Genomic DNA, 245,735 nt, shown 5'->3' on the forward strand with positions numbered 1-245,735 from the left:
TATATTCACTGCTGCGAAGTATTTCCTGTTCACTTATTTTCTTTTACAGAAAGAAAACATAGAATTTCCCCTTCAAATTTTATTATTTTGCAAGGCTTTTAGCAGGACAAAACTTAAAAAGCAGGCTATTTACATAGTTTTCAGACTTTTACGCAGCCCGCAGGATGAGTTGGGGGGGGGGGGGGGGGAAGGAGTATCCTGTGAAAAGTAGGACACTTGGTTACCTTACTTGACTGTGGTTTCCATGTCGCCTAGCAAATTGAGGTGAGAAAATTAGTTTCCTTTTTGCAACTGATCTTTACACCATATTTGTCTTTTCATTGGACGATGCTGATCTTGCTCTTCCTCTTTCTTTGTCAAAATCACATCAGTATCAGCAGCTGCACCCATTCTCAACACCATGATGAATTACTCTTGACTGCTAAGTTTGCTTTGATATGGCAAAGGAACGACAGTTCTGGATTGAATATGTGGATAAATTGCTTCACTCCACAGTCAGTCTGGGATTGACACTCAGTGACTGACATGCCTTGAAATGATGCAAAACTGAATGTTTATGGGGGCCTTTAAAGTGAAATATGATCATACTGCATAGCTATACAGCTGAATTGTATATTTCAATAGTTTTTCATATTGAATTAATGAATTCTTTTGGGTCACTCCATGAGGAGTGGAACACTTCATGAAAATTTTAAAATTGTTAGACGAGGTGGAAATTTTATTGTAACCATTACCTACACATGTACTTCCTATTTACAAGAATATTTCGGTGGGAAACTGTTTTCGTTATGAAACTTAGCTTCCAGACATCATCAATTGCTGTTTTTATGCGAATTTCAGTTTTTTTTAAGGTCAGTATTTTCTTATCTTATATCATTATATAAGTAAATTCTTTTAAGATTTGGCTTCTCTAAACCCCTGAGTTATACAATATAATAATTGGTAACTTTATACTATGACAGGCATTATATATATATATTTTTTTAAATACTAGAAACTGTACGATTTTTTCTTTGTGTTTCATTTTATGTGTTAATGATATATTTTAATATCTTATTAGCATAAATTGTATTTAAAAATAATTTTTCTATTAAGTAATCCTGACCAAGTAATGTGAGTGACACAAATACAGCAGATTTTTCATCATTTAAACATATTCTACAGGAATTTTATTCTCACTCAGTTATCATTATTATATTGTGATGTCCAACAGGAAAAACATTATCTTTCTATGATGGATGAGTGGAACGGAGAAAAATTCTCTCCGGTACCGGGATTTGAACCCAGGTTTTCAGCTGTACGTGCTGACGCTCTCTCCACTAAGCCACACCGGATTCCTACTCCGATGTCGGATCGAATCCTCTCAGTTTTAAGTTCCACTTCTTGGGTTCCCTCTAGTGGCCTACCCTCATGCACTGCATCATAGATGTATGACAGTGACACATTGTCCACACATGTGCAGAGGTGCACTCGTTGAGTGACTAAGTGGCCGGGATCAGATGGAATAAGCGCCGTCTTAAATCACTGATTATTTTTCGCATATCATAATTATATTATTATGATGTACCAAAGTACATATGATATTTCCGTGTAGAAATTCTGAGTCATCATATGATGAAGGATGAATGGAAAGGAGAAAAATTCTCTCCGGCACTGGGATTTGAACCCGAGTTTTTAGCTCTACTTGCTGACACTCTATCCACTAAGCCACACATGTACAGAGCTTATTCTGTCTCATAACTAGTGCACCTCTGCACATGTGTGGACATTGTGCCACTGTCATACATCTATGATGCAGTGCATGAGGGTAGGCCACTAGAGGGAACCCAAGAGGTGGAACTTAACACTGAGAGGATTCGATCCAACATCAGGATTGGAATCTGGTGTGGCTTAGTGGATAGAGCGTCAGCATGTAGAGCTGAAAACCCGGGTTCAAATCCCGGTGCCAGAGAAAATTTTTCTCAGTTCCACCCATCCTTCATCATATGATGATGCAAAATTTTTGCACGGAAATGTCATATGTACTTCGGTACATCGTAATAATATAACAATATATTTTCTTTCCAGTTTTCAGAAGAGCAAAGTTTGCCATTATTGTGTATGCATACTGTATGCATGTCCTTTTGCCTTGGAATGTGATTACATTTAACATTTTTTTTTTTTTTTCCTTTTTAATAAATTATGATTTCTCAAGTATCAGTAGCTGTACACCTATTTTCACCCTTTCTACTGGGCTGTGAAGTACTTTATCAATCAGGAACTGTATAATTAAGAATGTGTGGTGAGAGTTGTTACATTGTAGTGTGAGTGACTGTGGAATGATCCTTATCCTATTTCAGTCGCATAATATAAAATTATCTTCAGGAGAGGAGTATAAGGGATTTTAATATTTAATGATAGACACCAAAAGAAGTTTAAGAATATTTAATGAAGTTTTGCATTGTTAATTATAATAATGTACAAATCACGTATTGGTACACAATTGTCAATAATTGTGAATCAACATAGATATTAAATACACATACAAAGGAACAAAACATTATATAATGATAAACAGTAGACTACCTACAACATGTACAATGGGTCTCTTGAAAAATACACTACTATGGTGACATGAAATCTTTTGATTCCACATAGCATTGGCACATAAAATATAAAAAAAAAACATACAGTATAAATAGTTTGTCATAGAAATGACTGACACTTAAAGTACATTATATTAAAGTTTCAAAAACTGTTCGTATGAAATTTTATCAAAGTTTTTAAAGATCACTACATCAGCGATTACAAAATATGTGTGTAAGAGTTGTATTTCTTCCAAATAATGCTACTATAAACTGTTAAAAAAATTTTCGTTGGACATTGTAAATTTTTAACAAATTTTTATGAAGCACCATTATACAATGAGCAAATTACTTACAATAATAGCACGTAGGAACTTGTGTCGTGCAAAACTCTCGATGTATATAGAAACAAATATATAATACAATATACACACAATACTCACACAAGGTGGAAATATAATATTTTAATAATTAAGTCTTTTCATAATAAGAGCACTGGAATAATAAGATAATTAAATATTGGTCCAATTTGGAATATAACCACATTTAAATATTGGTCCAATTGACATAATTAACACAAACACAGGCAAACTCTCTCAATATGACTAGCATTTACAGCATGGAATATACAGGACACATCGAAATGGTCTGTTTGATCGAAGTATGTCTTGGTGTAAATGAACTTGGCCGGCACTCAAAAGTCTGTTTGCACATTATGACCTTCTGAGCATAATCAGAGCACACTGTTGATTTGATCTACTGGGAAATAAAATGTCAATCTGGATTCATATTTTTAATATGTACAAAACAACTACACAGCATAAAAACAGAGTAGTAGTAGTTGTAATATCAAACTGCATTAAGTGATATGCCTTGAGTTGAGCGATGAAATAAAACAGCTTCCATCTTCAATATACATGTAACACCAAGTTCGTCATTTAAATAAAACTGTTCAATGTTTTGTACATAAGTGTCACATAATGAACACCATTTTATATAAATAAATTACGAAACGAATGCAAACAGATTTTGGTACATTTGTCTGCCTGTTCTACCAGCTGATAAAATATTTTACAAAGAGACTGTCTTAATACAACAGTAAAAATATTTACATTTTTATCTTTATGTAACGTTAATTACGACTTCGCCCCTTGCACTTGGAGTTTTCTAATTCGTGACTGTACGGACTCACACTTGACTTCGCTGATTCGACTGTATTTTCCAGCTTTTACTTCTCTGATGACCACAATATTTCCATTATGCTCTCTCAGAAAATCGACTTTCCTTGTTGCGGCAGTGTTATCGCTTGAAACGGAAGATGCCAACACCTTATTTAAAACAGATGTATGGGCAGCTTTGGCAAATTGCTTTCGCGTAGTTGTAGTGGTAGTGCTAGTGCTAGTGGTAGTAAAGATGCCTTTCTCTTGAGTCTTTTTCACAGCTGCTTCCTGTTTCTCTCCAGGGACTGAATTGAAACGTGCAAATGCTCTAGAAAATGTTTCGCTATAAGAATACCTCGATGCTCTATCACTCCTTGGAACATTGAGCATTCCTGCGGTATCCCAGACATTGTGGTTCGTTGATGGATATGAAACATAATTCACTGCAGGATAAGGACGTCCATTTATTTTTGAATAACTATACTCTAATAGGGAATCATCTAGCGATATGATGCTTGATCTATCACTTGATGAATCTATGGACATCTCACTAACGGTGTCACTTCCTGAATCACTGCTCGAATGATCCGAATACGAATGGCCATTTTCAGCTGCTACAGTTGCTACCTGTCCATGTATCACAATAGGAGCTGCACCATGACCAACGGTATTCTCATCTTCTGAATCATCGATAATGAAACACCTTCTAAATGTGTACACACAGTCTTTGTTGTTATCCATCACTCTTCTCGAAACGTCGCTTTCAGCCTTTGCAGAAGATACATTCAGGTTCTGTTGTCTTCGCCTTGCTATTGTTTCAGTGCTGTTTGAAGGATGGCTGAATTTGTAGCCACTGGTGCCATTTACAGGCATTGTTTGCATTCCAGTTGCCTTATTCACCGGTCGCTCACTACCATTATTGTTATTTACCTTAGCTGTAACATTTACTGGAGCTGCATTTACATTTTGACTCTTATCTACCCCATTAGTTGTAGCCGACACATTATCTGTTTTCTCACACACATTGTCCGTTTTCTCAACAGTGGGCTTATTGTCAACAACATTATTATTTTTGGTATTACTAAGGTCACTATAACTCTGTGCTAGATGTTCCATATTCTTCATGAAGCGACTTCTACGAGAGAAACTCATTCCCGTTTTCTCAGTTGCCTTTTCCGCTGCTTGAGATGTAGTTACCGATGGTGAAGGTGTAGTCTCAGTGCTGCTCTTGGTGACTGTTGAAGTAACCTCTCTCGGCCTGTGGACACTGATTGTTGTTGAAACTGTTGCAGTGGTTATTGATGATGTTTTGGAAGTACTGGTTGTTTCTTGACTGGAAGCACTTTGGTTAATAATGGTGGTTTCTTGTTTTCTGGACGGGGCAGGTGATGATAACTTTGTTCTGATCTCTTCTACCTTGTTTATTTTGGTATCAGAACATTTAATGGATGCTGGGATAGGTTTCAGACATGGTGATTCGATGTCTGTAAACCATCGATGCTTTAGGCACTCTGTGGCACTCAGTCGCTTGCTGTAAACAAAGAAAAATATTTATATTAACTTCCTGTACATACATGAACAGTCATTTGTGATGATTTCGTAAATATGTTATATAAACAACTTTTCTGTGTTAATAGAAATTTTGATATTCTACCTTAGTTTATGATTAGTTTTAACTTGATATTTGCCATCTTCAAATTACTAGTGAAGTTCTGTACTGATTTCCGGTTTCTTTTTCGTGTCATGAGGGGTGTATTTATGATTGGTACTGTTGTGTCAAATAGTACGTGCGTTTTGAAATTTAGTTGTGTTGAGATGTGTTGTGCATGTATTTTTTATCTCTGGCTTTTCGGTTCAATATGTAGGATTTCTATATTGTTGTAATTGTGGTTGGCGTTGATGTGCTTTGGGTAGTTAAAAGTATTTTGTGATTCAGTTATGGCAATGATGTGATTCTTGTATCATGTTTGAAAATATCTCCCAGTTTGTCCGATGTAGAAGTCATTACAACTATTACATGTTAATTTGTAAACTCTTGTTAGGTTTTATTGGTTTGTCTTGTGTGTTGAGATTGTTTTTGTAGTGTGTTTTTTGTTCTATATGGAATGCTGTATTATCATTTCCTGAGCGAAGATGCAATTTGGTGGTTTTTTTTTTTTTTGTTTATATTCTAAAGATGGCGAATATCAAGCCAAAACTAGTTATTAACTAAAGTAAAATACCATAATAGTTTCTATTAACACAGGAAAGTTATTTATATAACAAATTTACCAAATGATTAGTGATACAAGTATTAAAATTGTGTAATATATTATTTCATTATTCACCCATTCACTGTCCACTACAATAGGCTTATTAACTTGCACTGTAAAACTACAGCTCAAAATGAACTGGTATACCATATTGAGACTTTTTATTTATGAAAATATATAGGCCCACTGGTATATTTACAAATACTGCTTTAACAAAATTTAAAGTTACATAGTGAGTTTCAGTAAAATCTTACACTGTTGTAACAATAACGTGTCCAAATAGAATTTCTAGCACACTCAATTTTCTTTTTACTCGAAAAGAAAAGAAAAAAATCAACATATCCATTTAATTACGATAATTGACCACATGAAAACGTCTGAATAGTGCTGAGTATGTACACGCATGGGGGCACTGCCCCCCCCCCAAACTTGTCTGAATTCTTTTTATTTTATTAACGTTAGAAAACATTGAATTAAAAAGATCTTTTTTGCTTTTATTTATGATTAAGTTTCTGTGCTTAAATGAATGTCTTCAGATCATGTGTCTGGACTACAATATTTATTTTAAATTTTTGAATGTATAAGAATTTCTAGTCCTCATTTGAGGAATGCACGCACTATAATGTTTCTTTTGTAACAGCCTGTACTCATGTGTTAGAAGTCTGCAGGTGTTCAGGCCGCCACTTGGGAAAATATGAATAACATACTACAGAACAATGCAGAAAAAAGAAAAGTGATACCGATATAATGTGCAAACTTAAAGATGAGATTAGATAAAATAATTAGAGTTTACATTTCATATGATAAATTCAAGAAAGCTTAATATAAAAAGTTTCTGTTAGCACTGTTACGTAATTTTATTAATGTACAGTATATGCGTTGACGAATTTTTTGATCGTACAAAATCTTTGTAATTGTTCTTGGCTTATCTGACCTTATCTACACATATTGTTCTTAGACATGTAATATAAACTATTAAACTATTTTATATGAGAGAGAAAAAGAGAGGGATTGTTTTAAATTATGCCCCATTGTAATTTGTAGTGTATCTACAGTTCAAGCCCTATACAATTTGGTCTGAAACATCACAGAGAGGGATGTAACACTGTAAGAAGCATGCCCCCCCCCCCAAAAAAAACCTTTATTAAATGATCATATTCCGATATGTTGTACTGTACCACGGTCAAGCTATAATGGGGGAGGAGGTAAATGGTGTTCCCCATTACCCTGTTATATGGGGATTCTATGGTTTTGCTTTGCCCCCCCACCCCAACCCCCAAGGAAATTATTCTCTCTCCACATACGGCGGAAATTCTAAAAAAAATTTCATATTCTCTCTCCACATATGGCGGAAATTCTAAAAAAATTTAATTTAGAGCGCTGTGTAAAATCGTAAATGAAATTAGAACTATGTTGCATTAATATTTCGGAATTTTGTAACATCCACAAAAACACAATATTTAACTTCTAGCATTAATAATTTATGTGGGACTGTAGCTGTTTTCATGACTATAAAGGATGTGTTTCAAATTAATTTTATGCTTTTTCGGCTATATTTATGCTAGAAAGTGAATGACATATACTTCAACAATAAATCTATTTCTGTAATGTTTTATATTATTTACCAAATGAAAAGAGAATACCTATAATTATCAGAAAATTCTCTACGAGTTTGTTGTACCCATAAATACTTTGTCAAATCAATTTTCGCAATTAAATACAGGAGCAAAGAGCAATATATCTATATAATGGCTAGAGTTAATATATTACACATTTCGCATTTTATTCTTCAAAATATTTCTTCTCAAACTGAAGACATATATAAGCAAATTTCCTAAGCAGTTACTATTCTTACCTTGGTTCCTTGACCATAAGTTTTCGCATGAGGTCCTTAGCATCCTCAGAAACATCCTCGAACAGGTCATCGGGGAAGTCGAGTTTGCATTGGGAGATATTGCAGAAGGTCTCCTGCTTAGTGTCGCCACCAAAAGGAGAGCAACCAGTCAGCAGCACATACAGAAGCACACCAACCGACCTGCAAAGATGAAACAGACGTCCTTCAAATTCCAATACCACTTTTACTGCAAGTGAGTTATTCCACATTCACTGACATAACGCTGAAGTTAAATTCGTGTACAAACTTAAATATCTGTAAAAATGCTAATCCTCTCAAAACCCTATACATTTTTTATGGAATTAACTTACTTTTTAATCGGAAATATAATGAAAATCTCGGCAGGAGAGAGGGTTTATGGCACAAAATTAATACAGTGTGTCACGTACGAGTTGGCACTTTTAAAGGCCTTCACTATGGAACATTTTGTAAGATGGCAGCATTTGACATAGGGACATCTATTTTTTTTTTACCATGAATAATAGATGAAATGGAGTGTCGAATGGTTTGGAATTCATATCAATATTACAGTTGGTTTTCTCAAAGTTTTTGCTGTTTTAAATGGTGGCATATTAGTACTAGGTACCACCACAGTCTAGTATATACAATCACGAAGCTTGAGTTGTTGAGGGTACTAGTAACAATAGACTGTGCCAATACTATTTGGCATTGTCTGTAATGAGGCAATAGTAGCGATCCTAGTGGTTAGCAACTATCTATGAATGCATATTCCCTATGTATCGAGCTTCGTGACTGTATATACTAGACTGTGGTACCACCGAGATTAGAATGTTAATAATTAGTTTCAGTATTGTATGAACATAACACGTTTAACTTAGTCTACACACTTTTGTCTATTATTACAGAAAATATTTTAACATTATCAACAAAATGTAAGTGTAAAGAAATCTCTCTATGCAGTTGCTTAGCACATCAACAAAATGTCAGTCTTTTTCCAATTTCTCTTGGAATTCATTTTTTTGAGCTTTCAGTTACTTGAAAGGTCATATATTGCTGGCATGTCAGAACAGAATCATTAAATTTGCAAGTTACTTTGTCTTTTTACAAAATATTATCTTTCTCTTTTGTGACTTGCATTAAAATTAATTTGTTGTGTACTAGCTAGCATATGAATTAATATCGAGACTCACTGAACTCTATTATACAAAACAAATTAATTTTATAAATGCATTGCTATTTATTGTATATTCCAATGTTAAATAACTAGACACTGACCATATGCAACTGATTACGTGATAAGACCTTGTTTCGGAACATGTATGATAAGACTTTCTTGTGTTAAATTCTAACGTATTCCAAAGTGATACAGTGTTAAAAGTTGTGTAATCAAGATGTATAAGATCTTATTACTGAGACCGAAAAAATACTCGGTAAGCGTACAGTATTAATTACAGCTAGAGGACTTAGTACAAGATTAAATTTGTTACAAAAATTATACTTTAGTGTTGATTTACACTACATACATCAAAATCCACAGTTAATTCCCGAATTACCACGAAAATCGTCTGTAGCTGCATTTAGATTGGCAACAGGCCATGATTGTTTGGCTAAACACCTGCATAGAATTGGAATATATCAGTCCCCTAACTGCCCATTGTGCAACTCAAACCAAGAAATGGATTCGGAACACCTCAAAATCTGTACTTCATTGGCTGGTCATGATAATATCTTTGAAAAATATTGGAGTGCAAGAGGTGAAATGACTTTATTGTCAAACACCTGGCATTAGAAAACAACAACAACAACACTACATACATAGGAATAAGGAAGGCAGGGTTGTTTGTACGAATAATTCGTAAATTATATTTGGCACACAACATACTTTTTTTTTTTTTAATTTCATAAAGAAACCATCTGAAGATAGACGGCTAACAGACTCATGAAAAGATGGCGAACAATTTTTTTTAAAGTACATTAAGAATAAAATTTAAATTTAATTCCCCATTTTAGATACCGTACCTGAATTTAAATTTCATTATTGTTGGACACAAAACTTCAAATTCTTAAATCAAATTGCTGAAAATGTTATCTAAATCTTTGTTTCACTACTGAATATCCTTAAATAGAAACTTGAAAGTGTTGGAGCAGGTTTTAAGATCTAAACCATTAAATATATGATTATAGTTTCGGTTATGATGAAGAAAAAATATCATATTCTTCAAGTCCCAAACACTGCCATTAAAACAGATGCCACAGCAACTGATATTTCGTCATAGGCAGAGAGAAAAAAAGGTCATGATACACTGTGTTTTGTGCATAGATTACGAGGTATATGATTGCGCTAATTTTACAACACGCATTAGAAACATTACCACGTTACTAGCTTTCTCTTGTGTTTAACACACTGAAGTTCAATAACAGTATCAATTTCACTAATTCATGTAAGAAAGGCAGTGAACTGTGAAAGTATCGTACTTACCACATATCTGTGGCCAGACTGATGGGTTCATAGTTCAGCACTTCTGGAGCTGCAACAGAAATAGAAAGTGATTATAACAACCTGCAACCATAACCTACTTATTGTGTAGGAATCAGGGGGAGTAGAATCAGACCTGCTTAGTGAACTGTGGAGATTTTGAACATAGTGTTATGAAAGCATAGTACATGTGCTCACATACTACTCGAATAATTTGAAATAAACTACAAACGTAAGTAACTTACAAACTTAAAAGGTGTACGAAAAAAAAAATACTTTCTCTGTCGTTTCGAAGTATGAAAACAATGTACATATGTAGAAATGAAGCGAAACTGGAATTCAGGAATCTTTCTTACTATTTCATCATATCATCATCATCATCATCATCATCATCATCATCATCATCATCATCATCATTATCATCATCTCAAGAATAGCTTAAACAGCCTTCTGTCCCTTGGTTTGTATGACAGTATTCCTTTACGCAATCTCCTTTCCTCTATTCAGTCAATATATTCTTTTCATTTACGTCTATTCTGTTGTATTTTATCATTTCTTGAAAAGATATTTGGAGATTCTCATGTATTTTCATGTCTTATTATATAAATTGTTGTACAACCACACACATTCCAAAGAATTTTATTTCAATGGCCTGTATTTTATTTTTTCATTTCCTGCCCTCAATCTATGATTCACTGTCATATAACAGCATTGGTACAGAGTAAGTAGTTTATAGAAACGTTAACAGGGTTTCTTATCTATATCCTAAATTTGCAGACTGACAAGTAATTGAAACAAGGACACCTTCATAATCACATAATATTTTGCAAGTGTATAGAAGCGGAACTGCATTTAACAGATAAAAGAGATATATCTAGCTATTCAGTAAAGGTGGAGTTCTTTAAAACGAAACAAGGCGCAATATACCAATAGAATTCGATACATTTAAATACTAACACAGAGAAAAGAAAGGACCAAAACTGATACGCACGTATTTTAAAAATAAAAGCGGAGAGACTAGCCAAAAGATAATTCTAAATTACAAACCAAGACAACATCAAGATGAAGGATTTGCTCTGACAAGATGGAAAGATGAATTTACTTAAATTTAAGTATACAGGTAAGGTAGTGGTGGTAGAGATGACGACGATGACGATGTCAAATTCCTCCAGAACATCTGACCCGCATATATTAAATCTCTTCATGATTTTCTCCTAATATTGTTCTTGAATGATTGTATGATTATGAAATTTTCGTTGTACTTCACACACAGTTTTTTCTTGATGAATGCAATTGACCTTACATTACACAAAACACTGAATTAACTGTCAGAAGTTAACTGCAATTTTAAGTCTACTGAAAAATTACTATCATAAATATGTTCAAATACTCACCAACATAGTCAGGAGTGCCAAGTATGTCTCTGATGTCTGCTCCTTGGCTGATATAGCGTGAGATTCCAAGATCGCACAGTTTCACTTCACCGTGAGGGAACTCACTCATCAGCACCAGATTCTGTGGCTGTAAAAAGAGAAAATTTTAATTTTATTCTCTTCTCTTACTGCAAAGTGACGAGTCTGATAAATCTTTTTGCCTTGCGAATATATTATTATTAATTTACAATTGTTTCAGACTGTAATTTCATACAAGCAAACCAGACTTATTTCATCATTTAAAGAAAAAGTTTTTTTCTTTAATTTTAATGCTAATTCTCCCTGAGAAGAATATTTTCTAAACTTTTTAACAGTTCTTTATAAATGAAAAAGATCTGTTGTGCTATTAGATTTGTCACTGCAAGTACGTTTTTTTTAACATAACGACCAGAACAGCCATATTTAAAAAGTAAAAATTATTTTAATAAGCACAAAAACAGTATTTAAAGGATAACACATTTGTGAAAGCACGAAATACATACACACATCTTTCATATCAGAGCACACAATGCTTCCAATCCATGCTTCAATTAGACAATGCAAGAATCATTAATATGGTACCGGTACGAAATTACCGCTATTATCCGTGTAAGTACATATTTACAGATAATATGAGAAAAAGATTGAAGCTACCTCGAATTTTCGATTTAAGAGGTCATTTGCTGTCCTTTACAGAAGCCCTTGATAGGATCATAAATTTGTATGACGTGACGAATGTTTATTTTCTTAACAAAGCATGTTATAAATATAAAAGATTATTATAAGTTATATTTATTTAGTATTTTATTTCAAAACTTGTATAAATGAGTTTGGTGCTGTTTAAAATGTACCAAGTTCCTTCCAAATTATTAACTTCCATTGGTTTATTAATTTACTGACACTTCATTAACTCGGTGAGTTCACAAAGTAACAAATTTCTTCACTTGTTGAAATTTTTTGCATGGATGCAACTTTTGCTGATTTGAGAATCAACAATTTGATCTAATGCAATGTGGCAGAACACCTGGATCTGACAAGGTATAACAAGTTGCAGCCAAGCACTTAACTGGTTCCTCAGGTACAGGTTCGTCCACAAGTTATACTCCCTGCTATCATTATAATAGTGCTTGTGTGTAAAAGCAATAGACATTGGTTCAGATTCAATAACAATTGATCCATTTTTAATAGCTAAATCTAATTTCACTCTACAGATCTATAACATCTGTTTATAGTATTAACGTCTACAATTCATTATGTACACTTCCATTTTCCAAATTATCAGTTTTTAAATATTATTGGGCAGCTGGGTAGCTCGGTAGAGCAGTTGGCTACGGAATAAAAGATTCGGGGTTTGATCCCGGGTGATTATTGTTATTATTATTATTATTATTATTATTATTATTATTATTATTATTATTATTATTACTTTATTTTTTTTTTTTTTTGGCATTTTGAAAGTTGCAGAAGTAATGCAAAGGAAATATAAAAGACAAATACCGACATTAATACAATATAGGCCTAACTCAGCATAAAAAAATTAATTAAAAAAAAAAAAAGCTAAGTGAAATTGTTACTAGACTCTTACCAAGATTCAGAAATATAAATCTACATATCGATTTCACTGGGCTACAGCAGTATCAGTGCATGTATAAATTGAACATTATACCACAGTCTAGTATATACAGTCACGAACCTTGAGTTGTAAGGGTGTTAGGAACAATAGACTGTGCCGGTACTATTTTGCATTGTCTGTAATGAGGTGATATTAGCGATCCTAGTGGTCAGCAACTATCTATGGATGTATATTTACTACGTACTGAGCTTTGTGACTGTATATACTAGACTGTGATTATACCATCCATCTGGTCTTAAATACAGTAATAAAAAATATTTAATATCCAATATTTATTCAAAGAAGCTTCTCTTGTTAAAAGACTTGCAAACCATGTTCTATTCAGTCTGTACTCGTATTTCAAGTTCTTTCTTTCAAATAAATGTACTGTACAAGATTTTTTTTAAATCTTACACACAGTGCTACTGGAAAAAGATCTTCAAATTACATATTTTATATTCCATAATTAAAATCTTATTCTAACATAAATTACGTCAGTTTTTAAATGGTGATATTGGTTAGAATGTTTATAAAGACGGTGTATCACATTCATCCTGGAACATTCTTCTCAATAAGTGAGTTGCCTAGCTATCAGCCACAACAAATCAAATAATGCATAAGTGAGCTATATGTCAATTTTAATTTGACACAAAACTTCCTCAATTAGCTACACAATTGGACACAGAACATACGATTATTGTTCATAATCTTCCGTGTATTCGTTTATATTTTATTTCCCATTATTTTAACAACAGAAGCCCTTTTATTAGTTACAATATGTTGGTAACCTTCTAAATGAAGCATAGATGAGAATGGAATATATAACAATGGTTTTGTGTGCAGCACGCATTAATGAAAATGAGAAATGTATTTTTATACACCGTTTTTGATGACTAAAACATAAAATCTACTGTATCGTTTATAACGCTTCTTATTCTATAAATTACGCGAAACTATCGGCACTAAGGTCGCTATTGCACGCTAGTTCGTATCATTAGAGAGAGAAAGACCAAATTGATGCTGAACATGGGCTGGGCCTTGTACCGATTCAGAAATGTGGTGTTTGTTATTAGAGGGGGCAGCGGTTATTATGCATCATTTAATTTCTCACGCTTGTTGTGGCTTAGAGTCAACCACCCCTCACACATCCTGAATCATCTGTATACTGCATTCCATGTGCTGCAGCCAGGGAACCAACCAGACATCAATAAATTGAAATCGCTTGTAGATGGTGCAGCTTGTAAGTAACAATTTTCGTTTCAATATATCAATTAATGGTTCCCGTTGCGATACCTCGTACTATTCTTCCGCAATCGTGCATGTTCGCAGATTTTCGAATTATGATACTCTTCAACACATCCAATAAAACTCTGACAAAACGTTTATGACCGTATGAAGGTAACATCTTATTTTTCGTGTACAACTACATCATTTTTCTCGTTCTCTAATTATACTCTAGCCCTGCCATTTGAACGTCATGACCTTCAGCTGATCTTGCGTGTAAAGACAATGACATCATACAACTGTCTGCAAACAATTACTTTTTAAAAGAACAAGACGAAAAAAATCAGTTACTTAGAAGCAAACATTACTTCACTGTTTAAACTTAGAAAAGGTATAAACATTTTTTCATGGTATTTAATTAACGTTTTTGTGTAGTTCATTGCCAGGCTTTTAATAATCATTATTGCTCTCCATCTCAGGGTCGAAAGAAACGACATACATTAATGTAATTTCAATTGCTGTTTTCCCTCTTTAGAACGGTTTTACTTCTATTGTGTTAATTAAAACATTACGTAATATGAATCCGAAGCTGAATACTGGCTTGTAAATGCGTGAATTTGTAATAATTACAACTAAGAAATGAAACGTATTTTTATACATGTAATGAATATTTTATTAAATTTTCTATTTAATTTAATCCGAGTATTAGTACATTATTTTATTTTAGGTTAATCAAAACTCAAACGGTGCGCATTCTGACGTCAAATACTCGTATCATCGGAGACGTACTTCGTTTCTGAGTTCTCTTTGCCAATATTTCAAATGATACACTGTGCTCTCAGTAGTATAAAAAATGTTGGGTTCATGTCCAGGAAGTAATACAGCGCTCGCTGCCCGCTTCGTATGGAGTTGGGGAACTTTAACCTTGCGAACGTGTTTTAAGGACTATCTGAATAAAAGCTTATTATATTAAGTTATTAGCAATCTGAGTACGAAATATTGAAGTGAAACCGTGTATTACTTAAATTAAGCATAATGTCGATATGTGAGCATATCTGCACAAATGATTTAGTTGCGGGTGTATTCTCTTGAGTAGGCATCAGAATTGTTCAATCGAAAAGTAGCGTCTCGTGTGTTTCATTAGTGATGTTATCTCGTGTGTTTTATTAGTGATATCTAATAGAACCCTACTACATGAAATAGTTTACCAGTGATGCCTCGGTGAACTCTCCTGTATGAAAGGGATTAACGTTACTTCATTTGCCTGTTACCCATATCTGCTCCATTTGTTATATACGGGGAAATTAATGGAGGTAAGTGTACGTGCGACTTCTTTATGACAATTCGAAGTATTATGTTGTTTCTTGAGCTGATTTCAGTTGAACTCATATGTATATTACTTTCTAAGTAATTTAATTAAACTACTTAATGTACAAATACCAGCGATGTAATATTTTGTAAGTAATTTTACAACTAATTATGTTAACATTCCCCCCCCCCCCTCCGCCTTCGTTTTCTTCGATCGCAGTATTTAATTGAGAATAAGATAAAAACTTGTATTTTCTATCATACGCAATCATTAATCATATTAATTTAACAGATGGATGGTGTATGCATTTAGTTGGAGCAGAAAAACAAATGACAAACTAAAATAAAAAGCAACTTGTTTTAATAGGATTGCTAGTCACAATATTAATGCATTATAATGTAATCATCGACAGTGAAAGCAGAGGCAGCTCGTAAGTATTATAACCGAACTCTGTTAATAACTCTGAAAGTAGGAGAGCGGGGAGAAGAGTGCAAGGGGAAAGGTAATGTCGGAATGCAGACTTAACAAACAGGAGCAGGCAGAGTTTAATTGGAGTTTTGCGTGAATTACTTGAAATCCGAACATGAACTGATAAATTTGTTATATATATTTTATTTTGTATTTCAACAGCCTAAGTGACTAGTCTTACATCAAAACTTCTAGAGTACAATAAATAACATTGAAGAGTTGAAATGCAAATCTTGACATAATGAAAGTAGGCCTGCTATAATGTTCAATTTCTACAAAAGCGTAATAGAGACTGAAGGCGAAAAATTGTCTTACTTTCGTTTTGGGAAATACGCAGGTGAAAAAGGGCTGCGTAGCTCTAAATACTGCTGGTTTGGGCAACTTGGCCGACCCTGTCAGCTATCATACACCTGAAGATTTGTACATAACGAATTCTACCAAATATTTAAAGATTCTAATAATAAATTACTTGCAATTTAGAGCCGGCATAATCCGAAACGGAAAGGCTACGTAATAAAATGTCAGGTCGTCTTACCTTTATGTCTAGATGTGCCACATTGATGGAATGGAGGTATACGAGACCATCAAGGATCTGACGCATAAGTCGCTTCACTTGTCTCTCCTCAGGCACCTCATCTTTATCCAATAGCATCTGCAGCTCGCCTCCAGAGGCGCTGGAAAGAAACAAGCATAATAATAGTTATTTTGCTTATATATACTGCAGGTTTCAGTAAAGATCTTATCGTGATTTGGGATGGGCAAATTATTTATTCTATGACAATCCACGTTAATTGCAGTGTATTAAACATACAACATGTAAAGTAGTTCAGCTTCCAGCGCTTGCAGGTGGATTTGTAATGGATAAATATGTTGACATTTTTCTCAGTGTACTCTCATTTCTCTCACAATCACTCCATCAGTCCCCGTTGTAGCTGCGTGGTTTAAGGCGTCATGCTTTGGATAGCGTTATGGAATAAGCAATGACTCGAGTACTCATTGGGGAAGGAATTTTCTCAAGCAATTTCGACCATTCCTACAAAGCTAATATGACAGTCTTTTCAATGTTGCCAATTGTTACTAGCTATTACCGAAGCAGATAAAATCAATGCTATGTATTGAAATAACAATTGTTATGGCTGCTTACACTGCCCGCTCAATCAATGCTTATACGCGAGTAAACGCTAGGTGGCAGGTAGTGACTGCAATTTATTTTGGTCATGTTAAGATCATCGGACCTTCTCTTCCACGCCATCAGAAATAAATATAAATAAATACAAAATTTTAGGACAGCAACGAAAAAACAAATTAATAACGTTCATTAAAACAAAAAATAACGTTTACAATTACAGTAACACAAAACAAAAATGATAATGCAAAAACATTAAAAATTTTAAATTTGTATACTATTAAACAAAGCTTATGATCTGTATTAAAATTATTAATCTTAATAACAAAACGAGAAAGGGCAACTAATAATGTAAACAAGAAATGATTAGACAAAGGCTGTAATCGACACATTTAGTAACTTATTAATAATAAATTTCATTAGACAAAAATGCCTTTCTAATTTAATTTTGAATTTCGATAGCGTCCGGCAATCCCTGATGTCACTGGTAGAGAATTCCAAATATGAAGTATTGATACTGCGTAGGAGGGTAAATATAATGGCGTTTTGTGATGGGGGATAGAAAGAAGTGCTTGATTCTGTTTCCGTACTGTTGTTAGAAATTGAAAACATGCTGCTAGGCAAGTAGGAGTAGAAGTATGCAAGAGTTTAAATAGTCAGTGAATGCATGATTCTTCGTTCCTTCAGGCGAACCCACGATAGAAGTTCGAGGGATGGTGTTACATGATCAAATTTGCGTGTATTACAGGTGAATCTTATACACATATTATGAGCATGCTGCAATCTTTTAGCTGGGTTATGAGTTACATTTGGTACATATGCAGAAAAGAACAATGAATGAGATGATTTGGGTAAAGAACATAATATGAAGAGAATAGAGATTATGGTAATAGAAAACAATGTGGCGAGTCCTGCAGCTCAACATTTACTTCGAGTTACATTGTCTTAGCTACGAATTGAAGTCCAGGAAAGACGAGCAAGCCCAAGTATCATGACAATACTCACAGCTCGAGCAATAAAATCATCTCGTGCGCAGATTCGAACACCTGGTGCAGGCGTACGATGCGGGAGGACGAGGCGCAGGCTTCTAGCACTGCCACCTCGTGCAGGATCTCGGGGCGCAGGTCTGCAGAGCGACGGCGCTTCCGCAGGAACTTGGCGGCGAACTGTTGTCCGCTGGATCGGTTCTTGCAGCGTCGCACTGCTGCATACTTGCCCCTGCAAGAAACAAGTTGAATACCTTGTATTAATCTATCAGAGATTTATTAAGTTACCGCTACCGGATGTTCCACACTGCACTTTTACTAGCATTGTATTAGATCCAAATCTACAGAAGACAACTAAGACGTAACCATAGACTACTGGTAATACTGATAATGAAGAATTCTAGCCTACGATCGAAAACTACAGATTTTACTCTCAGAATCAAAATCGGCGTTAGAAAATGAGCAGTTTTTATATATCAATAATAATAATAATAATAATAATAATAATAATAATAATAATAATAATAATTCTTTGGTCGGCGGGAAAAGGCACATGTCAGAAAAGTCGATTTTTCTGTTTTACCCAATCACATAAGTCTAGTATTTTTCTAATTTTTTTTAAATAATAAAATTTATTGTATTTTAAATTGAAAAGGGTCTTACTTTAACCAACATACATGAATTTCATTATTATACTTTTATTCACTTAAGAATTAATTACAAAGAAAATCTCTCCTGAAAAAATTATTTTTTTGACTATGTGCCTTTTCCCGATCAAAGAATTAGTGGTGGGATTTTTTGGTATTAACGATAACTTATACGCGAAATGTTTTAAAAACTTAATTTTATGGATGGAAATTCCAAATCCATTAATGAAAGTCCAAAATTAAGTGAAATATAACTGCGAATTTTCGTGAAAGTGATAGTAATCCACGAAATTACTTCATAATCACGATCTTAAAAAAAAAAAAAAAAAAAAAAAAAAAAAAAAAAAAAAAAAAAAACTTTATGGAAATTTCGCACGAAAATGATTCTTCCAAATAAAACGTGAAAATTTTCTTAGTTATAAAATATACATGAACATTTCTAAATAATATCTTATCTTTTAGCATTACATGCATGTGACAACGATGCAGGCATAGTTTCAGGGACTACGTCCAGGGAGTAGCGCAAGCAGACAAGTGTAATAATTCAATTATGAATTTAATTAATGATGCAAATGATTTTCAGTTAGTTTCAAAGTGTTTGTTTCAATAATAATTTAAAAAAGTTCTTTTATTATTTTTAAGCTTCTTTAAGGTGCGAAATTGCTTGTTTTTTTACGAAACATTTGCCGAAATTAAACCATTTTAATCATCGAAAATAGGGTAAAATAATCACCATACAATCACACCTCTAGTAGTAGTAATAATAATAATAATAATAATAATAATAATAATAATAATAATAATAATAATATTGACTTGAGCAGCGAATGTTGTATTTTTTTTTGCACTGGTAATAATATTCATTAAAAGTTCCAGTTCTTTGTTTTATGATTATTTTAAAATGATTCTCATCAACCGGTGACCTGCGATTATTTGAAATCACACAATCGCCAACTATGAATCCCTTGCCATCTTTGTATTTTTGTGTATTTTCAAGTCTTCGCTCTTTCAAGAAAAGTATATCTAACTCAAATTTATGTGGGATTCCTCTTATATATTAAAATAATTTAATTTGTATTATAATATTGTCTAATTTTCACGTTTAAGTTCTTAACCGCAGATTAATTGTATATTGTATTTAGACAAACTTAAAAATAAAACTTGACGAATTTATATTCATTGCATGTCCCATATTTAAATATTTCTCTTAGTCAACTTATTCCATATATCACGACTGATTGGTTTCCATATTAACTGTACCATATAAGGATTGTACTGATGAGTGATGATGTAAGACCAAAAAATAACCACGAAATCTCTGACGCCTCAACAAAATGGTCCCAGAATTGATGCACAGACTATTTGCAGACCTTTCACCTGTGCGGTCATCAACTCAAACTTCCAGTCCCCTAAAGAATACCATATTTAGTTCTATCACCCTAAGTAGACAACAAATTGAAAGATAATGTCAAACTTCTCCTTTGTTTGCCTTTGTTAGTAGTCCTCAGATGGCATGATTGGCTTTCCCATTCACTGTGCGACCGAATTTGGCCAAAGCTACCACCACAACTATCAGACTTGCCTGTTGAGGACACTCCCTACTTATTGGAAAGCACGCGATGGGGTTCGATATAAAGGATGACAATGTATAGATATCAATAATATAAGACTTCTATAAAATTAGACGCGGTATACAAATATGGTAGCAGTGGTGGATATTCTAAGAAGTGTTGCTCTATTGCTGGGTGAGAAGCTACAAGGTTATGCATTTCTCAACAAATTGACGAAAAATGTGTGGGCGGACAAGGTCAGCACAAGTGGCTAGGAGCGGCATACACGGAAACCTGAATGGGCACTCAAAATAATAAAAAGGAAAGAGTAGTCACACAAAAATAACATAACTTCCTACATTCAGAGGAAAACTTAAAAGAAACATCAGCAGTAACTCACAAATCGAGGTTGGGCATTAAGACGACAAAGAAGTGTTCTTCAATGTAAATTAATTTTGAACGGATGTGAAAACTCGGTTTCGTAGAGATGTTTCAAAACAAGTAGCAGTCTATCTGGGGGGACAACATTAAATACCAACACTTAATCCAAAAGTAGTGAGAAGAAATTCTTGAATGCGGCATATGCAAATCTCAGAGTTCTGACGTCCAATTGGCGCAACTACCATCATTAATGCTCAAGACCAATTGACACATTTATTATCATTAGTAGGGAACGAATTTTTGTGTGCTAAAAAGACATATTTAGGAATTTATAAAACCCAATTTAGGACTTTTAGAAGTTTAAATGAAATTAACAATTAATAATTTCAATTTTCGTCTCTTCTCCTGGCCTAGTTGCCTCTTAAGTGGGGCCTTCTTGAATTTATATACAAAGAACTGCTGCTGACAACGAGTGCTGCTGAACTGAAGACTCGAATTCGGGCAGTGAAAGAGAGAGATTGTTGGTTGATCAGTGAAAGAGAGAGATTGTTGGTTGATCAGTTTCATTTCGCATAACAGGGATGCATTGACGCGAAAACTAATTTGTAAACTCTCACCTATCCTGAATACCTGTGCTAGATGGACTTCTCCAAACCAACTTCGGTTCAGGAAATTAAGTAAAATCTTCTTCCCTCCCCTTTAAAGATCAATATGGAACGAACTTGCCAGACCAGTGTTTGTAAGAGATAGTTTTTTTTTTTTTTTTTTTTTTTTTTTTTTTTTTAAATGGCATTTTTTTCTTTTGCATTTTAGTACCAGTATTCTTATTTAATTATACGTAAAACGCTAAAAAAAGAGCTTTTGAGGTACAAACATAGTTTTTAGGCTGTTATAGGAGTTTATGGTTCATTTAGGTGTTTTAGGTCATATAGAATTTTAATAGGAGGATCCTGTGTACATGAAACGTACAAAGATATATTTGAATAACATATGTTTAGAATGTAACAAACAAAATAGATACAGAACTAGAAACTCGTTCCCAAATCATTAGAAATAAAAGATTTTAGCAACTTAAAATTAAGAACTTAAAAAATTCTAAAAATCAAATTTAGCAATGTATAACATTTTTAATGTTAGAATTTAGCATTTTAGAAAACAAATGTAGCATTTAGAGCATTTTTAATGTTAGAATTTAGCATTTTAAAAGTTAAATGTAGCATTTTATAGCATTTTTAATGTTAGCATTTGGCATTTTAAAAATCAAATTTGGCATTTAATATAATTTTTAATGTTAGAATTTAGCATTTTTAAAAATCAAATTTAGCATTTTATAGCATTTTTAATGTTAGAGTGTAGCATTTTAAAAATCAAATTTAGCATTTTATAGCATATTTAATGTTAGAATGTAGCATTTTGTGACTTTTCGAATTGAATAAATTTTATGCAAAGTTTTGTGGTAGAAATTCATTGCCATCATTGTGCTAACAGGTGCATTTTCTACATTTTCCAGATTAAATTCTTGAAAATAATCAATAAATAAAGGAACATACATTATAAAATTACAGTAAAACGGTGAACATTAAGAAACATTCCAAGAGATACGGATCTGCTAACACAAGAGGCCAATAAGTATTTAAAATCAAATCGGTATTCTATATAAAAATTGTTTTATTTCATTTAAAGGCACTCATTGCAATATTAACATCGACAAAATTTAAACATTACTCTCAGAATCAAAAACACTCGCCTATAGTCAAGATTTTTTTTTTCGCAAATTTCCTAGCATATCGTTAATTAAATGGTTTCGCCAATATAATCAAGAGCTATTAATAATTGGCATTATTATTATTATTATTATTACATTATTAACAATAATTCAATGATGACGAGACACTACAGATTTAACATTGTTCGATATGATAGGTTCCGGGTACATACAAATGTGGAGAGTATCTGTATAACGTAACTGGTTCCCTTAAGTTGCACCCCGCCCAGAGGCTGCTCACGACTCTATAATGTGGGTCCTGATACAATCTACCCTGATCCAGTTTCATTGTCCGCGCTACAAGACCACCAGGATCCCTTGGCTGTCACTTCCAAGGCCACCGAATTGTCCAGACTGCAGATTGTGACTGTTTCTGTTGTACAGTAGCGCAGACTGGAGGTTTAATGGGCAGCTTCTGTGTCTGAGACTAGAAACACTTACAGTGTGTATTTGTAGATGTTGTTGTCATTTTAAGTTGTCTTTTCTTGGTAGAAAACAAGTTTTTGTTTTCGTTACTTGCTCTTGCAATACAGTACGGCAACCAGTGTACTGCTCTCTGCATGATCTAATAATGAACTGTTACTTACGTATATCTTGCGGGTAACCTTCAGTCTCTTAAATGTAACTTGATCTGTACTAAGAAGTCTCCGCTATGTGCAGGAGGTGGAGGTCGTTTTGCATGTAATAGCAGATCTACACGGTGTGGGCAAAATTCCAAGACGATACAGTTCTTACAATAGGAAGATTTATAAATCCAGACTTTTGTCAGCCAAAATTCACTGCAGTTTAAATTCATTTCACGTTCGTGACTCTGAAATGATGTAGTTTGGGCATGTTATAAGGAATGACTATTGTAGGCACGCGAGATTATGAACTGGTTAAAGGCAAAGGGAAAAAAGGACAACAAAACAGTGGTATGTTAAGTGGGGTTGAAAGCCGGAAAAAATGCTTGTCGAAGAGATGCCAAATTGTGACATGTGGAAAAAAAGAATCGGCTGATGTTTCAACTGATATTTAATGCAATTTAGTGTGTGTATGTGTATGTGTGTGTGCGTGCATGTATGCGTGTGTAGTGAAGTGGAAGGGAACTCAAGCATTGATATAAGTTATGTATCAGGTCATTATGAGAAAATTTCGGCTAATGTTTTTGTTACGACCAATAATCTATTGAACATTTTTAGTTTTTGTCGGCTTTCCACATCCACGTTACTACAGTTGAAGAGTTAAAACATGGTCATAAATAACTTACTCTACACTACCCTACAAAAACTCTAATTTTTAAGAATTTCTTGAAATCCACAATAAAATTTGTAAAACGTTTTTTTAACGGTTGCAAAGGAACGAACTGTTAAACGTTTTGTTAGTCAAACTTACAGGAATCGTATCTGTAAAGGAACCTTACACGTTATCTTCCACCCTGTACGAGGGAGCCCAGGTTCAAATCTTGGTTGGGACAAGTTACCTGGTTGAGGTTTTTTCCGGGGTTTTCCCTCAACCCATTAAGAGCAAAATAATGCTGGATAACTTTCGGCGCTGGACCCTGGACTCATTTCGCTGACATTATTACCTTCATTTCACTCAGACTCTAAATAACCATAGTAGTTGATACAGTGTCGTAAAAGAACCAATTACCAATTTAAAAACTCCACTCTGTATGCAAGTTAAATTTGTACCTGTGTATCGTATATATGAAAGATTTTTTTTCTGTGACACTGTTTTATGCGAATGAGGAAGTAGACTAGTGGTATTCAATCTATGGTATGCGTACTCTATAGGGTGCATGAGGTTGTCTCAAGTGGTACACATCCCACTGACTAGGTGTGTAAAAATCTGACATATTTATTTTATTATACTTGTTGATAATTATTTCGGTTTACATATTTTATTTTACAATATCAACTTTTGTTCTTACTTGCTTCAGTAACATTTTAAATTATGTATTATTATTATTATTATTATTATTATTATTATTATTATTATTATTATTATTATTATTATTATTATTATTGCATCAGTAGTTACTGTATGCATAATAATAAAAATAATAATTTATTTTGCATAACGAAGGTAAAAAAAAGTATTTTGGTGGAACGCTAGCAAAACCACTCCATTAAACAACAATTCTAAACGTAATAAATTTGAATTAAATATTTAAAATTTTAACTCTAACTTGAAATAGCCATAATAAAATAGTATGAGGATTTCTTCCTTTTTAGTCAAATCACTGTCAAGGTTTAATCTTCTCTACACTCAAGAAACTCGGCTTTTAACAATACACAGGCATTTTGCGGGACTCGCAGTGAATTGATGTCAGTACCACACAGAGTCACCACCTAACACAAATCAACACTTGAGACTGATAGTGGACATTAGTTCCCGTGACGAAACACGAACTCACGACAATAGTCTTCACATAACGTAAGCTGTCCACAGCTCGTAATGTATTTATTAAAATGAAATTACTTCAGACTAAAAATAGTTAATACCTAACATAAAATAGTTTTGTTGTACTTGAATTTACTACGTCTTCGGATTAAGAAAATTGCTTCTGAAACACCGTTGGTGAAGCCCTGCTAAATAAAGAAGTGCCTCTTCCTGTTCCGGTTGCCCCCAGGAAAAAAAAGACTACGCCAGAAGCACTCTTCACACCTGTTGTTGACAACGGTAAAGGCTTACTTGTGGCGCGAAGCAAACTCGAAGAAAATTAGTACCTAAACTTCGGAGAATAGATTCCCAGAAGCATGTACCTTACGTGCTTGGATTACTAAGTCTTTGAAGATGCTCGTGCACGTTCCGACCTTACTAGTAGAGTTCTCAAAACGCCTGTAGTTTGGGATAAAGTAATTAATATTCTCCTCACAAAATCGATAAATGTTATAACAAACGAACATGGTCTCGATCCCATCTCTGAACATCAGTTACGAGTGTTGTAGTGAAGTTTATACTTATCGAAATAGTGAAACCTGACAGGTAATTTTTAATTTATTTTACGACGCTTTATCAACTTCTATGGTTATCTAGAGTCTGAATGAGATATAGGTGATAATGCCAGCGAAATGAGTCCAGGGTCCAACGCTGAAAGTTGCCCAGCATTTATTCTTATTGGGTTGAGGGGAAAATACCGGAAAAACCTCAAAAAGGTAATTTGTTCCAACTAGGATTTGAACCTGGGCCCACTCGTTGCACGGTCAGGCATGCTAACCGTTACTCCACAGCGGTGGTATCTAACAGTTACGAAGTGCCTAATTTAAGAGTTGCTTCTTTTTCTTTTTCCTTCTTCTGTAACACTACTTTTCTTCACCCCTTTCCCTTTTACTTTTACTTTTCTTCCGAAGATAACAATTATTGAACAGTAAACATATAAGGATTAAACAAAAACGTAAGTAACAAAAATGATAAAAATTATAAATATATGATTGAAAATAATCATTTCGTCTTCTCATCCTTCATCCTCGACTCTTCTTTCTCTTCTACTAATTCTTGTCCACTTTTTCCCTTCTTTCCTCAAGATACAGTAAAATATAACTGAACAAATGCTTTCAAGTACAAACTACTATAATAAAGACGTAGCGTCGGCTGGGTGGCGCAGTCGGTATAGTACTGGCCTTCTGTGCTCAAGATTGCGGGTTCTATTCCGACCCAGATCGATGGCATTTAAGTGTGCTTAAATGCAACAGGCTCATGTCAGTAGATTTATTGGCACGTAAAAAAACTTCTGCGGGACAAAATTCCGGCACACCGGCGACGCTGATATACCCTCGGCAGTTGCGAGCGCCGTTAAATAAAACGTAATTTAATTTAATTTTAAATGCGTACCTATTGAGTCATTGAATCTATCAGTTTACATCCTACGACATCATCTTTATTCCACGTCCTGAGCTATCTTTCTAGTACAACTTTCTTTATCATTTTACTACATATTTATATATACAGTATTGATCACTATATTGTAAAATTCTTGATTACTTATGTTGTATTCTATTGTAAGCTTATTACCATTGTCATATGGCAATTTCACAAGTTGGGGAAGATAATGAATGAATAAATTAATGGGATTACAAAAACAAAAAAAAAAGTAATAATTTAACACTATAATACAGCGTGATTAAAATAATCATTTCATCTTCTAAGACGAATTGCTCACAAATTTTATGATTGACAACTTCCCACTTAACACATTATTTTACGCAGATGATCAGATAATCTTAGGTAATTCTGAAGACAAGTTACAAAGAGCAATATACGCACTAGGTTATACAAGATATCAAAATATTATAATTTGGAAATCTCTATAAATAAAACCAGAATCATGGCCTTCCAAGTAAAGAACCATATATGATCCAAAGTTGCAATCAATAATAATTGTATGGAGCAAGTCAACACATTCAACTATCTTGGCTGCAATCTTTCTTATATAAACTCCAAGGACGCAGATATTAAACTAGCCAAATTTCTGCAACTGTTAAGAACAATCAAATCAACTCTATTAAAGAAAGTTCGACCAGAAACAATTTTGAAATTCTATAAAGTTATGGCAGTCCCGGCATTATTATATGGATCAGAGACATGGTCATTAACGAAAGGGCAACTTCGAAGAATAGAAGCTGCTGAAATGCGATTGCTAAGACCTCTGCAGGATACACTCTTTACGACCATAAAAGGAACGCTGACATCCGAACAGAATTGAATATCACCGCCATTACGGATACTATAGAATCTTACTGCAGCAACTGGTATGAACATGTATTAAGAATGCCCAATGGTAGGTTACCGAAGAGAATATTGGACTATACACCTCATGGAAAACGAGACATCGGAAGACCAAGGAAGAGATGGAAAAACCAACTTTCTTCTGGAAGCGGAACAGACCAGGAGGCCTAATCCAAGACTGTAATTGATGATGATGTTCTTCTATTCTTTTTCTTTTAATTTTCTCTTACTTTTCGTCTTCTGTTCTTTTGTCTTCATTTTCTCACTACCTCTCTTTCATTATTTACTTCTGTTCTATGCTCCGTCATTTTCTTGTTTTCTCTTCGTCTTTGCTTCTTTCCTTTTCATTCTTTATTTCTTATTTCTCATTTTCCATACTTTTCTTTTTCTGTCGTAGCTCCATTCTCAGAAATTTATCCATGTCAGTGACTGACCTTTTCGACCACACAGACAACTTCAATTTTACACATTAGACATACAGAATATTTACACTCTACACAGATGTGCGATAGGATTCTCGTGACAGGGATTGTTCCTATACTTTCCAGATTCAATCTCGGGGCTGTGCAGTGTATATATTTACTTGATCTTACGTAAGTACCCTATGATCACGACGAACTTGGACCAGTGATCTGCAAATACTCTCTAGCAGTGGGCAGACCTCGTACATCTGAAATTCGATCCGCAAAGCTGTGCATCATGCGTTCCACGCCATTTAATCTGGCGTTGTATACCTCAAATTGGTCACGACCTTCAACAATAACTTCATATTAGACAATTCCGTACATGAAAACTAATGAACGTGAGAAGCAGAACTCTAGTCTTCAAATGAAGATTTATGAGGAGGATATAATGGCTTAAATCTTGTGTTGACGAAATATGTAAACAACTGAAAGCCAAATGTGTATTTTTCCAATATTAATGTAAAATTCTGAAGCTGGGAAGATTTGTTGCAGGTGTCGCCTCTCAATTTGTAAAGGTAAACATAAATTACAATTTCTGAAGAATCTGTGGAGGTGTATCGTGTCCTTTCAAAGTAGGAAACTCCTCCTCAGAAGTGGGAAAAACATACAAGCAAGCAACCGAACTGGCTTCACAACCGGTAAGAGTAGGAAGGAAGAAACAAACCAAAAGAAATGCATAAGGAAAACTTAAAAATTCCGAACTCAATACGCGTACAAGAAATGTGTTTATCTAGCATAAAAGGAAGATATTTATGTGGCAAGTTAGTTTTTTTGTAACACAACTATTATTTTTATTTATTATGTCATTTCTAAAGGATAGAAGTTTTCAAGTTCGTCATTTAAACATCAACGGAATATAAATGAAATTCTGTCTGCATAACTGAGCTTCAACTGAAAACGAGTATCGGACGTGTTTAGTCACGTGATTGTATGTCTAGTGAAGGTGAACCAGTCCAGCTACGTGGTGACTAAACTATTTCTCTCCATACTTTGCTGGGAGAAGGGAGGATGCAGGCTTATTGATACTGACACTTTATTCATTGTATTCTGTTCCCGCACCCAACAATTCTTATGTTACAAGATACTGGATAAAATAAAAAAGTAGGAAATGATATCCGAGAAAAGCAATCCTGAGGACTCCGGCTACGTGGCGCCAATTCAAGGCCCCATGACATTCCCCTCATCTCATAGCGCAATAATGGACGTTTCGTAATAAAAAAGAAGTTGATGCAAGTTTATGTCTTCTGAGTGGTCTAACAAAGTGACATACTGATGGAGAACACGTGTGCTCTCTGATGTCAACTTTTTTAACGAACAAAAAGTTGAAGTCTAATTCAAATCGCTAGCAGGACAGGTAGTGGAAAAGCGTGACGACTGAGGTGAAATGAGCAAGACTGTATTAACCGAACATCTTGTCGGCTAAAACATTAAAACGTGCATTTGTATTCTGTAACTGAAATTAGCTTGTTTTTATACAGTATTCTACTTACTCGACCTTGAGGGGAGAAAGAGTTTCAATTCAGCAGATTTAGTAGCCCAAGGACAAGACTGGAAACTGGACTAAATTCAGTTGCACCTTTTAGCGAAGAACATGAAGATTGAAATCCGTGTGCATTATATTATAAAGACTAAAAAGTAAACTACAAACCATACGGCAGCAGTACTCAAATGCTTTTCTTCCAGGGCTATATAGAATTTTTAGTATTTAGACGCGGGCTACATTAATCATTTAATACTCCATTTAATTTTTAGTGAGAGAATTGCATAATATATTTCCTTAAATTGTAACTATCCATTACTACATTGAACTTTTTTCTTACATTATTTTAATAGGTTATTTTAAGCCGCTTCAGCAACATCTTAGGTTATTTAGTGTTTGAATAAGATTGTGATAATACCGGTGAAATGAGTCCAGGATCCAGCACCGAAAGTTACCCAGCATTTGCTCATATTGGGCTGAGGGAATATATTATTTTCTTCTTTCCTTTTTTTTTTTCAATTAGTTTATCACTTAAAATTTTAATTAATCACTTAACTTCTAGTATTAACTTTTTTTCGTATAAATACTTTTCATTTTCTTTCTTTCAACTACGTAGTTCTATCACTTAACATTTTAACTTTTAGTATTAGCTTTTTTTCGTATAGAAACTTTTTATTTTTCTTCTTTCAACTACGTAGTTTTATTAACAGTAATCTCACTAGAGGTTTTGATTTATCTAGAGAAAATCAAAACTCGAGTGGGATTTAATTGACTGTTACACGATTAAAAGAAAGTATATAAATATTATAAGAAATAAAGTACTCTAATATAATAAAATATTCATTGATTTATTAAAATTCTATTTCACTAATGTTAACTTCACTAAAATGTTTGAACGGAGCGCCATTTTCAGTTGACTGTATATGCGATAAACAAATGACGATCGCAAAGCATGTTTTATAGTACTGTAAAGAATTTGTAGTTTTAAACGTTGGCATAACAAAGAAGCAATTGCTAGGGGAGTGATAACAAATACTAGGAAGTGATAAAAATAAACAAATGCTAGGAAAGTGATACAATTTGAGATAAGCAGCCATGATTGGTTGAAAGACGTCCTTTCGTACCGTTTTATTGGTCAAAATAGTATGAAGTAGTAAAAGTGTAATGGTCACTTAAATTTTTAACAATATCACTTAACTTCTAGTATTAACTTTTTTTCGTATAGTTACAATCACTTAAAATTTTAATTATATCTCTTCTAGTATTAACTTTTTCGTGTAGATACTTTTTATTTTCCTTTTTTCAACTACGCAGTTTTATCACTTAAAATTGCAATTATATCACGTAACTTCCAGTATTAACTTTTTTTCGTTCAGATATTTCTTATTTTCCTTCTTTCAACTATGTAGTTTTATCACTTAAAATTGTAATTATATCACTTAACTTCTAGTATTAACTTTTTTCGTATAGATATATTTTTCTTTCAACTAGTTTTTTATCACTTAAAATTTTAATTATGTAATTTAGCTTCTAATATATTGCTCTTTTAGTTGCAAACTATATATATATATATATATATATATATATATATATATAAATAATGTGTGCATATAATTTGTAATTTCAATAAATTCAAATTAAATTTTTAAAAATTCTAATTCACTAATGTATATATATATATATATATATATATATAAATAATGTGTGCATATAATTTGTAATTTCAATAAATTCAAATTAAATTTTAAAAAATTCTAATTCAAAAATGCTTGTGAAAAAAAAAATCATTTTAGGTTCACTACATAATGAAAAATGTTTTTCATGATTCAAGTTCGTGTGTAATTTCATACGCATCTTGAACGTGACCGTTTGGCAATCTATTTCCGTAACAATTTTGTTATACCCATTACTCATATGAGAGAAGCTTTAATCATAACACGTGGATTCATACAAATATTGCCAAAATATATAGTGCAAGTTTCTTACAATTTGGATCAATACATTTTGTTCCGAAAACAGTATCATCATTAATGTTCAGTGGTTTTGAGCTGCGAATAGGCCCAAACAGTTCAAATTTTAGGCTGTCTTGGTTCATCTCTGGTAATGTTGCTTTTACTTCTTCAGAAATATTAGTGTATGTAACCGTAGACTGACTAAAATCTCAGAAGTCACATGTGCCGGAAAAATATAATTGAGAAAATATTTCAAGATTTCTATCATGAAATAAGATGAAAGTAAAAATGTGTATAGGCCTGTATAAGTAAATATGATTTCACAAAATAAATTATACATTGATATTTAATTGTGTGAAACATTAACACATCAGAATTCTAAGAAAAAATCATGTTTATCTGTTACTGTAATATTACAAATGCGTCGTAATTGGAAACAATGATGTGAACACCAGACTGCGTTAGTATGTTATATCGTCCATTCTTTCCAACAGTTCAAAACAAAGAGGAAACAACATTCCAAAAACTGACACTTTTTGGGTTTCGGATAGTAGTACATTTTTCCAAGAACAGTAATGCATAACTGCCCTGTCTTTGAGTTTCCTTTTTCGAACACACTTTACCAATCGAGTCCCGGTTCACATGTCAGCAACCGTTATAAAGAGTAGCTCTAGGGCGAATTATACTCGAACCACTCCCCCTTGAGACACATGCATGCAAGTCAAGAAGCCCTAAGGGTTAAGACCTTGTATTCAGGTGTAATGCCTATAGCATGCATGAACTTGAGCTTTGTTTATTTTTCTTTAAGGTACGTATGCCTATTTAAACAGTGAAGACGTAAGATATAATTATTAAACGCTGTTTTGTACATAGAACAGACTTTTATTTATATTTAAACACTTACGTTGTGTAGAAATTAAGACCACAAAAACAAACCAAAAAAAGTAAGGTTCAAATGTTACCATGGCTACTTTCACATTCGAAATATCATGATAATTTTAATATGGTGAAAATATTGAAGCTGAAATTAAAAACTGTATTATCTAGAAGGTTTGTTGAATTGAATTGAAAGAGGTGAATTGGGAGGACAAATTTAAAAGGTACGCAAACGCGTCCTTGCAAGGGGTTCGGGGCTGCAAGAAACTAAATATGTGAGCTCCAAGCCTGTTGGCCACTAGTCTCACTCCGGGTTACGCTGCTCCACTGAAGGAGCTCTAGAAAATTTTGAAGGGAAAAACCGAAAATGGACGTAACCTCTTAAGTACCACATAGGCGAGGGGGACGGAAATGTGATCAAAATGATCACGGGACGGGACGAGGAGGAGATGGCTGATGTAAATCTGCACATTGAAATGAACTGTGTCATTTCGCAGTGCAGGAGGATGATAATTTTAATATGGTGAAAATATTGAAGCTGAAATTAAAAACTGTATTATCTAGAAGGTTTGTTCAATTGAACTGAATTGAATTGAATTGAATTGAATTGAAAGAGGTGAATGGGGAGGACAAATTTAAAAGGTACGCAAACGCGTCCTTGCAAGGGGTTCGGGGCTGCAAGAAACTAAATATGTGAGCTCCAAGCCTGTTGGCCACTAGTCTCACTCCGGGTTACGCTGCTCCACTGAAGGAGCTCTAGAAAATTTTGAAGGGAAACCCCGAAAATGGACGTAACCTCTTAAGTACCACATAGGCGAGGGGGACGGAAATGTGATCAAAATGATCACGGGACGGGACGAGGAGGAGATGGCTGGTGTAAACCTGCACATTGAAATGAACTGTGTCATTTCGCAGTGCAGGAGGAGTCGAGAAGACTCTGTCGTCTGTTGTTCGATGACAAGGCAGGTGAAGACCGCCAGGAGAGACGACGTGAATTCTGAATCTACAAATTGAAAGGTTCCCTGTCCTTTCGCATTGCGACTACATGAGTAACGTTGCACATGTATTTCATAATTTTATAGACTCTAAACTAGGGCATTAAGTTGTTCAGAAAAAAGGGGAACTTATGGGGACGGGCATATAAGTCCGTGGCCCATTTCTCTTAGGGCTCATTCCGACATTTGTCTTAACGCCTTAGGAAAACCACGGAAATACCTTAGGCAGGATTAAATGGAATATACTGCAAACCTGCACTGTTAGACTTACAGATCACATTGTTATAATTCCACCAGTTTGTAAGTACAGCTGGAGGTCGCTTTTAAAAATGTATTATCTTTGCTCATAGATCTATCCCCGTCTTCATTCTTTTCCTTCACATTCTACGTTCTGCCTCTCCTTTGACTAGAAACGTCTGTATATTCGACCTACAAACTGGAAAAATATGTAACACTTTTATGTAAGACGAAGTTCCTGAAGTTTATTTTAGGGCAGCACCATCTCTTTCGTTAGTACATCAGCCAATAGATGGCAGTTTTCGAATTAAATGTGTACAAAAGAAAATGATTCCAATCCGTCATCGGAACTAGAATCAGGTATGGCTTAGAGGATAAAGTGTCAGCACGTAGAGCTGAAAACCCGGGTTCGAGTCCCGGTGCCGGAAATAATTTTCTCCGTTCTACACATTCTTCAGCATATGGCAATGCAGAATTCCTGCACGGAAATGTCATATGTACTTCGATACATAATATCAACATTTTTATGTTCCACGTTATAACTTTCAATCTTAATCTTTTTCTCCATCTATTCCCCACTCCATCTATTCTTTCTTTTCTTTTTCTTATTCCTTCTCCTCATGAGCCTTATGAGCCAAATGATGCATTTCGAAATCAACATTTTCCTTCCTGACCTTGTATAGAAGGCAGATTAAAAAAGCCTTATATAATAACGGAATAGTATTACTTTTCTTTTATAATTCAGTTATTGTGGTTTTGAGCAGAAAGAGGAACGAAACTCTTCAGAGAAGAAAATCAGGACATGAAATCATTTCCTACCTGTACAGTCCATTATGTTTTACATAGACAAAAACGTTAATACAGTCCAATTACAGTGCAGAAGTGGAGGGAAGGAGGAACGCAGTGGAGAGAAAGTGCTAAAGTAAAGTTATGGGCGAATCTTGCGCCTTTCACCCTGGACGCAGGATCCGTAGCAGCACTGATCGCAAACAAGTTATATCGGCGTCACAGTTCGGTAGCTCGTACACATAGATGACGTAATGGCAACAACAATGCATAAGCAGACTGGGGACCTACACGCTGCGATTTTATTTGCGGTTGTCGCGTGTCGATTTGTCCTCGTATGGGTTCTGGAATGCAAATGTCTGCATTCTCACACCCAATTCCCGTTACTCAATTACCATGATTTTATAACAACGTGCGAACGTGACCAACTGTTTTTTATGAAGGGTAATTACGTGGATCACCAGTAATAGTAGTAATAATAATAATAATAATAATAATAATAATAATAATACTTACTTACAAATGGCTTTTAAGGAACCCGCAGGTTCATTGCCGCCCTCACATAAGCCCGCCATCGGTCCCTATCCTGTGCAAGATTAATCCACTCTCTATCATCATATCCCACCTCCCTCAAATTCATTTTAATATTATCCTCCCATCTGCATCTCGGCCTCCCCGAAGGTATTTTTCTTTCCGGCCTCCCAACTAACACTCTATATGCATTTCTGGATTCGCCCATACGTCCTACATGCCCTGTCCATCTCAAACGTCTGGATTTAATGTTCCTAATTATATCAGGTGAAGTATACAATGCGTGCAGTTCTGCGTTCTGTAACTTTCTCCATTCTCCTGTAACTTCATCCCTCTTAGCCCCAAATATTTTCCTAAGAACCTTATTCTCGAACACCCTTAATCTCTGTTTCTCTCTCAAAGTGAGAGTCCAAGTTACACAACCATACAGAACAACCGGTAATATAACTGTTTTATAAATTCTAACTTTCAGATTTTTTTGACAACAGACTAGATGACAAAAGCTTCTCAACCGAATAATAACACCATATTTATTCTGTGTTTAATTTCCTCCCGAGTATAATTTATATTTGTTACTATTGCTCCAAGATATTTGAATTTTTCCACCTCTTCGAAGGATATATCTCTAATTTTTTTGTTTCCATTTCGTACAATATTCTGGACACGAGACATAATCATATACTTTGTCTTTTCGGGATTTACTTCCAAACCAATTGCTTTACTTGCTTCAAGTAAAATGTCTGTGTTTTCTCTAATCGTTTGTGTATTTTCTCCTAACATATTCACGTCATCCCCATAGACAAGAAGCTGATGTAACCCGTTCAATTCCAAATCCTCTCTGTTATCCTGAATTTTCCTAATGGTATATTCTAGAGCAAAGTTAAAAAGTAAAGGTGATAACGCATCTCCTTGCTTTACCCGCAGTGAATTGGAAAAGCATCAGATAGAAACTGGCCTATACGAATTCTGCTGTAAGTTTCACTGAGACACATTTTAATTAATTGAACTAGTTTCTTGAGAATACCAAATTCAATAAGAATATTATATAAAACTTCTCTCTTAACCGAGTCATATGCCTTTTTGAAATCTAAGAATAATTGATGTACTGTATCCTTATACTCCCATTTTTTCTCCAATATCTGTCGAATACAAAAAATCTGATCAATAGTCCATCTATTACGCCTAAAACCGCACTGATGATCCCCAATAATTTCATCTACATACGGAGTTAAACAATTCAATGATATGAAGGAGAAATATTAATCAATTTTGTACAGAAATATCCACTACTGAATGACAAAACACAAGTTAGATATCGATTAAATTCCAGTTACAAACGAAACTGTAAGTCACAATTATAGTTAAGCGGCTTGTTTGCAGCGTAACAGGTATCAGGAAGCATGTCGAGATCGTCTTAAGCTTGTAAACAAACTCGACGGGACCGCAGATTCAGAATCCCATTACTGTGAAACCAGAGATTACTGTAAATCAATTCCCACACAATTTTCTGGAAAATAACTAGCAGACAAAACAGACGCACCCAGTGGGCACAATAAAAAGCGTGTTAAAAGTAAGGGCTGCCGTAAAGCAACAGCATAAAACTTAATTCTAAACCACAATAAACCGACGAAAGACGTGCCGACTGCAGACGCAGTATCACTCAGGAAAAAAGTTATCATTTTTGTTTTATTCCGTCTTGTTTTGGTTACATAACACTTGAAGGAATTAAATTGTTTTATTGGTCTTTTACTGTTCTTTCTATGCCCAAGCAGAATAATAGTGCAGTGCTAGAATATCTGTGATTTTAACGGTTTATAGTAAGGAAACAAGTTTAATACCATTACAGGAGTCAACCGCGAATCTACAATCTGTCCAAAAATACTATTCATATTATTTTATTCCTGGGAATTTGAAGCTGTGTAGAACGTCAGCGACCTGTGAAAATCTTCTTATACTTCTTTTTCTTCACCAAAGGATTACGCGCAAGGCCTCTTCCGGTTTCGCAAGCCTACCTTTTCAGTGGATCTCCATAATCTGTACTACTGCGGTGGAAATCTGCGCAATTGTATCACTTCCACCCTGTATATTGGACTCTGTTTGCTTTCATATTCGCTATTGATTGACTGAATTCTTGAACTGTCTTGTTTTATTTCCTGATTGATTTTTGTGAAGTCTATCTTCATTTCTTCTGTAACCATTTTCCTAATTTCTTTTGCTAGTCTCTCTCACTAGATATGGATTCATTTCAATTCCTCCAATTATTAATAGCATTACAGAGCCATAGTGGGCCAAGCGCCATTTATTAAAAATGGAGAAAGCAAGGATTAAAGTTAAATGAAAACCATAGTTTAATGAAGATTGACATATCATTTAGTTTTAATGTGCATACTTTATATTACTTGCTATATGTTTAATTGAATTATGGTACTCATTTAATTTTAACCCTTGTTTTCTACGTTTTTAATATATGGCGCTTGGCCCACTATGGCTATGAATCCTTCAATTATTCCTAAAGATTGGGAATTTGGAGGTTAAGCATAGGAATATATATATGCCCTTTATGTAATCAAGAATACGCGATAACACATTCTACTACCTTGTCCAGAAAATGAAAGAACAAGAAAAATATTTGTTGAAGAGCCATTACTAAAGCTAGAAATAGCGTACAGGAAATTATATAGAAGAGTAAACGGAAGAAAATTTGAAGGAATTAGGAAAATTTTTAGATATAGTAAAATAAAAACATGTGTATGTATGGACTATATAGTAATAGTAATTAGTAGTAAAATGTAGTTAAAGGTGGGTTCCTGGAAAACAGAAATGTAACAGGACCACCATTAACAAATGATATACAAATTGTACAAAATTTTGATGACAATAAACAAACAATTGCTCCTACAGTACATTTTAGTTCTTTCACAACGGGCTCCGGTTTCCTCTCTTCTTTAATTCTTCTCACATTGAAGCCTCCAGTTTTAGCTCCATACACTTTTATAATCAATTAATCACACTCGTATTTTCTCTAGTACTGCTAACTTTTATTAGGGTAAAGGTTAGTAATATTGTGATACAAGTAATATTGTGATAGTTCTTTTTGAGAATTTATTACAATTGGTTTTTTGTGTCAACGTATTAAGGGAATGTTCGTGGACAAGTTGCTGCACAAAACCGGTTCTTCTCTCGCTCAGCAAAATTGTAATAAATTCTCAAAAAGAACTATCACAATATTACTCTATCACAGTATTAGCAACCTTCACCTTATAGCCTTATACGTTCACGCAATTCAGCTTATTTCCTCCTTCATATTGTTTACTGCTATTCAAAGCTAACTCGTACACATCTGCTCGTCTTGGCTTATAGTTGCTGATTCATTCTGTATGTGCTCCGAGTTTTTCTTCAGGTGATTCCTACGTTGAGCTTATCCCTCACCAGGGTAGTCGCTTCATTGTCCATGTCTCGTGTGTGATCCAAAAGAATTATCCCTCCCCTATGGGTAAGACCCGGAAAATAAGTTAAACAATGATAAGAAATTATATAGACTACTTGGACATGTCAGTATAGCGCAAGACCATCGCTTAAAATCACTTAAAATTCATGGTAATTAAGAACATGGCAATATAACGCAGGAAAATGTAAGACTCGAGAAACTTTCGAGCTGTCCCATAACTAGTTTCAATGTAAATATGTCGTCTTGAAATAACTTGATAATTATTGTTTCAACTTTGTATTAATTGTATAGTTTTATAATTAATAATAAATAGTAACATGTTTCTTCTTCCGATTCTGCAGTCAGCTCCTCCACAGCTTGTCCCCGTTATTTGGTAGCTATTAAGATATTTCATAATTGTCGGAAATACAAGTAATGGTTTTCATAATTATAGCGAGTTACATTTTTACTAGCCATTCCTGAAATAGGAGGATGCAATTGAACACGAGCTCCGTAATTCTATATCTTTCTCTCAATTACAGTGTGTGAGGAAAGAAAAAAAAAGCGTGTCTGCGTAAAATGACTGGATTTCTCTTTAGCATAACCTACCGCGACGAGCAAGACTGTAGGACCTCCTTTCTAATGAAGGCGCTTCTACGGAAGAAAAGACAACCGGAAGGAGGAACTTACTTCCTACGCAGAATCTCGTGTAAGATGTCTTTACAGTCCATTGGCAATTAGAAGTAATAACTGAAGTGGTTCCGAGTTTTTAAACACGAAACAACTTTTTGAGTACAGAGAGTACTAAGTACAGATTAGTATGTTGTGGGCTAGCAATATTTCGCTCGTCTAGAATTCTTTAGTTTCTGAAAGCAGGGATGATCTATAATATTGTACTGTACATAACCATAGAGTTGTGACTAACATAACGCAGATGTTGTATCAGTCTGTTGTGTTCTTTGTATATCATCATTATTATTATTATTATTATTATTATTTTATAATTTTTATTTTAGCTCACCCCGTGCGGATTATATTGTCTGCGATTTGCTCCCCATCTTTAATTCGGCACACGAAAAATTCTTTCAACGGTTTAACAATAATTTCTGCCCAACCCGTCCGGATTTCGTTATGTAAGGCTCTCTTTTCATCTTGGTAAAATGTTACTATAGAAACGTTTCGTTATGGCTGTTCCATATTACACGCAGAAGTTGTAATTCATTATTTCTACATAGGCCTATATTAGGAAATGTGCGTTTGTAAAAATGGAATAGGAAAAATATTTCGGAAAATGTGCTTTCGAAAAATTGACTTCGGAAAAATGGATTCGGGAAAACTATTATTCTGGGGGGGAAAAAGGTCTGTTCGGAATATTGGATTCGGAAAAATTGACAGGCAAGATAAACACATAATTATATATAATAATTATTATAATTTTTGTGCATTATTTAACTTTACTAAAGTCGGCCTCGGTAGCGTAGTCGGTATAGCGCTGGCCTGTGCTCGAGGTTGCGGGTTCGATCCCGGTCCAGCGTGTGCTTAAATGCGACACGCTCATGTCGGTGGATTTACTGGCATGTAAAAGAGCTCCTGCAGGACAAAATTCCAGCACACAGGTGACGCTGATATAACCTCTGCAGTTGCGAGCGTCGTTAAATAAAAACCATAATTTAGCTTTACTAAAAAAAACCTCGCACGTGCTGTATTTTTGCCTTGTTTCTCCCTTCACTTAACTGTGATTCCCTTCAAAATATATCTGCATAAATGTCAATTGTCTTATAAAACGTTTTTGTGTCATTTTGTTCATAATACGCAAACTTCGATATCCAGTCAGGCACATTTGACTCCCTTAGTTAGCAGCCCCAAAATCAAATTACGGAAGTGCAACTCGTAATCTATACTCATCCATCGCTGTGGAGTAAAGATTTGCATGTCTGACCGTGAAACGTGAGGGCCCGGTTTCAAATCGTGGTTGGGACCTGGTTGAGATCTTTTCGAGATTTTTCTTCAGCCCATTAAGAGCAAATGCTGGGTAACTTTCGGCGCCGGACCCTGGACTCATTTCGCTGAAACTGTCACCTTTATTCCATTCAGACGCTAGATAACCATCGAAGTTGATAAAGCGTCATAAAATAAACCAATTAAGAAAACTATATTTGAGAAAACGCACTCATGATCTTGGCATTGTATCGGGCCAGATATTAATAGTAGTTTGTACTTAAAATCAAAATTTCACCTTACGGCACTGAACACGGTGAAATGAATTACTGCTTCAACAGAAAAATGTTAATAATAATTTAGTAAAAATTCGTACACACAAATAGGTGTAGTATAAATAAACATACAAAATGTAGATCACATGTTTTAAAATTGAAGTATAACGTGTATCGTGCGGAATAATGCTGACACACGTAATTTGCAGACTACAATAAAAAGTACGGGGAATGTAGAGCTTCAAATAGTTTTATTTTGGACTAATTCCATGCAAGGTCAGAACACATTCGGTTAATGTCACGTGGTGATTTGCGCTTTAAGGCACTATGATTAGTTTCGAAATTCTAATAGACTTCATCCGACACATGAAAGTATGAGACACAAAACTGTAAACTCTGTCCACACAATAGAAACTCATTTCCATTCGAAACAGAAAACGCTCTAATCTGTAAGACACGTGAAAAGCGGTGCTTTTGAAGCGCCGGATACATATCTTTCACTGTATAAAAAGAAATATTTTAACGGGGTTTAATAACTACTGTAGGGTTCTCACAAAAAGTATCCCATAAACCTGAAGCGATTTGTGCTTTAATGACAAGGAAATGAAGGCCGAGTTGAGTCCACATGCAGGGGAGGTCATTCGAGAACTTAATTACACCAACAAGTAAATGAGAAAATTCTATCTATTGCATGATAAACAATCGTACTTTCACGTTAACAAGTTTCAACGATTCGAGGTTTTAAATTTCGTACTATTTACGACGTAAGAATTCCAATCCAATTTTAATTTAACAAGCAGAGAAACTAAAATTATAATACTTGTAATGTATTAAGTACGTATGTGTTCCGTGTGTGGAGTTGAAATATTGCCAGTGTATGTAATCAAAATGGAAGTGAGCGTTAATGTATTCATGGATAACTCAAAGTAGCGACTCCATTTACAGCTGATATGTTATTTCAAATTAACAGACATTACACTGATCATAGGTTCAAGAATGTCTGGTAACTTTATTTTAAAAAATGTTAATCCTTTCAGAACAAGTTTTTCAGAACATATGAACATAGTTTTCTTGCACGATGGTATGTTTACTCGTCGTTACAGCAAACGGCGGCCAAAGTTTATTTTACTAAATTCAGAGTTGCCAACCTAGATAAGTATGTTGAAATATTACAAATAACTGTTCTAGTGTTCTAATGAAAACCACTGCCTTCTAGCCTAGATCATATATACCCAGACAGGTAGGCTTTATAGGCTTTGAGGTTAACAACTTTTGTCAGGTTTACTACGCTGCCATCTAGTTTTTACATAAGGAGTCACGTCATAATTCCCATTTGAATTGCATTAGCGACTGTACTGCCATCTCGTGTTCGTTTACGGCGGACGGGTAGCGATCCTGACGGTTGTTCTCTTCAAAGTGCTTCTGATTTTAACATAGCGATAAGTTATCTGTTACAAATATGCTTCTAGGTATGCTACAATGCATGTAAAATTTATACGCAAAAGGCAGTATATTAATATACATTAGCCTATACGAAACAAATCACTGCATTTGAAATGTACTGAACTTTATTTAAATAATTCAAACTTCACTTAACAAAAATAAATAAAAATTATTTCAATTGAACACGAAATATTACAAGTACCTACCTGAATCATTTTTACTCCTTCACATTGAAGTTGATGGTGAAGTTTGTACGTTGGCCAGACTGCTAACATCAGTCAGCTGTTCATAGTGTAACGTACATACTATATATTAAGATTTTTTAAAATATTATTTTCAAAATATATTATGATGCAAAATATACTGTACAATACATGTTTGTGAAGGGCATTAGAAAATCTTGGAAACTGAAAAACAAGCAGCTTATCCTCGATTTTGTTAAAAAAAATTTCCCAACTTTATATCGTAATATATTATTGTAGTCCCTATATATTATCTCTCAATAAGTTTATATTTGCCAGCTTCATTTGCTTCGTTAATTTTATATTGACATAGTTTGTTAAATAAAGTTTAGTAGCCAATTTATAAAGCACTCAAACTTCTTTGTGTATATATGTAACTCGTGTCAATTGAATAACTGTGCAAGTCAGCCAGAAAGAGGCAAAAATAATAATACGTTAAGGAATTTTTAGCCGTTCCATTTCTTTGTAAATATTTAAGCGAATCCGATCTCTATTCTTGTCTACGAGGTTTGGATAACATCACGAAAGCAGATAGAGACATATCTACAAAAATGTAAGATAAACCAATATAAAACCATAATCAAACCTATTGTGGTATATGGTAGTGAAACTTGGACACATTCTGGAAAAGCTAAATCTACCCTCAGTGTATGAGAAAGGAAAGTAGTACTCAGGGAGAGTTACGATCCAGTTTTTGAAAATGGTGTATGACGTATCCGAACCAATTTGAAGAGGTGGATTCCAAAGTGTACTAAGTCCTTTTTTAACTTGTTTTATTCACGTTTTAATTTATCTTTTCCAAGCCCATATATAACTGAGTTTATTTAACACTCTCTCTCTTAGTCTTGACTTAGATCCGTTTGAAAAAAAAACATGCAGACACTAGGGGCGTCGCATTTATTTGATTAGTTTTTGTCATTTTTCTCATAACTTGTGATTTGGACTTGGAATCCACCTCTTCATCTGGAGCTTCAAATATTTACACAGACACATGTATCATCACTGACATTAAAATCATAAGACTAGAATGTATAGGCCACGTGCTCAGAATGGAGGAAGGTAGAACACCAAAATCTTCTTTGGACGCGAAACTAATTGGATCCAGGAAAAAAGTTGAAAGACCTAAACTGCACTAGCTTGATGATGTCCAAAGTGACCTAAGGAAAATTGCGGTTAAAAGATGGAGACTAAAAGCACAGGTTCGGTTTGATTGGAAGGTTGTCATTAGGTAGGTCAAGGTTATACTGAAAGGCCAAAGTGCAGAAGAAGAAGAAGAAGAAGAAGAAGAAGAAGAAGAAGAAGAAGAAGAAGAAGAAGAAGAAGATTCCCTATTATCCATACATAATATTTGTGGAATACATGTCTGGAAGAGATTTCACTGTATCTCGTTCAATATAAGAAATGCGTTACATCCTGAGATTAAGCGAAAAGATTAATTATTTGCCTTTTTATTACATAGCTGAGCGCATTTTCGCAACCACTGAAGCAATACCGACGAAATGCATTTCGACATTTGAAAGGCAATGCCTAATGTTTTTACACTTCAATAAATATTGTAAAACCTCAGAAAAGAAAAGGAATTTTTAATACTTTCATTCGAATAGAAAAGAAATCGTTCAAGACAGATATGCTTCATTTCTTCTCAATCAAATGTATCAATTACAGTAATTACAGAAGCTACTGAGTGACTGGGTGATAATGGCGTAACGAGGAAGCGTGGAGGTATCTTGTGACCAATTATTTATAGTGCATCACTTTCCATTTAAAAGTTGAAGTAAGAAATAACGTTGCATGAATAGTTCTCTGAGATTGACGCAGTATGTTTATTAAAGAGAAAATTATTCCGGTATCGGTGCACGCGATGAAAAAGGTCCGCAAGCTATTGTCCCGGGATCGAACTTCTTCTAAGACAAGAAGTTTAATAGTTAATATTTCTATTTATTTATTTACAAAATTACAAATTATATACACCAAACAAGAATGAACATGCAGAAAGATAAAATAAACAGTTAATAAAAGCAATAAAATAACACAGATTACAAAAACAAGAGCCTATATAATAAAAAGCAATCACAATTGAAAAAAGTTTATAACCAGAGACCGGAAGTTTAGGCATTATGAATCATTAAAATAGGTAGGCAAAAAGGCATCATAAATAGCTAAAACAGGCAGGCAAAAAGGCATTATAAATAGCTAAAATACGCAATAAAAGGCAATTACAAAAACCTTGCACTAGACCCACAACCTTGCACTTTCCACAAAGGGATTTCGGCAGCAAAAAAAAGCTTTACATAAGTCGAATGAAAATTGAGATTTTCGACTTGATGTTGCAATAATTATTACTGTTGGAAGCAAAGAAATCTTCTTCCCAGTAGACTTGGAAAGTGCATTTTTGTGTTTGGTTGTACTGATATGTTGCGATATGAAATATTTAACTAGCTACAACAACATCGCAATGAAAACTGAAAGAAAAATAACCGTTAAAAATAACGTTAGACCCGCACTCATTGTTGTCTTATCAAATAAACACAAGCGATAATTAAAACGCTTACTGTTATACATTTTTGCACTGCAGCACTCACTGTTGTAAAAAGAATATGAACTAACTGAAAGACAATAATATACATTCGGTGAAGTCACTTTCATTGTAGCGGTTATAGAAAAAAATTAAAATATACCCGTAGGCAATTTTTAATAATAAATTAATAAATAATAGATAAATAATAAAATAGAGGCAAAAAAAGCATTTATATTGTAAATTAGGCATTTATATAAAAAAAAAAAAGCAGAAAAGGGCAACATAAAACTTTGACGTTTCAATCACAAAAGTATAATTCGTACAGATTTACTTTCAAAATGAATATAGATTTAACATATTTAAAAAGGTGTTCTGCCAAAGTTCCGGTCTCTGTTTATAACCAATATTCACAATCTAACCCCATGTTAAGTCCTTAATAATTTCTTTACTTTTCAGTTAAAATTTTATCGTACTTATGTTAACTAAAACAGGGTACTGTTGTATAGTTTTAACCCATAGCTGAAGCCATGTTTCATACCAGCAGCCATCAAACTTTTATATTCTGTGAAATGAAGTTATGTTCTTTCTCGTATTATAATTATGCCAATATGTGTTGAAATTTTTCTTGTTCTTATGAAAGAAAGTTAATAATGTATATTTATATATCTGATCCAATTTGAAAAAGATTAAAATCCGAATAAAGAAGTTTAGGGTAATCAACAGACTTTTTCAGACAAATTTTGATTATTCTCTTTTGTAGTAAATCCAGCTGCTTTCTTATGGATTTAGAAATTACTGTCCCAACCTACAGTGCCATAACGTAATACAGATTACACTAAGGATAAATAAATTAATCTTAAAATATTAATAGGGAGATAAGAACGAAGTATAAAATATGATAGCTTATGCTATCTTACGTGGAGGTTGTTCTGATCTCAAGAAAGTCCCATTATTTCTCCGTCTCGTATCAAATCGTAAAAGAACCTCAAATATGGTACACAAGCCCCACCAAAAGTATGAACCCTCTACAAAATTTTAAAAATATTTTAACTTCTTATTTTGCACTTTGTATTCCAATAGTCAAGACACCTGTCTACGTTTATAAGTCATGGTTTTACTTTCTATGTTCTTCTTTCTTTAGCATTTATCCTTCATTCTTATAGTGGTTTGGCTTTTGACCTTACCGACAATTTCAACCTCGCACATCAGACAACAAAGCGACTTGTGGGGACTTGAGGTCTCCACTCGAGACAACAGACTTCACACTGACAATGACCTCACATTACCGATTCAAGATTTGAACCAACGACCATATCCTTCACAGGCAAAAACTCCTCAACCCATACGTTCATCGCAGTCCGTTCTGCCTGGGTGAACGAGAAATTAAATCATACGGATACAGCTTTGAAATCGGCAGACTAAATCAAGCATTTTCGTAAGTTATTTCTTGAAAGTTCTTTACGTCCAGTACGTTAATTAATTAGAATTACATTCGTAAATTCTAAAGCCTTTGTAGTGATCGTTGCTTGTATTATTTTCACAATACACACGATCATTAATCGCTGAAACAAAGAGGCTACTTTTTTGCACGTTTAAGCTCAGTCTTTGCAAATAAATATCAGGAAAGCTCATATCTTGTGCATGACGTGCCCACCACATTCCAAAGAGTCATGTTCTAGTAATAAAATCTACAACACTTCATCATTGATGGCCACTCTCGTATACCGAGGCATATTGTGGACTATAAATTACCACTGGAGTCACTACGGCGACCATTAAATGATCCTCAGCTTTTAAAATAGCGTATTGCTTGTGAAAGATAGGCTTGACAAAAAGTGTCCGGGATACACCAATAGCAAATGAAGGGTGCAGAGCCATAGTGGGCCAAGCGCCATATATTAAAAACAGAGAAAACATTGGTTAAAATTAAGTGAATACCATAACTTAACGAAACATATAGCAAGAAATATAAAGTATGCATATTAAAACTAAATGATATGTCAATCTTCATTAAACTATGGTATTCACGTAACTTTAACCTTTCCTTTCTCCGTTTTTAATAAATGGCACTTGGCCCACTATGACTCTGAACCCTTCAAATGTGCTTACGAATCACCTATGTGTATATCTCTCAGCGTTATTAAAAAGAATCATATTTTTACTCGTACAAATAAGGTAATGCAAATAACTACAATTGGCTGTGTTCCCATGGTGATATTTCGTTGTATAGCCTAATGTTCATTCATTTAATTCATATTGTTCTGCCCAAAGGTAGATCTTTCACTGTAAACCCAGCATTCTCCAGTCTTTCCTATTTTCTGCCTTCCTCGTTGCCTCCGCATATGATTCATATATCTTAAGGGGTTAGGTACAGCTTAAAGCAGTAAAATGTTTGGAAATATTGAACATTTTTTTCCTCCGTTGCTGTATATTGTACAATAATGAAAATTGGTATGTGTAAAACACTGTCCTTCTGCTATATGAAAAAATATTCTTCCGATTAAAAAAAAAAAAATATATATATATATATATTTTTTTTTTCAAAATTCAAAATGGTGGCAGTTTACTCTGCAGTGATGAAGCTTTTCGCTCATAACTCATAAACTTGTTAACTTTTTCATGTTCTCTTTTATTTTATTGCTGAAACTCACGTTTACAATATCATGCTCTTTCAACTATATTTCTTAATAAATAATATTCTTTTTTATTTTGTGTTAGAAGAAAATACTGATATTTGACCATTTCTTAAAATGAATTTATTTTCTTATCAGACAATCTATCAAAGGTAGAGAAGTGGTCTTTCACATGCATAAATACAGACAACAAATTTCATCACAGAATGTTGGATAGTTTTTTAGTTATGTGGGAAACGTTTCATTACTACACAGTGAACTCAATTTTGGAAGGAAAAAAAAAATTGTAAATTTTTTTTTAATCGTAAAACTATTTATTTATTTTTTTTTTTTTCATATAGCAGAAGGACAGTGTTTTACACATACTAATTTTCATTATTGTAAAAGATACAGTAATGGAGGGAAAAAATGTTGATTATTTCCAAAATTTTACTGCTGTAAGCTGTACCTAACCCCTTAGTGTCGTCTATCTGATATCTTCTTCTACCACGAACTCTTCTCCCGTTCACCATTCCTCCCAGTGCATCTTTCAGTAGTCAGTTTCTTCTCAATCAGTGATCCAGGCAATCCCGTTTCATCTTTCTAATCAGTTTCAGCATCATTCTTTCTTCATCCACTCTTTCCAACACAACTTCGTTTCTTACTCCGTCCATTTCACACGCTCCATCCTTCTCCATTGTATAATGTAATGTAGGTTTTATGTAAGTAACTCTTAATATAATCATTTTCTTTCAAAACTCTTCTTCAGTAATTATGTAAATTTCTTTATTTATATTCTTGTTAATTTGTGGGAGAATGCCGAGGGCTGTACTAGATCTCGTCTTCCAGCAATTTATTTCATGGCCGGGCTTGAAAATATTTTTATTCATTATAACTAACTTATTTTACCGTCTATACTCATTAGCATTCGATTAATTATTTCTAATATATTCAGTTAAACCTTGTGGTGTTTCTCTGGGCATAATTCTTTAATTTCCGTCATAAATGCAGTAGGTGGGATTCGATTTCTGGTACTGGAACATGTCACCTATTTTTAAGCCGCAACCTTCCGCCATGCCTATCTTAAGAGTTGTTCTATTTAAAAATATATTGCGCCTATTCATAATGATCATAGCAATGAGGACGGTAAGAGCCAAAGTGCCCAATTCTAGAAAGTAGATTTTATCATCATTCTTATGAAAATCGTACGACCTTGTGAAGTCTTCCGTGCGTGACAATGCCCTGAGGATGTTCATATTACTCTATTTAATGCGTAACGAAGTAAACTGCAATTGGCAGCGGCCCTCAGGTAGACGATCTTACGAGAACTCGAGCCATTTTGGACAGGCACTGTAAACCATAAGTTACACAGAGGTCGCGCTCCCTTCCCGGACATGGTTACAGCATCCGCAGACGTGATCGGTCCACTGAACAAGGAGCGGGAGGTAGCTCCGTCTTGTTACAACACAACTTGAAGCACGTCTCGTTTTCCATGTCCGTCTGGTTCCGTTCTAATCGTCTTACCTTACCACAGACGTTGAAATAAATTGTACGTCTCATGAAAAATTACGTTTAGGCGTACATTTTGAAATGAGTTTATTTTAATGAAAGTGAACTTACTCGTAGTATATCTGCATACGGAATTTATTTAATTTTGATGTAGAATTACGACTCCTTAGTAGGTATGGGGGGTTTAGCTTGTGAATTGGCAGTCACATAAAAATGTAATCTCCTCCCTGTCGTCCTCATGTTATCCTTGTCGTTCCCTTGTTCTTGTGTTCCTCTTTTACTCCTTGTGTTCCCCATTTCACTCTTTGTGTCCATTTCTTTCCCTGTTTTCCCCCTTTCTCTCCCAGTGTTCCCCCTTTCTCTCCCAGTGTTCTCCCTATTCTGCTTGTGTTCTCCCTTTTCTGCTTGTGTTCTCCCTTTTCTGCTTGTGTTCCCCTTTTCTCCCTGTGTTTCCCTTTTTCTCCTTGTGTTCCCATTTTCTTCCTTACATTCCCTCTTTTCTTCTTGTGTTCCCATTTTCCTCGTGTTCCCCTTTTTCTCCCTGTGTTTCCCTTTTTCCTCCCTGTGTTCCCCTTTTTCTCCTGGTGATCCCCTTTTCTCCTTGTGTTCCCCTTTTCTTCTTTTGTTTCCCCTTTTCTTATAGTATTTTCCCTTTTCTTCTCTTTCTCCTTGTGTTCCCATTTTTCTCCTTGTGTTCCCATTTTTCTGCTTATGACCTCATTTTCTCCTTATTCCACTTTTCTTCTTGTGTTCCCACTTTTCTCCTTGTGTTATCTTCGTGATCCCCTGTTTTCCTTATGATCCCCTCGCCTTGATTACCTTTATCCTTGTATTTCTCTTGTTCTCCTTCATTTCTCGCACTACACACATGTAGTTCTATGTAAAAATATGCAACATATTATCACTATATGCCTCTCGACATGTGACCACACCTACACGTAGTTCTATGTAAAGCTATGCACCTCTCGATTTTTAAGGATGAATTTTGCATATTTTATTTAACGTATTTATAAATGTAAATTAGATCTGATTTGTTTCTAAATTAAATTTCATTTTAAACTTTTAAATAATGAGTTAGCATTACCGATTACGATAACGAAATGAAGTTTTATTCGTACAACTCTTGTACGTAGATCTACAAATTTCTAGTCCGTTTGTATTTAGGTACACAAATATATTGGATTACGAGTGGCAGAAATTCTTGACATATTATTAATTCTTGTGTCTTCATATACTGTATTATGATGTCGATTACATTAACATTAATATGTAAAACGGAATAATTTTGCTAACGGTATTGTTTGTTTAATTTCAGAAATAAGCTCATTACAAGAACACAATCCTAAGTAGCTCAACACACTACAATAAAATTGATATTATGTAGCCTGCCATTTTCTTGCTCAATTCAATGCAAAGATACTGTAAATAATTTTACAATCCTTCTGCATTCATGTCTTGTCATAATTTCGCCTTCAGACTTCAGTTTCCATCTCAATCCACGTGTTAAACTCGGAGAGCTCTGTTATATCTCATGCACGATTTTTGATTCGCCCTTGTATTTTTTATTATTATTTTTTCATTGTTATTTCTGTAGCTTTAGCTAGGTAACTATGAGGCCCGGTCACGGATTTCTTCCCTGCAGGAGTCGCCAATAGAGGGCACGCCCATCGCGGAGTTTGCCAGAGCCATGAAAACGGGTCATAACCTCGCTCTCTGGATTTGTTACGTGGAAAGCGTGACTTCTGAGAGCAAGACTGATACATGACACGACCCCGATATGTGTTTTGTATTCAGTTTCGTTCTTCGTTCCGAGATTTATGGAGATGAGACGGTAGCTTGTTAGTTTCTAGTTGTTTACGTGCACGTATAGGTACGCCCTTCTCATCTCTTTTGTTACTTGCAACGCGGACTATTGGAGTGTCTAGTTTGTCTCTATTCTTGAACTCGATGTGGGAAACTCTCACTGAATGTTAGACTGGTTTCTGGATGTGGATTACATCTGTCAGTCACTTTCAATGTGCGATTAATTCATGTCAATCTTTAATGCTCGCTCAACCGAGCATTTTTACACGATGATTAATGAAGACATTTTCTATAATTGTATAGCGGTGTAAGTAGGAATAAGGAAACAAATGTGCCTGTTACGTATTTAAATATTTCTTATTTTTCTTTTTCCTGTGTTAATTATTATTTTTTTTAATTCTCTGTTCTAACGCCTTTCTCTCTATTTGCATTCATCGTCTTCTCTCTTAAGCTTTCGAGTTGATCCAGAACTCAGTCCATTTTAATATTTGGGTGCTTTTTTGACAGTCTTTTTTCCTGTTGTCAGAGCTACAAAAAATCGAGTTTACAACTCCAAATCAAGTGAACTCAGATTAGCTCCCAGGCAGGAAAATGGAAGATTTTACTCTTTCTTGGCTTGCACATCGATAATGTTTTAAAATTGGAAAAATCGTATTAAAGAAATTACCGAAATTACAGTAAATTTAGGATGTTTTGCTATTAGATCTATGCAAGAGATAGTAAATAAAATCTTAAAAACAATATACTTTGCATACTTCCACTCGGTAATGAATTTTGGAATACTATTCTGGGGAAATTCTACAGATAATAACAGTATATTCCTATTACAAAAAAAAGAGTAATTACAATAATAGGTGCCAAATCAAGGGAATCATGTAGAACCATCTTCAGAAAACTACAAATAATGCCCATAGCTTATCAGTATATTTTTTCATTAATAAACTTCCTCGTATGTAATCGTGAAAACTTTCGTGACTAATGCAACAGTTATAGCATAAATACTCCTCAAAATATGGCTTTCATACTCCATCGGCAAGTCTATCGTGCTATCAAAAAGGAGTGCGTTATATGCCAGTAAAAAAATTTAATAGCCTCCCTATGGATATAAAAAATCAAACTCAAAACATAAGATTATTTAGGTCCAAATTAGAAGTACTTCATTTTTAACGCCTTCTATTCTGTAAGTGAATTTATGACATTCGACAACGCTGCATGAATATTTCTGTCTTGTATTAAGTATCGATACTAACCCTTCGTGTTGTACTTGTATATTGTAAAACTTTTCTGTATATATTTAAACCAGACAGTGACTATAATTAAGACTTTGTAGTAGTATTAAGATTTTTTGACGTATTTCATATTTTAGCTGTGAAGCGATGTATGAATACCATGTAATGTCAATACAATACTCCCATACAGACTGTACATGACCAGAGATCCACAAACTATAGCCTATCTGGTATTTGTTAAATACAAAGTGAGGAGTATTGGTTGCAGATAATGAAAATACTGTTTGTTCTTTGCGATTTAGTATCACTAAATGACTCATTCATTCATTCATAGTGTTCTGTCCAAGGCCAGGTCTTTCACTGCAAACCCAGCATTCTCCAGTCCTTTCTATTTTCTGCTTTCCTCTTTGTCTCCGCATATGATCCATATATCTTAATGTTGTCCATCATCTGATATCTTCTTCTGCCATAAACTCCTCTCCCGTTCACCATTCCTTCCAGTGCAGCATCATTCGGTAGGCCCAACACAGCTTCGTTTCTTACTCTGTCCATTTCACACGCTCCATCCTTCTCTATATCCACATTTCAAATGCTTCTATTCGCTTCTCTTCACTTCGTCGTAATGTCCATGTACTAATGACTCAATGAGTTATTATTCATATATTTTTCTCGTTAAGTTTATTTATGCACGCTTTAACATCTGTGGCCATATAGCATGCATAGAATCTGTGGGTATATCAGTAGGCCGTTTTTTTTTACTATTGTAGAGTTCCTGTTTCTGTTGTCTGTTGTAGATGGCTTGTGTTCATATAGGCCTAACTGATTATAGATATTTTTATTAATGTTTATGATATTGTGATTGAGGCGGTGATGACGCATGGCATGTAAATTTCCAATCCGGCGTTTGCCTTCGTGATTGAGGGAAATCATGAAAAACCCCAGCCAGGTTGGGTCATTTGTGCGTTAAATTGTTAAGACTTAAACCACTGTTTCACAAAGCATGCTCCGCCAGCACTAGCTTCGAAATGACGGCTAATTCAAATAATTAGCTGCGGTGATCGAGTAATGAAGTGGAGGGTCGAAATTGAGGGCTTCATACACACAAGTGGATGGGATCTGGCTTAAGGACCACGCGAATACGGGGTACAGCGATTTTTCAGAAAGACATAGGGTACTCAACTGCGCACCTGTTCACGTCACACTTTGTTAAATCGGCTTTGATTTCACGCGAATATTAACTGATCACGAACTTTGAGAGATCTGTCTTTCTAGCGGGAATATAGATGTGCTATTCCTATCAAGGTATGCGCAATAATTAAGACGAATTTTTGACGTGTTGCATCCACAGCTGTGGGCCTCAATCTTATCGTCACTTGTCATAGTTCTGTGTTGTCTTCCGTTCAGGTCCGGATGCTGTGGTAGTCCAAATATGGGGTTAACATAAATCAAGATGTGGTGGTGGTGGTGTGATGGTGGTGCCGGCGGCGATCCAGTATTATTCTTAATAGCAAAGGAAAAGGAGCGTTTTCTGCCGATCTTTTGAATAAGAACTAAAAGACTAGTGAAGTGCTTTGTGTGGAGTGTAGCATTGTATGGGGCAGAAACGTGACATTACGGCGAAGTGAAGAGGGACAAACAATATAGAAATGAAGCTGTGCAAGAAAGAGTGAATAAATAAATAATAATGCTGAAACTATCAGTAAGACAAAAAAAGAAGTAGGCTGGGTCACTGGATAAGAAGAAACTGCTTACTGAAATCGTGAATGGGAGAAAAGTTAGGGACAGAAGAAGATATCAGCATTAAAATATTTAGATCATAACTTATGCGGGGGCTAAGAGGAAGGAGGAAAATAGAGAAGATTTGAGAATGCTGGATTTGCAGTGAAAGACCTGTCCTTGGGCAGAAATGAATGAATGAACGAATGCATGCATGAATGGAATATAATTTTATCTACAGTAATCTCACTACAGGTTTTGATTTATCTAGAGAAAATTAAAACTCGAGTGGGATTTGACTGTTACACGATTAGAAGAAAGTATATAAAGATTAGAAGAAATGAAGTACTCTAATACAATAAAATATTAATTGACTTAGGAAAGTACTAAATTGTCTTCAAATATATTATTGTACCATCTCATCATTACAAATATTCCGCTAGATGGCAGTAGTGTGTTATGATGAGCTGTTCTGTTGCTACCAGTTATGCCAAATATACAATCTTCATTCAACTCTAGAAGTCTTTGTTGATTCAGTTTCATTTTTATTAAAACAGTTTCATTCCACTTCATTGTTTTATATATATTTATAAAACAATCTGTGATACGTGACTATCCATAATCTCATATAGCAGAAACTATAACATAACCTAAATAATATAAACACGGAAAGAGAAAAGTTTTAATTAAAGATGATGAAATAAACCTGAATCATTTTAAAAGGTAGCTACAGTTATTGAAAGTACAATGTTGGCAAACAAAGAAACAAATGCTACCGTTTTATTGTTCAAAAGTAGTATGACGTAGTAAAAGTGTAATAGCGTAATAAACGAGTATAAATTAGACAATATATTTTTCCTGAGGATATAATTATCATCATTTTTAACAGTTGTTACACTATGCTACAAGTTATAAAAACACTTGATATATATTTTTTGTACAAACCGTTTAGAAATGCGATCCGTATGATTCAAGATCCGAGTCACTGCGATCTGAACCTGGAATTTGTCAATTTGGAGCTACACGTGTTTTCATACAAGCTGATACCTAATAGTTTAGTTTCTGTACATCTGAAACGATTACTATCAAACTGGTGGACATAGAAAATTCTTCAACGTGAGCTTAAATTAAAATTTTACCAGCAACTGTGTAAATATGTGCTTTCTTTCAGTTTGTATTTCTAGTTCATTATTAACAGCAGCATGGGAGTCATATATTTCGTTAAGATGTTTGCTTTTGTATCGAAGTGTTGCAAAATAGTTTCATTAACAGACTCTACGTATGAAATAAAATAAGTCTATGTAGTACAATAACATATTTAGGACAAGAGTTCACTTGAAGTGACTCCGCGGAAGAAACAGGCTTAATGGGAGTGTGAAGATGAGAGTAACCTATGAAAAGAGCGATATTTCCGCAGTCCGGTTACAGACAATCCGTATGATCAGCATCACACTGCGGCAGTCTTATAATAGGAATTTTAACATCTGACCCCAACGTGTAGTCAACTTACAAGACTCTTTCTTCTCCGCGAACGATTATCGCCGCTTTCAGGCGGAATGTGCTAGTTGTTGAGTAGCCTCGGCCATTCAGAAAGGTCACACCACTTACCTTTCGATATAAGGCGGTAATTAGGGTCGTTAGAACGGCTGATATTCGTGATACTGAGACCAGGATTCGAAGGAGACTATCATTATATCGAGGCTTGCTTGCTTATTTGTCAAACAAAAACTATCTCTCTCTTTTTTAGCCCTGTTTGCCGATTATATAAGGCGGATCACCTCTGTTCATTCGGGAAATAGATTCTAAGGAGCAAACTATAGTTCACTGGTTTTTACTGCGTATTTTTAAGCTGTTTCAAAATTTTCGAAGAAACAGTTCATAATTAAATAAACAAAACGTAGAACTGGTTTAGATGTTGTTGACAGACCTAACAAAACATAAGATGAATATCCATTAGTTCAGAACTATGCAGTCAGCAACAATTTTTTCTTTTGAGGAGCAGTTCGAAATAAGAAACAGCTACTCTTGCAGGCAATGGGCACTAATGACTTCATTATTATTATTATTATTATTATTATTATTATTATTATTATTATTAATTCTACTGAAGAACTAGATCAAAAGAGCGCTGTTTTCTTTCAAGTACTACGTATAAGCTCCAACAAATTTCATGCAAAGAAGCTGAAATTTTTACTGTATGTTCATTTTTGATAAAGTAGGTAAATATTTTCAAAATAAGAAATAGACTATACTATCGGGACACTAATTTTTTTCAGGTCAGTTATACATACAATACTCAAATAATGTCTCTACTGTTAAATTATATGTATGCCAAAGATGCTGTAGAATTTCTTTCAAGCATGTAACGTATAGTTAGTGAAAATAGAAATATTTTGAAAAAAAAAAAAAAAATATATATATATATAATATACATATCTGTGTGTGTTGAACCGTAAGTAATGTCATCAATTTCAGGTTGTTATTCTTTGAGATATTCCAAATGAAGTTTAATACAATGTTGCTCGTTTTTGTTTCTTATCCGAGGTAAAAATTGTTTTATATCAAACATTTCATACGTGTTTTGGGAAAGTCATTAATTTAATTCGCAATATGCTCAGTCAAGTTAAAAGAGCATTATATATTATGATATAATAAATTATTGAAAGAATTTTAGTTTTGTCCTTTAAATGTGTAGAAATCTGATCTGAACAAATGTAACTTTTCGTTCTGCAAAGGAATTTTACATTGTTACATTTGTTATGATCAAATTTCTACACATTTAAAGGACAAAACTAAAATTATTTCAGTGCTTTATTATAATACAAAGCTCTCTTTCCCAAAACACGCTATGAAATGATTCATATAAAACAATTTTTATCTCGAAAAGGAAGCAAAAACGAGTAAAATTATATTAAAATTACTTTGTTTGAAATATCTCAAAGAAAAACTCCCTGAAATTAATGACATTACTTACAGTTCATCTTGTATGTACATAGGCATACATATATTAATTTTAATAAGTGTTTTCGACTGTAGACTATGGAAAGTCACCAAACAGTTGTTCAAAAGTCGCTAGATTCCTTATTATCAATATAGAAAGTTTTGCTTTTGTCAATGAAAAAGTCACTAAATCATTATTTAAGCAATTGAAAAGAAAAAGAATAGTCGTCAGACTTAGCTTCAAAGTCGCTAAATTGGCAAAACTGATTTTATTCCGGAAACTATTAACTGATGCTAATTAAACTTGGCAAATAAAACGAAGGAAATGGGGATGAATTGGCCATACTCTTCGAAAAGAAAATTCTATTGAGGAAGAAGTTTTAAGATGGAACCCACAGGGCAGCAGAAAGAGAAGGCCAAAAGTTAATTGGAGAAGAACAGTAGAAGAGTAAATTAAATACGTTAGGCAGGGACATCATGGCCCTAAATTGCCAATATCGCTTAGAATAAAGGACGGTGGCGAAAGTCTATTGAGGCCCTTTGCTCTAGTGGGAGATATAGGATAGGATGATGATGATGATGAATACTGCATACAAAAGTCCCGCGCCATGGCGTCGTGGACTAAGGCATCCTGCCTAGAACTCGCGTTACGGAATGCGCGTTGGTTCGAATCCCCATGGGGGAAGAAATTTTCTCATGAAATTTTGACCAATGTGATGGGACCGGTGTCCACCCAGCATCGTGATGCACTTGGGGAGCTACGACAGGTAGCGAAAATCCGGTTTCTCAAGCCAGCTATAACGGCTGGGTGTATCATCGTGCTAACCACACGATACCTCCATTCTTGTTGGATGATCGTCCACTTCTGCTTCGGCATGTGGACGTGAGGCCAGCAGCCGGCTGGTCGGTCTTGGCCCTTCCTGGGCTGTAGCGTCATGGATTTACTTTTACTGTATACAAAAAAATTAAAGACTAGCTAAAAAATGTAGAAAATGGAAATTACATCCATTTAATCTCTTAAGAAAAAAGTCCAAATATGAATTCAAGGGCTGCAAAAAAAAAACTGTAGTATGCGAGGGTAGATATGGCCGTACAGACTACTAAACCTACATTCTTGCCTTCTGTTTAAAAAAAATAATGCGAAATTTATTAGTGAAACTACAATGGGAGAATGTTAAACGTGTAAATCATCGCCTAATATAATTACACGCATTGTGCTCAAAGACATATTGGAACTGTCTGTATGTAAATATGATTCAATGTAACTTTGAACACAAAGGAACGTCAATAGACATATGCTAGGTTCAAGGACGACATCTAGTGCATGTAGCCGGAACTGCTACGGGTACCTGAACTGCTTAAAATATCAAATGAGCAGGATCCGGAAACTGAACCTTGCAGGACCCTCATAACTGGAATGCAGGAATGCTGGGAATGTAATAAGAGCAACAAGAAGGTGCAGATGTAGAAAGCTGGTCGAACAGAATGACAGAGACATCAGATGTGGGTATTACATTCTCACTCGATTTCTTGACCGAGAGGACTTTGTTACCGCAGTACTGTTTCGCTAGTCTAAAATAATTGTTACCGTTATTCTAGAAAATAATGCAGTAAATTGCACAGAAATTGGCAGCTGAACTGCAGCATTATATTTCTGTAGACTGAAAGATCCGTTGCCTTGCATAACGCTAAATTGTATTAGCTAAAGAAATAGTGTATAATATAATCACGTAACCAATGGTGAGCTGTGTTCTCATTAATTTAAACGGAACCGTAATAATCTATTGAAAGGTTCATAGCTGTACACGGCATTATAAAAATAAAGTGATTTAAATCAACCTGTAGATTGAACTCAATTTTAAACATTGCTAATTTCATGCAGCTGTAAATCTCGAAGTATTTACCTTAATAGTAAAATTTAGAAAGACCTTTCGAGCAACATTTTGTAGTACAAGACTGAAAATCTGTTGAGTAAGCTTTTTATTACAACAGTCTTGTAAACGCATGGAACTAGAGCTCTATGTTTTCTTGACCCCGGCACTAGAATGAGGTGGTGGTCGGCACCACTCTCCGACCGTCTTTATCCGCGGGAAAGACCCGGTACACAATTTGACAGAAGACGCAGTGGACCCCGAGGCCGTTCTGGGAGTTTTGGGAATGGGATAAATTCTGCCGTCACCTGTGTTTAAACCCAGAACTTTCCAGTCCATAGGCAGATGCAGAAAATTATTTTAAATATATTTATCCAAGTCTATGTATTTTTGTAAAGGATTCCAGATTTACTGTAAAATCAATGTAATGTATTCCTGTTAAAAAAAAAATCTCACCTTTGAATGAATTTGCGAATTTGGAGTGTACTATAAGTAATATAAGTAGTAACATGATCTGCTTCTAGGAAGCCAAGAGGATAGCAATGACAAATGAAGCTTTTTATAGAAAAAGGGGCATTTTCTGCGAACTTCTAGAAAAAGAACTGAGCAAAAGAATAGTGAAGTAGGTATTTTGTGTAGAGTGTGGCATTGTATAGAGCAGAAACATATACGTTACAACAAAGTGAAGGGAAACTACTGAAAGCATTTGAAATGTGGATATGGATAAGAACGGAGCGTGTGAAATGGACAGAAAAAAATATGAAATGAAGCTGTGCTAGAAAAAATAAATGCTGAAAGTGATCAGGAAGAGAAAAATAAATCGGCTGTATCACTGATTAAGAAAAATCTACCTACTGAAGGATGCTCTGGAAGGAATGGTGAATGGGAGAAAATTTAGTCTACATTTTTATAAAATACTCCAGTTCCTAAAATCGTATAGTTTGTGTTTCAAATTTGTAAATGATGTGTTAAGAAAATTCTGGAGTTTTCAACTACAGTTTAGCGGTTTTTAAGCATGTGAAGCGGTAAATGGAATTCTGAGTTGGCAACACCGATTAAGTAAAATTCACATATTAATAAAAACTACCGCTTAAGTCACAATAATTAATCCACCAGAGATTGTTACTGGTTGAGTGAAAGAGAAGGCCTTAACTCTGCCAGTAGAAATAAATATATTAAATAAATAAATAGGCTAATAAAAAGAAAGTTTTACCGTAGTTACTGGAAAAATTGTCTGGTGTCAGAATAATACTAATCTTCCTGTTTACGTTTCCGTCAACATTTTTGACTCCCGAGTTGTGTATTATCCTTAGACCGATGAGTTCTTGATACTGCATTGTTGTTCTTCGAACACGTGGCATTTACTTCGAGCAGACAACGTTGCGTAAAAAAATTAACGGTCAGTCGTGGCTTCCTCCAGCAGAGCAACCAAAAACAGGTCATAACTACTTCCTTCCTTGTAATTCACTGATTACTTCAAGTGTTACATTTCCATATTGTTGCAGCAGAATTTCGAACGCAGCGACCTACTGAAATACAGGTTACAGAGTCACCTGCTCTGGAGCACCCGGTTACGTAATTTTTAATAGATCTTAATGCAATTAAAACTACTGCAAGAAACCTACAAACTGCACAAGCTGCAGAAGAATCCAAGACTTGCAGGCAGGCAAGCAGGCAGGCCGGCGGATGAGTCGTCTGGGCGCCATGTTCTAGGAGCAACAGCTGATGTGGGAGGAGCCAGTTCCCTTGGTGACCGAACGTTCTCCTTACATATATTATACCAGTTGTGGTACAACGCGCATTCAAATCTCCCCGCAACGAAAGAAAACAGGCGAATTGCTTTATTCAAGTTGTCACTTCGGTAATGGGTTTGGCGGCAGTTGAATTTCCGAAATAGTCTACAAGCAATCAATTCTGACAGTTCAGCGACCTGATTTTAATACTTATTTTGCTATCGTATCGTCGAAGACGTAATACTAATATCCGGTATGAATTTATTTCAAATGAATGACATAAATGGAAGATTGTATATGCATAATAACAATAATGATGATGAAGATAAGGTGGAAGTGGAACAACCATATTGCTTCGAGTGCAAATTATAATGCAGTGTCTTGGAGTACTTGCCTCTCTGCCCCTGTCAAATACCAAGATATGTTTCACCCCAAGATGTAGACCAGTTATATACAAGATATCCTTATATGTTGAAGTTAGAGTTCGCATAAACATGGATAATAAAGAGTAGCGAGCATTGGAGAGTGTGAACTGTATAATTACAGTACATTCTGAAGATACACTCGTTCCAAAAGTTCTAAAGATGCCATATGTGTCTCGAAACGAGGTAGTTTCTTATATTTTAAACATGCTAAGTTGGACACAACATATAATTGTAGGCTCGGTCCTGAAATGTGAAACTTCTACAAATTTTAACCAATTTTCCTAAAAATCTTCCCAGACACTAGTAATGGTACTTACAAATGGCTTTTAGGAAACTCAAGAGGTTCATTGCCGCCCTCACATAAGCCCGCCATCGGTCCCTATCCTGAGCAAGATTAATCCAGATATGATGAAAGAGTCTGGATTAATGGTGCACAGGATAGGGACCGATGGCGGGCTTATGTGGGGGCGGCAATGAACCTGCAGGTTCCTTAAAAGCCATTTGTAAGTAATTATTTTTCATATATAATATAAATCTTCAGTTACCAAAAAAAAAAAGTAAGTTTTTCTTATTAGTCCATTCTTGACATAACATTTTGTGCAAATCAAACAAAATTTATACTGCAAAATGTTAAAAAAATGCCAGGTATGGATATGCCAATAAGGGTAGTGCAAAATATTTAAATATCAGTGTCCTGTAGTTGAAATGTGGACTCTGAGGGACATAAAAAATAGTGACAATGCTAAAAAAGCTATGTTTTTCTGATAAAATAATTTGTAAGTATTTTATAGTTGTTAAGAAAATGTTTTTTTCAACAATTTTGGTCACATTTCAGGACCTGGTTCCCTTAAAATTTCTGAATGTTTGGTCATCGGGTGACAAATTCGTGACAGTATCATCTGTAAGGAATGCGAATTCAAAGTGATTTCGAAACATTACGGAAAGTTCAGCTAATGACTTTCTTCATTTCTTACTTCGTAAAAGAGCAATGCTCATTTAAATTTACTTACGTAATAATAAATAACGTGCTTAAATTTCACGGATACAAAAAACTCTATGTTTTAAACTGCCGCAATACGTAGGAAAGCAGCAGTAATGCAATTCACAGCACGAAAATGTCATTCCGACAAACGTCATACGATAATTTTCAACTGGTTTTCCACAAATTAAAACGTTAGTAATGAAATGAAGGTAACATTAATCTAACTTCTTATTAAGCACATACCTCTTATCCGCAGCAATAAAAAAGAATTTAAATTGATGCGGTGGATAAGGATTCCGAGATCGGAGGCTTTCAACACCAGCGGCCTCTACATTATCCTATCCGCATCAAATTATACGTAGGGGTCACTTCAGGGTTAAAGAGAACTCCACGGGAACCGTTATTCAACTATTCTTACAAAACGTGTGCCACTATGAAGTAAGAGATGATGAATTCTGTGGGGGTCAATGTCACTGCCAGCGACTCTCCTGGCAGAGGACACATGACAAACGCCTTGAATGCTAGTTGCCAGGGTTACACGGTTCATTCTGGCGTATATAACGAATTAAAGAATAATCTTTATTCATTACTGACACAAAGACTTTTGAGTTTACAAAGAACTTTTTTATATTACTCGTGCTTTACCTAGCTGTAAGATAGGGACTTTGATGAAGCCTTGTTATGTACTGGGTAACGGTATATCGTGGGCTTCATTTTGAGGTGGGAAGGCGTGAATTCCCCATTAATAACCTCTATAACCTCTACAAGAGAACGATAAGATGTTGAAGCATTATATGGCACATTTATGTTTCGTACCTAAAGTATAAATCTCTTACTGTATGTCTTAAAAGGAATTATGCATTATTTCTACACTCCCTCAGTACCTTGCACATTATGAAATATTCATATATACTGGAAACATCGTTATTTATTGAGTCTTATCGCTGTGCTAGGGACATTAAAGCTGTGTCTCTCACCTTAACGACAGTGTAAGCATTTCAGTTGCTAGTTACCCTCGGTGTCAGATTGAGAATGATAATGGTAGTAATTTAAGGTCTGTAGTCGGTTTTAAGATTTGTGGACTTAAGGTTCTGTTTACGTGAGAGCTCGTTTTCTGCTTTCTGACGAGTAATCAAACTACAGCATTTCCCTTGTTATTCCTTGGTAGTTGCTAAGTAACACATCTCAACTGCCTCCCTAATACAAGTGGAAAATAATAAAGTGAAACTACCACATAAAAGCGGATATTAATTTTAACTAGGTTCAAGAATGATAAATAACTGAAGTATTTAATTTCGTTCAAAATTAACATGTTACATTATACAGGATGTTAAGAACTTTTGCGATGTTTAGAAGCCAAGGAAATGTGAACTTGGGGCAGAACGTTAAAAACAATCAGCTAGAGAGAGAATAAAATATGAAGTTTCAAGAGCGTACATGAAAATGTAATATCAATTGGAGAAAAGAAAACTAAAGTCATGCAGTCAGATATAAAAGCCTACATTTTTACTTAATATATTAGAGGGCGAAGAGGAGTTTGGGACAGAGAAGATATCAGATGATAGACATTAAGATATATGGATCATATGCGGAGAGTAAGAGGAAGGCAGAAAATATAAAAGATTAGAGAAAGCTGGGTTTGCAATGAAAGACATGTCCTTGGGCAGAAAACAATGAATGAATGAATGAATGAATAAATGAATGAATGAATGGTAGAGCAAAATACTAGGCAAGAAAGAGGAATAACCAAAATAAAATACTTAAAAGACATGTTCAGTAGAATGAAGTGTAACAATTTTGAAGAACTTAGAACAGAACAACACAGAAGAAAGAGAAACATGGTTGAAGCGGCAAGGCAAAGCCGTTAACAAATAGATACGGTACTTTTTCTTCGCATTTTGCATCTATGACTCTTGTGAAAAACCACAAATCTCTTCAACACATCACACATCTTGAAAGTCATGAATTATATTTAAAAGGAACATCTTTACCTACAATTTGACTTTGTATAGTGAAAAAGAAATTGATGGAATTCGTGAGATATGCTACGGACAAGTGAAAGCTTAACTTAAATGGCATCCTATGACACCTGTTTTATATGGGTTTGATATCGTGTAGAAGTTCAATTGAATAACAGAGACGTTTTCGGGTAAATAGATTTACAACTATTTTGTACGGATGTCTCAAGGAATAAAAGCCTATATGCACAATAATATAATATGATATACTATACATATATTATATTTCGAAAAAATTTATTCCCTGCAATAAAAAGTGAAGAATTGTAAAACTATTACGTAAGCAATAAATCAAATTACTTATTTAGAAACTGTTGGTCTATCTTTATTATGGGCAGTGAAGTCCTTGCGGTGAAGTTGCGGATAGCTTTAGAGAAAATGGCCCTTAAATCCCACTTGGAAACAGTAATTCAAAATGAGCGTAATAATCTCGTGCGGTTAGCGGTCGGCCTCTGACCGAAGAGACCGAGCTCTAACCCAGGACACGTCAAGTACAGTAGGATTTGTGGTGAACGAAGTACGCAAACTTCGGGGTCTCCGGTTTGACCCTCCATCCATCACCGCCTAGGGCCCCCAAGAGTTTACGGGATAAACCTATTAAACTCTGACATAATAGACATAATCAATCCATTTAATGGTTTGCCGGGAGTTCACGAACTATTCAGCAAGTTCAAATTTTTAGTTAATCTATGGTTAATCATATTCCCAAGGAATTTTATTTTTCATTACGCAATGTCCATACACAACCGTGCCTCCTCAGCTGTCTTGAGATGAATTCATTTCACAATCTAGTGTGTCGCTCAAAATTTATTTTCTCAACCATGATTCTTCTGTGCCATTAATTACCATTTCTCTACAATTATCATTATCGTTAATTACGAATTAGATTATCCTACGCATATTTTCACACTCCCCACTAAACTTGTACAAGTTTTTCATTTCTGCCTCAAACATTTTGATTTGTACTTTATTGTTAATCTAGAATTGCTTTTGTTTATTTTCAAAATGAGCTGAATTAGCGTTGAATTAATTTATGGTTTTCCTATCCTTACCTCGTGTATAGGACATTTTACATTTGTGGACATTTAATTTTATGGACAGTTATATAAGTGGACATTTAATTTTATGGAGATTTATATAAATGGACATTGTATTTGTGAACATTTAATTTTTATGGACATTTATATAAGTGGACATTTTGCTAGTGGACATTTCTGTTTGCTGACATATTGAAATGGACATTTTAATCTGCAACCTACAGTAGAACTTGGTTATAGCGACCTCGTTTTGTGCGACACCTCGCCTATAACGTCAATATTCTGTGGTCCCAACTAATTCCTCATAAGACATAAGCTTTTCTATCTTGCTTAATACGACAAACGTATATGCATCTATCTCGTATATAACGTCATTTTCAACCTCAGTTTGGAATAAGATTTTCTAAGAACCAAAATATTTTAAGAAATATTTTGTTGAAATCTGGCCCTGACAAATTCTTTACTGTCCCCTTCTGTCATAGACCTCTGGAATGCAGGTGGATTCCCCACCCCATTGTAACTTACCCGAATTCATGCGGTATTAGGTCAGTTTCGACAGGAAGTTAACACTAAGTGCACGCATTTTAATGCAGTATGGGACTAAAAGCAGTGAGTGACGCTTTAGAAGTCATTAGAATTATGAACGTGTTCTATGAAGCTAGAGGAGGGAGCAGTGAAATTGCAACTGAAATAATGAACATACAACGTAATTTAGAAAGTGTGTATTGGGCAAGTAAGAGACAACAGAGTAAAATGACTGATTACTTCACTCCTAAGTAAAGTAGTTTGGTGAGTACTGAACAAACTGTAATACTGTATTTATAATTGTAGGCCTACGTGTATTTTATTATCTTCATGATAGGCTTAAAAGTCAATACATAAATCTAAAATAAGTCTAATTGTTAAGTTTGTTATTTTTCATTTTCTACCTAACTAGATTGATAATGTGAATCTTGGTTACTATGACACTCGTTTATAACAACATAATTTTTAAGGTCCCTTGGATGTCGTTATAACCAAGTTCTGCTGTATAAGGATATAGGTCTACGAACATAACTTTCTTGTGCAATAAAACATTTTTATAATTGGAATCTAGTTTATAATTACTTGAAATTCATAGTGTTAACAAAGGCCTTTTACCTAAATGTGATGTGAAATCACTACAAAACACGGGACATATGAAAGAAATAAGTTTAAAATGAGTTTAAAACAAATATTAAAAGCAGAAAATTGCTTCGAGAAGTTTAATTTACTCTTCTGAAGACGTTGATGGAAAATAAAACAATAAGCATGGTGATTTCTTCATCAGTTCTCGCAGTTAATATATTTAAAAGGTGAGACGAAAGAGGCGCCTGAACTGAATTATTTATGAGCGTGTTAATCCTCCGCGTAACTTCCTGCTGAGCACGATTTGTATTTGTTCCTAACGACATCCAAGTTAGAATTCTACCATTCGTCCAATCACAGCCTACAGAAAACGTTCCACCCACCACCTTCATCCATATTGTTCATGAACTGTGAAAGAAGCAACGTAATAAGCAATTCACGTTTTAAATTCAAAGAACAAGTACCAGGTCTTGTAGGTGATTTTCTCATCAGCGAGCCAACTTTCACTGTTTTGCTCGATGTTAGAAATATTTGCACGTCCAGGTCTTGAGACATATTTTATTTATAAGGCTCGTCGGAGAGGGGTGGGAGGAGGCTGTGAACTTACGAATTTGTGATTTGTTGTGTTGGAGGAGAGTTCATGGGCCAGAGATTAACGGGACCGAGATCTTTCAGGGTGCGGGGCCTCACAAAGGTCACTCACGGATGAGCGCTCACGGCGCGCGAGCCGGGCTACTCAACCGCGTCAGTCTGGGGTCACCCTCCCACACACGCCTCTACCGTCTGGAGTGATGACCAGCCGATCGTTGAATCACAACCATGACGTCACGTTTCGATTTCGAAAATCTGTGCGTGTTTAACGTAATCTCAAGATCGCTGCGTTTATGACGAGACAAATTACAAAATAAGATCGTCATCGCTAAGATTGAATCTCAGAAAATTGACCAGTTTGATTAGGCTCTTGCGAGGGGAGGTATCGAATGAGGAACACGATATTTCAATAAAACCTACACTTTCACGCCGAGGTCATGAAAACGTTTAGGTTTATCTCAGTGCTCTCTCTGTGCCTTTATGGCGTCTAAGAGGGCTTTCCTTTACCCTTATTTTAAACTTCGACTTATAGTTGAATTGTTTTTTTTTAGTAATCTGATACTATCATACAAAGTGCAATCAATATATTTTCGAACTGCACTTGTATTTAGCGTCACTGAAAATCATTGCTTCCATGCCTGTTGAGTCAGTCTATCAAACAGCGTCAGATTGTCTTAAGAATTATTGAGCTTCTACACGTGATTTTCTGCAAACATGTCAAGAAGCTATTGGGGTTTTTTCTGGAATCTCTCCATATACGCCTTATGGCTAGTCTTCTTCTCTGCTTTTCAAGTGATACATTTAGTATAGATTCCAGGCGTTTCCTTGGTTCTAGATAACTTCTTCGTTTCTATGTCCTGTGTGTTGCCTATATTCAGGGCAGTCCGGAACTTATTGATTGTCCCTTGTATTTATATCCTTGCATTGATTCACCAACAATAAAATAACTATCCAAAATTATACAACTGCACATTGATGATAAATTCAGACCTAGGTAATTTTTATAAATTTAAGAATAAAATTAAGCAAACTATTTAATATTCATATTCTTGTTTTATTTTCCTTATTATCAATATATTTAATTCAAACTTATATTCTGTTTTTGATTTGATTATCTGAGTTTTATCTTAGAAGAAATAAAAATAATTTGGTATGCTGACGATGTAATAGTGCTTATAGCAGGGGATATGGATAATCTTCAAAATATGATTTATACAAAAATGTTGATATGAAAATTTCAACGAAAAAAAAAATCTTTGACGATATCTAGACAACCTATAAGATATAAATTAGTCGTGGAAAATAAATGCATGGAACAGATAATGTAGTTCAGTTATTTAGAAGTAAACATTACAAGGAAGAGGAACGTAACGAGGTTGTCACAGGCAACAGAAACATCCGTGGTATCAAGCTACTTAAGGGATATAATTTGGAGAAATAATTTAAGTCTCAAGACTAAGGCTCGTATCTACAAAACCTATATAAAACGACCCATAATGACATGCGGAAAAAACAAGGGATGAAATAAAAAGGACAGAAAACTATATGAGAACGACTGAAATGAAGAGAACGACTGAAATGAAAATAATACGAAACATAAAAGGAAATACCCTATATGATAGAAGGACAAACGAGGAATTAAGAAGCATGTGTGAAATTGAAGATGTAGTGAAATGGACCAAGAAGATAAGAAAATGATGGGGAAACCATGTATGCAGAATGGCTGAAGACAGGTTACCTAAAATCGCCATGACACACACACCAAATATACTACGACCATTGAGACAAAGAAAGCTGGTCACCAGCGACACAGTGAAGCAACATTGAAAAATACAGGACATAGTCCTAATATAAGAGGAGGAAGAAGAAGAAGAAGAAGAACTTAGTAATTCCTGTTTGTATGATTGTAGTCTATTACATTTTGTAATTATTATATTAAATTAAAGTGCTTTTATTGCATATTAATTGTTATATTGAATTTTAGCACAATATTGTTATTTGAGGTGGTCAGAAGCAAAGGGGTACAAATTACATTTCTGTAAAAATGATTAAAATGCAGCCATGGTAGGCTAAATTACAAAAAAAAAAAAAAAATCAATGGCAAAGGGATATAACTTTGAAAAGCATCACACATTAAAATTTAAAATTAAAACTTCACGAAAATTACGAAAGCTTAAACATTTTCAATCATATTTTCTCAAAAGTATTTCTTCAAAACGTAACTTCTTTATTAACACGACCTAAAATATCATATGTAATTGTAATACCGCCGAAACATATTTACAAAGATAATTTTATATATTTTTTCATACTAAAATATCGTTGAGTACAAATATAGAAAATTTTAAAACGTGTCTTGCTATATCTAATCTAATCCGCAGAACGGGTTCTGGATTGTGACATTAACTATCACTATCGATTTCGGAATCGATTTCAAAATACAGGACTAGAATGCAGCACCAGTTGAGTAACCCATGTCTCGACTGCTAACAAGAAAACCAACGGTACAACACAACGAGGTATGAATGAAGAAAAACAGACGAGTAACGAAAACAAAAAATACACGAACCAAACAAAAGAAGTAGGGCATGCGAACACAGTGATGGATCGGTTACACAACATCTGTGGTGAATATAAAGTAATTCCAACGACTGAAGATCATTACAAGATAATGTTGCTCTCGGATTCGTTCCAGCTATAATTAAACAGTCGAAATCTTCCCTCACGCGTCTCGGTATAGGATGCAAATTATGTACGATTCGACTGCTTTCTATTGGAAAAGCGTGACATTTAGGCTAGTGTAAATGTGGTTCACGTGGCGACACGCGTGGGCCACCACAAACACGTCCAACAAACGTGCAATTAGCGCGTCTAATGCTCTGTTTGATTAATGCAAATGGTTTTATATTACGCTATTATTCCCTCTTTTGAAATCCATGGAAATTTGTCGTTGTTAGGATATACTTATTTACAGTTTAAGCAACATTACAGTATTCATTATTCGCGGAATTTCTTTAGAATATGGTTAGCTTTATTCCACAGTTTTAAACGACGTGGAATAAACGTACTTAATACAAAAATTAACATTCAGTCCCCTATAAAAACAGACAATCCTCAACTTTTATACCATAAACTTCACTACATGAGTCTCGGAAAATTAAGTAAATTTTCTGTATGAGTATGGACGATAATAAAGTTGTAAGATTGGCTTACTATTCCTGAAAGTTGTAAGATATTTTAACTGAATGAACTCTTGCATCAGGTCGGATATCCTGTCATGGATATCTCTCATGTTTGTACAGATAATTGACATTTTATGAAATCATAGGCCTAAACTTTGCCTTTATCCGCTACAAATTCCCTGAAAGCCTAGAAGTCAAAAACCTAATCCGTATCTTGCGCCAACAGAGGAGCACTTTGTAGCAGAAACCTTTTCAAAGAATAATTGTGAACTGAAATAGAAATTATTGTCTATTAGTTACAATATATAGGCTAAAGAGTGGAAGTGTTCAATGACAGTAACTTCACAGAGTAAGTCCTTAAGGCTAAAGAAACATATCCTTTGATTGTTTGCATTATTTTTTTTAATTAAAGGGACATAGACTTTGTTTGTAAAAAAAATTGCAACATCGTAGTATATATAGTAGCGCTTGCCAACCCATAGAAACAAAACTTCTCTATAGCAGTTATGTAGGCCTACTCGTAATTGTAGTCAATGTCAACATCAGATCCTTTTCACGAGGTGACTGCTCTTAAGTCCCGCGGTATTGAGATGTTATAGTTTTTCCCAATCGTAAGGCGAATGTCAGGTAATCTATGATGAATCTTCGGCCTCATCTCGCCAAATACCATCACTGTCACCAATCCCATCGACGCTAATTAACCTAGTAGCTGATACAGAGTCATCAAATAACCAACTAAAAGAAACAGAGTATTACTGAACAGGGATTGCCGATGGGCCTAAAAAGATATTCTGTTTCATTTAAAGTTCAGAGGAAATTGTTTTACCTTTTGAAAAAAAATTAAATATGAAATACGCTTATAGACACTTGCCTAATGAAACAAATAATTCTTCGACGAAAATGTGTTCACTTTGCCGAACGAGGAAATTGTCAACAGGATAACCGATGTTGACAGAGAAATCTTGTTCTCTTTTCAAGGAGAGTACGTTTGCTCCAGTCCAGAAACCATCGCCGCCCTGGCTGAAAATTAGCAGGACTTGCCCCAAATGTCACGGTTTGCCACTATCGGTGTTCGCATTGTCGCCAGGTGACTGAACCAGCGATCGTGATCATCAGTCCGACGTCATTATGCAACGTGGGAACTCGCGGGGAAGAGGGGATCGAGAGCAGTCGGGTCACTAACGAAATCCAAGACAGTTTGGGGTCGGCGCTTTATAACAATTCCGTGGTTTGAGCGTTCGTTTCTTTGTCTGCTTCGTGAGAGACTAATTTATTACGTGATTTTACCTTTAATAATGCACTCATTTTTTATTAAACCTTGTTAAGTATGTGGGAACTGCTCGAATTAGGCCAAATTTCTTCTCTACTCCCCACGGTTAAAAATTGTACTTCCTATGTTGCGCACAGTACGAAGTGGAATTCAATTCAAATTAGTATGCAGGCAAGTCTGAGCTGGGTTATGTCGAAAGATTCGAGGTTTTAAAATAACACTTATTGAAACTTAATTGCTTAGAGGTGATATAAAAACAGATTGAAGTTAATAACACTGCTCACACTATGGGTGTGCGAAACTGCCGCGATCGAAGTTACGTCATGTTGGAAATACAGGTTATTTTCTGACCTCACGCGATGCGCAATCAAACTCAATCTAAACCGATTACATAAAAAAAACTTCAAAATATATTGCTGTAACACAATCAAACGTTTGTGAAAAATTCTCGTTCTAATTGTTAATTGTAATATTTATGGGAGTGATTCTTAGAGTCGTGATGAAATTTAATAACAGTAATCGGGTTAAAACAGTAATTATTCAGCCTAATTGCATTTTATTTCCTCGCTTAGCTTTCATATTTATATATACACGAAGCATGTTTCACTGCTGAAGTGAAGTATATAATGGGAGGGCAGTTAAACCAATTGTTCTAAAAGTTTAAGGCCATCCTGTTCTGTGGCGAGGTCATGCAGTATGCTATCTTTATTTAACAGGAACATTCCGGATATAAATGGTCAAACTCAGTAAAATTCCTTTGCTTCAATACCTCAGAATATCCGTTGTAATATTAGACAAACCAAAGAATTAATTTTTAATCGTGAATGAAGCACGGCGATACACTAGGAAAATCTCTTCCTATTTCACAAGTTGTACCAATAAGATAAAAAAAATTGCACAAATGTCTCTGCAATGAGAAGCAACTGTCTACCTGTGAGACGGATGTTGAACGTTATCTAATAGGGAAAGTTGACATTTTGAGATAATAAATTTCAAAGAGTCCATGAAAAATAAGTCAAACACTAAGGTTCAATAAATGAATTATCTGTAATTACAATAAATAAAGGAGCGTAGGCGTATGATTCAATGTGCGTAGAGATACAGTTGAAGTTATCTCAGCAGAAGGCGAAAATTATACAGCCAAAATACATAACGAAACTGAGTTTCCCTTTAGCCTAAAAAATAGAGTAGCTCTTATACACATGGGAACGGTACAAATCTAAATAGGGCCTACATGTGTTAAAGTGTATATATTAACAATATTTATTTTCTACAAGGAAAGATAGCAGAGTAGATTATGTCGTTACTTCAAAATATAACATCTGTGCCTAGATGGCATAAGTGAAATTTTTTTGTTTCTGAAATTGAGTTTCTTGTACAGTAGTGGCAAAAAAAACCGGACCGACCCTTGTAGCTGATTTCAGAGCCTTGTTTACAGTAACAGCATGATAGACTGGTAACTAAGACTTTCGTGGTTCGAATCCTGCCTTGGAAGGAAACTTTTTTTTTTTGTTCCTTATTCAAACTTATTCCCAATACTTTTCGATTGCAGCGATATTTTACTACTTAATTAACTTATTATTCCCAGAACATGAATTTTACCAGCATATTTTCTAATGGCTTTCGAAATGGACGTCAGCAGTAGTAACTACAACAATTTCAGTAGAATACTCGCTAGCTATCTTGTGAATGCGGGAGTGGCATGCGCAGCGGCTAATTTCGGGGACTGATTATTCCGTCGGTCCAGTTTTTTATGCCACTACTGTACTTTCTTTTTACTCTCATTGAGATCTTTAAGATGGCAGAATTGATTATGATTATTGAGATATGAGCTGTGGTAACATATATGTCAAAATTAACAGGAGTCTGTGTTAATTTTTAATAATTTACCTTTCTCCTCTAAAATATAGTATTACTGATATAGTTGCTTATGCCATGTAACCACAGATATTTTGTGCATGTGAATAGTCGAAGAAAGCGTCCACCGTGTGCGTTCATCTATTTCTACAGCCCTGCGGGAAGCTAAATGGGAGATGTACGAGGAAGTTCATTGTATACCTATTGATGACAGCTACCGTCAAGCTGATATTGTAACGATTGACAGGAAGAGAAAAAGAGGTCTTATTTTGCACCCCACCGTGAGAAGGGAGCAACACGCACAACAGGCGACGCAAGTGAGCGACGAAAAGGAGGCAATTTGTCGTCCATGCATCCTTCACTTCAGCAAGAGTTGTAATAGTGTAGGCCTATGTCTTTTTTCGGATTTCGGGGAAGTTGTTTTAAATATACTAATACTTATTTGAAATCTGTAGGTATACTGTAGCACATGGGTGTCCAAACGCTTATAGAATCAGGAGATATTGCACGTCCAGTATGCTCTGCTAAGGTCAATAACTTTCCATATAAAATAGGAAAAACGACCTAAAAAGAATATGCACTGCGGGTTGCTTACGCCAGGAGTTACCTCGTACGAATTACAATTGGACATCTATGCTGTAGCATGATATTGCAAGTATTTGTCTCCAAGTTCTTAAGGACTCTATTCTTATAATAAACACTCACTTGTATTTTACATATTAATGTTGGGTCAAAATTTTATTACAGTTATTATAGTTAGTAATCCTAGTTTCCAAATTAGTACAGTTTTCACATTAATTAGTTAAATTAAATTCTTGTGTTGTATTGTAATGCGAATCTGAATGTTCGCCTGGTTTTTCAGGCAGATGAAACAGTAAAAGAAATACTGTAAGCCTAGTTTAGAAAAAAATAGTTTGCAATGGAATACGTGGGGTTGGGTGTAATATGCATACTTCACCACGACGACAATAACATTTGAGGAACAGCCTTGTTTCGCTGGTTGTCGCTTACAAGGGACTAGGTGAGTGTAATTTTAATTCACCTTGCATAGGCGGCAACTTCTTTCACTCATCAACGATACAGGTTGCAGTCTCATAACGGGCTACAAATTTATCGCAAGTTACAAAGAAAAATTTTTGGTTTCCTTTCAGTTAGTCCGGCTAGTGCCAAGTTCCGGTAAATGCTTAAGTGCTTTTACTTACGTTTGAAGACAGTAATTGTAATATTGGTATCCTTTCTCTACGAAAAAAAAAATACGACTTTAAGAGACCCTACTTTCTGATTTCTCCCCCTTTCCCATGTAGACATCGTCCCTTAACCTCTCACTTTTTTTTTACTTCGTTATTTAACGACACTATATCAACTACTGTGTTATTTAGCGTCGATGAAATTGGTGATGCGAGACGGTATTTTTGGCGAGATGAGGCCGAGGATTCGCCATAAATTACCTGACATTCGCCTTAAGGTTAGGAAAACCTCGGAAAAAGCCCAATCAGGTAATCAGTCCAAGCGGAAATCGAACCCACGTCCGATTGCAACTCCAGATCAGCAGGCAAACGTACTGCCGCCTGAGGTGGTTTCTTTCGCTTTTCTGGCATGTAATTTTCGTTAGGATTTTTATCCCATCTTACTAATTCAATCTTACACTCGATACAAACACGTTGCAAAGTTTCCGTTAACGTGAAGTGAACACAAAGCTTGAGTAGGCCTATACGAAAATAAAACAAAATCTTGTTTCTAACAATGACACAGGCTTCTACTCGTGTTATGTGTTACTAAAAATCAGAGTGATCAAATCTAAAGCAAGAGTGATTAAAGAAATTATACTTTAAATTTAACTTAAAAATTGAAACTTGGGTGAACATTGTGTAGCTACGAATAATATTGATGAAATATATTCAGAATAAACCCGGAAGGAACAAATTGTAATGAATTCCTTCAGGAAATCAATTCGAGAGCATGTGAAGTTGTCAAGAAAACAGTTTATGAAATAAAGGAGCACTACTATGCATCGAAATTGGGCTTAGAATTTAAATACAAAAGACAACAGGATCCGGCGACAGCCTCTGAATAGCGGGTAGCATGTGTTTTGCCGATTCAGTTAGCGAAGGGAAATGTAGTTCCAGTGATGTGGATACAATGCATCACGCCATCTGAAGGAAGCACGTGTTGGGAGAGGGGGTATTGAGCAATGGGCAGGTGTTAGAGACAGCAATAATTGGCACATGAAGAACATTCGATGGCCATGAACAGCCATGCGTTGCGCTACTACAGTTATATTCGGTACAAAGGAAATTTGTTCATAGAAGGTTGCCGAACTGTGTAGGCTAAGCCGAGACTCACGTCCTGCTTCCTGAGGACGTGGGTTGAAATCCGCTACGAGCTCCACTCCGCCCCAGCAGTTTGGAGAACTGCAGAAATAGATGTCGGCAGATTCTTCTTGGTTTATGAAGTTCCATATTTAGAGCTCATTCTGGGCAGTTTGAAACGTCACAATGTCACGTAACAACTGTGTGAGTAAGCTATAGTGAGAATAATTTGTAGGAGACTCTGACGTGGAACATGCGTGTCTCAAAGCTAATCACTCTTATATAGCTACAGGAGTAAGTTTGGTAGAATTTATCAAAATGACGTGTACGACAAGATGCAGAATAGTGAAATAAGTGAATAGTTAATACAATACACATCTCCTTCAGAAAAATTAAGAGGGACGATTATTTCTAAAATTGATCCAAAAATATTTCGGTAGAATTTGGGGCGGGAAGCGTGCTTTAAACATCGCTATATACTTAATATTAACTAGAACACATGAAGATATTTCAAACTAATTACGTTGCCCAAATAGCTTATTTACACAGATCCGTGCAATTGGCGGGACGCGTCATCTCATGTCGCCAATTATTGTATCATTTCTGTAGACTCTCATAATCTAAAAAAAAAAAAACGAATTTTTGAATCGCGAAATAAAGCGAATAATTGTAATAACGCGCCAAAAAAGAAGTACTTTTTTCAGTTTTTAAGTGTTGATTTATTGTCGAAATCTTAACAATAATTTAGGCCTACTTGTAAGTAATATTTTCACAATTTCAGTCTTTTTTTTTTTTTCGATGGCACCACTTTATTCCGCCATTTTGTCAACATATGAATTCAGCTGTGTATTAAAATCTAGACAGTACAAATCGTAAAACCTGAAAATTGATGCTCAAAAAGCTATATATCGATGATGGTGTTGAACAGCAATCTCGTGTGGTTACAGACTTTACAAGAAGATATTTAAATACCTTATGTCAGATATTTGTTCGTTATAAAGATATTAAAATGTTTTTTCGCTGTCTGTAAAATTTAATATTTTGTAATATCCTTATCGTGTTTACTAACAAGCCAGGATTATGAAATTTGTATAACTTATAGGTATATAATTTCAAAATAACACCGCCAAATTGATAACATCGATATCGTGCAATTTTAAAATGATTCTTTTTATAAAACCACTTTGACTGGCCTATATCTATTTATTATTTAAAGGAATAAAAGAATTGTGATGGAAGAAATAGCATTGCGTACAACAGCAGTAGTAGAAGTGGCAACATATATTTATAAAAGCTATTATTATGCGCCTTTCCTTGAAGAGGAAACTTATTTGGTTTTCTTATAAGAGCCGTTGTTATTGGAAGTTATAGGCCTAGAATAAAGATTGTTATTTTAAACGACATTTCTTGGCACATGTAATATAATAGGCCTAGATGCAGCAGTTTCGCTAAGAGCATCTTTAATACTACATATGGAACATAAATAAAAAATATATAGATACAGAAGTCACTGAAGAATATGAATAAGCTAATTTCAAAAATAAAGCGAATGTGCACATCATGTGGTTTTGTGAATGCACGCAATTTCTAGATATAATTTGTTACGACGTGGTGTAAATACTGTAATAGGCTACGTAATATAATACTAAATATTATAATACTGTTAATAATAATAATAATAATAATAATAATAATAAAATTACTATTATTTCAATGATATAACTTGATAGTCCCTCACTTCTTGCCTATAGGCAAAGTGTGTGTATTTATATGTGATGGTACATCAGGCACGTGACTTTAGAACTGTCTTCATTTTGTTTCTTTCTGGAGCTCCTTTATTACGTCTCCTATCCGTTTTTGCCTTTTGCTTTGATTTTTGCAAATATGTTCGGTTCCCTGCGGAGACAGAAAGTTCTTTCGTTTACTCTTTTCCGTTCTATTCTGGGTCAAATACATCAAATATTTTCCTAAAATTTTACGTTCGAAGATTTTCAATTTCTGTTCATCTCTTTCAGTAAATTATGGAAATAACTAACACTCATTTCAGTGCATTACATCGAACCTTGGTTTGAAGACTTTTTAAAACTTTTCCTAACTGTCTGAGACATAAAATTCTATCCTAACCTAGACGAACATAGCGACTGGCATTATTTCCATACCAGTCGTACCTAATTAAAATCGTAATCTGTAAGATACAGTCAGTGTAGCGTAGTATTAACGTAATAGTGTAATTGAAAGCAGTGAACTTCCCCCTTCTTATTGCCCCGCCCGTCCTTTCGCCATGCATAGTACTTCGCCGTCCAAGATAATGTAATTTATTACGACTTGCGGTGCATCAAAGTCCCACTAATATTAACATGACTGCTTTGTGTTACCATGGAGACGGCTCCTATGTCGTCAGTCTCGTAAACGGAACACTCACCTGCAACAAAGAGAAGAGACAGAATGTTAATTAAATTGAAACATCAAATGATGAAACTTTCACAGCTTAAGTCTTAATAAAAACAGAATATCTTTTTGATCTGCTGGAGTTGGTAGATGCGTTTCATTTAGGCCTATACTTCAGAAAATATGTAACAAGTAATTTGGTTATTACGCACAAAACCATCTTCAAAGTGTCCGTAATGGGAGATGGGGCCTACTGCATATATTTCTGTAAACATGCCACAAGGTCATCGTTAGAAATAGGAGAGGAAAAATAAAATACGAGCAAGATAACATTGACTCTCATAATGAGAAGCAAAAGACTCCACTTGTCACCTGGTATCTAATTCGGATCCACTTCTTTGGTAACTACTTACATAATCACTAAGAAGAAATGCGATAAATTAAAAAATTAATAAAGAAAAAAAAACAGCTGAAGTCTGATTAGCGTAATGTGTTACCAGTCAGCGATGTATGCAATAGAAGGGGAAAGGAACTGGCTACCCTACCCCATTGTTTTCTGACTTAGTTGCCTAAACAACAAAATTATGGTCATTCCACTTCTAATATATGATTCTGAAAATTGGACACTTACGAAAAGCCGAATTAAAAGAATACAAGCTTCAAATATGTGCTTTCTGAGAGCGGTGCTGTGTTTGGGTGTGCTCTTTTAGATAATAAAAAAAAAAGGAATGACAAAATAAGACGTATAGAACTTTTGCTTCATGAGTGATATGCTATCCTCGAAATCTGTTACAACGGATCGGTGACACTCTATAATGAAGTTCCATAAATATCCACCCAGCGCCAACTTCATTCTGCGATGGTATGAAGAATTTAAATCTACAGGATGCCTCTATAAAAGGAAATTAGCGGGTCGTCGTTCTGTTCTTGAAGAAACAGTTGAGTGCGTATGGGCCAGTTTCGCGTGCAGCCCGCAAAATTCATCTCGCAGAAGGAGCAATGAATTGAACATTACAAGATCGACCGTTTCGGAAGTCTTGATTACGAACTGATGTCATGGCCTCCACGCTCTCCCGACTTAATCCCTTGTCTTTTTTTTTTGTATGGGGGATGTGGATAATTCAATGTCTGTGCCACCATTACCGGCTATCTGCGAGAACTCCAGCACCGCATCATTAACGCCTTCGCTCAAATTGACAGAAACGTGCTACATCGAGTGTGGGACAAACTTTATAACAGAATTTATGTGTACAGAGCCCTTATAGGGGCACATATCGAGTACCTGTAACGTGTAAAAAAACCTGGCGAGTTTTTTCTATGTAACACTACAGTTTTGTTATCGTATGTTAAATGATATATCTGCAGTGATTTTTTAAATCGCTTCAGTCATTTGTAGACACCCTGTATATATCCAAATTCCTCACCGTGAATTGAACCCCGATTCGCTTGCTTGAACGTCACTAATAAAACCATTGCCAAGGAATTTTATGTTGTGAATAAAAGCAAAGCAGTCGTACTGGGCAACAAAACAAATTCTGGACAAGAAAATAACATATTGGGATTTTAAACATTGACATTGATTCTAAACCTACAAGTAAAAGTGTCGTTATTTCAGTGAAAATAAATTTAAAAACTTAAAAATCAGACAATTTAACAAGGGCGTAAATTACGATATCATGCTCTTCCTGTGGAAGAAATGAAATCGCCCTTCTGATATTGTAAGATCGATGAGTCTGAAGTGATCGCGACTTCCAGGAGGATATATGGAGAGAAGAGATGGCAGCTGAAGGCGAGACGCCGGAGAATGTGGATTCTGGATGTCTTGTGAGTCACCAACTGGACGCGGCGCGACTGTTCTTTGTTTTTCGAAGAGTTGGGAACCTGTCCGCCAGACAGCGCTGCTATTGTCAAAAGGGTAAACTTCTGTCTGGTACGTGAGCGCGTGATCAGAATTTTACCAAAACAAGTTCTTTAATTTCTGCGTCTTTTTTTTCTCTCTCTCTCTTTCGAAGTACATTTGGTTGTATTAATGCTACTGCATTATTTCTGTACACGTATCTCTGAAGGGCGATAGGACATTTGTACTCTACGCAAGCTACTTGCAAGTTGTAACAAGTACTGTTATTTCGGAATATAGGTAGGCAGCTTATGTTCGACTGACTCAATTTGGTCACTGTTTAAAAGACAGAAGTTCGGTTTTATTTCCAAACAATAATTTAGCACAACTTTTTTTTTCTCTTACCTACTGCAAATGTTTATTCATTTGACACCATTAGCTGAGTAATTATTATCCAAATATAAATAAAAATAATTATAATTAAATAATAAATAGGCCTACTCTAAATGCAAACAATATCTCAAGTATCTTTTCATTTGAATTAAAATTGTTACAGTGTTTTACGTTATGATAAAAGATTTAGAACTTGTAAATGGCGTCCTTTGCAGATTCCAAGTTTCAAGAATTATTACTCTCAAAGATGAGTCACCTACAATAGGCTACAACTATATCTCTTCACAAGTGCTGTCATATATATTCAATAAAATCGTAGAAAAACACAATTTCATTAAAGAGATGTATTTTCCTTTCCCTTCTCTCTGCACACAGTTTTACCGATCCTCCCCTCCCGGCTCTAACCTTTGCTTCTCTATAAATAAGATCCATTTATTTTTCCTAATCATATAGTATGAGTAAGGGTGTGATTTTATGGTGGTTATTTTACCCTGATTTCGGTAACTAAAATGGTTTAATTTCAGTGAATATTTAGAAGCAGTTTAATGCATATTTTGCACTCTAAAGAAACTAAAAAAAAAATAAATAAATAAATAACTTTTTAAAATTATTATCGAAACAATCCTTCTGAAACTAACATAAAATTATTTGCAACATTAATTCCATAATTCTATTTCATTCTACTGTGAGAGGGGTTGTGTTGTTTATTGACTTTTCTGGCTTTGAGCCAGAGGCCGGTTTAGGGTCTTATACGCGCAGAACGCCCTCTCCAGCCATTGTACATAAATAACAATATAAATATATTTACACATATGAGACTATTTCTGGCATAAGTTCCAGTAGGTGTGTGAGTGCAGTGACTGATTCCTTTTATTTTGTGTAGACCTAATTTGTTAATTTGCTATATTTGTAGGGGACTAGTTAGTATCAATATAATATACATATGGTATAATATAAGATTAACTCCATATGTAGATGAAATTATTGGGGATCATCAGTGTGGTTTTAGGCGTAATAGATCAACTATTGACCAGATATTTTGTATTCGACAGATAATGGAGAAAAAATGGGAGTATAAGGGTACAGTGCATCAGTTATTCATAGATTTCAAAAAGGCATATGACTCAGTTAAGAGAGAAGTTTTATATGATATTCTTATTGAATTTGGTATTCCCAAGAAACTAGTTCGATTAATTAAAATGTGTCTCAGTGAAACTTACAGCAGAGTTCGTATAGGTCAGTTTCTGTCAGAGCGTTTCCAATTCACTGCGGGCTAAAGCAAGGAGATGCACTATCACCTTTACTTTTTAACTTTGCTCTAGAGTATGCCATTAGGAAAGTCCAGGATAACAGAGAGGGCTCGGAATTGAACGGGTTACATCAGCTTCTTGTCTATGGGGATGACGTGAATATGTTAGGAGAAAATCCACAAAGAATTAGGGAAAACACGGGAATTTTACTGGAAGCAAGTAAAGAGATAGGTTTGGAAGTAAATCCCGAAAAGACAAAGTATATGATTATGTCTCGTGACCAGAATATTGTACGAAATGGAAATATAAAAATTGGAAATTTATCTTTTGAAGAGGTGGAGAAGTTCAAATATCTTGGAGCAACAGTAACAAATATAAATGATATTCGGGAGGAAATTAAACACAGAATAAATATGGGAAATTCCTGTTATTATTCGGTTGAGAAGCTTTTATCATCCAGTCTGCTGTCAAAAAATCTGAAAGTTAGAATTTATAAAACAGTTATATTACCAGTTGTTCTTTATGGTTGTGAAACTTGGACTCTCACTTTGAGAGAGGAACATAGGCTAAGGGTGTTTGAGAATAAGGTGCTTGGGAAAATATTTGGGGCTAAGAGGGATGAAGTTACAGGAGAATGGAGAAAGTTATACAACACAGAACTGCACGCATTGTATTCTTCACCTGACATAATTAGGAACATTAAATCCAGACGTTTGAGATGGGCAGGACATGTAGCACGTATGGGCGAATCCAGAAATGCATATAGAGTGTTAGTTGGGAGGCCGGAGGGAAAAAGACCTTTGGGAAGGCCGAGACGTAGATGGGAGGATAATATTAAAATGGATTTGAGGGAGGTGGGATATGATGATAGAGACTGGATTAATCTTGCTCAGGATAGGGACCAATGGCGGGCTTATGTGAGGGCGGCAATGAACCTCCGGGTTCCTTAAAAGCCAGTAAGTAAGTATAATATACATATGGTACATATCAGGAATGGTGAACTGGAGAAGAGTTCGGGGTAAAAGATATCACCTGATAGACAACGTTAATGTATTATTATGGGGAGATTAAGAGGAAAGAAAGAATTTGGGAAGAATGAAAAATGCTGGGTTTGCCGATACTGCTTTCTTAATCATACGAAGGCAGTTGTTTCGGGAAAGAGAAATGATCGTTGTGGGCTTGGGTAAGTAGTCCTTGAAACTATGCGTCCGTTTTTTACAATTAATTTTGTTTTCAGATAAATCTAATTCAATATAATAAAATGTTTTAAGCTCAACCAATAAGATTTATCTATTTTGCAAATATTTTATTTGCTATAACATTTTAGATGGAATATTAACGTTTTCGCCTTTTTTTGGCATCATCAGATTCTAATGGTTAAAGTTTTAGATTTCGTTCTTTTTAACATTATCTGATGATGCCAAAAAAAGGCGAAAACATTAATATTCCATCTAAAGTGTTATAGCAAATAAAATATTTGCAAAATAGATAAATCTTATTGATTGAACTTAAAACATTTTATTGTATGCGTACGTTGTTGCCAGATGTCACACGCATGTAATGGTGAATGATCAAGTAGGATATAGAATTGTTAATGTATATTTTATAATGAAAAAAATTATCGTTTTATTTGAAAGAAAGTCATTTTTCGTGTGAATTCTGCATAAAACCTGTTTTGTTGAAAATATCGTGATTATGAAGTAATTTCGTGAATTATATCAATTTCTCGAACATTCGTTGATGTGTTTTACTTAATTTTTTACTTTCATTAAGGCATTTTCATTTTTCATGCATAAAATTGAGTTTTTGACACATTTCGCAATATCGTTAATACCAAAAAATCACACCCGTACATATGGGGCACGCTATTCAAAATAAAATAGGTTGACAACGATAAAAAGCTGTAAGTGTGGTGCATCTTTAATATCACTTGAATCCATAATCACGTATTCGAATTTCGCACAGAACAATGGAAGATTGCCCATAGCCGATGTGGATATCCTGCATTCCTGTGTAGAAGTCTCGCGTCATACGTAACTAACGCTTTAGGAATCCGCCGGACGTTTGTTATTTAGCTAAAATGTTGGTAGTATGTTACTTAAACAATCGGAAAAAAAATAGTCATATGAATTGCGTATCAAACATACAGTATTTTTATGCTTGACAGCTCAATATTAGATAGTGTCATTGTCACGTCATTTTATTTCTGAGTGATTTACGTCCAGGGTCTCTCGAAGTAGTTGTCATGAGGATGTATGGTTTTATGCCAATATTTGGTGTTCATCGTATTTTTACTTAATCTTGATCACCTTTTTTTTTCTTCGCTAATTCCTTCGTCGTCTTTATATTCATCTTTATATCTATCATATTAATCTAACAAGAACTTTAGTGACGATAGGGTAAGAACGAACACAAGGCTTGCACTGCCAGTTGGAGTCTTTGGTAATATGATTAACATGATTATTCGTATGGTGACTAAATATTTACGGCAAAGACGTTGCCTATCTCCCTGTTTATTTAAAATTTACGACAATGTTGGAACAATTGAAAGAGAGAGAAAAAAAAGTCATGAAATGGGAATACGAATAACATAGAATTGTATATGCTTCGTTTTGCTGGCGACCAGGTATTTATATACCAGATATAGATGATTGGAATATATGGACCATAGGCCTAAATTAAAATGATAAGATAATTATTGTAGTCTACAGATCAAGAGCTAGAAAAAATAAAGTTAGAAGTAAAACAAATATTAAAATTGCAAAATGATGACATTCTCGATAGAGAAATATACATATCTGGACGAGACATTCGATAAAAATTGAAGATATGAAAACATTTTTGTGGGTTATTTTACCACGTTTTATCAACTGCTGTGGTTATCGTATGTCTGAATGATATGAAGACGATAGAGTCCAGGGTCTAGCCCCGAATGTTACCCACATTTGCTCTTTTTTTTCTTGTTAGGAGAGAGGGAACATCCCACGCACTACGACCTGAAGTCTATTGTATACCCCCCGATATGGGATAAATTGCGTGCCCACCGATTCTCTACGCGCACCGACTTAACCTCTTGACCCCCTTAACGACCGGTCGCTACAGCCAACAGATTCCACGTGCCACTCCTGCTTCAGCAACCCCCTCCCCCAAGGCTCCCTTAACGGTTCGAGGCGGAAGTCCTCCCCCGAGAAGGTCTGCCACGGGTTCCGTTGCAGAAGCTACCCATCATCGCATCAATACAATCCACGGAGGCTGGTTGAGAGAGCCAGCAGCTTCGGAGGGCCGCCTGTAGAGCGATCTGAAAATCAGAAGAAGTAACGGGATTATGAATGAAAGGATGATGGGGGGGGAAAGGAAATGGCGAAGATGATAAAGTTACTTGATATTCATCCATAGGAAGGAGGGAAAAACCCCGAAAAAAATCTCACCCAGGCAATCCGACCGGGAATCGAACCCGAGCCCGCTGGGTTCGCTAACCCCACAGCCACAACGGTGGGCAGCATTTGCTCTTCATGGGTTGAGGGGAAAACCTCGAAAAGACCCCAACCAGGTAACTTGTCCCAACCAGGATTTGAAACCACACCCGCTCATTTCACGGTCAGACATGCTAACCGTTACTTCACAGCGGTGGACATGAAACAGATAGAGAATTGTAACTGACAAGATTAGACTTAATAGGAATCTTAAACTCATTTTTATGGCATCAGGAAATAAGAACTGAAACAAAAGACATAGACTACGTACTTACGACATTTGTGCAGGTTCTGTTTGTAACTTGAAATGCTCTTTTGTGTCATAGTCACTACATAACGAAGTGACAAAGCTGCTTGTAACTGAATGTGCATAAAAAATATTGTGCATCTGCTGTGAAATGTTCGCTTACTCGATAGATTGATAGTTCATATACTGTATGTTATTATAGAGGTTGATTTCAATGCCATGAACTAGGAGTTTCCTTCCCTATAACGAAGTTCCAGTCGTTTACTGCCGCCTTTACGACTGCTGTTGGTGCACATTTGTGCATCACGTGCACCTCGGAAGAGCCGTGATGCCGCGCCGCTGGGTGACGAGAAGGCATCTTACTTTACATACGATTTGCCTCGGGCGACTGACGTAAACCTGTTCTTACTCAGGGGCGTCACAATCATAGACCTGACATCATCCATCAAACATCTGATTTGGTTAACTCACTATTATCAGGCGCTCAACTTCACAGACTTCCACTTCCAGGTGTGGAAATGGTTATATGTGGCTGAGATTTCTTGTTTCTTGCCTAAAAAACCTGGAGTGGTTCTTTGTCGAAGTCCATATTTAGATCTTTTCTGGGCCTCATTAAAAGACGAACACACGGCGCTGTTCCTGTGATGTAAAGATGCTGAATCTTCACTTAAAATACAGGACGTCACATTTACAATAATCATATTTGCTATGGGTATGATCTGACCATGACTATAACTCAAGCTGCATAGTTACAGCCGTTACATACATTCTCTGGTTTCAAATAACAGAATTATGAACTTATTGTCACGATAGTAAAATTATGGTATGTCTACCATGCTACTAGGACACAAATCTATGGAAAAGTTATGTATGGTCGTCGTAGTCATTAATTTCCTACCGGCAAGCTTTGTGTTCGATATATCCCTTTTGCACATATTAATACTTATAATGAGAAACGGCGTTGTTACGTATCCCTAGTTATAATTATTTTTATACCAACATCAATACATTGATTTCTACGACCACCATCCACAGTGAATAAACTTTAAGCTACAGTATAAGTTGACTTTTAATTTAAATTAAAATTAAAATGACTAACCTTTCTTGTTATCAATCAACTCGAGACATGACAATGTTGTTTTATATTCCACGTGGAGTTGACATGAGCAGGTCATTTGCAAATGCTAACGCAGCACTGGTACTGTTCTCCAACCAGAAGATTAACCGCGAAAGGAATGTGCTTACTATTGCCTCATCTATTGGAGCGAAGTAGATAGATAATGTTACCGTTATAACGTCAGTTTAAAAAACATGCGCCCTCCTGCATATGTTATTTCCTGTATGGAGGAATTAAAAGACCAGCAGATTAACAGTGATCTAATTTTGTAACTAGGGTAGTATATGTGTGTATCAGTGTTATCGTTTATGCTGTGAGAGTTAGCCAATAGAGATGCGTGTACCCACGTGTGTGACCTTATTACAGCATTACCCCGCTGCGTCTCATTCCCTGGGACTTTCTCATGGTTGGAGTACAGTATAGGGGCCTACATATCTTGTCGCTTCTTGTGATTGGTGCGGTACAGTTCTTTTATTATACCTCTTCCGGTGAGTGACAGGTGAATTTCGAATGCCTTATGTTGGTCGTGGACGTCATAGTATTAAAAATCATTGCAAATTTCTGCTATTTCTTTCCCCCTAACAGAAAACTGTTTTTTCCCACAGAGGCAGAGCTATAATAAAGGAATTGTATCCGAGAAGGCCTATCAATAAACAAACTTTTATCTTGCCTCTTCAAAGTAAAACGTTCGTTTTAACAGCGGCTGGGTATTAATTGAACTAGGATACTATAATTAAATGCGTGTATTAGAAGAGTACAAGAAGTGACGCGTTTGATCACTAATCCGAAGCTGCGCTCGGGCGTGAGTTCGATTACTGTTTAGGCTGATTATCTGGTATGGTTTTATCAGAGGTTTTCTCTAGTTTTAAGGAGAATGACAGGTAATGAAACTAAGAATCCTCGACTTCATCTCCAGATATCAATCACCAGTCACATCGACGCTAAATAACTTATAGTTCATACAATATCGTTAAATGATTTGTTAAAAAAAATTAAACAGTACGAATACCAAACAGTGAAATACAATACCTTTCCGGTAGAATTATTATAATTACATTCCAAGTTCCGAAATTCATTAAACCTTTTTTCTTCCACGAATTCTTTTCCATTGACCATAACACGCCTATGTCGTCGTCAGTTTTATCCATCCGACTATCTACCATTTGAGACTTCACTGTAATTGAATTTCCCCAGAATAGTTTACAAGACTATCGGCGTTATTTGCAAAATATCATGTTTTTGTACGTTTGAATCAGTGGAAACATGACTACAATTACAGCGATGTTGAAATGATTTGTGAACGTTTTCCAAACACCTTACCTTTTATCTCGACAGTGTATTCACAAATCGAATAAAAGTTCTGATCAGACTAACCATATCATTGCAATGTTAGACCAAAAAGCTGTGACACCCCTGTGTAGCGGGCGGGTCTCGTGGCAAGCTCATGTTGGAATCCGGCTTTCACTCGGCCACTGTAGTATTTGTACCAACACCCGCTGTAAAGGCTACCTACTACATCTGATTGACGGGTTCGACTCCCGGCCGAGGTCATTACAATCCAGCCAAGAATGAGGTATCACGGCCTAAATTTGAATTAGAGAACGTGTGCTTTCAATAGCGAATCTAATAAATACAGCAAGCACTTTCACGCGTGGGTGTACATTCAGGTCCTTGAAACCAGCATTTTTGTTTATACTAATAAACAGAGGCCCTGGTCAGTAATAACACGAAGAATCACTACAGGACCACTTACAAGGTACATGAAGAACCACTACAAGACCATCGACAAGGTGCATTTAGTTTTATTAAACGTAATTTTTAAATTAAGGATTTTGGCGTCTGTAATAAGAAAGGATTGTTTATCTGCTTAAAATATAAATTGTCTTTTAATTTTTTTATTTATTTATTCATTTTATTTATTTATTTATTTACTTATTCTGGTGGAGTTTAAGGCCATCAGGACTTCTCTTCCACGCCACCAGAAATACAAGAAAACCACAAGAAAAATCGATGTATCTACTATTTCTTTGTATTTGTAAAATAATTTGAACACAGTATATATGGTGGCTATTAAACTGAGATTCTCATAATAATTAATAACAATTTTCCTGGGTATTCAACTAAAGAATAAATTATTTAAATATAAATGCCCTTATAAGCTCTCTCTCTATGAGCATCATAATTATAAGTTTAAAATGAAATTCAAGACTTAAGGTAGTGTTATTTAACCTTTTCGTGTTATATTATTTGTTACGAAATTTACGTAAGGGAAGGTAATTAAATCTAATTTGTTAAAATAATGTACGCAGCATTTTCACGTTAATATCTTGAATTTATCTCAGAATAATTACTCTGAAATTAGAATTCAGATTCAGATACGGTTTCTCACTCCTGTAAACTTCAATTCCTGCTGTTAATTATTGTAATAATTAGAACAAATTAAATTTCTACAAGTCCCTACGATTATGGCCAAAAAATGTATAGTGGCTCTACGATACTACATCCCGCAATCATAATCATACAAAAACATTGATGAAAGTGATCAGACATTGAAGGGAAATAGCTGTATGATCAAATACCTTATTATTATAATAACACTAGACAGCTAGCAGTTCTGCTTGGGAACGGCGCAGGTGCTGCTACCTAGCAACAGGGTGTGCTGAAACCAGCAAAGCAAGCTGTAATCTACTATAATGTAGATTGTTACTGTGCTAGTAAATATAGTAGTTATATTAATTAGTGCTAAAATGTCACGGTGTATATGTGCTGTTTATAACTACTACAATTACGTATCTACTATTTAAGAGGTAGTTGCCTCGATTATCGAACCCCGTACTGTCGCAGTAACTGATCAGCAAGCTAGCGTACTGAACGTTTGGTGTGTAGGACCAGGAACTAAATAAAAATCGTGTCTACGTCTGCATATTATGCTACGAGGGTTGTTTCACAACGTCGTGAAGAACGGTAATTGTTTACTTTACCCCAGACGTCAATATTCTTGAGAACTTCATACTGAATCACTTACCCTCAATTTCCTTGCTAGGAGGAAAGGGAAAGAGAGAAAGCTGTAGTTGCCTACGTCGGTGTTCTGCAACCTGTACGCCACGGAACACTAATCTATCACCGCACAATGTTAGCTAAAGCCTTGGGCCATATTCATAGATTTTCTTAGCGCGGGCTTCAGGTGGATAATCAGCGAACTAACGTTTTTCGTATTCATAAACCAGTGTTAGCGATATATGATATGAATCCTGTACAAGTAATCAGTCGATAGCCGGGGCTAGTTTAGCACGCTTGTAGCGCGGGCTAGCGAAATGTCTATGCATAGCACCCTTGGTTTTCTGAACCGACGCATGCGAGTTGCGAGGCTCGTCGCACAAATCCGGACTATACGAGAGATAGTGAGGTACGCAGACCGCACCTCGCAGCTATAGAAACCACTCACTATCTTTCGTGTAGTCCGGATTTGTGCGAGGCTGACCTCGCAACTCGCATGCGACAGTTCAGAAAAACCAAGACTTAAGACGAAAGTTTGAGAAAGGGACTTTTGTGTGCTAGTGTATAAATACGCCTTTTTTTTTTTTTAATCGCTCTCATTGTCGACCCGTCTTTCTCTTCGTCACCCAATCGTTTATTTAATCTCGAACACTTTTTTAAATATATTTTTTTTCTCTCCTACACTACTCATCCTTCTTCCTCTTAATCCAGATTTTCTTTCATTTCATTATCTTTTTTCTTAACCGTTACCCATTATCTTTCTTGTACTTTTTCTTTTCTTCTATCTTCCCCTTGTATCGTTTTCCTTATAGTCAGACTCTTGTCCTCCCCCTTTCTTTTAGCTTCTTCCCTGTCTTTAATTTTCATGTTTCCTGTTTCTTCATTTTGCTCTTAATTTTACCACCATTTTGTTTTTTTTCTTCTCCACCATTTTGTTGCTCTTTTTCCATCTTTTCCTCTTGCATCTTCATCATTTTACTATACATTTTCCATCATTTTGTACTTTCTTCTCAACCATTTTGCTATTTCTTCTCCAACATCTTGCTGTTACTTCTTCACTATTTTACTCTTGCTCCTCCACCATTTTGCTGTAACTTTTCCACCATTTTGCTGTAACTTTTCCACCATTTTGCTCTTGCTTCTCAATCATTTTGCTCTTCCTTTTTTACAATTTTGTTCATTCTTCTCCACCATTTTGTTCTAGCTTCTCCATAATTTCATTCTTGCTTCTCCACCATTTTCCTTTCTTTTTCGTCACTCTGCTCTTTATTCTTTTCATTTTCTTTCATTTTTCCTCCATTTTCCGTTATCTATCTACCTATACTACTTTTTTTCTTGTTTTCTTTACCGAATTGTAATTTGTCATTTTCCTCTTCCCCGTCTACGTCATATTCCCATTATCGTGGCTTTTTTCACACAATCGCCTTCATCTCGTTATTTACCTCGTATTTCATCTTCTCATTATCGTCCATATCGCCGTTCTCCACTTCCTTATTCTGTTGCTTTCTTCTTCTTCTTCTTCTTCTTCTTCGTCACTTCATCTCATAGTCCTCGTCCTGCTTCTCCTAACATTGACGTCGTCTTCTTCTTCCGCTCTCTCTTCATCCAACCCTTTATCATATTTCTCGCCATTCTTCTTCTCCTCATCCTAATATCAATAGTAACACTTCGGATTTATTATTTTGTAACAACTTTATTGCTGTAATCCGAAGTTTGGCTAAGGCAGTTTCACAAGCTGACCATAAAAGTGACAGTCTCTTAGATGGTGGAGAGAGTCGCTGTAGTGGAAACGTAGGATGACGCCAATTTCTCAAACCGACAGTCTCCTTTATATTCACAGTATATTAAAATACTGAACCAAACATTACTTCACAACCTGTCCCTCTAGTTACTTCTTTGCCAGACATCAGAAGAACACTTCAATTCTGAAGTGCCTTTACAACACTACTGTTGAAATAACACTAGTCAAGGGAAAAAAAATGCTTCGCCTCATTATAAAAATGTCCCACCACAACATTGTTACAGCAGGCAAGAATCGGGCTTCGAAGCAAATAACCTATAGGTGTATCTATGTTCTTGACATACATAACCAGAAGTATAATGCCACTCAAAGGGTTAAACCTGATCCTATTTATGCCAATAACAAGATTAGAAGAGATTACAGGACTGCAGTGTGATTCACTCTTGCAGTACAGCTTACTGTAATTAGTAATTAGGCTAAAAGACATTGAGGACGGATCCCTAATACAGCCGGAGTCAAATCCACGCAACACATGGCGAGTGTCGCACAGTATGAGGCGTTGATACGGTTTGGAACTGGATATACACACACTGCTAGTGTGAGTCAGACCTCACGTGAGGGAGCAGAGATGAACACGTCATATGTTTTGAATTTAAATGAACCAACCTGCATGACGCCATCTGCAAATGCCCATTAAATAGTTTGCAATCTCCTTTGGCCATCAGTGTTTCTGAAATACGACGTCATTCAACTTATGTGTAATTATAGACAAGCTGCATATTAGCATAATGCAAAAATCAAACAAACCAAAGTCTGTTAAGTGACATTACTCCTTGCAGGCTTTAGATCCTTGACATAAACCTATGGGAGACTGACATTTACTTACTCTAATAATAAACCTTGTACTGAGGGACAGTAATTCAATTTTCGGAGTTAATGTGCATGTGTCCTAGTGATTTTCATTTAGGATTAACCAAAGAGTTTATCTGCATACAAACGTAAAATGGCAGACATCCCGAATATGTAGATAAGAGCGAGAAGGACAAGCAGTTCTTTCAGGCAGGCAGGCAAGCAAATCAGAAGTGATCTGGTTCAATTCGGAGCTCTGTCATTCTCACACGTGCAGTTTGGTTTATGCTTAATGAAAATAATTACAGCGGAAGAATTGAGTCTTGATGTTCATTTCATAGTTACAAACATACAGATTTTCAGTGCTAGTTTGTCGGATAACGGTTACATTGCGCCCAGTAAAATTGGTTTGAATAATTTGTTAAACGTTATTTCCGTTCGACTACATGCGTCTGAGGATAGTATATTACCACAGTCTAGTTATAGCGTTTCTCAAACTATGGTCCGCGCACCACCTGTGGTCCTCGAGGTCTACTCTTATGGTCCTTAAAAAAGACAGAAGAAAAAATAAAATTCAAACGAATTGCGTATCACACTATAGCTTAAAATCTTAAAGTTTGGAAATGACACATGGCAATCGAATTCCACTTTTTCTCCCAAGTACTGCATTTTATGAAATTTATTATCCTACCCGTCTATCGAATTCCCATTCTACTCTCAGCAGCAAAAGTGGGATTTAAAGCACTATATACATGGTGTTTCTCGACATCTTTTCCCTGCACATCTGGCGCCGCGCTTGTAATCTAGCCAGGGACCAGCCGAATTCATAACAGAGGACCAAAATACCGAACCTTAATTCAATTTTAAAATATAAGTATACTGGCATTAAAATATGCTACGAAAATGATTTGTTTTCGAAGGGAACAAGAGTAAGGTGGTCCTCGGAACTGTTCTGGCTTTAAAAAGTGGTCCCCACTTCAAAAACGTTTGAGAAACGCTGGTCTAGTACATAGTTACGAAGCTCAATAAGTAGTAAATATGCATCCATAGATAGTTGCTAACCATTAGGATCGCTACTAACGCCTCATTGCAGACAATGCGAAGATAGATACGAAGGTAAAGAAAATATATTTTTTTAGTAGCCTACCCAAGCAAAAAAGATTAAATACCGCTGTCATAAAGAATGCTCTTTGTACTGTATAATCATATCTAAATAACCTTACAGAAATAAAAGTTTGTGTTTTACATTATGCATTGTGTGAAGATTTTGAATTAAATTTCGAAGACACTAATATTGTTCTACAGTTATAGTATGAAAGGAATGTAAAGGACGAAGAAATAATTTACTGTCACTCCCAACATTATTACATTTTCATTTTATACCTAGATGTTACGAAAATGATCTGGGAATTACGAATAACAATATTGTTTTGCTACTCTTCAAAGTAATCATTAAGAAACAGCGCACTTAGATGATGCCACCATGAGAAAGAGAAAGGAATTGCCTATTGTGTCACATTACTCCTAGAAGAATTACGCAAAAATTCCTGCACATAAATATGTCGAGAACGTAAACGATTTTTGGTTGTGGAAGAAATGCCAGTGGGTAGATAGAGCTGAGGAACTTGAACCAGAGTAGCCGGCTAGGAAGGAAGCCATCAATTCCGAACTAAAACTTCTCTGCTAAAGAATACGGCGAAGATAACGTGGGATCTGGGATGAAGCGCTACCGCAGCAACGATGCTTGGACCGGTTCGATGTGATCTGAGATCCAGTTAATAAGGTACAAGCCATAAATTAAGTTAATATGCTCGTCCTCATGCGTGTGGCCCGTGACATGACCGCAGGGTGCTTTGTACCTTGAAAGTACTCTTATTGTAGACCGTTTACCAGTAGCAGTATTCTCAACGTATAACGCTGGTTATTACTTCCTGATAAATCTGCATTACAATGTAGCAGGGCTTATAAAACTATGGACCGTTCTCAAGTATATCGCCAAATTTTCAAGAACAATTTTTTAGCTAGCGATGAGTAGGGATGTGATTTTTTGGTATTAACGATATACGCGAAATGGGTTAAAAACCTAACTTTATGCATGGAAAATGCAATCCCTTAATGAAAGTCCAAAATTAAGTAAAATATATCCGCGAATTTTCGCGAAATTTGTACAAATTTGTCGATTTGTCGGTGTAATATGTATCACCTCTGGACTTTTCCTATTTACAAATTGAGTTGCAAAATCTTCATACGATCAAGCCGTCTATTTTAAAAAGAATCCTTTGCAAGAAACAAGACATGCCGCATGTTTTCACCGCAGTGATATTGTAATTGTGGGTCTACTAAGATAAATATTTAACATGCTACACAGTATTTGATACGGAACGCAGAGCTTTCGAGATAAAATTGCAACTTCTAGATATATCATACTCTAACTAAAAGGGCTAAATATTGAAAATTGTTGCGACGTACAATTTATGTCAATATCACGTCGTCCACCTCATGCCAGAACCATTAATGTGCATTTTTTGAGTTCTGAGAAAAAAAAGTTTTAAGTTTCTATCTATCTATGGCTCTTCGGCCCGTTTTCGAGCCATGGTCTCCCCCAATTCTTTCTTTCAATTCTTCTCTATCCCTTGTTGCCACCTTCCAGTTCCGCAATCGCTGCAAACTGGTAGTAACTTCTTGAACCATATCCTCCCGTGGTCTTCCAACAGGTCTTTTTCCTCCATATTGCCCCTCTCAAGTTCTCCTTGATATCCTTCCCTTCTCCATCCTGACTATATGTCCTGCCTATTGCAGTCTCCTGATCCGTATGAAAGTTGACAAAGCTATGTCGTTGTATAAGGTGTATAATTCATGATTATATCGGATTCTCTATTTTCCTTCCCTTACCACTGGTCCAGATATCCTCCTTAACACCTTTCTTTCGAAGTTGTCAACTGCATTCTGTGATTTTTTTTGTGAAAGTCCAATTTTACTACGGATCATTGTTTTATATACGTAGTTCAGTAATTCTACTTCTCCAATTAGCTTCATGATACCTAATAAGAGGGATAAGTGAATAATATGCTTTATTAGCGACTTTAATTCGATTCTGGATTTCTATATTCTCTTCATTGTCATGCATGATAGTTACACCTAAATATTTAAATTCATTTGCTACTTCTATTTTTTGGTTGGAGATCTGTATAACTACATCCTGGTTCTTTCTTTTTCTGTTTAGTATGATGACCTTTGTTTTTGTCTCATTTATTTTCAAACCGACTTCAACTCCAGCCCTTTCCAATTTTCTAATATTTTTATCACTAGTCTTTGTGCTCTTCCCATTATGTTTATATCATCTGCATATCCGACTGTTTGTGTAGACTTTTATTCCAGAGTATTGTGTGTGTCTATTTGTGCTTTCCTTATACCATACTCTAGCACTAAATTAAATAGTCATGGTGCCAGCCCGTCGTCTTGTTTCAAACCTTGGTTCACATTGAAGAAATGTCCTAGTTCTCTTTGTGTCTGGATGCAGGATATTGTCTCTTTAAGTTTCAAATGCCCTTATAAATTAAGGAAAACATCATTTTAATCATCTTCCTATATCATAATAAGTTGATTAATATGAAGTTTTCCTGAATTTATAAATGCATTTGAAACTGTAAACTCGTTTCTCTCACAACTAAGGAAATGCACATTTCTGGTTTTGACGTGAGGGGGACGACGTATTTATAGTACTTCATAATTTTCTGAATTTCTGTGGTTAGGAATGTTACAATATATTTTATTCCTGGCGTCAAGAGAAACTAAAACTGCATCAGAATTTAATCATTGTAACATCTCTTTGGAAAAAAGGAAGACTGAGGATCTTGGCTGTCATATATCATTAAAAAGAATGCGTTATTGTGAATTACGTCGTCTTCTCTTGGAAATGAGATAGTGACATAAATAACTCCAAAGGAGGGACAGAATAAACATCGTACTTGCAACGAAGTACCGAACAATAAAAGCTGCGGGAGGTCCCATCCAACATAAACTATGCAGTCCCAAACGTAATATTTCATTCCCTTCAAAAAAAAGTCCCTAACGATGTATAGGAGTAATGTTTAAGTTGTTTGTTGGTTTATACCTTGCAGTTAGCTGCGTCTGTTTACTGATTGTTTAACGAAGATGCTTTACAAATTGATTATACAACTTTAGAAAATGAGATACACTTGGGTTGGAGATTGTTTTTTTTTTTGTGTAAAATAACTAGAGTTTTATATTACGAGAAAAAAAAGTCAAAAGATTATAACGTGTGTATAAACCAATAATTGTTTATGTTCTTTTGTAAGGTGACACTTCAAATACTTACCGTCATATTTTCTCAAAATATACATATAAAAATTAATTAGTTGTGAAGTTTTTCCGGACAATGTTTGCCACGTCCAGGGTTCAGTTTAGACAGTGTAAGAAAGCCACAATCATGAGACCGACACCGGCATAGGTAATAGACCTAAATATTTCGTCAATTCAGAGGTAAAGTGTAAATTCTTCTTAAAAAATGAGAACAAGGGAGTAGCCCATTGATAATATTGCGACTCGTTGTGTTAAAATTACGTAATAAAAAAGATGCATTTAATATTTCGACAAATTTAATGATTAGAGATGGTACATTTTAGAAACTTACAATAAAAAATTTAGCACTTTTGGAATCAGATATAGCATTTTGTAACACTTTTAATGTTAAAATCTAGCATTTTGTAGCGTTTTTGGATGGAACATTTTATGGAAAGTTTGCTGTAGAAATTATCATCAATGTGTTAATAGGTGGATTTTCTAGATCTTGCAGTTAAAATTTTTGAAAAAAAAAAATAAAGGAACATAATATAAAAGTATAGTACAATAAAATTGTGAATATTAAGAAACATGCCAAAAGATGTGTGATATTATCCCATTACATCTTATTACTCAATCACTCGCTATCAAATACAACTTGTGATTGAACACTGGACATAAATGAAAACACAGACAGCCAGTATTCTACCAATAGCACCGGACAGATTAGTTGAAAACTCTATATGACGGTAGCTTGTACATACAAATCAGTTAGGTACAACATAACCTACGCATGAATAAACCTAAAAATAATAAACATCAACTTCCTGAACATCAAGTAGACACAATAAATTTATTTTACGAAATATCACTTCAGTAACTGAAGACCTCTCCGGAATAATGATGTGACCAACGAAACTGTAATTCATGTTTCAGGAGAAAGGAAAATAATTTCAAGGGCATATTTCACTAAGCCTATATTTACTAACACAGTCATTTGACTAAACAAGGATACAAGCTTATTCAGCCATTGAATGCAGTAATGTATTGTCATAAATAAATGATTCAAAAATTACTTTTTCCCCCCTACAGCCCATATTTCAAGCATTTGATGTTACATCCTTTTTCCAGGGAGCTACATACAAAATTTCATCCTTTACAATGTTATCACATTCTAGTACATACAATCACGAAGCTCAATACGTAGGGAATATGCATCCATAGATAGTTGCTAACCACTAGGATCGCTACTATCGCCTCATCACAGACAATGTGAAATAGTATCGACACAGTCTATTGTTCCTAGTACCCTCAACAACTCAAGCTTCGTGACTATATCTACTAGACTGTGATGTTATTGTGTTTAACCTTAAAAAAATATGAGTAGGCCTGTTTCCATTACTCTGTTGTTTCTGTCATTTATGTGTAATCGAGTAGTTAAAACTAGATGGCTTTGATGGCACTAACTGAATATTTCCATTCTTTCTTTAGGGATGCAGTGGGCCGTGACAGAATGAAATATGACAATGTAAGTCAAATATCTTATCTAATAATATTACGCCTTATATTTCATTGTATATTTACTTGTAGACCTTTATTTATTCAAACTAAAATTATGACAGTGTATAATTTATATATAATTAATGTAAAACTTATATTTTACATTCATAATTTATATGATCATGAAACAAGGTCACAAATGCGTATAATCAGTACAATAAACAACTCAAACGTTCATATTATCATATTGTAGGCTCAACTACATGTTTAATTAATGGAATTATTTTTTTAATAAGTTACCTGTATCAGAAATCTGCCAGACGGAATTTTTAAGCAGATTATACGTGAATGGCTAATTATAAGACCTTTCTATAGTATTAATGAATTTATTGAGTGTGAGAAGGATGCTTTTCTTAAACTGACTATGCATTTTCAGCTTCTCATGTAGGCCTATTGATCTCTGACAAATAAAATATTATTATTATTATTATTATTATTATTATTATTATTATTATTATTATTATGCGAGATTTATTTTCCTTTGGATAAATTTAGAAGCAAAATGAAAACATCCTGTGATAGTATCGATTGAAATTTCTCACCAATTGGGAATTGAACATGACCTCGCTGAATAAGTACACTTGAAATGTACTTTGAACACAAGACTGCTAGTCGTTAAGACCAGATATCGTTCGAACTCACGAACCTACTCCACTGACAAGCAAGAAATATTTTTAACGACGTCATATTTGCTGAAGTCTTAACATAGGCCTACTTAACAATGGGTAACCGTGTTTTAGCGGGGGTTCAATAGCCGCTTCTGACGCTCCGAGTTGTTCCTGCGTAAAATGAGAGGCGTTAGCGTCATGTCAATTTCCTACAAAGACTTTTAAACAGGTTTGATGTTTGCTCCAAGGACAGGAACGATGTCCAATCAGTGGAGACATCGTCCACATCATTGACTCCCTCTAATTGCCACGCAACAAGAGTTTTGAGGCGTTCACATCACCGAAAAAGGGAACATCTTTAGCTCTGGGACCCACTGGAATGTGGACAGTAGGTCATTCACAAGGATAAACAACCAGTCCGTTTCCTTAATTGTTTCTTTTTTACCCGTCGTTACGGAGGAAGTTTTCCAGGACTTAAAATTGAAGGAAGTACTGCAGACATTACGTAATGAACCCTCTTGAAACAAGTTCCACTATTTTAAAATTCTGTGAGTTTTGTTCTTGGCCCTCGGGGAATCCCCATAAAATCTTTTTCTTCCACACTGAATTGGTAATTGCAGCGTCTCGTAAAGGTTAACTCCACATGCAATAAAGCCTCCCGTCGAGCACGAATCTCTGTGACCAGCCCCTGTAATTGCTACTGTACGCCGGACTTACTGTACACTCAACCAAACCATCGCCCACTTTAGTGAGAGCTTTTTTTGTGGGTATCTCCCTGTAAAAAATAAAAATGCAGTTTGTATGGAGACAACTTACAGTCTTGTAACCAATATTCTTATGCTGTAATTTGATATTTATTTATACTAAATTAATTATGTAAAACAAAAAAATCAGGACCACTCATATGAGCAAAGCTGGTGTTCGCTGTAGTTACATCATAATACAGAAATACAAACATTAATGCACAAAAATTTTATTTTTATTTTACTTTATTTATAATAATATAAACAGAAAAAACTTCAGCTCACCCCTAAAAGAGTAGAAATTGTGCTCAGGAGCGGATTCCTGAATTGAAACTAAGAAGTATATAATACAATTTGTCTTGTGTCTACTACACAATAAGAATCTATAAATTTAAATGTACAATTTTTCATTATTTATAAAATCCATTCACAACTTTTTAAATTTAATACTAGAACCATTAGAATTGACAAGGTTAGGATATTTAAATATAAATTTATTATAAATATTCTTGGACCTAAATTACTACTATGATTAAATACTGTAGCAGTGTTGCATTTTGGTTCAAACAATCTTAAGGAATTCATACCTTTTGTTTTATAACTATGAGAATACAATTCAAAATTATTTCGATTTTTATGTATGAATTTTATTAATAAGGCATAATAATTTGTCTTATTTTAAGAACATTGAAGTCTAAAAACAATATTTGTTATGTTTTTTGTTTAGTCAACTGTCCGAAGACAAGTCTGAACCTCGTGATACCAAGAAGGCACCAATTATGAGGCAACTAGGCCAGGAGATAATGGGGTGGGGTGGCCAGTTCCTTTCTTCCAATATATAGGCTACACACATACATACATAAAACAAAAAAATAGAACATGAAAATAAAACTTTATATATAATATCAATTTAAGTATCATTGATAAGTAAATGTTTAATTTTGTTATGTGCATTAAAACACAGTGTTGAAATTCAGGGTGTATTTTAATTATGGGATTACGTTATTATCTTGGACCTAGATTAATACTGTGTTTTAAACCTGCAGTTGTGAAAAATGTTTGCTCTCTTAAGGGTAAATTAGCATTCCGTTTAGATTTATAACATAAGTTTTTAACACAGTTTAAAACAGCCACGTACTGATTTTTAAGATAAAAATAATTATTAAATATGTTTGGTAAGTACATGATATTTCATTGATTAGAATATACCATACATACGGACTCGAATGTGTATCTATAGAGTACTGTCCATATTTCACGAGGGGATCCCTGCAAGGGGAGTGTTGTCCTAGCGGGGTAAGAGGAGAGGGTAAGCTAGTAACTCAGCGCCTGTGAAGGAGAAGGTGGATGAGTGTGGTGTCATTGGCCGGCGGGGACAAACAAGCCCAGTCATTGGCCGGTCGGTTCCGTGTTGGGGGTTGGTTGTAAGAGTGATGGGAGGGGGGAAATCGCATTCCTTGCTCGGATCTTCTCCTGAAATGTGAACATTGCCAGTACTGGAATAAAAAAAGCGATCTAAGATACTCAATACTATTTCGATCGTAAATATTTATATAGATTTGTGGCTTCATTAAGATATATATATTTATCATAAATGTAACAAATGTAAGCATATTTTAAAGCAGAATCTTCTATATATGATGTTAAAATCTGTGGTACTTACTTTTTTTAAAGGACACAGGTATAAAAAATATCAACCAGAAATGTTTCAAATAATTGTAACTCCGGTTTGGTTCGGCTGGCACCAGAATAGGTGGAGCTTGCCTCGAGGACAAAAGGGCAAAATTCTACATCAAAATACAATAAAGTGTAATTAGGAAATACTAGGGAAGGAGTTATTAGGGCGGAGGTGAGCTTGGGGGGGGGGGGGAAGACGTGAAAATTACATAGTACAAAATATATTATCAATAAAGTTGATGAAAATTAATGCTACAAGAATGTGGGGAGGGGGAGGCAAAGTGTACGACATAATTGTAATAACTGTAATTATTTACATCTTCTCACATCAATATTCATTATCAAGTCTCTTCTTCAATTTTTCCTCATATATCCACTTACGCCTTCGGATTATATGAAATGAACTGCAATTCAAAGTTAAGTCAGGTTTCACTTGAAGCCACATCAGTTAAAATAAAAATTCTATTATCAAAATATTGAGCTTGAAAAGATACAATTTTGATCCAGTGTAAAATGCAAAAGTGTCAGATTATAATCAAGCGTGAGGCTTCTTTACAGACTAGTTCAGTTCGCTAATATAACTCTCTTACTACTGCATGATAACATCAATTTCATTACAGTCGAAATCCAAATCTAATCTATGTACATGATGCTCTTATCTTATCGCTAGTGGACAGCGTAGGCTATGCATGTTTGATGTGGATTGAAATGTAAATTACAACGTTATTTGTTGCTGTTTCTCATCATAAAGCAAGTTCTGTACGAAATAACTCGAACAATATTTAATTCTAACAGTTTTTAAATAGAATCGCTAGGGGTGTGATTTTTTGGTATTAACGATATACGAGAAATATGTTAAAAACTTAATTTTATGTATGGAAAATGCAAATCCCTTAATGAAAGTAAAAAAAAAGTGAAATATTTTCGCGAAATTGATATAAGTTCACAAAATTACTTCATAAACACGATAATTCCAACAAAAAACATGTTTAATGGAGAATTCACACGAAAAATTACCCTTCCTTCCGAATAAAAAGTTAAAATGTTCTTCGTTATAAAATATACATGAACATTTCTCCATATCTAGTCCTTCAGCATTACATAAGTGTGGTAGGCCTATCTGGCAACGATGTACGCATAGTTTCAGGGACTATTTCCAGAGTGCAGCGCAAGCAAACAACGGTCATTTCTCTTTCCCGCAACAATTACCTCCGTGTGATTAAAAAAGCAGTGTCGTCACCCCCTCACAGTCGAATGAAATTGAATTAAAGAATTTAATTATTGATGAAAACAATTTTGTTAGGTTTAGAGGGATTGTTTCCATAATAATTTAAAAAAAGAAGTTATGTATTATTTAAGTTTCTTTAGTATGCGTAGAATCCTAGATCATATATATATATATATATATATATATATATATATATATATATATATAACAGATAGCTCATCCCTATGTTAAAATCGGTAGCACTTTGAAGAGAACAACCGCCAGGATAGCCACCCGTCCGCTGTAAGCGAATACGAGATGGCAGTACAGTCGCCAATGCAATTCAAATGGGAGTTATGATGTGACTCCTTACGTAACAACTATATGGCAGCATAGTAAACCTGACAGAAGTTATTACAGTCAAAGCCTATAAAACCGAGCAATCTGGGTATATATGATCTAGGGTAGAATGCACGAAATTGCTTGTTTTTCTTTTAACGAAATATTCACCGAAATTAAACCATTTTAATCACCGAAATCGGGATAAAATAACAATAAAATAACACCCACATATATGGTATATAAAACTGGGAGTTTCTTTACGAAGATAATTCAAGCTACAAAATCACTTAATCGGAATTTTTACAGTTCAGGGCCGCCAAAGTAACGGATTAGCTATTAGGTGATGTAGCAGTGGCGTATACTGGTTAAAGGGTTTGGGCTACCGCTGACCCTATTATTACACAAAATATATCTAACAATTACTCTAATTTTAATTACTATGGTAAAACTAATAATACAAAATTATTACATTATGTTATATTATAAACTTTTTCTTTCGTAATTTCCTTGGGCTACCGCCGGTAGCCCGCAAAATACGCCCCTGTTGTAGACACTCGAAATCAAAGAAAAGAAAGACTTTTTAGGTTTGCCACATTAAAATACGGTTTTGTGAAATTCTGTATACAAAAATACTTAAGATTACACAAACTTCAAGCTTTCCATTCTTTTGTACTATTACAGTGGACAAGACATACATTCGAAACAGATTAGAAGTCATATTGTACAGAGAGTCATTAACCATTTATTACCACACAAGGCTATTTCACAGAGTAGCGATTATGAAGAAATAGCAACTGTAGATAATTTGAAAAGACGAGACTAGCCAATGAGGCAAGAAACTGACTCTTCATTACACGAAATGCCCGCTATTTATAGTCTTTAAATAGTGTTTTACGCAAAAAAAAAAGGGTTACGCAACAGCAAACAACCTCCAAACGGATGCGTCCTTGTATACTGTTATAAAAGAAATCAAAACAAAACGACAAGTTTCGCTCAGGATTGTTGAAATGACACCTGCAAGTAATACGTCTTGGCTGCAGACGTGAATGTAAAATAACAGGAAGAGGAAATTACGTGTAGTGGGTCATCGTTTTTCATTAAATTAAACAATTACGTTCTCTCTCGTTTTTACAAGTAAATGTTGTTACTTTACATGTTTCCATGGTTGAAAGAATAAACGTACAAGCCGTGCGAAGGAGAATGAGAACTACTCGATAGAGAAAATGTGTCCATTGTATCAGTGTTAGCACTCTGAACTATCTTTAGGTAACGACACAAAAGAAATGCCACCTAGCGATACATTGACGCAATTAGTTTAACCATGCTCGACGAATACCGCAATTTTTTCAGTTCATTACGTCTTACCGATTGATCAATAAAAGAAGAAAAAATGTGAAAGCGCGTAAAAATCTTAATTTCCTTAAAACAATTGTCAATCTACAGAAAACAACACTATATAAAAATTCTCAAAATCTCATGACTTTCTAGTTTTCATAGATTTTAGAAACTAAAAAGATTATATACGCAAGAAATTCAGTTTCATGTTTAGCTTATAATTTTCTTGATTGTCTCAATGAATAGTCCACTTGTTGCATCACTGTTTTACGTATCGACTGATTTTCAAGCCTCCGACAACATTTACATCCATGATGATAAATAAAAGTCAATATCACAGTTGTGTGATCACATTTACAAAAATCATCAAATCTTAAAATACAAACATGTTTCGGCGTTTTGCGCTACCCCATCTTCAGTGTAGAAACCGCAATGATATAATAATAAATTGTTAATTATGATTAAAATTGATTGAATATTAAGTCGTAAAGTGAGTAATGTGTGTTTTTTTAATTTCAAATATAAATTATATTATTTAAAATTAAAATAACATAACGTTTATTATAAGTTAATAAGAAAAAGCTCTAATTAGAAGGGACAAATATACAATTTAAAATGAACTTACTGGAGATTGTTGGACGCAACCGGATGATCGGTTTCTGCGTCGCCTTGTATGACCTGATGCGAACTCGCCGTGGCGCGATTTTTGCGAAGGTTTATATCTGTTTTGGTACTTCGTAATTCAATAGCTATTTTTATGAATTGATCAAATAAATTGTTATTTTCTTGGATAGCTTTGTCATTCAAATTATATGGATTAATAGTTTTATCTTTATTTATTTCTAAAAGGCCCAAAACTATGCAATGGTCTAAGATAACTAAGATAGGCTATGCAAATTAGTGGCGAAACATTATTTGAAATCTATAGAGAATCTATAGAGAATAATTTGGCTCACCATTTCAACTTACAAATTGATAAACATATATACTTTAAAATTGTTTTGTATTAAATAATTAATATTGCTGTAAACGTGAACATTGTAATCGGGTTTATCCTGTAACCTATATGTTCACATCTCTAAATGAATGAATGAATGAATGAATAAATAAATAAATAAATAAATAAATAAATAAATAAATAAATAAATAAATAAATAAATAAATAAATAAATAAAATGTATTTTCTTGTTAAAGCACGATGAGTAATGTTACGTTCTGTATGAAATGATGTACATTCGCTATTACTGGATACTGTAATAATAATTATGTTATCAACAATTACTTTACTGCTTGCAAAATGTCGGTATTGGCAATGAGTAAACTCTTATGAAATGGCTGCTGCGAATAACGGATGTGACGTTCAGTCTATGAGAAACCCCTCCTGGGCAGCGATATGGTCGTCATTGGATATAAACCTGTAAAACTATTGCGTCAAGAAGTCATTAAATTGGGTGATGCTTCTCATTCAATCGAAGAGGTACAACAAGCTGCACGTCAACACAGTGTCTTTGATGTTCACTACTATATAGACAAGGTTTTGGAAGTAAACGTACCTACAACTCTTGACACACCCAGTATGCAAGTTGGTTGATTGAGTGTCGGAATAAATTACAAGTAATCGTTAAGGAAAATAATCGTAAAATCTTGCCGCATTTAAACGTTCGTACCTTTCTAAGAAGATGTTAGTTTTCTTGCTATTGGACAGGTTTGCGGCTTCAAAACTGGCTTCGAAATTAGAGTTCAGTAATGTAGATTTGCCTTAATTACAGCGTCACCTAGAAAATTCCCTACGTAAGAGATTAAAGTGAAATTATTTACCAATTAATCATAATAGGAAAGGTGACAAAATCAGTAACAATTTTACTATGATGTATCGAAGTACATACGGAGTTTCAGTGCAGTATTTCTACATTTCCATACGGTGAAGAATCGATAGAACGGAGAAAAATTGTCTCCAGCACCGGGACTCTAATCTGGGTTTCCAGCTTTACGTGTTTTAAGCCACACCGGATTCAAGCTCCGATGCCGGATTGAATCCCTTTCAAGTTCCACCTACTGTGTTCCCCTTTGTTGGTCTACACCGGCCATTTATGGTCCGTCCCAAGAATCTGTGGAGTACCTTCGCGCATATGGGGGTGGAGTCTCTATCTGTACCAGAGCGTATTGCGGGCAGCATCAGTTCGATTCTGCTAAGGGGTAAGATGCTCGTGAGAGTAGCGTTCAGATAGAAATTATCCCCTCCTGCGAGCGATTTCTCCCTTCGTTCAAGCAATGCCTTCCCGAGAGCGATCATTGGCCCTAGCCTTGCGCAGAGGTTTTGTTTCGTCTTTCTGCTCCACAGATTCCTAGGACAGACCATAGTCACTCGTAATGTGTGGACCTCTGTACTTCTTTGGACATTGTCTACTGTCATATATACTGTGACGGTACATGAAGGTACGCCAACAAACGGGAACACAGTATGTAGAACTGAAACGAGAGGGATTCAATCCGGCATCGGAGCTTGATTACGGTGTGGCTTAGTGGGTAAAGCGCAAGCACGTAAAGCTGAAAACCCTGGTTCGAGTCCCGGTGCCGGGGAGAATTTGTTTCCGTTCTACCGATTCTTCAACATACAGTAACAGTTATAGTTCAAAGTAAAATGGAAACACAACATCTCAAGGGTGGCTAAGTCTTGCTTCGAAAATTGTCTTGACAAAGCACCACCCTCTATTATTGAGAACACTTCAAACTCTACCTGGAAAGCACAGTGTTTGTGTTCATAAGCATTTCTCATGAACTGGTTCTCCCTCTCATTTCTCTCTACTACTAGTGACGGCCTGCAGTTACTTTATACAACCTTATGAGGGTTGTTCTTTGAAAGTAAACATCCTTGTAGCTTATACCAGTCAAGAAGAATATTGTACCCTCAAATTACTCTTTACAACAATTCCTTTGTCATCATACCCTCATAATTCTACCTGATAGGTTTACATATTTTGAACACCTCTTTCCCCTTCAGCCTTCTCACAGCATCATAATAACCTGGCTGTAAATGTCACCCTGAAGGAATAAAAAAATTTATTGTGTTTAAGTCAGGGATGTCCAAGGTATTTCAGAGACTTGCGCAACAGTGAAATGTGACTTTATCATATTCTGATAAGTTATCTACTATCGCATTCGTTGTGTAGTAACGACAGAATACATCGATTCACTACACGTATTGGACATGTTATTAAAAATCACAAACATGAACCGTTTAGGTCTTCATATCTCGGTGCCTTTTAGGTTGATATTGAAACGCTTTCTTTGGGGGTAAACGTGTTGATTCCATTCTTTTTGCATGGTCTAACCAGCTTCTTTGATATATTTGTATATCTTCCATCATGTTTTAACCTTATAATTTATTTTGAATGTCTATATTTGTCTTTTTATCAAGTCTGTTTAAACCTAAAAGCGGACATAAAAATCTCTTTTGGGTTGCTTGTAGTTGGGGTTTATACGATTGGAATATGGGATCCAGCTTTCACTACTATATTTCAGGGGAAGTTTTTTTATCTCATATTATGCAGTCTAATTTTGTAATTATGAGCATCTGTTTTCCAAAATGCCGTTTGATAATTCCATTGATTTTTTTGTATTTCTTTTTTAGTTTCATAGCTACGTAACTATTTGAATCAGCGTTCAGGTGACCAAGATAATTAAATTCAGATACTTCGATATTTTTTCTTCCAACTTTATTTTGATCCTTCTGAATTTTTTTTTCCACACATGCGCATGGTTTTTGTTTTTCTAAGAGTAATTTTCATCCTGTAATTTTTGGCAATATTGCTTAATTGGAATGCCCCCCTATCTAAGTCATCTTCTGATGTAGATAAATAACCAGATCATATGCATATAACAACATTTGGGTTGTGTTGTGTAAAATTTTGATTCCGTGCTGGATTAGCTCATATTCTTTTATGATTTTGTTAATATACGAGTATATGGATGGTGTTCAGGTAAAAGGGCTTATCCCACAAAAGAATTTTTTTTTTTTCAGAAACAACAAAAATTAAGTTTTAACACATGTTTATTATTAGTTACCTAATATGAAAGAATGTAAACATAATTGTCAAAACCATATTTTCATATTTTGTAATTACATTTTAATCACAGCAAAAAATTCGAATTAAACAGAATGAGGGTTAAGCCCTTTTACCTAAACATCGATATGTTAAAGAGAATTGATGATAGGTCTATATCAGGGATGCAGAATTGGGGAAGACTGGGATGGATGCATGGGGAAAGAGTTTTGTTCCCCGTCCACAATCCCCCGGCCTTGAATTACGTATCTATAACGTCCGCAAGCACACAGAATACATATTTCCTCTGCCCCTACCATATCCAATGACGTGTGGGGGTGAAAGGAAGGGATGAGTTATGTGTTCCAACTTGTGGCGTTTGCCACAACTGGAGCATAGTTTTGCATCCCTGCTCTACATACTTGTTGTACTAGTTGGCATTGGTTCTAATTTTTTTTTTTTAAATTTAACTTCTATCTTTGAATAAACATAGAGACTTTGACTAGATTCAATAGAATATAAGGATAAGATTTGGAATACAAGGAAAATCATGGAAATTAAAGGAGAACAGGAAGAATATAAGGATAATAGTTGGAATAAAAGGAAAATCATGGGAATAAAAGGAGAACAAGGAGAATATAAAGATAATTTTTATTTTTTTCTCTTTGTTTATTTATATATTTATTTATGGATTTATTTATTTATTTATTTATTTATGTATTTATTTATTTATTTATTTATTTATTTATATTAATTGTTTTGAAATTCCCTCATCTGATATTTGCCATAATGCCTAGTTTTCGGTTTACATTATCGTAGGCTTTCTAAAATTCTACCAATAACGGAAGATTAAATTAACGTATTTTTTTTTTTTCCGAAATTTGTGTTAAAAAATAATACGTACCGAAGATTAATAATGGATTTTTAAAATTTCACTACATAGGCTATATTGGACATGTTGATTACAGGGTGTAAACGTTATAAACAGCGAAAATTATATAGATAGTAGTCCCTACATATCGGTCTACTGAACAAAATGTTTCGGAAAATTTAATTATTTCTTATCATTTTATTTTTAATTTGTAAAATATCGTATTCTACGATTGATAGTAGTGTAAAATTTGTTTACATTTCGACCTAACGTGAACGTCATTACCAATTACATTGCGTCCAATACATAACAATACACAACAGAGTAACAAACGACTGTTTCAGCGTACGTATCGGGCAAAGTAAATAATGACTGTCTGTTCTTTAAAAATGTTAGACTCACAAAACACTTTTTTTTTCTGGGAAAGCCTTAACAGTCGAGAGAAACATGATTTTTTCTTCAGTTATTTATGTTCTACCACTAGTATTTTTGGCAGATTATATCGTTTAGACTGTATATAATATCGAAGATTGATAATTGTTACGTTTTAATAGAGCAGACATACCACGTTCAGTTACCTGGATTCCTAAATCTCTTACCAAAACGCACTTTCTTCGTGGGTAGGACGCATATAATATTTTATCATCACTAACAGCGACTGAGTCCTAACATTACAACTAGGCAACGTTGCATAAGCGCGAATGGCTCGTGATGTTCTGGGGGGGGGGGATAAAAAGCCGCGTTCTCCGTGAACAAAGTCGCATGAAAAAGGGGTATAGTGTGATCACCCCTGAGAGAACGAGGTACACTAAATGTAACCTTTTTTTATTGCCTGGGGAGCATGTCACTTGCTCTCTAAATTTACCGTAGTGTGTAATAGTGCCGGCGGCTGCAGCGTTATTTGTTGGTCGCAAATAACCTGACGGGCAATGAGCGAGATAAGAGGATGGATGTTTTATGATGGGAGCCCACCCTTGTGGTAGGCACTGCAGACCTGCCTCGTTATCTCCTAACCGAGATAAGCCTCTCTGCCGACTACAAACTCTGCGAAAGCCGTAACAGACAAACAAGAATACATGTATGCACGAGAGTACCTTGTTTTTTAGGAACGCATCTCCTAGAAAAAAGTTAGAGAGATAACTCCTTCACAGAGATAAATTAGACCAGACACAAAGGAAAGTAGTCTATACACGGAACATGTTTTATATAAGGGGAAAATGCTGTCCAATATTGTTGGTATTTTATTTTCATGTCATGGATTAAACGGTGTGATTCATTAATTTCACTATGTCTGGCGCTAGACCACCCACCTCCCTGTTAGTAAATAATTCTGAATTGTTTAGACCAAACACTGGACATTTCATCTAGTCACTTAACAGGCTAACAGTTGATAAAACTTCTCTTCCGTTAAGTTCACTGTTAAATCGCCTTAACGACATGTTAAGCATTTAACAAAGATTCCTGAAACTGGCCCTATCTGACATAAATTTAATGTAAGACGTAGTAAGTTCATAAGTTATTTCACGGATTAGAGTTCTATACGTTATTTCTTAAACCGTGACGGACTTCACAGAAAACAAATAATCCAATGTTGTATACTGTTCAATACTTTTTCTTAAATTTATATATTTTATTGTTAGGCGCAACTTTCAAAACCTAACGTGTCCATTTTCAGAAAATACACTTCAGATGCCAAAAACTTAGATCTCTTCAATGAAAAAAAATATTTCCTGTGGTGAAATATTAAAGATTATTATTATTATTATTATTATTATTATTATTATTATTATTATTATTATTATTATTATTATAGATTCTTATCAAATTTCACCATAGAAAAAAATACTGTCATTACAGAGAAACATATTTGTAGCATTTTCTGAAAATGAACATGTCATGTTTTGAAGTTTACTGCTCATATCTTCGTAGCAATTTATTTTTATTTCATTAAAATCACAGCATAAATTAAAATGCATTCTATAGGACACTTTGTTAATTTAAGAGATAATCACTTTGAACCGTAAAGAAAATTTATACAATGGCTAGACTACCGTCCTTCCTAACTTTGACGTTTAGTCGGTTTGTATTCAAAATCAAACGTGTCATTGTATTACTTACTGTTTAATATTTGTTACTTATAATGAAACTAACATCTGTCCATTCTTATTATTATCATTAATTTATCTAAATAGAATACAAAACCTCCAATGGCAAAATTTCATTACATTAATATTCTCATTATATAAATATATTTTAGATTTATATTTTTTTCTCCCTATAACATAGTTCTAGTAAACTTATATTAAATTAATTCTGGAGAATCTTTTAAGTGTAGTATAAATATTCGTAATTTAAATATGTATTGTATTGATTAAGGCTGGTTGAGTGGAAGAGAAGGCCTTATGGTCTTAACTCTGCCAGCGAAAATAAAACATTCTATTATTATTATTATTATTATTATTATTATTATTATTATTATTATTATTATTATTATTATTATTATTATTATTGTACATTTATCTTCCGAAACTGAATTTGACAAAGAAAGAACATATTTCCTGTTTACATCTGCTCTATCAGTTTTTAGAGAATGTGTACGATTAAGCCACTGTGATTTAAAAGTCGTTCTGTTTGAAAACTATTCATCAGAGGCAGGGAGCCTGTGAAGAGACGATGACTTCAATCCGTTGCATGTGTGTTATACTGGTGCAGGCGAAGAAAACCACGAAACCGCCTTTTCACTTCACGGACCAGTTGTCCGGGCCAGTTACATTTTACTAATTCGGATCTCTCCAGCCTAAACCTTTCTTTTCCCTCTGACTTCAAGGACAAAGAGACGGCCTTGCTGGTTTTTATTCCTCAAGGTAGTCCGTGCTTCCCAGACCCCACCAACCAACCATGAGGAGCTGCACCTTTCCCATCCTCTCTGGAAGACCCACTCAATCTTCCTTTTCCCCCGTCTAACCACCCATGCCGCCTGTCTTCTTTCTTTTCTTTTATATTCCCATTCCAGTCCTCATGTTTCTAGTCGGGTGTTTTGTTACCTCCACTTCTGTATCATCCTTCATCCTTTCCTACGAGAAGAAAATAAAACGAACCTTCGTGACCTCCAGTTTTAAAATTTCCACTCGGCCAGTGCCCTTTGGTATAGCTCCGCCCATTTGATGGACACGCTATTACGTTTAACACCCCGAGGAAACGGGAATGTAAAAGAGGATAAAAAATTGGAGACCTTAAAGAACACATAATCTTTTTCCGAAATGCAGTCTATGTTTTTTTTAATCCTCCACGTAGCCAGAAGATTCCCAGGCTGGTCTCTAACCCAGAAGGTTAATTGGCAATTGTTGTTTTACAAGATGGGGTCATAAATTGGACGAGATTTCTGATGTGAATTTCTGAGCTGTTCCACATTTTCCCAGGCTAAATGAAGTGAGCTTCTGTATTTTTGCTTCGTGGCGGCGTAGTATATTAATTCAGTTTTAAAATTGCTTTGCTTAGTATCTGAACAGTGTTCACGGCAGCCTCGTATTACGCAAATTCTAATGGAATTAAAAACCTCCATCAGTTGTAGCAAGTGAACATGTTTTTATTACAAAGCCTCGAGCTACCTCTTTTTTTTTAAACGCGAGTGTTGCATAACTATACGAAGTTTTGAGATTCCAGGAACGAATTGGAATATTTTAAACGCATTACACGTTTCTTTAAGAATAAATAAATATTTGTCGGCTGATGTAGAAATGATACAATTATCTTCAACAACTTTTAATCTCTTGCATCAAATTTGAAAAGTAAAGCACGAGTTGTTTTAAATTTCGGAAGCTAATAAAAATATTTAGCAAGAAATTCCAAACATTACTCTAATCTTCAATAAATACAGAGCGTTCAGCTCGAATCCCGACCGGGAACACGCGCATCAGACATGTTTGTATGGCCGAAGTAGACATCGTTAGGCTATTTATCTGTAATCTCTCACGTAATTTTACTCCTGTAAGTTTGGTTAACAATAGCGTGAACAAAAATATATTTCTATTTCATAGCAATTACCTACTAACTTGCGATGCAGGAGTTTTTTTATGGTCGTGTCCGTCAGCTTTCATACATTCCCGACATTTTTGGGTGATAATTAATCACACAAAAAAAATTTTACACATTTCGGGAATGGTTGCAATTTGTGACCTTGTATTGCTTGTAGCTTTGCCTAGAATATAGTTAGTAGTTATTCTTATTGATTTATGATTGACCTAATATTCAAATGTGTTTTGTCTCTCAACATGAAATTCGTTAGTTTGACTAAACAGTTAACCTAAAACTGTATTTTGTTCGACAACGCCATTTCCAAAGGAGCTAATATGGCAGTCTTTTCAGTGTCGAAAACTGTTACCAAATTTCACCAATGCACGTAAATTCAAGTGTAATATATTTGAACAATAATATAAATTATTATTTATTTATGATTGATATATTCATTTCTTGGGGTGTACTATAAGCAGTAACATGAGCTGCTGCCAGGAAGTCAAAAGGAGGATAGCAATGGCCAAGGAAGGTTTTAATAGAAAAAAGAGCATTTTCTGCGGACCCCTGGAAAAAGAATTAAGGAAGAGGCTAGTGAAGTACTTTGTATGGAGTGTGGCATTGTATGGGGGCAGAAATATGGACATTACGACGAAGTGAAGAGAAGCGAATAGAACCATTAGAAATGTGGATATGGAGAAGAATGGAACGTGTGAAGTGGACAGGCAGAATAAGAAATGAAGTTGTATTGGAAAGAGTGGGTGAAGAAAGAATGATGCTGAAGGTGTTCAGGAATAGGAAAAGAAATTGGTTGGGTCACTGGCTGAGAAGAAACTGCCTACTGAAGGATACACTGGAAAAAATGAACGGGAGAAGAGTTCGGGATAGGAGAAGATGTCACATGATTGACGACATTAAGATATGTGGATCATATGAGGAGACAAAGAGGACGGCAGAAAATAGGAGAGACTGGAGAAAGCTGGGTTTGCAGTGAAAGACCTACCCCTGGGCAGAATCAGTCAGAACCTCAATCAGAAGTAGATTGGAATATAACATAGTTAATTCAATTAGTACAAATAGTTAAGAGAAAAACGTAAGGAAGAATACAACAAATGGAATGTAATAAAATAATAAAAAAACGAAATTTAAATACAAGCCACAATAAAAAAAGTGGTTAATTTGACTATTAAAGGTGTTGTATTGTTGGTAAATAAATGTATCACAATGCTTTACAGGGATACAGTGAGTGTGTAAAATGCTTCGGCGCACTTCAGAATATAATAAGCGTTCGCTAAACCATTTTAGATCTGTCGTGGGAATCGATGGAAATTAGGAGCAATAGACTGTATCTCCAGCATTTTAAACAAAGCATTCTTAAGATAGCAAATTATTCTTGACGAACAAATGGAGATGTTACGGCCTCTTAAAAGTTACAGTTACTTTCTCCCATTACACGGTGTACGCTAAACAATTCGTTGCATTCCTCCGTAACTCGATATGCATCAACTATAGAAGCCAATTACAACACTGTGGTAATTATGAAAAAAAGGTCACAAGTTCAGACAGAGAGAATGGGAACGGTGAGCAGGTACATGCCCCGGCAGACGGACTCCGATGAAATTCTTGAGGCAGGTTTCTTCAAAGAATTCAACAATCATATATTTTGTTGTTCATTCGGCATTTTCTTCCTCGGTTCTGTGTTTTCTCCACTCGTTAGTTTAGACTAAAAGCGGTCATTTGTCAGAATGGATGAGAATTATTGCCAGTCTGGGAGTCTTGGCAGTCTTTGAACAGCGGCACAGGGTTTAAGAATGCTCCCTTCTCTATTTCTGAAACAGAAGCATCTCGTAAACAATCATAAACTTGGTAAATTAATTACCGGGCTTATAACACTGAACACCGAAGACGCTAGAGACAAAGGGAACTCCGCTTCATTTCTATGTATTCAGTGATGGAAACTTTAGCAAATAGGCGAGTATGAAGTTGTTTTAATTGGTCATTTAACGATGTTGCATTAACTGCACGATTACTTAACAACGGTGGCTAGCGAAATGTTATTTTGACCGGAAGAGTTCAAGGATTCGCCATGGGATTCCCTGCCATTCAGCATTAATGGCAAGTTTCTAGAACGTTGGATGACATTTTATCCTCTTGATAAATACAATTACTGTAAAAGTGTTTCTACAAACTCAAGATAACTTTATCCTGTGATATTTCATTCGATAAATTAAACCGTCATAGATGGTTGGATATCTATTCATCGAAGGACAAATGTTCAACATAGCGGACATAAACGAGCTGTTAGCCAAGGTCCCATGTTGATTTCGCTTTTTTTTCCGTGTATATTCTCGGATCTTCAGATTTTTTACTGAACAGAACAAAAAAAGATACGGATGTAATAAGTGGTGATTCTTCTTATACAAATAATTGAAAGAACTGTGAGGCCAAGAATATTTCGGGGAAAGTAACAAATATAATAAAATTATTTCATTTTGTGATTTCATCATAAGCTTCTGGTTAGTTTTATAATCCTAACATATTTCCCATATCATCGCAACGCCTCCAAATTCCGTTTTTTTTTTTTGCATGAGAAAGAAAAAAGCATTGTCACTTTCAATTCCCTTGATATTTAAAGCTCCTTTACGTAATGGTCCATGCCAATTTCCCCCTTGAACAAACGGCTGACATCTTTAAGAGTTTATGCCACAGGAAGATTTCAATATTAATTGGGGACTATTCAAAATTCACAGAACAAACAATATGCTGGATCATAAAAATAATTTTATATTTAATTGCTGGTACGACCAATGAATTTATTACAACGCCCAGAGGAGAAGGAGCCAAGACCATCGTTAATGAATTTCATGACCTTTCTGGTTTTCTAAATGTCGTAAGTTGTATTAATGGTAAGGATAAAGTGAAATGACTCTGAAAACGTCCCAATGAGGCCCATTTAAAACAAGAAACTGAACTGAATTTGATAACATGATTTCTGTATGTGATTTGTAATTTGAATATTAAATTACTAGCAAATTAATACTTACTAATCTAACCAGAATAAATGTAAATAATTAGATTCATACTAATCACAGCATTTTGAATTCAACAAACTGTTCAACTTCAAGAACAGCCTTCCTGATTATACTGTTACTGCTCTAGTGGCTGATTTTGGAATTAACTTATTCATGGATAACTTATAAAAGAATAAATCTAATTTGTTGGTTTGTAGAAACATGAAAATCCCATCATTAGATACTTTTTTTTTCCAAGGTTTATCTCATACGATTGTGGAAACCGAATATAAGTTGCGGAAAACGTCGGAAAAAAAAAAAAACAAGCAAGATTGGACTACTTTTTAAGATTTGAGCCCCTGTCTTCTTCCGTCCTTGAACCAAAACCGGGCATTTAATTGTTACTGTAGCTGATGTCTGGCTAATGCAGAAACATTACTGACTATCCTATATAGTCATCTTTGTCCCTGAGCCAGAATAAAACCCACGAACGTGACGTTCAAACAGCGCAAAATGTGTGCATAACTTTTTTTTGTAAACAGCGACAAAGATGGCTGCTGTTATTAAAATCCACAAAGTTTGAAGTTCGTAATGAAAACATTTCTTGTTAGTCTTTAGAAAATTACACATAAAGTTTTATAGCCTACATCGACAAATAAGTCCTTCATTTTTTAATATTAAAAAAAGGAATACGGCAAATGTGCGTAACAGAATCTCATAAAATCGCATTTTTGCTGTCGGTGCAACGAAAACTACAGTATATTGGGTATTAAATTCATTCTCAGACTCAACACAATACCAATTTCTTCTCATCTGCTTTGTGTAAATGATCGGACAATTTGCTTCCAAAGGAATCGAATTACAGAAGGTACAAGGAATAGGGAAGGAAGAAAAAGAATTCTCCTCGCATCATCTTCATATGAAATTTAAAACCACCTATTGAGGCGAAGTAATATTGGCAGCTTAATAGACCATCTTCAATTCAACATCACGTTTCATCAGGCCGCGGTAAGAAGATAGGCTATTACTACTACCTCTTGTATTATGAAGGAACATTGTGCTATTACGAATAGAAGCGGTACAATATGGACAAATATCTTTTTCAGGGATCTTAATTTCGTTTGCTTCATTTCGATTGACAGAATTATGATTAACTATCCAACTAAGCACAAAACCACAACTGTCCTACATTTCACTATTTCTACAATTTTCTACAATTTATGATTCTGAACAATTACAGATAAAAGTGCGGAAATTTAAATGTTAAGCCACTGTCACGTCATTGGTGCCTTTAGTAGAGAAATAATTAAAATCCAAGTATAAACAAATTGTATGTTACTGCTTTACGTACGTTAACTGACTAAATAATGAGGTTTATTGTTCGAACTAAGATAAAAAGTATCGGAAAACTTTTAACAACTTTTTAACAGACTTCTGAATAAGTTATTAATCAAGTCTTCCAGAGTTCATTAATAGGATATGATAAAAAAAATTGGTTTCTTGGAGAGTCGTTAAAATGAGTCTGAGATAAGAGAAATAAGAAAGTAAACTCATCCCTCTATCAAACACCAAATCAATGCAAGAATCTGGATCGTTGCTAAGCAAGTGATGTCAGAATAGTGTTGCGTAGCAACCCATTGGCGTTGCTAAGCAACTGACGTCAGATCTTGAAATTTCCGTATGGCTGGAGAGGGCATCCTGCGCGTATAAGACCCTAAAACGGCCTCTGGCTCAAAGCCAGAAATGTCAATAAACAACAACAAATTTCCGTAACATTATTTTGTTTTTCAATTGACTCTTATATATAAACGTTTCACATTAAAATAATGTTAACTAAACAGCGGCTATCGTTTTCGAATTTCGAACATTTTCGGAACAAGGTGCTCAATTGTTTGTTTGTTTATTTAGTTAATCTAGTGGAGTTAAGGTCATCAGGCCTTCTTTACCACACCATCAGAAATACACAAAAAACAGTGCAGGGAGAACAAGCAAATAATATGAAGAAATAAAAGTAGAAATCAAATACAAAAAATAACACAAATGCAAATAAGGGGACGTCATTCGATATATCAGAGTTTCCAATCACCATCACAACGCGATGAAGTGACACCAAGTTAATGACGACTGAAAGTTGTACCTGCATGTATACATGTCTTTAATCTACGAGTATAGATAATGTAAACACATGCTTCCACGCATTCTTCGATCGGAAACGATCGGTGCCACGTGAGAGTTGGGAACCGGAACGGCAGTGGTTCGCCACTTCCCCGTGAAGCCGGATCAAGCATCAGGCTGGACTCGTGCTGGGAATGGAATGTCCTTTCACCGCAGCAGGCGACACCGTGTCCATAGTCTCCACCCCGGACAGCATTGTCTCTTTTGAGCTCAGCGACCGAAGCATATAATGATGTATGGAATCGCCGACCAGGCTCCACGGAGAAATAACAACGAAATTGGTGGGAAAGGGCTTAGACGTGGGAAGGGTTTTATCATACGTGACATATGCTAGATAAGAATAATGTGTGTGACCGTGAACTTGGGAGGGCGTTAAATGCAGATGTTTTGACCCACAGTACCAAAAATTTTTCAAAGAACGACCTTCGGATTCTTTTCTTAACGCTTTTGGTGTGAAGCAAACAAAACCAACAAGTTCTCCCTTGACGGACGGACGTTCTCATCTAAGCTTTTCATCTCCACGCCTTTATCCCTGCTTTCGTGCGAAAGAGACAATCGCTGCTAGTATGGTACTAAACACCTAAACCTTTGTGAACTCGTGAATACATCCCAAATCACGTACTGTTCAGAAGCTCAATAGAGCTCGAAATCACCTTAAAAGAATTCGGAGATAGATTGATGAGATTTTCTTCGCGAAGGAATTTACCGTACCACCATCTTGGTGAAGGTGAAACAAATGAAGTTGTTCATCTATTACAAAATGAATAATTTGAACTTGCTCTGTACTCCAAACAACTCTAAATAAGACTCTGATGTCACTTATCTTGTTCGGATGTATTGAGGTTGAATTAATCTTTTAACGGATGTTTTGATGCTGAATTAGTTCCTCTTGAAAATGTGTCATGTGTTACAACTACGGCACTAAGAGACGAATATGAGGAGAATCGCTTTCTCTCTTCTCTGGACATTGCCGTTTCCATCAACAATTTACTTTATTATTATTATTTCGCCATCCAGTAGTACCCACAAAAGGATTTGTTCGTAGACAAAAGATCTGATAATTTTCCCCACCCCATTCCGTACTCAAAGAATCTAGGTGAAGTGTAAAATACTAGAACTAGATCTAAATCGAAAAGAGTGTTATAGGTTAATTATCACGCTGTTAATGTTACAATTGGCGTTACAGATTCTGAAATAATTTCAATTGCTGCTGATGAATATTGTCAAGATAGCAATCTAAAATTTCTATGAATCTTATTAAATATCGTAATCTGTGTATAGTACCACTTCTACATTGTTGTTCGTTAAGAACTAATATAGTCTGATAATTTCCTTCAAGGTATAGCATTTGTGACTAAAAGTCCAGCGAACCACGGTTCGATTTCATGCAAGAAATAAAGATTAATTATCTTACTGTAGGCCTACATAATTGGATGTGAATTTTCTTTTATCTTATACCCTTACGTCATACTGATACAAGGTGCAATCAATATATGAGCCGTTCAGAGCAAAAGTGGTGTAAGTCAAAATTGGGCAATGAGATTTAAAGTAAAAGTTCTGTAAAGTACAGCGCAAAGTAGCAATTAATATGACCTTCTTGCTATCCACTCACTACTAATAGTTTAAATAAATTGAATATTAATTAATTACTACTTTGCGCTGTATTTTACAGAATGTTTACTTTAACCCTCATTACCCATTTTGACTTACACCACTTCTGCTCTGACGCCTCATATTTCCGAATGCATTTGTATTTATTGTATCGTTAAAATAAAGCGTGTGTCACTGAAGATCATTTCTTCCATGAGTGCTGAGTCAGTCTATCAAATAGCGTCAGATTGTCTTTTTAGAACTGAGCTTCTACACGTGATTTTGTGCAAACATGTCAAGGATCTATTGCGATTTTTTCTGGAATCTCCCATATACGCCTGCCTTATGGCTAGTCTTCTTCTCTACCTTTCAAGTGATACATTTAATATAGATTCCAGGCGTTTCCTTGGTTCTAGATAAATTCTCAGTTTCCTATGTCCTGTGTGTTGCCTACATTAAGGACAGTCCGGATACTTTTTGATTGTCCCTTGTACATGACCGAAACGTCACTTGTTCATGTCTTATATTTGTTTCTGATCGTCACATTAACTAGTCTTAATTAAACACAAAGTACACAGTTTTCAGACACATTTTGTTCTGGAGTCTGGCTCGGATCTCTCAGAGTAAGGCTTGATTAAGTATTGGAAGAATTATAATGGTGACAGGAAACGGGAGAACCAATAGAAAATGCCTTGTGCCGCTTTGGCCACCACAAATTCTTTCATGATTCAGCCGGAGATCGAACACAGGTCGCCACGGTGGAAGGTAGAGAGGCTAACCACTCGACACAGAAAAAACTAATCGTCATATCGGTGGCTACACAATGGGCCAGAGGGGCCTACAGTTGAAGTGTATAATGGTTTCGAGTAATTTCTAAATGGAGAATTAAATCACTGTTTCTTGTCTCGTAATGAAGAGTACGAAAGCTTTCGCGTCCATTTTCACCAGGTTTATGACGCGAGGCCAAAGTATGACCACACGCCGTACGTGCGAGGGAGAGAAGGGGGAGACTAGAAGCCGTAAGAATGCCTCGTTCCAGATAAATATCATTACCACGGAGTAGGTATTGTCCAGTGGCCAACAGAATTCAGGCTGGTCGACGTGGAAGGGAGCGCGGATGTGTGTCACGTGAGGAGGATTATGACCATCTTACTTGAACGAGTTCTCCTGCGGATGAGCAGGATTTATGTATATTCCTCTGGAGATCCGTTCCCGGTACCGATCACTCAAGGCCGGCGCCAGACGTGGATCTGGGGCAAGACTGGAGTACAGTCGCCCCGGGGGTCTGGCTCGGATCGTTGGAGAACAAAGCCATTGTTCCGAAAACTCCGACAAATGAAATGCTTATCAATACTGGAATTAATAGACTATTGGTAATTACACAAATTACTAGTAGATATATTTAATAATAATAATAATAATAATAATAATAATAATAATAATATATTATTATTATTATTATTATTATTATTATTATTATTATTATTATTATTATTATCATCGGTATTGCTGAACCTTAAATAAATTCTTACAAGAATAATTCAATCTCGAGATATCAGTAAAAAATTAATACGATTTCAGTAGCTGCATCGGTACAAGATGAATCCCCGTTAATTCATCCGCACAAGGTGCTTATAACATCAGTCCATCTGCACGAGATGAATTCAATGTTCATCTGCACAAGATGAATTCAAACTCAGTACATCTGGATAAGATCAATTCAATGTCAGTTCATCTGGGCAAGACGAATTCAATCTTAGTACATCTGGACAAGATTATTAAACCTCAGCACATTCTGGACAAGATGAATTCAATGTCAGTTCATCTGCACAAGATGAATTCAACCTCAGCACATCTGTGCAAGAATTGAATGGGTGCTCGCAGAAACGGGCTAACCATCATTTGCTAATAGGCTTAATTGAGAAAAATTTGCTTTCATATAGGCCTATAAAAATAAAAATAAAAATATTAATGCAAAGGAAATTATAGCTTATTTAATAACAAAAATATGAATGCACAAGAAAAATAATGTTTTATTTATCTGTTTGTTTATTTATTTATTTATTTATTTATTTACTTATTTCAAAAGACATCTTTTTCTCCATTATTACCAAATGATGGTTAGTCCATTCCACGAGCTTCCATTCATTTCAACCTCAGTACATCTGTAGAAGATGAATTCAACCTCGGAGCATTTGTAGAAGGCGAATTCAACCTCATTATATCTGTAGAATATGAATTCAATTTCGAAACATTTGTAGAAGATGAATTCAACCTCAGTACATCTGTAGAAGATGAATTCAACCTCGGAACATTTGTAGGAGATGAATTTAACCTCAGTACATCTGTAGAAGATGAATTCAACCTCGGAACATCTGTAGAAGATAAATTCAACCTCAGTACATCTGCAGAAGATGAATTCACTCTCGGAACATTTGTAGAAGATGAATCCAACCTTAGTACATCTGTAGAAGAGGAATTCAACCTTAGTACATCTGTAGAAGATGGCTTCAATCCCATTATATCTTTTCATAAAAAGTGATAAAGGAATTACATTGCAATGAATGGAGTTGCAAGAAGTTGTAGAGTAGTTTGTGAAGATAATTAGGTAGGCCTATTATATATTTCAAACCAGAAAGACACAGTTAAAAAGTGTACTGAAGCAAGAAGCAAGATAAAACAATAACAGAATCGAAGAGAGAGAAAGATTCTAAGTACAAGAGGTAGATGTCTCCTCATCTATAGTAGGTTCAAAATCTGTTTTTAATGCATCTAGAAAATCGGAGGTCGTTATATTTAGACTGGCTGCTGGACATGACAGTCTTTTACACGACATGTTTATAAGTTGAACATCTCTCCTTCCCCCTACTGCATCCTGCGTGACAGTGAAAACGAAATGGATGGAACACAGCTGCTGACAATGTGTGGCAGTCGTCTCGGAAACTGCATTCAATTTAAAGTACTGAAAAGCAAGAATTCTAATGAAATAGCCAAGTAACAAACCAACCACTCGCAATGAATAATTTTAAATATTGAGTTAACCTATTTAACATGCTTACAGAAGTGAGCTGACATACGATTTAAATATTCACGATAAGTTAGGCCTATTGCTAGAACTCTGAAAAGTGATAAAGCTGAAAGTTTCATATATCAGCCACAGGCATGGTCTGTGGGGTATCGAATTGGACTCGTGCTTCGAGATTACGTTCGGTCGTGGGTTCAAATCTCTCGTAGAGCTAATTACTTGAAGTGTTTTTCGTAAGTTTACCCCATCTCTATGGCAGCAAACTTTATGACGAATCCTCGGACTCATTTCGTCAAAATACAGTGTGTAAAAAAATTACGTATTTTTAGAGGTGATAGTACTCATTAAAACAAGAAAACAAATTATAATAAACATGAACCCAAAATTAGTCTCTCTCGAGATATTAGTAACCACAAATTCCATCATCACTACATAACCAACCTGCTCATACAGGATTGTTCAATAACTTGTATCAACAAAATAGTCCACACTTGTGGAGTAACGGTTAGCGCGTCTAGCCGCGAAACCAGGTAGTCCAGGTTCGATTCCCGGTCGGGGCAAGTTACCTGGTTGAGGTTTTTTCCAGGGTTTTCCCTCAACCCAATATGAGCAAATGCTGGGTAACTTTCGGTGTTGGACCCCGGACTCATTTCACCGGCATTATCACCTTCATCTCATTCAGACGTCCGGGCCAGGTCGATGACATTTAAGTGTGCTTAAATGCGACAGGCTCATGTCAGTAAATTTACTGGCATGTAAAAGAACTCCTGCGGGACAAAATTCCGGCACATCCGGCGACGCTGATATAACCTCTGCAGTTGCGAGCGTCGTTAAATAAAACATAACATTTTAACTCATAACATAAGATGTTGATAAAGCGTCCTAAAATAACCTACTAAAATAAAAAAAAATCGACAAAATAATGGGCTAGTAACGAGCCATCTGTAGAAAATCTTTGACCTTAATACAAGTGCTACAGTTTGTGAATAAGTATTCGTAATTATAAGCTTTTGTACATGATTTTTTCGTAATCCCTGTTTAAATATTGAGAAACAATGGAAGAGAGTAAAACTCTTGCGTTGCGTGTCGGCGTGGCTCTAAGTTAGAGGGAGTCCTGCACCAGAGTAGGTCACGGTATCGAAAACTGTTGAACGACTCGAATCACGAACACATTTCCGAGCAAACAGATGCACCTTCACTCGCCGTGCACACGACTCTTTTGTCTTTCCTCCAATTTCGTAACCCGGATACATTTTAAAGCGAGAACTTCCTTTTGTCGAAATGCATACTAAACCGTCTCATGCCTATTTCCCAGTTATTTTACATCTGCAGCTGCGTAAAGTTTCTATTTACAGGACACTCATCGGCATTTTAGTGCTCTTCACTATACAACTTCAAAAACAGACGGTCAGCTTTGTTGCGATAAAGTCATGGTTATGGGTTTGTATCCCGTTTGCGGAATGTAGGCCTTACTTTGTAAACGAATCGTTAGTCAAACATCTGCCTCTCAACGGAAGTTTTTCAATGGTACACTTGAACACTTAGGGTGCTATGCATAGACATTTCGCTGGCCCGCGCTACGAGCGTGCTAAACTAGCTCCGGCTATCGACTGATTACTTGTACAGGATTCATATCATATCGCTAACACTGGTTTATGAATACGAAAAACGTTAGTTCGCTGATCATCCACCGGAAGCCCGCGCTAAAAATGTCTATGAATATGGCCCTTATAGACTTTTTCCACCCAATAGCGGGTACTTGAGGGGTTAGGTACAGCTTACAGGAGTAAAATTTTGGAAATATTTAACATTTTTTTCTCCATTACTGTATCTTGTACAATAATGAAAATTAGTATCTGTAAAACACTGTCCTTCTGCTATATTAATATATATATATATATATATATATATATATATATATATATATATATATACACGATTAAAAATTATTTACATTTTTTTTTTCAAAATTCAGTTCACTGTGCAGTCAGTGATCAAACATTTTCCACATAACCGAAAAGGAGTAAATTATATGGTAGTAAAAATGTTTAATAGGCTCCCTATGGATATAAAAAATCAAACTAAAAACATAAGATTACTTATTTAGGACCAAATTAAAGAAGTACCTAATTTCTCACACCTTATAAAAATGAATAAAATTTATGACATTCAACAACATTGCATGAATATTTGTCTTGTATTAAGTATCGATTTTTATTTTTAGTTTATTGGGTTATTTTATGACGCTTTATCAACATCTAGGTTATTTAGCGCCTGAATGAAATGAAGGTGATAATGCCGGTGAAATGAGTCCGGGGTCAGCACCGAAAGTTACCCAGCATTTGCTCGTATTGGGTTGAGGGAAAACCCCGGAAAAACCCTCAACCAGGTAACTTGCCCCGACCGGGATTCGAACCCGGGCCACCTGGTTTCGCGGCCAGACGCTTAAGTATCGATACTAACCCCTTGTATTGTACTAGTATATTGTAAAATTCTTCTATATATTTCAACTGGACTGTGACTGTGAATTAAGGATTTGTAGTACTTTAAGATTTTTTGACATGTTTCATATTTTAGCTGTGAAGTGATGTACGAGTATAATTGAATGTAAATAAATACAATACAATACTACTGCACACTTTTGTCAAATAGGCCCCAAATGAGCTGTACAAATCTTATTTCCCTAGCACAATGTTGCCATGAGAAATCTAAGAACTGCAGAGTAAAGAGAACTGGGTGTGAACTCTGTATGCCATGTGGCATGGAATGTCGGAACAGGTGTCCAGGGGTGGGAACTGGATGCGGGCTGGATGGGACGGGATGGCGGAGAGAACGTTGATCTTCCAGGAAGAACTCTATCCAATGCATCACATTAGCGGTGGACAACTCAGTTTTCCCCTCCAGTGTCTTCCAACCTTGAAGAGTGGAGGAAACGCAATGACATTGTTCTGGAGATAGGTCGCATGTTACAATGACCCCATTAAGGCAGTCCGGCCAGCCACGTGGCTTCTAATGCAGTATATTAATCGTTCGGAACTCCATTCCGGTGACTAATTCACTCACTTATTGCTGTACAGCACACGAACTAATTTCTTTGTAAAATTCCTTACAGTAAAAATTAACCATGACTAAACAATTGTAAAACATTCCGTGTAGTAAATACTAACTGCGGAAAACCCGATTAGTAATACAGATGATGTACGTACCAAATAGGTCACATATTTTGTCACAGAAGTTATAGAGGATTTCCTAATGTATGGTTACGAGAATCTGTTATTTCTCTTGTGGTACAAAAGGAGGACTCTCACTTTGAGGAACAGACGTTAAGGATATTTGAGATTAAGGTGCTTAGGAAAATATTTGGGGCTAAGAAGGATGAAGTTACAGGAGAATGGAGAAAATTACACAACACAGAACTGCACGCATTGTAGGCCTATTCTTCACCTGACATAATTAGGAACATTAAATCCAGACGTTTGAGATGGGCACGGCACGTAGCACGTATGGACGAATCCAGAAATGCATATAGAGTGTTATTACTTCGCTCCAAAACATGAAGGCCTTTCCTCATCCCCTTCACCACTTTAACTACAGGCACGCGCAAAGGATAAACCCTTAGCTGAGTTGCCAATTCTTGAAGTCATTGTGATATGCCAACCTGTGTTTCATGAAACCGTGATTTTCAGCGAGACTTACATTTGTAAATATACGTTAATTTATAATTATTAAAACAAAATCGGTATAGAAATGAACGAACTTATTTCAAAAACAGTTTATAATTATATTTTCACTAATATGTTTCGCCTAAATAAACAAAGAAATGCAGAATTATATGTCTTAAAGGCTCATGTAATTGAAGTTCCAGAATTTCATATTTAAGTAAAGGTGTTGCGCGGTTATAGTTGGGAGGCTGGAGGAGAAAAAAACCTTTGGGGAGGCAGAGACGTAGATGGTAGGATACTATTAAAACGGATTTCAGATTGTATATAATATTTATACATACTATAATTTTGTTGGCCTATGTAGTGTAATCTGTATAGCGCTGGCCTTCTGCGCTCGAGGTTGCGGGTTCGATTCCGGTCTAGATCGATGGCATTTGTGTTAAAATGCGACAGGCTCATGTCAATAGATTTATTGGCATGTAAAAGAACTCCTGCGGGACAAAATTCCGGTACACAGGCGACGCTAACATAACCTCTGCAGTTGCGAGCGTCGTTAAATAAACAATTTTTTTACTATAATTTGAAGTAAACCATCTCGCCCCCTTGTGCACCATGTCTCATTAGTGAGGTATTGTCCAAAAAATCTATTACAACAGCCTGCATATTCTATTGTCTATAGTTCTATAGGCAATTTTGTTGCCTGTTTCTTTTATTAAATTCGTCAACGTGCTGCCATGTGGACCACGCCCTGCATAATGTCCGTAACGCGATAGGAATCTGACCCTGACGAAATTAATCACATGCATGATATATGCAATTACTTCTGCGAGTAGCCTGTGATTTATTGAAAGTTTGCGTCCAGGAAATCTCTGTCCTGTGATCAATTCGTACTTTAGAATAACCAATAATTTCTTAACAATTATTTCGAGAGGGGAAAAAAAACTTGTCCGAAACACTAAGGCATTTAAACAATGTGAAAGTTTGGAGTATATTTTAAATAAATCCGACGTTTTGGAGAGATTTGGTGGTTCCAACTTCTGCTGTTGATTTCTCCGTCTGTATTGCTGTCACATATCTATCTTGTATGAAGATCGGACATGATATTGTGAAGAAATGAAGTCGGACGGTTTCGGTCGCGTTATGAAGCGAAGTGAAAGGGAATTCATAAAATTCTTCTAACCTTAAACGTATTTCAAATATAATTCCGCTTTCTTCTAGGCTAGATTATCTTGCCAGTTTCGGTTGCACCGTTTATTTTCTTTAAGGAATTATATCAATGTGTTTGATCTCTTTATCCTTAAGGTATTACATGTGTTCATTTTCACACGTCGTTCTTAACTTTATTTATGACAGCTTTTCGCTGTGACACACATCTGGGTGCAAATTCTGCACGAATTACTGCCTCTGTTGAGTTGGCGACATGAACAGAGCGCGCCACAAATTGTGAATTTCCAGACAGCACATAAATAACAGTATAGTGGTAGTAACACGTCGTTAATATTGTCAAAGTTATGGGACCTTGCTTCCACGTAAGGATTGTGTATCTTATTAATGAATAATGACAATAGACATGCATTTCATGGTATTATCTAGTTCAAATAGAATTAACACAAAAATAGGCCACATACGGATGTTATAATTATTTGGCTTCCTGGAAGCACTGCCACAGGTTAGACTCAGCTTTCCATGCTAGTAATCCAGTTTCGAATCCTGGCGGGTCCAAGTGGAATTTACGTTAGAGAACGACGGTACTTAGTGATAGGTTTTCGCGGGATACTCTCGTTTTCCAAGCCGACATTCCACTATTGCTCCATTAATAGGTGCACCGAGAGCAACGCTACTATGGCAAAGAGATCTACTTTTTTTTGCTAGTAATCTTGCTCGTTTTCATTTGATTGCACGTTCTCTCTTCGTAATGGCTATTATTTATTTGTCTGTTTATACCGGTATGTATTTCAGTTAAATTTCTCCAGATCAAAGACAATTCTTGGTCGGATGAGTGGTTTCTTCATTAATTTCAATATATATTTTTGTATACTGATAAATTATTGCAGTCTTTATACACTGGTGATTTCCAATAGGCTGAGTTTATGCGATGGTAAAAGATGATCATACTTATGAAGAAATTCCCACAACTTTGACATAATATTGAGGGGAATATAAAAAGTGTTGGTTGTTTAAATTAATATAGCCGCGCAGTGACCAACATGAAATGTCCCTCCCCAACCCGATGCCAGTAATGAATTGACCCAGTACTGCGACCTTCCAAGATGCCCTCAAACTAGGGACATTCCCAAATCCACACCGGCAGACTACACTAAGATTCGCTGCGAATTCAGATCGAGCAGACAACCCTACTCTTTCTACGCCAAACCCTCCTCCATGCGTCGCCAGCCAGCGTTCGAGGAATGCTATGGAATGATGGACTGGAGAAATATTGTCGAAACGATGTAAATGTTAATATGAGGAAGCGGGATGATCTCGAGAAGCTATGGTGTTCCTCAGGGTTCAGTTTTGGGACCTCTCTTATTTTTAATTTTCGTTAATAACCCCAACTGCGACTTTGTTAGCCACAAGTGTCATTACAGATTCTTTAATGAAAAATCCTAGACCTGAGCGGGATTCGAACCCGAACCGACTATGAACATGTTGGAGGTTTGACCACTCATCTACTGCACGGTGCCAGTATATAAGTAAGTTAATCGCCGGTTTATTTTAACACGATCAGGGTGAATGCATTTCGCGAATGCAAGCATGAAAAAGGTGGCCGGGGAAGGCAAAATGTACGGAATATCGTTCTCTACTGACAAGTTACTAAAAGTGGCGTATTATTATAATAATGAGACAGTAAGAGAGGCACGCGCGGTATTCAGGTGGACTACATCGGACAAGTGTACCTGGAGTCAACTGGAACGCGTTTGACTCCCCGAGCCGACAACAGCATTCCAATCGAATGGCACCATTATCACTTAACACACTCTCAGATCAAGTGATTGCAGTGCATTCCATTTATTGGGGGTACTGATTTTTTTTAAATATGTTACCAGCCATTACGCAATAGTGTGGAAAGTTCTGAAGAATTTAGAGCTGAGTAATTTATGTTGTCCGATTATCACTAGTTGGAATTGTGAAAATATTTCTATATTTTAGCAATCATTTGGTAGAAATTGTGCCTCAAAGTTCAGTAGAATTCAAATTAGGTTTACTTCTATCCCTTAGAAAGCCACAAAAGGTGACGGAAAGGCCAGAAGAGTCCGCGTCAATAAATAAGTTGATAATTGTGACAGTTGAATTACTAATAATTTATATTTTTCTTGTTTTGTTAGTATCAGACGCAGTAAATTTAGAAGAAGTAAATCAATTCTGTTATCTTGGCTTTTCAATAAATAATAATAATAATAATAATAATAATAATAATAATAATAATAATAATAATAATGCACAGTCGAAATTAAGAGAATAATTTTAAGATTTCTTTTTAAATAAAAAAAGCGAATTATTGATCTGTCGCCATATAAGAGTAAAGGAAATACTTGCTAAAAATGTACGTGTAGTGTATTATTATTATTATTATTATTATTATTATTATTATTATTATTATTATTATTATTATTATTATTATTATATAAAAGTTAAAGTTAGCAAACTGGAAATAAAAATATAATATAATATATTCAGAAGTCACAGAAATATGGATCTAACGCAGAATCAGCTGGCGACGTGTGAAATGTCGGAGTTTTAAAGAGGGTAAATAGAAATGAAACATTAATGAGGAAATAGTGTGGAAGAAAAACACGAATAACAGTAATTGGCCACAGAATCAAATATAACATAGTTTTAGTTAATATACTAGGAGAGAGAATTTTTGTAAAGAAAAAATGAGAAAGACTGTCAAGTTTTACCTTTTTACCAGAGAAAAATAATGAATAGAAATTCCAGATAAAAGAAATTGAACAAATCTCGGCTCAGAAGCGTAGTGGAAAGATAGAATTTAACTCTAAAAATTATCCAGATTAATAGAAAACAATTTCAGAAATGTTGCAGGCAATTGCATATGCGAAACGCTTGGCTAACTTATCTTTAACTGTAAAAATGTGATTAGTGGTTACTGTTACTTTTCCACCACGGAGTTTTTTGAAAATGATAATTAATTCTGTAAATATTTCAATTTAAATGATCGCCGTTGATTGCAGAAAACGCTTAATGAGGTACTGAATAACACAAGTTCTTTACAGAAAATAGTAAGAAAGTTAATAGAGCGTAAAAACAAGGGAAAGACATTCAAATTCAATTACAGAATTAAATGTGATAAAAAATTTAAACTCACATACGTTCACACCATTTGAACGTGTTGTTTATTTAAGAAGAAAGGTCCATTCACTCATATATGGACTTGAGGGTCAATGCATATAGTATTCCAGTACAAACAACCAGACTAGTGTCAACAGTCCTCAAAAACCCAGACTCTCATTAGCGAGGGAATCCAGCCAAGTGCAGGAAGGAAGCGCACACTAACCTACTGTACGATAATTAATATACGTCTCTCAAACCTAAACTGGCATTTGAGGATTCCCATGCAAAACTCTTGCATTTTGCTTGCAAAAAGGTGGAGAGAAACGTGCAATTTGTAAAATAAAATCTCAGGTTCTACGCTACAATGACGTCTGTTGTATTTTATTTTTATTCCACGGTTCGAGTTTTCTCTGCGCTCTTAAACTTGCTGTCGAGGTTTGCTTGCGGGTGAAATATTTCTGACCGGTTTCTTGTTCATAGTACCGCCTTCTTCAATCAAAATTCTTTGATATAAAAAATTATGCCTATAAAATATGTCGAAACTCCGTTCACTGTCGTCGTAATGAAGAAATGCTTCGGTTGCAACGACAGACCATAACGATAAGAACTGTTTTAGAATTACTGTGCAGATAGCCCTCTTGTTAAATAATATGCATGGTTTGTTACCTTGGTACGGGTCGATAGATTCTCAATCACAACACGGCTCCTACTCAAAACTCACCTGAAAAAAACAAAGAGAGAAATATGTTTAAAAAAATTGAACTGCAAGTGGAAAGGACAGTCACATTAAATACGATTGCAGTAGTTCAGTGCCTGCTAAGAGTTCACAGACCTGAACCAATTGCACCTCTCCAAGCCGGTCCAAGCAACAAATTGAATTGTTACAATCCCATGTTAAGTAAATACACAGGGATTTTCACAAGTAATGCATAATTGCAATCGAAATTGTTCAGCTACTGTAGTCTACTGTCCTTTAAGTTTCACAGCTTATATTTTCACTTTAATTCATTATTTATGTGAAGTAGGTCTAAATTATATTACATTTTCGATACGCTGAGGGCTTTTCTAAAGAAACTGCATGCCTTCCGTTGGCGGAAAATGGCCTGAGTGAGTGGGTCATTAGGATTGCCAGGTTTTCAAACTGAAAATAAGGAAGATTTTGGAAATAACTGCCAAAATCGTCCCATCCCGGCATTATCGACATGCTTCATCTTTAGAACGATGGTACATATGTAACTGTACACAAAAGTAATTTAAAATACGAGTAAATCTTACAGCACTCTATTATATTGAACATATTTTGCTTTGTATTCATTCAGGAACTTTTACATATTGAAAACCCCTTACAAAACAGGATTAAAATTAATGATAATTTGTTAGTGTAGATTGTACTTGAAGAGTCCACTGCAAGAATGATGGATGTCATTTGGAATACCTTTTTCATGAGAAACAATTGAAAGTTTGAAATGCTTAGCGCTCAAAGCTTAACTGTGATTTTCCGTTCATTACTGGACAATGGCTATCAGTGTTAATGCCATATAACTCTCTATGTACATCCTATATGTCTTAAGCTATGCATTGACAGTCTTGGTTCATTATCGACAAGAAAGTGACATCCATCATTTTTGCAGTGGACTCTTCACTTATATCCAGTTAATTAGAACAAACTTCATAGACCATAGAACCATTTTGCATTGCATGCACTCAAAAAATTGACATCATCTTTGGTATGTTTGAAAAACTCTCTACAAAACAATTTGAAATATGTAACAATTTGTTATTTAGCCTTACTATAAGTTCAGCAGAACTTCGTTTCTTGTCTACACCTGTGGAGTAACGATTAGCGCGTCTGACCGCGAAACCAGGTGGCCCGGGTTCGATTCCAGGTCGGGGCAAGTTACGTGGTTGAGGTTTTTTCCGGGGTTTTCCCTCAACCCAATATGAGCAAATGCTGGGTAATTTTCGGTGCTGGACCCCGGACACCGGCGTTATCACCCTCATCTCATTCAGACGCTAAATAACCTAAGATGTTGATAAAGCGTTGTAAAATAACCTACTAAAAAAACTTCGTTTCTTACATTAGTCAACTCAACATTGAAAACACCCTTTCAGTATCGGCAGTATCCTGGAATGCTCATTACAAAACCCAACAGTTTTCTTATTTGGCACATTATTTCTTTTGGCGATGTAATGAATGAATTATTATTATTAAGTTGGTTATTTAACGACGCTGTATCAACTAATAGGTTATTTAGCGTCGATGAGATTGGTGATAGCTAGATGATATTTGGCGAGATGAGGCCGAGATTCTCCATAAATTACCTGGCATTCATCTTACGGTTGGGGATAATCTTGGAAAAAACCCAATCAGGTATTCAGCCCAAGCGGGGGTTGAACCCGCGCCCGAGCGCAACTTCAGACCGGCAGGCAAGCGCCTTAACCGACTGAGCCACGCCGATGGCCTAATGAATGTTGTTGTTGTTTAGTCAACTGTCCGAAGACAGGTCTGAACCTCACAAATAACACCTATAAGGTCTCACTCGTGAGAAAACTAAGCTAGGAGACAATGGGGTAAGGTGGCCAGTTCATTTCCCCCTCCATTGCATACATCCTGACTAGTAACATATTACACTAAATTAATGAATTAATGAATAAAAAGAAGAAAGAAATCTTTTTTGAGATACGAGAGAAAATATCAAATACGTGAGACGGGAAACTATAGAAAATGTGGGAGATCTGGCAACACTTACGTCACGTATTCCATAAGCCTATACTGGACGGGCACCAGGTGGGATTCAAGTGACGTTGGGGTAACTACGACTCCAGATCTGCACATGACAATCAATGACATCACATTGACAATGAAGTTTTCCATATCTTAGTCGTGACAAACTGTCATAACTTTTGTGGATTGGATCGACAGAACACGTCTTTATCTACTAGTATGTGTAGAGCGAGTGCTGCTGATGAAGACAGACATCCGTCTCAGGAATAGCGATTCCGAACACGTGAGTGTTGCGGTCAGGTTACCTGGCAACACCAGATCACGAGGAGGGCACATTCCCACACTGTCAATCCTGCGCGCTCTTCACTTACGGTGAATCGCTTCTCTTTGTATCACAATGCACTGTCACTAATTCGAGCACTGCCGCGAGAGACACATGATGCAACGGGAATTGAAGTTATGAACGCAACGTTCTGTGACGTGGCGAGATCTTCCTCGCTAATGAGATTCTTCGAAACGCGTCGAAATTATTGGGTTATGCACTTATGCTGTAGGAAGACACGCTCTTAATTATGGTCATTTTTTAAATGTTAATGTCATTTTTTAGTCATTTAGGCTAAAGAATTCAATGACAACTAAAATTTTCAAATATAGGAAAACTCGCAAAATTAGTACAGACAGAAGAGAAATGGGATAGGAGTTGAAGTTCTCGGCTGAGTTGGTGTTACACGCTCTGCCTTCCAAATAAATTGAACTTCAGCACCTTTGAAATCACCAACGTCCATTTTAGTTTCCGTTATTGGGATACGTTATGCTAGATATGAAGGAGGTTTGGTGAGTGAGACATTTATCCTTCTCTTTTATTGTTTTATTGCTGTTAATTTAAGGTAGGATTTTTACTACTCTATGTATAGTATTGTTCATTTTTAGGTCTTTTTTTTTTTCTTCAGAATTTTATATGATTTTCTAAAGTTTTTTTTAGCTCATCAAAATTCGCGCCCTGATCATTACTGTTATATTGCAGAACACGCGATTAGAAATGAATCTAGTGGTCGCACAGGTCTGTAGCTGCTCTCGATGGGGAGATATTACCGAAAGAGGCCGCGCGGTATGGATAATTTTAAATTCAACTTCGGCTCCCTCACGGAGGAAAGGCGGCGTTGTTGGGTGTGGTAAAACTTATATTATTTTTAATATGTACATATAGCCTAATTTATTCAAGTAAATCCAAATTTTTATTTCACAACGGATCCCAGAACGGGTGCGGGGAAATACATTATTCTACGCCAAAATTCAGTATTCCGTCGAGCTTAATATGTCAACAGAATGTATAGAACAAAGGGGAGAAGTAATAAAATCAGCTCTTCCAACTTAAGTTACCAAAGAACATTGTACAGTTTTGTGAAGGACTCTACCCCCAATTTCGAGGAACAGATGTATGTATCTAGGTTGAAAATCACAACGTCACTGATGTGAAAATGTCGTCGAGTACGGAGGCTCTACGTGAGCAGACTATGATGGCGTGCTTCCAAACCGCCGAGAGAAGTTCTGCAAGCACATAAAAGTTAATGAAATTTAAGAATGCACACCCTCCAAATGGAGACCTTACATCAGTGGTGACAGGCCGTCTATTTGTACCCTGTTACTTGACAAGCTTCGGAAGCCAATTCTTTTAACCTTTTTGTCACCCATGAAACATGACACGGGTAATTTTATTTATGAAGTTACAGTAGTGATAGTGGCATTATTATTATTATTATTATTATTATTATTATTATTATTATTATTGTTTTTTTTTGCAGAAAATTTCTTACGTAAATAGGAATTCTTGACGACGGATTCTGTAAATTGATAATTTTTATATGATCTTATTTTTTCCATACCTAATTTAAATGCCATAATTTGTTTTGTTTCAAAGTATTTACATTATAACATTTAAAACATCAATAAGTAACTATTATTTTTAAACATTAATTCATTCAGCACAAAAAAATTCGACCATAAACTGCGTCACGCAATACGTGGGTCAAGGCAAGTAGGCCTAACTTGAACGTTTCTTCTGTGGCTGTTCTTCGATATCTCAGATTTCACGCTTTTAATGAACAATCAATCCGTTGCAAAGATGTACTGCAGGTGTATTTTCATACACGAGAAATGTACACATCGTGCGGCATATCTTGAACGACAGTGAGCGTTAAATTACAAGTGTTTGGTACGTATTACGCATGCGTTACACTGTTTTCTACACTGTAGATATAACACATAAGTTGTATCAGATGAGGTATATAACCAATGTTTGTAGTTTGTCGTATAGAAATGTCTGTTCTTATTTAATTCTGACGTCACCTAGCGCTCAAGATATACCGCGAGATGTGTACACGAATTCTATTAAATATTTATCCATAAAGATATCTGGACCTGACATTTCACTATAACCATTAAGAATATTGTTCACCTGTAAATGTAGGGAAAAATGCTGAATAACCTAAGATAATTTTATGAAGAAGTTTGAGGTAGTACAAAGGACGAGATATGCACACAACAAATACTACAATGTAGGTCAGAAAGCTTTAAATCTTTCTTGATATGAAGAACTCAGTGCCAAATTGCACTGATGTTACAACATTATTGCATCATTAAGCCTGTGTGGTAATTTAACTGGGTAGAAAGGTTTTAACAGCACTTGGAAAAAGAGGTTGACATAATTATCAGTGTCTATTATACGTTGTTTTTAACATACAGTAAAACTGATCACCCGAGAAACATTTAGTGTCCTACAATGTTTACGCACAACTAACTTATATGCAAAATTTGCATCCCTATCATATGAAGTAACTAGGATAAAATATTACGTCAAATAGTATAACGTAAAGAAGGTATTCCGAAGATGTTTGTGTGCTCAAGACTAAGTTAAAGACATTACTTTTTATTAGCATAATAACAATCTACTTCCAAATGTAGTACCTACTTTAGTAGAATTCGTTCTCGAGACTTAACATATAAAAATCCAAAACTAGGTAGCCTGTTGGAAATGCCAGGAAACATATCCAATTTTTGTACAATATAAAAAATTCAACTTGTTCGCAGGAAATTGAATAAGGATCTACTGTAATTGTGGCCAGGAACGCTACTATTGGTAGCTAAATGGTAGACTAATTATTCTCAAATTTATTATTATATTATTATTATTATTATTATTATTATTATTATTATTATTGTATAGTCAAGTATCCGAAGACAGGTTTGAACCTCGTTACACCAATAAGGCGTCACTCATGAGGGAACTAAGCCAGGAATTAATCGGGTAGAGTGAAAAGTTCCTTTTCCTCTTCGCTTATTATTATTATTATTATTATTGTTATTATTATTATTATTATTATTATTATTATTATTATTATTATTATTATTATGACGTAACGAGAATTATCATGTCTGAACACACTCGTATATAAATAACATTCGAATAGGAAGAAATACTTAATTAGCGACTCTCATTCCCTGATGTAAATTGACAGGATTATTAATTATTGTTTGTGAAATTATCTATATTTCGATGGTAAAAAAGAATAAGACAAAAGGGAAATGATTGTACTAAAAAGTTCAAGAGCTCGTGTAGAAACCTACCCTCAAACTGAGCTCAAAGATTTCCCATAATAATTTTAAGATTGTGAAATTGAAGCCTGAGTAAAAAAGATGATCGAAAATTCGATTAGCCCCCGGCTTTGCGTAGATAATGGTCACTCGGCTGGTGCGGCGTTTTAACTGAAGAACCATGCTTCACATATCACGTGACAGTATAGGAATTCGGGTACCTAGGAAGACAACACAAGTACACCAAGTATGCGCCGTTGTTTCTTAATGAAAAATTCAAAGTACATTTTCTCACCCATACACAGTTAGTATGGATAACTATTTTCTATATTACCGTAGTCCGTATGTTGTGGAGATTGATCCACGCAGTCTCTAGGGAGATTTCGACGTGAGTTCATTAACAATCTGCTTGTAATTGGAATTAACTAAGACACAGAAATAAATCAGTGACAAGAAGTTACGAACAAACAACGAAGATAATGAGCAAGATATATAAATAAGAAGAAAATAAGGCTATGTAAGGTAAACGATGTAGGTAACTCTTGTTCAAAACTGAATTTAGTTTTCTGGTACTGTATATTGTATCATATAGAAGTAAACGTATCCGTTACCATAAGCGTCGATTTTAATGTGAGACGATACGAGTAAAGTGTTGCAGACACGTCAGCCACGGAGTGCATCCCGCACCCTGGCGTTGCCATTCTCGTGCACGAGGTATGTACTTCTTAACATTGGCGAAGTGTCGACCCAGACGAGAGGACGAGGAGTAGCTGCACAGTAGTATGTGGGTCACATGTGGCCCCAGGGACTGACTGGGGAATGTGGACATGGCCCGTCCAACCAGCCACTAAACTGGTTCCACTCACCCACCTCCATTGCATGCTACACTTCACAAATTAAGCCTGTTCCATCCAAAGCAGAGTCAAATCTTTTGTTTCAGCTTCGTGCTCTCAATGTGGTGATAAAGCAATGCTATTATTTGGCGCAAATTAGCGTCAAATTGGTATGGGTGAAAGCGAAAGTTATCCAGATTGTTTTAGAGTTCTTTACATAAAAATCGAAGAAGCAGTCCGGATTTCATCGATAACGTCAGAAGCACATAATTTCCAATCATTACCAATGTACTTGGTTATTTAATGACGTTGTATAAATATCTAGCTTATTTAGCGTCGATGAAATTGGTGATGTCGAAATATATGGCGAGAAGCTTGAGACCGAAGATTCGTCATAGATTACCTTGACCTTACGACTGGGGGGGGGGGGGAACTCGGTGAACAGTCCAAGCGGGAGTCGAACACACGGCCTAGCCAACATGGGATCAGTAGACAAACACACTTGCCTCCTGAGCTACATCGGTATTTTTCAATGTAGAAATTGTTTGCCATTGCAAAATTCTTGTTACATTAATTTTAGTGTTTCTTTCTTTCTTTCTTTCTTTCTTACTATTTTTCTGTTTTAAAATTTTCGTTTAGTCTTCTTCGTTCTGCCTTTCTTTCCCCTTGACCTTACTTTACTATTAATGCAATGGAAGATAATTATAACGAAGATATACGTTTTACTCTTTCTTTCTTTCTTTCTTTCTTTCTTTCTTACTATTTTTCTGTTTTAAAATTTTCGTTTAGTCTTCTTCGTTCTGCCTTTCTTTCCCCTTGACCTTACTTTACTATTAATGCAATGGAAGATAATTATAACGAAGATATACGTTTTACTCTTTCTTTCTTTCTTTCTTTCTTTCTTTCTTTCTTTCTTTCTTACTATTTTTCTGTTTTAAAATTTTCGTTTAGTCTTCTTCGTTCTGCCTTTCTTTCCCCTTGACCTTACTTTACTATTAATGCAATGGAAGATAATTATAACGAAGATATACGTTTTACTCTTTCTTTCTTTCTTCCTTTCTTGTAAGCGTGAATATTATATACATCTACAATCTACATAATTATATAGGCCTAATTAATTAAAAAACCGTTAAGATATAATTTACATAATGTTTAGCGAATTCTGTGCATAGAAAATAAGGTAAACTCGAAATATTTCATAAATACAATTACAATGACGTTCTATATCTAAAAACTTTCGTAGTTTGCATTTATAACAGGAGATTTCATTCTCCGTTTTGTGGTTTATTCCTCTCGCCCATATCATACTCAACGCAGTTAGTTTGATATTTATTTATACTAAATTAGTTACATAAAATATATAAAAATATTAGGAACATCCGTACGAGCAAAACTCATGTTTGGGTGTAGTTCATCAAATACAAGAAATACAGACCAGAAATGTATTGAAAACGAAAAACACAAAAATAAGTAAGAATGAAAAGCAGACGTTTTAATTTTTCTTGAACTTAATAACGGAAAATGTTGAAAATTCAGGATGAATTTTGATATGGAGTTACATGATCTTGGTCTTAAACTAGTATTGTGTTTTAAACCTGCCGATGTCAAAAATGTTTGCTCTCTTAATGGTAAATTAATTTTCGGTCTTACTTACTTACTGGCTTTTGAGGAACCAGGAGCTTCATTGCCGCTCTCACATAAGCCCGTCATTGGTCCCTATCCTGAGCAAGATTAATCCAATCTCTATCATCATATACCACCTCCCTCAAATCTATTTCAATATTATCCTCCCCTCTAAGTCTCGGCCTTCCCAAAGGTATTTTTCCCTCCGGCCTCCCAAGTAACATTCTATATGTATTTCTGGATTCGCCCATACGTGCTACATGCCCTGCCCATCCCAAACGTATGGATTTAATGTTCCTAATTATGTCAGGTGAAGAATACAATGCGTGCAGTTCTGTGTTGTGTAACTTTCTCCATTCTCCTTTAACTTCATCCCTCTTAGCCCCAAATATTTTCCTAAGCACCTTAATCTCAAACACCCTTAACCTATGTTCCTCTCTCAAAGTGAGAGTCCAAGTTTCACATAAAGAACAACGGGTAGTACAGGGACATCATTTTATTTTTACTTCAATTTTTATTGTATCTGAGTTTTTGAATGTACTTCACTCCCACCCCTTATATTAATGAAGTTCAACCGTCTTGCACACAGATCGAAGACCGCATATACGCTTACAGTTATAGTAAACAGTACGTTCCAAAAAATATGTTCGCGTTTTCCAGTGACGAAAGAGCTTTCAATATTGAATCATTTTCGCACAGGTACTGTCGTCCATTTGCCTACGTCGTATCCCTGCCCCCCCCCCACCAGCTTTTATTCGCCACCTAGTGGTTAGGCTGTCTTAGCTCTTTTCTCAGAACATTAATTTCTGTTAGTAATTAGACGTCTACGTAATATTATACAACTGTTTAAAATAACTTAAATAAAAGGGCCTCGTTAAGTAATTAACTGGCACGTCATTTCCCTCCTTTCAACGACCCTACGACATAACCACTCGGACGGACAGTAGATAGTATGTCTGAATAATTTTATCTTTTCGGATCGGGCAGAAGTGAAGATTGAATTTACAGTACGTAAGGTACTCTTTTATAGAGTAGGTACAGAATTATTTCAACATGAGTTACTAGTACGAAGGACGAAACTGGTAATTGGGATTAGGTACAATAATCTATAGTGCGATAATATGCACATTAGGACTGAAGCCTGTGTCGAAATGAACGGCCACCATTTTAAAAAATGAGTTTAAATATCCATATTATGGTTATTTTTAAATTTAACTTCATTCTCTATATTGTACGCTAATGTGGTGTAGACAGTATAATATACACTGCATAATGAATACGTCCACATGGACAGCTCAGTTCGTGAGTAAAAACACTCATTGTTAATACAGTACTGTATTTTGATTAAACAAAAACCTAATGAAAATTATCAAACTCAAAAGCGCGATATTTCCTAGTTTACGTAAATGGATGAACTACTTTTCTTCCCTCCTATACCTAGTAAAGTGATTTGTTTGTATATTACGCCAGTATCATCGAACTTCAGTCGTGGAAGGGGTAGCAAACGGCGTTGATCCAGAGGTATAGCAAGTTAATATTAAAAATGTTAGTAAGAATAAAATGATGTCCCTGTATAACTGTTTTATAAATTCTAACTTTAAGATTTCCGTCTAGTACTGTAAATACAATAAAATAGTATAAATCTCTACGATTTTTGTGATAATACTTCAGTAATTCATATTTGTATAATTGTTCAATCTTATAGATTCTTAAATTCAGAAAAGATGAGTTTAGAAAAATAATCAATAGGTTTTTAAGTAGATTTTGAGTTGAGCATATTCCATCGATAAAAGTGAAGTTTTATGTACTGTACAACACATTCTATGAGATCCATGATGCACATAGCAACTACAGAGCAGGATTTCTTACAACACTTCAGGTTAACAGTCCCTCTATCGCTGCAGCATTCTACAAGATTAGGTAGTAGAAGTTTCCTGTTTACCAGAGAAATGATACACAGTTTAAGAACGAATTATTGCAATAGATAATGCATTAGTCTTTCCACACCTTGTTAATCTTAGGTTAACTGAACATGGACATCTAGTCGTAAAAGAGCCCAGTAGGAAGCTATCTAAAATTACTTTCCCCTTTGACAAGAAACAATGCACCGTTAACTGAAGCAAAAGATTACGAAATTCAAACTGAACATCCGTAAATGCATGTTATGATAGGAAGCCTTGACGTTTGCATCGTTACGGTTTGAGCCGTTGAACAATGCGGTAAGTACTGCTGACTCGACCGGGAAAACCAAAACTGCGAGCCATAGTCATAAATTATGATTTTCCCAGCAACTGGACTGTGCAGGTAACCGATACAGCTCCAGCGGGAAGGAAGGATTGTCCTGAGTCAACTGACCTGCATCGTAACAATAGACCGACCAGTTACAAGGCCCCCTCGTATGACCGGACTGTTTGTTCACGGTCCCACGATTTTCTGAGAAGACATTCCAGAATTACAGTAATTTTCAGACTTTGGATACTTCAAAACAGGAGCTTCATATCATGACATCTTTACTCACAGAGAGAAGAAAGAACTATAAGGAACTGAAAATGAAAGACGAGGAAAATAAGAGGAAAATAGTTTAGTGGTGAAACACTGAGCTAGCATTCGAGAGGTACCAGGTTCAAATCCAGAGATTGGCTAATCTAATCGGGTTGTTTTCTCCATCGTAATATAACTAGGAATTTATTTATATAAAAGGCAAATGGTTCCCATTCCAATACAAAGCTACAGATATACTGTTTTGCAATGCCTGACTCCCTAAACGATTGATATTGTTGGAAATTACGTGACATTAGAGTTCGCGAGCTTACTGATAGATTGCAGCAATTAAAAGCTACGTTAAAAAAAATATGAAAGTGTTTTCAAATATTCAGCTAAGGATTTTAAGATTAATATTGGCATTAAAAGGGAAAAAATGTTTTTTTTTTTTTTTGAAACGAGAAGTATTTGAATTAATACTTTTTTTTTATTTCATAGTGTTCTGTCCAGGAGCAAGTCTTTCACTGCAAACTCAGCATTTTCAAATCTTTCCTATTTTCTGCCTTCCTCTTTGTCTCCTTATATTATCCATATATCTTAATGTCTCCTATCATCTGATATCTTCTTCTGCCCCGAACTCTTCTCCCGTTCACCATTCCTTCCAGTATATCCTTCAAATGGCAGATTCTTCTCAGCCAGTGACTCAACCAATTTCTTTTCGTCTTCCTGATCAGTTTTAGCATCATTTTTTCTTCACCCACTCTTTCCAACACAATTTCATTTCTTATTCTGTCTGTCCATTTCACGCCCTCCATTCTTCTCCATACCACATTTAAAATGCTTCTAGTCGCTTCTCTTCACTTTATCGTAATGTTCATGTTTCTGTCCTATATGCCACACTCCATTCAAAGCACTTCACTAGTCTCTTCCTTAGTTCTTTCACCAGAGGTCCGCAGAAGATGCTCGTTTTTTTTTCTATTAAAAGCTTCCTTGGTCATTGCTATCCTTCTTTTGATTTCTTGCAGCAGCTCATGTTACTGCTTATAGTACACTCCAAGTATTTGAAGCTGTTCACTTTCTCTACTGCCTCATTCAGAATTCTCAAGTTTACCATATTTATTTTACTTTCTATGACCATGGTCTTCGTCTTATTTGCATTTATCTTCAACCCATACTGCACATAGCAATTAATACTTATATGAATTCATTTTCGCTCAATTTACAGCAATGTATCCTTTGAAATTCGAAAGAATCCAGTTTAATATTGCTTTGGGCATTGTAATATTAAAATGTGCAAAATTCGCTCTGCACGTTCTGCTACACCGAAACAAAATGTTTATAAATTCATTAGAAGAGTCAATCTCCAATGTTGTTAGAAAACGCATGTCACTTTGTATGGCTTTTTAGTGGAACAGACAAAGCCTATACTTCCATTATGTAGAATTACGGGGAGGTCTCAGCAGTGAAGTAAGTATGTATTCACATTCTTTCATTGCACCCTTAGGGAAATAAAAGTCGACATAATGTGTCTCGAAGGAGAGGAGAACGTTTGTGCATGTAAACCTTCACCACAAAATAATATATTTACAATCTCCCTTGAGTGCGATAGAACCAACTCATTTCGATACAATGCAGGCGAGAGGGAGAACGTAACTAGAAGGTATTGAATGTCTTTGTTGTAACATTTCGTCCTCACTTTTCTATCGGCGCCAAATGTCATTCCTTTCCACACTAACAACCTACAAATTTCTGTCATACGACCTACCAATTTCTGTCAGATTGTGAAAGTCTTATCTTTCTAATCCAACCTAACTCCGTAGGGGAACAGATGAAGGTGGGTCATAGGTCAGGATAAATAATAGTTTGTACTCCCCCCCTTCCAGACGTCTAACAATTTCTCATGAATAACAACATCCTTCGACCATCTGTGTCGATTTCCTGGCACGGAATCTACCCCGCAATAGCAATACCATCTCCCCTCAAACGCGTACTGTCGTTTCGTAAAATTACGATATATACACCCTCTTTCCAAGACTGTGATTATGCCACGCCTACTTTCTATGCTGATTGTCGAAGGGGGGAGTCTGCAGCAGCTGTACTCCCCAGAGGCGTTGTTAACCCCTGAAGCTACAATACCGGGTGTTATCCAGAAAGTCGCTTCCGCTCTCTGCGGGGGTGGAAGGAGATATGTGGAAAGTGGAGGGGAAGCAATGACCAGATCCAATCAACGTAATGGCTTCTGTGTTCTAACCCCCGAGAGGTTCAACGAGGAAGGGTTGTGAGCAATAACAATGCCAGTACGCGATGTTGTAGTTAGTGGTGTCCGCCGCAATTCAAAGGCTTAAGCGGTTTAAACTGATCGTGGTCACAGTGATGGCACACGAAGTCTGCCACTGTGACCAAATCTGTTTGCATAATGGAAGGCAAGTGCCGCTATGTGGCCTGTCAATTGAAAGTGAGCCAGTCTGCCCGCTTAGCTTACGTGTAGACTAAGTTGCCAACTCATAACGGGTGCTATGGGAGACGGAAAATTTCAGTGATATAAATGAGGGGAAAAGTACACACTCATTTCTCAGTGACCTTTCATTTTTATTCAGTAACGATTCATTCTTCACCCAAAAAAAAAACTAATATGGTTGTCATGTAATTACCTGTAGATATGAAAAATAATAAGAGTAGGCTAATGGGAGGACATTTACAAATTATCACCGCTTGTTTACCATGGCAACAATGACTCCATGTTGCCGAAAAATAGGTTAATATTGTAAGTTATTACTTCCTGTGAAAATAATCAAAGACTTCTGTCATTAGGACTAGTGTACACGTCGACGAAAGCAACGATTAGAAAGAATGTGGAACGAAATGGTCATTTGAAGTATTATCTTGAAATTCCTCAGATATATCAGTGTTGTGAAATAACTGGACGTAAGAGACCTCTTCCTGTATCTCTGGGAGGTCATCACGGAATATAATTGATCGTAAGGACGTAAGTTACCTTGGATTTTTTGGTCACTGTCTCTAGTGATATCTCGGAGAAAATTAATAAAAGAATACAGAATGTCAATAAATGTTACTGTGGTCTTCAGAAACACTTTAAATCAAGATTACTTACTCGAGCAACTAAATGCACACTATACAAAATACAAGGTCCACTCTGATTTAGAGCTCTGAAACGGATGTTTTTCGCAGACCGACATATCACGTCTAATTAAATTTGAAAGTAATATCTAAAGGAAAAGTTTTGGTCCAGTGCAAGAACGTGCGCAATGGGAACAAAATGATATAGGCTACTCATTCAGGAGTGGACTAGTTTATATTATATTGTATTGTATTGTATTGTATTGTATTGTATTGTATTGTATTATATTATATTACATTATTATATAAACTTGTAATTCATTTGTAATTTACTAGCATTAAATAAATAAATTAATTAATACGATAAATAAATAAATAAATAAATAAATAAATAAATAAATAAATAAATAAATAAATAAATAAATAAATAAATAAAATAAATTACATCGATGGCTAAGAGGTATACCTCATATTTACAAAAATGGTTAGTTTACATTATTACCGTATTATTATTATTATTATTATTATTATTATTATTATTATTAACTACATAATTATGTTCACAAACTTGGGCAGTTAACTAATGTTTCATCCTCGAGTAGATGATCTTGCAAAGCAGAAAGATATGTAAAAAGTTTGTCTATTTTGAGAAAAATTAATGTTTAACATTTTTTATTCACCTGCAAATTTACAAATATGATGTATCACTTCTTGGTCATCGATAGGAACTTCACAAATCATCAGGTATAAGAGCTACTGAAGTGTCAATATTGATGTGGGCTGGACATGTGAAAAGAATTGGAGAAACTGAACTACCCAGAAGGGTACTGGAATGCAAGCGAAAGGGGAAAAAAGTGAAGGGCAATTAAGGCTAAGATGGTTGGATGGAGTGGAGGAAAATTTTAGTAGAATCGGAGTTAAAAGATGCCGGATGGTTGCCAGGATTATAGTGTCTCCTGGAAGAAGCCTAGGCTAGAACAAAGCTGTGCTGCTGCTACTGATGATGATGATGATGATGATGATGATGATGATGATGATGATGATGATGATGACGACGAAAATTAAGTAGCAACATTGTCAATTAATGTTTTATTCGGGTAAAAATTCAATTTAATGGTAATGATAATAAATAAGGGTAAAAATTCATTGTAGTCTAATGGTAATACAGTAGTGGTTATCAGTTGATTCGGTCAGCATGTGACTATGTCATCGCTTAACAGAGCAAATGAACACGGAGTAGAGCTACTAATTTACTATGTCACAGACATAGAAGGCTATACATAGGCTAACGCGTTTAATTTTTTTTTTTTAGAATTTGCTTTTGTTAAATACAAAGGCGTTTGAAAGTATGTAGTTCTACATATTTTTCGCCCTACTTTACTTTCATACGCACACGATGACTGAATACATTTATTCGTATTGTAAGGATTTTGAAATGGTTGTTTTTAAAATTGTTTCCGCTCATCCAAGCATTTTGTTTTATCGTCATTTGTTCCTTAATTGTTGCAGTGAAGTTAATGTACTCAAAGACAGAACACCTCAACATTGTACACTTGATGAAGAGCATTAGTTCTGCGAAGATAAAACGACCTTAGTGCAGTATACCAGGAAGAGTTACATTACTTTTAATCACTCCGTCCGCTGGATTTATCTACGCCCTGTAATGGCCAAGTTAATTTAGTGGTCTCAATGGAAACTTAATTCCTTGCGTACAGTTAGCTGCTTTAATGAAATTTCATTATTTTCACACAACAGTTGCCGTGTTTGGAAGAAGAATGGAAATATAGTTGGTCTTGTGGATTGAGGCATGGTAAATCCAAAGACAAATCCATCATAAATTAGTCACAGTTCACGAAGTATAATTACAAATTTAACATCTCCCCGTTATTTGCGTAGTCCGGCCATAACTGCCGGTACGCGCGAGTTGTGGTGACGTCAGCACCGTGCTATTTAGGTGTATTCTGTCATTACCTGTCATTCGTGTGAAAGTTACCGGAGGAAAACGTCACGCGAAACTGAGAACTGCACAGCTCGTACGATTTTAATTCTGTAACGCTTCCATCCTTAATTCACTTGTTTTGCAGCACCTGCAAGTCATTACGCCCGATGTTTCACATCTCTGTACGTGAAGTTAAAATATCTAAAAATACTTATACCTCCACATTAAAGTGCATGATTTCATTTTTGACGGTATTATGCATGCGCATTTCGAAAAACAAATGCATGTTTGACACCTATTTTAATAAAATATTTACTTCACTATCATTTGGCAATTTTTATTGCATGCGCGACCTTGTATCGGAATATTTTTCAAATTTCAATACAACAGTTAATTCTATTTGCATTGACATTTAGTATAGGTGCATACTTTCTGCTATAGTCTTCTTTAAGAACAAATAATAAGTAACGTTAATGTTGAGGCAGACGTACGACTTAGGCAATCTACAACTGAGCCAGATTTTGCAAAACTGTCAACTGAAAAGCAACATTTAGTGTTTTAAGTCTAAAAAAACTAGTTCCATTTTTGACAGAGGAAACATGATGTGACTTAAAATTACTTTGTATTTAACCTATGTATTTTCTGATTGTATTAAAAAATTAGAATTAAATTTAATATCACGTCAACTTATTAAGTAACGTAATATGTAATTCACTACATTATGAAAACACTTAGTGAGTAGAACATGTTTACCACAGTAACTTATATAGGCCTATAACATTTTAGAGGGTCTGCCAAATGAAGTACGAACTTCAAGAAGTCCATAACTGCCGAAAGTTTGGGAATCCCTGCTTTAGATGGAATTTGCATTCATAAAAACAATCTTCCCCTAATCTAGAAAGAATTCGCATTCATGAAAACAATTTCCCCTGCTCTAGACAGAATTCGCATTTACAAAAACAATTTCCCCTATTTCAGACAGAATTCGCACTCATAAAAAATCCCCTCTGCTCTAGACTGAATTCGCATTCATAAAAACAATTTTCCATGTTCTAGAAAGATTTCGCGCTCATAAAAACAATTTTCCCTGCTCTAGACAGAATTCGCACTCATAAAAACAATTTTCCCTGCTCTAACCAGAATTCAATTCTTCCTGCTCAAGAAAGAATTCACACTCATAAAAACAATTCCCCTTGCTCTAGAAAGAATTCTCATTCATACAAACAATTTCCCGCTCTAGAAATAATTCACACTCATAAAAGCAATTCTCCCTGCTCTAGAAAGAATTCGCACCCATACAAACAATTCTCCTTGCTCTAGAAAGAATTCAGACTCACAAAAATAATTCTTGCTCTAGAAAGATTTCGCACTCGTAAAACAATTCTCCCTGCTCTAGAAAGAATTCGCAACCATAAAAACTATCTCATCTGGTCTAAAAAGAATTCGCACTCATGAAGACAATCCCCCCCCCCTCTCTATAAGGTATTCGCACTCGTAAACAGCCTCCACGCAGCACTAAATCTGCTCGTAAAATGTGTGCGATTACCACGTGTCAGGTTAAGCATTCGGATCTCAGGAACTGAATGGAAAGTATGGAAGATCAATCTTGTCGTGTAATGTTGTGTCTTATGTGAAACCGGTAACGGACGGACGTAACATGTGAATTACCGTTGGTACGAGTTTCGGGAAAGTGACGTAACTGACGAGATCCGCCTCGCGACACGAAATCGTAGCACAGAGTTCCTGAAACTAGAGCTGCGAGCACTCTCCCTTCCGTCCTGTCACGAGCCCCCGGCCCGTCCTCGGCTGCTTTCACAAGATTCGCACTACAGACCCAAGCCCAACTACAATGCAATAAATTATCTTAGGATTACAGAATGGAACTGGAAAAATACACTTTAATAAGCGTATAACGTTGCTCCTGCAGTAACTCCTATGTGTAAAATATAAAATTGTTCAGTAGGAAGAAAAACACATTTATTCATTCTATGGCAGTAGTACATAGGAGACTGTGAATTCTTAAATTTTCGAAAGAAAGAAATATAATTGCATATAGGAGATTTTTATTATTTGCTGCACCACTATTTAAATTATTTAATAGAGCAAAAATCTGAAAATCGATAAATATATCACATAGGAGTTAGTGCAGAAACGACGATAAGCTTCATTTAAAATACTAATTGGTACGGAAATACTGTAGTCTACTATGAAATTGTAGTTAACTTATGTTGTATTCCAGAAAATTAAAAATGAAAGTTCCTCCGTCCTCCTGAAATCCAGCCAGTTCCAACTACATTTCTGTAATTTTTAGGTAACTAAAATCTTTGTAAATTCAGTCCCTACAGTTAAAGAGATTTCTAACGAACAGTGCCATAGGAGGAGGCACTTTTCTTTTCTCAGCCAACAACATTATTTCACACTATCCATAATTTTCACATTAACTTTAACTGTTCCAATGATACAAATGGACGATGGACATGTCACACACCCACTCAAACTCACTCCATCCAATTTCATTATCATACCCTTCCTTTCCGTCCCGTCTTGCCCCAACTCTTCCCTTTTTAGCTTCACTACCGTCCCATCCTCAACATCCTTTCATTTCTCATATAATTTCGTTGCATTTCATTGTTCCTTTCGAAAATATTCTAAAATATTTTTAAAAATTTGGAAAATTTTAAAAAATTCTGAAAATTCTAAAGAATTCTCAAAATTCTAAAAGAAATTTCAAAAATTCTCAAAATTTTAAAAAATTTCGAAAATTTTAAAAATTTTTCATAATTCTCAAAAATATTAAAAAATTTGAATCACCCAATCGTGTCATACATACTACCTTACCTTATTCTGCCCTATCCTAATCTATCCTATCATATCCTACCTACCATACCTAACCTAACTCATCTTACCCTATTCCATTCTATCATACCCTATCCTATTCTATCGTATCCCACCCTACCTATTCTACTTAACACAACCTAATCCTAATCTGCACAAACGTATCCTACTTTACGTATGTTACATTATGCAAGTATTGATTCGTCTCTTACTCTCATGAACTTTTCGTGGCTTTAAACCCAAAAAGTTACCATCACATTACATGAACCAAATTTCAATATCCAAAAAATCCCTTTTGATATGAGATCAAAATCTGTTATAAGTATCGTTTCGTCTTGCGACTTGAACGTGACTGAGAATATTTTCGTTTAGTAGGATATAAAAGGAAGAGAAAATATACCAACCTATTGACTGACTGATTGATTGACTGACTGACTGATTTCATGAGGGCTGGATTCGGGATAGATCCTTACACTTAGGCCGTTTAAACCCATTGCACATCCTATATGCGATTGTCTCGTCCTACATGCGATGATTCTAAGTCCGACGGATGGCCCAGGTGATATTCGTGAATCCGACGCAGACAGACAGGCCATCCTACCTGGGTCCTGAAGTTAAGGTCTCATCTACTACTAACCATCCCGAAGCCCCAAGCCCTTACAATCTAGGTTAGTATCCGTAACCTCTATTACCCTCAGCCATTACCCTAGCTTATTTTTACTATTACAGATGATAGATGAAATGAGCGGAAAGTGGTGAGTTTTGGTGAAGTGCAAGATGGAAACGGTAGTACCCAGAGAAAAAACCATGTGTCTGTTTTGTCCACCACAAATTTCATCCAGACCTCACCGAGGATCGAACCCTGTATGGAAGACCAGTGTGCATATAAGAACCTGTATTTCCATGCCATCTCACTCTACCCTTCCTTGCCACCATCATTGAGTAGATGCATAACATATTGCTAATCATAAACCATATTATTGCACATAAAAGCAAAAACTGCCAGGGCGCGTGTCGGGGGGAAATAAATCGGTGAATTTAAGGTACACGAAACAATGCAGCTGTCTGTCGACAGGAAGTAGCAATTCCCCGCCTCGAGCTGTGCGTCACTTGCCTCGCAGACGCTAGCGTCAGTGGCATGTCGAATGAGCAGCGCCTGTTATCCTCCGGCCCCCCAAGTAAGGGAGGCTGGATTACCGTTCCCATGTGGGTGGCAGAGATTCAGTTGGGAGAAGAAAAAAAGAAATAGGAGCAGAGGAAAAGAGGGGAGAGGGAATTTTCTAGCTGTACAGCTTTTAATGCTTTATTGTTTCAGCGCCTCCTCCTAATTTAATTAGAGCTACGTTGTTGTCAGACATCAGGATTTCTTCTCGCGTCACGTACTGTCTTCAGAATTAACATCAAGATTATATGTTTTCATAAGGGACTCTCTACGTGACTCTTGATTTCACTGGGTGATGCTCTTTCCTCCGTAAGTTTCAGCGTTTGCAATGAGTTACTGAAGAGATCCTTCGTAAGCATAACAACGTCCGAGATGGTGAAGGAACTGTTTTAGCGTACCACCCTCAGAATACTCGCGAGTTGGCAAGTGTATAACACGTATTTTATTCAAAGCAGAGATTATGGTCGAGGGTTCAAGTTCCGCCTTGAGCATGAATGTTTATCCGTTGTAATTGTGATGGACTCTGTCGTCGTAAGTCAACTTTATAGACAATTTCAAAAGTTGGGCTAAGTTGTACACATGGTTACATGCCACTGATATTCAACAAATTAATAATTCCGCGACTATACCAGATGTTTCAGAATTTAACGGAAGAAATTTAAGGGCTTGTGAAGGGATCATGGGTAAGTATTTTGAGTTAGGGAACTAGAGTTCTACGAGTTTAAACTTGCACGTAATGGCGTGAAATATTTTTTATGCTAGTACGCCACTGAATGAGGTATTTGGGATTTAAAAAACTACCATTTTGGGACTTGAACTTACTATCTTTAGGCGGGTATTCTGCTTGTTTGGACTTGAAATAATTTGGAGTATTAATATTATTACTGTAGTTATTAAGTAATTGAAACTTAATGACAATTACTTGTACTGTGTTTCTGAATCACACAAGAGTTCTAATATTATAAGGAATCTGTCGAATTAAAATTTAAATTCAAAACTATTAGTTTAATTTTCCTTGAGGGAAAGCCATAATATAAATTCTATGCTATTCCATTTGCTTTCCTTCCATGTAGCTAACAAAGACCAAGAAGTCGTGAAATAAGGGTATTTGGTGTTCGGGCACAAATTTTACTTGAAACAAATCGATCGAAGAATTTTATTTTAGTAATTTTGAACGAACAAATTCTAAAACCATTATAAGTACATAAGTATATTTGCTCTTAACTCTTCCAAACAAAATTTCTAGGCCACCGGCGTAGCTCAGTCGGCTAAGGCGCTTGTCTGCCGATCCGAAGTTGCGCTTGGGTGCAGGTTCAATTCCCGCTTGGGCTGATTACCTGGTTTGGTTTTTTCAGAGGTTTTTCCAACCGTAAGGCGAATGTCAGGTGATTTATGGCGAATCCTCGGTCTCATCGCACCAAATACCATCCCGCTATCGTTAATCCCATCAACACTAAATGACCTAGTAGTTGATATAGTGCCGTTAAGTAACAAAAAACAGTTCTAAGAAAAATTTCGTTAATCCGGTGACAATAGAATAGAATGTTTTATTTTCGCTGGCACAGTTAAGGCCATAAGGCATTCTCTTCCACTTCCACTTCTCTAATCAGCGTTAATCAATACCAACTTTAAATTATGAATATTTACAATAGGCCTACACTTCTTCAATATTCTTCAGTTAACGACTAGTAATGTTTATTTAAATTAACATAAACCTATAAAATAAAGTAATAACTTAATTTATGAGCTAATTTAATTCAATCCAGTCTATATGCAACATGTACAGAATTATAATTGAGATAGCTAGTTGGCACAATCGGACTGATTTATTTTTACTGCCCACACATTGAAACATTTCCAACCTTAAGAGTAGTTGCTGTGTTAGAACAGGCGTGTTGGTTCATTTCGCTACAAAAATTGTAACGTCCAGGTCTGAATACGACGTCGGTGAATCACCTAGTTCTTGGCCAGCTCCCATGCTTGGGGACTCCTCCAAAGAAAGGCAGGGTGCATGCGGTGCGTACCCACGTTGTGACGTTATTTCTGAACAAGAATCTATCTGTACCGACAATAAATAGCGCTGTGACTACCAAGCCAAATACCAAAGCAATGTTTAAACACCCAACTCTAAACGTGGCAACACTGCGCCCAAACAAGGATGTCTATCCGTATGTCCGTCTGTCAGTGTGACGTTTATAATATGAGTGAAGTATTTTAGGGTGAGGCGGACGTCAAAGCGGTTCCGGATATGGAATAGAGGGGAATGTAATAAAGACTCCCTTCCAAAACATTACCACAGCCGGTTGCACCACTACTTCTAAGTTGTTAATGGACACAACCTTCAATTAAGGTGCAAGTGATTGAGATTCTGGTTAGCGCGTTGCCAAATACGGAATTTTTACATTACGTTGTCGAAAGATATGCAGCAGAAAGAGAAGAAAAAGTTTTAAAGAGTGACTCTTGGGAATTAATTACTCTTCTGCAATTTGAAACTGTTGAGCCGTGTAATGAGATATAGGTCTGACTTCTCCTCGCTTTTTATTATTATTATGCACGTCAGTTGAACTGTAATGAGTTGTTGCTGGATGCAGAACAGGTCTGTTCCAGTTTGGTTGCTTGGGCACTAATGATTCTTCAGTGTTACTGTAAAGTATCCATATACTTCATCTTTTCCTAAGATCTCCCTCATATCAAGCGTAGGAATTCTTCACAGTTTCTCCGTATACCTCGTAATTTTATAATAAAGAAGTTTCTTAATTAGGTACATCATCTTAGCGAAATGGCGTGGTATGACTTTGTAAAGATAGCACAAGCGTACCAGTAAGTGTTTTAATTTAAGTCTGGCATGAATGAGAGGAAAAAGGCTGTCCTAATTAATTTACAGTATATTGGTAATTTAAATCATGGGTAAAGATACTTATTTCTTAATTCATTACTTGAAAGATTTATAAGTTGAATATGACTAGGTTACACAGGACGTTTCAAAACTTCACCAACAAACTTTAACGCTATGCTAGAAGGAAATATGAGATTGTTTTCAGATAAGGAACTTACATACGAGGTATCCTTAGATACTAGACCTATGCAGCAGTGGCAGACGGTGGGTTTGGTGGTTGATGAACGGTTTTATTTAATGTATTAAAAAATTTGGAGCCTCATTACCATAACATACTTGTACAGTAAATTCACTTGATGATCCTATTTCTTCGCAAACCGATCAATTAGGTCACAGCATATTGAACATGTACTACTAGAACTAGAGACAAATCTGAATTTATTTTTAAACTATCAATATTTAACATACTGTATAAATAATTATATCTCGTAACACAAAAAGAAATAATAATAGGATCACCCGCAAACAAGAAAGAAACTGTCTGCCAACATAAAACAAAATTTTTATGCAGGGAGAAAAATCTAACAATGCATGTCGCGATTTTATAAAGCCAAAAAGAAAAAGAGAGGGAGAAAAAGGGAGCACTTGCCAATATAGCTGAACGTATCCGAAAGCAACCGAGACTAGCGGTAGACTTGCCAGCGGTGAGTAGGATTTCTCCGAATTTGCCTCCTCTCGCGGGTTTTTAGTTATGTTTAAACACTCCGCTAACAACTATCTTATTGGTTGAACTTCTGTTGTCATGGGTACAGGGGAAGAGAGTCTTATAGTTGTCTCCGCTCGCTGTCCCGCTCTCGCATAAACACTGCCGACTGCTCGATGTAGATTGTACAGGTTAGAGCGCTGTTTTCTTTCGGCACGATTATTTGTACTATCTATAGCGAGCGGGCATCACCAACTGGATGTGAGCGGCTTACATCTTAGTCGTACTGAACAGTAAAATTAATGTAAAAGGAAAAAAATGTCCCTTATTGGCTCTAACTTGTCTATTATCTTACTTCAGCTGGAATTAATATTGTCATATTGTATTCTGGCAAAATATTAGGGGAGGCCGTGAGCCTCCCTTGCCTCCCATGAAAATCAGCCGCTGCTGTGCAGTTGAAAAAAAAAACAGTTTGCACCTTATAAATAGCAGTAAGCCACTGTAATTTCATTAAGGTTCATTTAATGACATTACTAGCAATAAACGTAGTTTAAAATATGAAATAATGCGTGAAACAATTTAGATGTACAAAATTAAACACTTCATTGCAACGGCAAAGCCAAAGAAAAGACCTGAGATGGAGAATTATCATGTTTATATATACAGATTAGCGCAATGTTCGGTTCAAGTTTATCGAGTATGGTGAAGTTCAAGGTTCGCTCTATGTTCATATGGAATAAGACGAATTTTGTAATGCCTTGATTGATTCTCTCATGTTCGAACATTGCAGGACACTAGCATAGATACAAAGATCGCTGTTGTTGAGATTCATTCTACAGCTGAGTAGATAATAATAGAAGAGTTTTTAACCATTTTCTCCGAGACCATGATTATTAATTACACAAAATAATAGGGTTGTCAGAATGGTTTTAGTTCTTACATATAAAATTCTGAAGATCTTACACATATCATCTGAAAATTGTTTTAAAATATTCTTAAGATATACTAAACACGTAGCAAATTATTTCTCACAGTGTAATTTCAAGATAAAATTAATTCCAAACTCCCATACCAACTACTAAACCCGAAATGAAGAGGTTACAAACGTAATCACCTAGCAGGGGGAGAGCTGATGTATATGGCTGACAGTTTTCCCAGCACTATCAGCAGAACTTCATGAATAAGCGAGTACCTTAAAGTATATTGCGTAATTAAACACAGCCCGTAATTAGTGCTTAATGAAGTCAGTGTAGTATTCAAATGAAGTCAGTACTGCCATTCCCACCCATGTAATGTCTGCTGATGAAGTAAATCAACGAGTCCTTCCAGCAATTCTGATTATACCGCCAGAGCTCCGTGGTTTCAATCCCAAGTAAAAAGAGAAAAAAAAACACAGATATTACAGCAATTGACACTTTATATTTTCCTCTTAAACAGTAATGTTTTAATTGATTTTTTAAAATTAGAAGCATTAACAAATTGAATGTTTGGTAATTTAGCTGATATACTCGTATTATGTAGAGCCTTGAACCGAAGTTGCTACTGTGATTATATGCCACAGTTGTGATACATTTAGGTTCTTTCAAGCATGTCTGATCTCTTAGTTTTATATTTATGTGAATACAAATTAAATATGTTACGGTTTTTATGTATGAAATTCAATAAGACACTGCTACAAATTTGATGGATATTAAATATATTTAAATTCAGAATACAGCAGTTCTGAGGGGTAATCAAGAGACTTATTAAGGCATATTTTTATTATTCTTTTCTGTAGCAGTGTTATAGGCATGAGGGAGCTACTAAAAGCACAACCCTCCTATAGTACCATGTGCTAATCTCTTGTACTCCTGTTTTGGGGCGTCTCTCGTCATTGTCCAACAGTAGTCCGCAAGCATAGAAGAAGAGTTCCACTTTTCCTAATACCTTCGTTCCATTTTCGAAATGTCCTGATAGAATCGCTCTCCATGTTCATCACTCACTGTGCCGTATAGCTTGTACTAATGCGAGGTAAATAATTCGTAAAGTATGGAGAGTCAAGTACCTAATTTCGTAGAATAACAAAATAGTGAATAATTTTTCTTAATCTATTGCAAAAAAAGAACATGTTTATCCCAACGTAAGTACTGGTCATTATTATTCTGAGATACTTAACTTGAGATTCATTTAGGATAGGAATAAATCTTAGGGCAATATTAATAATATATCACTTTAATTAAATTTGACATTCTCGTATACCAATACCAAAATGTAGGCTATAGCCAAGTACGAAAAATGTATTTAATTACACGAGAAATGTTTAATAAATCAATAAACACATTGGCAATGTAAACGTAATTGAAAAGTAACGTGATTTAAGCTAGGAAAGTCACGAACATGAAAATTCGAACCCTGGCTCATAGTGTTAATCGTTCAGTTTTTGTCGTAATTAACGTTCAAGACTGCATACATAATTCAAACATAAACGTAACCTATATCAACATCGGAAGCCCACATTACCCTCAATACTTCACCATTCCTTCCTTTAAATGATTGCAGATGATATATGAAATGAGGGAGGGGGGGATTTGTTTACTGTATATTCTAAATCTTGGGTTTTAATTCTGATTTGCAAGCACGTTTTCCCGAGCTGCTCTAGCCCTAGTATACTGTACGTATTTTAAAGAAAATGCGACGATACGTTTATCCTTTACTTCGATTCGAACTGCGAGCCACAAGTTGCTTACCGTCGATGTGAAAGGTCGGAAAGGAAACTGCACATCCGTTGAAACATGCGGATATTACTGAAAGTAATGTGCATATCCCTACAAACAAAACAAGCCTGCTTCATTCTCACTTCTCATACGTGCATTGTTTACTTTTAACTGCATACATGTTTGTTTTTATCGGGTTATAAATGCGTAACAACGTTTATGACCTGATCGTCATATACTAGCTAATCCCTGTATATAATGAGAAATAAATAGTCTAGGAAGTGTTATTTTTTTTTTCATGAACAATTGCCACAGAAGAATAAAAAACTACGCTCATTACATTAGTAACCTATATAATTATGTGCGATGTAAATAGTGATAAAGTAACATACTGTGCTCCAACCACGGGAAAGTCTCTGCCGGATGAGACGAAGGGGAGTAATGCTGTGAATGAATGTTGATGCCATAAGATGTCATAAGGTCACACACGTGGATACTCGTATCTCTATTGGTTCGCTGTCACAGCACAAACAATAACATTGATACACACATGTTTATACTACCCTAGTTACAAAATTAAATCACTGTTAATCTCCTGGTCATTTAATCTCTCCATACAGGAAATAACAAATGCAGGAGAGCGAATGGTTTTAAACTGACGTTATAACGATAATATTATATATCTACTTCGCTCCAATAGATGACGCAATAGTAAGCACATTCCTTTCACGGTTGATCTCCTGGTTGGAGAACAGTATGTAGTTCCTGTCTCGCGCCGTGGTCTAAGGCATCCTGCCTAGGACTCGTGTTACGGAATGCGCGCTGGTTCGAGTCCTCATGGGGGAAGAAATTTTCTCTTGAAATTTCGGCCAGTGTATGGGACCGGTGCCCACCCAGCATCGTGATGCACTTGGGGAGCTACGATAGATAGCGAAATCCTGTTGCGAATGCCAGCTATAACGACTGGGGGGATCATCGTTCTGACCACACGATACCTCCATTCTGATTGGATGATCGTCCACCTCTGCTTCGGCATGTGGGCGTGAGGCCAGCAGTCGGCTGGTCGGTCTAGGCCCTTCACGGGCTGTAGCGTCACGGATTATTATTATTATTATTATTATTATTATTATTATTATTATTATATGTAGTCGACCGGATGCTCGAAAATATTAAATTAGAAGAAAATATACGGTAAGAAACACGGTAAAAATTGATCTAAAAACTTTGCCACTAATCTGAAGGGAAATACATTTGTGCAATACTTAAATATAAGGCCTAATCTTTTCTTTGCTAACGTCATTTAATAATCTACGTGAAGAAATATTTTCGTACAATTCAAGGTTTTTAAGTCCACATGCAATGACTAGGCATGCTGTAGGTCTCGATTTACAATGTTCCCAAATCGTAAATTAAATGCACTATGGCTATATTTTCTTTTATCCGTTCTCCACAACATTTATCATATAATATTACGCAAAAACTCGCTATCGTCAGAAATAAAGAGACTGAAATAGAACATTTTCTCCAAAATAAAAACAAAATGTAAACATCTTGTCAAAATAACATAGTAAATTTCATGAAAACTACTTGCCGTTGATTAGAACTACGAAATGTTAAGACATAAAGTAAATGTCTATTGGTTTATGCTGTTTTACTGCTGCCTGTGGTATTTGTTACTCTTTTGTACTAGATATGATGTGAGAGTGTGTTCTGGTGAATGCACGCAGGTGTGCTGTATGGGTTGATGGTTGAAACTTCCTCTCGTCGAATGATTATTTGTAGCACGCTTTTGAAGAACAAAAGGCGTGTCACATGTCATAAACGTTGCGGAACGTCGAATTTGAAGCCAGTCGGTTAATGAAACTGATGTCCCTAGCAAGATAAAATGACTGTTGTTTTTATCACGGAAATTATACGAAAAATAAACACAAGTGCCGTCCCATTTAGATATTGACGCATTGAGCTTTCTATTCTGCATTACTAGCACGACTGTACTTTTCCTGTGACCCCAAGGAATAAAAGGGTGAAGTCTCGCTACGATAGTTCCCCTACGGACGATCCCCAAGGCCGCAAACAGTCATTTCTGTCTGGGTGGAGACCGCCAGCGAGGAACGCCACACGAAAAAGACAAGCGCCACACTTCAGTGTGTTTTTTATTTAACTCACACTCATTATTTCAGTGTTTACAATGGCGACGTCTCTACCTCTTCCATTAGGACCGCAACCAAATATCGCTTTCTATTCCTGTTGTCCGGAATTCCACTTCTCCGGTCTCGGAAAAAAAGTTTTTAGTGTCCTAAGCCCATACCACACCAATCAGGAAACGGGATATCTAAATTCGTTTAGGCTAAAGGGTAGACTAGGCAGATTGTCACACTTTTTTTTACAGTGTGGAAACTTTTTTTTCAAACCCATTATATGATCATCTCGGAGTAGAACATAATTTCAGTCATTATAAACGCGTCAGAAAATATGTGGAGGCTAAATTTAGGTACAACGAAAGAAATATCTTGGCTGCGACCAAACGGCACGTTTTCCATGTAGAAGGTCCATGCCTCGATTCTTAAAAAGCTAGACGTTCCAGGCTAATCTATGGTTATTCCCTTCCTGGAAATATCTGTCGGAGTGTCTCAAATTGGATGATTGAATGTTTTGAATTGTATTCAATAATCTATTACGTAACTGCCACACAAAAAAATAGTAAATAATGCAGTTCCGCTTATATTTCGTTGGTAACGGATGAATTTAATTTAATAACATTCAGAATTCAAGATCTGTGTCGTCAAAAGAAAAAAAGCCTAACATGCTAAGCCAAGTAACCAAAATACTACATTAATTGAAAAAAAAAAAAAAAAAAACTAAAGTTTTGCTAGGCCCATTATATATGCATGAATTAAGTTATACAATAAAATACTGAAGTTATTTTGCTACTAACTGTGAGCCACATCTTGGAAAATATTTGCTCTCGTGTTATTAAATTTTATTTAACCTCCCTTAAGACTAGCATCAATATGAATTCAACATCGGCTTTTACGTCGAATGCCAGTGTTTAAATATAGGCGATCTCAATATAATTTTTGTTTCGAAAAAAACTATGAATTGGACAAGATTTCCACGAGATACTCCCATTTTCTTTGCCTGTATCTCACTCAATGGTCCATTCATTTTACTAATGCATATAGATCAAACTCTGATTTTACAAGAGCGAAAGGCAGATGTGCCAAAAAGCAAATTATCCGGAGCGTCAGATATTGGAATCTAGTGGCTAGAGAAAGATTCACTGTTGTAGATACTCGTACTGGAAATACCTAACTTTTTCATAGTACCTACTTCATTCAGAAATAATGTAGAAGCTGCAGGACACATTTCACCATGTTTCGTTATTGTACACTTCTGTTAGTAGCATCACTGCCGAATGTGACATATTCTTTTCAAGTTCCAGCCCCAGAAAGTGAAGGTGTGTTTAGTAATACAGTTGTAGGTATTCGCCATATAAAAAACTACATTTCTGTATATATAATTTACCTTACCTAAGTTCCCTTGGATGCCACCGACGTAACTCAGGCGGTAGTGAGTTTACCTGCCGATTCTAAACTATGCTATGGCGTGGGTTTCATTCATTCTTAAGATAATTACTTCTTTGGATTTTTTGTGAGTTTTTTTAACTAAGAATGTCAGAAATAGCATGACGAATCCTCGGCCTTATCTCGACAAATACCATCTAGCTGCCACAAATACCAGTGACGCTAAATAACCCAGTAATTGATACAGCATCGTTAAATGACCAACTAAAGAAACTTTATATATGCTCAAAAATAATTACAATTCGACATCTTAAAATGATTACACTCACCAAGAAATAAAGAAATATTTTATCCTTGTCATAGCAAGTTAAGACAAATTGAAGGGTTCAGAGCCATAGTGGGCCAAGCGCCATTTATTAAAAACAGAGAAAGCTAGGGTTAAGTTAAGTGAATACCATAATTTAATGAAGATTGACATACAATTTAGTTTTAATGTGCACACTTTATAGTAATTTGCTATATGTTTCATTGAATTATGGTAAGCACTTAATTTTAACCCTTGTTTTCTCCGTTTTTAATGTATGGCGCTTGGCCCACTATGGCTCCGACCCCTTCAATTACTCCTAACTGAAGTCTTGGGCTTGGGCGCTTGTTCCACTGACTTCCAAAGAATTTATCTACCTCCCGTAAGACAAGAAAGAAAGTAGGATTGGGAGAAACGAAGGGAGAGTACCGGAACGACGAAGGCGGAATTGGACATAGAGAACGCTGATGAATACGATGTAGGGACAGGCGTGGAGAATTGCTTGTCGAGAGATAGGTGAGAGGTTGGGGAAGCAAGGTAACATACCTTTAGGGATAGACCCAAACCATGGGCTTGTTGATGGAGTAGATAGCAGACGCCGCTTGCCTGGTGTCACATTGATATCCAGAATAAATTGGTGGAATTTCCACGTTACAGATTCAGACACCGATAGATGTATAGATACAATCAGTCGCTGCTAGCAATCCGTTGAATTCGTTAAATTCTAAAGTTTTCGGAAAAGACTAAGTATTCAGTTGCATTGGAGGCCAATGGGCCACGTTGTTCTGAAAGTTACAAGGTAAAAAAAAATATCCCACCTTCATCTGGTCATGAATTCGTGCCATTTCAATTTACAGTCCGCCCTTTGCAGACAGGACTAATTTCCTTCAGTGACTTTAACTACGTTAAAATTATTCCCACAGTTTCTATATGAGTTACGCCTGTCTGTTTGATGTTTAAAAAGCATTGGGAAAGGGTGAGAACGAATGTACTTAGGTTGAATGTTAGGTCTACACTCAATTTTCCGCACACTTTATGAATCATTCGATTCCGCCACGACAACTAATGGACGGATTTCCTCCTCCACCCAAACAACCTATTTGCTTTAGACGTCGATTCTGAAAGTTAAATTGGAAGTTACTGAATGAAGGACTTATATAACAAAGTTTAGATGTAGATTTATTCGAATGAAAGGTAGATATAATGCAATGAGATTCAAACACAGCTTTAATGTGCAGAGATAAATTTTATTTAAAATTTATTTTTCTGGAAGTACGAGTTTACTCACGAAGGCAGAAAAACAGAAAAAAGCATTTTTTGCACGAACGTGTTTTTTGTTGTATTTACAGCTATTGTTGTTAGGCCTTGGAAGTAAGAATTCCCACACAGAAACTTGTTGCTAGGGAAACCATTCTTCGTAGCATAAAACTATACTGAAATACGCCCATTACAGTGCACTTATTGTTAGGCCTACTTAGTTACTATTACAGTATAGTTTTATGAAGGCTTTGGAATAATAGTTCTCTAAATTTTCAATGCAAAATGGAATAATAGTTCTCTAAATTTTCAATGCAAAATTTTAAAAATATGATCGTGCAAAAAATGTCGTACAATACACGTTTGTGAAATACATACAATCTCGGAAATTGAAAAACGAGTTTTTCAAACTTTTCTTCGATTTTGTAAAAAGTACTTCTCAACCTTGTATCGTAATATACTATTCCGCACACTTCGTGAACTCATTCGATTCTGCCACGACAATTAAAGGACGGATTTTCTGCTTCTATTTGTTTAAAACATAGATTCTGGAAGTTCAATTGGAAGTTACTGGAAGCGGGATTTATATAAAATCTACAGTAGAGATAGATTTACTCGTGTGAAAGATAAGCATAATGCAATGAAATTGAAACATAGTATCAAAATGTCGTGGCCTTTTATATAGGAGAGATAAATCATTTCTTCAACTCTTAGGGCCGTATTCATAGACATTTTTAGCGCGGACTTTCGGTGGATTATCAGCGTTTTTCGTATCTGTAAACCAGTGTTAGCGATAGGTTATGATTTTAATTCTGTACTAGTAACCAGCGGATAGCCGGGGCTAGCTTAGTACGCTCGTAGCGCGTGCCGCGAAATGTCTATGAACAGCACCCTTTCAGACTTACTAGTAATAGTAAAAACCATAGGAATGTAAAATTATATTCAATAAATAGTTAAAAGTAACTCATCATTTTCCGAGGTTCCTTCTTATTATGAGATAAATATAAAACAAGAACAATCTCACTAATTCATTTAGTCATAAATGGTCTTTAATCTTGCTCATGGCCCTTTTCTTTTATCCATTTATATTTTATATAATGCAAAAGTCAGAATATATTTAAATGAAACCCAGTATAAAGAAACTAAACACCAGCTATACGTAAATATAATTTTCTGGCATGACGAAAACTTCGACAAGCTAACCGTTGTTAGGAAACAAAAAGCTTACCCCAGTACTCCCGATTTCTAAAATACCATTCTAATACTCTACTATATTGTATGTTAACAACTGGTTTCGTTTTAAGATATTTACTTTCTCCGGTCAAATAACTTAACATTGTATTCGGTAGAAAGGGAAATTAACAATGGACTTAATTATCAGCTAAGTATGCTCTTGTTAGAATCTTGAACGTGAGGGAGATCTTAGATTGGTCATGATGAATAGAGGGGTTACCAAAGCCTTGAAAACTTAGGTTCGAACCTATTCTATAACTATATTGTATATACTTAAATTACATCCCAGTTTTAGTGAGCAAAACATAATAAATTTATATTAAATATTGAGCGTTTGAGTCTAAAGATTCCAGTTTATTCTTTTCTCTTTTACTACGTATTTTACTGTTCATTTATTTACCAATTGTTCATTTTTCGTAAAGTTGTGAAATAGCTTGAATTCACAGCAAAATATTTTCATCACAATTTCAGATACGTACTAACAACTGGTATGGATGTTGCAATATTGTGTGTTTTAAAGTTGTGCAAAAACTCAACTGTGATGGGTCTGAATGTTGTAATAGACAACAAACTGTTTTTACATTACGTTATAAAAAGTGTGAAATTGAAGATGTACTACACTAACACGCTATGTTGCGAACTTTCCTTTCTTCTGAAGTAACTTACACAAACCTAAATGACATTTTAAAAACCCATAAAATCCTAAAACACGCCTAGAAAAAAAAAAGTCATTAAGAAATTACACGACCCTAACAAAATGGAGGCTTCGTTAATCACATTGAAACCAGTTACGCAATTTCCTTCATTTTAGTAACTTTAAAATATATTTCGTAGTGTAGAATCTAGACAAAAGGATCGCAGTGTTACTTATATGAAAACTCGTTACAATTAATGGAGTACATATTAACATGAACATTATGGAAGAGGCCGTGGTGTGCGCAAAGATGTACGCAGATGTGTTTTTAAGCCGCGGTTGGGGTTCGAATAGATCACGCACTTGTGACAACCGTTAATGTTATACATTACTGGAAACCAGTGTCTAAGATGAGAGTTAAGCCTTAAAAGATACGGCAGTTCATGGAAAGACATTCTGTCGAAATATGTCCTATAGCTGTTTAAAGGCAGTGGAGAAGTGATTAGGACAAACATATTTTCAATTTTCATTTTTACTTTAACAAAAGCCGGAATCTTTCCTTCACAAGAGTATGTATTGCTTTTCCCTTTGATTCAGTACATCCAAATACTTTAAAATGAAGTTTGAATAGTGGTACCCAGCCTGCCACACCTCATTGTCAAGTTTTTGTTTGTTGCCTTGTGATTTTTCAACTTGAGGTAGGTCTACACTTTTCTCATAAACTATTTAACTTAAAAGGTTGATTTTTCTTTCATGCATTTGCATTGCATGGAGACGTTAATGGGAGGTTCAGAATTTTTAGCCGAATTTTATTATTCTTTTGAATAAAAAATTAAATGTCAAATTTAATTAAATCAATTACATAAATATTTAAACAATGATATTAAATGAACATCTTACAAAATATTTGACTTCCAATGATAAGTAGGATTCAGAAAAACAGAATAATTGTAACAGCTTGTGATTGGTAGTATTTTTTTTTTTAGAAAAGGGTACCTATGTGAATTGATATGTGTTCTATTATGATTTTGAAAGTTATTAACTAATTGGCAGGTCAGCTATAATAATTACACTACATTTTAACTTTAGATACATTTAATAAAATACTGATGAATTAGTGGTAAAATTTTCATGATCGTAGCTTAAATATATTGGTTATAGTTAAGTTTCCTATTTTTATGTGTTAACATGAAAAAGAATTCACAGCACTTCCCAGTGCCCTTAAGGATATATGTACGTGAACGACCGCAAATATTATCAGAAAATGCAGGCTCTCTAAATTTCTACAATTTTAAAAGAAAATGAACTCACAATTGGTCAAAAATTACAAGGTACCACAACAAGACTTATTAGAACTTAAATATCTGATAAAAGTATAAAAAGGGTTACTAATAATATTTTTCAAACCAGTTTATCAGAGAATGAAAAAAAAATCTACAGTTACATCATTTGATAACCACAACATTGTTATGGTCTCTCTGTCATCTTTAATATTTTTCCTGCATGTAATGAACACTTATTTCTGAAAAGTAGACTTCTCTCAGACATGTCGAGTTATTTTAATGAAATTAATTTTTTATTTGTCCCATATAAAATATATTAAAATTTACTTAATGTTTTGTGACCTAATTTTTCTATTTTCAAAGAAATGGACATTATTGTAGTCTACCTTTTGCATAAATGCATGTTAAATCAGTGTACAAAATTTCAGAATTCTATCTCTAATGGTTGTGGAGTTATGAAATAATGTGTGTGAAAATTGTCAAATTTTGTAAAATTGAATTTAAAGTAAAAAGTGAATTCTAAAAGGTATTATTAGTAACCTTTTTATACTTTTATAAGATATTTAAGTTCTAATAAGTCTTGTTGTGGTACCTTGTAATTTCTGTCCAATTGTGAGTTCATTTCCTTACAAAATTTTAGAAATTTTGAGCCTGCATTTTCTGATAGTATTTATGGTCGTTCACGTACATATACCCTAATATATTACAAAAAATTTAGTATATATTAGACCTTAAATTATATTTTGTTTCCATAGTTCACTTAGATTTTGGACTGAACTGTAAACAAAGTGGTTAGGCCTACGTTTCTATCTACAAAATCAGCATAACTGAGTTTAATTTCTGGCAGGTTCCATGCTGGAGACATAACCAGTCTCCTCTATTAGCATTGCTTCACAAAGGGACAAACTTTGAAAGGCGGTGCCAGCACAATTCTTAAGATAATAGTACTACCAATAGCGTTACACGGGCTTCCTGTGGTAAATTACGAGCTAAAACTTCTGATTTCCGGTTACGGAACTCAAACTCGTCTGAAATTATTGAAAGAACTTAATTATAATTGCAGCCTTACAAAGAGATTTAATCTTAAACGTACATGGTCTCGAGTTCTGTGCGCTAATTTTCACGTGGTAAATTAAACCTCAAAACAACTAACGAACATGTTACAAGACCATTTACACGCAATAACACCATCACCATCACTTGAAGAAGAATCGAACCCAGAAAAACACGGTCAATAGTGAAAGCTAGGAATGTGGCTTCATGTACGCCGTTCTTGCTTCAAACAATTGCCTTCTTTTATGTGACGAATCCATTCACAAGCACCGGGCAATACGTCTTGATGCATTAGGTTACTGTCAAGATGCTCAAAGGGAGGTCGAGGTAATATAAAGATTGTAACACCAACAAAAATCTCAGAGCAGAGCTGAGCTACGACTTTACACTAAATGGTAACAAGGCTTTCATCTGTTTCCGGGTTCTCATGTTCTCGATCCCATTTCACACACTTTACATGAAGTATTTAAATGAGGAAAAGTCTTATAATGGATAACGCGATAAAAGCTCATTCTTTGGAAGCGTGCGTGCGTGAGATAAACATTGTGTGTGAGGGCCAGGAAAGTTACGGCTTTGACGATAAGTGTCAGCGGTGCAATACCGACCCATAACTAAGAGGATATCAAACTTCCGCAGTAACAAACATCTCTCGAGCTGATAGTCTCTCACGTGGCACCCTGACAAATCAATGGACTATTTACACGTGGATTCGGAGCTGTTTCAAACCTTAAATACTGGATTACTGAACACAATTCACGTAGTTACACAGTATAATTTATATATTATGTAGGCACTACTATTGCTTAGATTGTCATGGCATCACATTTAAATTACAGTTTGTCGGTCTTATTTTTTCTTCATTTATTGGTTGTTTTCTTTATTTTTTTTTCCTTTGTACCCCTCTCCTACATTCTTAGCTTCTCTTCTTCCTTTATTCAAACCATCTCTGCATTCTTAGCTTTTCTTCCTTTATCCAAACCTTCTCTGCATTCTTAGCTTCTCTTCTTTTTTTCCAAACCATCTCTGCATTCTTAGCTTCTCTTCTTACTTTTTTAAAACCTTCTTTATTTTTTGCTTTAATTCTTTTTTTTATATATATATTTTACTTAATTTTATACTTCCCTACCGTTAGCTCTCTTCGTGGATGAGGCAACTAGGCCAGGAGATAATGGGGTAGGGTGGCCAGTTTGATAATAGATTTACATATTAGCCAAAACCTCAATCAGAGGATGTATCTCGGGTATTGCACAAAAAAAAAAGATAGCCCCAAATATCTGCCGCCCCGGACCATCGTTGTCACGTTTCTAAAGATAATGTTAAAAAAAGATATCTGCTATGATAGATTACGATCAAAATTTAAAATAATTATTACGGAAGTCAACTATAGAATTTCTTCGGCATTAGTTTGATTTAAATAAAATAAGCAAATTTTGAGAAAAAAAATTAGCATTGTCAAAAATGAATACAGATACAGTCAGGCAAAATATTTATTATAGATTTACTTCGCTTTTTTTTTGTGTGTGTATGTCGACTGAATGGTTTGTTATTGGGACAGACTGTGGTAACAGAATTCCTTGCGGTTTTCCTCAATTCCTTCACGCAACCTTTCTTTTATTTCACTTCGCTTGCAGCTGAGTATTGTGTTTCTGTATCTCCCTCCATTGTGATTTATTAATTTCACCTTCAATCTAAGTAACCTGCGAGATTTAGTATTAGGCACAAATACAGCTACATTGTTTTTTCTATAAAGAGATTAAGTAGATTATGGTGTGATTTTCTCTGTGATTTGTTTGCACGAAAGTTGAACGACCGTAAGAATCCACAGCTTCAATACTAACGAATTTACGTGGTCTACTGTAGTATTAGACACTCCATGAAATGAAAAGTAGTTTTTTGTTATATTTGTAAAGAAATTAACTGGAATATATTATGGTATAATTAACTTTCTCTGGTTGTTGGAGCGAAAAAATACCTTAACAAGGAAGGAATGATAGAGTAAGATATACAATAAGAAGTAAATGAGGAAACTAAAATACAGTACATAAAATAAAGAATTCCTAAAAATAATTTCAACGGAAAGTAAACAAGTATTGTTTATGGAAAAGAAAACTGAACCTATACACGGAGAATCGTGCAGATGCGATCACGAGTGAGTCACGCGAACACAATAGTTTGACGGAATGTCTAAGGACTGTTCTTTAAGGAAGCGTCACTATCGATGTCACCACAGGATTTCCCCATCATGGAAGACTAAAAATAAGTGGCCATCTTTTATTTTCCTATACTTTCTCCCAAGAGATAGGCTATTGTTTTTGTCTCCCTTCAATTTCTGTTACGATACGGATGCCGTGCGGGGTGGGGAAAGTAGGGAAGCAACCAGCTACACAATGGAAGTGCTCCGATATAAAACCGAGCCTCCCATCTCGGCCTTTCCCAACGTCCTTGCCCCACACCATCTCCGGGTCACATGCCGTAATAACAACACAAAGAAGCGACAGTGCTCCGGTCATTATGTTTAACCTACCTTTAGCAACTTAACGGTGTCACAACATTACTTAAATCCATGTCACACTTATATGAAGCATCCCACCATCACGAAAATTCATTCTTTCTAATCTTTTTTTCCTGAGCTTTCGCCTGAGAATATAGGCTAATCCAAATGTCAGCAGTTAGAGCTTCCTCGAAGGTCAATCTGAACTTAATGAAAACATCTTACAAATGCAAATGTTTTGTGATTGCAGTAAAATCATTTCATGTTCTTCCCCATTTCTTGATATAAACTTAAATACCGCCTGTGGGAAGTAATATTATGCACTGGTTTCCCAGTACACAATAATCAAAAAAAGAAATTCATGTCGTGTGTAAAATGAAACGTTTTCCTGAAAACGCAAATATATATTTCACAATTTGATATAAAATAATAATTAATTCAAATAAACAATTGAAGTGAATTGAAAGGAAGTAGGCCTAAATGCTATACTGCTTAGTTTTAAGTAAATACTTGCATTCTAGTCACTATTACACTTTTACTACGTCATACTACTTTTGACAAATGAAACGGTACGAAAGAATGTTTTTCAACCAATTATGACTGTTTATAACTACAATTTTATCACTTCCCTAGCATTTGTTTCTTTGTTTGCCAACATTTCAAACTGCAAATTCTTTACGGTACTATAAAACATGCTTTGCGATCGACATTTGTTTACCATATAGAGTCAACCGAAAATGGCAGCTCCGTTCAAACGTTTTGGTGAAGCTTATTAGTAAAATAGAATTTTAGTAAGTCAATTAATGTTTTATTGTATTATAGTACTTATTTCTTCTGATATTTATATATTTTCTTCTAATCCTGTAATAGTCAAATCCCACTCGAGTTTTGATTTTCTCTAGATAAATCAAAACTTCTAGTGAGATGACTGTTGATAAAAATTTCAGTTTTCATTTTAGGAAGTACTGATATCATTAGTACTTTACTGAGATGGACAGCAGGCTACAAACGTGTACAAAAATTATAGACAAACATGTACTGACATTTTGGGCAGTATCTACCACAATATTTGTGATAGCCATACATAACTTTTACCACTGAATCTAGAAAGAAAGCTGAATAGAATGGCATACAGTTCACTTAATGTAGATTATTCACCTGTACTAAATAATTTGTTTAATTGTTGCAACAAATCGAAAATACACTGAAACATAAGATCACATAGGTACAAATTTCTGGCAAACTAATGAACTCATTGGTCCTAAATTTTTATCAGAGATCTTACATATACGTATAGCTATAAGAAACTCACTTTTTACTTAATTTCAGAAAGATCTGTCCGTTTTGTGTTATTTTAAAACATTAGAGTTTGGAAAAAATAATTTTCATAGCATGTACAAAATTATGAAACTAGAATAATTTCAAAGTTACAAAAAAAAAAAAAATGTAAGATTTGGTAAAATTTTAGGACCGATGACCTCATTAGTTTACCAAGAAAATGTATCTATGTGATCTTATGTTAAGGATCTCGCGTGTTAAAATCATGCTTAGCTATAATTAGTAATCATTTGTACCCAACAAAATTTTTATTGTAAATGATTTCCTACGTTTTCTTATCTTAATGTTTTTTTCTTTTTCTTTCCAAATGTCACAAAATTGTTTTGTTTACTTATTATTCTTTATGAATTGATTAGTAGGCCGATCTATCGAACCCTTATTTAGGGCGGCTTTTGTTTAAACAAATTTCATTCATTCGATTTGTTGCAACAATTAAACAAATTGTAAAGGACAAATAATCTAAATTAAGTGAACTATAATCCATTCGATTCAGCATTCTTTCAAGGTATATATGGCTATCACAAACCTTGTGGTAGATATTGTCAACAGTGTTACTGCATGTTTTTGTCATGATTTTTCTATGCGTTCGTAACCCTCTGCCCTTTCAGTACTTAATATGTGAATAAAATTAAGTATTTACTTGTTTATCCTAATAAGTATGGTATAGCTCATGCTTATGTTTTAAAGTAATTAAAGTATCTAATTAACAATGACAGCTCTTATGAGAGTAAGATCATAGTTTGTTTAAATACACTGAGGAAAATGTAGAATAGTTTGCACCTTACTTCTTGGAAGAAAGTAGTGAAACACGAGGAGGTTCCATTGCCAACAAACAGAATAAGGACATTTTTCTTAGATTTTTTTGTAATCCTGGCTGTCAAATTGTTGATGTTAAAGATATTGCTGTTGTATAGAATAGATCTACGTCTATTATTTTATACAGGCCTTATTCTGTTCTCGACTTGATCCTCTATACTTGTCTTCACTTATTATCCCTGCTTTGTAATAATAATTGTATTAGTTTTATTGAATCTATGTTATGTTCCAATTAGTAGAAAATATCCTCCCTGAACACGAGCTTGTTCAAACGGATGTACGCTACGTCAAAAATATGTAAGTTCTTATTCATTTTACATTGTATGTGGCAATAAATACTAAATAATAATAAACCCAATTACAATGTTCACGTATAACTACAGGGACTAGGACGAAAAAGGCAAAATAAATTTAAGTAGGGTAAAGGTTGGTAAGATTGTGATATTAGTAATATTGTGATAGTTCTTTTTGAGAATTTATTACAATTTTACTGAGCGAGCGGAAGATCGGTTTTTTGCGTCAACGTATTAAGTGAATGTTCGTGGACAAGTTTCTGCACAAAACCGGTCTTTCTCACGCCCAGTAAAACTGTAATAAATTGTCAAAAAGAATTGTCACAATGTTAGATCTACCACCTTTACCCCATATTATGGAAATTGTTCACGTGATTTTATATCCTTCATATGACGTCAGAAAATCTTTACTTCTATAACTGACACTTTTTTATGTAAAGTAGAGTAAAATAACATGTAGGCCTACTTCTAATAAATTTTATTAACTTTATTTAACGAACAAAAACCTGCTTGAAATACAAATGCACAGGTATGTGTGTAACGAAAAAGTCTGTTAGTTACGAATCAAAGTCACTGGCAGAGATAAACGATTCTTTTTAACAGATTTTGTATAAATATTGTTTATGTTGCCGTGTTCATAGTCACTGTCAACTTTGGTTGTCACAGGAACTGGATACACCTTCCTGTTTTATGTGGTAAATTCACTTTGTGTCGTTGCAAATTAAAGAGTATTTACATGCACCGAGAGAATGGGTACAACACAAAACTGCAGAGAATAACATAAAATTGTAGACAGGTGCCTAGCTACACTGAATCTGCTTAAAAGAAATGTATATAGCAGCATTGTCGTGCTGGGTTTTATGTTACTTGCAATTTCCTCCAACGTTCACTGCAATTTTTGTTCCATTGTACTTTAATTTTATTATGTCCACATTGTGTACAAAACATCTTAAAAGTAAGAGTTTGGTCTGAAAATAATTACAAATCATTCTACCTCGGGGAGGAAGGGAAGTAAATAAAAAAAAAAACTGGTGAATTCTGTGTACCTGGAATTTTCCCAAGTCAGGTAGGCGTGTATTCAATTTGGTAGAAACTCCACAGGATATATGACTCAGTGGTTTTTAAGCGGCCTCCTACCTACCTAGTTGAATGTAACCCCCGGTATGTTATGGTAAAAAACCTCGTAGAACAAGGATGGTCTACGGCATGCCTATTGTCGTATTTCCACATTTGCCATCCATAACGTCAGTGGATGACAGAGCGTGATACGTTGGCATTCAGGTTCTAAACGTATGCATGCTAGCTTGAGCAACATCATGAACATTTCGCTTGCTGTATTACATTGCCATTTAAGTGGAGATCTGTTGGCCAAAAAAAAGTGAACATGCACGTGGCTGTATCTCATGAAAAACCATTACATCAAAAGTAAACTATAATTTTGTGGTTTGTTTAACTTACATCCGAGTTCCAGACAGCTGAGTTGGATAAAAGTAAAAGTTTATATCACTGCTTGTGAATAATCATGACGACACAGGGCAGCACAAGGAATATAGGATTCGAATCATATTCTCTTTTTAAAGATACGAATTGAATCTGTAATTCAGACATTGAGACGAGTTTGGCTTGTCTCTGAGCATTTCTTTCCCAATAATCCTATTGTGCTTCTAAGTTTTATTGATAACATCGTATACTACGTATATTATTGTAGATTACTTATGAAACACTGTCATGTCCACTGCTGTGGAGTAACGGTTAGCCTGCCCGGGTTCAAATCCTGGTTGGGACAAGTTACCTGGTTGAGGTTTTTTTTTTTTTTCCGGAATTTTTTCCTCGACCCATAAAGAGCAGATTCTAGGTAACTTTCGGCACTGGACCCCGGACTCATTTCGCTGGTATTTTCACCTTCATTTCATTCCCAGGTGCCCCGGGTCCGATTTCCGGTCGGGGGAAGTTACCTGGTTGACGGTTTTTCCGGGGTTTTCCCTCAACCCAATATGAGAAAATGCTGGGTAATTTTCGGTGCTGGACCCCGGACTCATTTCACCGACATATCACCATCTCATTCAAACGTTAAATAACCTAAGCTGTTGATAAAGCGTCGTAAATAACCTAGTAAAATATCATTTCATTCAGACACTAGACAACCACAGCAGTTGATAAAACGTCATAAAATAACCAATTAAAAACACTCGTCACTCCAGTTCTGTTCCTTTTATAGAGCGTTCGAGTTTAAAAAATGCCATTGAGTAAATAGGTGTCTTCTTAGCGGACATCCCCCTTTTTGTAATACTAAATAAGTTATTTACGTATTTTTTAAAGTAGGTATAAGTTGGAATAAATAAATAGTATATTGAAATTAAGAAAAATAAGAAAAGAAAAAAGGAATGTGAATACTAACTAATTTGCTTAATTTTTTTTCTTACATTTGTTAAAATCAAAATTATCTACGTCAGGATTTATGATCAAAATAGAGTTGTATCACCTTGGCACATGTTGTTCTTTATATTTCGAACGATTTTTATGATAATATTTTAATAATGTGTATTATATATATATATATATATATATATTGGTCAATTTGGAAAACATAATCGGAATAGGGGAGACTCGGCTAATTCCGCAATATTGAGAAGTAAATCTATCATATTTTTATCAAAATGTTTATTGAAAACTATTATCAAGGTATGTAGACATGGACGAAAACTTTAATTATTAAATGAGATAAAGAGACCTATTAAAATGCAAATATATTTAGTTGTACATACATTACAGTTGAAAAAGAACTCGGGTAATTCCGCAACAGTGCGGATAAATCCGCAATAGGACTTGGCTCATTCCGCAGTCGTAAATAATTATGAAATACATTATGAAAGTAACATAAAAGGGACAATTTATATGTAGCAATGCTCACTTTCTGGACAGCTGTGTAGCAAAACATGAAAAACAGCCAACTTTCGATGTTTCACTGTATTGCCGACAGAGGTGTCGACCAATATCCTTGATTTTTTTCTACAGTACTGCAGAGGACATGCCTCCTGTTGACAGCCTCTCAAAACTTACGTTCACGCTATTGTAAAGCCGCAGTAAAATCATATATGCACTACTGCGGAATTAGCCGAGTTTCCCCTAAATAAATATATTGGATTATTGACTTGGTTAAGCAAATGTTAATTATCCGTTTTTGAATCAATATGAGCGAAGAAAGTGTTCATGTTTACATCTTAAAATAAATAAGTAAATCGGTAAATAAATAATTAAATGACTGAATGAATAAATGAATAAGTACCGTAAATAAGTAAGGTTCATTTACTAAGTTGTCTAAACTAAACTGTAAATGCTCAAATGACGAGACGGCCATAAGGCCTAAAATCAAATAAGGTAATGTCCAATTAATGAAATGCTATAGATCTTAGTATTTTACTTAACGCTTTCAACAATCACATTTCAAATGGGCGAAAATGGCCAACAATTTTTTTTTCTCTAGTCCTGTATCAAAGACGCAGTACCTACAGTTTTACTTCCTTTCAGAAAAACAGAAATTTAACGGCCGGCATTGTAAGCTTAAGACCATCGAACACGATTTGCTGAAATTTCCATACCAAAACTTTCGAACAGGGAGTCCATACGTAGTAACCAGTGATTCAGTAATACTAACACATTTCGCTAATGAAAGTGATCCGTAAAGTCATGTTTTGGCCCGTAATAAAACTGCTTCTTTTAACAAAAAATAATTTCAACAGAAATACGAATATCAGAAGCTTCATTTCGATTCAGTCCCCCTACTAATGGTTCTCGGCATCCAGTTTGCCACGCAGTTTCAAGTAGTGTGAAACTATTAAAAATCATATCATCTCATTTTTGTCCTCATACTCTTGGAATCATCTGAGATTTGTTAACGATTTTGAAGTATTTTCAGAAAGTAAGTTCATTGGCTTGATTCCATTGTTCCTTGAGTTGCTAAACACACCACCAAATAATGATAGTACCGCGCACTACAGCCCTTTCAGTGCTGTGACATCTCTCTTCAGAAGTAAAGAATATCGGACCACATTACTTGGAATCTTACATTTCTTAATCATTTTGTAGTTAACGGAATTTCTTGAACCATTCTGCAGTTTGGATCTTCTGTTACGGACATTATTGTAACCGGACTTTATTTTTGGACCCTATATTTTGATAAGCGAACAAACATTAGACATTTGCAGCTGTCGTGATTCTCTGGCCATGTGTTCAGTATAGCACAAGGCCACAGATTACGTAAGAAAACACAAGATGGACAAGACAAATATTACACAGTCTGAAATTAAACTAAATGAAATGGAGGTTATAGCCACTTTCTTGCTGGAATCGAACACGGGTCTAATGGACCTATAGCTGAATACGCTACAATTTGAGTTCAAACTTGGTGACACTAACGAACTTCGTATAGCAAATTATAATACCCGAAATATTTTACACCAAATATGGACAACTATAATTCAGGACAAGGTCCAGAGTACTCCTAACTACTTTTACCTGCATACGGTTGGTAAATATGTTGGAATCAGCAAATGTTGCATCGGGGATAAGACAGACTGGAGATCCTCTTGCTTCTACAAGCTTCGTGTTGTAGGGCATGACCAGGTCAACTTTTCCTTTCAAACTACATCTGCACGATCCAGAAATAGTTTCGGATTTGAGAGCGTGACAATATAAGACCGAGGAACACCTCTATGAAAGAATGCCTCTTCTAATTGTAGACGTGATGTTATGGCCCTCCCCTTCCGTTCGTGTTGTTGGACGGGTCATGGTAATGAAGGAACAAGCGTGACTCTGAGCCATGTTTGAAATAAGATCGTCCGTCACAAACTCTGTGTTGTTAGTTTAATTGTTGTACAAGTGTTGGACGCCATACTTTCTGTTACAGGGTAAAGGTTGGCAATACCCTGATACTATGTTAGATAGCTTATCACGGTTTTACTGAGCGAGAGAAGGACCGGTTTTGTGCAGCAACTTATCCACGAAAAATCCCGTAATACGTTGACGTAAAAAAACCGACCTTGTTCTCACTCAGTAAAATTGCAACAACTTCTCAATCACTATCACAATATTACTCATATCATGATTTACTAACCTTTACTCTGTACAGAATTCTTAAGTACATAGCTTCCCAGATAGAATTTTAGACAAGAAATTTTTAGATTTATTTATTTATTTATTGGGAATTCTTCTCAGTTCTGTGGTTTTCTCGCCAACCAAATACTACACTCAGCTTACTCGTACAATACACATTTCACACGAACATAACATAAATATATACAGCATTCAAATTCAATTATATCCTTTAATTAAACATCCATTTTTCTCTATTTTTGCATCCTAATCCGTCATCCCAAATTTCCACATCGATTGTATTCTTTCTGTTCCTTTCTTGAAGTTGCTAAATAGCAACCGCCTTTGGAATTCTTTTATCATCCATCCTTCTTAAATTCCCATACCATTTCAATCTCCATTGTTTGAGCTCGTCCATTATCTTTTGTTTCATATATCTCAATACTATTTTAAACTTAGAAAATGCTCATAAATCAATGTAGCTTGTCCAAGTGTCAGAAGAATGCTTCAATTGATTTATGTGCTGTAAATATAAATAGCATAATATAGGCCTAGCGGATGCCTTAAAAGAAATGTAAACTTTGGGCAGTTTAAAGAAAACATTCGGCAATACATAAATTACTTAACAGTGGACACTTTCATCTTAAGATAGCAGTGTTTCCTTTTATTTTTAGGAGTGCATTATTCAGTCACATATTGGGTGAATTTCAACAAATGAACGAATATATATTAAAGTGGGGTGCATTTTGAATATCTGTAACTGTTTCAGAACATTCTTAATAGTCCGATGATACATACGATACATTACTTACTTGCAAATGGCTTTTAGAGAACTCGGAGGTTCATTGCCGCCCTCACATAAGCCCGCTATCGGTCCCTGTTCTGAGCAAGATTAATCCAGTCCCTATCATCATATCCCACCTCCCTCAAATCCATTTTAATATGATCCTCCCATCTACGTATCGACCTCTTTTTCCCTCAGGTCTCCAAACTAATACTCTGTAAGTATTTCTGGATTCATCCAGAAGTGCTACATGACCTGTCCATCTCAAACGTCTGGATTTAATGTTCCTAAATGTAAGGTGAAAAATACAACGCGTGCAGTTCTGGGTTATATAACTTTCTCTATTCTTCTGTAACTTCATCCCTCTAAACGCTGGTTCACAATAAACCGGGATCGGAAACTACAACGAGAACGAAAACGGAAATGTTAAAATAAATGTATTTAAATGGGAGCATTCACAATTAACTATTGTGAATGTTCATACTCGTATTTAAATACATTTATTTTAACATTATTTCCGTTCTCGATCTCGTTGTCGTTTTCATTCCCGGTTTATTGTGAACTAGCCTTTAGCCCCATATATTTTCCTAAGCACCGTATTCTCGGACACTTTCAACCTCACAAAGTGAGAGTTCAAGTTTTACAACCATACTGTGTTATAAATTCCAAGATACATTGTATAATCATATTTACAAGAACTTACAAATCAGTGTTAAACAGCAATGCTATATAACACTGAATAGCTACTGTAGATTATTCTCAATCAGGGATTAATACCACGTTTCCCGGTCAGATTCTAAGACATTTTTCTCCTTGGAAATATCGTGCTTAATTTGTACATTGATAAAGAATCCTTCCTAAATAAAAGACTATTCGTCATTCGTCACTTTTTTTATTTTCGTAGAACTTCAAGCACGAGGGTGCGTCCTGAATGAAGAATAGCGACATTTTTGTTGCCTGCTCTGTATGTATTACCGCCAACCCCCATTCCGCTGACATGGAATGTACTGATCTCATCTCCCGAAACAAAACTTCTTTCCTCGAATTTAATTTATCAAGGAAGTGGCTGCTTGGAATGAATGAATGAGAGATGTGCAGCGGAAATGGTAGTGGCATAAGAAGCCGGCCGAGTGGAAGAGAATGCGCATCAAACGTTTTTGTTGTTCTCGGAGATATTTTTATCTCGTAGACTCTTCATCCCCTCCACTTCCACTATGTGCATGCTAATTACAGAATCACCGCAGACATTCAGAGTGTTAAAATATATCTCAGTGCATGAACGGTTCAGAGACTCTTGCGTAGGTTTTCTACATCTCATTACATGGAGATATTATAGAATAAAGTAGGTTAGAATTTGGGGAAAGTTGCTCATATGTTTTATTACTACTGATTTAAAAATTGAAAATTATAACAAATGTTTACTTCATACAGAATTTTGTTTATACGTATCGTAATCCTTTAAAAGTTAAAAATGAAAATATAGGCCTACTACTCTTCTGAAATGTTACTGCCGTAAAAAAGATCTCAAACACTGAAAGCTCACGATGTTTTCGAAGTATCTGGAGCACCCATGATAGTTGTTAGCATAAGTTGTTATCACAGATATTAAATCCATTACTAACGGATGTTATTTGTACAGAAATGTTTTCGTGCAATGCGGAGACAGCTGAATAGTCCTAAAAGTAAATAAATATAGGCCTACGTGTCAGAGATATCGTAACCGATCTGGGCTATGTAAAATTGAATGTTGTACGAAATTTCATTTCCTGAAGATAATGGGAATTAGATTTTTAATGTGTACATTGACTTCTCCTGTTTTTTGTACTCATACATACGGGGCAGAGACTGGGACAGATACAGAAATGGGACAGAATCCAGGTAGAGACGGGACAGAAACAGAAACGGGGCAGAGACTGGGACAAATAGAGACTGGAACAGGCAGAGACTGGGACAGATACAGAAATGGGACAGAATCCAGGTAGAGACGGGACAGAAACAGAGACGGGGCAGAGACTGGGACAAATGCAGACTGGAACAGGCCGAGACTGGGACAGATACAGAAATGGGACAGAATCCAGGTAGAGACGGGACAGAAACAGAAACGGGGCAGAGACTGGGACAGATACAGAAACGGGGCAGAGACTGGGACAGAAACCAGGTAGAGACGGGACAGAAACAGAAACGGGGGAGGGACTGGGATAAATACATACATAAACATTTTTACGGCGCGAAAGATAGAAGAAAAAAGAAGGCACATAACGAGTTATATAGGGGTTAACAAAAACAAAGGAAACAGGCTTTATAGGAAATAAAAGATACAAAAAGAAGAGACCGAAGCAGAAACAAGATAAACTGAAACAGGAGGAAAGAAAAAATGAAACTTAAACAAGGCAGAGAATGGAACAGAAGTGAAGGTATTGGGGAAAGAAACAATGAAGAGACGAACAGAAACACGGGAGAGAGAGAGTGGGACAGAAACGGGAGAGAGAATGGGACAAGGGACAAAAACTGGGGAGAGAGTGGGACAGAAACGGGAGAGAGAATGGGACAAGGGACAAGAACTGGGGAGAGTTTGGGACAGAAACCGGCGAGAGACTGGGAAGAGAATGGGCAGAACAGGGGAGAGAATGAGACTGGAACAGAAACACAGAAACGGGGGCAGGCTGGGGCAGAAATAGAAACGGGGGAAGGCTGGGACAGATACAGAAACGGGGAAACTGGGACAGAATCCAGGTAGAAGGGGACAGAAAGGGGGAGGAGCCTTGGATAGAAAGAGAAACGGTGGAGAGACTGGGATAGATACAGAAATGGGGAAGACTGGGACAGAATCCAGGTAAAGACGGCACAGAAATGAGGAAGAGTCTGGGACAGAAACGAAAACGTGGGAGGGACTGGGACAGAAATGTAAACAAAGGTATGGGGATGGAAAAACGTAAATGGGATGTAAAGGTACACAGAACGGAACAGAAGGAAGGGAAACAGAAACATCAGGAAGAAAGCAACATTTTAAATTGTCCATTATTCACATTCTTCTTAGACGTACTGAAACTCATTGTCCATGGTGACAAAAGTTGCTGGTAGAATAAAATGCCATTGCTTTAAGTACGTAAATTGAAGCTTAGAATTCCACTCTGTAAATAGAATGGAATTACGATGTCAAGCACATATTTGTGGTGAAGTGAGCGAGTACGATACTATCGACAGGAGAGTGTAAAAAAGTAAAAGCAAGCAATTTGTTTACAGTTAATTGAAATATATAAAAAGCTGATGGCTGGGCAGAGGTTACAGCGGGTCGTGCGTGAGTGCAATCACTCGCATTGAAGGTGTTCTGCCTGCTGTATCAAGTCACGGTCCACAGCGCCCATTGTCGTCAAGGGAACGGACCATCCTTATCTCGAAGAGACGACGGCTGCTTTCCATTACTTGTCACTGTGATGGATCAATGCGTTCTGCAAAGCACAGCCAAGAATGGACCATCTCTGTCAATAGGGGAAAGTCTGTTGAGCGGTAATTATGTCGTCTTTGTGTCCGGAATGTTGGTACAAGATTTTAACATCTTATCGATGGTCTTTCGGGTCGGAGATCACAATCCACTTACTTTAGTATTAAAGTGATCGCAAAATTTAGTGCAAATATGTTAGATTAATAAAAGGAAAAAAGCCTAAATTACATTAAATATTTCATTTTAAAATAAGAAAATTATTTTAATGCAGCCATTCGTACCTAATCGAAGCCTTCTCTTAAAAAATATCCATTAAGATTATGTTCTTGACTTATTTACGGCAACTTTCTCACCTTTCGCCTCTCATTCACCATTAACTTTATACCTTGAATTCTTGGGGCAATTTCTTGCTTTCAAAACTTGCTGTAAGTCATAAAAACTGTTTCTTTTGTACGTGTATCTCTTTAAATGCTTTCTATTAGTCGCGATTTTATTGCTCTTCTAGGCTCTCTCTCTTCATCCGCTTTGTGTCGAAACTAAACCAGTTCCTTTTAAAGTTCTTTGACTGCAACTCTGTTTTCGTAGAAAAATAAATACAATTTGTCATGTGAATATTAAATATACAGAATGTCCTGTTATTGTGTACCTTAAACACGTGCATCGTGTTACACATCTGCAAACAAAGACAAAGTCATATGAATTAATTGTATAAACGGTTCAATTACAGAATCCCTCATACTGGGAGACGAGAATTCTAATGGGTGACGTACTGATATGAGTCTTATTTTGGGGAGACACGACTGAATTCATGTTCTGTAGCCCGTATGTACATTGCACATTATCCCAAACATTTGGAGATGAAATTTCCAGGACGATGGATTGAGAGGAATGAACTTCGTATTCCGTGACCAGCAATATCACCCGATCTTACACTTCGTGATGTTTGATTATTAGATCATTTAAGGGGTCTGGTGTATGCTGGAAATCACTTGTGGAGATACGGTATGTACAGTACTGGGATTCGGAACTCTCCTCTCTTCTTCCAAAGTTTGGCGTCCCCGTCCCTATCATGAACTCTATGCTGCGATTGTAATGGTGAACATTTTAAACACCTGCTATGATACAACAAACTACGGCAATAAAAAACTGATACCATCTGTCATATCTCTGTAACTGTGCCTTATAGACAGTAAGTTCATACGACATTTTTTGTTTCCAAATGTGTAACACGATGCACATGTTCAAGGTACACAGTAATGGGACATTCTGTATAACAGTATTTTGTCTCTCAATAAGTTTTAAAAAAATGTTTTTAATTAATGGCTTAATGCGAAACATCTAACATTTCATAAATCTTCACAATATATTATGACTCTGTTATTATCAATGATCAAGAACTGGATCCTTCATCTGTTACGGCCTAACTATTGTAAAGAATTTCAAGACTGCATATTCACAGAAGTGGAAACCTCGGATCATGTCAACGTAATACAAGATCATTCAATGATTAACACGGCATAGGATACAAATAAAGTACATGTACTACACACATTCAAATCTACTTAAACCATTAGTACGTTTAAATCATTTTTAAAAGTTTGTCGCACTGGGCTGAAGCAGTGGCATACGTAAAATGATGAAACAGCTTATTGGGCATTTCTGACGAAATTATTGTTATAATTGTAAAAAATATCTTGCAAGATTCCTTGTACTATATGTTATATAACCATTTATATTGTACATAGTTTTTTAATAAGTATTCTTAAATCTTGTAGATTTCCTTTTTATTGTTATCATTTTTTAAAATTGTATATTTCATATCTTGTTACCTAGGTAAATTATTATGTTTTCCTTCTTTAAAGTGGTATTTTCCTGTTGTATATTTTTTTTCTGGATAGTTTATGGTTATTTGGGATGCCTAACAGAGGACTTTAAATATGTCCTCTTCAGTATTTCTTGGTAGAAGTCAAAACATAATCAAAAGAAGTGGAGGATAAAGCTTTATTATACATGGTGTTGCTTGTAGTCTTCCTGAATTTTGTTGCAGTAGTTTATTTTCATATTTGAAAAGTTATTCGAAGAATAGTCTGCATCTGTACTATATAATCTGGTTTTATCACAATATTCACGGTGTGCTTATCTTATTCACAATACAAAACGTTGATAACTGAGATAAAATACAAAATAAGATACGTATTTCTCTTTTATCTCGGATTAAGCATTGGTTATTTCAACGTTATCTAGGTAAACTAGAGAGAGTGGTACGCATGAAAGCGCCTTTATTAGGAATCTGTTGTGCAAACGTCCATTTGTTTTGTACAGTATTTGCAATCAAAAGTAAAGCTCAGTCCATTAGATATGCACACAACAATCTAACCCAATTAACTTGTGTAATTTGCACGCTGAAGTGACTGTAATTTGTATTGTTTGGATTGCAAGAACTTTCAGTGTGCTCAGCGTAAGAATGCCGTGAACTTTTATTACCCAGAATTCCGGGAGGAAAAATCTTGGTGGTCCGTTGAAATAATGTAATTATACCGAAAACTTTCGAATTAATTGAACAGTTTCGATTAAGTGCGGTAACATTCCAACAGTATAATTTTAAGTAATATGAAATCTTACAGTTGAAGAAGTAAGTGTTCAGTTATATTCCACACTTTCAACTATGTTCTCTATTAAATAATTTCAACTGGAGCGCGAAGAATAAAGTTCAATTTACAGCGGCGACATCAATTCGATCTTAAAAAGAACTCGACAACTTGCGCTACTTGCAACATTATTCCAGTGACAAAATTGTTAATGAAGTATTTCTTTAACTTTGTCAAGTATTCTTTAAAGAACATGCAGTCAAAATTTCAGCTTCCTAGCATAAAATTTGTGAAATCCTTAGCAATGTAAGTACAGAAAAGTGGAAGGAGAAAAAATACGGGAAAAGAGTGTAAATGTTTGCATGCATTTTCAAACTTAATTATGGAGTAAATAATGACAAAACCGCCGTAGGGTTCTAAAACTTCGTCAAAGTGTAAAGTAGGCAACATAACTTTATTTTCTACATAAAACGAAAAAATAGAGAAGGTGGAAATATGGGCAACCATTTTGTTTTCCTCGTAATAATGGAAAATGGTGGGCATATTGCTTGGAAATCTTTATTGACATACAGAGTAATTATTCATATACAATTTATCCAGTTATCAATAGTTGCAATAGATATTTGCATATAATTACTTTTTGAAAATAAGACGAACTGGTCCTCTACAGGTAGTATGGTCTAAATATGGGCTATCACAAAAATTTGAAAATAAAATTGGAAAAAACAAAGAAACATACGTAGGAAACCTGTGTAACATCAACGGCAATATTCTGTAACAAATAACACAAATCACGATAGTGAAAATATGGGACGTGTTAACGTGCTGGTAACATGGTCTACCTATCCCATATTTGACACATAGCGGTAGACCATATTATCAGCATCAACTCATAAAGGCTGCTAAGATTATGTATGGCAATTGGGTTCAGAGCCATAGTGAGCCAAGCGCCATTTATTAAAAACGGAGAAAGCAAGGATTAAAATTAAGTGAATGCCATAGTTTAATGAAGATTGACATAACATTTATAGTTTGAATGTGTATACTTTATATTACTTGCTATATGTTTCCATTGAATTATGGTAATAACTTCATTTTAACCCTTGTTTTGTACGGTTTTAGTAAATGGCGCTTGGCCCAATATGGTTTTGAACCCTTCAATTGTTGTCCTAAATAAATATTACTCTTATGCCATGTGATAGAGCTATTCTTCATCAGTGCAACACATCAAGCGTGATTTCTAAACACGAAATATATATATATATTTTTTTTTCAATAAAATTGAAACTACATATCTTCAAAAACTTTGAAATTGATGAAAAACCCAAAAGACATACCACATCCCACTACAAAGGCAACTGGTTTGTTTCATTGTGCACGCAGACTGATGGACACGGGATGTACTTTTAGAGCTTTTTCGCTAGGTAACAACACCATATACAGTAAAAACCGAGGTAGCCCATATTACCACTCCTAGCCCATATTTCCACCTTCTCTATTATTTTCGACCAAAAATTATTACATGTTTACCCAGCTTCTTTCTTTAAAAAAATGTTCAGTATAAATTCAAAGAAAACTCTTTTTGTAGGAATAAGTGCTCCATAATCATAAAGGCGGAATATTTGTTGCTACGGAGGGTATTCTGGATGACATGTGCCGCTGTTCCATGGACGCGGGGGATGAGTCAGAAGCGGGAGGCGCCTCTTGGTTAGTCTGTGCAGTACCAACTCTGCTGGCTGCACACTGCACAGTGGTCACGAGAGGCTTGCGTATCAGTTGAAAGTTAACGGTCCACTTCCTCCACTACATCACATCATTCACTAAACCCATATCCGTGTAGTAGTGGGCCAGCTTACCATCTGGCCCTCCTCCAAAACCCGTAAATCCATTCTGGTTTAATCGCGTACTGTCAAAAGCGCTGCTACGTTATTTTCTCTTCGCGGAGTTAGAACGTGCGCGTTTCATTACTTCGTGATCAGGATGCCTGGGGATCGAATCTCGAGTCTCGACGAGTTCAGGTTTTCACCCATCCACCCCAAGTGAAATTGCTGGAATAGGAAATTGAAAGTTACTTCGGCTTATTACGAATTCACGACTCGTATGCTTCTATCAGACACTATTAGCCTCAAAGCAAACCAGATAAGCAGCACCATCACGTCATTCCAGAAGCGGAATTGTATTTCCCAACCCGATGTACGTCCAGAACAGGCATTCATAGACCTATGTTAAAAGGTCGTAAACGTTAGACAATTGCGAATTCAGCTAAACAACTAACCGTGACACTAATGTCCAACCATTCTGCTATGAGACCGAAAGATTTGTGGCAATCAGTCTGACTTTCTCCTATCCCTCACGCTCTCAGAACTTCGCTCCTACTTAAATATTACTTAAGTAGTGTTTAATTTGACTGAAATTTTATTAATTCCGTCAACCATTCAGCAATTATGATAAGATAAAAAAAATTCTGCCTTCGCCTAGCACTGAACCCACCTCTTCCAAACTAAAACATCTAGCTAGCTCTACAGAGAGGTATAACGCAATTCCAAGGAGCTAATCAGAAATTGCATACCCATTTAAGGATACTTTGAGGTGAAATTTCAAATTTCTAAACTAATCAAAGTAGAGACCTGAAAATGTGTACAGTTATTCTGTATATAAATAGTCTCTACACAAAGTTTAATCGAATTTGGTTATGAAATCTGTGAATTATTAACATTAACTTAAATGGCATTTTGAAAAATCAGTATTTTTCCCACAAATTTCAAAATTTTTGTCTGTGAGTTTGTCTACACACCTGTTACACTTCATGAGACAATACTTTCTGTCAATCTAGAAATTGCCAAGAAATATTGCCAAGTATATAAAGGGCTGTAAGTATATAAAAATATACATAAATAAAATGAGATCTAAAGGACGTCTTGGTAGAAAATGTTCTTAAGCAAACATTCAAGAACATCCACAAAAAATCACGCATCTACTATAGCATTAGAAGAGCAGCATTTTTAGTAAAGGTGAATGTACGAAAAACTTAAGCCGAGAAAAATGAGTTTAAAAGTTTGGAACTGTATAGATGAACTACATACAGTTTCTTCTAACTCTAACAAGTGATTGGAAAACTCTATGGGCATGGAAATTGGTGAAGTGAAATTTAAGCCCTTAAGCATTTTTTTATTATATAAACAGAAAGCCGTATTTTCTTTTTACGAAAAAAAAAAATGACAAAATTTCACCAAATGTCAAGAGTGAATTACTGTGATTGATTAGCAATTTGTCATTTTAAAAACTTGTAAAGACGCAAATTTGAAGTTACATAAAGTAACCAGTGTCTAATTCCTTGTGAATATTACATGTAACAAAATGTATTCATTACTCGAATTCAAGGATTTAATTTCTGAAAAGTTTGAAAGGGTGTAAAATAACAAGGCAGAAATGAATATAAAAATGCTGAAAAATGTTCCATATCCTACTCCTAAAATTAAACACACATAAATTTCAAAAATTACTTGCTAAAAATGTAAATATGGTGATTTCTCTATCTTTTATATCGAAAAAGAAACATGCTGACTCGGGGATAGATGAGTTTGAGGCTGGTAGAAGTCGATAGAGACAAGCCTTGAAAGAAAGGATTGATAACGAGGATTGATTGCGATTAGCTTTACTTCTATGAGAATTAAGAACGCAAGACATTCACAGGTAGGGAGAGTCATTAGATAAATAACTTACATGGTGCTAAACTAAGGACCAAGAAAACACAAGGTAGACACAGGATAAATGGAACTCGCCAAGATCCAGTGTAAAATATTTTAAGTTCAAAAGATCTCTTATTCAGTTGCGGATATTGACTATTAAGTAATAAAACAATTAGGAAATCGTGACTCTCGTGGCATTTTAAGGTACTGCCGTCAGGACACACGAAAAGCCTGAGCGGCAACAGTATAAACACTAAACCAACTGAAATTCAAGTCACAAGTCTATTTTGCGGCTAGCCTGTTCATTAACTTTAATTTTTCTCCTACTTCGTCAGTAAGACGGAACTGCAGAGTGAAATTTTTAAGCGAGACAATTCATACATTTTCCTTGCAACCCTGGTTATTATTAAATATACCGAGATCGAGTTAGTAACTTACATTATATATTGTAATACTACAGTATTACTATTAAGAAGCATAGTTTCACTTCACAAGGGTTTGAAGGCTGTGTACAAGAAGCACAGTGAGTGGTCGTAAGTCTTGGGATCGTGTGAACACTGTAGTAGTCGCATGGCAACATAACACCTTCAGCACCACGGTGATAAGCACTTCCGCTGCATTCCAAAGCTACTTTATAGTCCCTTCAGCCTGGCCACATTTGTTTTATTGCTTTGTCACCCTCATTTCTGTAGCTTTCCATTTTCAGTACGGCACCTGTCGTGTTTAATCTCTTACTGGCGCAATGACGTAGCATCAAAAACAATGGTAAATTCATTTAAAATACGCGTTTTCTATTTGTACAGCAATGTTATCTTACAGCCTCAATAAGAAATGGAGTGTCATAGATCGTGATCATTATAATACTTCAAAATTATTACGGCATACATAACAAATTAAGATAATGATTATAGTTAATCAGTTATATGACGTTAAATATTTAGAAATTGTAGGTGTATTCCATGTGGAATGTGGCTTTCGCGGAGAAAGTAACGAAGTGCAGGCGACCACCAAGAAAGCTTGGACCAACAGCACAGGTCTGTTTATCTGTAGGGAAATTTGTCGTACTGTAACTTTGTGATTGTAATCTCTGTTAATATATTCCGCTTGATTCAAACTAAAACAGATGAAAGCTTTTGAAATGCGGATATGATGAAAAGGAGCGTGTGAAATGGACAGAAAAAAATATGAAATGAAGCTGTGCTGGAAAGAATAGGTGAAGAAAAAGTAATGGTCAACTTAAACTGATCAGAAAGAGAGAAAGAAATTGGCTGGATCACTGGCTAAGAAACTGTCTACTAAAGGATCCACTGAAAGGAATGGTGAAGGAAGAAACGTTCGGGGCATTGGGGAGCGCTGGGTTTGCAGTGGAAGACCTGCCCTTGAGCATAAAATATTACTATTACTATGGATAATACTTACTTATATAATTACAAATGGCTTTTAAGGAACCCGCAGGTTCATTGCCAACCTCACATAAGCCACCCCTGGTCCCTATCCTGTGCAAGATTAATCCAGTCTCTATCATTATATACCACTATCCTCAAATCCATTTTAATATTATCCTCCCATCTACGTCTCGGCCTCCCCAAAGGTCTTTTTTCCCCTCAGGTCTCCCAACTAACACTCTATATGCATTTCTGGATTCGCACATACGTGCTACATGCCCTGCCCATATCAAACGTCTGGATTATAAGGAAATAAATAAAAGACATGACTTGCATACATGGCTCAGAATTTCATTTTTCTTTCCACATCTTTTACAAAGGGTAGTGTCATTAATCCCTCTATTATTACCTGGTACCCCTCGAAGTTTCACCAAAGTGTTTTGCACCAAACACTTTGCCAAGGCATTGTTGACACTCTTCATATGATAGCTATCTTAAATGGTTCCGAATTTGTTTTGAATTTCGGTTCGTAAAATTATTAATTTCAGGAACATTATCCAGTTTGGCTAAACTTAAATTAATTTCTTTTTCGAAGTCACAAAACGTGGATCAACACATTTATGGCTCATAGGCAACAGAAATGCGTTGTGAAGGAGCTTTCCGTTTACAGTTGGCCAGTCCTTATCCACAACTTTCATAGTAACTTAATTGTTGTTACCTTCTAGAAATATGTAGCATTATCTTGGCCTGTTTTCAGTACTCTTGTATCTGGTCTGAGTAACTAAAATTTGGAGATTTAAACGACAGAATAAGCTAGTAACTTTATTATTAGAATTAGGCTTTCATTTGAAATCTCGAGAAGAAAATTGTGATATTTATTCTTCGTTCTTTTCCTTGTCATCTTTACCTTTCCTCTTCTTTCGCTTTTGTTCGTCCGGTTAAACAAATGCAGCACTATTTTATTTTTAGAACAAAGAATTCTTCATAAACCATAATGTCCATGGAAACATGACATTAATGCTGGAATGAAATGAACGATGTTTACTAACCAGGCAATGAAAGTTATTCAATTACGTCTATATAGGACAAGGACTTCGCATACAATTTTTGCCTGAATATTGCTTACACGTGTTTTATTGTGCTGTGTGATGAAGATTCTCCAACCTAAACCTAGAGGTCGAGTCAGGTATTTGCACCAAGGTGGGCGTTCCTGAACACGGAGAAAGTTTCACGAACTGCAACCCCTCTTCATAAGAACAAGAATAAATGTAAGCTTAATTGAATTTCTGAAGAATGCATCCATCTCTACAACTCTCTATCCAGTATATTTCACGTCGTGATCCCCTGAAGTTGAAAGAGTCGATTCGTTAAGTTAGTGGTCTGCTCCATTTTGTAAGGAAAAGTGTTAAATTAAAACTCAGTAATTGCAAACAGACTGGGTAATTCTTGTGCAAGTTACTGTGAATTGGCGAGATGTTTGCACAAATCCCTTTAGAGTCAGTAAACACCGAACGTATTGTTAAAAATACCAAGGGGAAGAAAATAAATTATCAATTCATTGCTTGTAACTTTTAGTCGTGGACTCTATATTTGCTTGGATGTAGACCCGTACTCGGACTCCAGAGAGGAATGTAGATGTACGGTCTTACTAATAAAAACTCTAGGCTATATAAGAAATATATATATATATTATTTTAATGTACCGAAGTACATATGATATTTCCATGCAGATATTCTGCGTCATCATACAATGAAAGAGTAATGGAACGGAGAAAAATTCTCTCCGGCGCCGGGATTTGAACCCGGGTTTTCAGCTCTACGTGCTGATGCTTTATCCACTAAGCCACACCGGATACCCATCCCGGCGTCGGACAGAATCGTCTCAGTTTAAGCCACACCGGACACCCATCCGGAGGCAACCCAAGAGTTGGAACTTAAACCGAGACGATTCTGTCCGACGCCGGGATGGGTATCCGGTGTGGCTTAGTGGATAAAGCATCAGCACGTAGAGCTGAAAACCCGGGTTCAAGACCCGGCGCCGGAGAGAATTTTTCTCCGTTCCATTACTCTTTCATCTATATAAGACGTTTAACTGTCTTACACTTATACAATGAGTAGCTCGTTTATACGTCGTGTGTAAATTTCTTACTAATAATAACTATATATGTCGTGTATAACAGTATAACTGTTACACATATACGTCATAGTTTCGTCATTACTTCTTTACGAAAGGTAATAGAATGTTTGAGGTTCTCTATTTCATCCGGCGCTCTAGTGTGCTGTCTTAAGTATCGATAATACAAATGGCTCTGATCGATTACCACACTATATTTTGGTCAAAGAGTACAAGTTATAGCAATTATTATTCTAATTATTCGGTGCTCTTTGGTTTGTTCTTCTGTAGTTACAACGCAACCATCATCATAAAATGACAGTCGATACGAACAGCTGTTAAAGGGCGGCCATTTTTTCCCTATGTACAACCCTTAAACAAGGGGTTTCGCGTATATTACTACTGCAAAGGAATTTTCATTGTATAGTTTCAGAGAGTTTATACACCTATCGCTTGTGCATGATTTATTAGTACCTAACGTTTTCTGTCTCAGCTCTGCATAAGTCTCGTATAAAATCTATACACGGTTTATTAGTAAGACCGGTAGTAGATTATTCTGTCAGCGGTGCAACAAATTCTCAAAACCGTGTCTCTGACGGTTTCGGGGCGTTGCAATATTCGTGGAAAAGTAATAACCTTGAATTTGAGTTAAAATAACTTACAGCAAAACGTTGTGCTACAATGATTCTGATGTTAAATTTTGCGCTATTAAACATGCAGTCCCCAGCGGAGCAGCCTCACCCAAGTTCCGCCTTCGCACTGTAAGACAAAATTATGCGCGATTGAACAGTCTGGCGACAGAACACCAGCATTCCACTGGAGAATTGCATAAAACAGATAACATGACAAGACGACAACGATACTCGTGTGTAAGATTCAAGCAGAGAGGATAATGACTTAAATCTGACGACATGTCTCCGGGAAAGCAGTTCCATAACATGGGATAATGGTTTCGGTCTACGTAGTTTATGGAATGTGTCGACCTGCTGAAGGATACTCTATTGAATAGAGAGGTATGTGGGGCGTGGGAGTCGGCTCCCACTGTAATGGAGCTGAAATTAACATAACACACATTTCTTATTATTGTTATTTTCATACCACATACCGGAGCAAAATCAAGAAGGTGGCCTTCACAGCCGCCATTTTCCCGGACCTGTGCTAAGAATATAGCCTATATACCACTTGCTCCGCTCCAATAGGGCACGTTCTGTGAACTGGGAGGCATTTTTGTGTGGTCGAGCAAGGACGTTCGGAAACATCTTATTGTGTCTGACCTTCCCACTTCAAAACGATATCCAGCAGTTTCAGAATGCCGTGAAGTGATTGTTTTATGTAACTGAATTGAAGGTATGTTCTTTAAGATCATTAATTGCAGATATGCCTTTTCCATAAAATGAATTTCTATGCCTCTCGCGGATTTTTAATTGGATAGGCTATGCAATTAGTTCGGGTGATCAAATACATGCATACAGTTTGGAGACTGAATTCTGAAGCGTTCAAAATACGATTTGAATTTTTCATAACCGGTCATAAATGATGTTATAAGTCATAACGTATAAAGGTGCCTTCGGAAAAAATATTTCTCAGACAGTGCTATTCAAAAGTTTATTAAATTGATAAGTGTTATCTTAAGTACCTTTTAGATAATAGAGACGTTTGTTAGTTTTACATTTTTATTGTTACGTGTATGTTTTCTATTTTTTATTTGGAACTAGATTTCTACCATATTTTCATGAAAAGACCTATATTATGTTAGATATAGGCATAATAATAATAATAATAATAATAATAATAATAATAATAATAATGGTTTATTTAACCTGGCAGAGTTAAGGCCATATGGCCTTCTCTAACACTGAACCAGGAGTAAAACTGCGTTACAAAAACACTACAAATTTACAAAGTACACTACAATTTTACACACAAAGCTGAATAGATAATAATGTAAACAACAAGTAAGTAGAAATCAGACATAATATATAACATATAGAAAGAAAGGAAAATGCATAATAAAATGTGAACAGCAGGTCAAAATAAATGAGACATACAAAGTATAAAAATATAAGACAATTATTGATGGTGATGGTGATGGTGATGGTGATGGTGATGATGATGATGATGATGATGATGATGATGATGATGATAAAATAGTGAAGTACAAAGCATACATGAACACAATATTTTTAGGTACACACAGTCATGAAAATTATGATTATATATAGCTCAAGTTATCACATAGATATACCATTATCGGGAAATATGAAAACAAAAAGATGTGAATACGTGGAAACTTGCAATACAACACTTGTCATAATAATAATAATAATAATAATAATAATAATAATAATGACACTAGCAGCAGTAGTAGTGGTAGTAATGGTGGTGGTGGTGGTGGTGGTGGTGGTGGTGGTGGCAGCAGTAGTAGCACCAATAATAATAAATTTTGTTCATTTTGAGTATATTTATGGTTACAGAAAAACCTGAGAACATTTCACATGTGATACGTTTTTATCTACTTCATAATATACTTCACAAAATATTTTTTTTGCAGTTCAAATGCGATGTTAAATAAAAACGCGGCATTCCGTTGAAAAGTAACCAAGAATTTGTTTTGGTTTTATTTTATCTGCTAAAGAAATCATAGTTTCATGATTAAAAAACAATACATTCTTCTACTTCTGCACAAAAACAAACATAACACGGTTTCGGTGTCAAGTGGTGGATATTAATGGTTATTAATATGAGGTACCATATAATTGAGGAAGAAAATTTTCTTGCGTCTATCTGGGACTAAACCTGTTACATTTAGTTCGTAGCTATCACTGTACCGAGCTAATTCAAACAAACATTACTGACGCTGCATTATAATACAAATTAAAAGCGAATACAAATATCCCCGGGAGTGGAATCTTAGCGCAGTTGGCAGCACTGTCGTAAGACTAGAAGTGCAGGTGGACTGACCCCGTGCGGGACTCTAAGTGTAACGCGCAGGTCATCCAGCAGCGCATCTCAACAATCGTCATAGCTCTTCCAAGAACCGGACGACAAGATGACCAAATTGCGGACATGGACCCGTTATATCCCCGCGATTCTGTTTGCAGGGTTAAATTTTTTCTCCGTAACACAAGGTCTCGTAGCAATGGAATTGGATCAGTTGTGTCATTCAGAGTTATGCCACGACAAACAATGAACTGTCTGCTGCAGCGTGTTCAGACAATTATATTGTACCTCCTACAAGAAGTGATTAAGGTTAGCAAACCTCGCATTCCTCTTCTAATAATGTCAAAGGACACGCCGGCTACACGTGGTTTGACCTTTCCATTTAAAAAAGACCGACGCCTGGAATGTAGCCTACTCCTCTTGTCTTACAAATTGCATTAACCATATAATAATATTTATGCAATAAACAAAGCAATAAAATACGAAGTTTAATATGCCCCGAGAAATAAACTTAACTTTATTCTGAAGCTATGTGTAGATCTTTGTTACGCACACTATTTACCACCCTACAACGTCACATTTCTGAAATCATTTAATCTTTTCTTCACTACAATCTGCTTCTGCATTTTGAATTCACGGGGAATTTGTAAATATAGATCGACTGTTTATAATGCTATTGCAGTGGAACTTCTCTTAACGGACATTTTAATAGCTATAGATCATTCGTTATCTCGTGAAACCAAATGCTTGTGTGCGCCGTAGCATATACGGTAGGCCATCAATTATCCGAAACAATAACTGATAACTGATATTTCGGATAACCGATCATTTATGAAAACAAATTGTATCGGTGTCATAGGAGCAGTATGAAACACTGATATTAAACACAAAACTGTACATACAGTATATATTTTGCATCACACGTCTTACAAATAACACAGAAAACTGACTAGCCTAGCTTAACAAGTTCAAAACGGCCATTGAAGTAGGCCTACAGTTTAGCAAAGGGGTCCAAACTTTTTTTTTTTTTCGCTTCAGAGCAGAGACTCGATTTTTGCCGCTAAATCTCGCAAACAACGCAAGCGAAACTTCTACCTGGCGCGCGCACAAATTCAAATTTGCCGACAGGAACGCTTTCGGTTAACCGATGTTTCGGTTGATCGGTATTCGGATAATCGATGCTCTACTGTAGTAAGAACCTTATGGTGGGGGTAAGTGAACTCGCTTGCTGCGAGTAGAAGCGTAGCGAGAGAGGGAAGCTTCCCAGTTCACTTCCTTCTTTCCTATATCCCGATGACAGGAGAGCCTTCGAGTCGGTCAATCTTGTGGCTGAAGACGACGTTCACATGTGAAATCTGTAATATAATTTCTAAATACTCATCTCTGTTTAAAGCACCGCATAAAAATAAATATTAAATAATCCGTAATATTGCATATTTAAAATTATACGATTCATGTCCAAGGCTATACATATTGAAATGTTGAGCATTGTCGGAATAACCATTTTTGCTGAACATTCCAATAATTCACACTTTTCAATATAGGACAATTTTGAATTCCTGCAAGATGTCTGCCATTTAAAGTGTCGCTATACTAATCATTGTTATTCAGAATTCAATGTTAATCAAAGGTGGTGGTGGTGGTGGTGGTGGTGGTGGTGGTGGTGGTGGTGGTGTAACCGGAGCCTAAATTTTGGTAATAGATGTTCATAAAACACCTCCACATTTTTTCAGTGTATGGACGTTTGAGTGACCGACACAAAAATTTTTTCTCCAAGGTTCGTCCATGGAAAATATTACTCTCTACAGAAAAGAGCCTTTTTTTGCACATATCAGTGATACGGTGCACGATAACCCGAGAGACTTCACCTTTTACTTTTACTTGTTATGTCTGTTCATTTCGTTTGAACGAGTTTTATTATGTTTGACATTATGAACACATCTTTATAGCTGATCCACATCCGCTGTCTACGTTATAAAAATCATGCAGTTCACGTTTAAACAAACAGCATTTATTTTATGTACCTTGTTTATTTTTATTAGACCGTGTATCCCTGACTCGTTTGACTTTTGGTCTTACCCCTTCGTTCTTCAAGGATACATTCACTATATTGTATACCGTGCTTTTCCGGAAACGGAGCTCGAAGTCTGAAGAATGCTATGTAGTTGAAGCATGTTTACACAAAGCATTTTCCTGGCTACAATTCAAAGTCTTTGAACAACACGAAATTAATACAACGTAAAGAAGACTGTGAATGACTGCCACGTATCTTTAATACTAAAGAAATATTGAGGCTCTGATCGTCGTAACGTTTTGCTTAAGTAGTTAGGGGCCGCATTCATAGACATTATTAGCGCGGGCTTCCGGTGGATGACCAGCGAACTAACGTTTTTCGTATCCATAAACCAGTGTTAGTGATATGATATGATATGAATCCTGTACAAGTAATCAATCGATAGCCGGGGCTAGTTTAGCACGCTCGTAGCGCGGGCTAACGAAATGTCTATGAATAGCACCCTAGATGTTTCTCTATTATTTAGCGAGAATATTACTATGTGCTATTTGATACTTTAGAAAATATCTCTGGATTGAATAATCGTTCACTCATTTCACCGGCATTATCACCATCTCATTCAGACGCTAAATAACCTAAGATATTGATAAAGCATCGTAAAATAACCTACTAAAAATCGTTCAAAAACATTTATTTGTATTTTTACTCTAAAAGTTACCTTTGGGTAAAATGACCAGACGTCCGGATTTCGCCGGACATGTCGTGCTTTTTTAGTATTTTGTGAGCGTCCGGCCGTTTTTTACGATAAAGCCAAAATGTCCGGCTTTCTGCCTTTCAACAACATAATGTACCAAATATTGAAACACAGTAGAGCCTATAAGATAAAATCTGAGGTGAAAAGTATGTGTTTCTGTCGTTATATAAAAAAATATCCATTTCATGAATTCTGTGCTCTAAAAGAATTTGTTTTGAAGCAAGATGAAGCATTTTTCTTGGAAACAATCTATTTTTAGTGGAGTACATTTTTTGAGCAGGTTGTGAATGTTAAGTGTTTTCAAACTTTGCTGTATATAGGGGAGAGCTGGGTAGTATCGGACATCGGGTAATATCGGACAGTGATGTTTCTTTCATCTACCACCAGATGGTAGTACCTACGTGACATGGTTACGTTTCTGTATGCGACATCTGAACACTGCTACTATGCTACTAACATCTGGTCGTAGATGAAAGAAACATCACTGTACTACCATCTGGTGGTAGATGAAAAAAACATCACTGTCCGATATTACCGGATGTCCGATACTACCCAAATCTCCCCTACGTAAATTATTTTTTTCAATAATTGGACACAATGCTTACGTTGAAAGGCATTTTCACTATTCAATATACAATTGTCAGTTGAAAGGAACAGATCAACAGTAGAAGCAGTAAAAGTTATTCTAACAATACAATATAAGCTAATTTGCAGCATTTTACTTGTAAAGAATTTCACCCTATTTGCTGAAATCCCCAAAGCTACTGAAGGACATTTCCTCTGCACAGAAGTATGGACAATGGAATTTTAAGATTAATAACAATGGGTAGCTTTGGTACTGTGTTTGCCCATTGTTTTTATTGTTCTCAGTGAATGAAAAGGAATTTAATGTGTTGTCAGGCTTTTTTCCTTCAAATGTCCTGCTTCTGAACATTTTCATCTGGTCGCCCTACCTTTGGGGAGGCCGAGACGTAGACGGAGGATATTAAAATGGATTTGAGGGAGGTGGGATATGATGGCAGGGACAGAATTAATCTTGCTCAGGATAGGGACCGAAGGCGGCCTTGTGTGAGGGCGGCAATGAACCTCCGGTTTCTCTAAAAGCCATTTGTAAGGAAGTTACGTTCAAAGCGTTCTCTTCAAATAAAATGGAAAGCAATTAAGATTGTTGTTCCCTGTGAATTAATTGCATGTTGGAATACACCAGAGTATTGTATTCTGCGAATAAATGTAAACTTTTACCAAGTTATGTCGGGTATACTGAGCTGATATCTCATAGTGACAACATCTGCTGCTGATAATTTCATGACGCAAATAACATCCTGATTAGCTTTTTGCCCCACCTCTAATTTGAGATAATGACTTTCTCGATAGCCACGTTAACTCCGGAATGGTTACGAATTCCTCTTAAATATCACCAGATAATTTCTAAATATAGTTATTACGAACAAGAAATAAATTACTTTTTCTTTTAGAAATAGCCTAAAACATATTACTTAAAAATTATAGAAAACAGGAATTTTCTTCACTGTAAAATAAGTAGCAGATGTTGCGTTAACGGGAAAATGTCCGTGAAAGTAAAAAAAAAAAATCGATAGGAGAATTAATAACCGAAGCATACTTCTTGCGTAAGCAAATGGAAATGCATAACCTAACCAGACCTCACCGTAAATCACCTACATGAATGTTGGTACGATAAGAACGGGATAAAATATGTTAAATTAACCTTATCTAACTAGCTCGCCGCATTTCTCAATGGGCCATAAGTATGGCCTATATAAGCCAATCATGAAGCTTTTTCTAACACAATCGTTCCGAAGTTCTCAATTACGTTAAAGATATTTGGATATCTATATAATTAACCCAATTGTGTCAAATACAAAAAATGATTACCACGGTTGATCTTTGAAGTCAATTTTAACAAAGAGAGCTGTCGCATACTGACCTCTGAACTGAATTGCAATGGATTGATTAATCTACTCTTGTCTCTGGAATTAGTTATCAATACCTCAATGTAATGATAATAATAATAATCGCATCCTTTTTCGATACATTAATTCCTGAGTTGTTCAGAAATTGACTCACTGTCTGGTATAGGCCTATTTCCTGGATTACATTCTTCAGTGACTTAATATGTTGCAAGATAGGCTACAGTATGTCAAAATTGTGCAAGAATCCATGATGCGCGTCTGATTATGCGTTTGAGGGGTATTGCTAAAAAAAGTAATAATAATAATAGTTGTAGTAGTAATAATAATGATAATAATAATAATATTTTATTATTATCATTATTATTACTACTACAACTATTATTATTATTACTTTTTTTGGCTAAACTAATACATAGTTGTATTTTTCACATCTGCAAATTAATTAATTTTGTAAATTGAACCGAAAGTTTAAAACCTTTATTGCAGAATTTTTTGTTTTGTAAATCTTGAATTATATTTAATACATTATTATTATTATTATTATTATTATTATTATTATTATTACTACTACTACTACTACTACTACTACTACTACTACTACTACTACTATTACTACTAAATTTCCGACGCACCGTTAATCGAACTATAGAGCGTCAACTTTCCACGCCGGTAAACCGGGTTCGAAACTGGCGGGTCCAACTGGAATTTGTAGTGGATGAAGACGGTGCTCGGGGATAGTTTTTCGCAGGATACTCTCGTTTCCTCTACTGATATTCCACCATTTCTACGTTAATCAAAATCATGAGGTGCTATGTAGTTCACCTACCATGGTACACGAAGGGCAACGCCTAATAGCGGATAAAAGAACTACAGCTTCGGCACATTACCCACTAAATGGGGAAGCTTTGGTGAACGATGTAAGTCAAGTGGCCACCATTGATAAAAAGAATTAATTCCACATAAAAATTAAGTTTATGTCGGTACACAATTTTCAGGGAAAATACGTTGTTTTTGGCGTTGCTCAATTCAGGCATAGCTACGCGTTAAGAAAGTTGATTTATGACTTCCGCGAGAACTTTTCAACACACCCGCAACTGTTATCACTTATCGCAATAAGGACAAAGCAAGGACTTCAAGATATAAATTAGCAATGGAGGAAAACTGTTTACATGTCCAGGTTTAAAGTTCCCCCGTTGTGCTAGTCTGTTAGTGTTCATGAACATCCCTGACATTTTATCACCAACGTAATGTGTCGATAAAGCAAGTAAGCACATCACACTGAGCGTTTTATACAAAATGATATGCATGCATACGCCCTCTTACTCTACTATCTTAAATGCAGGACTCTGAAAAGGACGACGGGGCAAATATATGCCAGGTAAGGAGACATAACTATTTCTACGTATCAGCATGTGTATTTCAAGTCCACTTAGTGATTTTTATTGCGGCTAATACATGGAAAGGTATAAAGTGAACTTAATTCTGCTATAAGTTTGTACGAATTCAAACTCAAGTATACTTCGATTATTTTCTTGCTATTGAAACGGTCGGAACATTTTAATCTCAGATGATAACGCATACAGAGTTCTACTATCTTACTGTAAACGTCTTCATGGCTTGTAAAGTTATTAAGCAGTATGATAAAGAGTTCAGATGTTATAGCGTGTATAAATAAATAGGGTAGAATGGACATTTTACATATTATGTTCAATAGAGGAAATTAAACGCAGAAAATAATGGGAAATGTTTGTTATTATTCGGTTGAGAAGCTTTATAATCATCCAATCTGCTTTAAAAAAAGCTGAAAATCAGAATTTATAAAAACAGTTACATTACCGGTTGTTCTGTATGGTTGTGAAGCTTGAACTCTCACTTTGAGAAACAGAGGTTAAGGATGTTCGAGAATAAGGTGCTTTGGAAAATAGTTGATGCTAAAAGAGGTGAAGTTACAAGACAATGGAGAAAGTTACACAATGCAGAACTGCACGTAATGTATTTTTCGCCCAACATAATTAAGAACATTAAATCTAAAAATGTTTGAGATGGGCAGGGCATGTAGCACGTATACGTGAATTCAGAAATGCATATAGTGTGTTAGTTGCAAGACCTGAGGGTAAAAGACCCTTCAGGAAGCCAAGACGTAGATGGGAGGATAATATTAAAATGGATTTGTTCGTAATTTGTTTTAGTAATTCAATGAGCAAATAATAAACCAAGATCAATTTCGTTAGCATCGAGTAGACCAATAAATTTAAATTTACCTTTACGGAATGTAATTTCCATAATTAAATGTCTTCCAGATTTTACAGTTTCATTGTATTTATAATAAAAATGAATATTTCTATTGTTTGTCATTCATGTTAGTTAAGAGGGATTGTTGTTTAGTGAACTCCCCGAAGACAGGTTTAACCTCATAAATGATACCAATAAGGCATCACTCATGAGGCAACTAAGCTAAGAGATAATGTGGTATGATCGCCAGTTTTTATTGGGATTAGGACTGAAATTTTAACATATATTTCTGAAGGAATCTTTTCCGAACTTTAATCATGGACGCATACAGTTAGGCCTAACAAGTGCTATCACACCAAATTTGAACTTCATAATCCAAGCAGTTTTTCATTAATTAATTGTTATATTGTTTTTTGTATCGTCTCATATATAATGCTCCTTGTGTTGCAATTTTTATTTTTCTTTAGGCTAACTGAAATTTGTTCAGTAGTTACAAGCTTAGACAATTAAGAATTCTTCTGGATGTTTTGTGTGATTAATATATTTACAGCAAAAAGTTTTTAAACGTTTACATTTTTTATTTAACCATTTTTTTTTTTATTTTTGTAACTTTAACGTGTGAAAAATTCACCAATATACAGTATATAATTCACAATAAAACTCAGAGCAAATTCAATTATTTATGCATTTTTTTAGTATATCCTGAAAGTTTCAAGGTGATATTAGAAAATTTGTGACGTTAGAGAGCTTTCTATGCATAAAAAAAATGAAACGCCATGTACTGACTTTAGTAAAACCCTGCAGCGTATGCTACGCCGCATGGGCTTTAAAATGAATCTATTCGCGAATTATTCTTATTAAAATACACGCGAGTTTTTAATTTCCTTTGGACAAATTTACGAGCATGAAACGTATTTGATTATGATTACAGGACTTAAATGTCTGTATAAACTATACGAACAAGTTGAATTTGTGGTGAAGAACCATCTCTATTTAACATATAACATACTTAGCTTCATACTGTTTTGTTTTTCAGTGTGTTGCACCAGCAGCATTACGAAGAATTGTCTACGTCTCGGTACAATCGACCTAATAACATCTGGAGCCGAAATCAGCCTGTGGAAGTCTAGACTTGTGTGTTCGTGTTTAAGATAATCCCAAGACAAAGTTGTTTCGCCAAGATGTTTCTAGTAGAGACCACGCGATCCTCCAGTGTATAATTATGCGGACTGAAATCTACTTTAGACAGCGCAGATTACAAAGGCGTCTGTCTGGAAAGAAATTCTGGGTAGGAGTGAGAGAAATTTCTTATTTCATTATGTGAGAGTTAATGAACAACAGTGGACGCTACCGGTAGTATAAATATGGTATCTTCTCCGGTACATTCACACGCAGTTATGAGAACCCAACAGACCGTTACGTCATGCAGTGTAAAACAGTCACACATTACTACAGTCAATTGTCAACTCTTATTCCCTTCACTTAATGAAACAGGAGATTAAAATCGGATAAGTAAATCTCTTCCTATTTGCATGCAAGTAACACATCGTATGTGAAGAAAGATTGTGTAAAACATTCTCGCGGACAGAAATTCCAGACGATATGAATTTGAATAGCAGTAATTTTCAGACGTTGAGGCTTTGTGTTACTTTTCCACTGAGGTGGTAATTTTCTTTACAAAGTACCGTGAACACTAGACACCCATTTGATGTAATAATTGTTACACTGGTTTCTTTTTCCCCTCTTGCATAATCAAGTTACATGTATCTCAATAAAATGATGACAGTTGCTTAACAGAGCATGTATTATCCTTGTGTGGCGACTCTCAGCAAAATGTTTCCTTTATGAACACTTTCCTCAACGCGGACTTTCAGAAAAACGGACTTCGTGAAACGTAAAAGGGAGACTTGAACAAATTATTACAAGTATAATATTTTGGGGTAGTAATGGGAGAGGAATAAGGTTGTGAAAAAAATTATGACGGATAAGAAAAGACAGAGTGCAAGAAAGATAATAAGAAATTAAAACAATTAATGACCTAATAATGAGAGGCGTTGTAAAACGGGGAGACGGCATTATATACCATTGTGAAGTGCCGTCTCACAAAAAAGTTATTGCTTAATGACAAATTCATTCATTCATATACTAAACATATTATTCTTCAATTCTTTTTGTTACATTAACAGCTATTTGGCACAGACACACTGAAATTCGTGAATGTTGCAGAAATCTTGTACACAACATGCTGTAGAAACTTCAAATGCTCACGAAGGCAAAATAAATGCACACGAAACATTAATATGCATAATTGTTTCCATAAATCACACATTATGTAAATAGGGTAAAGGTTGGTAATATTGTGGTACTAATAATATTATGATAGTTCTTTTTGAGAATTTTTTACAATTTTACTGAGCGAGAGAAGGACCAGTTTTGTGCAGAAACTTGTCCACGAACATTCCCTTAATACGGTGACGAAAAAAATCCGATCTTCCTCTCGCTCAGTAAAATTGTAAAAAATTCTCAAAAAACTATAATAATATTATTAGTATCACAATATTACCAACCTTTACCCTACAGACTACTCCATTTCAAAAACAAATAAAAAGATTGTAATTAGAAATAATTATATTTAATCTAATAATTTGAGCACGTCTGTAGTGAAATCCATTATTCTTTCGTAATAAAAAAATGCCACTTTATTTAGTATGCCTTTAAACGTTTCCTACATACATTGAGGAAAATGTCTGAAGTGATACGTTAAACCTTTATGAGCTGCGTAAATGGATTTATAAATTCGTTTCATAGACAAGGACTTCAACTCAAAATTCGTAAATCCAGGAATCTAAAAAGTAAGATACACGCGAAGTCCATAGAAATACGTACTTCCTTATTCTGGATACAATAAAATGAAATGCATTAGGGCATAGCGGTACCGTTACTGCAGTTAAATGGTAATGGGATTCTCGGGGGATTTCTTTTAAAGAAGTGGAGGTATCCCTATCCCACATAGGCCCACAAGACAGTGGGAAGTTCAGGCTCTTACCTTTGCTCCTACCGTTCCTAGACAAGTGTCATTAGTAGCAGTAGGGATACTAGTCCTTCATGCTTGCCGCCTTTACTTCCAATGAAATATCCCTGGCATTCACTTCTGTTAGAAGCTGGTTAAACCTCAGGGCCATCCATAGGGCGACAGGAAGCATTAAATCAATGGAGAAAATGCATGACCCCATCGGAAACAGAAGCCGTGACCTTCTCAGCTTGCAGCGCAACGCCTTTAGCCCTCTAGTACCCCCGCGGCATATATTTGTAATCCACTGCTATTAATTGTCATCATATCTGCACTTTCAATTCTGATGATAGCGTGAAATTTTCAGTACTTTTCTGTTACAGTTTAGTCTTGATGTCTGCAGTGTTTGGGTGTAATTGTGGCCTTTTTCTGTGTAGCAATAAGCTTATGTATGTTTTTTAGAGTGGATTACAAATTGAATGACTCCTTCGCATATGAAACAGACATGTACCGGTACTTGAACTCAATAGTGACTTTACATATTCATACGTGCAAAAGGATTATCCGTAATTGGTAAGGTGGTGGCTGTGAGTACCCCAGCCATTGTAAGAAAAGAAGCCTGCGCCAGGTGGATGTGCGGAGAGATATATTTTTTCATTGCTTATTATGCTGCCTGCTTCCCTAATTTTGAAGAAAACCTAGTTAAAACAAATAAATGTACTTGATTATAAAAATTAAAAATTCAGTTTGATTATCCGAGTGCTACGATACAAGTTTCTAAGTTGGGGTACGTGCAATCCCAACGTCACCAGTTATGTGACTGGAAAAATACCTCACCACTTAGGGGTTAAAAAAAAAAAGAGATGGTTTACAAATGTAATCCGCGCGAGTACTGGTGTTACAAATCTTGGCGCGAGCACTGCAAGGGTTAAGCGCGACGATACCGCGCTTCAAAGTTAATAAAACATCATTAACCTTCTGAGTCCTGAGAGTATAGTATACTATAGCATACTGCATACATGATTATATTATAAGATGTATGTGCAGAGACCCGAAGTATAGTAGACTATATTTAATATACCTGTATCTGTGCCCTAATTGTAACCTTAAGAATTTTGTCAGCATTTTTCCTCATGTCCTCATTGATTTAAAATTTCATTTATTTATTTTATTTATGTATTATATAGGTCTATTAAACCTACCGGTATTCGATTTCACGGTGCTCGCTCATTTAGTCGGTGCTCACAATCTTCAAAAGGTTATGAACCCCTGAACTATACGAAATGGAAGATGAAGAATGAAGCTAACACCTCATTTAGTAATATTAATATTACTGTTGCTACTAAGCGTATTTTTACTGCACACAGTACGCTTTCTTATTGTATGGTTCTAATTTTCTCAATTACAAGTTTGTAGCTAAGAAAACACTTTCTAGTTCCATTAGTATTTGGACGCTAGAGGTAAACACAGTACTTCAACTCTTCGTCAGTGGTAAACAGTTAAGTATACATAGACCCTAATGTTATACAGACATTGTATAGCTGCTTCTAAGAATCAAACCTGTAATTCTACAAGACATGCTAGTTAAAATATATTATGCCTTATTCCATTGTCACAATTATGGTATTAGACTCTGGGGAAATTGTTCACGTATTAATAAAATTTTTCTATTGCAAAAGAAGGCTGTTAGAATTTTATCTGGCAGTAATGATGTACCACATTGCAAACCATTGTTTATTAGATTCCAAATTATGACACTTCCATCGTTGTATATTTATGCATGTTTGTTGTATGTTAAAGTAAATTAATCTCAGCTTCCTTTACGTAAAGACTATCATAGACACGCTACCAGATATTGCAATGATATTCAATTACCATTGATTAGACTTGAAAAAACTAATTCTTCATTTATGAAACAAAGTATAAAGTTTTATAACATGTTGTCTAATGACTAGAGCATTAATTTTTAGCCCCATAATACGACAGACAGCGAATGTTAAGTTAGCTGTACGGAGTATGGATGACGTCACTTGACCTTGCGTACTTACGGATCACATACAAGATAGTTGCGGAGTTGTAAGACAGACCGTCCACGTAGAGCACATAGCGAACGTACCGTGTCAATTATCTTTAGTTGTACAAGATCAGTGCATTTACAATGCCGAAAGCAAAACGTTCTTTACAGGATCGTTTGAATAAGATTGTGGGGGACTTTGGAAATGAACACATTATAAAGTCACATGCCGACTCTATAATATGTGTAGGGACAGTAAAAGTAAGTACTTGAAACAACATTGTAATTCGAAGAAACATATTTACCACGTAAATTTGTTCACCAGGGTAGGCAGTGAACAATTGTCCACCTCTACTGACAATCAGGTTAAGGACTCGGAATTTTACAGAGATTTATGTGAAATGATGGTTAAATGTAATATACCATTTCACAAGCTCGAAAATAGTTATTGTAAGAACTTTTTGGAAAAATATACACAACGAATCGTTCGCTAAGCATTGCAGGTCTTGGTAGTTTCACGGTTCTCGAAAACAATTACATGTTTAGAAGCTCGCGATCTGAAAATGTCAGACGCCCTTAATTTAATAGAAGAACTTGAAAGAAACGTGAATGTTCTAGATGTACAAGGTAATACTGTTGGCGAAAAAGTTAAGAATAAATTTAAAGGCGCCCTACACAAGATCCCTGGTTATTCGGCATTGTGGCAAAAAAATTGGCACAAGGAGAAGTAAAATACAGTAACGTTCCTTAATTCCTATTTGCTCCAGTAACGTCTTGTGATGGTGAGAGAAGTTTCTCTAAATACAAACTGTTGTTGAATGATCGCAGGAGAAACTTTAATTTCGATACTTTACGCATGCACTTAGTTATAAATTAGAACAGTTGAAGTTCATTTGTTTCGCTGAAGAATGATTAACAGAAGCGACTCACCTTTATATTAATGCGAGTGTATGTGTCCAGTGTGTCCCAGCGGGTACTCCACCCCTTGGATCTGATGTCAACAAACAGCGATGTGAACTCCATATGCGCACAACTAAAAGGTAAGGGGCTAAAAATGAATGCTCTACTAATGAGGCTAAAATTTTGGATATGAGACATTTTAAGATTGTATTAAAAAACATTTTACTATTCATCCATATTATAAAATAAGTGATTTTCGTGGTGTGCTTAAGAATGTGTTACTTTGACTTATGTTAATTGTTTTTTTGACTCAGTTTGTTTGTCTGTAGACACAAGCCAAACTTAATAAAGCATATCTACCTATCTACGTAAAAGGTAAAAGGTAAAGGTATCCCCGTAACATGCCATGGAGGCACTTGGGGGGCATGGAGGTAGAGCCCCATGCTTTCCATGACCTCGGCACTAGAATGTGGTGTGGTCGGCACCACGCTCTGACCGCCTTTTACCCCCGGGAAAGACCCGGTACTCAATTTTATAGGAAGCTGAGTGAACCTCGGGGCCGTTCTGAAAGTTTGGCAACGAGAAAAAATCCTGTCACCACCTGGGATCGAACCCCGGACCTTCCAGTCCGTAGCCAGCTGCTCTACCAACTGAGCTACCCGGCCGCCATCTATCTACGTACTTGTCTTAAATTCTGAGCATCAAATTAGTGATAAACTGAAATAATAGAACATGTACATGCAGTAAATCATCTTTCTACATGCACAGTAACCCCATTTTGAGCAATAATCGGCAGATAATTAATGTAAATTGGTGAAATGAATCGTCACTTTCAGTAGCGAGTTCGTCCTCGTTGCATACTGCAGCTGAGTGAGAATACAATGCAGATAAGCTTATAGAAAAGTAAACGACGCCGACGGCTGGTAATATAGCCTCATGATATCTCCAACATTAATTGCGACGAGCATTTACTTTTCACGCCTCTAATATGGGTCAGTGTCACGTTGATTTGGGACGCTGTGCGGTTGGAGTTTGGCTCGCAGGCAGCTTTGCACACATACTTCATGTGAAAGTAATCCCCCACACATGAGAGTACCTCGCGGGGAATGATTAGTTTCTTAATTTCATTTCCTTTTTCATTACGCTTTATTCAAGATGGGATCCAGACGCTGCCACTTGTCAAATCGCCGCTGCTGGGTCAGACGGCAGAAAGAGAAACTGACCTTCATGTTATAAATGCACCCCTAGGGGACAAAATCACTTACATTTGTTCCTCATCACGGAATGTGGAATTCTCATGAGTTTTTTTAAAGAGAGTGTGCATTTACAAATTATACACGCTCTAATATTGACCTACAACTTAAACTTAACTTTATTATTATTATTATTATTATTATTAGTATTATTATTATTATTATTATTATTATTATGGTTTGAAAGTAAATCCCGAAAAGACGAAGTATATCATTGTCTCGTGACCAGAATATTGTACGAAATGGAAACATACAAATTGGACATTTATACTTCGAAGAGGTGGAAAAATTGAAATATCTTGGAGCAACAGTAACAAATATAAATGACACTCAGGAGGAAATTAAACGCAGAATAAATATGGGAAATGCGTGTTATTATTCGGTTGAGAAGTTTTTGTCATCAAGTCTGCTGTCAAAAAATCTGAAAGTTAGAATTTATAAAACAGCTATATTACCGGTTTTGTTTGGTTGTGAAACTTGGACTCTCACTTTGAGAGAGGAACATAGATTAAGAGTGTTTGAGAATAAGGTTCTTAGGAAAATATTTGGGGCTAAGAGGGATGAAATTACAGGAGAATGGAGAAAGTTACACAACGCAGAACTGCACGCATTGTATTCTTCACCTGACATAATTAGGAACATTAAATCCAGACGTTTGAGATGGATAGGGCATGTAGCACGTATGGGCGAATCTAGAAATGCATATAGTGTGTTAGTTGGGAGGCCGAAGGGAAAAAAAAAGACCTTTGGGGAGGCCGAGACGTAGATGGGACGATAATATTAAAATGGATTTGAGGGAGGTGGGATATGATAGACTGGATTACTCTTGCACAGGTTAGGAACCGATGTCGGGCTTACGTGAGGGCGGCAATGAACCTGCGGGTTCCTTAAAAGCTATTTGTAAGTATCAATTTTGTTTCAACTTCAGTTTTAATACTTCTTTCAATTTCTATTAAGAATTATACTCTAGAAATCAAAGAAATGCAGCATAAAGCAGTATTGTTATTTACAGTAATTAGCTGCCAATCTCTATAAATCTCCGTTGTACACTTGGTCAAATCAAGTCAATTACAGAAAGTACGTGAGATATTAGCTAAATGAATGAAGTGCAATAATTGCCGTAGCTGGCTGCAGAAGTGTGACTGATACTTCTTTACATAACGTAAATTACTCACAGCTCTCACAGTAGTATTTAAAATGAGTTCTCTGTTTAAGCCAAGGATAAAGGTGTCATTGTATCCCTTTACCGCTGCTTGCCCAGTCTGGACCATTGTTCGCAGGCGTAGTCCTCTCAGATTTCATTGCATAAATGATGTATGAAAGAACCCCACAGTTCGTGTTTGTGGTTTGCTATGTGCAACGGTACAGTAAGAGACTGATCCCTGTATTGGAACTATAAATTATAATTTTGAACTTGAGACGAGAAGCATTTCAGAACGTGGTGCAATATTACGATCCGACACACCACAGTAATGGGTGCCGTTCCCTCCAACACTACGTCAACACTATGGAATGTTTGGTCAGTTCGCAACAACTGACGCTTTTGTTTCCCTCACCTGTTCTGCATGACCCCACAACAATGGCAGTAGTTATTCGACTCTCCGTATGTTCGTGCCGTATGTAGAATTCCTTCACGTTTCCAAAATAAAAATCTCTTTAAGATCGTGCCGAGAGCTACACGACGGTTGTAAAAATTAATGCTGTTTGAATTTTGCACAGTTTGTAATAAAAGCCAATTGTACAATAACCTAGGATAGAAGTCCTTCGCCTTACTCCTAGCGATTAGGAATTTGATAAGACTTTAATTATTTTTCCCATGCGTGCGCAGAAGGGAATTCAAGTTGCTTTATGTCGTAAAGTCTGATTTCTCACTCCATGGGAAGATCAGGCATTGTAATACAAACACCACCTTTATCATTGGATCAGATTTACACTACACAGATGACACAATATTTAACATATACAAGGTGAACAACATTTCGCTATACCGTTTCTAGTAAATACAGAAGTGGAAATTTATCTTTTGAAGAGGTGGAAAAATTCAAATACCTGGGAGCGACAGTAACAAATATAAATGATACTCGGGAGGAAATTAAACACAGAATAAATATGTAAAATGCCTGTTATTATTCGGTTAAGAAGCTTTTATCATCCAGTCTGCTGTCAAAAAATCTGAAAGTTAGAATTTATAAAACAATTATATTACCGGTTGTGAAACTTGGACTCTCACTTTGAGAGAGGAACATAGGTTAAGGGTGTTTGAGAATAAGGTGCTTAGGAAAACATTTGGGGCTAAGAGGGATGAAGTTACAGGAGAATGGAGAAAGTTATACAACATAGAACTGAACGCATTGTATTCTTCACCTGACATAATTAGGAACATTAAATCGAGACGTTTGCGATGGGTAGGGCATGTAACACGTATGGGCGAATCCAGAAATGCATATAGAGTCTTAGTTGGGAGGCCGGAGGGAAAAAGACCTTTGGAGAGGCCGCGACGTAGATGGGAAGATAATATTAAAATGGATTTGAGGGAGGTAGGATATGATGGTAGAGACTGGATTAATCTTGTTCAGGATAGGGACCAATGGGGGGGCTTATGTAAGGGCGGCAATGAACCTCGGGTTCCTTAAAAGCCAGTAAGTAATAAGGTTACTTTTTGACTCTATCTCGTAATACAAAATGGGGTTAAAAATGAATTTTGTAAATTCAAGGGCCCCTCCTAAAGTCACCACCACTGCTTTGTGAAAGCTGTAGAGCAGGACCGCCCAAACTATGGACAGCCATGATCGTTTCAGTGGCCCGCCGTGATCTGAATATTAATTCGTTAATTTTAAACAACTTTATAAAGTTCAGTTTCCAGCAGAATAATGTGTTTTGAGCATGACTCGAAAGTTTGAAGGCTGTAACCATTACTTTCTGGAAAATGACTATCGCATTATTTTCATTGTGTAGGCTATATACAAGAAACTTAACGAATGGGACCATGTGACTTGGAGTTTGGGGATTAGCAGACGTTGCAAGCCCACCCCAAACCCAAGACAGGCCGATCAGCCACTACAAGATAGGCCATTCATTCTTTACATTGCTTTATCCACCAAATCTACAACTTCCAATGTCATTCTTCGTCAGTAATCCACTGTTCGTGCGGTAGTGTGGTGTCAGGTTTATTTATGTGCAAAATGTTTTCGAAACGACGCAAAGTCGATAGTGAATGTAGAAAGTATAATGAATCTTGGCTCGGTAATTATTTTGTGAAAGAGCATGGAAAAAAAGTGAGCACCACAGAGCAGAAATAGGTTATCCGACAATTTATTATTTTCAAAACACCAGTTCCACACTTCTATTTAGGAAGTAATTATGCATGCCCTTTTATTGAAGTATTTTTCAAAATTAAGTAATGCAAATGTTATAAAAATTAATTTAATTATAGTTTGTTTTGTCCTAATATTAACAAAAAATTACACGTGCGTTTTTTAAATATTAAGTACACTGTAATGTGGCCCGAGTTCATGGTCCCTCATGGCAGAAAATTTGGGCTCCCTGCTGTATAGGCTGTCCAACACCTCACATTTTGGGAATAGATTGAAGCTAGAATAAAAGGAACTATGTAAATAAGAGTTCATGACGTCCATAAAATAACTTTTTAGTGCAAATAACTGATATATGCTTGTCCCACGAGAAAGTATCGAGTATCTCTCTTTACTGTCGATCAAGCACTCAAAGACAGTCTATACTTTTATCAAGCATAGTTCTCAGACGACGTCGTAACAGAATTTGGGCTATAAAATGATTGAAACAAGCGTCTATCCCTCGTTATGGAAAGCTAATGCACCAGACATGGCCTAACTCAGAGCCAAATGTTCGTCATAAGATATTTTTATTCAAGACACAAAGTAACTTTCGTCAGGATGTTGTGTTGCAGGAACAGTAGTAGGTTCTTATCCTGTTCTTGTAGAATAAACAATTTCCAAGCAGATGGAAGCAAAGGAATGTGGAGTTGACGATGGGTGCCCAGGTGAAAGTGTGGTAGTAAAATTGTTTAAAACAGCACTTGGGTTTCACATGGTCATCCCTCGAAGGAGTATGTTCTTATTAACCTTCACTTCGAGAGGTCAAGGAATTAACACTGGGGGGCAATCACTACTGTGTACTAACGATGCCACCGGTCATGTAAACAACACCATTTCCGGTCATCAAGTTACCCCCCCCCCTCCCTCCTGTTCACAAAAAGCTGTGCAATCAATAAGACAAGTCTGTCAGTGGGCCGAGTTTGCCATGTCGTCTTTCACAGCAAATGCTTTTAAACAGATCAAACAATGAATATTCATGACTGGTATATGGCAAATCAGGCACCTCCCAACATCTGCAAGTCCATGTACGTTCTGTGTTGTCAAGGTTGTTTGCACATTACTGCTCGGTAGAACATTTTAATATGTTGCTAGTCACCGGGGTAGCTCAGTCGGCTGAAGAGCTTGCCTTCCGACCCGGGATTGCGTTCGGGCGCGGGTTCGATTCCTGCTTGGGCTGATTACCTGGTTGGATACTTTCCGAGATTTTTCCCAACCGTAAGGTGAATATCAGGTATTCTATAGAAAAAGATCCGCAGAAGATGCTTTCTATTGAAAACTTCCTAGGATAGCAATGGCCGAACAAGCTTTTAACAGAAAAAGGAGACCTCTGCGGACCTCTGGAGAAAGAGCTAAGGAAAAGACTAGTGAAATGCTTTGTATGGAGTGTGGTATTGTTTGGGGGACATAACGACGAAGTGAAGAGAAGCGAAGCGAATAGAAGCATTTGTAATGTGGATATAGAAAAGAATGGAGAGTGTGAAGTGGACAGACAGAATAAGAAATGAAGCTGTGTTGGAAAGAGTGGGTGAAGAAAGAATGATGCTGAAACTGATCAGGAAGAGGAAAAGGAATTGATTGGGTCACTGGCTTAGAAGAAACTGCCTACTGAAGGATGCACTGGAAGGAATGGTAAACGGGAGAAGAGTTCGAAGCAGATGAAGATATCAGATGATAGACAACATTTTAAGATATATGGATCATAAGAGGAGACAAACAGGAAGGGCGGTTAGCGCGTCTAGACGTGAAACCAGGTGGCCCGGGTTCGATTCCCGGTCGGGACGTTTTTTCCGGGGTTTTCCCTCAACCGAATATGAGCAAATGCTGAGTAACTTTCGGTGCTGGATCCCGGACTCATTTCACCGGTATTATCACCTTCATCTCATTCAGATGCTAAATAACCTAAAATGTTGATAAAGGAATATACTGGGTTTGCAGTGAAAGACTTGCACTTGAGCGGAACACTAAAAGAAATGAAATGGTTTTATTTAACCAGGCAGAGTTAAGGTTTCTAACACGAAGACCAAGACGTAATATTCGTACAAAAGGCAAACAACTGGATGTTTAATTGGGGGAATACACCTTGAAAATATCAATCGCATTTTATAAAGTACAATTTAAAGTAACGGTAATTAGTCACAATAATATTACAAACACTGACTAATGTTTCGGTCCTTCTGTTGAATAAGTCTACAACTGCATCAGTTTTATTAAAAATTTTAATAATAGAATGGGATCATTATTTCAGTTATCGTTACGCAACCTGGCGGACATGCCTCTTGATCGACGAGGTGTGCCTTGGTTGTCGTAGGCTGCAGCATGGTCACGTACAGCTTCGAAGGCCGCGGCTCGTTGGTTTTTGGTCTTTGTTCACCTGATCTGTCATCCATTCACTTCTTCCTTCACGCGCATTTGCGGTTTTTCAAAAATATGGCAAAGGAAGCAAAACCAAACATGATTCATAACAAAATCGACAAGTTATTCAGAATGGAATTCAACCTCAGTTCACAGTCGTTTAAAAACGAACAGTTTGGAAGAGGAAGAGGAGGAAGGGAAGACTTGCAAAAGGCAACGTGAGATGCAGGCCATGCTGCAGAGGTGTGGGTCTCCACACGTGGTTCACCTTCAAACCCTGCCTTGCTGTCTGACACCAGTCACCGATCTGACAACTTTATGCATATTAACCAAAGCTGCCCTTTAACACTGCGAAGAAGAGGGAAACAGGAAAGGGAAGGTGATGATAAAAAACCGGAAATAAAATCTTGAGTGACAAAAAGAGACAAAGGAACAAAAGAATATACAAAATAAATGCCGAATAAATTATTACAGTTACAATTATTACTATCATATTTTTGCCGAGATTAAGGCGATGGGGAAAAATGTACAGCTTTGATGTTTCGAGTAAGCAACTGTTATGAATTAAATCTGTCAGAAGTGTGGATATTTCTCCACGTATGTTTGTTAATGTGATAAATAGATCGCGGATTTTTAGGCTCGAATAGGATAGGTTGCAACAATTTTATGTAAAAATCCCTAAATGTATGCAACACGAAAAACTCTCGAGCGATATTGCCTAAAACTATAGTATATTTCAGTCTACGCTAAATGGGCCTAAAAATCCGAGGTCTAGGAACCAATTGAGTGCGAAAAATCCGTTACTGTAGCCTACTATCATTTAGTAATTTATAACGCCATTTACTGTTATGGGTTTGGTTTTGTTTTGTTATATTGTGACAATACTAAATTATTATTATTATCATTATTATTATTATTATTATTATTATTATTATTATTATTATTATTATTATTATTATTATTCAAACGCCGTACATTAAAAATTGATAGACTACATTATTTTTACAATAACTATGTTGGAAATGAAGTATCAGTCGCAACAATAATAATAATAATAATAATAATAATAATAATAATAATAATAGTAATAATAATAATAATAATAATAATAAACGGAAATTTGTGAAAAAATCGCACGTTCGATAAGGTTCAATATAGTAACGATTATTATTACCAGGCTGATAGCTAGAAATAAATTTTTGGGTCTACGTCCGGAAAAATTCTGCAGATATAAAAGAATATGTTGCGTAACAGTTTTCCAGAGAATTTTTTTTACTAAGAAATGTCTACAGTAGTACCTTTTCACAACCATTATGTAACGTCAGAATATCTTTACGTTGTGACAAGTTGCTGGTTACGCGGTTGTGTGATACGGTCTATTGAATTCCTGCTTATAAGTAGAACTCATATTCACTCAACCATATTTAATATTGTCCTGGCTCTAGTTCGTCGTATTCAGAGAGTCTTCGGCTCATAAAGACCAAGAGAAAAGATTTAGCTATTATTATTATTCTGAAGTTTATGCTGTAAGAATTACAATTAACGGAAAGTATAACATCGATGGCACCACGTACGTACAAAAATGTTCATTTAGTTTAACTATATATTATTATTATTATTATTATTATTATTATTATTATTATTATTATTATTATTATTATTATTGTTATTATTTAGGTTAACTACATTATTACGTTCACAAAATTGGAAAGTTAACTAATATTTTGTCCTCGAATAGAAGATCTTGCAAAGGAGAAACTTATGTTTGTGTATTTTGACAAAAAATTAACTTTTAAAGTAATAGTTTGATTCACCTGCAAATTTACACATACGAGGTATCACTTGTTAGTCATCGACATGTTGAATGGCTTAAGAATAGATATAATTCGGTAATCTATACGTCACTCTCTCAGAAAATGAAGAACGAATTCTACTGTCAGTTATTTAATATTGAAATTGCATACAAGGATTTGAAGTTAAATTACCTAATTAAATTTCGTGAAATAGGTAACTCAGTTCATAGCAATGTGAGAACGAAACACTGCGACAGCAAATAATATTACTCTACTTAGGATACTTACAAGTGACCTTTAAGGAACCCGGAGGTCCATTACTGCTCTCACATAAGCCCGCCATCGGTCCCTACTCTATTATTATTATTATTATTATTATTATTATTATTATTATTATTATTATTATTATTATTATTATTATTATTATGTCACAAAAGTCCTACATTAGTTTCGTTAATTTTTTACTCTCTCACTCTTTCAGGCCTAAATTCTTGCTTCCTTTTATAACTTCATTTCCTTTGTGGTTTAATGCGTATGGAATTAAATATAGGTTAAATTCTTTAAAATATTCTTTCCCCTAAATTCCATACGAAAGTATATATAAAAAAAAGAAAGAATCACATCTCTGAAATTCTAACAAATGTAGAATACGACTTTGCCATTTCATCCAAGGTCAGATCATGAACGTGAATTTCGTCATCAGAGTACTTTGCTAATGCGAATGTTTTCGTATCCTCTCTTACAAGACTGTGTTTGTGCCATTTCACTGTCTGACATCAGCTATACGTTTATAGGTTTTTGTGTAAATAGCTTAAAAGTCCCAATATACATAACACCACGTAATAATGCAAGAGGCGGGTCACATGTTAGACAAAATCAATAGTATTTTTTTTTTATTTCAGTGTTTGCATAATGTCAAAGCGATCTGAGAACCTAATGTATTTGAAAAGGGCAGAAACAAAAATACAAAATTTTCCTATAAAAAGACCTGCACGATTTTACAACCGCCATTAACCCCGAAGCAAAACAGGCTGACCTTCAGCTAATGGATGTTAACACCTCCGGATCTGTTCGCTGGATCTCTAGTCGGTGTCCCTTTACGAGACTTCTGCGTATGGCTGCCGGGAGTCAGCAGTTGTGCTGCTGGAGTTCTTTGTGGAGCTTATTATTCGCATTCCTCCATAATATCACGTAACACCGTCTCATCAAGCTGCCGCAGCGTGCTTCTCATGCATGCCTCACCACACACTCCCCCACTTCGTCTACCAGGGCACACAAGTTTTAGTTTTCTTTGTGCAGCTGTTGCTACCGTAAGAAAAGGAGTCATCTTCCTGTTCACCACGAATTGCACGACAAAGACTCTTAAGAAATGCAGCATGAATAAATAACTGCAATTCACAGAAACGCACAGCTTTTAATTATGAGAAATTGCATACGAATTGCTTACCATACTTGGAAGCAAGGAATGTGCCCATGCGTAAATAGTCTGCTATTTTAACGTACTGTAAGAGAGGTTTCCCACTGGAGGAACTCTCAACTTATGTTCAATGCAACTACATTCCATTTCAACGCATTGTAAAAGGTTTTTCACTAGCGAAACTCTGAAATGCAACTCAACTGTTCTTCAACGCAACTACATTCTATTTCAACGTACTGTAAGAGAGGTTTCCCACTGGAGAAACTATCAAATATAACTGTTCTTCAACGCAACTACATGCTATTTCAACGTACTGTAAGAGAGGTTTTCCACTGGAGAAATTCTCAAATGCAACTCAACTGTTCTTCAACGCAACTACATGTTATTTCAACGTACTGTAAGAGAAGTTTCCCACTGGAGGAACTCTTAAATGCAACTCAATCTTTTTCAACGCAACTAAATCCCATTTCGAAGTACTGTAAGAGAGGTTTCCCACTGGAGAAACTCTCAAATGCAACTCAACTGTTCTTCAACCCTACTACATGCTATATCAACGTACTGTAAGAGAGGTTCCCCACTGGAGAAACTTTCAAATGCAACTCAACTATTCTTCAACTCTACTACAAACTATTTCAACGTACTGTAAGAAAGGTTTCCCACTGGAGAAACTGTTAAATGCAACTCAACTATTCTTCAACGCAACTACATGCTATTTCAACGTACTGTAAGAGAGGTTTTGCCAATGGAGAAACTCTCAAATGCAACTCAACTGTTCTTCAACGCAACTACATGCTATTTCAACGTACTGTAAGAGAGGTTTCCCACTGGAGAAACTCTCAAATGCAACTCAACTGTTCTTCAACGCAACTACATGTTATTTCAACGTACTGTAAGAGAAGTTTCCCTTTGGAGGAACTCTTAAATGCAACTCAACTCTTTTTCAACGCAACTACATGCTATTTCAACGTACTGTAAGAGATTTCCCACTGGAGAAACTTTCAAATGCAATTAAACTGTTCTTCAACGCAACTATAGTTGCTATTAATACAGCAATGTGAACTAGATGCATACGTTGCTACACTTTCAGTCTTAACTCAGCGGCGATTTCAATTGATCAACTGAGTTGATAGGAACTGTGTTTTGTATTTTGGTGACTGCACAGTTGACAATTGCTGTTTGTATGTACGCGAAATGGCGTGCTCGCAAGCTGAAGATGATATCAAATTTCCAGTCACTAAAACAGAGTTGCTCTGGTGTGAATAGACATGAATCTTCAACGCAGTTAAGCTACAACTACAACTCAATTTCGATTCAATTGCGGTTCAAAATTACTCCACTGGGAGAAAATCATCGAAATATATTCACAATAATATGCAGTTGTTAGAGATTCTGCCGTATTGATATGATTATTACATTGTGCAGTACTAGTTAAAACTCTTTTCCTTATCTCGTGTTGTTACCTTTTATAAATGTTAAAAATTAGATTAGATACATTACGTTAGGTTAAAGAAATAATGAATTAAGCCAGAAATAAGTCCCTCAAGTACCTAGCCTGTTACTCACTGTACAGGCAGAAGTATCCGAGTACCTTACGAGTACCACCCTTCAACTTTCATGGAATCCTAACTGATAAACATTATTCAAAATGTTGACATTTTAAAATTTTTCCATGATATAATTTTATATGGCCAAACCCTGCACGTTCAAATAGATACTACTTGATGTTGATTCTGAAACTGAAAAGTGTGTTAATCTCTGTAAAATATCGTATACTTTTTCTCCTGCAAAGTGCATGTTCTCTGATAAGATTCTATGGTGAGGTTTTTTTCTCCAAAATTTTCCACACATAGTGGATGTATTTACCAGTGCTTTTCTACCCACATATCAGGACACTCTCATGGCGTTGCTGGGATTCTTGGTAGATAAAAATATGTACGTCGAAAACCACGTAACTACTACTATATCTATCTACGTACCTGTGCCCAAGTTTTATGCAGAAAAAACGAATATGCCGATAGTCAAAGGTCTGTTCCTGTCTGGGAATTTTCATTTTAATTAGTACCCGAATTCCTAAAACTCTAGTAGCCGTAAGAAAACAGCCGAATGTTATGAGCGTGGAACAATGGGGATTGCAGTGAACCTATAATAAAGTAATAAAATCATTAACGTAAGCATCGCATTCCTCGGTAATTCCCATAGTTCAGTGCTGTTTATACGGAAACAACTTGCTTAACAGATAGTAAACACGAAGTGGCAATTTTGAACCAGTAATTATTAGCATAATGCATACCGCTGACAAGAAGAACTGATAGCGAATTTCTTCTTGTTTACAGAATGTTGAACTCTTTCCATGGAATACATGATTCCCTGCCTGTAAATCTTTCATACTTCACAGCGAAATTGCTCTGGTGCCTTCAATGTGGAGACTTTTGGTTTGTCTCAGTTCTGTTACAAACCGTGTTGTTTAAGTCTATCTATCTTTACCAACGAAGACATACAATTAATTATGATACTTAATCACTCATTTAAAGTTTGTGTGACTGCAACCTGTGTATATTTTGTGTGGCTTTACTTTGTTTATAGTGTTTTTCTCTCTCTCTCTTTATTTTTTGTGTAGCTTTATTTTGTAAATAGTGTATTTTTTTCTCTGTTTATTTCTATTATTGTATTTGTATTCCTGGTGTTGTGGAAGAGAAGGCCTGATGGCCTTAACTACACCAGAATAAATAAATAAATAAATAAATAAATAAATAAATAAATAAATAAATAAATAAATCTAGCACATGGAAATAAAAATGTTTAATCTTATTTGCTCTTTCTCTTTTATTACTTTTTTCCTTTCTCTTTCTCGTTTTCATTCTTTCCATCTTACTTCTATTTCCTCGTCCTTTCTTACGTTCTTTATCATTTCTTCCTTCATACATTTCCCTGCATTCTTCCCTCTCTTTTTACTTTTTCCTCTAAACTGTATTAATTTCCGTTTTCTTTATTTCACTTAATATTGCCATTCCATCTTTCCTTCAACATTTCTTTCATTCGGTATTCGTTTATCCATTCTTCACTTCCTTTTCGTTCGTCCGTCCTCTCGCTTCCTCCCTCGTTTTTCGTTCATCCGTTTTCTTTTGTCTCTTGCTTTTCTTTCATTCATTCATTCTTTCATTCATTCATTTTCTGTCTTTCTCGCTTATATTTCATGCGTTCTCTCTTTTTTTACTTGGTTATTTAACGACGCTGTATCAACAACGAGGTTATTTAGCGTCGATGGAATTGGTGATAGCGAGATGATATTTGGGCGAGATGAGGCCGAAGATTCGTCATAGATTACCTGAAATTTGTCTTATAGTTGGGGAAAACCTCGGAAAAAACTCAAGCAGGTAATCAGCCCAAGCGGGAATCGAACCCGCGCCCGTACGCAACTTCGGATCCGCAGGCAAGCGCCTTAGCCGACCGAGCTACGCCGGTGGCTCTGTCTTTTTTTCGTTTTTCATTCATCCGTTCCTTCTTTTTCGTTCTTCGACCAGTTTTTTCTCTTAATTTTTCAGCAGTTGATAAAGCATCGTAAAATAATCCACTAAAAAAACAGCAGAAAATGTTTTCTTAATTTAATATTCTCTGCATAATCTAGTCCATATGCGTATCAAAATAATGGAAGTCATTCACGTTTCCCTCATGAAATACTTACTCTTAGATAACAATATTTCCTCCGGATATATTGCAGAAATGTGCTGAGTCTATTACAACCGACTTGGTTGTGAAGCGTTCCACAAAAAGACGTTGACAAACGAAATAACTGTCCTCGATAATGTTTTCGTTGTTGCTTGGTGACGCATTATTTCTAGATTTAACAATGCTATTTCTGTTGCTGGTGACTCTTGCCCTGCCTTAAGCACACAGTGCAGAGAGATAGGGAAGGATAAGCATCATAAAACCACAAGGAACCTCTGTGTGATGCTGCGAGCATCCGTGTGTCCCGGTGATTCACTCGCATCTGCAAATATCTCCGCTGCACTAAGACGATACAGAGAAAGGCATTTTTTGCACAAGTCTCAAGGATGCGTGAGTAATAAATAAAGGAGCCGGCATAGAATGTCACTGTACAGCAAGCAACAGTATTTCACACATGGCGTGCGAGCAGACAGACTGATCTAGAGGCCGACTAACCTGCCAGAACTTGCGCATATCCGCAACGTACAGTTCACTACAACACAGTTATGCCACGTGGTGGGGTGATACTGTGTCCATATATCTGTTTTACTGCGTGTTGTTTAACGTCCTGGTTAAAACAAGCACAGTATGGTTGTGCTATGGAAATAAATTACCGAAATTTTCATCCGATATCGAGGTAAAACCTACCGTCAAATTTTGGGTACAATACCTTCTACAGGATGTCTGAAAACTAGAGTCAAAACCGTGATCACATACGTATATATCAGATTGACCATTCCCATGCTATGAAATGGCAACAGATGAACGAAAAGCGAGAGAAAGAACATGTGAACGAAAAGCGAAAGAACAGATGAAAAGACAGAAAACGGGTGGACGAAAAGCTAGGAAGAACGGATAAATGAAAGGCGAGGAAGACAGATAACAGATGAACGAAAAGTTGAGAGAGAGAGAGAGAGAGAGAGATAAATATGTATAAATGAAAAGCGAAGAACAGGAAACGAATGGATGAAATGAGAAGGGGAGAGAACAGATGAAAGAAAAATTAAGAGAAAGAATGGGACGAAAAACGGAAAAGAGGGAGGGAACGGATGAACGAAGAGAGAACCACCACCAGAGCATCCACTGTCGAAAAGACATTTTTTGGTAACGACCGCTAAGTGGAAGTATAGTTGCAAGCTATTACTCCATGCGATTCCATAAGGGTTATAATGTGACTTCTTTTGAAGTCGCTAGATGGTAGCAAAGTGAAATTGATAACTTTTATCTTCAAAGTCCATTAGGCAGATCAATTTGGTATATGTGATCAGGGGTCAAAATAATACAGATGACAGACGAGTCTATAAAGAGAATATTTTGAGACAGGGAACCAATGGTCGGAAATAGGCATACCTATTTCAGGCGTCACGAGATCTTAAAAGAGAAATAAGTTTGAGAAACATTTTTGTAAGCTATTTTGGTTTTTATAACATAACTGTTTACCGCGTCGATTTTTGGTGACGCTAGCTTGTAAAACAAACACACGCACACACAATATTGACGGCGGAATTTGTAGTATTTTCGGTAGAGATATTGGATTCAACTGATTTAAGACTAGCAAAAGGCATAGACAAACTACATGAACTTGTCTTGATTTTCATTTCATGGAATTATTTAGTTTTAAGTAGCCTATTGCTTTATGTTCCATGCGAATTTATGAAGAGAGTTTTTGCACGCATCAATACTTGTAATGTCAAGCGGTGTTGTCACGTTTCCTTTGTAAAGATTGTCTCTAGTTACAATTACCGACAACAATAGAGTATATTGATTTCTTTCACCACCATTTACAGTGAATAAGTTTTAACCTATAAGATAACGTTGAACTATATTTGAAATTAAAATTACCAACCTTTTCAGTCATCAATGAACTCGAGATATAACAACGTTGTTTTATACTCCACGTAGAGTTGACATACACATAATTATATACATAGTGTTCTGTCCAAGGGCAGATCTTTCACTGTAAACTCAACATTCTCCAATATTTCCTATTTTTTGACTTCCTCTTAGTCTACGCATATGATCTATGTGACATACACACGTCATTTGAAAATTCTTAAGTATCATTGGTAGATATACGTGATTGGAGCGGTATCTGAGAAGACCTAATCAATAAACAATTGAATCGCTCCATGCAGAAAGGGCTTCAGTCACAAATTTTGAAAAAACGAGATATCGATGGAAATCATATCTTTATGGATGGTTCCATCAGCCTGTGCAGAAAGATATTCAGTCCAATGCTTGGAAAGACAGAAACTGAAGCGTCAGGCTCAGAGTTCTATGTAGAAAGGAATACAAAGTACAGACTGTTTTCCTTAGTTTTCTCAAAACCAGGTCTAATGGACTGAAGCCCTTTCTGCATGGAGCGATTCAATTATCTTATTTCTTCAAAGGAAAGTGTCCACTTTGTCAGATGCTGGATATTAATTCGCCGATGCAACTATACAATAAAAGCCTGCCAATCTATTTGGTGATTAGCTGAATTTAATCCTGCAGAAAGTAATATTTAGTGCATACGTCACTCTACCGCGACCATCATTAACCTAACAATTGTACAAAATAACGCTTCTGTATGCAAGAATGGTAAGTGAATCAGGATTTAAGAATGACGAAGTCTGTTAATGTGATCTACTTCGCATGCAACTCTTTGCTTGTCACCTTGCCCCACCTTTTCCCTCCAAGACCTTGCACAATTGCTAGGATCAGCAAACATGGCCCAGTCACTGGCAGTATACAACAATCTGACGCAATGTTCCCAGCTGGCTGTGTTGTAGCTGAAGGGAAGCATTATGCAAAATAATTTCATCTACTTTAACATTCAAAGTCTTCACTGTGTCAGTAAACATATTCAAGCAGTCATCCTTAGTAGGACAATTTCATGGCCTTCTGGTCACATCCTCACTTCTCTGTATGCATATAATAGGGGGAATGTTAAAATTATTCAAAATGTGTACACCAGTACTACATATTTTTTAAGTTTGAGTCCTTCATACATAGTGTCTGATTAATTTTACACAACTCAACGGAGTTGATGAATAATTTTACACATGTTAACGGCGTTGGTAAATAATTTTACAGATGTGAACGGCGTTGCTGAATAATTTTACAGACGTTAACGGCGTTGCTGAAGTTCTTATTGTAAGGAAATTAATCTATGCTGAAAGGTTGTTATTTTGGAAGTGACTTCTCATTAAACTAAGTGAGTTTTTTCATTTCTCCTAGCTCTATTCAGTTCAAATAGTCGCATGTGAAACACATAAGGGGGAGGTATACATTTCTCTAGTATAATTTTACTATGTTTCAACATTTTCTCCCTCAACATCAATATGTTCTTAGGCGTGCTTAATATACACTATGTGTACACCACTAAGCAATGTTAAGGTTTTTGAAAACCTAATATTTATTGTAATTAATTATGAAAACTTGTGGAGGGTTTTGTTGAACCGGACAGTGTTTACCTGATAACTCATAAAGTACTTAAGATATTTTAATTAGCTTTGCATGCATATGTGAACAACATATTTTAAAATCTTTAACGCAGAATCTGTAGTTTACTTAAAATATATTTACCAATGTTTAATGAACAATTTAGTAATTTAAAAATTGAAAAAAATCTGAATTGACATGGTAAAGATTTTAGGCCTACTGTATGTTATAAATGTTTATTAAAATAGCTTACATCAACATTAAAGTATTTGAGTAATTTATGATATGAACGCTGTCCAATCGAATAAAATACTACAAAAATGTTCATAATTTTAAAATAGGTATTAACCTATTAGGCTTAAAAAAAACATTAAAATTGCTTAGATAGTGTAGGCCTACATTACGCATGCCAATTTTATTTCCAAATAAATTTTGAGAGAAAAATGTTGAAACATAGTAGAATTATACTAGAGGAAGGTGTACTGGTGCTTCTCCTTTAACATAATAAACAAGAACAGTATTTATTAAATATTAAATATTATTATTATTATTATTATTATTATTATATTTTGTTTGACAAGTTTTTCATTTACTGGAAAGAAAAATTGGTGCACTTCGCCACGCAATTCTTGGAATGTCACATTAGTTAAGTGAACACCTTTCGGAATAGACAAGTTTAAAATTCCAATTAAATAGGAAGCAGAGATCAGAAACTTAACCTCTAGTTCATGAATGATAGCTTGGTATGCAAGTTTGTAGCAGCTATAGATGTTACAATGTCAGTATTCATTGGCAGTGTCACTTAGCCTGACGCATAAATGCAGCTTGAAACAATTTGTATAGCATGCAACAAGAGTTGATGAGACGGCCCGTACAAATGGCTTTCACAGAGAGAGATGGGACAACTAAACTCTTTAAATGACTCTACCTCCTGAATGACAAAGTCTTTAATGAAGACGGGCACAAAAAACTTTACACACCCTCTCAACTGAGGGGTAAATAACTTCCTAAACTGATGACATCTTCATGAGGGCAGCACTAAAGTCGTGCGTTGAAAACAAGTGAACAAACAGCTGCGCTGTATGAATGGCGGATGCTGCGAGATGAAATGTAGTATTTTAGTTTTCTTCCCTACTTAATGGGAGCATTTACAGGGTCATTTGGGACTTTTTATGGTGGAAGCATGAATTTTTTACAGTGATGGCATGTGTCAACATTCAAGATCTTTAAATAGAGAACAAAGGAACATCTCTCGTGCCATATGCAGATTGAGAATACTATGCTGCTGTGAAATTAGCTGAAGGCGCTGCGAGCATAAATTACTTTTACTGGGCATTTTTACGACTTTCGATTATGAAGCTGAGATTTGTACAACAGATGCTTCTTTGTGCCATATTAGGCCTAATTTATTTAATTAATTTCCGAGATTTCAAGACAGTTTGTAAGCTCACGAAATAAGTGTATCATATTGAGAGATAATATTCCTATCTATATTATTTAGGTTATGAAAAACAAAGTTGGGTCAAAAGTCGCTTTCCCCAATATTCGTTCATACTCGTGCACATACAGGGTGAGTCAGGAGGAAAGGTACATGGTTTGAGGGGTGATAATATTAGTGATTCTGAACAAAAAAGTTTATATGAACATCTGTCCTGTTCTCAACGGTTTCGGAGAAAACTAATGGAAACAATGAGGAACGGAAAAGGTGCAGGTGGATAGTAAATTAAAACATGGTTATCTTATGTTCTGTTTAATTGTGTACTTTTCTTTACAGAGCATGTTCAAGAGGTCCACCGTCAACTTCAATACATTTTGCAGCTCTTGTAGACAGCTGCTGTGTTGCTGATCTGAGCTGATTTGAACATTCCTTTACTTGAACACAAGTATGTAAAATGCGAGCGAGAAGTTCCTTCCTTGTTTCCACTTTGCGCTTGTAGATTTCGCTCTTAAGCCAACCCCATACACAGTAATCCAATGGAGTGAGGTTGGGTGACCTCGGTGGCCAAGAAATAATCACCGCGACCAATCCAACGCCCAGGATACATTTCATTGATCCTACTACAACTTAATGTCGTTTTTGTTGCATCCGCATGTGAGTGCTAATGAAGAACAAGTGACTGACGCCCGTCATTTTCAAACAGCTGTATGTCAGATGCTGTTAAGAACAGGGCATATGTTCATATAAACTTTTTTGTTCAGAATCACCAATATTATCGCCCCTCACGCCATGTACCTTTCCTCCTGACTTACTCTGTATAGCCTACTGTATAGATGTCATAACTTGAACAAATGGCTGGTGTAATAAGTGGTGGGTTGGCAACCGTGTTCGTGCGTCAACTGTTTTTCCGATGTCATGTCTCGAAAACAGCCCTCGTTTTGCCGATATGCAGTTGATATGGCAACAGGATGGAACGCCACCTCATTCAGGTGTATGAGTGAGGAAGTTTTAACCAGAAATTCGGTGAATGGATCGATCGTCGTGACACAATAGGATGGCTACCCAGATTATGTGACTTTACACCATATGATTTTTCTCTGTGGGGTATCCAAAAAAAAATGTTTATGCTGAGAAACCGCAGGATCTCCATCAGTTGCGACAGATGATCGAAGTCATTCGTGAAAATCGATGAAAATCGTGAGTTATGTTCTGCCATATGTAAATCAGTGTAAACGTTGTGAATTGTGTATCGAGAAACAGGGCCTCCATTTTGAATAAAATCTGTAAAGGAATGTGTAGTAAAATGTAATTAACCCACCCTGTATTTATTATGGACATTTTATATAGGTAATTGAAGTACACTGGCGAAACTAAACGATGGCCAAGAAGCGATGTCTCGTATTTACAAAAATGGTCATTTAACTACATTATTATTATTATTATTATTATTATTATTATTATTATTATTATTATTATTGTTGTTGTTGTTGTTGTTGTTGTTGATGTTAAAGCATTTACGATGCGATGACGCTATTGAGCATTGAATAAGGAGTAAATTCAGTGCGTTGCGCACATGGCGGTGCGGTACCGCTTGCATAAAGGTGGACATGAATGAATGTATTCTCGTGATTTCCATGGCCTCCTATGATCATGTTGCTTGCTCATTAACAGTCAGCTTGTCTGCCCCGATAGACGCCCCTGTTGAGCCCCCGAGGCTAACGAATTTGACTTCGTCCATTTTTAAAAAGATAATACAAAATCAAGTTCCCTTATATGGGCACGCAGAAGAAGTGCCAACTGGGACCTGAAACCACGCCAGACTTGTTGCCAAGTCTTCTTACAATTATCATTTTTTATGCTCACTGAGCCATCTCGACTTTACCATATTTATATTCATCACAAGTTTTGAGCGATTGTGATTAAGACGCGATCATCTGAGCGATCGTCCAAACAGATCGCGCGCAACGCGCAAAAACGACACAAGTGAGCGTTGATTCACTGTTTGAGAGCTCGTAATGTTTTTTGGAATATTTATTTCATAAAGGTTGTCCAAAATTGTATTCATTGTGTCATACGCGGAATCTAGCGGATCTTTTATCAGGATGTTCTGCTAACTATGAACTTACTTTTAATGCTGGTTCAAGAATTATTACAGGAGCAGGACATGTGACTATAAATTTTGTGACAAAGTTTGTATCATCAGCAATATATTCTGTTACTCGCCCGGAGGTAGGTAGGCTATATTGAATGTTACTATGTATTATGTAGGGCCTAGTGCATAATAAATTTGGAGGCTAAAAACTATTATTATTATTATTATTATTATTATTATTATTATTATTATTGTACACTGTGCTGTACTTTTGACCAATGACTGTTGTCCAGCACATAAATATCAATTACTTACTTACTTACAAATGGCTTTTAAGGAACCCGAAGGTTCATTGCCGCCCTCACATAAGCCCGCCAGCGGTCCCTATCCTGTGCAAGATTAATCCAGTCTCTATCATCACACCCCACCTCCCTCAAATCCATTTTAATATTATCTTCCCATCTACGTCTCGGCCTCCCTAAAGGTCTTTTTCCCTCCGGTCTCCCAACTAACACTCTATATGCATTTCTGGATTCGCCCATACGTGCTACATGCCCTGCCCATCTCAAACGTCTGGATTTAATGTTCCTAATTATGTCAGGTGAAGAATACAATGCGTGCAGTTCTGTGTTGTGTAACTTTCTCCATTCTCCTGTAACTTCATCCCGCTTAGCCCCAAATATTTTCCTTAGCACCTTATTCTCAAACACCCTGAACCTATGTTCCTCTCTCAGAGTGAGAGTCCAAGTTTCACAACCATAAAGAACAACCGGTAATATAACTGTTTTATAAATTCTAACTTTCAGGTTTTTCGACAGCAGACTGGATGATAAGAGCTTCTCAACCGAATAATAACACGCATTTCCCATATTTATTCTGCGTTTAATTTCCTCCCGAGTGTCATTTATATTTGTTACTGTTGCTCCCAGGTATTTGAATTTTTCCACCTCTACAAAAAAGATAAATTTCCAATTTTTATATTTCCATTTCGTACAATATTCTGGTCACGAGACATAATCGTATACTTAGTCTTTTCGGGATTTACTTCCAAACCGATCGCTCTACTTGCTTCAAGTAAAATTTCCGTGTTTTCCCTAATTGTTTGTGTATTTTCTCCTAACATATTCACGTCATCCGCATAGACAAGAAGCACATAAATATCAATAAACAAATAAATTATTATTATAATTATATTATTATTATCATTATTATTATTATTATTATTATTATTATTATTATTATTATTATTATTATTATTAAGAAAGACCTTTGGGGAGGCTGAGGCGTAGATGGGAGAATATTAAAATGGATTTGAGAGAGGTGGGATATGATAATAGAGACTGGATTAATCTTGCACAGGATAGGAACCGATGGCGGCAATGAACCTGCGGGTTCCTTAAAAGTCATTTGTAAGTACTAATATTATTATTATTATTATTATTATTATTATTATTATTATTATTATTAAGTTACGAAACCCTAAATACAGTAAATTACGGTACAATTTTACTTCAAGTGCTGTTGAACTGTCATCGTCATGGGCTGCTTCTTCGATAAAGGCTAGACAAATCTATTTAATTACTGTTGCACAGAATCATCTTGAAATTCTATATTTTACCAACAAGGATTTCTTAAATCGTAAAAACAACAGAATAACTATCCACTTCCTGTAAATATAGTATAATGATTCAGTTTTTAGTAGAATTAAACATTTTGTATCTGGTCATGGATTCTTTATACAATATTGTAATTATTTCGACATTGAGTATGGTTAACTTTGTGCTCAGAAAGATGGTTACTTTTTAGTGCATATTCTCTGATTATTAAGAGAAACAATGCCACATAGGTTAACTTTTTGCATATTTTAATAAAATTGCAATAAGTACACTGAAGAACACTAAAACTTTTAGTGGAGTGGATCTACGTCACCCATATTTAATTAAGAAGCTAGCTTTTCAGTAGTTATAATTAAACCCTTATTGAAAATAAAAATTACACACACAACAACATATCAAATGTGTCCCTTTTGCGCGCAGTTGCTTAATTTTACCGACCTGTAATTATGGCTCCGGTTACCAAGATTTTAAAACTAAGAAACCGGTAGAATTAAATTTTTGTAAATTTAAATAGCTTCTTGTACGAGCGTGGTTGGCTAAGAAATAAAAATTCGCAATCAAACTTTAATCTGATAATCTAAACGAAGCTGCTTTCTTTGTCGCCAAATTAAAGAGGCCTTGAACCCAGCTGCCAAGGTTGTTAAAATATTTGCCTTCGGCAATTATCCATAAAAAGGGATGTCAGATTAGTCTGTCTTCACGGCAATAGGGAAAATATTTTAACTGCTAAAGCAAGGTAGCAAGGGAATGCGGGAAAATCGTGCCACTGAAGATCAAAGCATCAGGAAGTCGAAAGAGTAAATATGTGATCAATGATATAATAAAAAGAAATCAGTATATTTACAGAAGTCTCTGAATAAACAAAGAAGCTGAAATAATTTTAGATAAATTCAGTGTATAACGGTTACAAACATGACTGTGATAAGAAACATTCAAGCCAATAGCCTAATAGACTGCACTTCGAAGAAATCTGCAATTAACCAATTGAAAGAATTTTTTTTATAGGTAGGTCTAGGCATTAGAGAAATTTCCTAAAGAAATGACATAGGATTATGAAATCAAAGACAAAGACAGTGTCATCGGCTTAGGTGCAGGGTAACAGCTACATTCCTGATCCGAGACTACGCTGGGACATGGGTACGAATCCCGCTTTGGCCATTATATCTTTCGTTTACCGACCCCGAAATGATACCTAACTTAGAGGCAAATATCAGGTAAACTATGGCTAATCTTTGGTCTTATCTTGCGAAGGTTCGTTATCATTAATTCAATTAACACTAGATTTATTTATTTATTATTTTGCTAATAATTGTAACATAAAATATAATATATACAGAAAAGCTTTAGCTCGCCCCTGAAAAAGTAGAACTCGTGCTCAGGGGCGGATTCCTGAATTGAAATTAATAATTATACAATACAATTTGTCTTATGTCTACTATGCAATTATACCGGGTAGTATATAAATTTAAATTTACAATTTTTCAATTTTTATAAAATCCATACATAACTTTTTTAATTTAATACTAGAACTATTAGAATTGACAAGATTAGGATATTTAAATATAAATTTTTATATGTTCTTGGGCCTAAATTACTACTATAATTAAATACTGTAACAGTGTTGCATTTTGGTTCAAACAATCTTAAAGAATTCATACCTTTTTTTTCATAACTATGAGAATACAATTCAAAATTATGTCGATTTTTATGTATGAATTTTATTAATACAATATAATAAATCTGTCATACGTTAAGTACATTAAAGTCTAAAAACAAATTTTGAGATGGAAAATCAATAGGTTTATGAAGACATAAATAGATAATTTAGTAGTTGATAGAACGTCGTTAAGGAACACTGATATTTAGAAAAGAAAAGTGTCTGCTTTTAACAGTTCGGCGTGTTATGTTTTTGTTTGTACACCAATTGCACACACCACATTACATCGGTGCCACGTATTTATTTTCACAGGAAATTGCGAGTTGCAATAAAAAGTCGGAAGGTATGCAAAACAAGTGGAATGTAAATTTTCAATAACAACCCCGGCACAAAGAGAATTGGATGAGAGAATTTGAATAAAACGGCCATAACCATGCTCGCGTTTGCTGCAAATTTGCAACGGATTATATTACTGCCGAGAAACAGTGGGAACAATTGCCAGAGGCGGGTCATATACAACGAAACACGGAGATATAAGGCGAAAAAAGAAGCAGAAACAAAAGAAAAATGCGTTGAGGAAGTAATGTTAGGTTAAGTGAGACGGAAACGAAATAAAGGATGAAAATAACGGAGGAATATAAACCGAGGAAACTGTGAGGGAATAAAATTCAGACAGGTTATGAACGAGATGAAATATGAAAAGTGACATTAGAGAAACGGAAAAATGAAGACGGAAAGGAAGATGTACAACAGAAGTTTGAATGAGTTTAAGGAACTCTGTAAGAAAATGGAGGGATAAACGTAAATAAGAAACTTAAAATGAATAAATAATAAAAATAAGAGAATTAAACACGAGAAAGAAGAGAAGACAAAAGTGAAGAGGTGATGCTAGAACAAAAGAATAAAGAGAACACCAAGTGAATAAGTGATGTAATAAATATATGGATTACAAAGATACAGTCTCGAGTTAAACACAAGACATACATTTTAACTTTCCACGCTCGTATGTGTATAGCTGCGCTGTACACTGCAGCGCCCGCTGTACATCCGCGAGTGTGGTATGATAAAATGTATTCACTATAGTTGCCATATTGGCCTTTTCAGAGACGAAGATAAAGTATAATGGAAGTATTGTTAAAAAATTTTGAAAATAATTTCAGAATTATATACAAAATTATGATTATTCCAGTGTCAACATATGGGCCTGAAATATGGACACTTACGAAACAAATTCAACAAATAGAAGCAGCAGAGATGGGATTACTCAAACCTCTAGCGGGAATACATCATGTTAGACCGCAAATGACGTGATTATATAAAACTGAACTAGAAAAACTAGAACCTAGCAAGAGCAATTTTAAAATCAAAACATTCGGAAAATAGAACAAGCTAAGTTTATATATTATATTACATTTCTGATTAGTGCATTATGTAGCTAATCGGCGATGTATGCAATGTAGGGAAAAAGGACCTGGCCACCCTACCCCATTATCTCCTGGCCTAGTTGCCTCATAAGTGGTGCCTTGTTGGTATCACTTGTGAGATTCAGGCCTGTCTCCGGACAATTGACTAAACAACATTATATTATTATTATTATTATTATTATTATTATTATTATTATTATTATTATTATATTATTACTTCTCAATTATTGTCTCAAATAAAGTTAGGGACCTAAACCTTATCTCAGATTACGATAGCCGTATGAAAGGGACCTTACCACATACCAGACTATACCGATAATGCCAGTCCTCTTTTTGAGACGTCATGGAAAACTCAACAACCCTGCCTTTAAAGGGGAAGTCAAGTCCATAGAAACAAAATTCAAAGTAAGAGTTGTGTCGTTTTTTCAGTGATCAAATATGTATTACAGTGACAGTAACAAAAAATCTATTTTAATAACGATGTTGTTAGGGCTCATGTTTATGACTTTGTTTTGGCTTCGTTCATGGAATACCTACTTAAAATACTGTAGTACAGACATCAGATTCATCCTATATAGTCCACACCTGTGGAGTAACGGTTAGCGCGTCTGGCCGCGAAACCAGGTGGCCCGGGTTCGATTCCTGGTCGGGGCAAGTTACCCGGTTGAGGTTTTTTCGGGGTTTTCCCTCAACCCAATATGAGCAAATACTGGGTAATTCTCGGTGCTGGACTCCGGACTCATTTCACCGGCATTATCACCTTCATCTCATTCAGACGCTAAATAATCCAAGATGGTGATAAGGCGTCGTAAAATAACCTACTTAAAAATCCTATATATACGGAGATGTAGATATAAAGAGAGGTTATAATTCTTCTGCTTCGGAAAGGCATTTGACAGTATAACATTGACGCAATATCACAATGACGCAGTACTTCACCATGATGGCAGCCATTATAATGATTCACAGCTTTGCTATCCACTTATTGGACGTCATTTTCTGCGATATAAACATAATCGAATACTTTCTTGTTGACTGCAATTGCTTTGGTTTACGCAACAAAATCTCGCCCGCGCATTTGCTTATAAAGATGACGTGTAATTTAAGCTTGTATAATGCAACTGGTCGCCCTGTGTCCTTGTTGGACGGATTTCGAAGCTGCACTAACGGCACGTTTGCTCTGCACAACTATGCAGTTTCCAATCTACGACGTCCTTGTATCACTTTTTCTATTCGGTCGGTACAGTGTGATGCATACTTTACGGGGGTTTCGAACCTAACCCATGTGATTGAAGCAATGAAATAAAAGACTATCAGAACAAACTGTGTAATTGAAAGGTTTAATCTTCTTGTGAAGTGATAAATGGAATTAATGAATATATTTTCTACTGTAGATAGTTTTAAACTTTTGCAAGGAAATATTATTACATTTACCTGGATGTAATGACTACGTGAAAATACATTTAAGCAGACATTTGTATTTTAATAAAATTCGCCTGTAATAGAAGTAATTATGACCACCGATAAACTGCTGTTTATTTCTGAACTAATAATACAATGTCAGCGTGGTTCATCGTCGGCCATATTATTTGTATTAAAGGCGAAGGTTACCAATAATAATAATAATAATAATAATAATAATAATAATAATAATAATAATAATAATTTATTATTATTATTATTATTATTATTATTATTATTATTATTATCATCATTGCTCAATAATGGGTAATTGATGTTCAAAAAATGTTTTATTACGTTATAAAATAATTTATTTACCCTGTCCCAAAATTATAATACTTATAACTTTCTTTACTAATAAACTTAACAAATCCAGATATTTTAAAGCATCTCGAAAAATCTTAACGAGTATTATTAATATATTCTATAAATGATGTTTTTTAATAATAATAATAATAATAATAATAATAATAATAATAATCCACACCTGTGGAGTAACGGTTAGCGCGTCTGGCCGCGAAACCAGGTGGCCCGGGTTCGATTCCCGGTTGGGGCAAGTTATCTGGTTGAGGTTTTTTTCCGAGTTTTCCCTCAACCCAATACCAGCAAATGCTGAGTAACTTTCGGTGCTGGGCCCTGGACTCATTTCACCGGCATTATCACGTTCATCTCATTCAGACGCTAAATAATCTAAGATGTTTATAAAGCGTCGTAAAATAACCTACTAAAATAAAAAAAAATAAAGTGTTTATTAATATTATTATCTAGGTTTATATATAACTTGAACTGGTAATGGAAATTATGAGAAAACGGCTAAACAGATTTTATTGAATGACCCCTCATTTTGAAGGTTTGTATCCAAGGATATCGGGAAAAATAAGTTAGCAAATCCTGACATTTTAATATTTTAATACTTTAAATAATTTTGAAAAAACTATATCTAATAAAAACTAATCTATAAAACTAACGAGTTCTTTGTTATATTCCATAAATCCGATGCTTAATAATAATAATAATAATAATAATAATAATAATAATAAATAAAATTTAATAAAAATATAACGAGATCTTTATTATATTCTATAAATCCGGTGCATAATAATAATAATAATAATAATAATAATAATAATAATAATAATAATAATAATATGTCGTTAATATTCAAAGATAAAATTAAAAACTGGTAATGCTACGTATTGTTCTTACTCTTATTAGAAGAGTCAGTAATAGACATTCACAAAGCACGGATTATTTTCTTGGTATATGAAGACAACACTACTGAAAAAGAAAATATATAACAGTTGACAAGTGTGGTAACATTCGGACTCTAAGGAAAGGAGATAAATTTACACTTTCCCTTGATACTCGAACTGCGATCTATTACTGGAAACACTACTGTTGGAGTGATAGATATAAATATTTTAAGTTATAACAATACTGTTTTATTCATGATACTATTACCGTGATAATGTGAAGACATAATGAATAAATTTGTAGTTTTAAAAGTTAGTCTATTGAACAGGCCTACTGCTTTTCATTTAATCTGGTAATGCTACGTATTGTTCGTTGTGAATAATGCTCTGTCTTGCAAGTTATTAAGACTCTACTCTTACGACATAATGATATCATATGAATCTATTCTAAAATTGATTTTGTGTTACGCTTAAAATAATGATGTTAAATAATGTTTAACAGCTAACTTTAAGTACTGTAAACAATTTTAACAGTTTAGCTACATACGTCCAAGGCTCAAGATAAATTACGAAAGTACAGTATGCTATACATAAATAATCATTAGACTTAGGCCTAATTGAATAATCTTATTTTTTCTGCAGTAGTCAGGCTGAAGTTCAAAGATATTTGTCGTAAATCACTACCGAATACAATAAAATTTCTAGATGAAAATGTACACAGAATTGTGTTGTTATGTATAGTCACGAACATTAAAATGGATATTTGCCAATTTCATAAAAATTTAAATTATGGTTTATTTAACGACGGTCGCAACTGCCGAGGTTATATCAGCGTCGCCGGTGTTTCGGAACTTTTAAGCACGCTTAAATGCCATCGACCTGAGCCGGGATCGAACCCGCAACCTCGAGCACAGAAGGCCAGTGCTATACCGATTGCGCTACCCAAACTGACAATTTTATAAATAATGCTAATAAAGTATAGTATGATTCAATTCATAAGCGTAAAAAAATGTTCTTAGCGAGTTCTAACAGATTTCTCGCCACTCGCAATTAAAAGAAGTAGGCGTATTTCAGTTCAAGGAGCAAGATTATTTCGTTTTGTCTCGTTTCGATTGGTAACTCCACAGAAGTTTCTACAATGCCTCCTGGATACACAGCGGTTTAAAACAATAACTGTTTACTAACAGGTTTTCCATAGGTGGCCCTGCCCTGCAATGCATATATAGCAAATCCAGTGAGCTAAATGCATGCAATACAGCCGTATAAAATCCAACGCCTCCTATGTACTGGGATGTGGCGCCATTATCTTTCTCGTGAACTTCACATACTGTGATGCAACGGAAGGATTTCCTGCAAGTTGCATTACTATTACGTTTATTTCCAGCTATTAAAATACATAATATACACAAGAAGAGACTTAACATGCGGATGTTTTATATTTCTGTAACACGGCGAGATGATAATAGAGGGTTCCCCGTACGTCTATACAAGATGATATGGACTTGTGAGGATGTTTAAATTGGAAACTGCCTAGTAACGGGGCAGTGATTAAAGAAATCATGATTAAGCTCATTTATGAGATAAAATTGTATTACCAGTACTTATTCGTAACATTGCTGAGTGTTCTTATAATAGACTTCTCCCCCCCCTCCTTAAAATTAAGTGAAAAATTTATTTGCAATTTGCACCCTTTCATTACACACTATTTGTTTTTTTATTTCCGGTAGTCTTCAAGTGAAGAAAACTATTTAGAATGTAAGAAATTTTCAACTTGAAATAACTTACTGAATTGAAACACATAAATGCGTTTATATTTAATAACTTAAACCAGTTTATTACAGGATACAAATACTGAGCAGTAATAAACGGGGTTCACCGCAAATGGCTTCCCAATAAGCGAAATAAAACAAGTTTTCAACACAATGAATAAAGCTCATTACATTCGTATTTGCTGGGAACAAAGGAAAAACGCAAAATTGGAATGTAAATAAATTGAAATAGTAAACTCCAAGCAGTGTAAGTTAACGAAACTAGTGAAACATAATTTTACGCTGCTGTTCGCAAATTAATTCCATTTTCTTGTACCATAAAATGTTGGCAATCTTGTCGTCAAGAAACAATAGAATGAATAAGGAGCAGACTTTCAAAAGGGAGTTTTTCCAGAATTAAAAAAAAAAAAAAAAAGCTCAATATGATTTTTTATGTGAGCCTCCATGTTACAGGTCTAGGCCTACTGTATTTGCTAAAAAGCTTCAAGAATTTTCTTCCCTTAAACGAATTAAAATCTGCTTATTATGCCTATTTTAATAGTCTTTTAAAGTATGGGATTTTTTTATGGGAATGGAGTTTAAGTTGGAAAACAATGGCAATTAGAATAATCACTAATTATTTTAATATTGAACCACTCTTTTCAAATGAAAGTATATTAACAGTTACTTGTTTGTATATTTTAGATTAAACCTAAATTTTGTTATTATTAGTAAAGGATAGTTTTAATGATTTTATTGTAAGGGAAGATATTTACAAAATTATGACACAAGGCAACGTTAAAGGATACTTTTGCCTATGACAAGATTCTCTAAAACAAAACAGAATTTTTTAATGATACCAATGGAAATGTCACATAAATTTCCTCATTTTATTTTTAGTTTTAACAGAAATTTGTTTAAAAAGGGTATCTGAATGGCTGGTAAATAGGTCCTATTATAATCTTCATGAATTCTATTGTGATGTTATAAATATACAATCTTAATGTTATACACTTTTTTGTCATGTAATTGTAAGACTCTTAATGTTATTAACTTTTTGGTCATGTAATTTTAAGACAATGTCTTTTGCGCATTATGTGTTTATAGATTGCAAATTAAAATAAATAAGAAATAAATAAATATACATATGATTTTCGCGTCAAAATACAGCAATTTCTGTAGTTATATAGATATGAAGTTGGTTTGACAGTTTTCATTTTGCATACCGCGGATATTTTTTTTTTTTTTAATTAAAAGTTTTGAAAGTACGTTTAGAAAGTCCACTCTTCAAATAGTAACATGCCACTTTATTTTTTTTTTCACCATATTAAGTAGAGCCTACTCAAATTCATCACTGGTACATTTTGAGAATAAATTTTTAATATACCGTACTCTATTTTTTTAACTTCATTTTTACATAAAACTACTTCATAAAAATTACACTAAATTAACTGAAATTACAGGGAAGTTACATTCATTGCCAATAAATGGCCGGTGTCGTTATTTTTGAAGATGAAGACGCGTTGTTTCCCTCAAAATGAACCGAATTATGAAAACACATGGGCGTTGACATTGGAGTAATGTAGCACATATTAAGGATATGTAACCCGCTGATTTACTACGTACAATTTGTAACTGGATCCCTTGTTGTTACATCCCATCTCAGACACTGTTGAAACATTTGAAATTCAAATAGATGATTATATTAGAACATGGATGTGGTCTGCATTCTGAAGAATATAATGGTGAGAAAACCAACGGCTAGAGTTACGATGTAGGTCTACACATACCAAACGTTTCAATGAGTACTTCGCATAAATCTCTCCAATCGTTACAAAGTCTGATTGTCATAAACGGTAGACTATACTTACTGTAAACGATAAATATCTACAGACGTTTGATAAAATATTAATAGTATACGGAATACTCGAATATACTGAAATAAGGATATTTGTGTAAAAAAAAACTTGCTTAGCAGACCTGAACAAATTTTTCGCAACGACAGTATTTAACGTCTACCTGCTGTATCGGACGGAGACGTAGAAATAAACTCAGAAGAGGAAAATCGGAATCAGCAAAAGTGGTCTGTTCAATAGTATCGTCCACGATTGGGAAAGTGACTCGCGTTCGATTCCTGGTAACAGCACTCGTTCAGAATCGACACCAACATAACTTTAGCCTGCTGCCAATGTATTTCACTCGAAATTGAGTGCGAAGGGCCCATAAAGAGCGAACATAATTCTCTAGTGAGAGATACGCTATAGCGTACATATATATTTCGGGTTCATCGCCTTGTTTTGATTCAGAAACGAGAAGTTATTAATATTAAATTAAGAAGGTTAAATACTGAATTTATAAAAGTAATATTTTCATGATTTAAATTAATAAAAATCGATATGCTATATGTTGCTTATATCCAATTGTACTATTGTTAGGAATAAAATTAGTCTAGTAATTAGTTCCTATTCTATTTCATATAATGGAATAAAATAAATATTAGTGTAGACTGTTAGCAAATTCTTCTGTTAATATCGTACAACATGATAAATCAATAGCAAATATTTTTTATTATAATGGGATTTATTCAATGATATCCACAATTTTTTCGTAGAAGTATTTCGATTCATCATAATATTACCAAATTTATCTGTCCCCAAAATATGTAAACGTAAATCGTATAACGGCAGTATAATGGAGCGTGTGAACAACAATCACAAAGTGTAAAGAAATGCATGTACGGTATAAAACAGATTGTGCAAGGCTAAAAAGTAAACAGGGCGCAACTCCAACAAAAGAGACTTTTTCTGATACACAAAAAGATAGCAGTAGCAAATTATATATAAAACAATAGCACAAAATAAATAAAATAAGAATACAAATAATTATTTTGAACATTTGAAGAAAATGGATAATTATACATCGCTACTTGCTTCAGAAGTTCGGATTTTTCACAATTATCTTTGACTAAACTAGCGCTGAGGTAGTTCCCTTCGTACTTCGCATATACGAATCTGTAACAGATTAGGTTTGAAAAAAAAAAAATCGCTTAGTATAAATTCAACGATTTTCACCTCAGAAATCACCTAAACTACCTCAGCGGTAATTTCTTCAAATTTTTTCTGTAATGCATCCAGTTAAAAGCATTCTATTCAATAAAATTAATCTCATAAGAAATAAACTATAGCCACAAACGTAACAAAATCCTGTAATTAAAATACATGTACATTGAAGGTAGAAGCGCCGAAGCGTTACGAATTATGTTGAATATAACGAACTATGTATATACAAACTATCACTGACGGTCAATAAAATTAAACTTATAAAAAAAGCAGCTCAGATTTCGGTCAGATTTCTACTTCTTCAAATATTAAAAATGTATGCTGCTTGAGAAATTTGGGACGAAACGCCTGTAAGATATGTTGAACGTAGCGCTGACCAGCGAATCACGTCCTTCACACCGCATATGAACTTAATTTGTTTAATGGCTTAGGTGAAAGTATGTCAATTTTCAATTCGGAATAACAAATGTAGAATGAAATTGTTTGCCAAGTCATGAAAGTCTCATCTACTACGTACATGAAGCCTTTAATGACACTGCACGAAAGCAAACCCGATGAACAAGAGGGTGAAAAACAAAGAAGAAAAGTGTTGAGTTTTCTCTTACCTTGCGAATGGCTGGTCCTCAACTTCGTAAAATTCCTCGATGGGTTTCTGGCAGATGAGGCGTTGCATCTGCTCTGAAGTCAACTCCAGGTATCCGGGAATGGAAGACTTCTTCATATCCACTTCAGTTCCTTCGGCACTTTTAGTATTAACAGACCTGTCTAATTTTCTGCTACTGACACCACCTCCACCACTCCCAATACCGAACACTTCTCGCATCGCGCGAAACTGCCACAATCGCCACCTTTTAACGTAAACAACTGGTTTAAAAATCCACAATCCGTCTTGGCCACACTGTTCACATACAGAGATGATTCCTCGCTGTGGTCGAAGTTGCGAAGTCTTTGTTGTCCTGCGTTTTATCTCACCCGGACTTTCACACTACTGATAAAAATCTTCCGTCACTTATCGCAGACCGCTGTGGGATGGTCTCAGTCGAACGCTCGATCACATGGGATGCTGTTCAGGCACTGTGGTGTCCCCCGAGGAGCTGAATCGGTTCATACACGAGAACGCGTCCACTCTCCACGGGAGCCTTGCAGCGAATGGCCGGGCCATGACAGTACAACAGACTTTCGCAGTTCCTCCGTTCTCTTACTGTGGCGGCGCTGCTTGTCTACTGGAGAGAGAATTTCTCCAGTTCTCTTCTCCAAGGACCCTAGAAGCTTAGGCCGCCACCCATAACACCAAAGTGTCAAGCTCCGAGCAACAAAAAAATGTTCTTCGCGAAAGAGTCAAGTAGGCGGGGGTAAATGTATAAGCGTTATAAACCAATAGGAACGCTCGACACTGCTGTGGCATGATGTACTGTAGTTTTAAAACACATTGTGTGCTGTAATAGGGATTAGGGGCTCGCTATTGCAGAGCGTGTGGAATGTGGAGACGCGTGCCTGTTCCTCATTCATGGGGTCCGAGGTTAGACACTCGGAGACTTGCAGAGGAGTAGCTGTGGAAGTTTCACAGTCCGAATTCCTATGCAACGTCCAGCGACGCCATAGTTCTGGTCTCTGACAGCTTCTCAGCAAAGAGGACTAGGGTTCGATCCCGGGTTTATCCTGAGACTGCGTTTTTTAGTTGATTATTTAACGACGCTGTATCAATTACTAGGTTATTTAGCGTCGATGAAATTGGTGATAGCGAGATGGTATTTGGCGAAATGAGGCTGAGGATTCGCCATAGATTACCTGGCATTCACATTATGGTTGGGGAAAACCTCGTAAAAACCCAACCAGGTAATCAGCCCAAGCGGGGATCGAACCCACGCCCGAGCGCAACTTCAGACCGGCAGACAAGCGCCTTAATAGACTGAGTCACGCCGGTGGCTCGTTTCTTTTATATACAGTGTTTCAATTGATAAAAATGTAGAGGGAGAAAATGTCTCGTTGATATACAGTTTGTTTTATTCTTTTTAAGGGACGCTTATGTGATTTTTAAAAGTTCTACAATTTTCATCAAAAATTTATGAATTTTAAGCTACAAAAACAGGTCTATAATACTGTCGTGTCGTATGTACAAAATTTGGTGCCATTAGAGCTAATAGTTTTGAAATTTTAGGGTGCTATTCATAGACATTTCGCAGCACGCGCTACGAGCGTAGCCTACTAAGCTAGCCCCGGCTATCGACTGGTTACTTGTACAGAATTCAAATCATATCCTATCGCTAACATTGGTTTATGAATATATGAACGTCGATTGCAAATATCAACAGGATTTAAAAATTTTTTAAGGTTATCATTTAATATCAAAATATTGTATTTCAACATTTTAGACACTTTTTTTTAGAACTACACTAGAAATGTTTGTTATCTTCATAAACGTTTTGCTATTATTGTTTTCATAATATGATTTTGCCATTTATTTGATTACCTAGTATCTATTAAGCCGTAACTTCCAAAAGGTAAGACAGAGTTATCATGGAACCATAAATTCAATGGAAGTCAACAGCAATAAAAAAATACTAATAATAAACAACTTTATAACAACAAACTTTAAAACCGAGTATGTTATAACAGGAGAGGAAAAATAAGAAGACAATTTTGGCAAAATATGAAATCCATACCACCAAAATATGAAGGAAAAAATTTTTCTTAAAAAAAATGTTAACTTATCCTAATGCAAAAAGCACGACGCGAAATTAGCTTCTGTTAGCTTTGACATCTCAACAAGAGCGATTCTGCTACAAAAGTCCTTTTTAGTGACGTCAATATAAAACATATTTAAAAACTAGGGGCCGTATTCATAGACATTTTTAGCGCGGGTTTCCGGTGGATGATCATATATTAAAATGTTGAAATACAATATTTTGATATTAAATGATAACCTTAAAAATTTTTTAAATCCTGTTGATATTTGCAATCGACGTTCAGAATAAGCTCACTACTGCAAATTCATTCTGAAAGAGAAAATATTTTGACTGCCGCACAGAAAATGAAAGTAAGTTTTCGGAAATGTAATTTCAGGGAAAATGTCGCTGTTCAGGCCAGTGTAATACTGTTTAGTCAACTGTCCGAAGACAGGTCTGAACCTCATATAAGTGATACCAAGAAGTTACCACTTATGAGGAAAATAGGCCGGGAGATAATGGGGTAGGGTGGCCAGTGGTGTGGAACTAATAATATATTTTAATTTGATTTTACGACGCTTTATCAACTGCTTTGGTTATCTAGCGTCTGAGTGAGATGACGGCGATAATGCCAACGAAATCACTCCAAAGTCCAGAGCCGAAAGTTATCCAGAATTTGCTTTTAATGGGTTGAGGGAAAAATCCTCAACCAGGTAACTTGGCCCAACCAGGATTTGAACCCGAAACCACTCGTTTAATTCCATTATCCCCGCTTCCCGCCAAATGCCGTCTCTGTTTTGCACACTTCAGACGATTTAAATAACCTCACACATTATTGGCTTATAGACGCGTAGTCAGCACGACGCGACGCCAGATCTTTTCCTAACACTGGAACCTTTCATAATCATCAGGCCAAGACCGTCCTTGAAAAGTAATGCTATGAAGGAGTAGGCTGAGTTGAATGCATAACAAAAATTATCTGTCCGTGCTTACTGTAATGCACAGAAACAATTTTCAGACTTAGTTAAAATCTGTGTTTTAGTAAGTAGCAGTTTGCTTGTGGTTGGAAAACGCTATTCGTCACCTTTACACTTTGCCTAGGCCCGTTGATTAAATAAAAACCTCCACTCTTCGAACTTCTCCATCATACTGGATTTTTGTTGACAGAAAAGATGGGGAATTCCTCCCACGATAGGACAACACAAAGTTCACAGCAGATAGGTCTACTGATCTAGTTCAAAACTGTGACGTAGGCCTACATCAATCCCTCTAATGTAGCGTAAGATGAAACTTCGCTGACAGAAGCTAAAACGTTATTCAATTACTATTATTACTATTAGAATTACAGTCTTACCAATAAATCGTGTATAGTTTTTATACGAGACTTACAGAGTTGGAACAGAAAACGTTACTAATAAAGCATGCATAAGCGATGGATATATAAACAGCTTATAACCATACATGGGAATTACTTTGCAGTAGTTATACGTATACACTAAACCCCTTCTTTAGGCGTTGTATATTGAGAAAAATGGCCGCCTCTTTAACAGCTGTTCTTATCTATTGTCATTTTATGATGATGGTTTTCTTGTAAACACAGAAGAACAAACCAAAGAACACAGAATAACTAGAATAATATTGCTGTAGCTGTACTCTTTGACCAAAATATAGCATGGTAATCGATCAGGCCCAGTTCTATTATCGATACTTAGCGCTGTATACTAGCGCGCATTATCGGATGCACTAGAGAACCTGAGTTATTCTATTACCTTTCGTAATGAAGAAACTATGACGTAGCTGTGTAACAGTTGTATTGTTATACACGACGTGTGTAGTGATTATTAGTCAGGAATTTACACATTACTTATAAACGAGCTATTCATTGTGTAAGTATAAGACAGTTAAACGTCTGTAAGAGTTTTTATTAATAAGACTCTCTATGTATACGCTATACCTACATTATAGCCTACAGTCTCCAGCCCGTACCTCTCCCTTAAAAGGGGATTAGTAGATCGAAATAATCGTACAAAAATATGGTAGTCTATAAAGACTTATATTATTAAAATATAACACATAAATCGCATTAAATTTCTTTCACACTTACAGTCTTTATAAATAAGAACCAATTCTTTAATCTAAAAACCACAATTATTATCCAACTAATAGTTATAAACGTTTCATGTTGTTAAAGAGTCTCCTGTCATATTTAACAGTCTTGTTGATGTTCATATTAGCTTAACGCTTTTGTAGACCAATCGTTTTTAGAGTATAATATTCATATGTACTTTTTTTAAAGTTGTTTCAATCTGGGATTGTGAAAGGTTCCCTTGAAATATGGTACATTGCATTGGGAACAGAAAAAAATGCATGTCTTAAGAAAAGAATCGAATCAATACTCATAGTCGTTGCAAAAAGAAATTTCCATCTTAATCTCTTTGTATCGTGCATGGTTAAATTTCATTTTTATTTATTTTTCGTTTGAGACGATACGCTACTGAAATGTCTAAAATCCACAATTTTTTAGCTATAGAGTTGAAATTTTGCATATAAATATCATAATCACATTAAATTACATAAGTTAGGTTAGATGCAACAGTGTTCATGAGTAAGATAGTTATATATAATAAAAGTAATATAATACAGTTATATGAACAGTTCATGTAACTGTATTATATTACTTTTATTATATATATAACTATCATAATCACACATTGTACATTTAAATCTTTTCTCATAAACACTTAAAAAATTTAACTTCTTTTGTTTTCTTTTATTATTTTCTTGGTGAAAATCCTATTTCTAAAAATATATATATATATATATATATATATATATATATATATATTTATTTATTTATTTTAAATCTAATTCTTTCTTAAAGGTAGCACTGCATATTGTGCAATGGAGCATTAGTAATGCCCTACTGTAATTTGTTCATTTGTAATATATATATATATATATATATATATATATATATATATAGGCTATATATTTTTTACATATTTGTTCATTTATTCATTTGTAAAATATATATATATATTTTTTTTACATATATATATATATATATTTATATATATATATTTTTTTTTACATATATATATTTATATATATATATTAGGTTATTTTACGACGCTGTATTAACATCTCAGGTTATTTAGCGTCTGAATTAAATGAAGGTGATAATGACGGTGAAATGAGTCCGGGTTCCAGCACCGAAAATTACCCAGCATTTGCTCGTATTGGGTTGAGGGAAAACCCCGGAAAAAAACTCAACCAGGTAACTTGCCCCGACCGGGATTCGAACCCGGGCCACCTGGTTTCGCGGCCAGACGCGCTGACCGTTACTCCACAGGTGTGGACTATATATATATATATATATATATATATATATATATATATATATATATATATATAATTTCTTCAATGTTCAAACATTAGTAAAATATAATACTGCTTTACGTTTAATTCTCTAGCAATAAAACTATACTGAATACAGCTAATCAAATGCTCCATTTTACAACAGAGATATTAATGAACAAGTATGCCAAGTTTAATTACTCCAGCTTTAACCGCTGAAAATTCGAAGTTCTGGTTACACATTATTCGTGCATTACCACAACTTATACCCAATTTATTTGTAGATTTAATATACTGATATTATGCTATAAGATTTTCAAGAAAATATTTCGCATGAACCAGTGATTTTTTTAGGGCGAAAATAAAGAAATGATAAAATTTGTCAAAATTGGACCATTTTCAGTAGCGCATCGCCAACAAATTTGTACCTGAAAGATAATAGATAGGCTACTGCCAATTTATACAGATATATCGTTTTTGTATATAGCCTATAACAGTCTGGATATTCCCCAGCATATTTATTGAACGTATATTCCGAAATGGAAATTCCAAAATATATGACAAGCTGAAACGAATACTGATTAATGTAAAGGGTAGGGGGGGGGACACAGAATTGTGCGCTGTTCAGAGCTTTGGTCGCTTCCAACAACGATTCGATTTGTCATTTAACGTTTTTGCAGTCCGAATTGTGTGCATATTTGATGACTAGCACGACACCGCCCTAGCCGTCAGAGAATCAACCCTGTTCACAAATACTCGGAAGTCTCAACCACACATGGTGTTATGCATACGACGGCATAATTAATATCTCTCGCTGTTGAAAGGCGTCTCAGTGATTTATCAGCGCAATTGAATCGCCTCCATTCGTGGAAGAATCCGTTTACTGTTCGCATGAGCATGTAGTTCCCTTTAAGCGTTATATATCACAGTTCATAAATCACCACGCGTCGTAATTACGACCTTCAATGGGATGAGAGAGCAACGTTTTTCTCTGGCTTCTCAAGGAAAGCTTAGCATGTTATCTTAACATTAAAGGGAACTAGGGTTCAGTCTATGAAATCAAACGTCACATATTACTCGAGGTTTTACCAGTCTTCACAAGAAAACAGCACGATTTTACTTTCGAAATGGAGGAAAATCTAACTTACTTTTCCATTTTAAAGAGGTAGTGGTCATTTTCACGACAGTATAGTGCGCTTATACTCGTATTATAAATGCCCAAATAATTATGAAAATATTGAGATAATGGATGCAAGTTACTGTTCTCCAACCAGGAGATTAACCGTGAAAGGAATTTGCTTACTATTGCGTCATCTATTGGAGCGAAGTAGATAATATTACCGTTTTAACGTCAGTTCAAAAACCATGCGCTCTCCTGCATATGTTATTTCCTGTATGGAGGGATTAAAAGACCAGGAGATTAACAGTAATCTAATTTTGTAACTAGGGTTGTATAAATATGTATTAGTGTTATCGTTTGTGCTGTGAGAGTTAGCCAATAGAGATACGAGTACCCA

At 35.6% G+C, this 245,735-nt stretch overlaps 1 protein-coding gene across 1 annotated transcript; it reads right to left on the reverse strand.

The window, feature by feature from the left end:
* Positions 1–2,409: 2,409 nt before the first annotated feature.
* LOC138696207 (death-associated protein kinase related-like) lies at positions 2,410–239,404 on the reverse strand. Its single transcript, XM_069820851.1, has 7 exons — positions 238,801–239,404; positions 18,464–18,676; positions 16,868–17,006; positions 11,702–11,828; positions 10,311–10,359; positions 7,832–8,011; positions 2,410–5,255 (listed from the first exon to the last, which is right to left on the reverse strand). The coding sequence occupies exons 1-7, from the start codon at positions 239,016–239,018 to the stop codon at positions 3,701–3,703; spliced, it is 2,481 nt and encodes an 826-aa protein (XP_069676952.1). The 5' UTR covers positions 239,019–239,404; the 3' UTR covers positions 2,410–3,700.
* Positions 239,405–245,735: the final 6,331 nt, after the last annotated feature.

The sequence above is a fragment of the Periplaneta americana genome, chromosome 1, assembly GCF_040183065.1.
Source record: "Periplaneta americana isolate PAMFEO1 chromosome 1, P.americana_PAMFEO1_priV1, whole genome shotgun sequence".
In the NCBI taxonomy this organism is placed as follows: domain Eukaryota; kingdom Metazoa; phylum Arthropoda; class Insecta; order Blattodea; family Blattidae; genus Periplaneta; species Periplaneta americana.

Excerpts from the sequence above, each read along its gene's own strand:
- LOC138696207 (XM_069820851.1), bottom strand. The coding sequence starts at position 239,018 with ATGCGAGAAGTGTTCGGTATTGGGAGTGGTGGAGGTGGTGTCAGTAGC. Across the intron at positions 18,677-238,800 it reads GAGGACCAGCCATTCGCAAG|GGGCAAGTATGCAGCAGTGC; the intron begins GTAAGAGAAAAC and ends TGTTTCTTGCAG. Across the intron at positions 8,012-10,310 it reads AGTCTGGCCACAGATATGTG|GTCGGTTGGTGTGCTTCTGT; the intron begins GTAAGTACGATA and ends TCATCTTTGCAG.